The sequence below is a fragment of the Homalodisca vitripennis genome, chromosome 2, assembly GCF_021130785.1.
Source record: "Homalodisca vitripennis isolate AUS2020 chromosome 2, UT_GWSS_2.1, whole genome shotgun sequence".
Taxonomy (NCBI): Eukaryota; Metazoa; Arthropoda; class Insecta; order Hemiptera; family Cicadellidae; genus Homalodisca; species Homalodisca vitripennis.
The window spans coordinates 98544958-98833315 of NC_060208.1; the positions used below are offsets into that span (position 1 = coordinate 98544958).

At 33.5% G+C, this 288358-nt stretch overlaps 7 protein-coding genes and 1 long non-coding RNA gene across 11 annotated transcripts; 5 read left to right on the forward strand and 3 right to left on the reverse strand.

Annotated features, from left to right (window-relative positions):
• Positions 1–9381: 9381 nt before the first annotated feature.
• On the reverse strand, positions 9382–10416 carry LOC124355742 (basic proline-rich protein-like). The gene has a single exon (XM_046806900.1). The coding sequence runs from the start codon at positions 10414–10416 to the stop codon at positions 9382–9384; it is 1035 nt and encodes a 344-aa protein (XP_046662856.1).
• An 11201-nt stretch (positions 10417–21617) lies between these two features.
• On the forward strand, positions 21618–24370 carry LOC124356309 (chromosome alignment-maintaining phosphoprotein 1-like). The gene is made up of 2 exons (XM_046807497.1): positions 21618–21745; positions 23523–24370. The coding sequence occupies exon 2, from the start codon at positions 23533–23535 to the stop codon at positions 24238–24240; it is 708 nt and encodes a 235-aa protein (XP_046663453.1). The 5' UTR covers positions 21618–21745; positions 23523–23532; the 3' UTR covers positions 24241–24370.
• An 11394-nt stretch (positions 24371–35764) lies between these two features.
• Positions 35765–37609, reverse strand: LOC124356310. Its single transcript, XR_006921845.1, has 2 exons — positions 37535–37609; positions 35765–35994 (listed from the first exon to the last, which is right to left on the reverse strand). It is a non-coding gene; the product is annotated as an uncharacterized LOC124356310 (long non-coding RNA).
• Positions 37610–38769: 1160 nt separating this feature from the next.
• Positions 38770–52384, forward strand: LOC124354409 (farnesol dehydrogenase-like). Its single transcript, XM_046804839.1, has 6 exons — positions 38770–38931; positions 46323–46497; positions 46610–46739; positions 48517–48643; positions 50477–50617; positions 52199–52384. The coding sequence occupies exons 1-6, from the start codon at positions 38800–38802 to the stop codon at positions 52247–52249; spliced, it is 756 nt and encodes a 251-aa protein (XP_046660795.1). The 5' UTR covers positions 38770–38799; the 3' UTR covers positions 52250–52384.
• Positions 52385–69304: 16920 nt separating this feature from the next.
• Positions 69305–73840, forward strand: LOC124356311. The gene is made up of 3 exons (XM_046807498.1): positions 69305–69436; positions 71503–71691; positions 73132–73840. Exons 1-3 carry the CDS (start codon positions 69364–69366, stop codon positions 73719–73721), a joined length of 852 nt encoding a protein of 283 aa, XP_046663454.1. The 5' UTR covers positions 69305–69363; the 3' UTR covers positions 73722–73840.
• Positions 73841–79397: 5557 nt separating this feature from the next.
• Positions 79398–84984, forward strand: LOC124355743 (glutamate receptor ionotropic, kainate 1). The gene is made up of 4 exons (XM_046806901.1): positions 79398–79622; positions 81568–81739; positions 82828–83111; positions 84021–84984. The coding sequence occupies exons 1-4, from the start codon at positions 79398–79400 to the stop codon at positions 84498–84500; spliced, it is 1161 nt and encodes a 386-aa protein (XP_046662857.1). The 3' UTR covers positions 84501–84984.
• Positions 84985–93183: 8199 nt separating this feature from the next.
• Positions 93184–184346, reverse strand: LOC124354410 (testis-expressed protein 2). Of its 4 annotated transcripts, none has more exons than XM_046804843.1 (20): positions 184181–184346; positions 177854–177937; positions 142191–142245; positions 135636–135743; positions 132325–132514; positions 130283–130475; positions 129400–129567; positions 120238–120432; positions 119923–120105; positions 118761–118999; positions 117822–117970; positions 114219–114283; positions 111345–111523; positions 107117–107267; positions 105103–105267; positions 104594–104856; positions 101554–101725; positions 99587–99711; positions 97062–97176; positions 93184–94016 (listed from the first exon to the last, which is right to left on the reverse strand). In XM_046804843.1, exons 4-20 carry the CDS (start codon positions 135733–135735, stop codon positions 93948–93950), a joined length of 2721 nt encoding a protein of 906 aa, XP_046660799.1. In that variant the 5' UTR covers positions 135736–135743; positions 142191–142245; positions 177854–177937; positions 184181–184346; the 3' UTR covers positions 93184–93947. The 4 variants fall into 4 exon arrangements, with proteins under 4 accessions (XP_046660799.1, XP_046660797.1, XP_046660798.1 ...); XM_046804841.1 differs by lacking the exon at positions 142191–142245 and adding an exon at positions 149804–149879; XM_046804842.1 differs by lacking the exon at positions 142191–142245.
• Positions 184347–189163: 4817 nt separating this feature from the next.
• LOC124354411 (chromobox protein homolog 1-like) lies at positions 189164–223987 on the forward strand. Its single transcript, XM_046804844.1, has 6 exons — positions 189164–189311; positions 194876–194910; positions 200180–200303; positions 213601–213802; positions 214807–214904; positions 223591–223987. Exons 2-6 carry the CDS (start codon positions 194901–194903, stop codon positions 223715–223717), a joined length of 561 nt encoding a protein of 186 aa, XP_046660800.1. The 5' UTR covers positions 189164–189311; positions 194876–194900; the 3' UTR covers positions 223718–223987.
• The last annotated feature ends 64371 nt before the right edge of the window (positions 223988–288358 follow it).

Below are 288358 nucleotides of genomic sequence, written 5' to 3' on the forward strand. Positions count from 1 at the left end.
CAGACTCTTTCCCCATTTTTAAGCAATGGCTCTCTCTATATTTGTTGTAGAGGATGAGAGGTTTTCCACTATTGGACTGTTCGACCTACAGGACCATTTTTATAATTAAATAATAAAATTAAAATATTGTCTTTGATTAAAATCCACAAGTGGGTAGAAAAAAAAAAAATAGTTAAAATGGATAATAAATAGTAAATAAGTTAAAAATATAATAGAATAGTTTAAAATTACATAAAATAGTTTAAAACAATTAAATTAATGATTTCTACACAACAAAAATATAGCGCTTTGAGCGGGTATCGATCTACTGCCCTAAGTGACATCAGTCCGCACCACTGTCACTGAGCTACAGCTGATAAGGGCAGGTACTGCTGGTACATGGCTCGCTCGAGATTATTGCTGAGCCGGCGGGGCTCAGTTTGGACAATTTATATTTGTCTATTATTTTTCCCCACCTCGGCCACTCTCTGTCAGTCTCGGCGGTGGGGGGTCACTCAGTCAGAGGTATTGATTTTCTGCCTGGTTGGGGCGAAGAATTACTGCTTTGGTTGCAGAGTGTTCAGCTGGTTGTACCTTGACTAGATCTTACCGACCAGAGCTGTTCACCGGCACCGGCACCGGCTACTGTTCGGAGCGGTCAGACACGTTCGGAGAAGACTACTGCGCATTGCTCCTGTCTGTTCACTGCTCGCTCCCGTTCACTATGGCTGGCTAATTCTACTACTTTCGGGCAGGGTCCCGTGAGTGCCGTCACGGAATGGTGCAGGAAGGAGTCTGCCCAATGGTAACAATACTGAAACCAAAATGGAATGCCCGCGCCTGCAAGCGGTACTGTACCGGCATCCAACCGGAGATGGCCTGTATTCATCTTTTGAACAGGTTGGATCATAAATGTTTTTTTTTTCTTCTTCTTATACCCACTTGAGAGGATTGGCTTGTATGGAGCTCGCTGCTGCCAGATGTTAGATCTGGTAGGAGGGCTAGTATATTAGCCAGTGTTATTTAGTTTAGTTTACATGAACTGATGGGGAGGTAGGATTTCATCATTAATTCGGATTCGTGGAGGCAACTAAGCCCCCCCCGCCTCCTTCGAAAATTGCTTTAAATATTTTTTTTTTAATTTTCGGCTATACAAAACTTGAAACTCAAATTACTTTTTAAAAATTAGGGGGCCTTTTAGAAATTGTACAAACCTTTTCCCTGCCCCTCCAGTTCATAAAAAATTTACATGTTAAAAAATTTTTTATACTACTACCGCCGTACCTGAATTATTGTTAACTTTATATTTATATCAAATTCTATAGTATATTATAATATTATTTATTTGTATTATGTTTTTATTTCTATTTATTTTGTTATTGTCTATATTGGAATTTTATCTTTTGTTATTTAGTTTTTAAGTTACGTGTAGCACTCACGCTTGGTGCTGCACGAGTAAGATGCCGCAGTCTGGCAGAATGCTGCAGTAATTGTATTTTGCATGAAAATGTTGCCCACCTCATTATCTATTTATATTTATTTTTACTCGAATTTCTTGTCTTCTTCTTTGTCTCTCTTCCCACTAGTGGCATCATGTGATTGTTTTTTTTTATGGATTTGCTCCGAGTTTGGAGGGGCGCGCTTCCGGGGGCACTCATGTCTTTTTCGCACTTGCTCGGAACAAATTGGTGGAGACAGAGCGTGGTTACGTGTTTTTGTTTTTACCCTCTGCGGGGCCCGGAGGGGTTTTGTTTGCCACTGGTGTGGTGAGGAGGGATGAGTTTGATTTGTTGACGGTTTGTGGACTTCCTGCGCCATGTGCCGTCTCTCGCTGTGCTATTTTTTCGCCGATCGACAGGGAACCTCGGTGAACGAGTGTTGTGAATTGTTTATTTATTTTCTGATTATTGTTACTGTGTGTTTTTGTTATACAATGTCATCGTTGTTTTTTTTCTGGTTTTGTTCTGGTACGTGCGTAGTGTTTTGTTGCGGTATTTTGGTTTCGCTGCCGTACGTTTGTTTCGTGGAGGCAGGATTCCTGGGGGACCCTGCTCGAGAGTGTTGTTTCACTGCGTTATTTACTTGTCTCGTTGTCTCTCTTCCCACTAAGTGGCATGTGATTGTTTTTTTATGATTTGCTCCGAGTTTGGGAGGGGCGCGCTTCCGAGACCTCCTGTCTTTTATTCGCACTGCTCGGAAACAAAATGGTAGCAGAGCGTGGTTACGATTCCACGGACCTCTGGGTTATGGGCCCAGCACGCTTTTCCATTTTGTTCCGAGCAGGACAAATCTGTTCCATTTTGTTTTTGTTAGACTCAGTGCCTCTCCCCGATCTCCATTCTGCTTTTTGACTTTGGTTCGGTATAAGGCCAAATTTTTTCATATATATTTGATTTGAACCAAGCATATCATCAGATTCCGTTGAAGAAGGAATCACGTCTCTCTCACGGCCTTCTGCGTTCGTGGAATTTGTATCAGTACACGATCTGTGCCTATGGGGCTCTAGCTGTGGGGGCCACAAACGTTAACTAGGTTTGCTTGACTCCATCTCTTCCATAAAAACGATATTGTTGAAGTTCAGATATGAATTATGTCTTTAATTATCTTGATTGACCTTTTGGTTCTACAGGTGAGAGTCTTTCACGGAACAACGTTTATTAAACATCTTGAGGTATAGGAGGTCTGGTTTTAGGTTAGGTTGGGTAAGGGCTGGCCTTTACAGTCAATCCGGAGAAGAAAGGTCTGTCTTACGGCCCTGTCTGAAAATATCGTTTCTCGGTCACCTCGTGTCGTCCTAGGGGTCGTATTCTATAGACCCTGCCTGAGGACCCATAGGCATTTCGGGATTTCCCTTCCTCCGAAGCGATTGAAGGATTGCCATGGGTGTTGCCAGATTCATCGGCATGAACGGTGTTAGGGGTTTGATGGTTTAATTGCTACCGTTTTTGATAGGTGTTTTTTAATTCCTGACTTGCCCGAGGTGAGTAGGTGGACCGCCCCTCTCCCTCGAGGTGGTTTCCGCCCCTCTGAACCCCCCTTAAGAAGAAAGACGCAAATTCCCTCTCGTTTGGGTTGCCTGATCAAGTACGTGAAACGCTTTTCAAAACCTGCTTAGGAAAAAAGTACCAAGTGCCAGTTTTATCCCTGGATAAAAAAAGACCTCCTGTGCAATGCGATACCCGGAATGTTAGTAGGTTCTCTCGTTCATTTGGGCAGACTGACTCCTCATCCTGTGTTAGGATGAAAATGCACTTTGCTCAAAAGAATCGTGGCGCGCGGCAACCTATAGCTTTGCAATCTAGGACTTGAAAGGACCATCATTGGAAAAGTGAAGAAGTTCGAATTGTTATTTATGAAGCTTTGAAGTGGTGAAGGGAACGTTCGCTTTTCGGCAACTAGGCGATGGATAAGTTCTGCGGACGGTTCCTAGGAGCCATTTTATTCCATCTCCTGCTTCTGCTGCGAAAAACCGGACAATTTTGTAGGCTCCCTTTTCAATCTTGCCAGACTGACTCCAACTCGGGAAGATCCTGTGCTGGGTTGTCAAATTGCTGTGCTTTTCAAAGATTCGCCGCGGCGCCGGCGCCGCCGCTCGGGTCGCCTCGGCACATTCGCGGATGGCGGTACCAATCAACTAGTCGCGATGCTCTTTTGCATCTAGGAAATTCATCTTTGACCCCCCTTCAGCGAAATGAACTCTTCTATTTATGAGTGGAGTTGTCTGGCTGGTCCGGTCGTTTTCCGGACTGATGGATAAGTTTTCGGATGGTTCCTGCTGAGCATTCCGAATTTCTGCTGGTGAGAAACGGACCAGATCAGGCTCTTTCCTGGCTATTGGCCAGCCATCTTCGACAAACCTCGTGGAGGGGGGAAGCTTGGTCAAACATCATTGCGGTTGTCCAGGAGGGAGAATTGCCACAGCCTCTTACTTCTTTGCCTTCCAAGGGTGGTCCTCTGCTGTCGTGCCCAGCACGCGGACGGTGGCAGCAAGTTGTTACTGCGCGTGTGCCCACTAAACCTGGTCGCGCCGTTTCGCCGATGCTCTTTCTAGAATGTATCATCTACCCGTGGGCGATCCTGTATTTGGGATTCTCAAGACCACGTTAAAATCAGTGTGGGATGTGAATGTTGGATCTGCTGTTCCATCCACATGCTTGCGTCCTTGTACGAGAGCTAGGCATTGACTGTTGGTAGGTTCGAGCTGGTGGTCAATCTTTGCAAGGTGCCTATCACCAACTTCAAACCAGCACAAAATATCCAAATTAGCGGGACTTCTTTCTCTGAACCCGAGGGTGGGGAGCGGCCTCTTGTTTCAAATCATTGGTGTTCATTGAGGTCCAGGAGGGACCCTTACCCAGTTGCAAGGTCAGAAGGAAGCCCCCTCTCCCTTACTTGTCGCTGTGGATGCTTTCCAAGGGTTTTGCTGGTTGTCCTCTGCTGTTCGGAGTGCCCGACGCGGAGGTCAAGGTCAGTCCCAAGACGCGTTTACCAGATTTGGTTCTGCCGGCAACGTGTTCGTTCTCAGACAACGGCACCCAATTCGTGTCAGATGGTCTTTTCCTTATTTTTCATGTTCTTCCCGTGCATGGGGCGGTCAAATTTTACGGACCATTCACTACCCCCAGGACCATCGCTACTACCCGCAATCAGAGCCAGCCCTCATAAGTTTATCACGCCTGGAAAGGGAAAAGAGTATGGACAGATGAAACCATTGAGCTGGTCAGTTAGCCATTACGAAAGCTTGTCATCTTTGCACGAAGTCATGATTAAACCTTTCGCACCAAACAAAATTACCAAATTTCAGGTCATGTTTAGTTTCTGTTCCTCTGATCCCTTGGTCTAATCTCTGGAGTCTGGATAGTACTTCTACCAGGAGCGGGCCTCTTTGAGCGGCGCCCCACCCTCCCGGGGGCCCCTCTCCCTTTGAAAAGCGGCCCCCCCCTTCTTGCTTGAATAAGCGGCCTCTTGAAAATAGGTGAAACATTGACTATGTGGGACACCCTTTCCCGTAGCAAGTCAGGGAAAGGGTGAAGGAACAAAATTCAATAGCTTGTCGCTGGTGGATGCAACCCCTTTCTCTAAGTTTGCTGCTGGTGGATTACTGTCTTTTAGGAGTGCCACGGGCCGGTTTCCAGCTCTCGTGGATCAACGGGCACTCATAAGTCCCGCCTTTCTACAGGGTTTTGGACAGGTGCCCGCCACCGGATTTTCGTCTCAGGACAACGGCACACAATTCGTGTCTGAGTTGGTAGTGGGAGTTTCATCCGCTTCTGGGTTGGGCATATGGAATCAGGACATGTTTATACGACACATCTCATTACTGACCCAGCCTTTCTCCATGGTGCTGACACCTCTGGTTTCAACCGCAAATCTCAGAGCGGCCTGCCCTCATCGCTTATCACGTGAGGACTGATGATCACAAACTTACCTGGGATGAAAACCTTCTGAGCCTGGTGTGTTACTCTCGTTTGCCTGTTCAATTCTGCTCTTCACGAGAGGCGCGACTACTCATGATTTCCAGGAGGACTTTTCAGGGTCATGTTCTGCCTCCTCCTTCTGATCCCTTCGTCTAATCTCTGGAGAAGTACTGGATAGGTCTTCTACCAGTACTGGTTACTGCCAAGTATTACTGTGACACTTGGGGAAGCAGTCAGGGTTAATGCTGTTCCTAGAGTCTTTTTAGGGAAAGGGGTGAGGGAAAATTCAATAAGGGGGACGTATTGCTAAACCCCTTTTTCCAGGTGGGGGATCTTGTCATTTTGCAAGGCCCATCAGGTCAGTTTGGGAGCAATTAATAAATAATTTTGTGGATATATATTTTCCCACCTCGGCAGCCAAACTTTGCTATCGGTGGGGGACAGGTCCCCCCATCACCGGAATTCTTAGTTTTCTCTACCCTGTTTTTACTGCTGCTGTTGGTTGATTCCGTATCGGGCTAGGTTGTCTATGGCTGGTTGAACTTGACCCCAGTTTACGACAGTAAGGCTCGTTATGTCACCGGCATTCCGTGGTGGACACCGGCTACTGGTCATGGCTCGATGGAGATTACTGGATGAAGCGGCCCTGCGTTTGGGGGTGTTCAGCGGGGAATGACTCGTCACCAGTTCCCCTGGGTTTTACTACTTGTCGGTAGGGTCTGTTTTACTCTCTTTCTGTTTTCTTCTTTCTCAAGGAATGGTGTGCGAGGCGAGTCTGCCAATGGCACCATACCGAAATTCTAAAATGGAGGACCGTGTTTTGTCTGCGCTCCTGCTCAGCGGGACTTCGTTTTCCTGTTCCAACCGGGTTTCTCGACTTTCCCGTATACTGTGAACAGAGGCTTGTCAAAAAATGGTTCTTTTTCAGTGGGGGGGAGAGGTGGGGAGAAGGGGAGGAGGTTTTGTTTGGGGTTGCACCACTTTTTAGTGGGGAGGTTTGAGCGTGGGGCTACTGTTTTTTGGAGCGCATATTTATTTTTGTCATATTAGTTTTCCCACCTCGGTGGCACACTACTTCGTGTGGGGTTCTAGTCCGGTGGGGATGTCACTCCAGTCAAGAGTATTGATTTTTTCTGCAATCTGGTTGGACATGAACTGAATTTTGGTTGAGGTCCAGCTGGTTTGTCCACCTTGACTAAGTTTAGGATTCGTGGAGGCATGTTCACCGGCACCGCGGCCACTTCGAAAAATTTGCTAATATTTTATTTTTTTATAATTTTCGGAGCGGTCAGTCAACGTTCGGGAGAAGCTACTGTCAGTTGCTTGTCTGTTCACCTGCTCGGTCCCGTTGACAACTTTTCCATCATGGCCCTGGCTAATTCTAATAAAAAATTTCGGCAGGGTCCCCGTGAGTGCCACAATCTTTAACGGAATTGGGGCGGCCCATAGACTGCCAATGGCAACATAACCAGAAATTTCCAATTATATTGGAATGCCCGCGCCCTTGCCAGACTGGTATTGTAACCGGCATCATAACGGAGCGCCTGAGCGCCTGTATTCATCTTGAACAATGTTTGGATCTAAAATGTTTGTTTTTTTTCTTCTTCTTATTACACACTTGAGAGGATTGGATCTTGTATGGACGCGCTGCCCAGATGTTAGATCTGGCAGGAGGGCTAGTGCTGAGTATATTAGCTGTGTTTTTTTTGTTTAGTTACATGAACTGAAAGGGTAAGGATTTTCGATTTCTTTTAATTCGGATTCGTGGTGAGCAACTAAGCCTCCGCCTCCTTCGACATATTTTGCTTTAAATATTTTTTTTTTTTAATTTTTCGGCTACAAAACTTGAAACCCAATTACTTTTTAAAATTTAGTGGGCCTAGAAATTGTACAATCACTTTTCACCTCCCCTCAGTTCATAAAAAATTTACACTGTTTAAAAAAATTTTATATTTACTAACCGCAATACCTGAAATTTGTTATTTCTTATCAAATTTCTATATTATATTTATATTATTTTATCTAATTATGTTATTATTTTTATTTATTATGTTATTGTCTATATTGGAATTTTATCTTTTGGTGATTTAGTTTGTAAGTTACGCGGTCTGCACACGTGGTTGCACTGCTAGTAATTGTATTTTTGCATGAAAATGTTTGCACCTCATTTAATTATATCATTCTACTCGAATTCTTTTGTCTCTCTTTTGTCTCTTCTTCCACTAGTGGCATGTGATTGGGTTTTTGTTTTTTTGCTTTGATTTGCTCCGAGTTTGGGAGGGGCGCGCTTCGGGGCCTCCTGTCTTTTTCGCCTGCTCGGAACAGGGCGATGAAAAGGCACATGTGACTAACTCCGGATTATGCTCGTTGGTTAGTCAGAGTGAGATTATAATGTAGTTTATGTGCCTTACTCACTTGTCCAATGCCGTAAAATTGAATTTCTTATAGCATCCCTTATTGTAAGTAATATATGAAGAGGCGATACACCCCCACTGTTAAGCACGGCGCCCACTGCGACCAGGTGGGCGGAGGTAGGCCGGAGTGAGCCGGGCCGGGTCGCAGTGGGCGCCGTGCTTTATACATTGGCGCATCTTATTGCTCATCCCACTTATTACTGTATTTTGACAGAATAGCGGATAATTAATTACATTTAGAAATTTTATTTATTATTTTCATGCAGATAGCGTTGTAAAAGATACGAAAATAAAAAAAAATTGTACTCATATGATTGAACTGCGATTAGTTAGGTTTTAATACTTAATATCGATGAAATGAAACTTTTACTGCAAATGACAAAGATAGCAACAATATAATAATTCATAAATGTAATATATAAGTTTTATTAAAGGTATGGGAAGCCTACAGAAGTACCTATACAATGTTCTTCACAGTTGGAGTTAATTTCTTATAAATGACTTCAAACATCAGTCAGGAATGCAAAGAATCTTAGAAGCTTTAGCTTTAATTACTATAATTGTAAGTTTTAACTTATTATTGCTAATCTCTTCAAGAATTTGGAAGATTCCATACGTGAGATCTTTGTACACGTCGGAAGACTTATCAAAGTAGGTACTTCTAAAAAGATGGAAACTTGTAGGGACAGGAAGCTCTTATAGATCGAAAGCGAAACTTGGAGCTGGCAGAGGACAGGAACTCTTTTGGGGAGGTTCCACATGTCTGTATCATCTGAATTGGAACCTCGTACAGTCTGGGAGCTCTGAGAGGCTACCGGTAACCTCTCAAAGACAAAATCTTCAATATGCCGCAAGCTGTCAAATATCGGAAGCTCCCAAAGACAAGAAACTAATATACTGGAAACTTCTACAAAATAAAGTGTCCAGAGTCTAAAATTTACTAAACTGTGGAAAATCTCTGGAGTCGAAACATTTTCTAACATAAAACATCAAGGGATATGAGTGTTCATAGGCTAGAAACTGTAATAGACCGACAGCTTTCAAGAATAAAAGAATTTGAAATCGAAAATGTTTCAAGACATGAATGCTCCCAGTGCTACTTATAGATCTTTTCTGAAAACATTCAGAGACCAGAAACTTTCAGAGGTTTAAAGCTCCAGTGACTGATAACTTCTGAATGTAAAGAACATTTACAAGATAAAAAACGAAAATTTGGGTGCTGACATTAATAAATAGGATTAAAATATTTCTGAGTACTTGGATAATATTTTTACACTTTCTAAAACCAGCACGTGGCCTGGTAGATCTCGAGTGAAAGTAATAATAGTAAATTTTCTAATAGTAAATATTAGTTTATATATATATATATAGAAGAGCAAAATATTTACTTAAAAAAGGATGAATGTGAATATTTGTAATACGGTATTTTCTAACCTATGTTAAGTGATAATAAGCGTAACAAATGGCAGTAAAATGAGTGATATAAAATGACAGAACAATTATCATTCTCAGTCAACTGTAACAATCACAGATAACGTAATTTAATACTGCAATACATTATGTTAGCGTATTCAGTTGCATCTGTTATGTTGTACTGAGAACTCGTATCGTGACAAGATGTGGTGTTTTCCATTTCTCTTCGCTGAATCACCGCCACCATGGATACGCAGATCTACAGCAAGACTTATACGATACGGATCAAGTCCTGGAGGGACTTTTGGATTTCGGTCTCCTGGAGAACCAAGCCTTGGAGGGACCAGTGGCATTTGGCGTCCTGTACTACCAACCCCTGTAGGAACCGGTGAACTTGGGTGTCCTATAGAACAAAATCCTGGAAGCACCGGTGGCATTTGGCGTCCTATATATCCAAGCCCTGGAGGGACCGGTGGATTTTGGTCTCCTGTAGAACCAAATCCAGGAGGCACCGGAGCCATTTGGCGTCCTGTACATCCAAGCCCTGGAGGGACCGGCGGATTTTGGTCCCCCGTAGAACCAAATCCCGGAGGCATGGGAGACATTTGGCGTCCTGTACATCCAGGCCCTGGAGGGACCGGCGGATTTTGGTCTCCCGTAGAACCAAATCTCGGAGGCATCGGAGACATTTGGCGTCCTGTACATCCAGGCCCTGGAGGGACCGGCGGATTTTGGTCCCCCGTAGAACCAAATCCCGGAGGCATCGGAGACATTTGGCGACCTGTACATCCAGGCCCTGGAGGGACCGGCGGATTTTGGTCTCCCGTAGAACCAAATCCCGGAGGCATCGGAGACATTTGGCGTCCTGTACATCCAGGCCCTGGAGGGACCGGCGGATTTTGGTCCCCCGTAGAACCAAATCCCGGAGGCATCGGAGACATTTGGCGTCCTGTACATCCAGGCCCTGGAGGGACCGGCGGATTTTGGTCTCCCGTAGAACCAAATCCCGGAGGCATCGGAGACATTTGGCGTCCTGTACATCCAGGCCCTGGAGGGACCGGCGGATTTTGGTCCCCCGTAGAACCAAATCCCGGAGGCATCGGAGACATTTGGCGTCCTGTACATCCAAGCCCTGGAGGGACCGGCGTATTTTGGTCTCCCGTAGAACCAAATCCCGGAGGCATCGGAGACATTTGGCGTCCTGTACAACCAAGTTCTGGATGGCCCGATAGTATTTGGCGTCCTGTGCAAGCTGAATTTGGGAAGTCCGGTTAAATCTGGCCTCCTACTAATCTCTTGTGTGATGTGGATCTTAAGGCGTGTGCACTGTTTTCCTGTAGAGACACCTGGGTAAAAATGTTATATTTTTATTAAGTTCTACTAAGTTTAGTAAAAATAAATTTTTTGTTCAAAAAGGTTTTTGATCTCATTATTACAAATGGAAGCCGTAAAACCTTAAAAAATAAACATTTTTGTAGTAGGTTACGGAACAGGGTTCTTTTGACATTTTCCAAAGTTACGTGTAACAAAAAAATAGCAACATAGAGAATCTACTCCTACTCAGGTACAACACTAACCGAACATACAGACTCAAAATTCAATTTAAGTGGCCATTGTAAAGAGAGAAAGAGATTTCTAAATAGGCTAAGTTAAATATTTTTTATCTCGCCAAACTTATCTACTATATAAAAATTAGTCGCTAAATTTGTTGCTAATATCAGGAACGGCTCGCCAATTCGGCTGAATCTGTTTTTAATATTCGAAGAAGTCCGAGGAAGAAAAGCTTTCCAGAATATTTAATAGATCAGGAAAATAATTCAAGTCCAAAGTGAACTGACACCTAACAGCTGTTGATACTTTCAGTTAAATTTCATTAGAGGCATGAAACATTCGTTTACATTATTTTAAATTCTAGAAAATATTAGAAACACAGTGCTTTTTAATGAGTAGTGTAATGCACATTGCTAAGACGGAGTTACAATTAAAGTTTTACCTTAAATTGCATCAGTGACGAATGATTGCACCAGTAATAATACATTGGAAGTAACTATTATACTCTGTTATAAAACCCACCTTAATGATCGAAGTTACTAGAAACTGGTTGGCTCCCTTATTATTTTGTATGGCATTTTTACTGTAGCTAAGGAGTATCAAAAGGATGGAATACCCTTCCCCGGAAAGAGAACACAATGATGATTTTTGAATAAAATAGTCTTTATTCTAAGTTATTTATATCTAAAATGTGTATTTATTTTCTTGGTCAGTGCAATAACATAAACTCAACGTGGATCCATAAGTATATCAAAACCGAGAGTGAATTTAAACGGCCGGAACTTATACATTTGACCGCAGTAACTTTTTAGTCGTACGATATTTATCATTAGGACAAACAGCCAAACTCTAAGTAGGCCAACTGAAAGCATCAATGCTTTGACAAAGAAGGCATTGTTATAGCCCTTCGATTTTGAGAATTGTGAATTTGAGAAAACTGGAACATTTTCTTCGAGTTCCAAAACTTTAGAATTTGGAAAAATAATTATAATATTTAAATTTCATAATACAATAATTTTCACTTACATTTTTCAACTGTTGACACTTTTAACCTTATTTGATGTTTCAGCTGACGAAGTTTATAAAAAAAGTTTGAAACATATGTTAACGTTTCAATATTGTAAAATATTAAGTACAGTAACATCAGTAGTGGAATGCAAATAACAGAGACAAAGTTATTCTAGATTGCGCTAATGAAGAATCAAAAACATGTAATACATTAGAAATACCTTGTTAAAACTTTTTTTATATTATTAAAACAATGTTATAAAACTCATCTTAAATTCATCTTAATGAACAAAGCTATGAATCTTTGCACATAGGGTAATCAAAACTGGTTAGCTTCCTTCACATTGTGATATGGTATTTTAAAGTGGCTTAAACACTAACACTAACATATATATATATATATATATATATATATATATATATATATATATATATATACTAATATATATATAATATATATATTTATATATATTTATTTATTTATTTTGCATAGACTTCGTGAGGATTACCAGCTAATATCGGGAGTAGATTTTTGACTATAGGCTTCTCGTTCATAAGAGTATATATGTATATTTGATTCATCAGAACAATAACGCAACTACACTATGGCACTGTAAATACCTAGGACCGAAAGAAGATTACAAGAGTCGGAAGCAGACCATTTGGAAGTAGGTTTCTGAAACCTACATCCTAACTAATTTTATAAATGCCCCTGGTGAGTGTTATAAATCCAGAGTGAGTTTTTTGTTATTCTTTAAAGCGTAAACTATTCACCCGATTGTACTGAAATTTTAAATGGACATTCTTAAGCTCCATGTAACCATGAACGTATAGGTCTGTTCTCATTTCAAAAACTCCTCCGGGCCACACAACTTAGTATCTAAAGTTGCATTACACCAAACAAATATTATTAAATGAATGAGCTTGTTAAATGTAATGAACTGTTCTTTGTAAATACAGTTTTATAACAGTAACACCATATGTTTTAACATTTGCCGCATTATTTTAAATTTTTTTACATTTATAGTCGTTAAAAGTACTTATAATATCAACCTTTTCTATAATCGCTGTTTGGCATATAGTAAGCAAATATCCAGAAAAGAAAATTAAAAGTTTTAATAAAATATACTTTTAACTCTACGTTTTGGCAAATGTTACGTATGTAGTGTTTGGTCAGTACTGTAATTTAGATGTAAAAGACAAAGATCTAACGTTTATTATTAACTTAAAGTCTGTTACTAAACCCAAGTCAGTTGTCTTTTGACAGAAGTAGGCTTTTACTACGTTTAGTTGATTTGAATACTGAAACCGTGATGCAACGGTTACAGGCGGGTACCAATGTTATTGCCTGGAGGAAGGGCTACGCCGAGGACTGTACTGGGCGAAAACATATTGTCAAAGTAGTGGCGTGGTGAAATTATATTAAATGTTTTAAATTAATTTCTAATTTTTTACATACGTTCAGCGTTAAGAGATTAAAAAAAACACTAAATAGTTTTAATGAGTCGGCGATGAATTATGGATAGAAAAGATGTAATAACCCTATGTAGTCTTCAAACTACCAAATATGGAATTGTGCTTAGATAGATTATCCAAGGGACCACGGTAAGTATCATAAGTTTGATTAAAGCTGTGAACCATATCTTCCTTCAGAATTAACGTCACAACATGGAGCATCATATCGCGATTATTCAGTATTTGTATTATAATATCTTAAATTAAATTTATAATATCCACTTTAGACCGATCTCTTTCTTTGCACAGTCTACTTGCAGTATATCGCAGTAGACATGAAGCAAAAATAAAACAATCTACTATGATTTGGTAAGAGTAGTGACGCAACTTATTGGTGCAGTGATTGCAACTTTTTGAGCGGATATAATAGTTTTGCAGTCATTATATCTGTATTTCGACTACTTAGATCGTTGTCTCAACGGCCTGTAGAATAAACTACCCACTGTCTTCTTCGATGCCAATGCTGAGATTATGAAAAAGATCGTATGTGACAAAAGTGTAATACACAAATTTAAATGAAAGTAAATATTTCCGTCTTCTTAGTACTCTTTTATCACTGCCAGTAGAACACAGTGTATTTATTATTAAAAAAAACTTTACACCACAAGCTAAGAAGACAATATTTTGAAGGTTTTGTACAAGCCGCGTTTACACCGGAGTTTAAAACACGAGTTGCAAACTGAAATTGCAAACATCTCTAAAAACGCGCATTTTTAGACGAAACATTTCGCTGTTGCAAACAGTTTGTCATTGTTTGCAACAGAAATATTTGTTTCCACCTGAAGTCGGTAAAGATCAAAAGGAGTTGCAAACTTTAGTTTCGGTCACTATGTGCCGTTGAAAAATGAAACAGAAACATTTCCCCGCCATCCCCTACGCTACCACCTCCACTCTCATTCACGTGATCACTCGCACCACCCTGTCTCGACTCAAGTGCCATTTTCTGTCTGGACTGCTACTAGTTACCTCGTGCTTGTTGTGAGTTCTCTCGTGCTTGTTGTGAGTTATCTCGTGCGTGTTGTGAGTGATCAGTGGTGAGTGACAATGGAAAATTTACTGAGTGAGATGGAGTGGGGATAAGACAACATTTTAAAATTAATTAGCTTGTACAGAGAACAGCAAGTCCTGTGGAACCAAACTATTCCCGAATACAAAAATAAAAACATGAAAATATACGCATGGAATGGCATTTCACGTGAAATGAATTTAAGCAAGGCAGAGGTACAAAATAAAATGAGGAACCTCATTATTCAATTCAATAGAGAAGCCAAAAAGGGGAATAAGTATGGATCGGGGGCCGACGATGGGAAAACCAAGTGGAAGTTTTTTCAATCAATGATGTTCCTGAAGGACAAAACGATCCCCTGGCAAGCTCGAGAGACAGCGGGGGAGCATGAAGCAGTTGGCCCACGGGTAAGCTTTTTTAATAATTATGTATATTTTTACTGAAAAATTTTACAATAAACATTTTACAATTAAAACAACACTAAATGTAAGCTTGTGCTTATGTTAACGTTATCAGGATTACACTACGATTTCACATTGCCTTAACTTATCTTGCTAGGAGACTGATCCTTGAGGACTCTTAAAATTTTCTGCAAACTCTTGTCGGATCTCCTTTGCTAGCTCCGAGAGGTCAGTCTACACAATCCTATCACGACGATAAGACGTACTGCGCACCGAGATCTTAACCTCACTCCTGCCGACTTGTTCGTGAGATACGGACGTATCGATTACTTCTTGCTATTGGTAATATATTACTTCAATTACTATACTTATCTTAATTAACCTTTCATTAATATTCTGTATCGTTTTTTATATGTTGTGCCACACGAAATTTATTTATAAAGTATTATTCTTGGTATTATTTTCCTTTACTTATTATTTATCTTACTTAATCTATGTTCGTGCAATACGGACCTAACCTTTAAATTGGTTATTGGTATTATTGGCTCTTTACTTTACTTACTATCTTACTTAATCTATGTTCGTGCGATACGGACTTAACCTTTAAATTTAGGATTAGTGGTTCTTTACTTTACTTACTATCTTACTTAATCTATGTTCGTGCAATACGGACCTAACCTTTAAATTGGTTATTGGTATTATTGGCTCTTTACTTTACTTACTATCTTACTTAATCTATGTTCGTGCGATACGGACCTAACCTTTAAATTTAGGATTAGTGGTTCTTTACTTTACTTACTATCTTACTTAATCTATGTTCGTGCAATACGGACCTAACCGTTAAATTGGTTATTGGTATTATTGGCTCTTTACTTACTATCTTACTTAATCTATGTTCGTGCGATACGGACCTAACCTTTAAATTTAGGATTAGTGGTTCTTTACTTTACTTACTATCTTACTTAATCTATGTTCGTGCAATACGGACCTAACAAATAGATTATTGCTCTGGGTCTATTATTATTTCTCTTACACTTTTCTTACTTAATATTTGTAAATACGATACTGACTAAACATTATATATTGTTCTTAGTGTTGATATTACTTTTGCTCATACTATTTTACATAGCATACAGTGTGTTGCGATTTGAGGTAGCTTTGATTTAGATAGAGATCTAGGTAGTTACACTTTTGTGTTTTCTTTAATTGATGATAGTAAATATCTTATTTATCGACATCATTTTATTTCAAATTCTTAATTTTTTCAAGGCCAGTTGGGTAATGATGATTTACTAAATGCTTCAACGTTACCACCACCTTAGGTGATAGCAATATATCTGAACCCAACTGCCATACATAATCCAAAAGAATAAAATTTAGACCCCTGGATCGAATCCCCGCTTGATTGGGCTCATCTAGGGTATGCGATACGTGTCATTCTTAACAGTAAATGGTTGTGTTGAGAAAAGACACGTCACATGTTTGCAGAGGGAATGCATCGTCTGCAAGCAGGACGTAAGGTACTGGATAGGTCCTCCCTGGCAACATTTTGGGGTTTGGAAGGTTCAAATCAGATTCATCCCAAAGTTTCTTGATTTTGCTGTGAGCAAATACACCACCATCAGAAAAGCGTCCTTGGCATCCAACCGAAACATAAGTGAAACAATAGTTTGCATCTACAACTCCAGGCAAGACAATGCTAAAGAATCCTTTATAATTGAAGTAATCACTGCCAGTGTTGATTGGTGCTTGTAGCATTACATGTTTCCCATCCATGCTGCCAATACAGTGAGGGAAGTTCCATTGTCGGTTATACTCTTCAGCGTGATGTAGCCACTCATCTTTTGTAGAGGGAAGCTGCAATCAGTTGGAAGAAATTAATTATCTAGCACAGCCAGAATAGTATAGCCTTAATAGTATAGTTTTAATGCATGTGTTTGTCCTATTTGGACATTACGCAATAATTTGTAATGCATATACAAATAAATTAATTATCATATTATTAAGATACCCTCTTTTTTCCAGGATGGAACAGAAGTACACGAACCAGCTCCTTTTGAAACCAGTGATATTCCCCAAACAAGTGGTGGAAATATTTCCTCGTGTGAGAAAATTTCGTGTGAAATCAGCCCCTCCACTTTTGCATAAGCTAACATACTGCAAACGTAAAAGTAACCCTGAGGCCCACGAAGCATATTAAATTATGAAACAACTTCAATCACAGATGAAACAAAAAGATGACTGCGATGTATTCGCTGAAAATGTTGCTTGTCAGCTGCGTCAAATCACCGATATTCGATCCCAAATGTTAGCAAAACATAGAATAAATCAAGTTTTATTCGAAATTGGAATGTCTCAATTTGACATTTATTCTAACCCGCCATCAAATGGATCTTCTAGGCCTTCAAGCGCTGGTCTGGACCATCAGTTTACACCAATAGCCGACGCGCTTGCAGTCGTCAACAATCTGGACAATGGTGATGACTCCGTAAAAAAAACCTATACAGCATTACAGTAATTTTGTTTGTTGCTTTTGGCCCTTTTTCAGTTTTTGTTTATTGACCTATGTTATACTTTTTTATTTAACCTTTAAGTGTAGCCAAGTAGGCCTACATTCATTTCTAAATGTTTGATAGACCCTAATATTTGACTTGTGATTATGTAACCTGTAATGTATTGAGTAAATGTTTACGATAATAAAGATATTTTCAGTGATTAGTTCTTAAGATATGAATTTATTATTTGAAAACTAAATATCCCTAATTACCTTTACGTTGTCTCCCAACAAAGCTATCAGAGCAGCACACACTTTTGGTACAAATAAAGAAATACCAGTAGTAGATTGTATTGCTTAAAATTATGAAAATATATTTGCCATAAAATACCCAAGGACCTTTTAGGGGTGTGAGTGGGGGATTCTTAAACAGGTTCTGAGTGTTAACAACAATATTTTATATTACTGTATATTATTTAAAAATGGCTGTAAAAATAACAAATATAGGCTATGTGTAGTCTACTTATAACGTCATACCTTTTTGTTATCCTTCAGAAGTTCTATCAAAGCCTCGCACACCTCAGGTACAAACAAAGATATGGTTGATTTTGATATCTTGAACAGGTAACTCAAGCTTGTGTATGAATCTCCGGTAGCTAAAAAGCGCAAGGTTACGGCTAGTTTTTCCGTTACAGAAATAGCCTTTCGGTAATTCATATCCATTTTCGAAATTTTGTGACCAATCATTAAAGTTACATATTCAAAATCCTCACTGGTAATTCTTACAAAGTTTTTAAAACTTCCGTCCGTTCTCAGTTCACTTCTAGGGTCAACATCATCTCTATTTAAATCGTCCAACAGGTCGTTTCCACTGTACGTAGCTCTGGAATGTAAGCTGTATGTACCCAGTTTGTGAGGCTACGTTGTCTCGTGTTTGTGAGCTAAGTGTCTCGGCCTACGTTGCTTTGACAACACGACACACGCCGCCACGGCTAAAATGACATCCTCGACACTTGACATCCTGGGAAGGACTGATCCCAGGAACCAGAACATAGGCGAGTCATAATCAAGGTTGAAAGTGTTTCAAACATTTTCATGAAACATAGAAATGAAACCATAAAATAAAAATTGCAAACTTTTATTTGAGACTAATGTTTGCAACTGTTGTTTGCAATAAAAGTTTGAAACTTTTTGTTTGAAACTTCGGTGTAAACGCGGCTATATAGTTCCAAAATTCTCATTAGTAAAGCCTTCCAAAGAGTACATACAAATCTTACTGAGCATTACAGATTTATGCTAAAAACCGTTTGTCCAATTTGAGGTGGACCCTTCAGAAAGCCGCCATGAACAAAACTACTTTTAATTCAATATGATATCAGGGTTTGGGTTTGTGGACACGAATCCGTCGTATAATATTTATAAAGAAGCTAGAGATCGAATTCTCGATTTTTCAGAAAATACTATTGACTTTTTAGTTACGTCAAGTTTAGAAATATGGACAAAACCTTCAAAGAATTGTTCAATAAATGTTATTAAAAGGTTTCTCACACTTTTTATGACTCATTTATTGACTCTATTTAAGTTTATATTCGAAAAATCGTAACTGAAAAGTATACGTTTATGTTCATGAAGTTTAAAAACAGATAATTAACAACTGTACAAAATTGGAAACGGTTTTACATGACAGTTGTTGCCTAATCCGTATTTAGTATTATTCGATAATATTACCTCAAACTTGACAATATGTCATAACATTATTACTGAAGATAATAATTAATTAATTTTGAAATAAATACTTATATTTTATATTATCTAAGGTCTTTTAATATTAAATCACGATGGCCACTTGTTGTTTTCCTTGTAAAAACTTCGTTTGTTATTTTTTTTAATACTACTTTACATTCAGAAATAAGCCACCAACAAGACGATGAGACATTTTAGGTAGAACAGACATTGAGAAAAAAACGAGTACTGACTTCACTGTTTATTTACCCACTGCATTGCACCTCTGTTGTCTACATTTTGTTATCGCACACCTTAACCTACTAACTTATTTTATATTCCTTTAATGTTTTAGTATACAAAACTTTGTTTTCTTTAAATAAAACATAAATGAGGTAAACATTGTAATGTAAAACATATAAATTCATTACGTTAATATCATAGAACTTATCATGTTGAAATTTCTCCAACTACTTTCACAGTCAAACACAGGCAAAGACATTGCATTAACATTGCAGAACCTTACGAACAATGGTAAGTTTCTGCTTCACTATTGTTTTATACATTTAAACCTATCTATTAAGAAGCCAAATTGTGCGTTATTTGAGTGGAACACAGACGTATCCTCAACAGTTTGTATGACGTAGGTATAATGTATGAGGCAGATGGAGATTCCAGAACTTTAAATTACAAGAGTTCCACAGAGATCGGGAAAGAGATTTTTCAGAAGAATTCAACAGGAACCCAAGTAATTTACAAACTAAAAGGAGACTCGGTCACTTCAATAACCGAGGTGTCAGATGAAGAGGTTCAGCAGGGGCAGTGGAGAGAAAGAAGCGGTGGAGGGGTGGTCTTTCTCAATCAAGGAGGAATCTGACTCTCAGCTGGACCAAATAATCTGGAAGAGTAAAAATCACCTTTTACTATTTATAATAAATCAAAGTTATATGCTAAAGACCAATATTAAATTTAGGACAGTCACATCCCACGGACGTTAGTTAATTGGGTCAAAGAGTTGACACAATACCAAAGATTATACGTTGACTTTGGAAAGGAATATATCTCATATCCGTATGAGCATTGAGTAACAAAAATATTTTATCACTGACTGTTTTGAGATTGTTGTTGCTTTAAAATCATTAAGTGATTTATTTTAAATTTTGTATTATTAATTATTAATAATCATTATCGTCAGTCTTTACTCTGTACAATATGTTAAACTATATATAGAGTATATTTAACTGCAGTGTTTGGGTAGTGCGTATGTAGTATTATATGAGTACAACGACTATTTGTGCCATATTAGGACAATCGGAACGTTTCGAATTCCGAACTAATGAAAGGTACAATTATTTAGGTTATATTCCATATTATCCTAAATGAAATATTTGGTCATAGAATATTCCTTAAACAAAGATGCATTAAAGTGGTGCCAACTTTCGTTATCTTTCAGCAACAAGTACGTACCGGGACAATATTTGATAGGCTAGGAGGCGAGAGCCAATTTGTATCGTATAAGTGCACGAACATGGGTTTACTTGATATCGATAGAGGAAATTCTCATACGTCAGCAGCGCTTGTTTTGGTAGAGATCGAGAAATGAGGGTATCGGAAAGAGTTAAAAATATCAAACACTCACACACGCCCTACACACTTCAAATAAACCAGCATACATACTTAAAATACACTTAAATAGTAGTTATTTCGCCGTCAAACGACTACATTAAGAGAAATGAACATGACGGGAGCTGAAGGAGCCATATAATATTAAAACTAAAGCCTAGGCCAGGAACTTCCAGAAAAAGGGAGCTATTAAGGACGAGGGATTTCCAATACTCGGATATTCCCAAAAACCGAACACTATGGAAAGATGGGAAGCAACTAAAGAAAGGAAGATCGAGGGATCAGGAAATCCGTTGGTTAGATACTGGAATCTTTCAGATTGTTGTTGCTTAGATAGAGACCGTAGTTGCCATACATCGGAAGCGTTATGGAAAGACTTCAATCTGACTAACGACATTCCCCCAGAATTAAGACTTATCTGTAACTCTTATTGAGCGAATAAATCCACAAGAAGGCTAGATCCTAGAAGTTGGAGGCTTTTTAGAAGCTAATAGGTAGAGTACTTCCCTCTAGGCTTCTATAGGTCATGTGGTCCTAGTGATCGTGTACTGTATACTCAACGTCTAGATGGGTTAAGAGGTTATGATGGGTATTTGTGTTATGAAATGTAAATAGTTGGGTATTTGGTATAAAAGAACAAAAATCTACGTTGCGAACTGCTTGTAGATGAACACGCCCTTAATTTTTGGTTGAATGTAATGAATAAACATATAGACAATATTTATAGTTTTTATTTCAAAATGTGTATTTTTTAATATTTAAACTTTTACCTACAAGCTTATGAAGTACATAAGAGACATTTGTTTCTGAATAACCAATAAATATACACAAACAGCCCTGAAAAGCGTTTGCATGGGCGTTAATAATATATTACAAGGTAGAGGGCCAGAAACGTGCATATCAGGATATATCTTTAGAAATATATTCTCAAGAGAAAGTTCCCTTAAAATAAAAATCTATGGTTGAATTAATTTTGATTGTGTTCTTATCTTCTAGTAGTCGTTACTTCAGTATAATGAATAATTATATCAGACAGTAATATGGCATTGTTCATTTTCAGAGCGTTACAAATCTTATACGATAATCAATTGAACGCCTGTGCTAGTGATAATGAGCAGAACGAATGGCAATAAAATGTGATATATAAAAAGATCGAAGTAAAATTTGCATTCGCAGTTTACTTCAGGGAGACAACTTTACAGGTAAGACGCCGTACTATGATAATAGATTAGTTCAATATTAATTATATATAATTGAAATTGTTATGATTTTCGCTTTCAGTTTGCTTAGTGAGTAAAACATATTTAAACATCATACCCATAGTTGACATTTTCCTGATTCTTTTCGAAGTTTAACTATCAATTGCTGTGTAAATGTGGGATGAAATAACGTTACTATTAAGTATGTATATCATAATAACATATTAGTTCTCTGCCGATATTCGATTATTAGTTTCGTCTTTTGAATATACACATTATGTCTCGTAATTTTTTAAAGTTGTTATATGTGGCATTTACGCATATAAGTAGATCTACTGTTTGATAAGTTACAACAAGATTTAACTTCTAAAGTTCTTACAAATATAAACAGTGGCTACAACAAATTTTATATAAATAACTATTTTGAGTAGACATACATTGATTGCTTCAAATACTCTAGAAAAAGAGAGCTTATTTGAGTTGTATAAAGCATAAATGTCTAATTTTTAAACATTTTAAGCGTCATTAAATTTATCGTAAAGATAAAAAAGTTGCCATTTCGGCCATAAATGTGGGGGTTCAATTATTACGTGACGCAGACTTCAATTTTATTTATGTGTGACAAAATAATACTTTTTATTACTAGTCTCGAAAGTTGCCTATTTTTCGGAGCGAGTTTGTATTTACGCGTAAGCCAAACTCGAAAGTGGAAAATGTTATCTAACCCCGTAATAGAACTTTCGGCTCGAGAAAACCAGCTAACAGCTACCAGGAAAACTGTGACATTTGCAGACCTCAGCTGTGTTAGAAAGTAGCCAATTTTACGTATACCACACAAAGTGGCGACAACAAATTATACGAACTTTGATATGTTTAACCCTCTTTATGTCATACCATTTCGGCCCTTAAAATAGCGTGTCTGACGATTTTTCTTTCCTCTACAAATTTCAAGTAGAACCAGATTCTGTTCTTATTGGCTTGCGGCACCAATGGAATATTCAAAAGGTTAAATGTTACCCTGGTGCACACTAAAAGTGTAAGAATAAATTGTTTCAAAATATGTGTACTAACTATACATGTTTTATATGTCAACGGAAAAAGAAATAAAGTATAACAATGTGACTTTATCGTGAATTCCTGCTTACTTGATGCTACTTATTACGAATTCAAATAATCACTGTCAGAGTCTAATCATAAAATAAAATAAAATAATCTTTTAAAACGGCTGGCAACTGGATTTTGATGCAAAATTTTATAAAATCGACTTTTATACAAACACTGCACATCACCGCAGCAGAGTGAATGTGGTTTTTATCATGAATTTAATTCTCTGATAGATAAATAAAATTAACAAATGTTTCGGACAGTTTTTATTAGTTTATTATAATTAATTACAATGGCGTCGGTGTAGAAAGAAGTCATCCTACAAAACAAAACGTAAAACAAAAAACACCTAGAATAAAGCCCAACAAATAGGCCTGTTTTACATTGATGTTTTATTAGATTAAAAATAACTGAGTGGATACGATTTATATTTTTGTGTTTTTTCTGATACATAGATCTTAACTCTATATTGAGATTGTTTGTGTCTAAGGCTTTGCTCAGAAATTACCGATTATTTCCTATCCAAGCTGTGTGTGATGGTCACGTATTCTAAGTTGATACAAGTGGTAATGTTACAATGAGTAACAAACACTAGCCCAAAAACAGAATATACAGACAGATTAGCAATTCATTGTATTAAGAGTGATACTAATGCAACATTATATCTTTGATTTAGGATTGAAATAATGTGGAACTGGCTCTTCCTCACGCTGTGCTTCACTGCGACATTCATGTCGGAGGCTGATTCACAGTTTGAGCAGCCCTGGAGTCATCGTCTACCAATACCTGGAGGGCCCGGAAGGATGCATCCTCCTGCATATCTAAGACCTGGGATTTGGCCTTATGAACGACTCCCAAAACCAGAAACACCTGGGTGTGGCTGTCCTCCTATAAATCCAAAACCACGAAATCCTGGTTGGGGCTATCCTACTTTAAATCCAAGACCAGGAAACCCTGGTTGGGACTATCCTTCTTTAAATCCAAGACCAGAAAACCCTGGTTGGGGCTATCCTTCTTTAAATCCAAGACCAGGAAACCCTGGTTGGAGCTATCCTTCTTTAAATCCAAGACCAGGAAAACCCTGGTTTGGACTATCCTTCTTTAAATCCAAGACCAGGAAACCCTGGTTGGGGCTATCCTTCTTTAAATCCAAGACCAGGAAACCCTGGTTGGAGCTATCCTTCTTTAAATCCAAGACCAGAAAACCCTGGTTGGAGCTATCCTACTTTAAATCCAAGACCAGGAAACCTGGTTGGGGCTATCCTCCTTTAAATCCAAGACCGCAACGACCCCGAGGAATTTGGCAACCGTATGCAGCTGGAAGAACAAATAGATTTTTGACTTCTGAATATCCTGCAGCTGTATCCGATATGGCTTGGGGTAATTTCTTGTAACATTTTTATGAGGGGTAAATACGTCTAAACGGCTTTCCTCTAGAGATGGATCAGTGTAGATTTTACATTTTGATGGGTTTACCGTTGTATGTAGTTTAATAGAATACATTTATGTTCCACAAAATGCTAATGGTCTTTTTCTTACACTTTGATGCCTCTAATTTTAAACGAACTAGAGACACATTGTTTATAAGAGGGATGGATCAGTTTGGATTGCATCCATAACCCCAAAACGTTTGTAACAGGTTTGGTTCTATCCTACTTTCAGTTCTATAGTCAAAGACAGCCAGAGAGAAATAGGCCTACTTCCAGGTAATTTTAGTAGGAAAGGGAAAAGGAGTTTTGTTCACTGAAATAATTATTTTTGTTAACTACTGATTATGTTTAGTTTTCATAATCATAATTTCACAAGAATATTTCACTGTAAGTAAACGGTATAGCCGTTTTTACAACATAAATTTAAGATTTGATTATTACAACAAAAATTGTTAACCCCATTTGAATATGACTGTCACATTTTGGGATAAATGTAACAAAATTTAATCTAGTCAAAACTATATTTATTTCTACAAAGCATTATTTGCAATAAAAAATAAATACTTTATAGTGATATAAATTATAAGAATGAATTAGCTGCAAAAACTTTATGTCTCAAAACATATTTATTAGGTGTCTGGTTCCCATCAGTATATTTACACCAAGCATCAAGATTAAACATGACAGAAATTTTGTATGTAAGTGGGAAATAACACTTTTAAAAACATATTTATTGCAACTTTGATTGATATACAAATTTTTTTATCTATTAATTTTTTTATCAGATTTATAACAGATTAAATACTGTACCAACGTAGTGGATAAGTACTTCTAAAAGCTGTTTGCGAAATTCGTACTAAGACCTACCTGATACTGCTATATACTATATAGGCCTAATTGATAATAATGATACAAGTCTTTGTTAAGATGACACAATACTTTGAAATTTTGAGATTAGCTCCATTTCATCCTTTTCTTAGTGCAACGCCTGAAATTTGGCACTGTCATATACTTGGCTCCTGGAATCTGGAGCCCACGACTGTTTGAAGAGATAAAATATCGGTGACAAAAAGTGCTAATTCACTTCGGTATTGAGGCACATAGACTACACAATCAAGTGCAATCCAGATGAAGAGGTGTTCTTACTTTTACATCAGGACCACAATTGAACCAGAAATACGAGAAATGTCAATTCTTTATTCATTATAATTACTACACTAATCATAGTGATACTTTCTATTGTTATAATTATTATTAAAATATATTGACAGTAAATAAGCTTATTGGTTTATAAGCTTCCGAATAGTAAAGAACTCTCATACCGGAATATGATGCCAGTAATTTAATTCCAAAATAGCTTTAAACCTACCCAGGGTAGGATAGAGTAAGACCATTGTTAATAATGGACTCCAAGGAATAAAGGACACTTAGTTCAAAATGTGTTGAAATGTTATAAAAGTTCAAAATTATGCCTTATTTGCACCATCTAGGCGGTGTCGTTTTTTTAAACGAATTACTGACAGCTTGTGTTGCTCAGGATTGACAGTGGGGGCATAATAGTGTAGCGTTTTTAAATCTACATTGGTTTATATTTGTTATTAAAACTTAAATTAAATTAAATGAAGATTTTGGGAACGAAATATTGGGATTTAATTTTAAATTAGATTGTGAAAAGTCAGGGTAAAAACGAACATGTACTCCTTTGGCAAGTTAGTATTGGTAGTTTTAAATTGTTAGGAAGGCGGTTGACTGCCTTGAATTGATTAGAACTTGTCTTGTCACGGCTATTGTTCACCTTGTTTGATACAGCTGGACCAATGAGAGAACACCGCGGATGTCCAGCAGAGTTGATTAGAGGGGGGGGGAGTATATAAGCGCCAACTCATACTTTTCGCCCTTCTTTTGGTTATTTTCGTGTATTAAGTTGATTAAAATGCGCCATGTTTCTTAATTTTTTTTCCGTGAGGGATTTTGAGGTAAGCACCAAATTTATTGTACGTTTTATTGAAATAGTCTTCCAGATCTGATATTAAATTAATTTTGTTGTTGTCTTTTATAGGAAAAAATTAAATTCATAGAAACTACACAGCAATCTGAATAACTGATTCTCGATGAACAATAGAGCACAATAGAATCATACAAGTTGCATTTGGTTCATACTTGCAAGAAAAGTGAATTAAAATTGAACTTTGTCAATAACTTCAATTGAAATTTGTAAATTTAGTAATTTATTATTATTTGACTGGAACTCTTTTATTGTTACCAATTATTAATTGGTAATTAATTGAACTTTAATAATTGTTTGAGAAAGTTGTAATCTGAATTGCAAATACTTGAGTTATTTCCACAAGTGTTATTTGATTTTTATTTTAAAACTTTATTATTTTATTTTAGAAGAGAGTTCTGATTTTATTTTTATATATTTGATTAAAAATTTTATTTCTTGCCAAAGGAACTTTTAAATTTACTAACAGTTTGTTAATTCTTTGTGGTAAATAGAGTGATGAAAATATTCTGAAACGTTGAACTTATTAATTTGCTAGTTTAAAATAAATCCATTGTTTTATTTAGAACTGTGATTTTTATTTTAGACAAACCAGATAATATTTAATAGTTAACAATTTAGTAATAAATTGTACTGAATATTCTCTCGGAGCTTACTAATCAACAAATATTTTATATCGTCTTGGATGTCTCATTGGTAATTAAGGGGAGCAGGTCGATGAAAATTAAAAAAAATTAGAAAAAATTTTTATTGCATTTTTAATAGTTTAAAGTGTGTATTTTTAAAAATATGTAAGTAATAATGCTCAAATAAATTTATAAATTACCAAAAAAAATTCACAAACAAAAGATGTTCACTAGTTTTTTGCAGCAGTTCGTAAGATGTTGGCTGACACAATCATATATATCATGTGTGTTAGTTATAAGTATGTTATGGCTTTGCTCTGTTGGTTCAACCTGGTACTGACAACTGGGAATACAGATGACAGAAAGAATATTGTTTATTTGTTTTGATATGCTTAGGAGGTTATGTTATATGTGTTTGTGTCGGATAATTGTGTTTTACTAAAAGTGTTGCACTTTATTCATAGTTAGTGGTAGATTAGGAGTGTGTATTGTTTCTTGAAGTGTTTTACAACTTCTTATAACCATGCCAAGAGCAAAGGTTAGTTACAAAACTAAATCTAAACGTGAGTTTAGAGGAAACAAGTACTGTAAGTTGGACTCTAAATCTAGGCCTACCCAAACAGATTCTGCTAGCCCTAGCCCTAGGCCTACTACTAATGCAAACATTGGCTCTGCTTCTAAAAAAAACTGTCCTTTTGATAAATATGACAATTATGAAGGAACTGGAATGGGTAGTGTTATTTTGGATCTTAGTTTATTTAGTGAGCAATTAAAAAAATTTGTAAAATGTAAATTCTGCGATAGCGAAGACTGCATAGAACTTTGTACTACGGATAAGAAAAAGATTTGGATTGGCTGTGAATATTGAACTGAAATGTTGTGTTTGTTTGGAATCAACTAATTTTTACAACTCTAAAAAAAATGGAAAATATGAGGTAAACTTGAAATTTATTTACGGCATGAGAACGATCGGAAAAGGTATCAGTGCAGGTAACATTCTGTGTTCATTATTAGACTTGCCTTTACCACCTCAAAAAATAATAGGACCTTGTAGTAACATAATATATCAGGCTGTTGAAAATTGTGCTAGTGAAAGTATATGAAGCAGGCAATTGAGGAAGCTGTGTCTGTAAATGAGTGTGAAGAAACGTCAAAAAGAGATTTGACGGTTTTGTTTAGATGGGTCTTGGCAAAGGAGGGGACACAAGTCACTGAATGGGGTTGTCAGCGTAACATCATTTAGATACTGGCAAGGTGTTGGATGTTTCCATAATGTCCAAATACTGTCAAATCTGCACTGTACATGGAAAATAAAAAAAAAAATAGTACCTGATCATATATGTTCCAAAAACTACGAAGGGTCAAGTGGCGGCATGGAAGTTGCGGGTGCCCTAGATGTTTTCCGAAAGTCCAGAGATCGAAATGTACGGTATGTACGATACTTAGGAGATGGTGACAGCAATGGTTTTAAAAAGGTGGTTGACGGATAAGCCATATGGAGATGAAGTAGAAGTAAGAAAACTGGAATGCGTCAATCATGTCAAGAAGAGAATGGGAGCAGACTAAGGGAATTGAAGAAACGGTTGGGAAAAACAAAACTAAAAGATAATAGAGCAATAGGGGGCAAGAATAGGCTAACAAATAATGACATAGACAAGCTGCAAGAATATTATGGCCTAGCTATAAAAGAGGTGGATCAGATCTTCAACCAATGGTTTAAAAATGTTGTGGGCAACTTATTTCCACAAAATATCGAATGATGACACTCCGCAACATGGCCTATTGTCCAAAGGGGCCGGAGTCGTGGTGCGGTTATAATAAAGCCGAAGCCCTACATCAGACTTTCAGCCATAAGTCACACAATTTGCCATATGAAGTGATGGTACAGATCAAACAAATTTATAGAGATTTAGCCAATCCGGATCTTCTAAAAAAATGCCTTGACCAAAAGACTCAAAAACCAGAACGAAAGTTTCAACAATGCCGTCTGGTCTAAGGTTCCTAAAAAATTGTTTTTGTAAGGCTAAACACTCTAAAACTTGGCATATATGATGCAGTTTTAACTTTTAATAATGGATTCACCAGCAAATTGGATGTGTATAACAAGCTAGGAATCAAACTGAGCGAGAAGTCTGTTGCCGCATTGCGAAATTTTGATACAATACGATTGAAAAAGGCAGAAAAATCTGCTTTAGACATGACCAAGGAGGCTAGAGTTGCTAGGAGGAAAAGAAAACTTGCATTAGAAGAGGAAAATGAAGGACCCAGATGACCTGAGTACGGAGCTGGGATGTTTTAGCAGCAAAAGGTTAGTTTAGCAGTCATTTTTGCCTTTACCAGACATTTCCCGGAAACTTGGTTTTTTTCATATAAAGGTACATGTATCTCAAAAACTATAAATGCTAGAGAATTGAAATATGGTATGCATATAGAACAGTGCAATTCCAAATGGTGTTGCATCTTTTATCATTCTATCTAAAAAAAACAAATGAAAAAAAAAATTTTTGGTATAAAAAAATAATTTTTTTTACACACAATATTTAAAAATTCCTAAAAAAATTTTTTTTTAAAGATTTTTTTACTAAAGTTTGCAAGAGATGTTTATAAAGGAGTACTCTTTGCCTACAAAAAATTTGAAGGTTGTAACTTACTTAGTTTTGACAATACATGTACCTAAAGTTTGTAAATTTAACATGTGCGGGATAGGAACGACCCGCTCCCCTTAAAATATTAATATTCTGGAATATTATTATCTACAATCAAATTCGTTATAAATATATTACGTCCTTGCTAATTAAATAACTAAAAAACCCTCCTAGATTAAAAAAACCTTGCCACAAATACCAAACGTTCGAGGCTATTTTTTTATGATGACTAGTTCGATTCAGGTTTACGGCACAATAACTAACTGACTGCAACCCTACGCGCCACAAACTACACTATGGCCAAAAAATACACCTCTGAATTGAAAAAATATGGTAATTCTCTTATTATTTTTAACAGGCAAATATTTTAATTATTGATTAGCCTTTATCAGCCTAGGTAATGAAGTGAGAGCTTCACTAACGCGAGAGAAGTACTTGTCCACGTGACACCTCTGTTATGGGGTAAGACGCATAATCATTTAATTCGATTGTTCGAAAACGTTCAATAGTATTCATGTCAGGAGTATAAGAACTCATTACGTAGAATAACTTGAATGATGTGTGTAACCCTGTAGGTTACTTGGACGAATTGTGAGGATTTATTTAACGATAATAGGATTCACAATAGTTTATATAGCGTATACCACGTGGAAACCCTAGTGTAATATTGAGAGGTTAATGTACCCGAAGGTTTAAGATTCATTTTAAGCACAATTATCTTGACCTTTATCCCGCATGACTTGTTTCCAACCTCAAATACTGCTTCGTACATATTTTTTGTAGCACACTTATGGTTGGTGTCAAACACAACCAAACGCCTTTTTTGTTTTTCTTGTAGAGTGTATATTTTTTGTTTAAAGTAAAAGAATGTTTACAAATATTTAATAAAATCGGGATACATTTTGAGTATATCTAAAATTAAAGTTCTACCAAACTTTTTTCCGACCTGTAAAAAGCGTTAGTGTTTAGGTTTAGCATTGCTCTTATAGGGATATAATCTGGTAGCTTTTAATATTGTGGCTTATGACGAAACTTCTGTTAGTCATAAGCAGTTTCCCGTCTATCTTTATATTTCCAAACATTAAGTCCAGTTTTGAATGTTTTAGTAATATTATGAAACACTTTCTGTTCGTGTCCTAGGCGATTCCTCTATTTTAATGATTAGAGCGGATTCTTCTCCCTCTCCTGAGGTTTTTAAGGAAAATTTCAAGGAGTTTTTTATTCTCACAAGAAGTGAGGGGGCCCAGTCACTTATCTCTGTTGACTACAGTCGGACATAGACTATCTGACAAGTGACTGACGGAATTGTCCCCTCTCCTCTCCTCTCCTCTCCTCTCCTCTCCTCTCCAAATAAAAAATAGAGAAATCCGTTTACATAAGTAATTATCCTATTTATATTAACTTTTGTTCACTCAATATTTGTATTTGTTTTTGTCTACTTTCTCTATAATATTGCTAATTATCAGAATTCCTAAATAATATCCATAAGTTATTCTGTATAAAATTAATCTACACACTGATCAAGATAAAATTATAATCCTATCTCGATTCTACGAACAGGCCATTAAGGACCATGTAGGCTCTTTTCCCGTATTTTAAATTATTCAGAAATTATGTAGCAAATTAAATGCTGTTTTCACTGGGTATATGTGTATATATGTGTGTGTGAGTGTGAGTGTGTGTGTGTGTGTGTGTGTGTGTGTGTGTGTGTGTGTGTGTGTGTGTGTGTGTGTGTGTGTGTGTGTGTGTGTGTGTGTGTGTGTGTGTGTGTGTGTGTGTGTGTGTGTGTGTGTTCTAATTAATCTCTTTATTTCATTACATAGATTTATTTATTGTGATATAAGACTTTTTAATATTATTTTAGCGTTAATTATTTAGTGTTACTTATTTTGAAGTATATTACTAGAATACTTGTGTCTTTTATAATGATTAGATACCCAAATGCTAAATTTGTTATACCTTTTCAATACAAAGATTTACTTGTCTTTCATTTTTGTGTGGAAATAAACGAGATTTGATTTGATTTGGATAGCCTGAATAGATTATACAGATGGTTTTATAGATTATACAGAAAATTCATAAAAGATATTTTATTGAGTGAAAAAGTCAATGATGTTTTTACACAGATTGACCATTTGATCAACGACTAGTGCAGGTCGTCCCATCGTTCTGAGACTTGGCGCAGAAGAAGCAGGAGGAACATCTCCATTCTCGAGAGGTTGACCCTTTTCGTGAGGTTCTAGGAGATACTCTGGCTTAAGCTACGATGTGTCGAAACTAAAAAGGTTCTCCTGCTGGCGAACGAAAAAGTGATGTATCTTCCCAGAAACTTCTTTCTTCTTTTCGTCAGGCACTTGACAATGTGTTTTTAACCCTTTCCGGGCCAGGCGGCAATATATTGCCGCCATAGATCGTGTCTGAAAAGTGCCAGGCGGCAATATATTGCTGTCGGTGACATACGAGAAAAGCGCCAGGCGGCAATATATTGCCACCTTGATATTCGTCGTTTTCTTAAATATATATGACGTCAAATGATTAAAGTTTTATGTTTTTTTTATTCCCTGGTATATTTGTAGATAATTAATATGAATATCATTTTTATTTTTGAGGTCTATGCATTTTTATTTCGTAATTGTCACGTGACATTATCAGCTGACTCGATCTATTATTGTTAATTCTTTAAAGTGTAATCGTACTTTTGTATGCTGGATTCTTCTCCATTATTTTATTTTGTGGTTGTAAATATTAGTAGTGTTAGTAGTTACCTGCTTAGCTATTGTGTGTAGTAGTTACAGTGACTGACAATTTGCGATCTCACGGGAGTGAAATTGTAAGTAGCATATTTGTAAATAGAAAAAGTGTAAATAAATTTCAAATAAAATTGTGTAAATATTTCTTGGTAAATAGTGTTTTAACTGTATTGAAACTGTTTATGGATCCTACAATCATCTGTTTACCGGTACATCCATAATGTGAATATTTATATTAAGTCTCTTGCAGTGTAAGAGTCAGTTGCTTTATCATTTATAAAATGTTGCGAAGTACAATTATGTGTATTTATATAAAATGTGTCATAAAAAATTTATTTATGAGAGAAATAACAAAAAATTTTGTATGATTGTTCCTTTCTAAATTTACAATATAATAAGATAGCTTCCTACACTAAAATTATTTTTCCTTTTTTAGTTATTTACAAAAAAAAATAAAAAAAATTTATGTAATTCATTAAAACATTATTTTTTTTTTTATTTAAAATTACTTAAAACTACATCTATATATTTTTTTTGATAGTATATATCTATACGAGTAATTTGGTTCAACTTTTAGGTCATTCTCTAATTTGTATGAAAAGTTATAAATTTTAATCTAAGAGACTGCAAAATCGCCAATTTTAGCCTGGCACTTTTGACTAGTCACAAGGGGATATGATATGTGAAAAAATTTTGCAACATCTCATATTTGGTCCTGGCCCTGAAAGGGTTAAATCCTTTGGTGTCTTCTAGTTAAATCAAAGGCACTTACTTTCAAAAGTAGTTTTTTGTGTTTGTAAATTCTCCTAAATTTAATATCTTCGCAGAAAATCGACTGACTCGCGCCAAAGTACAACTAAAAGACAATCGTATCCTTGGAAATAAATTAAAAGACAACAAATATTTTATAATTAATCTTCATTAGTTTCCATGGATTTTGCTGATTGTAGAGTGAACACACAAAATTTGGGGTCCACAAGATGAAAGACCTAATAATGTCATAATGCTATTGTAATTTTTAAGACCACTGCTTGAATAATTCACATATTAAGAGGGTTCTGAACACTGAGAAAAAATACCAGTGGAGTGTTAAACTTGCATTTCTTTGTTTTTGTTATAAACGAGGATGGATACAATGTTTTGCCTGGTTGTGTTATGTACTAACATTTAGTTTTTAAGCAGAAATTAATAAAATTTCAGAAAGAATTTGACCAAAAGCCATTAAATATCAATCCTTGAAAGAACCTATTTCGGCGCCCTCTCACCGAAACCACTATTTTGCTCCGACTATTCTTTATTTATGATCCCTCCATCATGTTAACCTTTTGTACGATATAAGTTTTATTTTTGTAATTGTATCCGCTCCATTACGATCACACCAAGCTGTCTAATAGATAATTTAGTTTCAGCATAAGTACGATTACACCCTCCACTTGATATGTATGGAAAGTTGAGAGGAAGTTGAAGTAAAAACCGAGAAAACTGGCTTTCAAATTAAATGAAAACCTATCATATTCACCGGAAAGTGTTCAATGGTCGACACATTTAAGTGTTTTCCGCATGTTTTTGTTAATGTAAATATGGTTCAATCGTTTAACTGAGGAATAGAGTAGCTTCTTGAAATGTGTCTAGTTATATACCGAAATATATCAAACCACGCCTTTTGACATTATTTGTTAGCAAAATTTGCATTTACTCATCACATTAAAAAAGTAGAAGTGGAATTGAAGGTAATCTATATAGCAGTAGAAAGTTTTACATAAACTTGAAAATGTTCTCACATAGGCAAACTTTTCTGTGCGAGAGAACGAGTCAATTGTTTTTATAAGCTGTTAAACATGTTCGGCAAGCAGTGGCTGACCTTTGAAGTAACAGTTCTTTTATCTTTATATACCTGTATATATATATATATATATATATATATATATATATATATATATATATATAATAATATATATATATAATATATATATATATAATAATATATATATTATATATATATACAAAAAAATATATATATATATATATTTCTTGTGTTCGTGTGTATGTGACAGAACTCCTTCCAAAACGACTGGACCGATTTTGATGAAATTTTGTGTGTTTTCAATGGAATTCGAGAATGGTTTAGATTCACAATTTGGTCCACTGGAAAATGTTTTTTTAATTAATTTTTCACTTGTAAGTAGTTGTTGATTTTGGAGTGTTTTAAATTATACTATGACACGTAATACAAGGTGAACTGATACTTACCAGCAGCTGTTAATACTCTCAGCTGAAGTTCATCAAAGAATCAAAAACATTTGTTTACATTTAAAATTTAGAAAATTATTATTGTAAGAGTGCTTGATCAGTAGTGTAATGCAGATTACATAGAAGAAGTTATCGTTGTACACCTCATTGTACAAAACTGTGAATGTTTTTGCACATAACGTAATCGAATTTGGTTAGATAGAAGGTAAATGAAAACAGCCGAAAGGAGACGCTTTATGAAATTGGTTTTTGTTGATACATTTTCTTGATCTGAGCACAAGGCAAACTCCACAATAATACTGGAAATATTTTTCGAATACACATAACGAAACGAATTACAAATATTCACCCATCAACTTTAAAAGAAATTTAAAATTAAATGTTAAAATTTAAATTTCTTTTATTGCACCAGACAATTTGTATACAGTAATTACACTGAATGTGTTAGTCATATAATTTATAATACAATAACGTATACTTCTGTTAGAAATAAATCATTGGCTCTAGTTACGTTAATTTCGTTACTCTTTATACTTTTACTTAGACAAAATTAAATTCAACAACAAAGATTATTGATCCTATCTAAATAGATGGGATCAATAATCTTTGTTGTCATGACAAATGTCATGAACACATTAACGGAATAACACGCATACGAAACTATAATATCCATTAAACGTTAATTTCTTTGTTGCCAATTCTTTGATAAACTCTGGAAGTCTTCATCACTCTAACACCAACAAATATTTGACTATTTCAAAGATGGAAGTTGTGTTAATGAGCCATCCGTTCTGTGAGCCTGAATTTTTAAGTCGTCACGTAATATATTCATGGAGGTCACTGACCTAAGTGAACTCACATTTGTATAGGCAATAAAGGGCCACCTCCTAAAGAGGCGAGGCAAAGTCAGTAATCCCCAAATCCTGAAGGCTCTCTACATGACTCTAAATTTTAAATTTTCAATTATTCTGACAAATAATGAATGCGCTCTAAAGAGTGTTGAAGTGATTATTTGTTGAAGTGATTATATTGCTACAACAAATAATGTGTGGCAATTTATTTAGTTGTTTGTATTCTGTGGCTGAACTAACATTGGTTTTCAGGTTCACAATACTTACACACAAACGCACACACACATACACACACCACTCTTTATATAATTTTAAAAGTATGGTTGTGAGGTATAAACTAAAGGTGGAACGAGACTACAAATTTCAATTTCACTCATTAATATTATAATTTCAGTTACTAGGAACATCACACTCTGTAGTCATATGCTTCGTTGTCTTACTCGAGCGCATAACCAGGAAACCAGGGTGGAGTGTAATATGGAGGAATGTCTTTTCCATGAGCTGCGCTGGCTATGAATGCGATCAAGAAAACCATCAGTAGAGACCAATTCCACATTCTAGCTGTTTGGCTGATGGTATTTCTGAAACTGACTAATTAAACAAGGTAAGTAAGTTAGGCAAGTAAGCGCAATTTTCAAACATATGGTTCCATTTGTTCCTTCCAACTTTTGGTACGTTCTCGTGGTCTGGTTCCAGATGTTATATTTCTATTGGTGTTAGGCCTATCATTTGTATATAAATTAAACATTTTGGAAATAAAAACTCTTTAAAACAGAGGCAGAATAATCTAGAGGAGCATAAAAAAGAGGAGTCTTCTTCTCGAATCATAATGAGCAATGGGAATACGAAAATCCATATTTTACATCCATATTTACATCCTTTCAGCATCGAATGGTATTGAAACAATACAACTTTAAAAAGTATATTTAATTATCTCAGTATGCAACTTTAGATTTTTAAAAGTCAAAATAATGATCCAACATTAAAACATACTTCTACCATTTACTGTACCCTCCCACAGTAGCATTTAACTTAAACCTAGTGAGATTTTAGAAAACGTCATCTCCAATAGCAACTAATACATCCTGTTACGAGCTAACAGTAACGAGTTAGTTTCTATTGACGTCATGGTCCTAATTCATCAGCTTTCAGTTGAATTATGTGGATTTAGAGGTAGTTCTGAAGAGTACTAAAGTCGTATTCCTACGACAAAAACGTGACTTTTTCCTAGTAGTATGGTAAGAAAAAGTATTAGGGTTGATTTGGTAGAGATTAATTAATTATTTAATTTATAATAAAAATATAACTGTATAATTATATAATTATATTATAATATAACTATATAATTAATATAAATATAACTGTACTATATATATATATATATATATATATGTACAAATATTGTGTACATATATATATATATATATATGTGTGTGTGTGTGTGTACATATATTGTGTAAGTATATATACGTCAATAGTGTATATATATATATATATATATATATATATATATATATATATATATATATATATATACAGACACGGCTTTTATAAAGTTACTGTTTCGTTAAAATGTATAGTTTTAGCAATAAGTAAAAACAGAAGTAACAACACCATCAATGTAAAACAGTAAAGGAAAAAGTAAACATGTACCAAAAGTTTATGGTTTTATTACCTTAGATGCAGGATGTGGGAATCGTGGAGGCCGAAAACTCTACCTCTGTATCTCTTTTTCTAACCCTTACAGTATATACACGAACTACAACAGCCACACGAACTTTTACAAGGTTCCAGGCACAGATTGATTGGACTGTATGTATTTTCGGAGTCATTACCAAATACTAATTACGCTTTTGTTACGCTAAGTGTAAAAAACTCGGCTTGACAGATTGTAGTATTATAGTAATATTTTTCTATCCAACGTTATTGAGGCATAGCGTCTAGCATTTTGAGCCTCAAATATACAGAAAATGTAATTTAATTTAAAATTTTACATTTCAGGTTTGTTTTAAAGACCTGAAAAAACACAACTTTAAGAGTGATGTTAAAATAAATATTAATACAGTTTAAAAAACTACAACTAAATTATAAATTTAGAATTATTCAACCATAATATATGTTACTAACTTACTCTTCAAGAAAGTCTTTCAGTGGTCGAGTAGCAGAGGTAGCTTTTATATCACTCTCAAGCTCTATAGAGTTCGTTTAATTAACGGTTAACTGCATTGATAACAGAGCTTAATTTACGACCCATTCTTTTGGAATGTTCCAATTTGTAACGCCAGTGACTTGGCTGTATACAACTAGTAATTTGGTGAACTAGGTAACTGTTTAGGAAAATCACAAGCAAGTTATTTGCCAAAGTTGGGAGTTTTCATTTACATGAAAAATCTGAATAAGAAAAGAGGGTTTATTTATAAATAATTTACAAAAGCCCTTCCCACTCAGTTGGAGTAATTAGATAGACTTTGTGACTACTGAAATATTATTTAATACCTCGAAAACCGTTTAAGTTACAAAATAATTTGTTTAAATAAAACTTTGGGAAAAGTTAATTGGTCAACTCCATAAGGAAACTGAACACTTTCAGCTCTCATGTGTCCGTTATTGAGGGAAATATAAACAAGTTCCAAGAATAATTGTTTACTGTGTGTTTTGCCAAAGTTCAGTACGTCTGGGGATATACAAATTTAAAAAACTAAACAACTGAATTTAATTAGTTGGTTAATAATTGTATAAGTTATTAAACCTAAAACACATGCAGGCAGATAGAAGGTAAAGTAAACATTTCTGACCCATGATTATATTACACTTTTGTTTATCTTGATCTGGAATAAATAAAAAAAAATATTACCAGAGAATTTGGAAACATCTTTTATTTAGCGTAGCCGTTCCTGTTTACTTGGCTTAAGAAAAGTTGTGAAGAAGCGAAGAAAATCGAAATGAAGTAAACATGGGAGCTTCATTCCTTCAGTGTAATAGACAACTGGGGTTTGTCAGTTGAATTCATTTAATATAATACAATTTTGGAAGTAGATTATGTTTTTTAGGATAAAGCTTATTGTGACACTTTCGTGAAATCAGAATAGTGTTTTGTTATACAGTATTACAACAAAATTACTGATGTACATAACTATAAATTATTTGAATTACATTTCAAAAATCTTTTATTGTTTCACAACAGACTTCGGAAATATTTTATCTTGTTGGCCTTTATGTTTTAAAACTCAATCCAATCACTGCAGCGCTTTTAAGCAGCGAAGCAAATAATGTTTTAAATTGTATTTACAAAAAGGTTAAACGAGATTATGTTTCGGCTTTCTTCGCCAACCTTCGTTAATACGAGCGGCTGTTATCAATTGGACTCTCGCGAAGTGCTGACTCCTAGTAGTCGACATGGACAAGTGGAGAGGCAAGGTCGCGCTAGTGACAGGGGCTAGCAGCGGTATTGGTGCCGCGGTAGCCAGGGCCCTCGTCCACCACGGGATGGTAGTGGTAGGGCTGGCCAGGCGGTTGGAGCGAGTACAGGTGAGTTGAACTTGAATATTATAACTTAAAAAGTGTTTAATTACTTAATATATTTTAAGTACTGTTCCATGTGAGGTGATCTTTCACATGTAAATGAATTTTTAATACCGCAATAAAACAAATAATATATGTGTTGATGTGCGGTATGTCGTGCGTGTCAGGAGAGTATGGGTTGATGTGCGGTATGACCATGCGTGTCAGGAGATTCTGGGTTGATATGCGGTATGCAATGCGTGTCAGGGGAGTCTGGGTTGATATGCGGTATGCAATGCGTGTCAGGGGAGTCTGGGTTGATATGCGGTATACCATGCGTGTCAGGAGATTCTGGGTTGATATGCGGTATGCAATGCGAGTCAGGAGATTCTGGGTTGATATGCGGTATGCTATGCGTGTCAGGAGATTCTGGGTTGATATGCGGTATGCAATGCGTGTTAGGGGAGTCTGAGTTGATATGCGGTATGCAATGCGTGTCAGGGGAGTCTGGGTTGATATGCGGTATACCATGCTCGTCTGGTGAGTCTGGGTTGATATGCGGTATGACATGCGTACCAGGAAAATCTGGGTTGGTATGCTCACTTGATGGCTTGAGTGTGAAAAAATATAAGATTGGAGATGTTTAAAGTTATACTAGAATTTCTGTGTTACCTGACGTCTGCACTATTGCATTAGCTAATATATAACCGGTAACTATGTCTAGGTGGATTGCTCAGTATTAGAAACTAGATTTCAGAAAGCTGCCAAAATATCTTACCGGAATATTCATTAATATATGTACGTAATCACGATAAACTGTACAAACCCTTTGTTTAACATATATTTTATTAAATTAAAGCGTATAATAAATTCTGCTGATACATTGTTCGTTCACTAACTTATCAAATATGACGAATTCTTAAGGTTATCACTGAAGTGTCTGATGAACATGCAAGTTTAGTGCAAATACTATTATAATAAGTTATCTATACTGATAACGCTGATTAACAGCTTAATTTTACATTTTTTTAGTTTACCTTCAAAAGATTTCAGAACAGTGGCTTTTATATTTATGAGGAAATCTTTGGCATATGCTTTAAAGTAAACATTCATTTTAAAAACTAATCGTATTAATTGTTTTGTACATCATCTCTTATATTATATACAAGACCGTGACCAAGTCTAATGAAATGGTCACCGCTTTAATCAGAGTCGCCCAATTATGTGTATGAATGTGAATTTAATAATTCATGTGTTAGTGTTTAAATTAACTCAGGTAGAAATACGTACTGTTAAATATACGTTAATTGTGTTTTGTGTAGGTTGGAAAACTTTACTTCTCTCCTTAACTTTAAAGAATTTAAATAATGCTGTTTAGTATTTTATCCTATAGTTAAAATTATATGTATTTTAAAACTATTTATGTTTACTGTAATGTTACACAGGCCATTATTTTAGACGTTAAATCAACGTACAACGATCTCGAGTTCTTATAATTAATTATCAATCTTTTATCAAGACTTCTCTTATTGGTAAGGTCATTGCAGTATAATTACATAGACACGAATCATTTGATCCCTATATATATATATATATATATATATATATATATATATATATATATATATATATATATATATTTAGGAACAAATATTAAAATAGAGCCATTACTTTTAACGATTAAATTATTTTGTATTTTCTTTGTGGTGTTGTAGTATGCTCGCCCAGCAAGTGAGAGATTCTGGTTGGAGCGTATACTTTTTGTAATTCAATCTTTATTGAAATTAAATTAGCCCAATACTGTTTATACAAATTTAATGAATGTTAAAAGACGTTTGACAGGTATACAGTCTTCCGAACACATGTTAGTTTGGTTAATTAAACACATATGTAAGAAACGGTCAACTCCTAACGTAGTCTTTTTAATTCCTTCAGTCTCCAACAGACTTAAAATACTTTGTAGACTTGATTGTGTTTTAGAAGCAAGGCGTATTTTAATTCAAAAGAATGAAACAAAGGACTGTAATCATTTGTAACAAACATTATTTACCATTTTGTAATCACGTAGATAAATTAAGTATACCAACATTCTGCTGGCTATATATAAATAATTGTGCGAGGGCAGTAAGATACAGATAGTAAATTCTTTTAGAATGACCTCATATCGGTTCGTCCGTAATCATTTCAAATAGCCATACTGATGAAATTTCTGTAATTGTTAGTACGATTTCCTACATCATTACATAAATATTTGATTGCTCCATTATTTCTCATAGATGTTATTTTAACTAATGTATCGTGTCTTATGTTATAAAGTGGTATGACTGCGTGTGAAAAAAATTTAAACCGTTTACACTTTTATTTCTCATCTGCATTATAATCTAGCTTCATATTCGGTAATAAAAGTAAATAATAAGGTGGTAAATTAATGACCTGTTCTAATAATAAACATCGTTTTAAAGTACAAGTCTCTTAAGTTTAGAAATGGAATAAATAATATACAATTTAACTTTACCATCGTATTTTGCTAAAATCCTCATGTCTACATAAATAAATTTGAGTTCGATTATGTAGCATAACCTTCCTTGAAATATGGATTAAAGTTAGCAAAGCTTATCATTCTAGGGAATACCTCGTAAACATTTAAGCTTTATATCATTATTGAGCTTCCACGCTATCTTTAAATTTTGCATAAACCTCCATTTCACCGCAAAATCAAGCTCAGCATATCAATCTATAGAACCACGGGATATCCTGAACTCTTATAAGTAAAGAGTAACTTTGGGTATATTTGTTAATGCAGCTTGTATTAAATTAACTATATTCCACCAGTATGCCCTCAAATGCCTATTTGATCTCCAATCAGCAACAGTCCCTATATTATAAATAAACAGTAACTTTGGGTATACTTATAATTGGAGATTGTATTATTGTAATTAACTATATTCTACCAGTATGCACTCAAGTACACCTATTTGATCTCCACTCAGCAACAGTCCCTATATTATAAGTAAAGAGTAACTTTGGGTATATTTATTAATGCAGATTGTATTATTGTAATTAACTATATTCCACCAGTATGCCCTCAAGTATACCTATTTGATCTCCACTCAGCAACAGTCCCTATATTATAAGTAAAGAGTAACTTTGGGTATATTTACTAATGCAGATTGTATTATTGTAATTAACTATATTCCACCAGTATGCCCTCAAGTATACCTATTTGATCTCCAATCAACAACAGTCCCTATATTATAAGTAAAGAGTAACTTTGGGTATATTTATTAATGCAGATTGTATTATTGTAATTAACTATATTCCACCAGTATGCCCTCAAGTATACCTATTTGATCTCCAATCAACAACAGTCCCTATATTATAAGTAAAGAGTAACTTTGGGTATATTTATTAATGCAGATTGTATTATTGTAATTAACTATATTCCACCAGTATGCCCTCAAGTACACCTATTTGATCTCCACTCAGCAACAGTCCCTATATTATAAGTAAAGAGTAACTTTGGGTATATTTATTAATGCAGATTGTATTATTGTAATTAACTATATTCCACCAGTATGCACTCAAGTACACCTATTTGATCTCCACTCAGCAACAGTCCCTATATTATAAGTAAAGAGTAACTTTGGGTATATTTATTAATGCAGATTGTATTATTGTAATTAACTATATTCCACCAGTATGCCCTCAAGTATACCTATTTGATCTCCACTCAGCAACAGTCCCTATATTATAAGTAAAGAGTAACTTTGGGTATATTTATTAATGCAGATTGTATTATTGTAATTAACTATATTCCACCAGTATGCCCTCAAGTATACCTATTTGATCTCCAATCAGCAACAGTCCCTATATTATAAGTAAAGAGTAACTTTGGGTATATTTATTAATGCAGATTGTATTATTGTAATTAACTATATTCCACCAGTATACCCTCAAGTATACCTATTTGATCTCCAATCAACAACAGTCCCTATATTATAAGTAAAGAGTAACTTTGGGTATATTTATTAATGCAGATTGTATTATTGTAATTAACTATATTCCACCAGTATGCCCTCAAGTATACCTATTTGATCTCCAATCAACAACAGTCCCTATATTATAAGTAAAGAGTAACTTTGGGTATATTTATTAATGCAGATTGTATTATTGTAATTAACTATATTCCACCAGTATGCCCTCAAGTATACCTATTTGATCTCCAATCAACAACAGTCCCTATATTATAAGTAAAGAGTAACTTTGGGTATATTTATTAATGCAGATTGTATTATTGTAATTAACTATATTCCACCAGTATGCCCTCAAGTATACCTATTTGATCTCCAATCAACAACAGTCCCTATATTATAAGTAAAGAGTAACTTTGGGTATATTTTACTAATGCAGATTGTATTATTGTAATTAACTATATTCCACCAGTATACCCTCAAGTATACCTATTTGATCTCCAATCAACAACAGTCCCTATATTATAAGTAAAGAGTAACTTTGGGTATATTTACTAATGCAGATTGTATTATTGTAATTAACTATATTCCACCAGTATACCCTCAAGTATACCTATTTGATCTCCAATCAACAACAGTCCCTATATTATAAGTAAAGAGTAACTTTGGGTATATTTACTAATGCAGATTGTATTATTGTAATTAACTATATTCCTCCAGTATACCCTCAAGTATACCTATTTGATCTCCAATCAACAACAGTCCCTATATTATAAGTAAAGAGTAACTTTGGGTATATTTATTAATGCAGATTGTATTATTGTAATTAACTATATTCCACCAGTATGCCCTCAAGTATACCTATTTGATCTCCACTCAGCAACAGTCCCTATATTATAAGTAAAGAGTAACTTTGGGTATATTTATTAATGCAGATTGTATTATTGTAATTAACTATATTCCACCAGTATGCCCTCAAGTATACCTATTTGATCTCCAATCAGCAACAGTCCCTATATTATAAGTAAAGAGTAACTTTGGGTATATTTATTAATGCAGATTGTATTATTGTAATTAACTATATTCCACCAGTATGCCCTCAAGTATACCTATTTGATCTCCACTCAGCAACAGTCCCTATATTATAAGTAAAGAGTAACTTTGGGTATATTTATTAATGCAGATTGTATTATTGTAATTAACTATATTCCACCAGTATGCCCTCAAGTATACCTATTTGATCTCCACTCAGCAACAGTCCCTATATTATAAGTAAAGAGTAACTTTGGGTATATTTATTAATGCAGATTGTATTATTGTAATTAACTATATTCCACCAGTATGCCCTCAAGTATACCTATTTGATCTCCAATCAGCAACAGTCCCTATATTATAAGTAAAGAGTAACTTTGGGTATATTTATTAATGCAGATTGTATTATTGTAATTAACTATATTCCACCAGTATGCCCTCAAGTACACCTATTTGATCTCCACTCAGCAACAGTCCCTATATTATAAGTAAAGAGTAACTTTGGGTATATTTATTAATGCAGATTGTATTATTGTAATTAACTATATTCCACCAGTATGCCCTCAAGTATACCTATTTGATCTCCACTCAGCAACAGTCCCTATATTATAAGTAAAGAGTAACTTTGGGTATATTTATTAATGCAGATTGTATTATTGTAATTAACTATATTCCACCAGTATGCCCTCAAGTATACCTATTTGATCTCCAATCAGCAACAGTCCCTATATTATAAGTAAAGAGTAACTTTGGGTATATTTATTAATGCAGATTGTATTATTGTAATTAACTATATTCCACCAGTATGCCCTCAAGTACACCTATTTGATCTCCACTCAGCAACAGTCCCTATATTATAAGTAAAGAGTAACTTTGGGTATATTTATTAATGCAGATTGTATTATTGTAATTAACTATATTCCACCAGTATGCCCTCAAGTACACCTATTTGATCTCCACTCAGCAACAGTCCCTATATTATAAGTAAAGAGTAACTTTGGGTATATTTATTAATGCAGATTGTATTATTGTAATTAACTATATTCCACCAGTATGCCCTCAAGTATACCTATTTGATCTCCACTCAGCAACAGTCCCTATATTATAAGTAAACAGTAACTTTGGGTATATTTATTAATGCAGATTGTATTATTGTAATTAACTATATTCCACCAGTATGCCCTCAAGTATACCTATTTGATCTCCACTCAGCAACAGTCCCTATATTATAAGTAAAGAGTAACTTTGGGTATATTTATTAATGCAGATTGTATTATTGTAATTAACTATATTCCACCAGTATGCCCTCAAGTATACCTATTTGATCTCCAATCAGCAACAGTCCCTATATTATAAATAAACAGTAACTTTGGGTATACTTATTAATGCAGATTGTATTATTGTAATTAACTATATTCCACCAGTATGCCCTCAAGTATACCTATTTGATCTCCAATCAACAACAGTCCCTATATTATAAATAAACAGTAACTTTGGGTATATTTATTAATGCAGATTGTATTATTGTAATTAACTATATTCCACCAGTATGCCCTCAAGTATACCTATTTGATCTCCAATCAACAACAGTCCCTATATTATAAGTAAACAGTAACTTTGGGTATACTTATTAATGCAGATTGTATTATTGTAATTAACTATATTCCACCAGTATACCCTCAAGTATACCTATTTGATCTCCAATCAACAACAGTCCCTATATTATAAGTAAAGGGTAACTTTGGGTATATTTATTAATGCAGATTGTATTATTGTAATTAACTATATCCTACCAGTATACCCTCAAGTATACCTATGTGATCCCCAAACAGCAACGATCCCCATGGCATCGGTGCAAGTTAACTGTAGTATTTTTGTTAAGGCAGCTTTGTATGGGATGAAATATATTCCACCAGTATACCCTCAGTATACCTATGTGATCCCCAAACAGCAACGATCCCCATGGCATCGGTGCAAGTTAACTGTAGTATTTTTGTTAAGGCAGCTTGTATGGGATGAAATATATTCCACCAGTATACCCTCAAGTATACCTACGTGATCCCCAAACAGCAACGATCCCCATGGTATCGGTGCAAGGTAACTTTGAGTATTTTTTTTAAGGCAGCTTGTATGGGATGAATCAAGAAATGAAGCTTGTATCGTTACAGAATGCTATCGATATAACGTTCATGCCCCTGAACGTAGCGGAGTACGTTACGCTATACTGTTCTGGCGTACTTCCTGCCTGTTCAGTAAATAAATAAATATAAGAGTTGTACAAATAACATCTATACATTTTTACGTATGGTGTCAACTACCTGTGCAATGAGTTGCATTTTATTATTAAGGGATATAAATTAGTTAATTGATTATTGTACTCTACTATTACATTGTACATCTGTTCGTATTCCCTAGGATATTGCAAAAGACATAGTCGAGGCCAAGGAACCAGGAAAGCTCATAGCTATTAAAGCCGATATGCGGAAGGAAGAAGACATATTGAAAGCTTTCTCGTGGGCGGAAGACCAACTGGGTGGAGTAGACGTCTTGGTGAACAATGCTGGAGTCTTCCACACTAGTTACTTGTCAGGTAACTATGTCACCATCTCGGTTAGATAATTTTATTAATTTTGATTTCAAAACTCATTTTCCGTTTTAGCCAAATCCTAACCTGAACTAACCTAACATAACCAATGTTACAGAGGGCAAGACGGAGGATTGGCGTGACATGTTGGAGGTTAACGTGTTGGCTGTCTGTATATGCACGCGGGAGTACCTCAAATCTATGGAGAGAAGAAACAATCAGCAAGGCCATATTGTCATTATAAGCAGGTAAACTGTTAACTATTTAAACCTGTATTGCCTACACAGGACTAATCGTACTTTGAAACTCTCCCTCCAGACTTCCAGAATGTAATACGAATTGAGAGAAAAAGCTATACGTACACATACATATTGTACTAAAATACATCGTTCTAGTAAATTTTACATTGGTCTATATTAAACGGATTTTCTAAGAACTCAGGCTAATAATAACTCCGAATATCTAACATTTCGCTCATGACAAGACACTGGCATTGCAAACATTTTGTAGAATTCGCATTAATCCAAATCAACTTTGGTAAGTTTAAAGGAGGGTGAATAAAACCTGTAAGTTATGATTATGTGAGCTTACTTTCGGCTTGTAATTATTAATAACTAACAGTTAACCCGCGCCTTGCTCGGAATGTACTGCCGAACAACTAAGACGTCACAGGAATACTCTGTTTAATGACATGTCAAAAACACGGTCTCTGAAAAATATCCTAATCTCCTAATCTACTTTCGAATAATTAAAAATTAAAGACGTTGAGGCCGTACAATTTTTTATAAATACCATTTATTTAAATAAATACAATTTTTAAGCAATATTCTATAATATTTGATAGGATGGTTCCATTGATTTCAGTAATACTTAAAGTATTTTACACCGATATTCTGGAATAATAAAGTCCATATTCTGCTTTAATGAAAGCATTTATAATGTTTTATGATGGAGCCCTATGATGATTTTAAAACAAAGTATGCACGCATCAAGTAAATATTACTCTGTTGTTTTACGTTATATCAGAGATTAAACAACATTGTGACTGGCTCTTATTGTTCAGGTTTTAAGGGTTTTAATTACACATATGGTTCAAAGGAATTATATTTTCGTCTCTAAAGTTGAATTTTCTTCTTTCCTCGATCAGGAAAATATTTCAGAAGACTGCTTCAATAACAAAAGGTCTACTTCTATCACTTGTAACCTACTTCAGTTTAAGGGATAGGGTGACAAACATAACTTTACATGTGCTTTACTCTTTAATTGAACAACATTGTTTCCGCTATGTATCAAACTTTTCTCAAAATAATGGCAGACATGCTTTTTCCAATCATCCCGATGTACTAATAATATTTAGGAATATTTTAGTTTCCTAAGATTAAATGCATGCCTATTCTGCGGACCATCTAGCTCGCTGCCTTTGCTTGTCTGCCCTCGGTATTAGTCCCCATAAGGTATGTAAAACTATGTATGTAAACCTGACACAGCCCTTGCTTTTTAATTTGTGTTTGCTACATCATCCTATATTCTTAGTTTAGTCAAGGAATTATAAACATTTCTATACTCTTAATCAGTATCATATGTATCACCAGTGCAAAACACTGCCCCCTCACTGGCTTTCATTTTTCATTGGCAGCAAATTAATTCCGATCGGTTTATTCGTAGTAAAATGTTACATATCTGATGACCCTGTAAGAGTTTTATTGGTTTTAACTTGTTTCAATGTAACAATTATTTATAAAACCACCATTCTGGACAAAAGTAAAAAGGTACATTAAAATTCACAATGGTTAAAAAAACTAATTTGTTAAGTTTGTTGCTCATTGGCGTATAAAATAAAATATATTGAATAGAAAGTTATAAAATGGTGGCTAATAGCTCGGGAACATGAAAAATGGCGTTTCTATAAAAAGTAGGCGAATAATCACAAGTTATGAATCACAACGCCCTCTATCATTTCCCTCTTTGTTACGCTGCTGACAAGAAAATACTAGAGGAAACTGTACCCTGTGTGTTACGTTACAGTATAGCAGCGCATATAGCAGAGTACCCTAAGATAAACATGTACTGCAGCACCAAGCACGCGGTCCATGCCATCGGTTCTTGCCTCAGAAGAGAACTGGCTGAAAAGAAAAGCAACATTAAAGTCACGGTAAGTTTCTCATTTCTTTGCTGCACGGATTACTAGTTTCACTAAGTTAAGATTATACTTAATACGCATGTGTCGATGGTAATTATTTATCCCCCCAAAATTAATTGTATGCCCCTCTTATTTGATCTCCTCTTGAGTCTGTTGATTAATGCACTACAACAGTCAGGGTGATTAATATCTTTTAAATAACTATTTATAATGGTGTCAGCTTAAGATAATTAGTATGTTTAATATTTATTTTGTAGTATCTAAACAGTTGTGATTATTGCTGTCGGTGTTTTTTATATTACCAAAATTCTGTGTGAGGAAAAAGTGGCCTATCTCATTCTAAAAAAATTTAATTCTTTTGTTAACAATAAAATATATACTTTTGCTATGCAATTCTTTATGCACTTTTTAATGCCCTACAATTGGTTGGAAGCAATATATTTGATTATAGCAATATGTTAGATTACAGCAATATGTTTGATTGTGGCAATATTGTTTGGTTATAGCAATGTTTTTATTTTAGCAATATGTTTGATTATCTCGTTTGAATTACTTCAGAACTTGCAAAAATCCTCGTTTACTTAGTACAAATTAAGTGCGTGTTTTTATCTTGTTTCAATACTTCAACCTTCCTGAATTTTTAACCATTGATAAAACTCGGAAATAAGCTTCAAGACATATCGATGTTATTATATGCATATTATATTGTAGTAAATACCAATGGGTTAATTTGGTGCGTCAGCACTCTGCGGTCGTGGATGGGATGGTCAGAGTTGAGCCAACCATTACGGTTACACAGATTATACAGTTTACAAGTTATACAGTAAAGATCGCGATTGAATGAGCACACTTCCCTAGTTGCTGTGTACTATCTAAACTACTGAAAAGATGTTTGGTTTAACCAACTGAAACAATTTATTAGATATATTTTCAAACCCAACATAACAATTAATAGTTTTATGTTAATAAATAGTATACTTGTTTAATATACGCTAGCTTGTAGCAGTGCAATGTTATTTTATTTATTAACGCAAATTGCAATATTTCATCAATATGTCTTCAAATAAAATTATACTAAACGTGTGAAAACAAAAATAATAATATCATTCTAGTCAACAATCCTGTAAATTATATTATTAAACTAGTTTTGTTAAGTACGAGTTAATCAGGATATACTAATTCCGTAGCTAAGTAAAAAAAACTTAGTTAAGTAATGTGACTTTTTGAAATATTTTAAAAAACTATTTTAATCAATTTATGAGGGATTTGCATACGTTAAAATGTAATAGATTTGAAGGCTTACACTTTTTTAAATGAAAAAATCAGCTTCTAAATTGTTTTGTATTACAATATAAGTTCCTATGAATTTTGCAATGGTCTAATGTAAAATGCCTTCGTAAGTTCTGAAGAGTTTCGCCGTTTATAAAATATTTCAACAGAAACCATCTGCGATTAAATTGAATTAGACAATGCTAACATTATTGCCACTCTCCTGAACTTACTTTTGTCGCAGCGACTCTTCAAAAATACCATTTAAGTAAAAATGTCATATTTTAAAACTTTAATGCTACTTCTGAATGGCATGGAGGTATCAACAATGTCATGATATCATAAAAAATTTCCAGCCAAATAACTAGCAATTTTAGTCCGCACAATCTGTCAAACTGATTTTAAATTTGTGTTCTAATAAAATACTATTCAAAATAGTTTCAAATAAATCCGTTGATATAAATTCTAAAACATTTCTTTTTTTAAGAATATACGAACTTTTTTGTTTTCTATAGCAATAAATTAATTAATAATAGTCACATAGTATACGGTTAAAACATCAAAGATTGTTTTCAGGAAATCAGTCCAGGCCCAGTTGCCACCGAGATATTTGAAGGCACGGACTTCTTGGAAGCTTCAAAGTCACTCCCAATACTGGAAAGTGAAGATGTCGCTGCATCTGTGGTCCACGCTCTGTCTGCACCGCCAGTTGCTCAGGTGGGCAAGTGCAAATACTTGTATACATACAGCTATCATTTCAACAATATTTTACATTTAAATATGCCAATGCCAATCGTTGATTCATTAGTTCATGATTTGTTTAAATTTATTATTTTATGTAGAAGGTTTAATTATTGAATAATTTACAGTCTAGTGTATTTAATCGTTTTAAAATTGGACCATTTCGATTGTTTGGCAGAGTTAAGTTACCGCAACATGATATTTTGGAAATTGAAGGCAATCTTCTTAACCACCAAGGGTTGGAAAGGAGAGATATTCTGTCTGTTTCATTTAGACCCTGATCTGCCTCAACGAACAACGAACCATACGTCACATCGCGTCAGTCATTCCTGATTGGACCATTAGAATTGCAATTACATTGTTGAACAAATCAGCTTCGTTGGTACAATGAATTCCATAGAGAAGACGTTTCATTGTTCAATAGCCTCGACTAAACTGTATTACTCGTCGTATACTTGTGTAGTATATGCCAGTTTGTACGCGATCAAAGATTACCTGTTAAAACAACACTTTGTATCCGACATATATAACTTACTGCAGACAAAGTGCTTTATGTTACTTTCCTGTATCTGGAGTACAGGATAGTAAAAAAAAATTCTTTTTATATGATTTTAGAATTACGTTTTCGTTTCATTCTAAAAGTATTTCTTTGGAACACGTTTTGGGTAGTTTCGAACTGCATACGTAGAAATTTTTCATTACATTTTTGGAAATATTTACACATATAAAATATTTTTTGTCGCAATGTTTATTTATTGAAACCCTTTTATTCTTTATTAAAAGTTAATTTAGAATAACTGCAAAAAATTTGTGTTTTATTATATTATTATTATACTATACACTTTAAGCATGTTTTGTGACGCTTAAAGTGTGCCAATCAGTATCTTATTAGTCAATGTTAAATACCTGTGGGATAACCTTGTATGAGGATTGAACAGCTGATTTATTTACATCTCCAGTCAACGGATGTTACACTGAAACTGCCAATAAAACATACCTGCTTATGCGGGTTAGCTGCAAGGATTGAAGCTGTAACGTCATTGGCTGTAGCTTAGCCAATCAAACGTCAATATGACAAAAACTTATAACTATATAACTTTCAGTATTTTTTGTCTCTAGAGCGAAGCTCAAATATTTCAATATTTCAATAATTTAATTACGTTTACAAAGTTCCGACGTTGAGTGAATCGTTCTTGGATCATAGTTATTAAATTTTACGGCACTAATTATGCATTTAGTATTAAATATTATCACTTTGTATTACTATTAATGATTGGATGACTTTTTCATATATAGAAATTGTCATTTGTTATTTCCCGAGGCATATTCTCGTATTTTATAATTCCAAGTTTGCACTTGGATTTATAAAAGGATTATTATTATTTATTTCCGAAAGTATTTGGATCCTTTCGGAAATTTTCTACAACTACAACACACATTACTTCTAGAAAAAAAACTTAGAGGATTTCGGTTACTTACATCCGTTCATGAATGAACACGTTCAAAGAAAGTGAAGGACGCCCATTTTAATGATTTATAATTCTTTTTTTGTTTCAGATCTGCGACATCGTTTTGAACAACGTTCCAACTCTTTTTGCATTTTATTAATTTTTGAACTACATAAATTCTTAATTTTTGTTTGCACTCTATATTGCTGAAGTTTTATATCACAAACTTGGAACTTCATTGTCATGTAAATGTATTATTGTATGATCAATAATAATAAAATAAATACCAAATGAATTAATGCAGTATTACTCTTTGGTTTATTTATACAAAGAATGTCTCAAAATCGAACGTAAAAGATTGGCTAACTTACGATAAACCAGATCTTTTCAATATTATGTTCTAATGTATTAACGGTATATAGTTTACCCAATTACATTAGTGAATACATTGTGTTTAGCTATTAAAAAAATACCAGTGAACCGCAGTTCTGCATTTAGTCGTCATTTGAGATGTCATTTTTTAAATTTTGTGTTTTTACATAAAATCCAAGTTATATTAATTTTTTAATGTTATGGTAACTTTATGGATACAGTTCATAGCCTTTAAATAAACGTAAAAATTAAATACCAATTTATAAAACTGATTTATATTATTTAGTTTCTCTACACAAAAACCTGTGTTTAATAGAAAATCATGATTTGTTTTGTAAAACTAACCAACTTTAGTTCTTCAACAACGTGTTCTCAGATGTTATTATAAATGATATCTAGAAAATTGCGTATATGTATATGGGAGACATTAACAATAGTATAAAAACGCTTTTTGTTGTATTTAAATTTTTAATACTTTCAATGTTCAGAGTAAGTTATATTTTAAGAATGAAAAAAGTGGCTACACTTTACAAGATACAAATATTTAAAATTAAATAATGAAATGTTTTACTTATTGCATTAAATTTTGATCAGGGTAATAATAAGATTAAATTCCTTGAATGTTTGAATTGTGATTCTACCCCTACTTGTATGTATGTATCGCGACCTGAGTCAATAAAAAACACATACATATATTTTGTCGTAAGAAAGTTTTGGTCGTTGTAGAACCTGGTTTGAATTGTATTTTTTAAATAAACGTTTTGAACATGAAACATGTATATATTGTTTAGACTCAATATTTCTTTATGCGGGAGTGATTAAAAGAATTCCTTCTGGTCTTTAGCCCTCCAATAGACTGCGGTGCAAATTCGTTGGGGTCAGTTTGTCAATCACACATCCAAACTTCCAGGACTGGATGTCTCCAGTGAATGTGCTAACAAAATGCGTCGCTAGACTACTTCCCTGAGTATCAGTTTGTTCTAATTTCGTACAAGTAGACATAGTTGTGAGACGAAACTCTACACCATCTGTAAGGGTGATTGTTGTAGCAGATAACTTAATGATTCCAAGGTTGTTTTCGCATTATATCAGATGCAGTCTTGAACTGGAAGTACTGCCTTTATTTCTGTTGTATAAAAATACAAAGCAACAAACAGAGATGAGAAACAGCATTCATTGTATAAATAAGCATATAAAGCCCTCGTATTCTGCAAATGTTTTGGTCTAAGAAGAAACAAAATTATTTATTGAACAAAACTTGAGAAAATACAATAACTATGTAATCGCACAGTTTTCTACATGTACTATAACAAATGTGCGTTTCATGATTATTTGATTGCAGAAAAGTTTAGATTTTTGCACAATTTTGTGCCTTTTTTTATTAGTGAAAAAATATTTAACAATGTGTATGTTTGGTGCTGATTTATTCATAAACTTGAAACGTAAATGCATTTTGAAAGTCAGTGTATCAATTATAATATTTTATTCACACAAAAAATACACTTATAGCGTGTTCCGCAATAATAAAACTCCGTGCCTCAGATCAATACTGTATTATTTTATAGATACTATAAATAACAATATATAAGTATGTTCAGCACAAACTAAGTAAGTGATACCTTAAATTGATTACCTATAAAGTGATTACCTATAAATGATAAAAAACAAAAATTTGGCTTAAATATTTTATACGAACATTATAACAATTTTTAAATAAAAAGACTAAAAAACTAGTGAATATGTTAGTGTAAAACATGAAACTAAACCCACAATTTATGTTACATACACACTGTTCACTTATTACAGACTTTAAAATGAACCGAACACATTATTCATTATACTGCATAGCATCATAACACATAACAGCGATAGTCGAATTACGATAATTAATTCATATAATACTTATATAGTATTGTAATATATATATAATACAATATATATGCAATATATATAATATTTATCTATATAAATATATAGACATTCTCTATAGAATGTCTCAAAATCGAACCTAAAAGATTGGCTAACTTACGATAATAAACCAGATCTTTTCAATATGTTCTAATGTATAATGGTATATAGTTTACATTAGTGAATAAATTGTGTTTAGCTATTAAAATTACCAGTGAACTGCAGATCTGCACTTGGACGTCATTTTAGATGCCATTGTTTCAATTACATGCTTTACATAAAATCCCAGTCATATTCATTTGTTAATGTTTTGGTAACTTTATGGATACAGTTCATAGCCTTTAAATAAACGCAAAAATTAAATACCAATTTATATAATTTAGTTTCTCTACACAAAAGCCTGTGTTTAATTGAACACCATTTAGCTACAAAGAATATTACAGTATTAACCACTAAGCCGTGAATATTCTTATACGAGTTTTGTATTTACGTTAGAGCTTATACATTATGTGAAACTGTAAATTATAAACACTGTCATCTGACTTGGTAAGAAAGTGATTCAATGGAAATGTTTAATTTATAATCTAAATAAATTAAGGTGTATAGAGAATAGCCCCTCACTTAGTTTTTCCAGTATGTTATTAATAGATACGTTATTTTGTCGGAGAACGTGTCGATTTTCTTGATGTATTTATTCCATCAAAGCATCAAGCCAATCATCCATGACCCATTCCGTATGAAAGTCAACGTTATGTTAAAGAGACTCTTTATTGTACGTGTCATCTAAACTCCTGAAATAAAGAGAAACCTTCCCCATAACATGCCTGAGGATCGCCAAGATAATTATAGAGAATTTACATTGTCTGCATTCCGCTTCTCTATTATTTATTCCACATTTACTCCCACCGGACTTCCACCCACAAAAAAAAACAAGGTAAGTAAATTTCCCCTAACATTACTAAGTTAGTGGTACGCAATAGAAGAACTCTTGGCATACTGATTTGTCTGGGTTGTTCAAAACTCATTATATGGGCCTTCCCAAAAGATGTATCTGGATCAGTGGGATGATAAATGAAACATCTAATAGTCATTTGCTTTTATGCATCTTATCAAGGCAATTTATCCTGTCTCGCTGATCCAGGAGGAATTCTAAATAGCCTCAGTGATACCACTTCTTACTTAAGTCGGTCAAAAATATGTTTTAATTTTTTCAAGCTACCAAGTAAAATAAATGTTTACAAAACGTTTATGTCAATAATTTGCAATATTTACTATATTTGCAACAATTTGAAATTACTTTATATGAAGTTACGAGTTGTAGTTGTAGTCTCAATTCTTAGAACTCCAAAGAGCCCTTTTACTCAATCGGAAAATTAGAGTGTATCTACTGGACACATAATCATATGTTGTGTATCATTTTGAAGCGGTTAGTTAGTACTAAAAGGCTGGAGACCGTTAGAAGTGGGGACAACCCGGAGCAAATTTAGTATTTTTAGAGGAAACAGTTTTTGCTCAAGGTTATAGTGCAAACCGTCTGTTATTCTTTGTTCGAAGTTTGGTATTTACGATGGAATGTTTGAAATGGTAATATGATTTCGGACATTTGCCATCGTTATATTACAAAATGTACAACACTACCTTTCGAGGATTGAAATCTACACCCTTTGTCAGGTGTGAAGACAATTAATGCATAAAACTTCGATGATAAATGTGTGGTGTGTTATGCACAACTAAGATACAGTCAGTCAGCCTACAAGATAAGTTATATTCTTTTCTAAACGGTGACCTAAAGTTATCATTAGTGCGTATTTTAATACATAATTATGCTGATACTATAACTGCAGTTTGATGATATGATGTAAATGACAAATTCTTTCCTAAAGGCGACGAAAAATAACAATTAAATCGATTACTGTTTTCACTTCGCAGATGTAGTTTCATCAGCGTGCAAAGACTGAAGAACCAAGAAGTAAGAGCCGAGCAGCTTCACAAACTGAAACCATCAATATGTATTAAATTCGTGTATTTAATTTTTGTCCCTAATAGTAAAATAAAAACATTATACACGCTTATAGATAATACAAAAGGTATATAATGGAATTGAACAATAAACGGGTTAACATTTGTACAGTTCCTTTTTAACATTTAAAAAAAGAAAAGATTTGGTTGTAAATGGGACTCCACAATGAGGCCTAAATGCCAAGAATTTAACCGAATAAGCAATGTTTCCACTCGGTGTGTACTGGAAAAGTCTGATAATAGGTTGTGACATGGCCACGTAAGCCTAGTGACTAACAAAGTTGCAACATATTTTAATTCAAACACTAATAAATTGTATGTGTATAAGTTACCTAAAACATGTATTAAACTGCCAACGTTCAAAACTAAAATATAATACATTTAAAAGAAAATCCTTTGAAATTGTGGAAAATCTATGTTTTTAAGACTACTTTAACAGAATAATAAAAGTAAAATTTATTTTACATATAACGAAGTTGAAGCTCCTTTTTCAAACCAATCCTAAATAAATAGAAAATGTACAATACATAACAATCTAAATTAGTACTTTAAATTCATGTGATTTTCGTGTGTTAACTCAAGCGAACCTTACAGAAGCATATATCATTCTTACTTATTTAAAAAAACATATAAAACATATCTGAAGATGACTTGTCTGAAGATACACTCACTTCAACAAATGTACCGAGACCCATTTGGTACATCTTCCAGCCGCTGAGACGAGTAAAGTGTCTGGATTGTCTGATCATCATGTGCACGGCAGTCTGGAAGGTTCTGGAGGCCGTCAACCACGGAGTGTCGTAGGCTGCCTCGGCCACACTCAGTTGCTGCCAATCAAGATACCAGTAATCATTAATGTGAAATTATAGAATCGACATCATTTCAAGATCACGTATTACTTAACCTTACCAATGGTCATTCTGGCACAATAAATGCTGTACAACTCACCCACGCTCAAATCATAAAATTAAAGAGTATGAACCAAAAACGTTTTTTCGTAATTTTTTCTAAGCTAGTGGTTACTGTTTTAGTAACCACATGGAACAATAGCATAAGAAAATTGTAAGGAAATGAAAATGTACGATTGTACTACTAGTTCTATGAAAACGTAAGAATTTAGGGATACACAGTTAAAACATGAATATGTAGAGTTGTTTTTAGAGGTTTGGAATTTTCTTTCAAATTGCTTTTCGGAATGTTTTTTGCTTGTACATGCAATCAATGCTATTAATTAATACTTCAGAATATCAGAAATTTTAAAACCAATGAATATGTCGCATAAAACTGAAACATAATAAATACTGTAATTAGCGTGTTTGTTTGACTTAAAGATCCATAAATTATAAATAGTCAAAATAGAATATAGTCATTTCATAAAAACTTGAATAAAATGACAAACCCTACAAAATGTTTTTTTTTTTTTTTTGCTTTTGCAATCTAACGCAGTGTTTCTTCATAAAAGTTAGGAACGGTAGGCATAATTATATTGTATGTTATCGTGAAATGTTCCCTGAATATAATTCTCAACTTACTCAAATATTGGTCTTACTTTTAATACTAAAACATTATAAATATAAAGATATATTTATAAATGATTTATTTTAAATTCTCAATAACCCTTCGTAGTGTAGAAGATAATCTGGCCAGCAAACAGGGATATACAAACATATTGATTTGTGTATAATTCTACATTAAATTATATCACACATTATCAGTAAACGTTTTTAATTCCCATATTATTCATTCTCCTGACACCAATTGTATTTGTATTTTTACGTGTACAGTAAAGTTTAATTCATTTGTCAAATTGGATAAATTGGTTTTCAGACCCGGGGATTTTGTTAAAATGTTGTTTTTCACAAAGCTGAATTTGGTTATAGTACTAAAAGCAATTTTGTATAAAAACCCTTATTCAGAACAAAAAAATCCGTTCATACGAGAAAACGATTTCAAGTGAGTGGTTAAAATATTAATTAAAACAATATGTTTATTTAGATCCAATATAGATAAAAAAATTGTCAAAGATATAAATATTTTCAGAAAACTGGTATCAGTTATAACTATTGAGATACCGTTTAAAGTTTTAAGATGTTAAAATATAGAGACGAAGATGTTACCATGTTATTATGATACGCTAAGGGTCCACATAAAAATCATATTGTACAACTTAACCTTCGAAACTTTTACTGCATATAGGATGATAACCACAATAAAATATTCTCTTTTTTTGTACCGGAAGAAATATTATAATCCAAAATTGATTTGGACCTGAAAACGTAAATCAAGCCCAAAAATCTTTGTGGCAAACGCCAAATACATGTGTTGTGCAGCTTATCATTTTACCATTCTGGATCGCTGAGTTCAATCTGTTGACATAAATTAGACAATGACTTTAGGATTTCATTACACAAAATAATGTTTTATTGGAAGGAAGTGTTTTAAACAATTTACCTGTTGAATGAGTAGTTCACAGAAGAGGTTGTTGAGGAACTGGTGCAGTGTGGACACCGATATAAACAAAATCATCTGGAACCACTCGTACATACTGTTAGACGTCTGAAAGATAAAAATATAAATTAAAAATGTGACTTTTTACCTGTCACTGTTTTGTTATCGTCTTATGTATTAAGACGATAATCCATAGTTAGTGGTCTAATGTTGTTAACTAAAGCAACAAAGCCAAATATCCACCCGCTTTTCGTCGTTAACCTACGCTGTAGTTACATTGATATCAGAGTGTCGTTGTTATCTGTCTGTTCGTCAGTGCGATAACTCTCCATGGAAAGGAGAGACACGAAACTAGGCATATAGGTTCCTTTTGATCCAAAGAAGAACTGTGTTGAGTTGTGGTGGCTTAAGAGATCATAGGGTTATGCGCCTAGCTGTTATGCAAATATACGAGTATGCAGTGTAGCGGAATGGTGGTGTTGCGGGCACTGAATAAAAGGCGCTCGCCACAGCTCCCCCAAGTCCCGTCAAGACCTGCGATACTCTGTTCGTATTTTTACGCTAAAGGTTTTTGAAACACTTAATGTAATACACCATGTATAAAGTGATACACATAATGGCGTGGTCGGTGTTATTAAGGCTATTTATTGAAACGTGATATTGTGATTGCATTATCTCCTTCCCTGTGTATAGAGCTAAAGAGATAATTGCGTTTTTCCTTGTTGGAACTAAATAGGTACCTCTTTGTTATTAAATTATAATCAATTATAAAGAGAAAATCAAATTATACGAAAATAAGTTATTTGATATTAAAATAGATAATATAATTGACTGTTTAGTGTTGACCGAGATCCCATGTCCAATAAAGCGTTTGAATAGTGCACGAAGGTGTTCTTCATGCTCAGCATCGTCCTTAGAAAAACGATGATGTCGTCGACACACGGAAAACAGAAACCAATTTCGTGTGTCACTACGTCGATGAAACGTTTCGCATGCATAGAAATTCCGGCCAAATTCAGATTGGCCGAAAGGAGTGATTACTGTTTTTGGGACGTTTTCATAATTTACTGGTATATGAGTTCATGTTTTTAGGAGGTCAAAGACGGAGAATATGGTGCAGCCACGAAGTCGGTGAGAAAAGTCATGTATGTGGGGATTGGGTATTTGCCAGGAATCGTCCGAGCGTTTAAGGCACGGTAATCACCACATCGTTTCCAACCAACAGGTGTCTTTGGAACTATGTGCAATGGAGATGATCATAGGCTGTTTGAGTGGCGTGTTACTTCTTTTAGCATAGTGTCAAATTTCTTCTTGGTAACCTGAAGACCTAAGCGGTGAGAGCGAAAAGTAATTCGAGTTTAGGTGTTGTCTCTATCAACTGAAGTGTCGAATCACGAATTTGACAAGGAGCTTCTGCAGGACGAGTCAGATATGGAAATTCAGGGAGTATGTGGAATCAAACACCTGTTCGATATGAGACTAGTTCAAGCACAGGCTGGACATGAAGCAGAAAGGCATGCTTTGTTGTCAATGAATTTCTGATTGTGACAGTCAGAAAGGAGACTGAAGGATGCTAGGAAATCAGAGCCAATTATAGGCAGACTTACGTCTGCTCCAACAAAATTCCAGGTGAGTCTCGGTGCAAGCCTTAGATGGAGAGAGAGTTTGAGTTGGCCGTAAATATGAATATGATAGCCGTCTGCAGCTATATTCAATGGAAGTTTGAGGATTTTTAGTTTTGAGTGGATTTTCAGAAAAGCAACAGATATCAGAACCTCTATCTACGAGAATTACTGAATTTCTTCTTTGCTGATGTGTGATGAGGGGGCGTCATCTACTTTTGAGAGCAGCCAGTTGACGCCGAACCGTCTGGTGGGGAAGTATTTTGAGGAATAAGAGCAGAGGAAAGTAAATTTGTGGGCTTTTTCAACGTACCGTTGACGGTACCAGCACATGGAAGGGTCAGATGATAAGCGCGATGGGTTAGTATTTTTAGATTTTACAGACTGTGAGCGTTCATGGCAACGTGATCTGTTCTTTAGATGAGAGTTTTGAATGTTTGCCTTTAAACCAGACATTTTTTGATTACAGAAGTGAACGTATCGAGTAAAAAAGGGGTCGACATTGCATTGACAATAGGGAGTGAAGCTGGAAGAACTTCTAAATACTCTGTCTGCAATATTTGTTAAAATTTCTAGGGTATAGATCTGAAAGATCAGAACAGTATCAGATTGAGTTTGAAAATAGCTTCTCGGTAGGCGTTGACACCAAATGGCTCGTAAAAGATCGTTCTTTACAGGACCATTACCAAGCTGTAGATCATGACACAAAAACTGCGACGTCTTACGTTCACCTAGTTCTTCTTTCATCAATATTATTTGACGCGCTGTTCCTGTTTAACAGTTTTAATAGGGTTAGTTCAGTTTAACAGGTGGGAAATATTAGTTCTAGGTCTGGCCGTCAGATCGCACTGTGAAGATTGCGTGTTCCAGTGAAACTTATGTATACTTTATTTTCTGTGTTTGCGGCATTTTCACACGCTAATAAATTAATAATCATTGGTGCCTATCCTGGAACAAGATTAGAGGGATTAAGTAGAGTGTTATTAAATCGTCCATAAAAACTGATTTCTTAACTGCTATTTATGATCTACTTTGAAACATTTTATTATAGTCACCATTCTGACAAAAATTAGTTAATTAGCTCGAATATGCAAATTCACCACTCTCTATGAAAAGACTTTATACATTTATATATATATTTTATTTATAGTTACAAAACTAGTTTTGGTATTGGAAAATGTTATTGTACTTACTATTGTTTGCAGCATGGCAAAACTAAGAGAAATAACGGCATGTAGGAAATCAACTACAATCATAGAGCGAAGGAGCAAGTCTAGATTGTGAATAACCCTGCAAAAATAAAATTCAACACTAGAGTTCAAATAAATTGTTTTAAAATAAAAAGTTAACTTTACACTTTATAGAGCAAACTTTACAGAGATATTGTATTTAGTGATATCGTATTATGAAAGAGGTATAAAAATCTAGTTTCAAACATAAAACATTGCGTTTATATAGTTATATAGTTTCAATAAAAAATGTGTATTAATCAAAATTAAATTTCGTTCAAAAAAAGATGATAGCTTGAAAGCACTCAAGAAAGGTTCATAAACTTTATTTACGGGCTGAACTCAAAATTTAAAATTAGAGGAAGGAATATCCTAAAATATGGTAATAAAAACAATTAAATTTAAACCTTTTTTTAAACGTGATTTAATTTTGACTGACGTTGCCGCTGAGGTTGCTCTATTCGATACGATAGAAAAATTCATAAATTATTTATTCAGAATAGCAATTTTTCTTGTAATCATAATAGAAACCATATTTGAATGTTTTTGTAAATCCTATAATAATATCCCACAAGCATACAAATAAATTTATATATCATTCAGTTCTATCAAAAAAACCAAAAGATATATGACCTTCTTTGTTAATAACTTATTATAATGAATGTTAATCTTTTGTAATTTAATTAAATTAAAAGACTTAGGAGGAATAACAATAATAGTACCTGCTTGTCATTATTATTTCTAACAGCAAACAATAATAATTAATATTCGTTAGCGTGAAACAATTACAATATTGCATGGCATGCTTCATCTTAACTATATGAAGTACATCAGATAAATTATGTCATGAAGGTTAATACATCAAATGCTGTGCAATTCTTGTATGTATCAGAACCGGGGTTTCGTGATTGTTGTTAATTTTAAAAGTTTCCATCCTAGCGGCCCATCATGAAGTCATTAGTCGAGTAAAATGCCTTTGACATAAAACAAGTTTGGGGTTTAATTTTGAAAGAATTCTTACGGCTTTCTTTTGAGATCTGAAAACTCTTTCAAATCTGTATGGCCTCCCCACAATCTCAAGCGATATGTCAAATGTGGATGTGTCAGACCGAAATAGGCCATTTTTAATATATATACCGAACAAAATTGTGCAAGATTGCGCAGGAAATACATTCCCGAAGCAACCTTAGAGCAATCGTTTTCAATGTGATCGTCCCATGTCAGCCCCCGATCTAGGTACATTCCAAGGAACTTAATGGAGTCTGCTACTCCTAGAAGGAAATCGTCCACCATCACCGGGGGCGAAGTTCTTGGTCTTGTTGTTGCCGAAGGCAAAAAATTATGATGTTTGATTTTGAACTGTTTGTTTTCAAATTGATTCTGGAGAAATATTCGATGCATGAATTCAATTCAATGAATGATTCCACTTCAAGTCAGTTTTTTTTTATTTTGACCTGGTGGAGAGAGTCGTATCATCAGCATATTGCATCATTTTACCATTCTGGATCGCTGAGTTCAATCTGTTGACATAAATTTAAAAAGAACTAGCCCCAATATTAATCCCTGTGGGACAACGTAGGGCATTTTGACTTCGCTTGGCAAGACATTCGCAATCTGCACGCACTGCTCTCTATCTTTCAAATAAGACGAGATCCAATCGTGCGGCAGTCCCCGAATATCACTTGACCACAACTGGTGCAATAGTGTCACACGATGCAAATAATCAACAGCTTTAGAGAGGTCGAGGGATAATAGCACCTACTCTCGCCTATCTAGGCCCTCGACAACATTGTAAAGAGATTCGTTCGGCATCGATTGTCAACTTGTTTTTCCTGAACCCAAATTGTTTGGGAATTCGGAATCTGGTGACGATCAAGAAATTGTTCAAATTGTTTGATCAAAGCTTTTTCGAAAATTTTGCTGAAAACTGGGAGGATAGAAAACCAATTATTCGTACAATATTTCGTAATGTTAACAATTGTGTATACAGTAACAAATTGAACACTGTCTAAAAAAACTAACAAAAGAACAAACACCAGATAACATAACATATAAAAGGTAAAAATATAGTGCAAGGATCGTCCTTTTTGAAAATTGGAATGACTTTGGCAATATTCAATGCGGACGGGAATACGCCTTGAGCAAATGAGAGATTTGAAGCACCCCTTGAACAACCACACAAGCATGCCATTGGTGTCACTAGATTTTTCCGGCCTCAGATCCCGCACGATACGGGCCACCTCCATAACACTCACAGGAAAAAGAACCATAGACGAAACCGGTCAATGAATCATCGTGAGGGCTGTCTAAAAAAGATCTGAACAGAACAAAAATGTTTATTTTCTTATTGTAAAACCTTGTATATATGCTCAAATATATCAATTAATATTTCTAATTTTATATTTTCAAAGGTAGTGTTGGATACTCACCAAAGAATATCATTATGAAAATCTATGCATTTTATTATAGCTTCGTCCAATTGTCTTTGAATTTCTTTCTCCTTGGAACAAACATTCCGTAATATATTGGCATGTTTTTCTGTAAAAAATAGGTTTGCAATACATGTGGCCGAAAAATTCCTTCTTTATGAAAAAGAATATTCTAAAAATTAAAAAATTATATACTTCTGTTATAGCCTGGGTTGATTTTGCAAAATATTACACATTTGGAAAGATTTGACCATATTAACTTTCACGCAGATTTTGATATAAATTGAAAGTACTTTACAATAATTATATATAAAGAAGTGCGTCTGCTTCGCTTATCTTTATTACATATATGTTGTTTGGAACAGAATACTGTTAATATTGAACTCCCAAATTCAAGTCAGATTTCATAGTTCAAGTTCATAGTTCTTTAAATGCCAAATTTTTGCTGAAGCCTTATCTTAAACAATACTACAGTAAATTACATACAACAGTTTTCCTTACTAGTATTATGTAGAAAATATTAGAACAATTACCAAAACTTCAAAAAACAATAGAAATATTTTCAAGTAAGAATAAGATGAAAATAAGTTATACTATTTCCATATATCAAATCGTTTTTCTGTCTAAAATAGTTGTATTCCATCTAAGGTGTTCTATAAAGTTTTATATATATATATATATAAAACTTCAATAAACATAAAATGATAAAAAGTACTTGCTCCGCCGAGACTCGAATCCGGATCTCTCAGTTGCCGGGTGAACGTGGTATTATTACACCACTGAGCCCTTACTTTTTACGATTCGATTATTTTGTATTTGGCCGTATCTGTCACATATGCGTTTAAATAACCAAACAAACATATGATTAGAAGACCAAATACCTGTCAAACGATTTTTATTTATATAAATTAATAAATGGCAATAGCCGAATTAATTTAAATAAACATTGCATCACACACACACACACACACACACACACACACACATGTATGTATATATATATATATATATTAGTTTAAAGAAAACTGCAATTATTCGTACAATAATTCGCTATGTTAACATTTTGTTGTGTATACAGTAACAAATTGAACACTGTCTAAAAAAACTTACAAAAGATCAAACGCCTGATAACATAACTTATAAAAGGTAAATACAAGTTTTGACATTTTAACAAATGTTAGTTAATTATTTGTTTCCAAATAAAAAAATTTTGTACAATTTTATATTTTGCTACATTTCCTAGGTAAAGATTTAAGAATTCAAGCGAAAAACAATAATTTAGCGAACATTAAGTCCCTATGCTTGTTCAGAGTTTGTATCTATTTATATATTGATACTTACGGTCCGGTTGGTTCATATTGGTTAAACTTCGAGCTTCTTTACGTGCCGTCAAACTTGTTTGCTTGTCGTGCAGGCCCCTGAGAGAGGCTTTCAAGATCTCCAGCTGTCCGCATACAAGATAAATAACCATAAAGAAAAATGCATCACTCACAATGTAGATGTAGCCACAACCAAACACCGGAACCAGTTCTATCAAATAAATAATCTCGTACATGGGTGACCAAGTCAAATCATAGGGAAACCAACAGTTGAATGGAAATTTTCGAGATTTTAGTGGTTTTGAACTAATGAGTTTTTCCTCAAAATCTTGGTTCACAATTCCGATGAGAGTCATGTTAGAGGATAGCTCACGGGGAGAATAACGAGGTGGTAGTAAGGTTGTATTAAAGCCTTTATTCTCCAACACCCCCGGTTGCATACCTTTTATTATGAGGAAGTTATCCAAGAAGGAATAATTTGACGAAAGATAAGGCGTGAATCCAACAGGCATGAGGGCTACCATAGCCATCGCCACGTAGACATTGATGATGATTTTGTAATTCTTCAACCAATCAGACATCCGGACAGTATCCGCAGGAGAGTCGCTTTCCACGAAACTGGAGTCTATCTTATCGACCAGTTTCTGGAAGTCTGCCCTGTACCAGATCATGTACACCATCTTGAAGAGAGCAGATCCAGTCAGTGTTGCCAAGTCTACCACTGATGCCATGGAGGAAATGTTGGGCGAGATAAAGATCTCTATGGTTTGTCCGATGGATACCAGAGCATGAGAGACTATTATGAACGCGGTGTAGATGGTGTTCAAGTAAAGAACTTTGGCTGATTTCGTTTCTAAAGGCCACAAACAAATAGTCCTCATCAATTTCAGATTGTAAAGGAGGAAACCACGATCCTGTCTCTCGGCCATGACTGGGCGAGGTACTACTGGGTATCATTTATGTATAAAGTGAAACCTCAGTATTGTGTCGCTATCAATAACTTAACATACCATTACGGTGAAGTTCGTGAAAAATGTGCAAATCACTTTTAAATTGCACTTTGCATGAATTTAGGAACGCTATTACTATTTATTCCTTAATTGCCACCCCACATAGCACGAGTATCCATTTTATATATAATGTATATTCACAATAATCATTACATACACATATATTCCTTGTATACACTGTACATAGCTGATTTCCTCTAATAGACTAATGTATTTATTCAATTAAAATAAAACGGATATCAGCCATGACATGTGGAAATAAACAATGTACAACCACTTGATGTCTATCCGTTATTGGATGATCTCTAATGATAACATCACGGTAAACATTCTTAACATTAAGGATACGTTTTATCCATACTTTATTGTTCAAAATTGTTTAAAGTATGAAATAAGCAACTCCGATTTATCAAAATGTTTTCATGTTTTCAACTCGTAATCACAAATAAGTTTGAATATTGTGCGCCATGTGTTAGTAAATATTACTATGTTCTCTTTGATGTGACCTAATAGTGGAAAATCGTGGCTGTTTACCAAGAGACCAGATTTTTATGTCTTGGTAGTACATTTATGTTTAATTACCAAATTAATGTTATTGGCCTATTTTACTTAAATGTATACAAGTTTGCATTAAGATATAATCATGATAGATGTGCATAATAATATTTACTTGAAGAATCATTGTCATATATAATTTTAAACAACGATAGTCAAAACTACATAATCTAATAGATAGTCCTAACTATTCTAAATATAAAGGTGTTGAATTAGCATCAACTAATCACATATTCTATCAATGTATCGGTACATTAAGGAGGAATATGTTTACAAAATTGAAGAAACCTCTTTGTAAATTCTATCCAATTTACCACAATCCTTGTTAAACAGATCACTATGTCTCGGAACATATTTTCTTGAAATTTATTATAGACACAAAATAGGAATTATAAAATATAAACGCAGCAAATGCCAATTTTATCAAATTTTAATTACTTTAAAACAAGGTTTTTACTGTAATAATCTATATAAGAAACATGAACTGGTGGATGTTTGGTGGCTAAACGCTAAACTCGAGTATTTGCTCTAAATTCTATATATTGATATTCGTTGAAGTCCGAGAAAGAAGGAAAATCAGAAAAGTTTCCTAAGTATTTTTGAATTTGAAATTGTTGAAACATAAACCACAATAACTGACACTATTGTCACTTTCAGCTGAACTTCACTAAAGAGGCAAAACATGTGTTTGTATTGAAATTTCAGAAAATATTAAGTATAGTGTTTGATTAGTAGTGTAATGAATATTCAAAAGATAAAGAGTTACTATCTAATTTTTTCTTCATATTGCACAGTGACGAGTTTAAACCATATAATCCATTACTTACATAACTCACATATGATGACCGGGGCCAAGATTCATACATTTTCTTCGGTAAAGGGCGCTGAAAAGAAGGACTATAATAATCTATATAATAAACATGAACTGGTATCTATAGATGTATTGGAATCTAATCTATCAAGTCATTGTACTTCATTTCTGACTGACAGAGTTTATATTGCAGTATTAATATTAAAATAACAACTGTCGAAATAAATGTATGTGGTTATTCATTATTTGTATTCTTGCCCGTTCTTGTTGTTAAGTTACTACAACGTTCCGTTAGCATGATTTATCTACAATGTCTTATTTATTAATATTAAATGTAATTTATTGAAAATGTTTTATTACATTCACAGACTAAGTTTTCTTAGTTATATCCGAAAGAATTTAGTATGATCTATACAATTAGCTCGGGTTAGTACTACAACTCAAGAGTAAATCAAATCTTTGCAACGACTTTCCATTCTATTAATTTTTTCTCCCTTTTTTTCTTTGTAGGAAATACAATTTAAACGCTGTTACGTTAAACATCTTTATAAAAAAACCGCCAATTTTTACACATAAGGTACTCAAAACTGCCTTGATATTGCGATATGACATTTTTACAGAGACTTGAGAAAAACAAAGGAATTGTCAATTGACATTGACATTGACAATTATTGACATTGCTCAACGAGCCATTATTTTCCAGATTATAGTCTCGAAAACAACAAGATTTTTCATAGAAATCATATTATAAATGATTAATTTGAAATGTTGCATAAACTTAGCAAGTAGCTCTAAACTCTTCTCCTATAAACCGAAAGTATAATACAGGCTATTACAAGGAAGTAAACGCTTTTTCATCAAAGCGTTCTTCTTAAACCAACGTATGAGTATATTTTCTTGATTGAGACAAAACAGCAAAGTAAATAACAGGACCAAAAATATCTTAGACCATAAGTATATTACAAGAGTTCGAAGCAGACACTTTTTGATCGAAGTTGGTTTACGAGATCTACACATTATAATATGAATTTTCAATTTGGGAAAACAAGCCAAACTCAACTTTCTCGTCGCAAATATAATTCATTAGAACCAGAAACACCTCTACACGTGCAAAACCTAATACAAAAGCCAGTTGAAATTTACGTAGCCTCTGGTCTACTTAACTATGACTACTGAAATACGATATAAACTGTTAAGTATCTAATTCCGTTTGAAAAATACCATAAGGTTATATGATAATGCAATATGAGTGCTTTCACTACGGACTTAAATTTTGAAACCACGTGCAATATCGTAGGTTACGGAACACAAATTACATTATGAAAATGTATCTACTTTATACAAGGACAAATTGTCCTTGTATAAAATGTCCTTGTATAAAATAAAACAGCATCGAGTAAATTAATCGATGAAGTATTTTAAATTAGACGACAAAACACGTGTGGCTTCGTCGTATAAATATTAACTTCTAAACTATTGAAACTGCTGTTTTACAGATGTGAGTCTGAGAAGTTGAACCACGTTGGTAATAAGATAGTGTTTATTTGATAAAATGAAATCAAATAATTCAGACAAATCAACCAGTAACGTTTGTAAGGAAGATGTTTTGATGTGTATTTTTAAAGGTAACACGGTTGTATTTCGTAATATGTTACAGTTTCAGACAATTCAATTAAAACGTACCACTTAACCTATAAATTTACTCGTTGTTTGTTGAATATAAAATGTTATTATAGTTAGGATTTATGTTTAACTGTTTTAAAATAAAACCGTGTCATCAAAGAACAGAAAATCATATGACATTAATTAAAACAATTCCAGGTACTTTGGGATTATACCGACCACACCAGTATGAAGAACACAAAAATATAAATTTATAGAAACAAACATGAAACAACGAAAAAACAACTCTTTACTTACAAAATTACAACGGTTATCAATGGGGTCAGATTCCGTTATATGCCCCCAACGCTTAAACCATTTTCAATGAACTTAGAACGTTATAAAACGATGTAGTTGAGTAACAGAACTAACATTCCATCAATCAACAAGCATTTCCAGGTATTGTGATCGGTATTGTTGTTGCTGTTATCTTATCTTTCTCGAGAATCCCGATTACGGCAGGCCGCGCGGCATCACATGATTATTTAAGTTTTTTGCACGGTACATAATTGCCTTTCCATTACAATTCAATTTATATTTCTGATCAGCCCCTCTAGAATTTGATATTTTACTGATAGGTACTATCTCGAGGGATGTTTTTCTTTCGTTGACATCAGAGCGGGCTTCGGCAGCACCGAGAGGCCGGAGGCATTCGCATTTTGGGTGGCGGAGTGTGATCAAGAATAAAAACAAGTTTTGTGTGCTTTTTCAATAAAGAGTTTAGTTTTTGTTTGGTAATGTTTGTTTTTGTTAAATTTTTGTGTTTGGAGAAATGTAGGGGTAAAACACGGAAGTACAACAAAACGACGCACAAGCTGAATGGGCGGCGAGACTCTGCAATCACGTTATCTACTAGACCGCTCGACTTTGACCTCTGTCTGAGGATGGGGAGGGGTTTGCGATAAGACAATTCCTGTTTTATATTGACGAAATATTGTTCTACGCTAATCTAGTAATCAGTAGAAGCAAAATGTCAAATAACGATTCATTTCTGGGTGTGGTCGGTATAATCCCAAAGTACCCAATTCCACATAAATCCTACATTCTCCCTATCAGGATATGTTTATCAAATGTATGGTAAACTAACTTTAGGTAAATGATCATTAGGAATTACAAACAAAAGATTATCCTTAACTGTGGTCGTCAGGAACCACCACCCTCCAGAATTACACCCTCTCTTGCTCTAAACTGATCGCTGTGCTTTCCCTGTACTGTTTCGCCAACCAACGCTATTTATGCATGTTCACCGGTTTTTCGCATACTATTCCTGGTTTCCATCCTTTCTCTATCTCACTTCTTACCCATACTTCTTCTCCCGGAAGTCACTGTGTTTTGATTTTCCATCATGATACATGATCTGACGCCACCCTTTATTTTCCATTCTTCCCTAACACCAGGGCGTAACTTATCAAGTGTAGTGAGAATTTCTCTTCCTAATAATAATACAGGTGGCAGATTTCCCGTTGTTTTATGCAGATTATTCCTATAGCTAACACTACTTGCTTCAAACCTAGAGCGGAGCAAACACCTTCCGGTGTTCAAGCGATGGATCTGTTCTTAAATATGCAAACACGTCGTTCTAGGAGTCCATTTGTTTCTGAGTGGTATGGGACATTCACCTTATAATAACCGTCACAATACAAATACACCCACAAGTCTATTCAAGTCCACACGAAGCTGCGACAAATTCCGTCCTGTTCATTTCCTAAACGGAGGGCTACAGGACCGCTATGTAAGCTATACCTGGACTTACTGGTAATAGGATTGTCACAACAACCCAATGCGGTACGGAGCCTGTACAAGTTATAACCATTGGAACATTGGTGAGCCAAGAGCTCAAGGACCTGAAAATGATATTATTCAGGAACGATCTTTCAATTCCTTGTTCAAGAACGTTGGTATTTTTTATAAATATAATACGTGTAGTGGAGCCACATATCCTATAACATTATTACCTACAGCATCATATCCATCCACAACAAGTCTTCGACGGATAAACGCTGTTAATGACGGTAAATGTGTTTTGCAGAAGTGCCTGACTTTGTAACAGACGAAGGAGAGGACGGTGGAACCGAAGGATGGGTCGGAGGAAGTCACCAGGAGGTTTTAGTGGGGAGAATGAAACATTCCACCGATGTCGGAACTTCTAGCAGCACTCGTTCTAAGGAAAACGATTCGACAGATCGAGTATCGCGAAAGACGAGGAAGGTAGCTGAGAGTAAGGGTATACTATACTATTCTATAGGCGAAACTTGTAATCTCATGTAATTAAAATTAGTACTATTTAATTTGAATATTTGAACTAAATTTTCGGGTTTAACAAAAAATATATAACTTTAAATGTAAAGAGAACAAACATTACAACTGAACCAACTTAAAATGAAATGTTATTCAGTTTAGAAAAGTTATTCTATTTTCTCAGATACGGACTTTTCAAATGGGCAGAGCCTTTTCGCTTCAAAATTCTTGTGTAGATATTAGTGATTCAATAAGTATATTAGTAAGTGAATTTGTTGAGTTATTAACTATTAACTCATTAACTATTAACTCATATTAACTATTAACTATTTTTATAAAGTAGAAAAAAAAGTATCTAAGAAATGAACAGACTAACCTTACTTATGTAATACTGGTGTCCTATGTCTGATCTCGTTTTTAAATAACAAAAGTATACATGTACATCGGAAAAGAATTAAGCATAGAAAGGCATTATAAAACATTATTATAAATAACAAATGCATCAACAATTTTGATCACCATCCTTGTTATAATCGAAAATCCTAACAGTGTACTTGTGTGAAACTTATAATTGTTCAAATTATCCACAGAGGTCTCGTTCTTTGATAAAACATATACAGGGTGATTCAAAACTAAACGGCAATCTCTCGGGAGCTTATTCTATAGCTAAAAACAAGTAAAAAAAGTTCATATAACCATACGCCCGGAAACGCTTCGTTAGCGAGTTACGCCTAGCGAAAGATTTCGCCCGGATTTCAGAACCCTTGGTGAAGTCAGGCCGTATAAAAATGTGTTATTTCTTTGCACCAATTCTTGTGTTTTACGTAAGATATTTCTGAAAGTATTGCATTTACAGCTCTGGGACGAATTTTAATAAATTTGTCAGATATAAAAACATAAAAAACAATCGTATTTGTATCTTTGTAACTACCTTTACCTTTTTTATACGGCCTGACTTCACCAAGGGTTCTGAAATCCGGGCGAAATCTTTCGCTAGGCGTAACTCGCTAACGAAGCGTTTCTGGGCATATGGTTATATGAACTTTTTTACTTGCTTTTAGCTATAGAATAAGCTCCCGAGAGATTGCCGTTTAGTTTTGAATCACCCTGTATAATTATGTTCAAATATCAGTACTACCTTCGCTGATGTTTACAATAAGACACAATCTCATTGAATATGTTATTAGCATGATACAGCAATGGCATGAGCACACCTCAGAGATCATATTTTAAGCTTTTCAAAATTTTTTTGCTAAAAAAACACAACAATAAGAGTGACAGTAAACTAAGCAAGATAGGACAATGGTGTTTGATAGAGTACTTTTTGGACACCCTGTAGATTAATAACAAAAGGTTTGTAACATAATCTATCATAAGTTAAAAAAATAAAATAAATTCAAAACTTTAAAATTATTTTCAGTCAGTCATTCGTCAGAGGAGTTGCTGCTGTGGTCATCTATATATCCAAGCCAAGAAGCCCTTATAGGATCTGCTAAAAAGTCACAAAAATCCCACAAAAAGGCCGTTTTACATGAGGATTGCCGAAAAGTCGTAAACGCCATCCTTTCTTCAGACTCTGTAAAGTCCATGGAGGAGAAAGAAGGTGTCTATGATGGCAATAATTTAGAAGGCTCGGGGCAGATTGACGGGTCTACAGAGACTATGAGATCTGAAGATGAAGAAGGTTTTGCGAGGAATTCTTCACTAAGTACAACTACGGATTTGGTTAGTGCCGAGGAGTCTCGAGAGCTTGTTATTAACAAAAGCCAAGTCATGAAGTTGCTCAACGAGGCCCACACCAGCATTCTCGAAAGCAGCATACTTCTGACGACTCAAAAACTACATAAGAAGGTAAATAAGACCAAAGAGGACAATCTTGAGAAGGATACGCCTTCAGACAGTGACGTTCTGTTCGACCAGATCAAGGCAGAAGAAGGAACAACAAAGGGAACCTCCAAACTTTGTCTTGTGTTGGGAAAACTGGTTACTAAATACTTAAAAGTAAAGTAGAATAGTACATTTTTACTTTAAAGAGGGAGAATATTGAAATATAAGATTAAATTTCCTGTTGTTCTTTTATAACTGTTAAGATAAATAATTAAATTGATGAAGTAAAATTTTGAAACTGATTTTATTGTTACTACAGATTTTATACCGTTAAAGTGTTTGTATGAGCACTATATAATCATTCACTATAAAATAATAAATATAAATAAATTAGAGATATATATATATATATATATATATATATATATATATATATTATGGGACATTTAAATATCAGTGAGATTGGGCTCTATATGAATAAAATTCTAAATTAAAATAAGACCTACATGTTATTACAGTGTTTAAACTAACTTCACACAAAACTTCAATTCAACTGGTTCTATAGATTTTTGGTGGTGACAGCATCATATATCTAAACTTTAATGTTTTACATATATGTCTTGATCTTAAATAGTGCATAATCTGACAAATTTCTGGTTTGCCCTCTGACTCAAAACATTCAATAAAGAAAACGAAATAATTACGAGTATAATTTCCTATTATGTAAAGAATCGTAAAATTGATTCCCAATTACTTAATGTAACTTACTAAATCAACTCTGAGATTACTCATCGTGAATGATATCATAATAATTGACTGGGATAAAAAGAAGACCCACCAACAGTAATAAACCAATAACATTAAAGTTAAACAAGAGAGCATATGTTTACAACATTTTGATCCTTGATAGATAGAGCGTTGGCACGACCAGTAATTGAATAAATAATAATGGCTGGTAATGTACGTAAGTGTGACAATCCATGTCACGTGCCACGTCAGCTGATTGCTACCTTGATCATGTTCTAAAACATTACAGTTCAGCTATTACTACGTCCAGTGCACTTACAATACTCGTCCTGATCTGTTGATCTGTTACAAACATATGTGTGACGTGCGAGAGTTATGCGGTCCTCCCGATAATTTTAACTTTACTTTTTGAAATTGTGCAGCTAATATTAGCTTAAACTAATGACGTCCTTCCCTATTACAATTATTATTCTCGTAGTTATATTTCCCAAGGAATTCCTATTTAAAAACTTAAATGCGTTCATGAGCAGCGACATTGATGCACGGTTCCTAGAAGATACATTGTTCCCTTTACTAGAACCTTCTCATTCTGCAATTATCTCGACTACCATCAACTCCCACGAGTTATTAGACGTGATATTAGAACAGTGCAGGGATGAAAACAAGGCCGTGTCCATTCACACCAGTCCAGCATCCTTTCCGAATCAAGTTAACTGTTTTGTGGCTTTAGACGTGAATGAAATCGACGTTTGTGAAATCTTTTTCAAATTAAACATCGAGTTTTCAAAACAATATTTAACCTTAATTGTGGTGAATTCAAAGTTAAAACCAGATGTCGCTTTAGTGGAGAGTTGTTTTGCTACCCTACATCACGTACAAGTTCTGTATATTTCTTTGAAAAGTGAAGAAGTATTATTCAAATCGCCACATTTCAATGCGCCTTTTTCTTGTGGCCCACGAGAGCATTCATGTCAAACAAATAATAAACTGCTAAATATTCCAGATAAATTGATAAATGTTGCAACATTTAATTATCCACCGTTTTCCATAATAAAGGAAACAAACCATTCTGGTAAGTTTCAGTTACATTAAAAATTACAATTATTTAAATATCCGTAGTTAATATTATATTTATTAATACAATATATTAAAAATAGTGCGCATGATATTATCCTTAATAATAAATAACTAATTACAAAACTAATTTAATATATTAATATTATCCTTAGTTAATAGTAGTATAAATTAAGTTTAAATTTATGAAATGTTTAGTAAGTGTTAAATCAAATACTTATAATAAAACGAAATTCGTCAATTTAGTCCTTTAAGGTGAGTGGAAAGAGTCAAAAATAATTTTTTGGTGATTGTCTGTTTTTAATTTAGTTGTATAGAATGAAACTTCCTATGACGACTCTAAACATACGTTTTAAATATAACAACAGAATGTCTGAAATTTTTGCTTTATGATAGTGCCACAGTAAGCCTTATTTTGTATTGTAACACAAAACTGTTGGTGTATATCCATCCTTTTATGTTGGTAGAAACACCCAGTACTGTCTACTGCTGACATCTAAGGTTGTTTTCTGATTTGTTTGTTTTCTTTTACTCAATATAAAACAAAATTAGTATTTCTGAATTTATTTATAATTAGTGTTGTGAGTTCTATTCGTAAGATTGGAGGTAAAAATAGGCTCACTAAACTAGATATTGACAAGTTACAGACCTATTATGGATTAGTCATAAGAAGTTCTGTGCCAGGTGCCACTGGAGTCCAAGTCATGAGAAAGAATATATGGGCCGTTTATTTCCATAAGCTTTCAATCGACGAAATCTTCCAGCATGACCTATGCCCAAAAGAGCTGATTCTCGATTTGTTTATAATAAATCAAAAGAACTGAAGCATTCTTACAGCCATAAATAAAGCCTTCCTGAAGCTATAATACATGAAAAATATATTTACTCATTTTAACTTTAATAAATGTGCCTTCGTGGCCAAACACATAACCGAAATAAAAGTTTCAATAACATAGTTTCGTCAAAAGATAAAAAAAAACGCATTTGTTACGTTGGATACCTTGAACCTTGGTGTCAATGATGCAGTTCTAATCTTTAATGATTGTTATTCCAGTAAGTTGACGGTGTTTGATCAATTAGGACTACATATTTCTAAAAAGTCGGTCGGCGCGCTTCGTACCATGGTCAAAATACAGAAAATACAGAAGAAAGCAGAAAATGCAACAGACGAAACGTTGAAATCAGATAGACAAACCAAGAGAGGAAGCTACAAGAAAACAAGGAAATGGATGCTGATGATCCAGATTATGGTGCAGGACTTTTTAAAGTAGAGTAATTTTCTTTGTCGCTCGTTTACCGATAACTTTTTTTACAAAGGTGCACTTTTCTCAGGAACTATAAAAGATACAGAAATGAAATTTTTATGCATGTACACCTCCATAATACCAAGCAACAGTACTAGAATTATTGTATTTAAATGTGTTGTTGCAGAGAAAAAAATTTATGTAACAATTGTAAAAAATAACAGATTTGAAAAGATTTTCAGCATTAAAAAAGAAACAGAATAGTTCTAGTACTGTAATTTTAAATTACGTAGGAGTGTACAGATATAAAAGTTCAACTCCATATCTCGTATATTTCCTGAAAAAACGTGTACCTAAATATAAAAAATTTAACATGGCGAGGGTTTAACATTGGTGGGGGATTTAACATCCCATTCAACTTAAGTATAAATAAAGAATTTTACTTGGGAGTAATAAAGGTAATTGTAAGATATATTTAAATTAAATAGATTTAGGTTTACAAAATACTACTTCCAAAGAACCTTTTTGCCAACAAACGCCATGTTTTATAAAATTAGAGTAGGCTATTTTTTTATAAAATTTGTTTTTAAAATAGGTATATACCCTATGAAACAACTTATATTTTATAGTATAAAGAGATAATTTTCTCTTATACCGTTTTGAAATAATAGTGAATACGTTTTAACAGTAATTTGACACTAAATAATTTTTTTCTCTTAATATTTCTCCATTTTCTTTTATAGTTCCAAAAATAATAAATTAAACCTAGTTTTATAGTTTATTGTATTCGATATATTGTTTTGTATATAAACAATGACTGCTAGCTCAAATGTTAATAATAATTATTGTAAAAATGTCAGGAAACTTTTTCAAATACATATATAGTTGAGATGTAAACTAAAAAATGTACTAACTTGAGGCAGCCCTGCCAAGATTATACTCAATTCTACATGCACCGTACAGTACGCAGCTCTGTAAGCCATTTGTAATCCTATCGGCAGTTTCAGCGATAAAAGCAGTCTTAAAAAATACCTCCCGACCAAGCTTCTGTACCAACTGAATTAAATATTTTAAACAATTAACTATAGTATAGTAATAATAATTTAAATAATAAATGTAAATAAACTTCACTCATATTAAAGTAATAAAATTTGTAATAATAATAGATAATGTATTATTGTATGTAGTAAAAATAAAGTATGTAATCATGTACTAGAAAAAGATTATTATTTAAAAAGTAAAAATTCGTGTTCTTTTTAATAAAGTTATAAAAATCCTACTTATTTTCTTTTCGCAATGTTATTCTCAGTGAATAAGTCTCACGTTTTTACCACGTAATCCTGGCGAATGTATTAATTATATTATTCTAATGTGTCAGTATTTTAACTTTCAATTCATTTACACATTGCATCCTATTACATAAGTTTTTGTCGTGGTTTATGTATTTCCTTTCCGTTTACACTGTTGAAAAAAACTTAATTTGTATTACCTTTTAGTCATGATCAAAAATAAACATATGAACATGCTTATTGGTACAAGAAATAGTAACGTAAGCGCCTCAAGTAGAACGCGAGATAGTTGACGCAACATGATGTTCACAGTAAAGGTTTAATTATTAATTAATTAGCATGACTATGTCCCATTAGACTTGTACTGCAAGATATACATAGAATTACATTTCAGAGAGGGAACTGGGATTACTGACTGGTGGTGTAGTAGGAATATTTTTATTATTTTTAAAGAAATCTGCTCACAGCCCTGAAATATACCGTTTCTGAGCACAAGAGAAATAGGACAATTATATAATTATATGAATAGGACAGCAGTGTTACGCATAATTATAGAAGACTTAATAATCAGAGTTCAAGAAACTATCAAGAATAGCGATGGGTGGTAGTCATCTTCAGGAAGCAGGGGATTAAGGTCTTGGCAAACCGTGACTTCTTGGATTAAGGAGAATATCAGATCTTGTGGTACTCTTTATAATATTAATACTATTAATTTGAGTCAGAATGAACATGTTAGCAATACTGTGTAAAATCAGGGAATTTATCTTAAAGGAGTACGAATTTTAAAATAAACATATATTTTTCCAACCATAAACTGATAGCACCTTAAGGCCCAGCTATGTGAAATTACCTATTGGGGTATACACTTTAACACTTTTAACTTATAAACGCTAGAGCAAAACAGGTGATATTCTATATAATTAATTAAAATATCGAAAAGGTTAAAAAGCTTTTGGATACATATTAAATAATTAAAGATCTATTGAGAAATAACGGTCTTTAATGAGATAATTTACACAATTTTTTAAGATGAAAAATAAGGGCGTAAAGGTGTTTGAAATTGTTCTTACAGTGCTAAAATAAAGATGGCAGCCAGTAGCCTATCTCCCTGCCTCTATCACCTTGAAATGGCTCTGTAAAACGAGTAATCTGGGACAGTGACAAAGGATGTAGTTAGAGTGTACAAAGGAGCGAAGGGTAGCGTAGCGTGGGGTGGCGAACATTGCGTACAATCTCGTGTTAGATCATCTATTCTCTGCGTTTCAGGATTTTTTAGTTTGATTTTTTTGCGTCCTTTTTGGCCGCGCATCCCGGTGTGACAACCACATTTACTCCATCTTAGTATAACTGTTACGCTATTATGTAATAAGTTTCACAAGGTTTCCTACTAATTTAAACAGCATGTCCAGTTCCTTTAATTTATTCATAAGTACTGAGTGTACTTTATGCAATGTTTTATCTACATGTATCTCGTTTAGTCTGGTTTTTCAGTTGAATACGATGGGATGGAAATGAATCTCTTCAGAGAGGTGTCAAATTATTTGAATTTAACATGGAAATTGGTAGACCTGCCCAATCCAGGGGGGTGGGGCAAGAGGTTGAGCAACGGAACAATGGTGGGAGGCATCTTCCAACCGTTGCAGGAAGGTGATGCTGACGTAGCGTTCTGCAACATCTGGCAGCGAGACACAACCTTTGACATTATTGACTTCGGCCCGCCATTGAATAAGGCAAGTCCTAAAGTTTGTGTGCTGATTGTCGCAAAGGAGTGCATGTGGAGTGTTTGGGCGTACAAAAGTTACCATTATAATAAGCTTAGCAATGACCAAACAGAGGCGTCTACTTAAGTACAAACTTATAAGGCTGTAAGAATAATAGTGAGGAGTGAGTGCGGGGTGCAGTGGTATTATTGTAAACCTGGGCGAACTACTACTCTCGACCACCGAATTGTTTAGGGAAAATTTATACTTTAATAGACTATAATCAAAATTATGCATACTTATTTGTTCCCTCGTATGCATGTACATGTTCCTACTCACGTTTCCATAAAAACATCCATTTGTACTTGTAATCTAATAAACTTTTATTTCGTATTTATAATATAATATTACTAATTTCTTTCAAATATAAAGTAAATGATTTCTTTAAACATAAATGACTATGAAATTGAATGGTAATATTAGATTAGCATGTACAACACGATATAGTTGATTCAAAGATACAAATTATATACGGTTCAGCACTTTTAATATATTGAGATCGTTATAATAATAAACACAGGATACTGCACAACTAGGCCTAATGGAAAAAAAATATATGTGTTGAGGTTATCTATTGGTGTGACCAATGAATGCATGACTGCCGAATCACGAGTCCCCAGCAATAAAAGGTATACAACGTTACTATGTTACTGATTTCTTTAATATATCGTATCTATATCATATTATTTTCGAGCCATCATACATTTATCGTTCATACTAAATTACAAAGCACTTGTGTCAAAAAGAGTAAAACAAACAAAGCTATGACACCGGCTAAACATACCGGACGAGAACGCAAGGAGCAATCGTTGAGAATGCGTCCTGTGTTTGAGAACCTGCTCCACATTCACATGACGGACTGAGAGTCATTCCCCATCTGGATTTCCACGCTTTGCATCCCTCCACTCCAGATCGATATTGGTTTAAAACGACCCAATCCTTCCAAGGACGATCCGTACCGCCTAATTCAGTCTTTGGGTCGGAAATCACAAACTTGTTCCGTCCTTCGGACAATTCCGAGAAGGGAGCCCTTTTAGCATTTGCTGAAAATGAGAAGCTACCCTGATCTTCGAAAACCTCTTGGAACGCAGGACTTTGTACCAGATAAAACGAGGCTCGTCAACCAAACGTAATTTCCCATTTTTGGAGAATTGAACCAAGGACTGGTCTCAAGTTTGCTTCATAAAGATCCCCATTCAGTTTTAGTGAAGTTCCATCTTGGTCTAGTTAAAGATCTTACCAAAAGGATTCGTAACCCAGCTAATATAAGAACAGTCCTGAGTTGAGAATGGGGAAAAGTGCCGAGAACTTTCGTACTAAGTTTTATAGGCTTAAAATATCGGTCACAAGAACAAACGTGAAGGTCGGGGGATTAATAGCGTTGTCACTGGGCTGAGTGAAGTAATTGACATTTGTAGCGTCATACACTAGGAAGAAGGTATTATTTTCAGCACAGGTAATCAAGCCTCTGCCGTTCTCATCATATGTTTGATTTCCACATTAGTTGTGGTGGCTTTGAAATCACTAACGTAACGGACAGGGTGGTTTACGTTAGGCAAAGCTATGTCTGACGATTGGATATTACTTAGTTTATAAACATCCACCATGGTTGTTTCACTATTAATACATCCCATTTAACATAATAACCTTTGGCCGACCATTTCTACAAGTTTGTATCCTGGGATACTGCCTCTTGTACTGTCTTTTGTGTGATTTTCAATGTGTATTTCTTGAAGTGCAAGGATATCAACATTATTTTTAAGATTATACTAATACACCCACTTTTGGCATTTACTTAGGCCTCTGCGTTAGTGTAGAATGTTAAAAACTTATATCTAAAAAATTAGTTTAGAATTTAATAAATCAAGAATAGTCAATAAGTAATTGAATTCTAGATACAAATTGGTAATTGCAGATTTATGTAACGTTCATTGTCAGGCGCCCCTACCAGCTGAGTGAACGATGGCAAAGTCTGATTGGAATCTTCGAAAACGATGTTTGGCTGTTCACCTGCATCACTTTTGTCATAGCCAGTTTAGTATTTTGGACAGGACATAGCCTTGCGTCCTACACTGAGATCAGACCGAGTGAGTTTCCTAATTTCATAAATAACTAGTTGTAACTACACATTAAGAGGGAAGGGTGATTATATGTGAGTGTTGAGTTGAACTCTTGTTCACCCTCCTCTTAGTGCAGCGTTTGGAACCTGACGCTGTCACAGACTTGACTTCTGGAATTTGGAGTCCACGTCTGTCTGAAGGGATAAGAAAAGTCGGCAACGAAAACTTTAATTGAACTCTGCATCATTTCGTCATCAGACCTACACCTGTGGTTTGACTTACCAGACTGTTTCCTACATGATCACAATGTAATGACAATTGTACAGAGCTGTAAGAATGAAAGTGTAAACCAAACCTCACGTTTACTCATTTTTGTTATATAACTAAATTGGAAATTCCTCAGTTTTGTAAGCAATGTTTGCTTCCGGATATAAAAAGTTCTCAAATATTGCACAAAATAAAATGTCTTCATATAATATTGTTTAGCATACTAATTTGATATTTTTTGTTAGGTGTAATTTATGTTATCTTTGGCTATGAGCTCCGTAAAGGATTAATGAGATGAAATGCTTTATTATGTGTTTTGTTGAACATGTATAATTATGTACATCTTAGTAAATATTTATATACTGATATGTGCTAACTATTTTCTTAGGCTGAAAGTCAGAAAATAGGTGATTATAAATTTATTTACCAACATTATTTTACAAACTGACACAGTCACATAATTTCATAGATTAATAGCCATAACGAGACTATTGGAGTAGATTAAAATGTATGTAGAAAATATAAAAGTCTCACTGGAACTTTTGCTCTTTTGTGGTGTAGTTAGAGCCATCCATCTGACAGCCAGGTTTAGTACTAGGTTTAGATCACGGTACCTAGCACAATAGTGAACTCCATTGATAAATGCTAGTTACTATCCTGAGTGAGACATCTAGGTTTGGATTTTCTATGGCACTAATGTTAGAAACAAATTAATACTATAGTTGAACAAGTATTTATCACCAGTCAAAGTATTCAGACAGCTAGAGACGTGACATGTTCGATATAAATCACAATTAACCAAGTATTTCAAAGATATCATCTTGAAAAAATATTTTCTTTCTGACCAGGTCTGATAGAGAGTGCCCTCATAATGTTCGGAATGCTGATGATGTCTACATCGTATCAGCATGCTTCCACGTTCCACCTGAGGCTGGTAGTTACCTGCTGGTTGGTGTTCACGCTGCTGTTCACGACAGCCCTGACTAGTTCTATCGTGACTCGACTGACAGTGCCCCTCTACTCCCCTAGGGTGGACTCTGTACAGCAGCTGGTAGAGAGAGATTACTACTGGACCCAACCTGTGTACCTCCACTGTCGAGCAACCTTGTCTCAGTTCTACTTCAACTTGGATGTAAGCTCTCTCACTTCAATCGCATTGGATCGCAGTCGCAATTCAAACATCAATTTCGTACAGTTGGTTTTTTTTGTACAAACTAAATTTCTTGCAGTATTTTCATGAATGTTCACCGAGATTATATTCTTTAGGCTATTAATTGTTTAATTATTGTGTGCTGTATACAGGTTTTAGACCCACATAAATATTAAAGAGGCTGAGAAAATACATTTTTATAGATAGGCTCTTACAGCTTTTCACGAGTTTCATTTTCAGTGCTAAGTAATGACATTATTCACATAGGAAATGTTTTTTAAATTGTAAAACAAATGATGATCTCTACAAGATATTTAAATACTAAAATCCAGTTTGGAATTGAATAAAAATGAAGCAATAGCATAAGAGTTGTAATCATTTTGTACCTAAATTAGGAATCTGTTTTAAGGTTAAAAGTGTGTCTAGGTCAGTTGTATGATATACTGGTTATCAATCAGAAAAAACAAAGATCTAGTGTGTTTTATTTTTAAGAAATGGAATGTATTTTCTTCCCACATTAGAAAAGTGGTATCATGGTTCTCCACAGGCGCATGGTTCATTGAGATATTCCAGATAACCAACCATACAGTGCATTTATTTAATATATTTATTTGTAAACGTCTGCAAGGAAATGAGCGAGTTTCATATTTTATAAGTATCTTCTAAAGTTGACCATACTGCAGTTATTTTTTTAATTATCGTATAATCTCCAAACTCATTGATGTTATATAATGCAATATACTTTCTTTAAGAAGCAATTGGGATTTACAGATGACCAGCAATCTTGGATCATAGATTTTCTAACAGATTTTTCAACAATGTAAATATTTTCTTTAACAGTACAAAACTTGTAAATTTTAGATGTAAAAAATTGTGTTGAACATTTTTCAGAACACTTGGCACCATCAACTTGAAAGTAGATACAAACACATAAAGCTGGAAGACATTGACGAATACCTCAACAGTGATGAAAGCATAGCAATTGTAGCCCAGCGATGGGGAGACTGGGTCATGTTTGAAATGGAAGGGTTTGATGAAACAAGAGATCTGGCGGAGTTCAGACTGATGCGTGGATCAATAAGAGAGGCGTATACATCGTTCGCTTTCAGGAAGCACTTCTCCTTCAACCAGCTGTTTACGAGAACCATACAACTGTTTATTGACCATGGCTTGTGGGCTTATTGGGTCCGTAAGCTGACTCAGGAGGACTTCAACAGGAAACAACTCCTCATAGAAAAGGATGTCACAGAGTTCAATCAACCAGAGCAGCTGACTTTGATGAAATTACGCCCTGTGTTTTATTTACTTGTGATTGGCTTGTCACTGTCCTTTATCGTATTTTCAATTGAGCTCTGTTATCGTTATTCTTAGTTTTTCAACAGTTCATTGTGAAGAGTTTGAAATTAAATATATTTTACCCTTACGAAGAAAGGTAATTTTGCCACACCCATAAATACAGTAGTCATTTACAGATATACAGGTATCCTATAATTAATAAACTTTGAAAAAATAAACAAAGCAACTAAAAATTACTTTTGTTGTTCTTAAACTCAAATGTTATCTGTTCTATTATGTTATTTAATTCCCATAATTAAAATTCTAAAGCATTTTCCTCTAGTTTTTATCTTATTAAAAGCGTCAGTACAATACCTCATATGCCCAAATATTATTTAAGAATATTATGTTGGTAACTTTGTGCTTGAATTAATACAATGCAAATAAACAAAAGAACTTGAGTTGACAAGACATAGCTAATTTACAAGACTTTTTTACTCATTTTTTTTTAAGTAACATCATCTTTGATCTTGTACTGTACACTGTTGACTACAATTTAATTAAATAAAGTGGTGATGTATTTTTTTTTAGTTTTAATATGCAACCTTTTGCCTTCATGATATTTCTTCCATAAATCTTCTAAGGAAGTGCTGATGCTCATTTTATCCTTGTTCTCTCACTTTCCATATTGTATGCAAAATTTATTGCAGTGTTACTGTGCAAATGGTATTGTTTGTGTTCATTCTCACCAGTATGGACTTACTTATATGTTTGATATTTTGACTTACAGCTTCTATTAAACTCTGGCAAGTTCATCACCTCACTTTCATTGGTTTTTAATTTTGTGTGTATGATGTCTTAATACTGTTTACTTCTGGAGAAGAGGATAGATTCCAATCCTCTACACTCAGTGTTCTGTATAATCAAATATAATGATGGAAAATGCCCAAAATACTGTTATTCAAAAAAGTATATAAATCCACCAATTGTACCCTACTTTACTTTTAGATGAAAGATTTAATTAAAGGCCAATTGTACCCTGTACCTCCTTCACTTGTATTGTAGTTGGCTGAAGAACTCACTTCGATTCCGCAAACAAGAAGATGACCAGAAAAAAAATGATGATGAATCTTCTCTCTTAACAATAACTGTGTCTAAGCAAGAGGAAATTACATCTGACCTGCTTACGCCTAGGAGAGTATGCCTTCTATTCTCAGATCAAAAAGTATAAATACCCGAGTTTGAAAGTTAATCACAAACTAACTAGTAGAGTAACAATAACAGGATTTACATTAAAATTTATCTTTTTTATTTCTTTGTTAAGACATATGAAACAAATCATTCAAAACGTTACTTTTCAGCTTTTAAGTTGATAACAGCAAAAAAAGGGTACCTACCAGTTTTGATACTTTTCAAAAAAACTGCAACCTCGAACATTTTTAACTCAGAAACTTGTGGTCCGATTGAGACTAACATTTTATACAAGATGGATTTATTTGTATTGGATTTTTAGTATTTAATTTTATAATTATTTGAAAAAGTTTTTAAATTAGGCCTACTACTTTGACTTTTCTTGACTAAAAAAATAATCAAAAATTTTGGCATTGGACATATTATGGAGCTTTTATGTCATTATATTGGCCGTGTATTTTGTAAACCACTATTTAAAACATTTAATTTTTAACAAAGATTTAATTGAGCTGGTTAATTTAATGGTCACTGTCTGCTTGTTTGAACGTGGAAACTGCCAGACTGCCTAGGACAACTGTTGTATAGCTACTTAAATATCATCATATGTTGCTAAGTAAGATTTTCAAATTTAGACATTAAATATTTTTTAAAGGCATTAAACAATTACGAAACCCACGTTGTGTGGTATTCCAATTTTTTATTTTTAAAAACCTACAGATTTATTTTAAAGTACAATTTTCAGACTTTTATAACATGTAACAAAATATAAATAAGTAGAACGTACGTATACAGACTTGATTCCGCATAACCGTATTCTGCTGCTTTAAAAGCCAAAATACACTAAAACTGTGTGAAATTTAGAAATGGACTATGTCAATTTTAAGAACCAGACTCAGATTAATGAAACGGATCATTTGCATCCAAAAGTAAATAACAAATCGTGAAAATAGGCATACAAAAAAAGTATGGCCATTTTCCAAATGTCTCTCGACATCATTTTCTTAAACTACATCTTAGTGCAAATACATTGGTTTATACGTTTTCACTAACCCTCTACTCTGAAGGAAAGGAAGTAACCTAAAGCCTATAATTACTTATAGACTCTTAATTAAACAAAAACTGTTAAAGTGTTTGATATGTCTTCAAGACTAACCATACGTAAAAATGCTGAAAACTGGGTACAGCAAATGTTTCATCGTTTCGGCCTGTAGCTTGAATGATATGTCTATTATACTCACATCGTACATATGTGATACTTAACGCAATACTAGACCTTTTGTAAAGAGTTACTGAGCTTGTAACTTGCACTAAAAAGTAAAAAGTTAAATATGACCATTGGTTTTACATTTTCTTTAGCTTCACACAACACTTTTATTTAACTATACAGTGTGAAAATAAAATCTTTTCTTCCCCTCTTAACTTTTGAACAGCTGACTATTTCAAAATGCTCATTGGAAGATTGCAATAACAAACTGTAGTTGTTTCTGCATATTTTAAAATTATATACTGATGAGTGGTCAACATCCTGATGCAAAATTGTCAAATTTATAGTTGTTTGATATTCTGTGGTTGATCTAAAACATAGTCTTCTGATTAAAAACTCTTGCATCAGGGCAAATGAGGAATGAAGTGTCAATTTAATCAAAACAGCTTATTTGTTTAATGAATTTTCAGAATCCCCTGATGATGGACACTGGCAGTTGTATCTCAAATTTGTCCATTTTAGTTGCCTAAACATTTGTCCATTTATATTTGAGGATGATGAAAATCGATATACAATTTTAAAAACTGATTATGTTTCTTCAGAACTGTCCTGAGAGTCTTTTGGTACCCTCTGGAGGTTGGCAAAATGTTTGGCACCTTGTTAATAGGTCATTTACCTGTAAAGACCTGGATGATTTTATCCCTTCCCACCTTCATATATTTATCAGAGTTAGTGTAGTTAATCTGTTATCCTCAGATGTGCTCTCTACAAGCTTATCTGTAGGGTTTAGTTTTCCCTTATGGCAACTGTCCAGTTAGTCACAAATTTAATATTTCATGTTTTATAAAACTGTTTGAAAAGCTTAATATAATTGTTCCTCAAAACACTATTTTTATTTGTTTAACATTTTTTTTTTAAATAATGTATTGGACACAATATTAAAACCATATTATACTAAACACATTGTTCAAAGTAATCAAAGGGTTTGGGTAGGCTAACATTGTTGGTAGAAATGAAATGAAACCAGTCATAAAATACATAAATATTTTATTCAATATACCCAAGTAACAAAATAGGTAATATGAGATATCACAAGAAAGTCAAATGTGTCAACACCAACAATGATAGAAGTAATGTGTTAACTTTAACATGGTTCGGAAAGTGTTGAGAGATATACAACGTCTTGTCCCCAACATTGACAAGTACAACATATTATTTATTTTATTTTATTACTCTTGTTATTACTTACTTTCATTTATCAATTCAACGTAATTTACTGTCAATGAAAATGCAATGTTTTAACAACAATCATTAAACACTACACAAGTTAATAATTTACTTTTTAGTTTTGTACTTTCAAAGAATTGAGTCTCTTTTTTGTACAACCATATATGAAAAGCAATTAACTTTATCTTAGTTTTTTTATGACATTACCATCAATTTTGTTTACTTTTTAGTTTATTGAACACTTATTTGGAAAATTTTGTATGACAACTTTAGTTCTATTAAAATCTTAATCAAGGATGGTATTTTTCACAAGTACACAAAGTTTGCAGCAATATTCCCTTATAATCTTGTTCTTTATTTATATGACATCATTTATGTATAGAAATAGTAAAAACAAAATAAAATATCTGAATCAATATAAAAAAGTGATTGATTGATATAAAATAAAAATTGATATTTTAATTTGTGGAACTCTTCACCTTATGTTTAGATATTTTTATCCACATTACATTTATAATATGATTTGATATTAAAACGCTTCTGTTGGATAAATTCTGTATTTATTTTATTCCATACTTATTTAGATTGAGTTACAAGACATTATACTATTCAGTTTTATGAAGTTTGTTGTATTTAATTTTAATTATGAGATTAATAAATTACAAATGACATAACTGAATGTAAATGACATAATGCTTTAAAGTTTATTATTTACGATGGATGATTTGAAAGAATAGCAGAATTATGAAGATTTTCCATCATAATGTGTTAGCAGACAACATGTAAATCAAACAAACAGTAGTGAACATAGGAGGAACAGCTGGTGGTCAGGAATGATGGCAATACCGATTCAAATGTCATTAAACTACTTTGATGTTGATTAATCTAGATTCCTTGTGGAATGTCTAAGGGCAATTCTTCTCCAAGTATACAGAGACCATTTCCTAATACCAACATCCAAAGCAAAATTTTCAAAATAATTATTTTCCATTACACATTGGAAGTTTATGAAATTCCAGTGAGTTTAAATTGACATTAAAATACCTTACAGATCATACAAGTATGTTAATTATTTTTCTACACATTTAAATCATTAATTCAACATTATTTAGTAAATATATTTTTCTGATTTTTACACAATTTTGGGGACAAGACGACTCAATGTTAACATCACTAACTCTAAGTACACATATATTTAAATTAAACCAAGACTGATTTCATTAACATTGTTTCAGTATACATGCTTAAACAACTCTGGCAGTAATTGTAAAAAATCAAAACAATTTTTTATTGTTAGTTATCTCTAAAATCACACCTGAAATCATAGAAATGTTTTTACAACATTGACTTGTTCAGAAGGAAATTCTGGAATTTTAATAGTTTTTTAATTTAAAAGATATAAAAAAAAAATGTTTCCACTACAGCTACAGCTGCTGATTAATTTGTATTTCTAATGTTGTATGTGTGTTGTAGTGTATTGTTTTAACAAGAATATGTACAAACAAGGCTCTAAAGACCACCAACATAAAGCTTGCACATCATATATTTGTTATGACGCACCATCCTTACAGATTTGAATAGGATTTGGCAGTCAAAACCAACTTATAAAGGAACAAAATATACCTCAAAAAAAGAAGAGAAAAGAAATAGATTATAATTAAAAAGCAAAGCTTTGCTGATCCATAGTTCTTAGACATAACAATCAACATTAAAAACATTTTAAAACTAAATAAGCCATTTAGACATATCAGGAAAACGACACATATTTTGTAAAGTTATCTTAAAATTGTCAGAGAGATATCATTTAATATTTGTGTACTTTATAGAACAATTTAACAAGTTTGAATATATTAATATTTTTATGGATGTTCAGAACTCTTGTCAGATATATTAAGAGATTGTTTCTTAACCCTTTACACTTTGCAGTTTAACAAGTCCTCTGAAATCATATTGCAACTGTGAGTAGCCATGGCCATTTCTATGACAGCTTGTAATTATTTTTGTGGTTAATGTCCTCTCAGTTTTTACAGCCATTGTGAAAGGCCAGTGTCAAATACGGCGAACACTCGCATGGTCGTTTTGTCAGTGGCTATTTCTAATAGTCTGTGTAAATTAACTTTACTATTCATTATTTCCTCTGTAATGTGCTGCAGTCTGTTGAGAAGCTATTGAACTAAGTCTTTATCAATTTTGATTGTTTTAACTCAGTTGCTTTATTCCTCAGTTCAAATTTAACCGTTTCAGTGCAGTGTCATTACATGGACAGTCCTCATAGTAGCAGTTGTATATTTTATTTAATAGTTTTATAATAGTGTTGTACTAAACTAGTTTTTAGTGAATAGTAATGTATGAAGAAGAAGAGTAGTTAGATTCAGATGCAGCTATAGACAACATTGACTCAGAACATGCCAGTGATGTGCAACATGAAATGAAACAAAACAATTCCGAGCTAGTGAGACCTGGCAGACGCAATGGTCACCCAGTATCGGCAAATGGCGGCACGGCACCCAATCTGAGAGGACAATGCCAAAGGCAACTGGCACATATAGTCTAGAAGTGGGAACTGGCCACTAATAGTGGCCTTTAAAATGCAAAGGGTTGTCCTTTTATATTTGTATCACTATCAATATGTCTAAAAATGTTTAGTTTGTCTGTATATGCATGTACATGTTTTTGTGTGTGTTTTTTAAGTAATGATTCACCAATCTCAAAAAGGCAACAATTCAAAACCTTTTTGTCAAATTTTACAAACAGAAGTATTATATTAGAAGGAATGACACATAAAACAATCTGAAATCATGTTTGCTATCTTCTTTGATATGGTTGGATTACTTGAAAAATGCAAATTGACGTTCTTTTGCAACAATACTGTTTCCTGACTGTAACATTATTCTTCGTACAAAAAGTTAAAAATTAAATTCCAAAAGGATTATTGCTTATCCAAAAAATAAAAATTATCAGTTTTTATCTGATTTTGATATTAAACTATTATTTTTTACTCCTTTTATGACTTAACTATGTTTTGCTGTTCTACCAATTCATGTGAAATGCAATCATACAAATTCAAAACAACCAGCACCTTATTGAAACATATTTTGTCTGAAATATATTTTAATCAAATGACAAGTGATAACAATATCAACGACATATCTCTGTTTGAGTTTTAAGGGATGAATCCTTGAAATATCCAATACGAGTTCCAAAACACCCGGTACATGCTAAGGCTAAAGTACAGAAAATTTATTAAGACTTCATGACAATTAAATTTGTCAAAATATTTTAAAATTTTAACAATTTTCTTATTGACTATACAATGCTATATTATAATACATATATATTTTTTTTTTTTTATTTAGCTCAGTGTAAACTAACAATACTAAATAAAAATTGGTACTTAAAAACATTGCAAACTGATTTTGTATTGAATATTCTGAAATTATAATAATTAATTACATTCAAATCTAGTTTATACAATTTTTATTCAATCCAGAGCAAAATAATAAAATACAACCGATAAAGAAGGACAGAAATAAGTCTTAAAGAAGGACAGAAATAAGTCTTACTTCATTCGTAGGATTAATTAAACCTTTCTTGAGCTTCTACAGCCAATTAGACAGCCTATTATAGGTAAAAAGGCATGAAAATTATGACAAAATATAAGTGTACAGAAAATGCTTAAGAACCAGTTGTAACCAATTTAATTGTTTTCATTTGTTTTGGCTCTCAATCTGACTGTTTATAATTTTTCCAAAACATACAGTACATTTTAATGGCGTTTTATGGTAATTGTCTGAAATTTAATTGCCATAAAAATAATTTTTTAAGTCAATACAAAATCCTTGTATTGTACTTTCACACTCACAATATTTCAACCATGACCATGAGTTTTAGCTCATAGGAACAATGTTAACCTTAAACCACGTTTATATTTGTCCATAAAGTGATGTAAGTATAATCAATATGCAAATTCTTTTTACTTCTTTTTTGAAAGTTTTATACTTTTTTATAATACTTAAATGAGGTATTAAGTATACTTTTGAGATTTATTTCTGTATAATCAATAAAAATATTTTAAAATTCAAAAAGATTTAAATGTGTATTAATTACATCTCTAAAATGAGACATCTATGACCAAAAATAAAGACGTAAAATTGTTTGAAAGTTAACATTTTTCTTATGGGTCTAAAATCTAAATGACAGTTAGCACAGCCGGTTCTTAAAGAAACATTAAATGAAAACATTATAAAAACACATTCTTCAATAAAAACAAAACGTACAAAAGTAAGAGACGTATTTTTTAGGTAAGTACCGTTTTGAAATTCCGCTCCTGCAATACTACAGTTGGGGTCCTGAATTGCACACTGTCTACCTTCATCTATTAGCAAGCCATAGGCGCAATTGCGGCAAAAATCAATCGTCTTTACATCTGTTAATCCCTATTACAAATCCTGCCAACTGTGATGTTCTGTTATTTGTTTTCTAGGTGCTAAAGGCATTGAAATTCACCAACATCATGATGAAGTGTACAGACAAACATTAAGACTGATGGAATGGCATTTGAATAGGTAAGAACTTCAAAAGATAACCAAAAAAGTTCATGATGAGAAATGCAGCTGACAACCCACAATGATCACCCACATATTGATGCAGAAGGTTAATGATAAAGTAAAAATTAACAGACATTTCAAAATGTCTTTTTTATGAGAAGAATTTTCAAGTTTCAAAAAGTTTTCCCTAGGACATTTTTATCGAGAAACACGGTTATCTGTATAATTGTCTATCCATATACAACAAAACAAACTTGAGATCTCATCATAGCTTTTCTTTTTCATCACAAGAAGTATTTTGAAGTTCAGCACTGTACTAACAGCATTAATATCACAATGATCACGTTCAGTAGTGATTAAATCAGGTGCAATCTTCTATGAAGACAGTATACAAAAGGTTGTTTTTAGATATGATAAGTGCCTTATTAATGGTGGCAATTATGTAGAAAATAGATTAAGCGTGGGCTTTAGATATCAGAATAAAACTGTTACAAAAAGCTCACTTGATTTTTTTGTACATTAAAACGGTACTTACTTAAAAAACATGCCCAATATTGATAGCATCTAAAACATACACAAAGATAATTTTTTTAAATAAAGAAAAAGCATAATTATTATAGTCTTCTATATTTTTTAATAATTTTTGTCATAAACTTAAACTAACATAAAACAACAGAAAGATATTTGGAAAACAAAAAGGCAAAAATAAAAAAAAAGTTTGCATCAATATTTCTCTCATACTATTTTACAAGCAAAAAAGTAACAATTAATACACAAATAAAATCTAAATTAACAAAGTAATACAAAAATTAACAAATCAAAATTGACATAAGCGCAACATTTACAGTTTCTCCAGTAGGAGTAAATTACAGCAATACAAATTCACTCAATCATTCAACAATATAAATGCAAAGCATAAATTATTAACTAAAACAAAAAGGAATAATCTAAAATTATAATTATTTCTACGGAATCAAATTTTATCATCACAGTCTAATTTGGTATAGAACCTTTAAGTCTGAGATATTTTATACCATACAGTACTAAATAAGAAATACAGTGATCAATAAGTGTTGTATTAATATAAGAACTTCTTAAACAGCAATTTAAGTACTAAAATACTCAATATCCATGAAGCGGAGTATTTTTCCAATATTAATACACAAAAATTGTCTTCGCTTAAAATTGCATGAAAAAACAAACATTCCCATTTATAAAGTGAAAAATCTTCACCAAGACATAAGAAACAACTAAATCAAGAAGGCTGTTGCTTCAAGGCGACATAACTTTGCAGTTCTACAAACTAGGGGCTAAGACTAAACACTTTTTGGTTTGGTACGTCTAGGTAACATGGGAAGGAGGAGGAGAAGGAGATCAGCTCGGTACTCTATGGTCCATCAGCGGTATGAGAAGATCATCCATGTTGGGCAGCACGAGTAGCCTCTATAGACATGAAGTACAAAATCAGTGACTTGGAACTCAGACATATTAAAGTGTACATAAAAGTAAAGTTACAAAGGAGTGCCTTTGGAGCCAATATTAAGCCCAGTATTTTTCTTCCTGTACATAAATAACATTCCATAAAAGCTTAAATTACTTTTTTGTTACTATAGAATAAGTACAATCCCACTACATATTTTTAAGAATTAGACAGTTTGCGACAAAACCTTTGAACTACGCAAAATAATTACTCTTGGAAAATCTTTCAGAATAAAATAAATATGAACGTCAGATTATTTTATCTACCCTGCAAGAAGTTTAAAGAAAGCATTGTTAATGGTTGAGGAAAAGTTTTACAAGCATTTTTAAATTATAGTGCAGGACTAACTGACTGTATGAAATGCTATCTAGGAGGTAATCACTTCTTTAATCTAGTGCACATTCAAATGCATTCATTCATAAACATTTTATTATAAAAAAGCAGGATATGTATTTGTTTTCATTTAACAACTCTAGTCTGAATATATTGCACCACAGTAAAGATCCAATATCTCAAAACAGCATTGTTAGCAATGTTTTTGGCACAGTAAGAATTATAGGACTTACAAGAAAATTTATTTATTTTTTGTTCTCTTAGGACAAGAAGCTTATAAATTGCACTTAGTCCTGTAAGAACCTTTGTGCTGCTTCCGGAGTGACAGGATATTTAGGATGGGTAAGGCCGCCTCTGATCGAGATCCATGAGGAAGAATTAGGGCACTACATCTCAAAGTTATGTCTCCCCAGAAGAAGGCCAGCTCTGAACCAGCCTCTCCAGTCAAAGTAGGCAGGGGGTGGCATACCTTTGTTGAGGCTAGCAAGAATATCTGAGGTTAGGGAACAAACCCCACCAACTCCAACAGTCATCTCCCACAGCAGAATAGACCTATCGAATTGCCCATGAATCCCAGAATCTCAAAATTGGTGGTTAGTGATGTGGCGCTCCTGGACAACCATAAGGTTGCCCAGATTTAAATGACAACAGTTTTTGCTGTGCCCAGTGGTGGATTCAACTGGAAGGTATAGTTTTCTGCTTTGTATTCTTAGTGGAAGTGATAGGCCTAAACCAGCCGGAAGTGATCCCTGCTGGGTAAAGAAAATATTTAGTACTATTAATAGTTTGTTTCATTATTACAATATTTTTTTAATTTCATCAAATTAATTATCTATCTTAACAGATCAATAAATTTAATATTGTTAGATGTCATTGAATTGAGTAAAGATTTATTCCAGATCTGTGCATGAAAGAAGAAATTGGATACTTGGCAGCACTCGCCTACATGCCTGAAATCCAGCAACGCTCACTCGCTGTTGCGACAGACTCCCAATAACCAGCTGCTTGACATTGTGTTCCAGTTACTATTTAGCATAATTGCAGAGAACCAATTTGGATAATTCTTTTTCTAAAATATTCCTTGTACTCCGAAGTAGATGTGGATTGTAGCAACTGGAACTACCATGTTACGGCACTCTGTTACTGAAACAGTGGTATAGGTTCCAAATGGAACTGGAAATAAATTTCCGAGATCTACATAATGTATACATTTTGTTAATCAGGGCAACAAGGCAAACCTAACTATGATTTTTAACTGTGAAATGTAATGCATCTGAAACCGAACTGCCCCTACACATATGCAAAACCTGTTATTAGTGACAGTCACAATTTTCACTTTACCTCTTATCTTCATAACCATGAACACTGAAATAATATGATACATGCCAATTTCTGTTTCAAAAATATCATTAAGCTCTAACATACTGTTACCTAAATGCCTTCATTAAAAAGGCTACAGAGTTTGATTTTGAAGGTCCTGATAACTTTTAATTTAAAAAAAATGAACAAAAATCATAAAACAGCAAATTGGTCAAAATGAAGGGTTTTTCATGCTTCAGTAAAAATACTGTATTGCATTAGGCTCAAAATTATGTTATTAAAAAAAAATTATAAAGGTAATGTACGAGGGGGTACCCAAAAAAAACTGGAATTGTATTACTGGCAGCCGGCAGCGTGTAGTACACATTCCTGCCGCTAGGCATGTGTCGCGCAACCCATTGCGAGCTCAGTGACCCCAGTTCCGTTGTCCTAGTGCATTCTGTTCGTTCGTAGTGACTGTTTTCGCTAACCCTGTTTTGTTCTTGTTTCGTTTTTTGTCATGGCAAGTTTAAGTGAACAACGTGCAGCTGTGAAATTTTGTTTTTTACTTGGTAAAAATGCTGCAGAAACTATTTTAATGTTGAATACAGCTTACAAAGATGATGCTATGGGGAAAACTCAGGTCTACGAGTGGTTCGCTCGATTTAAAAATGGTGACATGTCGATTGAAGACAAACCTCGTTCAGGACGTCCATCAACCTCTCGAACGGACGAAAATGTTGAGAAAATTCGTGAACTTGTGCTCACCGACCGTCGACAGACAATTGAGGAACTATCAGAGAGTAGTGGGTTAACTTGGAGCTCGGTTCAGCGAAAAGTTCGTCAGAAAAAACCCGATTTGTGGCAGACTGGAGACTGGTTCTTCCACCACGACAACGCACCGGCACACACAGCCATCTCAGTTAGGCAGTTTTTAGCCAAAAACGGCATGGTTCCGCTGCCCCACGCACCTTACTCGCCTGACCTCGCTCCATGCGACTTGTTTTTATTTCCACACATGAAAAGAGGCTTGAAAGGTCAACGATTTGACAGCTTTGAAGAGGTTAAGAAAAAAACGAAGCTCGAGCTTGCAGCCATTTCTAAAGATGACTACAAAAAATGTTTTGATCAATGGAAATACTGTTGGGACAAGTGTATTAGTTGTAATGGAGATTATTTTGAAGGAGATAAGGTCGTATTGTAAAAAATTTGATAATATATAATTTTTATAAAATAATTCCGGTTTTTTTTGGGTACCCCCTCGTATTAATGAGTAAGTAAAAATATTCATTGTATTTTAAAAGAAATAATTTTTTAACATAAACTCTATTTCATACATCGAAAATTTCTATGTATCGAAAGTTAAGTAAAAATACCTGAAACTCGAGGCTAAGTTTTTTCTCAATGATACGCGAAATGACGTGAACTTGCCGCTGTCCTACCTTTGGCTGTGCAGAAAGCCAGAGCTTGGGGTTTGTGCGAAACCCATACCTGAAACATATTTTTTATTACTTTGTGTACAATCAGACTGGTCTGGTAAGAGAATCGTTATAACTCAGGGTCTGATATGCAAATTTCAACTTATGCTACACATAACGTAACTTTGGTGGGAAGAGTTTAACTCAATGCAAATTTTGGTTGAGTTCAGCTCCACTTCACCTTGCACTCAGTGCGCTGTCTGAAATTTAATACTGTCACAGACTTGACAGCTGAAATCTGTAGAAAACTCGGTTGCTCCAGCGAGATTTGGGATCGTCTCTAAAACATCATAGTGCACTCAATTGTGCACCTGATGAGACAATGAGAATACCTCTTTGTCTAAAGTACACTTGTTTTAATAGTCTAGATGTCTCTGATATCACAGCGATGCTGAGTTCAATTTTGAGCTTCCGCATTGTCGACTTTTTTTAATCCCTTCAAACGGACGTTGACTCCAGATTTCAAGAGTCAAGTCTGTGACATCATCAGATTACAAACGCTGCACTAAGCAGAAGGTGAAGTGGAACCGAACTCAAACGATGCTAATTATAAAATTATTAGACATCTTTTTTGCTTACTCGTTGCAATTACAAAAACATAATTTGTCTTATTCTGCATGAACAAATAATTGCATAATGCAACCTGATTGAGAAATGGAGATAACATGTTGTTTTCAGTCATTTTTCAGTATGATTTCTGGATATAATTTCATAGTAAAAGTCTCCAATATGGTAAAACTGTAAAATGCAAGCCAACTGCTTTCTTTAGATATGTTGGAAAATCTTAGCCAATAATATGTCCTAATAAAATTCACTAACAACTGTTTATTGAAATTACAGTAGTGAAGGTAAATGGATTCTCTTTTATCAAAGCTACACAACTTTTGCCCAGTTTTACGATTTGTATTTGCTGTATGTTTGTTTTGAATAAGTTTGCTGTAAATTTGTTACTTTGAAATACAGTGTATTTATTCTGAAAATTTGTTTTTTACGGTATTAAAATATAGTAATTTCTGCAATGCACAGGACAAACGTTTTTACAAGTTTTGAAATAAAGAAGATGTTACATTTTAATTCTTTGTTTAAAGTTTATTTTTGACAATGGAGGGATTGTGAAGGAAACAGGATTTTTCCGGAAATTTGCCATTGTTTAGTGAAACGAAAAATCACTAACGCTATGTTTCAAGATCTGCATATAATATCTTCTTCAGGTAAATAAGTAACATAAAACATAACTACAAACTGGGTTAAAATAAACAAATCATACCAGAGCATTGTGACATGCCTAAGTCAGGGATCACAACAACCATGTTGTGTGTCAAGTTAACTAACTCTAAACATGCACTTAATTGAAAACTAAACACAACGCTAATTATTAAAACTGAACTAATGATTTGTTTATTTTAACCTAGTTTGTAATTATGTGTTAGGTTAGGGATTTACCTGAAGAAGAGATCAAATTGCAGATCTTGAAACGTAGTGGTACTGATTTTAATTCTAATAACAAAAGAGTTCCTTTTTTATTAGTAATTATGTTTTTTTACATATATTTGTATAATATTTTATTTCCAACTTCATGAAGTTACCACATTTATATTAGAAGAAGTAATGTGCAATTTTCTAACTTTTTTGTTCAATTTACTGCGAAAATGGCAAATGTATAGTAATAAATATAGTATAGAAATATTTTTGTAATACTTACATCACAAGATTATTTTGCAAAAAATTTGATACAATGTTTTATTATAAGTATTATGAAAATATAAAATTTGAGGAGCAGATTAGATTATTTGATTCTGTGCATATTTACAGCTTATTTTAATCTCTGCAAAATAATATACATCCAAACTAAAATGAGATAAGAATTATAACTTTCAAGATGGTTCTAAGTAAAGCTTACCAAACAGCAAAACTTGGGCAAGTGGTTTAAAATTTACTGATTAGCAAATCTAATGTTATTCTAGTGTTAAAAGATTCTATTTTGATTTAAGTATAAATAAAAATTGAAATCATAAGGATACAAATGCATTAATCCAGACATTCCAGAACTCCTTAGTTCACACCACAAACAGTAACTTTTATAAGTGATTAGCTGCAGTTTGTGTCATATTTTGGTAATTTTTATAAAGTGATTATCAAGAGTCTGTGTTATATTTTGGTACTTTTTTCAAGTGATTAGCCAATGTTAAATGACAACTGTCTGGAAAATTTCACCTTAAAACAGAAATTTAAAAAAAACTGTAATGCATCCTAATCGTACAGGATGGTTTGATAAATGTTAGGTTTTCTTTATTTTGAGCCAGATTGAAATGAAAATTGTATGCTCCCATTTTGTATGATTGTTATTCTCTTGAGGAAAATAATTGGCATTACATGAACTTTTCACACAATTTAAACCAATTTGGGTATTGCCAACCACTTACCACAGTCTGTCACTGGGTGGGGGCGGAATATTCAGCACCAGAGTACCCAGAAGTCCTTTGACCTCGACAATCAGCTGGAGGTTATTTTCGTTAACAAACTTCTTGATGAACTTGTAGTCTATCACCTGCCAATATCACAAGGTTAGTCAGCTTATATTAGTCAGACTAAACAAAACCAATACCTTATGTTGAGACCTGATTTTATCAATACTCAATAATAAGAAATTGAAAATATAATAAGTGCTAAAAAATCACAACTGAAAACTATTACTAAAATACGTTTTTGGAGCATATGGTTGCAATATATCAGATGTTTGTAGTGAATACATGAACCTTTAATAAATTGGAAGTTACCAAACAGATGATTTATATTTGTTCTATTTTTTCCCATGAAATATTGTAGATAGACAATAATAGACAATAGACAATATTCTTTATTCATAAACGTTGAGTTTAGAATTTTTGTCAATACAATAAAGGACATACAGAACATAAAATTTAAAATATCAGTTCATGGTGCAATTGATTTCCAGTTTATGAACTCTTGAATAGTGTAGAAGGGTTGCTGGAGAAACCAACTTTTGAGTGAGTTCTTCAGGTGTTTGACTGGTGTTTTCTTCAGTGAGTCTGGTAGAATGTTGAAATAGATTGCTCCTTTGTATGATGGTTTCCTCTCATATAAACTTAGGTGGTGTGTTTCAAGAGCAAAGTGATGTCTATTTCTTGTGTTGTAGCAGTGATGGTCTCCAGTTCTAGTCTGTCCAGTTGTTACAGAGTGCAAAATAGTATCAATTATATAAAGAGCTACTACTGTTAAAATCCTCAGTTCTCTGAAGGCTTCCATGCAACTGTTAGTGGTCTCAGTCCAGTAAGAACTCTGATGGTTCTCTTTTGTATTACTAATACTCTTTGTAAATTTGTTGCTGTTGTACTTCCCCATACAATTAATCCATATCTCAGATGGGACTCAAAGAGAGAATGGTAGGCTGATTTACCCATATCTAGATAGAAAGACACAGTAAAGAAATACTGACTTGAAGTTTATATATTATATGTCTATGCTCATGCATCCCAGCATGTGTGTTATTTCTCTGAATAGGTAATATAATAACAGAAGAATTGGCAATAAAGATTTTAAATTTTCTTAATAATATTAATTATAGTCATTTACAATAATGATTGTCCTTGCATGAATGTTAATATATCTTATGTTTTCAGATAGTTATCTTATAGTGTTTTGAGTAACATACACATTGTGAAAATAATGGTGAACACTATAATTGCCACAATTTCTTTACTATTAAAAACTAAACTAGGGAAAAATAATTATACATTGCTTGATAAGTTTGTTAGGTAGTATCAAAAAACAAAAGGTTTCTAGATGGCTGTCAAAAAAATTTGGATTTGTACAATTTTTTTTTTGTTAGGTATTTCAATACATAATTAAAATTTACACTTTTAATAAAATTGTCAAGCAATTATTAAAAGCAACATCTATTCTTACAAATTTTTTTATAACTCTTACGGCCGTTCAAAAGTCTTACAAATACACTATTGAATTGAAGTAAGTAAATACATTTACAAACGATTTCGTATTGATTGTAATTAAATCAAGTCCATGTTTGCCTGTAAGCTTTCTGGATGATAGAGTTAAATATATTAAAGTTATACAAGTATGAGCATGCCAACCTTGAGAGTGTAATTTCCATAATGTCAGCTGCATCCCATCAGTGTTGTGAAAATTAAACATCTTAACTAATAATGTGATATTTATTTAATTTGATATTTTGAGACAACAGCCACACATGAAATATAGCTTTCTTTCAATTAAGCCAAAATAGAAGTGTGATTTTTTTTTTCATTCTGCCAAATAAATTTATTTACAAACAAGTACCTATTCCAATTTGTAAAAAAATATTTTGTTACAATTACATTGGAACAAATGACACAAGAGGACACGTACTAACCTGTTGAAAGTACTTGCTCTGTGCAACCTTGCCGAGTATCCGCAGGTACTTGTGCTGTTTGACAGGTCCCGCACTGGGGTCCTGCAGCCGTGTAGACTCCAACTCCTCACTTGATGTTTCTGCACTGTCCTCCACCGAGCTATCATAGACAGCCCGCTTGCTCTGTGACTCGCTAAAACACTCCAATGTTAAACATGTGTCGAAAAAGATATTTTCTCAGATGAAACCAACTGAAGAGGTGGTCACTTGGCACATTACCTCCCTCGAATATGATCCCTTGATACACACAATCAACAACAATGATGTAGCTTGTTGCAGGCTACACCAATTTTACAACATTTCACTTATGGAATGCAACTGTACATTAAAAATCATAAAAATAGCCTATTATTATTATTTACATTTAAAGATTAACCACATTAATTTTTAATAAAATAATCTCATGATGAAGCTACTATGCTTCAGCAATTTATGACTACAAAGCTCAAATACATACACTATTTGAAACTTGTTATAAGCATGGCACATAAAGTTATTCAAATGTATACGCATTTAGTACTTTTATAAATAGTGGTGGGTGGGAAGAGTGAGTTTTCACAACCTCCCACATGTACTGAGTTAGTATGTTAGAAGCACACATCTAATAGCTACCTATTTTTCTTTACAAGAGCTCCATATGAAAATTATCTACTGCATTGACCCTTCTTGTCACAACCTTTCCAATCAAGAACTCTAGGGTTATCTATCACCCCAGCAACTCTTCCTATTCTTTTCTCATCTTTATTTTCCCTGTTAATCTTTCCAAGCCCAGGAGGAAGGACATATTATGTCATATTATGTGTGTGTGTGTGTGTGTGTGTGTGGCTGCACGGTCAAGAAAATATTCAAACTCTGGATACCAGGTGACTTCAAATTTAATTGAATTTTTTCTAGAAGTGGGACACTGCTTATCCACCTCCAGATTTCTGCTACACGTCGAAACAAAAATACAGAAATCAAAGATGTACACACTAAAACCAGACCAGAGGACTCTACTAGGCCTTAAAATGTAGATAATCACAAAATTTAGTGAAGTCATTAAAGAGTGAACCCGGTCCTAGCCGAGTCTAAAGATTTGTGTCTAAAGGGGATTCAGAGGCTCCCTAACGGGAATTGTATTCTGCCTGACTTATCTCCAATTGACACTTCAGATAAGACCATTATTTTGGAGAAAGATCAACAAAATGATCTTAAAGGCTTAGTCTGACAATCTTAAATTCAATGGGAAAACAAGAAAGAGATTTAAGTGATTGTTGAAGCAAGGGTTTTCTTCAAAAGAGAACAAATAACTAGTCTTAAAACCTATCCCAGGAAACCTAACAAACAAAATCTCTAAAGATAGAATCCCAGCAGAATAGAGATTGAAGAGGCCTTTATCTGATAGATCAATTCCAAAGGGATATTTGAATGTGTAAAACAGCCGTAAAAAGAGAAAAAGGAGCTAAATATGTACATCATCAAAGGATCACCTTTAAAAGAGTTATTGAAGAGATAACATTTGAGATGCTGGACAACAACTACTCAGATACCCACCCCCCTACCTACATACAACAGAACAGCATTGTTCATTACTTCATTCTTCTCAGGACGTTCATAATTTGATGTGATTGTAACGGAACAAGAGTATTTCCGGTAAAAAAATATAACAATCTATATTATTTCATAAATTTTTATTCTATATCTGGAAGTTATAGATTAGCATTAACAACAAACCTCCAGTCAACACTAGGACATTCCATAGTACTATGGTAACTTACTAAACACAAACTCGTTATTTATATTCAGTGCAATATAGATTGTCCTTCATTAATTTGACTCATTTATTCACAATGTGAGCTGATGATACGTTTTATGGTAATAGAAAAGGAGTCTGACAATTTAGACTGTTGGTCCTTCATTGCTCTAAATGTAAACAATATTGTCATGATAATAATTTGGCATTAAATAAAGGCATAAAAAAAACAAGTTTTGTTTGTTAGAGCAAAAATAGGAATTATTAGGCACTAAAACACCATTAAATATTAGCATGCATGGGTCAAATACATTCCTAAATGTGAGAGCTATCACTGATCTAATAATGCCTAATTTTCTTCCCCATAAAACTCTTATCATAATATTTCAGCCTCATATAAGATACGAACTGGTAGTAAATTTAAACAAGGTTGCGATTCTTCAGACAAAATCTGTAACAGAACTGCCAATCCTGGGACCCAAATACTTATGTGAAAACGTATTTAAAGAGATCAATATTTTAATTGAGGCTGCTTTGCTCACATATCAATCATTCACACTATTACAAGAAGTTATTAAAAGGCTAAACTGGGCGATTTATACAGGGTGGATTTAATAATTTGGCACTCCTAGGCCTACCAGAATATAGTGCCAAGTCCCTTTTTCAATCAAACGTTGAATGATGAGACACTATAAATCACTGATCTGTTCTATGGCAAAAATATATCTAGTTTTATCTACCTATATCATATATTAAATGATATAAAAGGAAATTCCGCCTGGATATAATGTAGTGTCTTTTCACCATTCCATTTTTAAATACTACTATGCAAAAGTTACTAAATCTGACTAGAATTCATGAGTGTTAGGATTGGACACAAGGAAGGTTAAAAATATAAGTATAAATGAAAAATGTATAATATATTTATGAGTTTATTTTTTTACTTCAAATTTTATTAATATATTTTAAGCTAAGATCCTGATATCTTTTAGACACACACAGTTTTTTTCAACATTTAAAACTTGTTTAGATCATATGGTATATTGTAGCATATTACTAAGTAATTTTATACAGTGTTCAGAAGAGGGCGTCACAAATTTCTATGGGTCATTGCTGTTGATTACTAATCAATTGTAATCAATTGCTGTTCTTACAAACAGCCCTATCTTCTCTACCCAAATCCAATCTCAGCAGAAAGATCTCCTACATTTCTATAGCAACAATATGGAAACAAAGTTATATAAACTATAAGGCAAAAAAGTTACCAACCTCTGCTGTGTTAGTGAAACATTCTTAGCTGGAGATCCACTTTTAGGGCTCTCACTGTTGGGAGACTCTGGTTGCATCTGCCGCAGTCGATTGAGATTCACTTTAGTGTCCACAATCATCTTGAAACCGCCTTCGTACACGATGTCTAGATCAACCCAGATACCCTGGGCGTTGAGTGTGGGTCGCATTGCACGTTGGACTATTGGTACTGTCTGACCCAATTCAAGGTGTGACACTTCCAATTTCTCCAGGAATAGTGGCAACTGAAGAGGAACAAACAAAGAATATGCACAATCAAACAAAAACAATTGGTTCAAGTTTAGTCTTTTCTTAGTGAAATTGGCTTTCTTGAATCACATTCTAATTAACAGAATGTGGTATAATCTGCCACAACAAAACACAGATAAACAGTATTGTTTCTGACAGCTGCAGTAGACACAACCACAGTTATATCACTAACAAGTATACAAAGTGCATCCAAAATATATTGTTCCCTTTCTGAACAATACCTTGATGGCTGACAGCTTTTTCTGTATTTTCTCCTGGATCTTGACCAGTTTTTCTGGATCCTGGAAGACATCGTAGAGAAGCCGCCCAAGGAAAGCATTGAGCCACATCATGTCCATAGAGATACTCAGATCTGTCTGGGCAGTGGAGTTGTTCTTGGAAGTTTGCTGCAAAGGGAACAAAATCAATTTTTAGTGAAATTTATAAATGGTAAATCAGTGTTAGCTAGCCACCAATATCCTTCTTAGAAATAATTCCTGTATCGGTTTCCAGAATGTGCTTATACATTGTAAATTGAATCTTGGCTCCTGGACTATAAGGACAGGCATACTGCTTAGGAAATCAGCAACATCAACAATTGGGGTGAGTGCCTCTTGGATTCTATAGCAGAATCTAACTTAGTTATAATGAATCAAGGCCGTAAACCAACTTTTGTACAAAGAAGAGGTCTTAAACATAACTTTGGCTAGCAAATATAGTGCAACTAAAGCTTTAAACTGGAGTGTGCTAGATGAAGCATCTGCTTCAGATCATAGCTATATCTCCTTTAAAATTAGGTCAAACAATATAAATGAGACCTACAGAAATCCAAAGAAAACAGCATGGGTAGCTTTTAATGCACAGCTAAGAAGTAATCTAGGGAAAATGGGTATCAAGGGCAAGGGGTCGAGGATATGGCCAACTCAATGCAAAACGCCATAAAAGAATCGTACCATGAAGCCTGCCCCAAAACAGAAAAGAACTCAAGGAAAAAAGCATGTTGGTGAAACCAGGTGCTGGAATCCTCGAGAAAAAACCTTTGTAGAGCATATAATACATATAAACATGCAGGGAACTGGGATAAGTACTCTGTTGCCCTAACAGAGTATAATAAAGAGGTGAGAAAAGCTAAGAGAAACTCATGGAGAGAATTCTGTCAGAGTATTGATAAGCATTTTTCCTGCTCTTCTACAGGAAAGTGCGGACTTAGTATTATTTCTGCTCCTAGGACTGTTTAGAACGAGCCTAGCGATAGGAGTCATACCCTAAATCTTGGAGGACCTCTAAGGTCATTTTGATTCTGAAGCCAGGTAAACCCTCCTGTGAGGTTGCAAAGGCTTACAGACCAATAAGCCTATCACCCTTCTTCCTCAAGACCATGAAGAAGGTTCTGGATAGGCATTAAAGGGACACTGTTCTCATCAGTTGTCCCTTACATTCAAATGAACATGCTTATCAGAAGGTAAATCTTGTGAAACAGCCCTACATTGTTTGGTTGGCAAGATTGAGCAAGCTATTGCACAAAAAGAAATAGCTTAGCAGTATTCCTGGATATAGAAGGAGCTTTTGATAACACAAGTACTTACTCTATAGTGTCTAAGCTCACATGCAGGGGTACTGAGAAAACTGTTGTTAGATGGATAAAGAATATGCTTAGTAGCAGAAGAGCACATGCATCTCTGTGTGAAGTCACAAGAGAGTTCAAAACACAGTGAAGATGTCCACTAGGTGGTGTACTGTCACCAAGCCTGTGAATATAGTTTTGGATGACACTCCGGACTCTGAATGAACAGGGCATGTATGTTCAAGGCTATGCAGATAATGTTGTCATACTCATTATGGGCAAGCATATTGTCACATGCTTGGAAGTGATGCAGAGAGCACTGTCCATTGTGGAGCAATAGTGTGACGAAGGACTAGTAGTGAATCCTTCGAAGACCGTCATGATACTATTTACAAGTAGGAGAAAGCTGGAAATTAGTTGTAAAACAAAAAACTAATCACAGACCACACTTCATAACTGGTAGGATTTTATATTGCAGCACACATTTCAAATTTGTATATAAAAAACGGGCATCACGGAGATGTTTCCGCTGTCAGCTGGACACTAACTGAAGTACAGAGCAAAAGCACACCAATATAAACGCGCTAGTACTAAAAGGAAAGTACCGAATTGGACATTTTTATTAAAAAGTTAAGTTTGATTTGTTTGGATCATCTCTCCGTGGACACATGCCACTTGCTGCAGAGCCTTACCTCTTTGCTGGGAGGTAACTGGGCTACTGTGCGCTGAGACAATGTCAACATGAAGGATAAATAGTCGAGTTCAGGTGCCTTCTCAGTGGGAGAACTCTTGGAGTTCTCTGAACTATCATTGCTTCTGGCTGCAGCTGTGAGTCTTCGGTACCTGGACAGTAACGTGTACCACCCTCATCTTTAATGTTAACATGTTATTACAACCCAGACACAACTTGTATTTGGAAATACACTGATCTCTTATGAGAAAATATATATGAATTTTACGAGAAGTAAAAATATTAATTATGGGAGTGAAAACTAAGAAAGAAATTTTTCTGTGCACATCACCCTCAAATTAGTGTTTACTGCTTAAGGATTGCTTTTAAACAGTGGCTTTGGTAGGACAAAGCTCTAACTAAATCTATATACGAGGGTCGTCCAGAAAGTAAAGAACGTTTTGTTATAAGTCAATAAAAACAAAAGATAAGAGCATGAAAATTTATTTATAAATACTTATAAACTTACTCTATTTTTCTACAAAATCGCCGGAACTGTCAAGGCACTTGTTGTAGCGTGGCACCAGTTTTTCTATACCGACGTTATACTGTTCTGCCGCCAAGGAATGAAGCCACGTTTTTACTCCTTCTTTGAGGTCTTCGTCACCCAAAAAGTTTTTTCCGCCTAAAACACTTTCAACTTTGGAAACAAGTGATAGTCACTCGGAGCCAGATCTGGACTATACGGAGGGTGTCCGAAGATTTGCCATTTGAAAGAATTGAGTTCTGCTTTGGTTCGTGCACTGCAATGAGGCCGAGCATTGTCGTGGATCAGCACCACTTTCGACGACAGCATTCCGCGTCGTTTGTTCTGAATAGCGCGGCGAAGCCGATGCAAGGTCTCAATGTAGGCCTCTGAGTTGATTGTTTCGCCTCTCGGCATGAACTCCACATGGATTAGGCCTTTTCGGTCCCAAAAAACTGTTGCCATCAATTTCCTGGTGTTCAAATTTGGTTTTTCTTTCCTGTTTTTTGTTGGTGAATTCGAGTGATGCCATTCCATTGACTGGAGCTTTGTTTCCGGGGTTCGATAGGAAACCCAAGTTTCGTCACCCGTTACGATGCGGTCAAGAAACGCATCACCTTCTTCGTCATACTGAGTCAAAAACTCAAGAGCTGCTCCCATCCATTTAGTCTTGTGGACATCAGTAAGAATCTTAGGCACCCAACGAGCACACATTTTCTGATAACCAAGACGTTCAGTCACTATTTCGTGCAAAAGCGACCTTGAAATTTGTGGAAAAAATTCCACTAGACCACTCAAAGTGAAACGACGGTTTTGTTGAATTTTTCCATCAACTTTCGCTGCCAACTCGTCAGTAACGAGTGACGGCCTTCCACTTTGTTCCTCGTCGTGCACATTAGTTCGACCTTCCTTAAATTGAATGCACCATTTTCTCACTGATGACTCGTTCATCGCATTGTCACCGTAAACTGCCTTAATTTGCCTATAAATTTCAATAGATCGAACATTCTGTGCATTCAGAAACCGTATCACACTACGCAGTTCACACTTGGCGGGATTTTCAATTAACGCCGCCATTTTAAACTTTCACAGGAGACGCAAACGTGACCTCACGGTACCGCTACTCAGCTCACACTGAGGCAGAAGGTGTGGCTAACGAACAAGCTATCTACCGCGGTGGTGGGGGAACTGCGCCGCCCGTGATGCGCAATCGTTCTTTACTTTCTGGACGACCCTCGTACCATAACTCCTTTCTTAGACAGTCACAAATCATTGCCTGGGTGATGTATTTGCTATGTTATTATATAAACAGCTATGACTTTATAAACTACAAGGTATTTATTCAATATTATAGAAGGGGGTTGTAACTTCGGTGGTGTTCGAGTTAATGTACTCCTTTATACCGATGATATTGTAATTCTGTCTCCCACGGCTGCAGGTTTGCAACATATGACTAAGAGACTTGAAACCTATTGTGACACCTGGAATCTTCAAGTAAATTTAAATAAATAAAAAATTATGATTTTCAGAAAAGGTGGCAAACCCAGAGTGCAAGATAAATGGTGGTTTAAAGGTGCCAAGATTGAGGTGGTCAATGAGTACAAATATTTGGGTATGGTATTGACTAGCACACTGTCCTGGAATTCCCATTTAACTCAGAAAGCTAAGGTGGCGAAAACTGCTGTAAATTTAGTTTGGAACCACATAATAACCAATAAATGGGTGCCACTAAGTTTTAACTCAGTGGTACGATCTATTTTGTGTTATGGAGCACAGTTGTGGGGATACCTCGAAAGTGAAGTGGTAGAATCTGTATTGAGGTTTTTATTAAGAAAATCTTATGTCTCCCACATAATACGCTGCATTACGTGGTCCACCTGGAAACAAAATTAGATAGGTTGGTCTGTTATACCATGAAATTGAATCTAAATTATATTTGTAAAGTTCTGCAGATGAATGAAAACAGATTACCACATATTTTAGCAAAGAAAATAATTGATGAAAAATTATCTTGGTATAAAGAATGGAAAGGCCTATGGCAGAAATTGTGACGTCGATGTAGATTTTTCTAATATTAAATTAAAATCACAGCTGATAAGCGTGGCAGAGGGAGTGAGAAGCAGGTGGTGGGTAGATTGTGCTGGAAGAGCGATAACATCGCCTTATCATCAGCAATATTTAGTTCTTGACCTTGACCTCAGTGACGGGAGTTTCTTTCATGACGGGTATGATATCGCTACCATATCATGGGCAATTAAAGTTAGAGGTGAATTAGTCAACTTGAATTTTAAACCTTTTAAAACAAGGAAACTTTGATTGTTCTCTTTGTAACCTTTAGGAAAATTAAACAGTCTTTCATTTTGTGTGTAAGTGTCCAATTTTGGCCGAAGTTAGAACGTTTTGGTTTGGTTCTAGGTTCTGGAATTGGGATGACTATATTAGCATGATAAACAGGGGGAATTGGCGGGTCTTGTCGGGGTTTATGAAAGAGGCTTGGAAAAGAAGATGGGATTTGGTACAGGAATTTAATTTTTAATTAACGTTTATTTAATTTAAAATTTTAATGTATTGCAACTGAAAACCACCTCACTACTCTTTAGCACATTTATCACGCCACACATTACTTTGTTATTATTATTTGAACATGCAACGTGTAAAACTTTTAAGTTTCTTATGTTTTTAATTATATTTTTGAGTGCAAGTTATAGGTTGTAGTTACAATAGTTTTGTCCAAGGCAGTAATAATATTGCAACTTCGTGTATTTTTATTATTATTATTATTAATATTTTGTAAAGTACTTTCTACATTAGTATTTTATTAATTTACATTTAGTCTTAAATTTCATGCAAATGAATATTTTAATTTATCATTTTATACTTTTCTGCATTTGGAAGATGATGTTTTGTTATTGTTGAAATTGTTAGTAATATAATCTTTATTAATTAATGAACAATACTGGAACTTTTCACGTTGTAATAGCCAACCCAGCAGACAGCCCCTAGGCCATTGCTGTAGTTTGTTTGTTTATACTTGGTTCCATGCTTGGCACCTGATTATTCGATTGTTTTGTTTTAAATAAAACACTTTTTCTTCTTCTTCTTCTAGACAGTCACAAATCATTGCCTGGGTGATGTATTTGCTATGTTATTATATAAACAGATATGACTTTATAAACTACAAGGTATCTATTCCAATGAGTTTATTGTTCCCCTTATCTATCTCCTTACAACAGAGAGATAACAAGATGTGTACACAAGAAAAACAGTCCACATTTCTCAAAATTCAAATTTTTGAAAAAAAAATCTAATAAACACTACAATAGAAATTTTATTTTTAATACTGGGTAGTTATTATTTATTTATGCATGGTATGCATTAATGGCATCACAAAATCAAGAATGTAACCAATGTTACAAGTCTTAAATTAACTTAAATAATAAGAGTTAACTGATCTCTAATTAATTATACTAAAATAAATCCAGTCAATTTGTTTTTGGTACGTACACTAAAAGTATACACTCTGTAGAACATTTTTAATCTCACTCACTTTTTAATAAATAGTTTCAAGAAATTAAAATGTGGAAAAATATTCGCGTTTTTATTTGAAAACTAAAGACTAAAGGATAATTTCCACTCAATCTCATCCTAACTTTTAAAATTCTCTGATATTTATGAAAATGGTTATATTGTTTCCAAATTTGATGTTTCTATATTACACACTCACCAAATTTCCTTCTCCCTATCTGTCCGAGCAAACAGGTAGAGTTGACTGTCCTGTCTGACCTCCGTCACGCACACAAAATCTTCCTCTTCTTCCTTATCCTTGTCATCCAATGTGAGATCTGTTGAAAGCTCAGAGTTCACTGACACTGTCTCCTCAACACTGAGCTTTGTGGAGGAAAACTGCAAATCAAACCAGGTTTAGTTCTTTTTATTGGCAAAGACTTAAGGTATGTGATATGACATCACTATAACAGGTGTCCCAAAATATTCACCCCTTTCCATTAACTTTTGAACAGAAATACATCAAGTAATATCTACTAGGGGATCAATATAAGCATGGTTTTGGAATATATGAGGAATGGGTTCCTGAACAGTGGTTGGGGGGGGGGCAGTTCAAATTTTTAAATATCAACCCAAACACACATCAAGCAACATTTCATTTGAACCACCCAACGGTTTTCTTTAGTACCTTAAACAATGTTGTTTTACTGAACTTTGTTTGCTGTTTTTTACAGACAGGTTTGTATAGTTTAGATATATACATTACAAAAAAGGATAATTTTTAGTCTTTTTTTAATTTTTGTTATTTTTTATATATTGTCACTAATTTCCACAAGTAACTTTCACAATCCATGCTCGTGTCATAATCATGTAAACAAAGCCAATCATCTATTTGTGCATTGTATACTTCAATGGTACAGTAAACACTAGACATTAAACACTCCAGGTGGGGTGACATGCATCAACAACACGCTATAGCAGTCTGCACTGTGTGACTACAGTGAACTCATCAAGGTGCAAACACTCAAAACAGAGGACTAAAGAAGTGCCGACATCTAGTAAAAAATACCAGAACTACTCATAGAAATTCTTCTTGCCCAATATTACAGCAGACATAGAATAAAACAGGAACAATATAACAATGCGTAGTATTACATCAGTAGCACACTTTTACGCAATCGCTATGAACGTAATACTACATCAAACATCGTGAAGGAGTTAAAGGTCCTTGTAAAATAAGAACTATACCACAAACCACAGGTCTCTATCTCAATCCAATACAAAATTACAGCTTATAAAAATATTAATTAAAAAAATATAAAATACACTAGTAATATTAATACATTTGTTAACAACTGTGAGGTTATTATTTAGTAATTAATTGTTATATGTCAAATAATGTTAAATAAACTAACTCGATAAAATTCAAATCTTACTTATATTTGATTAAAACTCTAAGTAAATGCTCAAAATGACCCTATTTACTTCTTGACAAAAATTAAACCTGCACTCAAAGGTATACCTTGCATTTCCCAACATTTCTGGCATGATTAATTGACAAGCGATTTGAATCTGTATTCTGAAGACATCAATGTTTTGTTATTTTATTTGGTACACTTTGTTTTTCAAAAACTCCTAAAATATAAAATATAAGGGAGTAAGATTTGGTAAGTGAGCTGGGCACTCCATAGCACAATGTCATCCGATATCATTTTTTACACAAAGTCTGCTATAAGAATTATCTAATCTTTATGTTTTGTTGCAGTGGAGCACATCCTTTTTGGACGCAAAAATTTTAAGTTATTTCTTGTATTGCAGATAAAAAGCTACAGTATTGTCACTAAATAGAGGTTTACATTTTAAATTAACCCCCCAATTCCCCATTTAGGGTTGGGGCCCTGCACATGATCTCTGATCAGATGCCTTAAAGGTTACCTTTTGATGAATCCTTCAGTATTGTGGTCTTCTAGGGAAGCTTGGTCTGAGGGAAGGAAACTCCTTCCACATAAGGAGGCTCAAAATAGAAAGTGGCATACGTGCCGGAATTGTGAGACAATGCACGAGCTGGAGGTCCCCATAGGTCCTTATCAATGAATTTTTCCGGCAAAAGTCACAACCATTATGGAGTGTGCTCATATGAGAATCTGTGTCTGCAGATTACCAGCATTTTCACTGGTAGCCAGGAAGTATTGATGTGTTAACTCCAAACTTGTCTAGGATTGTTATAAGGTCGTTTCTTCCCCTTGGTCATGAGGGAAGTCTTTGGAACAAAAAGCTGCCTTGGCCAATCTGGGCTCGGTGTCCAACACAACAGCTTCAACCAGTCTTTGAAATTCTTAAGTGTGAATCCTTCAAGGGTGTCTCGAAGAGTATTCACACTGAACATGTGAACACAACATTGTACACATACATCGGGCCTAAGGATGAGTAGACTGGTTCTGCAGTCATCTTTCCTAAGGAGTAGTATATTTTCTCCTTAAATAGATCGTCTTCTCAGGTTGTGAGTCTGATTACGGAACGCGGGCACCTGTGGAAGCATCTGCATAGAGTCATTATTTTTTAGGAAGATCCGTTCTATGGATTATATAATGAGCAAGAGGAAACTTCTAGAACACCTCTTCTTTGTCTGCTCTGCAATAGCAAGAAAGGACCATGCCATCTTTGGTAGTCTGGACATTGTGAATTACCCCAGGAGGACCTGATCAGTTGTTTTCTGTAATTTGTAGAACTGCTGAAATTGTAAACTTATAGACCTCACAGTACACTTCCGGAGTACGCAAAAGGCCCTCAAGTCTTCAGTGCATGGCATTAGGCCACCCCTTAGAAGAATAAGAAGGGTTAAGGGTTGAAATTTTAAAAAACCATGATTTTTAGAACCATTACTATTTTCCCATAGATATTGGTTGATATATTTCTGTTTAAACATTAATAAAGGGGGTGAGCTTTGGGACACCTGGTATAGATAAAATACCATTCTTTAATTAGAATCTAGTACCTATTGAACAATAGCTGGCATTCAAAGTAATTCCAAGAATGTTTCAAGAAAAGAAATTCTGTCATTGAGACATGTTTTTTAGAAACATTGCAAACTTACAATATCACTATTGTTGCTGTTCTCTTCTACTTTCACAGAAGGCACTGTCCTATCGTCATCTGAATCTGAAAATAAAATTATATTTTCATAAACATGACTTGAAGTCATAAACAAAATGTGAATAACACTTGTAATGGATCAGTTTATTAAAAATTATGTCTAGAAAAATAATATTGGATTATGACAAGATGATTAAATTAAATGGAATTGTGTTACAACAAGAACTGTTCTTAGGTTTTATACTTTTTTCTAGTTGGTTTAATACACACGAACAATAGGAAAAAAAAACTTTTCTTATTAGTTTGAATTAATAGGGCTGAAAGTCAGGGATTGTTACTAGTTGATAGGAAAATCAGTAGATTTAGCTTGAAAACTATTTTCTAGGGTCCACTGATTGAATGAATTTTCTATTGCAGTGCAATCGGAATTTTCTAATTATGTGAAAAATATGTGTACCTTTATTTGTTCTTTCAATCAGTGGACCCTAGAAGATAGTTTTCAAGGTAATTCTGCTGATTATTTTTCTTATTGGTGACACAACACCTTGTTTAGAATATAACCAAGTCTCTTTATTAATTATATTGAACAACAATAATTATTAGACAGCTTGTATTACAATTAATTTATAATCTAAAAATAAAAACATTTCAAGATCATTTTGCAATTTTATTTTATTTTAAATACAAGAATAATTCATTATTTCCTTTTTTTAAACCAAAGCAGTGAACGTTTTCAACACATTATGGTAATAAAACATTTCAAAATGCATGGTTACAATCCAAAACAGAACTAAAATGTTAAATTTTGTATACTAAATATAACATAACATTAGTTTTTCTTTTAATTATCATAAATATATTCACAATTCTTTTATTAATTTTCAAAGTTTATAGTCTAGTACACTAGTATAGCCAAGGTTGGTGGGACAAAGCATATTTTGGATGATTGAAATTTCAGATAGGGCCCACCACCATTAAGAACTTGTTTTAAGTTGGTATTGATACCTAAAACAACTAATTATACCTACAACAAGTGGGTTACAAAACAAATTTGAATTCTTATAATGTACTTCGGATATCCCCATTCCGGATAATCATGTCCCTTGTGTATATTCACTGCAAATGTATAAGGTATGTGTGATTGTTAGAAATAGTATATACCACTATGCATGTACTATGAAAAGAGTATAACTTTTTTTCATTCAGTGTTGTGAACTATGAGTCTCATCACAGAACAAAACAGTGGCTGACTTTTGCATAGTTAAAAAACACAGTAGTGAGTATTTACAGTTGTTTTTGCTCCGAGTTACTATACTATTTTTAAACCTATATTTAATTATTTTTCAGTGTAAAAAAACAACAATACACTGTTTTATATATATATACAATGTTCTAAAATAACATTTTGTTAATTTAAATGTTATATAACGATATTGCAGAACATTTATTTTAAACAATGTGCCACATTACATTACTCTACCATAAACCAAAAAAAGTTATTACAGTATAAACCAACTCTCACATTTTCATCAAAATTAATTGCTAACATGAGGCCTGCAGAGACTAAAAGATAACGACGAGTACTAGCTCATTGTGTTAACAAATCTTTCAATTATGTTTTTATGCAATAGTATTCAAATAAAATAATCTAAATTCTTCTTCAAAATATTAGTTACTTACAGTTACTTGTAGTTAGTTGATATAAATAATTGAAGCTATCTGCTATATCTTTTGGTTCTCCATTCACTTGAAGTATCATTTCATTTTGGTTTACATTTGTTTCCTTCCTTTCTTAATATATATTTTTAGCCTGATTAATAAATCATAATAGCATTTTGGTCTTTAGAAAGATTTTTGACGTGACAACGTCTTAAATTAGGTTGCGGCTCGGAGTCACTCATGAAAAAGTGTAACGCCCGGTAACGTTACGATGCCCGTCCAGTGGGTCTGCCGCACGGGATCCGCACGGGATAAAGCAGATAACTGTGGGTCCGCCGCACGGGATAAAGCAGATAACTATGTTTATTCGTGAAAATGTGGAGTGCTTAGATTCGTCATTTACAACAACTACAACAATAAAGGTAAATAATTGTACACTGATATTTCATTATCGTAAACTATGATTGATTGATTAATTGTTAGATTGACACAAAAGTTGAGAAACTGAGTTTATAGGTTATGTCATACTATTGACAAATGTTGATAGTGTTAAGTAAATCATTAGTTTAAATCACTCTGCAATCAATCGTAATTCAGTCGATTGAGAAGAAACAGCGCGTATTGCTAGTCAAACATTTAAAATAACAAATTATAACCTCTAACCTGTCATAACAGTGCGACCAAACAAACGAACTAAACCGACCAATCACCACGCGCGGAGTTAGAATTTAACTGTGTTTAGCAAGAATTTCAAATTCCAATTTTAGTAAATGTTTTATTCAACTTTACCATTTACAATAACAAATTTTAATTAATTTCAAATTATGTACAATGTTTTAGTAAACAAAATATATTTCTATAGTTAAAATTTGTGCAATTCTTATTTTCATTCAATTCCTTGTTCCTATTGTGCAATTTAATAATATTCATATCAATAAATATTCTACCGAGAAAAAGACGTTGTCACGTAAAATCTTCGCCCGTAAAACCGACTTTACAGGCAACCATAATTTTTTTTTTTTTTTTGTTTTAGGTCATAATCCTTTTTCCTTTTTCCTATTTGCTGCTTCTGCTTTGTCTTCTTTCAACCCTGTGCTCAGATAGCTTTCATTAGCTTATATGAATGTTTTCCTTAGTAGCTCACTTTCCTCTTCCCAAAAGTACTTGCACAGTGGTTTACATTTTAGTTTGAAGTGGCGTTAAAAGTATTTAAAAATACTGTAGTGTATTATATGTTTAGTCAACATCTTAAATTGTCTGAATTTCTACCATTCTTCATTCTAAAAAGATGTTTAAGTTACTATATTGAGTGCTCACTAACTTTTATTTCTTAGGGTTTTAAATTGGGGATGTTATGGTACTTATGGTTCTTGTATTTGTGATCTCTACCAAGCATCAAATTCTTACCTTCAAGAATCAAAGTCTTCCTGTCAAACATCCAAAAAATTTTAAACATAAAAGTTATCCTATCATGTATCAAAGTCCTCCTGCCAAACATCAATTTCAATTTCTTACCTTTAAGAATCAAAGTCTTCCTGTCAAACATCCAAAAAATTTTAAACATAAAAGTTATCCTATCATGTATCAAAGTCCTTCTGCCAAGCATCAATTTCTTCCTGCCACAGACTAGCGTGTAAGATACCGTAAATCTAAACCAAAAGGATCAACATAATGAAAAATTTGCAAATTCCCAAATAACCGAGAGCAACCTTCTATGTTCCTACAGGCTTTAATGCGAAATAGTGGCGTTTTCAAGCCTATTGGCTAGATAATAGTTTTTTGAATTTTTTTTCACAAAAAAATAATACAATTGTTTTAAAAGTGAAATGTTTTGGAAGTGGAGGCTCAAATCAAGAACCAAACACCTCTGCCTCCCCTCAAACCCTATTCTGGTATTAATACTGCTCAACTAGTTTCTTTTCTAATTTTTATATTTGAAACTCACCCTCACTGATGGTATCAAAGTTGTACTTCTCCTCCTCTATCCAGGGTGTGTCTTTGTCCACAGTCTCCTGGTTTTTTTCCCGGTGTCTGGCACCCAGCTTTGATGCCGGTGTCAAAGTAATACAAATTGGATATTTCTTACTCCAGATCCTGTGAAAAAGAAACCACTTTTACTCAGCAAATAATCTGCAATAATTCATTTAAACTACTTAAAATTACTCAATTTTTATGAGAAAATCTTCATATCTTCATTTAATGTGGGTTTAACAATGTCTATCTAGGGCATAATCTTTAATGGTAAAAGGTCTTCACACTCCAGAAGGGTACTTCAGGCTAGTTTATGACTGTGCCAGCTATCCCTCCTCATAGTAGCTGTAACATGGAATCTTAGTAGAAGACGGTTTCAGTCCCTACCCCAACCTAATCCTTCCTGAATGTGCTGTTACTTTAGACACAGCTTAATGGTCTTTTTTGAGTATAAGTGCAATGAGACATTAGCTTCTTTGGTAAAAAAAGGTCCACCAATAAAGACAAAAAATGGTTCAGACTGAAAATCAGACTATCAACATTTTTACGTATTTTTTATTTTTTAATGCGACTTATTAAACCTTGCAGTTCTCATCTGAAGATTTAGTTAACATTTAGGTAAAGGACATTAACAGAGTACCTTTACATGGTTGAAGATTTTTAAAGCCTCTAAAAAGAATTATTTAAAGCAGCTTCGTATTTTAACCCTAGAACAATGCTACAAGAACTTTAAGGAATGTGGCAACTAGGAACCGATTGTTTCCTGCAGGGAATCATTTTGTGAAACCATCTTCCGCTTCTACTATAAATCCTGCTATCAACCAATTAAAAACATACCTGATTTTCCAATTCCTTTACAGTATTCTATTGTTCCTCAACCTTATACTCACTTCACTATTGATATTGAACATACCTTCTGTGTATAAGATTGTCAGGTTTGATCTCAACACGACAGTTGGTGATGTCATAGAGCCTCTCTCGATTGAACAGTAGCTTATAGCGAGGCTCATTCCACAAAGATCGCTTGGGCACCTTGCACCGTGGCGAGCTCAACTTGAGCTTGGTGCCGTCCAGCGTCACATAGACTGTCTCTGTCAGACTAACATGGTAGGTCTCTGGTCTGTATTCCTTCCCGTATTCATTCATCCAGCCCTGTATGGCAAATCATACTAGGTAAACTATAGACAATTCCTACTATGTTCCAACAGTAGTAGCTCTTGCTATCCTTGTACTTCCTCACTAAATGTGAACACAGTTATACTTATGTATATAGTATTAAAAAATCATAAAACCTAAACAAGTATAGTGAGATAATATTATTTAAGACACAATGCAAACCATTCAAAGGGTGGCTCGAAGATTCTCAAATTTAGCAGGTGTTTCAAAATACAGAAATTTATCCCTATAAACCCTTTCCCATCCAATTATCCTAACATATACTCTCTATTGGACTCAGCTAAAACAATGCAACAATTAAAATTAAGCCTATAACTTTCCAAACAACCAGGTCTGTAAATGAGGTAAGAACAAAATGAGGTTTGAACTAAATTAATTTGAGACATTTCCTTGTGCGTACTTAAAAAGCTATATAATCAGCATATAAAATAGAAAAACATGATATACTGTATTTCAGTTAAATTGTTTACATGAACTGAGAAAGAATACTAATCCTAAGAGTGATCCGTTGATTGCTTAATTCCTAAATGGTTCCTAAAATTAGAATTGTTATAAACTCTTTGTAATCTATACTTCAGATATGGTAAAGAATCAATAAGTTTTAATTGATTTCTTCTAAAACTGTAATTCTAATTCTTAAAAGCAATTTCAGGTACTATGTGGTTACTACAAAAACATTTTGACAAATCTACTTCAACTATTTTTGTGAACAACTATTATGACTGTTCTTGATTTGTCTATCTCTTGTAGCTTCCAAAACTCGAATTAATTCACTCTGTCTATAGAATGTTGATCATGAATAAATACGTTAACACACTATACTGAAGTGTCCTGTGTATGAACTAGTAGGATAGTGTGGGTTAAGGTCACAATACAGAAATGACAAATTGTCTACCGACCTCTAAAACAGTGTCTGCGATATCACTCTCGTAGACACTTCGCCGAAAGATGGGCACCTCGTGGAGGGGTAGCATGGACCTGAAGTGTTCTATGGGGGATGTAGTATAGCCCCACACCATCCTGATCAATCCTACCAACTTCTGCAACATCAGCAGCCCCAGGGCTCCCACCAACACACCTGCCTGTAAAGTTAATACTTAATACCAACAAATTTTAGGCTGTGACATTTTTTATCAGCGATAAGCAGGGTATTTAAAACGATTAGCATGTACACAATATATTGCCCGCTGGTCAATTAGATCTACAACACTTACTATGTACTGAGGAAGAGGGGTGAGCCAACTGATTAAGGATGCGATTAGAGGTAGCACCACGATATGCCAGTCATAGACAAAGCTCTCCACTCGTCTGAACAGTGTTGGGTTGGCTAGCCTGTCTAGTTCCTTGGCCAGTTCAGTCTCCGAGCCTTCAAAAGGCAACTCTCTAACTTCCTGTGCGACTTCCACAACCTGGAAACCAATCACTTGGTTGTTAACAACTTAAGGTTTATCACTTCTACTACACGCACAGCTCACATTTACTGTCTTGTAACTATTAACTAGTGTATAGTGAGTGAACATACACTCAAACTTGCAGTTAATATCAATTTTCAAAATCCATAGCTCACAATTGGTAGTGTATTTAGATTTTAAATCTTTATCATTTAGTGACCAGATAAAAAGACCGTGGTTGTTGAGGCATTTTACATAGTTTTACTAATATGATTGTGACTCTGCAATGTTTGTACAAAAAATAATAATTTTGTTGATGATTTATTCCTCTTTTACTTCATATAAGTACAAAATATTTATAAATTGTACAAATAAAATTTAAATAAAAAATATTTCATTCACTAACATGAAAAAAATGTTTATTTATAGTTAATTCTATCAGTGACTTTCTTATATGTTCCAATACTATTTGGCTATATTGTTCCAAAATATCAGCCCAATATAATTCCAGTCCAACATGCACACAGCATTAAATAATTTTTTGAATAATGTATCTACACAGTAAAAGTACAATTTTTGCAAACTGTAAAAAACTACTCATCTCACCAACATCAATATGTTTTCTTTATTTTTGATTGCTATACTAAAAAATTGTTACTCCCACACCAAAAAATATCATTTGTTTTCAAATGGTATTATTAAATTCACTACATCAATATTCTCTGATACAAAATGGAAAAATATTTGAAAAGTTATTAAATTTTAAGTCTCTCACTGTAGTTTTCTGAACAATAGTTGAAAACTACATTTGGATAATTGAAAAGGAACAAAAATAAAAATATGAACAAAATCAACCTTTAGAATACATTTTTTATTTTGAAGTCTACCTATTTAAAAACAAAGATTTTTGAGAAAAATATGATTTAATTTAATGTTTAAACTGACAGTTCACTAGTGTGAATTTGGCCAGCAAAAATGGCACATACCTTAGTCACAAAAGTTTCGAGTCATATTAAAACAGGTTAATATTCTCAACTAATGTTAAATCTCAGTAAAAAAACCTAAATTAATGTAAACTAAAGATTTTTATGAATTCTGAGACGGTTCACAAGTGTGAATTTGGCTTGCAAAAATACCGTCACACAAAAGTTTTGAGTCATATTAAAATGGCTTGATATTCTCAACGAATGTTAAATCTCAGTAAATAAACCTAAAATAACGGAAACTAAAGATGTTTATGAATTCTGAGACGGTTCACTATTGTGAAGTTGGCCTGCAAAAATGGCGTCATACAAAAGTATCGAGTGTTTCAAATGTCAATTAAAATTTTGGGCGAAAAATATCTTGTGGATGTTTGATAACATTTTTAAGCCATTGTGGCTTTAGTTGAAGATTTTACACAACAATTTGTAATCACATCGTTTTGGTCTGAGGATTCAGATTCAGGAATTCTTTATTCATAAAACAAATGCACAGAATGTACAATGAATCACATCAAGAAAAGTATAGTTAATAAAAAATTATCTAACATCAACTTATAAAATATTAACTAACATAAGCATTAGTACTAGGATTACTATTATAATTTTTAAGTGTATTTTATGTACAGTTGCTGGAATAAACATTTATTCATTATAAGTTATGGTAATAAATAGTTATCTTATACATATAAACAGATACATACATACATAAATAAATACATATACACAGACACATACATACGTAAATACATATAGACATGTTGAGCTAAACCAGTCAATTAGCCCTTTCAAAAAATTCTTGGAATGAATATATAGGTTTATTTAGTAGATATTCTTTAAGTTTAGTTTTGAAATTATTAGTGTTGTAGTTAGTTTTCAACTCAATCGGTAAATGATTTAGAAACTTTTTCCCCATGTATAAGGTTTTCTTTTTATAAAATTCCAAGTGATGAGAATCATTAGATATATTGAACCTTGTATTATATTGATGTTTTCTTTCTGTTAAGGCAAGATTGCAGAAATGTACAACGTAATTTATAGTTTCAAATATGTATAGATTGTAGACAGTAAATATTTGGAGTTCCCAAAAAATATGCTTAACTGAATCTCTTCTCTTTAATCTCTTTATAATTCTAATAGCGTGCTTTTGTTTAACTAGAATTTTGTATAAATTATGTGATGTGGTAGCTCCATAAATAGCTATACCGTAAGCAATGTGGGAATTTATGAGAGCATAATAAACTGATTTTAGAGATTCTACACTGCAAATCTTAGCCAATCGTCTCAGTGCATATAGACCACTGGAAAGTTTTATTTAAAACACAGTCCACATGTTCATTCCAACTTAAGTTTTTATCTATAATCAATCCTAAAAATTTTGTGCTGTAAGCATTTAGCAATTGTTCTTCCTCAATGAAAATGTTGGGTTGAACCCTGTTTAGAGCTTGCTTTGTGGAAAAAGAGATAAAATTTGATTTGTTTGAATTTAATAAAAGGGTTTTACTTATCAAGAAGTCTTTTATCATTGAGAGACCTATAAAAGCGGACATCTCAACACTTTCAACACTTTTTCCTGAGATAACCACAATTGTGTCATCAGCATATAAACAGACTGCAGAGCTTTCTCCAACCAATAAAGGCAACTGATTTATATAACAAAGAAAAAGAAGTGGACCTAATGTTGATCCTTGTGGGACTCCATGCTTTGCTGTTCTTAGTTTTGAATTGAATTTGTTTTTAAAACAATACTGAGTACTGTTTGAAACATGCTCTATTTCAACATATTGCATCCTATTTTGAAGGTAAGAACTAAACCACGCAAGTTACTTTCCCATAACACCCAACATTTTAAGAGTACTTATTAATTTACAATGTGCCACACTGTCAAATGCTCTGGTCAAGTCCAGAAATACTCCGATCACGTGTTCTCCCTTATCCACTGAATTGATTATTGAATCAATAAACTCGATACCTGCGGTAACTGTAGATCGTCCAGATCGAAAACCGTGCTGTTGACTGTTTAAGAAATTGTTAGATTACAGATCATTTAAAAATTGGTTATAAACAACTTTTTCATATATTTTTGATAAAACTGGGAGGAGAGACACTGACCTATAACAGGCAGGATCATTTGGATCTCCCTTTTTAAAAATAGGGATTATTTAAGCTATTTTGAGCTTATCTGGAAAAATTCCTGATATCAAAGAAGAATTAACTAAATGCATTAAGGGTTTTAATATTAGTGGACAAGACTGCTTTAGAACAATAATTGAAATTTCATGAAATCCTGACGAATATTTGTTTTCAAATGATGAAATTATGCTTTTTATGTCAACTTCATTTACTGGTTTAAATTTAAAAGTAGTTGAAATTTGGTTTGAGTGCTGAAATTCAATATTGCTTTCATGGTTAGTGGAGGAAATGATCACAAGTATTAAGCTATCAACTGCTTCAACAACAAAATTATTAAAAATATTAGCAACCAAGGTTGAGTCTGTCAATATTTTACCATCCACTGCAAGTGATATGTTTGATATTGAAAGCTTCTGTTTACCGACTTCATGATTAATTAAATTCCAAGTAGTTCTAACTTTATTAGATGCTTTAGAAATTTTACTATTACAATAACTCTTCTTTTGCAAGGCAATAGACTGGTTCAACTCTTTTTTCGTATCTTTAATGGTTGATTTAATATTATTATTTTTAGTAATTCTAAATTCATGCTCTACTTTAACTATTTATTTTCTCCTACATTTCAGCTCTTCAGATGCCCATTTATTACTTTCCATTAATTGCTTATAGGTAAATACTTTAGGAAAGTTTAAATCAAAGTAGTAACAAAACAAATTGCTAAAAACATCATATTTATGAATTACAGATGCCTGGAAAACTTCACACCAGTTTAACTGAGACAATTGTCTTAAAAACACATTATAATTATTAGCTGTGAATTTTCTAGTTAATTTTCTTAAAACGAGATTCTTTTGATTTGTTATTCCAAAAATTTCCAGCAACTGTGCATCATGATCAGACAATTGAGTTATAATTCCATATGTATTTAAATACTCTTTTTTATATTAGTTATGAAGTTATCTATTGCTGTTTGTGACTTATTTGAAGTTCTTGTTGGAAAATCTACAGTGTAAATCATATTATAAACCCTAAGAATATTAACAAACTGTTTATATATGGAACTATCCACATTTAGAACATTTATAGTTAGATCACTAGTTATAATTACATTTTCATACTTGTTATTTAATATCTCCAATAATAACTCAAACTTAGCCAAAAAGGAGTCCTCATAACAATGTTTAGGGTTCCTGTAAACACAAGCAAGTGTGAATGAATAATTATCTATTCTAATCTCCGAAACACAACATTCAAATTCCTTTTCAATTAATAATAACTGGATTGCCGGTAAAGTGACACTTTTTGAAGTCAAATTTCTGTGTACCAGAATGACAACACCACCTCCAGTGCTTAAACATCTTGCAAAATGAGAGGATTTAAAGTAGTTTGGTATATTTAAAAGAATTAATTCAGCATCTGACATATTATGTTCCGTAAGTGCTATGATATCAGGTTTAATTTCATCTAAATTGCACTGAAGTATATCTAGACGTGATGGAAGGTGCTGAATGTTCTGATGCAATATTGTTAGTTTAGAATTTTGTAATCGAAACTCATTGTTACTGTTTTTTTTTATTACAAGACTCTTTGGTAACCAGGTTAATATTTCTATTTGATTTAATTGATAATGATCTCTTATAATTGTTGAATGCAATCATCTTTGAAGATTTGCCTGTATTTCTTTCATTAAAAAAGATTTATCTAAAGCTATTTCTGGTGAACCCCATCCCAAAAAAGGACTACTTAAAGGTGACTCATTTTTGGCAGGATATTCCAAGGTTTGTAATCCTACGTAACATAACAAGTAGTGCACTTTAGTTATAAATGCAATGGAAAAGATGTTGAACTGTAGTATACTGTGCTAAAAATTACTCACACACAACAACAACACTATGACTTATTGTAAGACAAACAACTTCTAGAATAGCGCACTGTCAAACAGAACAAAACTGGACGTAAACACTAAACATATTAGTGTGTCTGTAGAGTTATGATACATTTTTAGAACTCAATAAATCAGAAACATATAGTTAGAGGTTTATGGGACATCACTTTATTAAGTGTGGGTTGGTGTCATGATGTTGTAACTGTGTAGGTTTGGGTGTTGATAGAGTGTCTTTTGATGGTGGTAAATGTAGGGACAGGAAGGGGGAGATAAAAGTAAAGGGGAGCAGGGGAGGATAGAGAGGGGGGGAGGGAGGGGGGGAGAGAGAGAGAGAGAGAGAGAGAGAGAGAGAGAGAGAGATTATGATGGTTATGTGTGGCGTGAGTGTATAAGTGTGTGAGAGGTTCCAAGCCTCCTAATTAACCGATATCTCGTATTTTGGATAAATTCAGTTTATATTCTTGTTATCATTTATTAATCATCCATTATCACATTATCATTTCTGCGGTTGTAATCTTATTGTCAAACACTTGCTTTGTTGTAGCTATGAAGTATTTGTTTTTTCTTATATTACGAGCATACAAAAGTTGCATTTCATGTTGTCATTACGTTGTTTTTCCATACGAAGATTTACATTACTTTTTATGTTGATGAGTACATATTCATGCTGCTGATCGCGTCTCGATCTCCGCACACAGGCTATGCCCATGTGGAGATCATTTCCTGTTTTTGCATGTATGTTGAGATCTTTGTAACTATGAGAGAGGAAATAAATAAATATTCATTCATTCATTCAAAAATAGCTAATCATTAACTTTTATTCTCACTCTCTGGGTTTATTAACCCTTTGAACCCCAGGCGGCAGGATACTGCCGCCTGTGTTACTTGTGAAAAAGACCGGGCGGCAGTTTACTGCCGCTTTGTATTTTGCGTATTTAAAAATTACTAGACAACGTATGACAAATGTCGTCATGTATTTCATGTAGTACATAAGCTTAGGAATAGAACGAAATACATTTTTCGTAATTTAAACGTCTTTGGAATTGAAATAGACGCTGCTAAATATGACTCATTTATAGTCTTTGTTTACGTTCCACAGTACCGTCGGCTGTTGTTATTGTGTTTGTTTATGTATTATATCATTGTTTTCACAAATTTTTAGTAGTTATTAGTGTTAAATTTAATTTGTTGAGTGGAAATATAAACAATGGATCGTCATGACGATATTAGAACGAGTGAAATAGATAGAATTATGGACGAGAATCTTGACTCGGATTCTAGCGTTAGTGATTTGTTTGCTGACGATAGCGATGCTGATCTGAGCTATTTACCTGATCAACCATCTACTTCAAATGGTAAGAGAGCTAGATTAATTCCAGATGAACATTTGGGTACATCTAGGACTCATTTAGAAACCGATGACAGTGATAGTGATGACCCAGAAATTGATCAACGTAGGCCTACTCATACGCCTAGGCCTAGGATCCCCAACCAATGTAGACAAGTCTTGAGTGATAATTCGGATATAGATGATAGTGATGAGGACTCTAATGATGAAGGTCCCATATGGGAAAAAGTGACAGCTCAAGATAATGTTCATTTGAACCATAACTTTTCCTTTATGGCAATTCCTGGACCTAAACACTGCCCACCAGTAAATGGAAGCCCTGTACAATTCTTCAATTTATTCTTTACAACAACCCTTTTGAATTTGATGGTTTTAGAAACCAATAGATATGCTAAACAAACTGTAAACTCAAGAGGAGATACAGCTTCTCACCTTAGAGTTGCTTTAGACAGTGGATTCCAACAACATTAGTGGAAATCAAAGCCTTCATTGTTGTTGTTCTAAATGTGGGCCTTGTCAGGAAGCCGACTATAAAGGCATACTGGTCTACTACATCATCGCAAATTACACCTTGGTTCAGCAAAATGTTCACCCGTTTACGGTTCGAATCACTTCTATGTTTTTTTCATCTCGTCGATAATACAGCTTTACCAAAAGTAAATGAACCCGGCTATGATCCTACACAGAAGTTCACACCCTTAGTCGATCACTGTAACAGAATGTTCAAATACCACTACATAGCCCACGAACAATTATCTGTGGATGAGAGCTTGATTGGGACGAAGAAATCAGACCACATTGATGCAGTATATGCCCAATAAACACCACCACCGCTGGGGCATCAAATTGTGGGTGTTATGCGACTCAGTGTCTAAATATTGTATGAGTTTCTTTTGCTATAAAGGAGCAAAATCAAATGAAGACAGGAATGAAATTAAGCAGTATGGATTGGGCTATTCAGTAGTTATCAAATTATTAACTATGTGTAATTATTTTGAAAAAGGATACCATGTTTTTGTAGACAATTTCTTTTCAAGTATAGCTCTCATGAAAATGCTGTACAGTCGGAAAACCTTTTTCACAGGAACAACTAGGCGAAATCGAAAAGGATTGCCACAAGAATTGAAAAATAAAATAGGTGTAGGAAACAGTATATTACAAAAATGAGAACAACATTGCAATGGCCTACCGTCAAAAAAAGACCCAAAAGTTTCCCGTTATATTATTATCATCTAAAGGTGACGTAGGAAATGTGGATGTAACAAACAGAAGGCGTGGTAGACAAACTATTAAAACAAAACCTAAGATCATTGCAAACTACAACACCTACATGGGGGGAATAGACCACTTTGATATGATGCTGTATACTTACTTGGACGAAAGGCGCACAGTGAAATATTGGAAGAAGGTGGTTTTCAATATTTTCTGTAGAATGGTACTAAATAGTTATGTTATGTATAAAGAGAACTGTATAAATAATAATTTGAAACCTGCTTCTAGATATAAGTTTATTGTCAGCATCATTGAAAACATAGCTCAGGAATGGTTCATTCATAAAAATGCTGACAATTTGCCAGGCGGTGGTGGTCATAATGCTGGGCCCAAAAGCCTTGAAAAAATACCAGGAACATCGATGAAAACTTGCTGGGTATGCACAGAAAAAGGACAGACAAACAAAACCTCAAGGAAAAGGTCAAGACTCTGCTGCAGCAAGTGCAATGAAGGATGCCATGGCCCCTTCTTCGATAAACATGTTTGTAAATAAAATAATATAAGAAGAAAAACTTTGTAAATAGTGTATATACTGATGATATGTGTAATAAAATTGACAAGAAGGACTATTTAGAATGAATGGTAAGTGTATATACAGATATTTTTCTAATTATATATGTGTTTGTTACTAAGGCTTATTTCTATCTAACTTGTAGTTTTTATTATAAATGGCTATATTTTATTTATTTATCACACAATCATCATAAAAATGTATAATTCTATAGAGAATTTGGGGGGTCAAAGTTGAGTTTTTGGATTTCTTTTATTTTTTAATTTTTTTATAGATTTTTTTTACAAATCACATTTTTTACTTCAATGAAAATTAAATCCAATTTCATTCTGAACACATCAGTACCAAAATCTCATTTATACGTGCAAATGAGCCCAGTTTATGATTTTTTTTGTAAACCCTTACAAATGTACATGTTTTAGAGTGTGCGGTTTTTGAGGCCACCTACCAAAATGGGGTAGTAAGTTTTTGGGAGACAGCAATTTTTGGGGAGTTAAACAACATACCTGGGTGCTTGTAAAGTTTTTTTTTTAAGTCAGCATTATTAGAGAGGAAAGATCATAGAAGTGCATCAATAGTTAGACTTGAAAGATTTTAAAAAGCTGGCAAAATCTGATATTATGTTTCTGTATCTCTAGCATACCTGGGCCCCTCACTTGCATACACGATTTCACTTATACGGGAATTCACAGGAGGAAGACAGAGTACTACCATAAGCCAAAAGAGTTTGAGACCAATACGCCAGTATCGTCACATACAATTGAATAAACCAAAACTTGATTAAATACTTGTACAAATAGATTATTTATTATCTTACTCCAAGGATATGATACAAAATAAGAATAGCCTGTCTCACCTCTGAGTCACTATCCTTATCACACAATGATGAGAATGATATTGTCGATTTATCCAAATTGACATCTTTTCCGTCTTTTTCAATTTTCGTCTTCCCCTTTTTCCTCTTCAGCACTGCCCGAATTCCCTTCCCCTTGTATCCAGCACTATCTGTATCCTCGTCCACCACCTAGGAATCAGAAAAAGAGATTTAGCAATTCAAGATGTAACAGAAATGACATTCTTAGGTTTAATCATTGTGATTTAAATTTGGGCCCCTAAAGAATTCATCCCACATTTAGACGCCCACCGTAATCACATTTAAGCTTCCAAAGTAATTACTGCACATTTGGTTGCCACAATCACACCACATATGGATGTTCACAGTAATCATATCATATTTGATTGTCACAGTAATTCCCCATGTGTGATTAAAAATTATAAGTCCACATTTAAACTCCCATAACAATTACTCCCAAAATTATAAAAAGATATCAATAATCGGGATAAAACACTTACAATGCTTTACTTTCCTTACTCCAAAATATAGTACATATGTTCCATATTTTGTTTTAACTTATTTTTAACAAAATTGATAAGTTAATGCAGATGTAATGTGTGCACTGTAACTTCTGATAATTTTTTTTATAATTTGCAGTAAGGAACACGAGAAATTAATTTAAATTAAAACTTCATAAATATTAATAAAAAAAAGAATCATGAAACTTTTTTGGAGATCTTACAAATTTCTCGCCCATTTAGAAGGCGAAGCATAAAAGCTGATGACAATAGACTGGATGATAAATTGGGTTCTTATTGGTAAGCTTTTAGTACAAATAAGTCAAAACTCACATCTGAATGTTATGCAAAATTAGTAAAATGTTTGCAATTGAATAAAGTTCAACCTCTTCTGGTGATGGTGATGGCACAGGTGTCGTGGATCGCTCGGGTGTTGAGCAACTCGCGTCAGACTCTGCCTGCTCCTCTGTAAGCGGCTCGGCTGTACTGCGTGTTGACTTGTCCGATGCTGGTTGTGAACTCTCAGACTGTTCCTCAGAATCACTGACACTCGACTGCTCCATCATACCCAACACTGGCCTATAAGTAAAGATAATACCAGCTAGTATCAGATTTAGCAGGTATTCTTACGGTGTTTCATCACAAACTGAAATAGACATACATATGAATATAACACCAACTGCACAGTGTTAGCAATTAGGGCCAGGCAGTTGTCTCTCACGCACACACTCACAAGCGCAGAGGGTTGGAGCCAGATCAGCATCTACCATTTTCCTTCCCGGATTATTCAGTGACATCTTAGACTCAACAAAGACTAAGATTCTCTGTAACAATTTCAGAATATTATACGTTATTTGGTACAATCTATATCTACTAATCACTTTAGGATAAAATTACAAATAACAAAAATCTGGGTTTGATTGGAGAGGTTCACTAAGTAACTAACAGAGCAGAAATGAGGTTGGTCCTAGTCCCCTGCATTTGTGTGCGTGGGGTCTGAGTAAGTATTGGTCTAAAACCACCTGAGCTCCACCCACAGTCACTATTTGCTAACACTATATATACTAACAGTAAAACTCAAATGACCACACTGTTCACATATTCATTAGTCATGAGTCAAGAATTAAGAAAATCAGTTTGCTATTAAATAAGCAATTGTATCATAATCAATAATAACACATTATATTAATTTAAAATATATAATTAATATTAGATATTATCACAAACCAGATATTCGTTGATAGTAAAAAAAGCCTGCTGCTTAAACCTTTACAAACCAGTTACAGTTAAACCAGTTACATATAAGCCTGCTTATATGTAACTGCAATAAATTTCTTAAATTCTAACTGTTTGAGATATTTTAGTAACAACAGATGTTGTTGTAACATATGACTTTTAGTATATATAACTAATTTAGCTGTGCTATTGCAATGTTTAGTTTGATTCCGCTTTTGTGTTGTATCATAGTTGTGTACTGAGCACTGATCATAAATTTAAAACTATCCATGTTATTCTTTAGATGAAGGAATCCTACAATACATCCGATTATATTACACATCCATTATATTAAACTGTTTAGAACAGTTCCTTATGTCAATGGATTTTAAGAGAGAATTTGCAGTAAATCATATTTTCAGTTGTATTATCGTTCAAAACTAATTTATTTGCTCTTAAGAGATATTAAGTTTGGCCTTAACATAAAATAAATCTACATCTGGAAGACTAAAGTAGTGTCATCTGTGCACGCGCGCACACACACAGATGCACAGATGTTGTGCATTAAAACATTATAAACATTAATGTCACCCACTGCAGTGGAAGAGATGTTCTGAAATCCAGATAGGTAAAAGAATAGTACAGACTTATAACAATTAAAAAAGAGATATAAACATTTCCCAAAATACTGAGCTAGAGACCGAGTGTGAAAAATACAGGGTTACAGGAATTACTATAAAATTCAGACTTTAATGTTCACATCAATACAAATAGGAGCTTCTTAAACTATTAAATAATTAATTGTTGTGTCTTGATAACAAAAATCTTCAGCACTGTTTCGAAGGTTCAATTAACCTTTACAATTGAACTACACAGAGCATGTATGCTTAAATGACACATCATTTATGCTATCCAAAGTAAAGTTTGCACCATTTCTTTTGAAAAAAATACCACCAGCAGAAAACATTTTAAAAAGAATTATCTTTTACTGATAACATAACAGCAAGTAATATTTGCTGATTTGAAACAAGTTGCTTAAAATATTGTTATGACCTATACATAGAAACCATTAGAGGATTCAATATACAAATGTCCCTAACTACAGTCACATCTAAGTTGAATTTATTACTTTCTCAGCCATAATCTTGAAAGCTCTAAATGAACATTTTATCTTCTAGAAGAATTGATGATCTCTCAATAGTTAGACCTTTACCTTCGCTGTTTGTTCTGACTCTTCAGTCGGTCAGTCTTCTTGATCTCCTCTATCTTTTCCTCCACGCTCTTTGTTATTCTCCCCTTCACTTCTCTAAAGAGTTTCCACTTGTCCGTTTCTTCCCGAATACCTAGACGGCCCAGGACTCTGCTTGGAGTATCAGTGACACTGCTATCCTCACTAGTTCCCTCTGCAACCAACGACAATGTAACACGTCTTTTATATGTTAAATAAATGTCATTAATTTTTTTCTGTTTTGATTATAAACTAGTGTAAGATGTAAAACTAAAGTGTAGACTTCTTGGCCTCACTTAGTTGCTTTATTGGGAAATCTTTCCACGAGAGATTCGCACAACTAAGACCTACTCTCGCTATTTTATGTTAGAACTAACTCAAAATGTCAGCAACTTGCACAGAGAGCTTTAATAAAACATATCAAAAAGGAGAGATATAATCAAATTTCTGAGTTGAAAACAAAGCTTTTGCAAGTGTTGGTTGAGTTTAACCTCAAGAGGTAAATGCACAGTATAACCCAGACAGACTAACAACTAGGTGAGCTGAATATTCTGTAACATGACATAACTGTACTATTATGTTACAAAACATTACAATATAATATTTTACAAATGTTATGTTGTTAAATTTTTTTGTTCAGAAGACCAAATTACTTTCCACTTCATCCACTGATAATTGCAGGAATAACCCAAGAACGATTTTGCCAAGACTTTTTTTGAGCCTTAGGAATTGATTGGTGTGATCTTTTATACCAGGAAAACTCTATTTTATAATAATAAAACTGTACATTTTTTAAAGAATTTTTATATTTACATTGGTCTTGTGAGATGTTGACAACATGAGAAATGCTGCATACCCAAATTAACCAGATTGATGAGTAATCATAATGTTGTTCATATTTTTTTCAGTAGATTACAGATATGTGTGATGAAGTTAATTAAAGATGGGATTAGTTAGTTTTAAAATAAGCAAAAACCTCCATGTACCTTGAGAAAAAATTGTGAGATCTAGCACATGCATACACTGTGAACCAATAGAAAAAGTAAGGTATCTATATTTTGATATTTTGTTTATATTTTTTATTTATAAACACTTGAATTTTAATGTTGGTCTCATGATTGACATCTCATGAAAAAAGTGTACAAAATAGCCTAATCTAATATTCTGCTACAGCTAAATCTAAAGAATAAAATTCAAAGTCCAGCAGACACATTCTGCCCATTATTTCTTTATGCTTAAGGGATCTCTGAGCTTACAGGGTTTCAATCTAAAATCAAAAGGTTGTTGTTCAGTGTGAGTTATTAAACTCTATTTCTAAATTGATAAACTATAGATTTTGGCTGCCTAAACATACACTGCAAACCTGTATGTATCAAAGCAAATAACAAGTGTGTTTTGTTTGTTATTAAGTGGGCAAGGTATGCACTTCCTCATAACAGAAGGAAAGAACACATAACAGAAGGAAATAGAATCTTCATTTTAATAAATCTTACTTTAAAATATTTCCATTCTCAGTTTATTACCACCACTTCATAATGAATTTAAATAATTCTCCTTACTATATGTAAGAACTATTTACAAAGATAATTTATTCCAAAATCCCATCGATTGTCACAAAAAACATTTTATAAACCTCACATTACTTTTAACAACATATGTTACATAAATCATTAGTAGAATATATATTTTATAACTTATTTTTATTACAAATTTTTTATATAACACGTAAATCTTACAAAATAATTTAACCTTTCATTCTAAAATGTACATCTTTTAAATTTAATTATACTTCATAAAAACTCACCACTTACATTAATAAGTTGGTATAGAACATTTATGCCTGACGCATAAGGGTTTTGAACATTTGTGCGCAAATGAGTTACCATTGTAATATTATAGTTCACACTTAGATACAAGTTAAATGTAGTTAACCTCTTTGATTGTGTGGATTTATCATATTTAAATTGAATTCCAAGTATTATACTAATTAAAAGATAAAACTTTAATATTATAACAATTACACAGAAAACTGATGACTAGTGTTAGATAAATTAGTAGCTTGAAACAATTTAGAAGCATTCGTTATTTTTTCAATGTTGAGATAATTAATTTAATAATATTTAGTAAATTTGGCTGATGTTTCCATAATGACTGAGTTATTTTTTGAGAGAAGCTTTTCACTGAGAACCTGGAAAATTTCATTTTTGTCAGCCTGTTCACATGATATATGGAGAACGAATTGACTTATAGACTTGAAATTTTGCATAACGCTTCATTTCTATATGTACCAACATGAAGTGCATCTCACTCACATCACAAGATTTGACTAAATGTTAGTGAATATCTTCATGAGTATATATTGCCATGAGTTACCATGATGGTGACGAGAAAATCGTAGAATAAAACAATTTGTTAACAAACTGAGTAGTCATTTGACATTTTAACCCCTTACACAGTAACACATGTAATAAGGTTACTTTGTTGGATTAGTCAGTGAGACTTCTGCTATGTTCTGTCAGATTCTTCAATACTCCGTATTAGTTTATTAGCATACAGACATGATGAGTTTGGCTAAACATTAGGAAAGCCTATAATCAATGTTATCTTGAGAATGAATGAGCTATAAACTTGAAATGTTGTATATATTACCTAGCTATTACTAAGGGCTCTGACAGAATTCCTCTTTTGTTTGTCTATCTGTCTGTCTGTGTTTGTTTTCCACAAAATATCTCAAGAATAAACTGAGTTACAGCCTTGAAATTTTGATGATTTTTTTTATTTTTTTTTTTTTTGTTTTTTTATGATGGGCATGCCCCTCTATGAGATTTGGCTGAACGTTTGTGTTCCCTGACTATTCACAAGACATCTCAAGAAAGGTTTTATCTTTAGATTTTAAATTTTGCATAAAATTTAATTTCTACAAAGACAAGAATGAGTAAGTTCTTCATGGTGCATTTCCATCCATAGGTACTGGCTGGACATCATTGAGGCCTATCACTCAATATCAGCAAATAGTGAAATTTTCACTTTAAAATGTAACAAACACATTTAATTTGCGCATTTTATTACATTTAATTTGTAAATTTATTGTATACAAATCTAACTATTTCAGTATATAGCTATAGAATGCATAAAAATGTTTATTAAAACTTTAAAAGTTGATTTTGAATATCGGAAAGTTAAAATATGTATAATTTAAAACCTACTTGATTTTTATTTCATTTTAATTACTAAACAATTTATTTACAGATCCAAATGGTGCTAAAACACCACCTTGATTGAGTGCCAATACTTACCAGACTTGACGATGATACTGCTTGACGTGTCATAGATATCTTCCAATTCCTCATCTTCTGGGTGATATCGAAACGAAATGTTAGAGACTGAACTAGACATTGCCAGGCCTGTAACATATTTGACACTTTAGTTATGTGTATTGTTTTAAATTGTCAAACAAGGGGTAGTTCTTGATTTTGGGGTTGTGATTGGTAACAATAATAAAACTTTTTTGGAAATTTCATTAGGAGGGTAATTGAATTAAGTAGATTTATGTGAAACTCAAGAATCATTCCAAAACATCAAATATGTTTGCAACCTCACCTGCTGTTGGAGTTACTAATGTTTTAGTAGGACTACATGAGCAAATGTACAAAATGTGTACAGACTTCTCTATAAAAATGTAATCTTCACTTCAAACCAAGGACCTATCCCACAAGGTCTAGGAAAGTACATATGAAAATATTTTTATTGCTACTTCAATAATTACGAGGGAATCTGGAACTTCAATAAAGTTTAGATTACTATTTCTAAATCGCCTCTATTTTGTAATTAATTTTCAAATTAGTTACAACTTTATTAATACTAAACAAAAATACAAAAATTAAAAAATGTTGTGAATTACAGTTTATCTTGAAAAAATTGTATTACTAGTAGAATAATATGTAGTAGAGCTTTACATGAGCCGAATGGGAAAAGATATTTGTAGTGCCAGTATCAACATAGCTGACAAATAAACAGCAGTTAAGTCACAACCATTATCAAACAAACCTAGACCAAACATTGATAATTTTTACAAAGTATGCATCAATGAAATATAATTCAAAATAATTTAAAACAACTTGGTGGATAATTAAATCTAATATGTATTTGTTAATTCTTTTTATTTATTTGACTGTCTACTGTTTGGTGAGCTAATAATAAAGCAATATAATCACTTGGCTGTCTAATGTCTAGAATTAATTCCTAACTATTTTATCTTTATTTAGAAAAACAAAACTGATTTTAATTTTTCAAAAGATGGGTTGCTTTTTTGTTTACTTATAACAAATTTACTTATGTGGCTGTATTGGTATCACATTAATTAAGTATGATTGATGGGTTTAAATTTGATGTATCAGTACTTTTCACAAAAAGCCACCACAAGGTTTTCTTATAGTTAGTAAATTAACAAAAACTTCCAAAGGTGGCATGGTTGATATCGAGAGTATCTTAGTAATCTACTATTCAGGAAACCTTTGGAAATTCATTCTAATCCTCACCCTACGCAACCAGAATGTCCCCAAGTTATGAAATGATCTTGTGGGTTGAAGTGCAATGAAGCTTGGTTTCTTGCTCTATGAAGCAATTGAGAGCAGTTTTGATATCATCTGCACATACATATTGCACAACTTTACGTAACAGAAACAATTCAATATGCTATTTTCATAGTGTACTGATATACATCACTAGATTTGAGGCAATTCCAAGAAATTGTTGATCTACTCAATAACAAATCTGTAGGTACCGGTAACTGTAATAATCGACACACCTATACCTACTCCTATCTTGACAATTAATGTCATAAAAAAGGAGAAAGTGATAAGGAGTACCACACCTAAACAAGCAAACGCCCATTTTTCGTACAAAATATCTTGCCAGTCATTTAATGAGAAAATAGACAAACTTACTAACTCTATAAGTTATCACAATTTTTACAATTTCATCCGTAACTTTTTATGTAGGACAGTGGTGAAGGGATTCTGATAATTTTCAAACTTCTTTATTTTTAGATAGACAGAACTATAAAGTCTTTTTGAGTTTTTGTGCATTACAAAGTAAAATAATAATCAATAAAAAATAATAATATAAGATAAATAATTTAATTATTGAACACGATTGTAATAGATTGACAATATATGCAATATCACACTCACAGTCAAACAGACAATCATAACTCAGACATGCCAAAGATTGAAGAGTCAAGTTATCTGCTAATCAATTGTTGGTTTATGAATTTGAAATTTTTAAATATTTATAAAAGCTTGTTTACAGTGAACTACTCTTTTTGAGGGTGAATTAATTCAAGTGTCCTTCCACATGAGATATTGGGTTGATTAAGTCGCTTATTGATCTATAGTAGTCATTTTATGGGGTATGCTTGTACAATTTGTAAGCTATTTGCAAATGTTGATGCTTTGTTCAATGACTTTTGTAGATGTTTGCAAGCAGCACAGATACTAATCTTAGAACTTGTATAGCAGCCTACTCTAGTTGTGACAGGTTAGTGTTAAAAAAACACATTGAAACATTTAATTATTTGTATTTAATATGTTTTTGAATATTGTTGTTACCATAAAATATTAAACAGATAATATTAAAATAAGCTAGCAGCATGTGTTAAGACAAAGTAAATAGAAACAATGAGATTGTATTATACTGTAATACAATTTGTAAAATATTAATATATATTCGTATATTATTGAACAATATCAATAACTACATAACTCAAAATTATTTGTACAGAACTAATAAATAATAAGGTAATAAAGGTAAATGGTTTTTACAAAGTTAGCATATTGTCATAGTGCATGTTCTAATGTTACAAAAGCTCAAAAGTTGTAGAAAATTGTATCTTTTTATATAAAACACGTACAAAACAACAATACTCCTATAGTAAAATTTAAAAAATTATGCTCACAATATAATATACTGTACATTGTTACTTCATCTCATCGATAACACTAACAATATTCACATCAAACAATTTTAATAATCTTATTTTGTATGAGACACGAAATCCTAGAACAAACACACTAAATTCACACAGCTTAGCAATGAAAATTGGAAACCGAACACAATACAGGGGGACAATCAGGTTAACCAACAGAGTGTGTGATGTCAAGGCACCCACAGGACAAACAGAAATGTTATCAGGCACCATTATGCAGCTTATCAACACTAGACAAGGCTTGTTAAGTCTGACCCAAGAAGTAAACACAATACAGGGGGACAATCAGGTTAACCAACAGAGTGTGTGATGTCAAGGCACCCACAGGACAAACAGAAATGTTATCAGGCACCATTATGCAGCTTATCAACACTAGACAAGGCTTGTTTAGTCTGACCCAAGAAGTAAACACAATACAGGGGGACAATCAGGTTAACCAACAGAGTGTGTGATGTCAAGGCACCCACAGGACAAACAGAAATGTTATCAGGCACCATTATGCAGCTTATCAACACTAGACAAGGCTTGTTTAGTCTGACCCAAGAAGTAAACACAATACAGGGGGACAATCAGGTTAACCAACAGAGTGTGTGATGTCAAGGCACCCACAGGACAAACAGAAATGTTATCAGGCACCATTATGCAGCTTATCAACACTAGACAAGGCTTGTTAAGTCTGACCCAAGAAGTAAACAGATCTGGGTTTTCTAGTGTTCATGCAAGGAAACTTTTACTAAACCAAAATATGTTTAAGATTTTCTACAAATTTCAAACAATATTTTGACACAACCAATAATCCACTTGTATTAGTAACTTTAAAGAGGAAAACTATCCAAAAATAAAATTGTTGTGTTTGTATGTACATATGAATGTAAAAATGTTAGTATGTATTTAAATATTTGTACATTTATTTATTTACAATGATGTGTTTTATTGAAGAGAATTACTGATCTATTATACCTGCATAACACAGCTGTACTATCCTGTAGTAGGCTCATCACTTAATGTTTAGATTAGTAATTTTTTAAATGGTTGATGCCTGATTAAAGTGTTCAAATAATATTGTTGCATTATAAATAAATAAAACAGAGCTATTCCGTGGTGTATTTACCCAATAGACCTACTAATGATATTCTCATTGTTTGGCAATGTACTAAAATTACGTATTTTCTTTTAAAGTAGATACAATTCAATAAAATTGTGTTTCATAAGATTATTTATGTCATCTTTTGGTGTAAGTTTCACAAAACTCACAAACAAGTTTTATTGTGCCACAAAATTCTTTAGACCTAGGGCTCAATAATGAATTAATGAAATTCACCACTGAAGCTATTCTTTACAAATGTAAACCTTTCCATGTTTATACCAGGTTCTTCACAGTCTAGGTTTTAATTTGTTGGAGGTTGTCCAAATCAGAATTCCAAGATATCAACAACGAAATACATGATGCAAATGGAATTTTTCTTTCAGATGTGAGCATTGTTTTCCTTAGTTCACAGCATAAAATACTTAAATAAAAAATAGTAGTATACAAAATCAAAATAGTTGTGAGAAAAAATAGAATAAACAACTACATAAAAACTAATCTGTTAGCTATTCACTATATACTATAAATGTTTCAAAACAACGAAAGTAATTAATATAAATTCTTAGAGTCTAGATGTAAATGAATGTGAATACAAAACTATTTTAGGAAAGCATAATTATTTACAGCACTTAATATATGTGGCCTTCAACTGTATAAGAACCTAGCCAAAAGACCTCCCCATATCAAGGAATGAATGTACAAAAACATAAGCAAATATAAAAAATTGTTGTATTATTAAATAACAAATAGCATGCTATTTAACTTAATAAAAAAGAACAAAAAAATACTTTTCAAATTTACATATTCCAAACTACATCTGGTAAAGGACAGCCACCAATACTAAGACACAAGTTTGCATAGTCTTTCGTGTCATTTCTGAAGGATGGTGGTCAGGAAACAAAGTTTTTATAAATTACTACCATTTCTACAGAAATGACATGACAACATCCAAGAAAGGCTTTGTCAGTGGTAAATTGACAGCATTCATTTACCAGACTTAGTTTTTAAAAGTAACTGTAAATTTAAAAAGCAAAACTTAACTTTTTAACAAACTACTATGCTATATAAATTGCTTTTTATCTATGTTCTTTCTGTACTTTAGTTTCATAATACAGAAGATCTTATTGTCAAACCTTGTACCAAAAAATGTGGTAACCCACATTTAAAAAACAAAAAAGTTCCTTCAACTCAGGTTTACCTCAATTTTTTAATGTTTGTCAGCATATTTTATTAAAAAATTAATAAAAACTATAAATCATTTTAATTTTATGTTTTACTAAAAAGTAACTAAGGGCAAGAAGTAAACACTATACTTATAATACTTTTGAAATGACAGCCATATAACGTATCTATACAAAATTTCACAAACTGTCATGAACACAAAAATGTTACCACAAAAAATCCAAATTTTTGATACTTTATCCATTATGACTGGATTTAAAATAATTGAAAACATATATATATATATATATATATATATATATATATATATATATATATATATTGTTTAGTGTTTGAATATAGAAGCTAGATGTTTAGAATGCTAGATAATAATAACTTGAAATTCGGTGACAAAATAACAGTAAAACTTTAATTTTCCCAATAGTTACAATAAACTATCTCTTTGCAGAAATTGTTTATGTTTCTTCAACTTCATTTTGTTAATAATAACTTTTAATGTAATTTTTGGTATCAAATATTTAAAACTGTTGTTATTTGAAACAATTTAAAATTATATTTTCCCCTTTATTTTCATCTTAATAGGGGGACAGACAACCATGCAAACCACAATTCTTTTAACTTTACCACTCATGATTAACCCATTTTAATGAAAATTAAAAACCTACATGCTAAACAAAATGAGATACTACTTGTGTATAGAGGAACGTTTTTGTCTGATTTTGATGTAAAGAAAATGCTTACAAAATATGATGGTATAATTCAAGTACATCCTACATGTGTATATACATTTTAATAAATATGTACATAATTTAACCCTCTGGAGACCACCCAATAAACCAAAGGAATTCAAAGACACTGGATATTTTGAAGCGATTCCCAGGGACTCAACCTGTTATTTTTGTTTATTAATTATGGTGGGCTTCCAGAAGGTATGGATTTAACTTTAAAAATACAGGTACATATCTATAGATGTGTATTAAAAAATTAGAATTAAAAAATTGTATATGTTAAGCACAACCTGTATGTGCGTTTACAGAGAATATATTTATGCACTACTAAAAGTATCATTCTCAAGAAAATTTACATTGGCTGTTAGTTTACTACCAAGCAGTCATGTTAATATAGAGGAACCAAATACACAGAGATGCACAATCATAAATATAATATATGAGGTTCAAACCATGTATTATTTATGAAACCACACGGATTGCATTACTTATTTATGGTGTTTCACAAATATTTCATTCATTTTCGTTATGGGATTTATGTTAACTATTTATTTAGTAACTTCCAACATATTGGAAGGTTGTCAAATTCACTAAAACCACAAACTTCAGATAAGTTGGAACATGGTCTCCAAAGAGTTAAAACAAAGAGATACATTATTATTGGTACTAATAAATGGCTAAAAATCAATAGTTAAGTCTTTAAGTACACAAAAATAAACAAAGAAAACGTTATCTATACAAAAATTAGTAACCTGTCTATTAGGTGTTTTCTCCCAGCATCTCTTTGAAACAGATAACACAAATTGAAATCAAAAACCAAGCAAGCAATATTAATATTTTGTTGAAAGAGTCGACTATTTAACCTTACCATGGCTTCTATCATGTAACCAAGGAATAATAGGAGAGAGGAAGGAAAAAAGAATCTGAAAAGGAAAATGACAAAAGTTTAGTGGCAATTTTGAAAATTGCAGCAACATTGTATAAACTACCAACCATTTTAAAACTACACAAATCCCTTAGAAACAATTATTTGAATATGTTAATTCAGAGCAAGTCTTTTTGGTAAAGTTGATCTCTAAGATACTATTTTATTAAATATACAACCTTAATATTTTGTTAGATATTTTAATAAGAAAATGTTATATGAAATTAGACCATGCATATTATAACATCTGCTTGTAATTTTTCTAATTATACTACAATAAAGAATTATTTTAATATTAATATTTGAATACTAATAATTTATAGATATCCTCAACATGTGATACATATACCATTTTACAACATATCGTTATATAACTTTCCAAGTTTAAATACCAAATCCAACGATAAACCTAGTTTGATAAATTAAGAAGTATTTAAATTATTTGAACTGATTTTCTAACACAACATAGTAAAAAAAAGAATGAATTAAGTCTCCAAAAACTTGGCACAGCTACTTTGGAGTTACTGAGATAGCAGAGACTGATTGTTCTATTCTGTGGCTGGACCCTTTTCCAGAAGATTTCTATTAACCCTACAAACAAATCTTATTTAAGTGCTGGAGTGAATATTGACTGTTCCTGTTTATCAACCTCAGTGAAACTTCTGGGGTCCGACTGGCTTTGAAATGAAGCATCCATTTTCTTTCCTTTTCTTTAAATAAATAAACATGAAGTGCCTCTAAGTTCCATCATTGATCCCTGAGTTTTTCTACTTGATTTTGAATACTTGAATATTAAAAGCCAAGGAGAATTTTTTACTTTAGTATATTGACAATCCACAATCTTTAAATGTAGGAGTGTATGATAATGCTTGGAGCTGAGGGGTTATGAACAGTGGGCGAGCTTTGAAACAAGCAATCACTAAGAGTTAGTGCAATGAGTAGAACAAGTTAACACGTTGTCAGTAGCAGACGCCTTAACTTGCAGAATATTAGGGAGAGTAGTCAGTGTCACTCAGTATAGAGTGGCAGTAAAGGATGTTAAGAGAGACGACTTTAATGACCCTTGGAAACTGGGCTGTCAAGTTGCAATGTACAGACTACGTCCTCTCTTATGGACAACATAATGGATGCCCTGTTTCCGACCCATGCAATCAGGGAATACAAGGACATTCCAGTCAACCCTAGGAGGATTCCCTTCTTCGCTGAGGCAGAATTGTACAGGGCTGTCAGGCAGACATGGTGCCAAAAGGCGCTCGGCTCTAGTGGTGTTGAGCGTGGGAACCACAGTATGTGCCGATTGGTCTTGTGGAGCACACTGGACATGCAGAACGCTCTTAACTTAGCAATACTTGGACTGATATGCTGACCACACTGCAGGGAGACATTAACGTTCTTACTAGCCTACCTCATGAGGATTCTTAACAGCTTTCTCAAGGATAGAAGGTTGAACTACACAACTGTTGCAACTGGAGAACAGGATAGGAACTGTGCAGGGCTCGTTCCTGAAACTGGACCTATGGATAATTTTATAGAAAGTTGAGAATGTAACAAAACGAAAGAAGGGGCTCAAGAGTACTATACGTCGATTCTCACCATACAATCTTGTTCAGAAACTGGTCTCTGACAGACAGGCTTGGAATAGTTTTTTGCATTTGTAAAGCTAAATCAAGAAATTCTAGGAAAACTAATACAGCCTCAGTGATGGCCAATTGACGGATTCATACTGTGGGAGCCCTCTGTCAGCTTCAGTAGGCACCCTATTGAAGTAATGGAGAAAGCAGACCCATGAGTGGTGCCTTGGCCTGATTGGGGTTTATAGTGAGTGAGTCCCCACTCATCAGTGAAATACACTGACCGTGCATTAGCATTTGTCCAGCATCACAAAATCACTACCATGTGCGTGTGCCTGTGCTTACATTAACTATCCTCATGCTGAACGATGCTTGTGGCAGTGGCTTAATCTAATGTTTAGTGGACTGAAATTTCTTAAGTGAGACTCAAGAGCAGCTGTTCAGCAGATGAGGGAAACTGTAAACCTGATTTTCATCAAAAAAGGCATAACATCTGAAAGGTGTCCTTTTAGACTCTGATTTAGGTATTGATTTTGTGTTGCTGGACAAATGCTAATGCACGTACTAGATTAGTAGTAGTAGTAATAGTATGGTATTACTTGTAGTAAGTCTTACAAGTAATATGTAATAATTTGTACCTTTGGAGACTATGAGGTCCTTAGCTGGTCTAGAGATAGAATATTCTCTCAAGAGCAAATTGTATTTCACAGATTGTAGATTATCAATAACATCAATAAATCAATAACATTACTTTGCAAAAGTCATAAATATTGCAAAAGATTTGCTGTTAAAACACTTATGTTATTTAAGGGCAGCCTAGCTTTTGCTACCTAAGCAAAAAGCTATATTATATTATTTTAATTTATCAATTTGCAGATTTGAAGTACTCAACCCTCAACTGGATTCTGTTTGGAGTTCTTAGCAGAGATTTATCTTATATTTTATCTTTATGGAGATTGCATTGCTTAAATTATTTTTAATAATAGTTAGCTTTATAGATTGTTTAAAGCACTTAAAATACTTTATTTTCCAAACAATTCTAATATGATTCATTTTTAATGTAGAATATGTATAAAAATAAAACACATTGATTTATGACAAAATTTGTATATTTTTTTACAATTATGTTTTGTTAAGGAGGCAAGGCAGGTTACCATTTTACAATTTTTAAGTAAGGGCTATTATTTCAAAAACGTCCAAATGTAGGATTAGTCGACCTTGAAGTATCCACATTTAATTTTTATTCCTGCCACTGTTCAAAACTTACTACAGTGACAGTTTTGCTATCACCCAGTATAACTTTATAGCCAACATTTCATCTTAAACATATAGTGGCAGGAAGTAGAAAATATTCCTTTGATGAGTTAGACTTTCCTATCATAACTAACTGGATAGAACAAAAAATGTTGTGTGTTAAATATGTTACTAAGAGTCTACTTAGACTTTTTACACAATGCTTCTGACATGCTATATAACAGAATATGACTCACTTTTCAGGCTCCACCAAATGAGTTCATTTCCTTAAGTGAGATAGCAAGTGTTGGCTAATAATTTACACTAGGGATGAGCAGTGATTTGTCAATAGTTCTGACTCTATGCTGTTCAAGTTTGGTTGAAAATTTAAAAAAAAAACTAAATGGCAACCTTGTCCACTCGATACAGAATATACAGTTCTCTGTGGGGCTATTACTGGTACAAGGCCTAAAAAACCAAGAATTACTGTTTAGCTGCCATTAAGAAATACTTACTAAAGTTCCAAGACGTCATTCTTTTTAAATAAGTTTTTTATTTGATGTTCCCTATCTTGTGCTATAATGATCACATACTTTAAATCAGTTTTGCTCCATATTAAAAAAAACCTCACAAATACATATATAATATGTATATAAAAAACAATAGAAATGCACTAAATTAGGCTGTTAGGTAAAGATAACTAAGCAGGATTTAGACATTTAAATTGTCGATTTAGTTTCTTTAATAACTCACTAACTTCGATTAGTATGAAAACCAATTGATTTGTTGTAATTTAATGAAAACACTGACATAGACAATGCACAATACATATAATTTTTGTGTAATTAAATACAAATTAATTAATATTTTTTCATTACAGATAACTATTGATATGTTGCAGTTTTAGCATTAGATGTTAAAATTAACCATGTGATGTTTATATAAACTAAAAGACTTAATTTTGCTTAAAATTTAACAAAATGGCTTTCATCTATACCATTATATAAAAATCTTCTGGTGTCTTGTCTGTGTGTTTATATGTATGTGTACTCAATCACGTAAGTATTAACTGGACCTAATGCATTGAAATTTTACATGGACATTCTTAAGGTCCCTAGTTAACATACAGCTCTATTCTTATTTCAAAATATTTTTTACATTTCATTTTGATTATATAGTTTTACAAGATATCTTCATTTTAAAGGTACATTTCCAACAGATCACAATACCTATATGGTATTTTGTAAAGTTTCTGCATTTTATCACAGCTAAATATGTTAATTTTATAAATTTTTATTTTGATTTAAATGATTAGAAATAATATATATTTTTGAAAAACTAAAAAGTATTATTTAGATCTTTAAAATCTCACAATATTTATATTATTTGACTATTTTTGTTTGCTTTAAATTATTGTCAGACAAGAAAGAAACATTGTTCATCCAGCAATTGATTTTCTGTCCTGAGGTCATTTTTACAACTGATCGCAGTTTTGAAATAACATAAAACAATCTCAAAATTTTTCCAAAGAACAATAAATTCCATTAATGTAAAATCTCTATTGCACAAAACATTTGAACAACAACACACTAATATTCAACAGGCAAACAGGTGCACTGTCAGTTGCGAAAAAGTAAGAAATAGAATACAAAATTAAATATGCTAGAATCAGAATCAGAAATTGCTTTATTCATAAGTTTGTACAGCATACAATGAATAGTGTCATGAATACAAATACTATAACTATATTATACAACTAAGATTAAAACAATGTTACACACACACACACACACACACACACACACACACACACACACACACACACACACACACACACACACACACATAACGCACACATGCATGCACACGCACACACAGCCTAAAATAAAATAACAAGAATAAAATAATACAATAAATAACCATACAAACACTTACTCATAACTATTGCTCACATATATTACCTAGCAGACATCTACCTTCGATTCACATTCTGTTACTGATTAAGGTGCTATATTAATCAATAAACTGTATAAATAACTTTTGAATTTTTTATTTGACTCTATAGATTTTAATAATATTGCATTAGCAATTCTATACAACATCAGAATGTAAGTTGTGATGCCCAGTTTGTACTTCTTTTCAACCTCTTGTATTTATAACAATGTCCTTTATTTTCCACTGAGATAACAGACTAGTGTTCTTTAATACAAATTATCATTTGAAATATATAAAGGCCATATACTGTCATAATCTTGAGATCTTTAAATTTATTCTTTACAGAATCCTTATAACCTAAGCTAAGAATTATTCTAATTTTTTTTTTAAGTAATAAAATTTTATTTAATTTCAAATTAGATGTAGCTCCATGTAAGGAGATACCAAATAATATATTTCAATGTTACAAGTGCAAAAGTAAATTTATTTCATTGTGATTTCATCACACAAGTAAGCCATTCTTTTTATTAGAGCATATAGACCTAAATTTAATTTTAATGATAATTTATCAATATGAGAGTTTTAACTACTAAAAATTTTGTCTATTGTTAGTCCTTAAAATGTTGTTTCACTTACTTCCTCAAGCAATTCAATGTCGATAAAATACATTAGAGTGTACTGCGTTCATGATTGCCTTAAGCGTGTGTTCATAAGTTTTGTTTTTCGAGCATTTAATTTCAGGTTATTAGAATTTAAAAACTGTTTAATGTTGGATAATTCAATCATTGCTAATAATTCAATGTCTTCCTGGGAATTGCCTGATATTTTATATTTGCATCATCTGCATACAAACATAGGTTATTTTTGAGAAATGGCAGACAAACAGTTTGGGACTCCTTCAATGTAACACAGGTAAAGAAGAGGGCCAAGTATTGGTCCTTGTAAAAGAGGTCCACTATCCATGTAAAATATATATTCCGGCTTATTCAGAAGAAAGGTAGGTTTTCTAATATGACTGTCATCTTGAAATCTCAAACTGATGATGTATTATTAGTTTAAATATTTAACTTGCTAAACTCTGATGGTAAGATGACTCTCAAGGTTAGCATGTGTTTATTATGCCATTAAAAAAGACTATGCCCATGACGTACCTCTTATTCAATAAGAAATCACTTGCAAAGCAGTGAATAACTAACTGCTAGTAATCATTACTTCCAACACTACACAAAGAGTAATTAATTATCAAGATCTATAGAACTATTCAGTGATATAGAGTGGTTAAAACTACTCATTCACAGATTAAATTAATACAGTTATTACTGTAACATATAATGTTTATAAAAATGTCCAAAAACCTTTAATATATATATCAGAGTTGCAACCAAAGGATTTAAAAAGAGAAGTTCTTCATAAAAACCTTTAATTATCTTATTTGGTGTTTATATTACACAACAATTATTTCTACTGGTTAAGGAGACTAGTCTAAATATACATATTCCCCAAAGATGCAATAATGTTGTCTTTTTATAAAAAGTATCATAGTTTTCAAAATAATCTAGTTAAGAAACATTATAAGTATAATGTTACATTCTTATCAAAGAACAATGAAAGTTAAACTGAGCTTGAAGCAGAAATTATGGTGTCTTCTAGATGAAGCTGATAACACTATGAAGTGTTGTTATTAATCAACAATATGCATTCATGCATTCACTTAATAGAATATTAGCAAATTAATGTGATTGTAATACTAATTAAAATTGTGTTTGTTTTGTAATATTATTAACTCAACAAAATATTATTACAGATTTTTTTAATTTTGTGAATATGGAAGTGCATAATTACACTAGAAATCTTATTGAACTTTTGTCTCAGAAGGTTAACGGTTTTGAATATATTACTTTGGTGAATTTGTACGGTTGAAGTTCAAGAAGTCATGTCTTTGCCAACATTTTTCAAGACAGCAGGATAAGGAAAACTGTTCTGTTGTAACATGTTTTCTAATATTACTAAATATATTATTGATTATACAACTTTAGAGATTATATTTCAGTTATGAATTTTTTTACACATTTTTTATTTTAAATACACAAACATGCCATCTTAACAGCCTTATTATAAGGTCATTTCAATCAATAAGAACTTAAGTACAGTATCTTATCCATAAAAACTCAAAAATTGAACTTATTTACTATTTTATTACTTACTATTCAGATTGCAACAAAATAAGCTATCTATTTTTTTATTTTTAGGTGAAGAATGAAAGTAACTTGTACTAAGAAATACTTCTAGTAACTATTTTATTGTCTCTCCAACTCTGGGTACATAACCACAGACAAAATAATATACTCCTTGCCGACACAAGTGCAATAATACCAGTGCCTTTGGTTAGTTAATGGAAATGCAAGCAATTGAAAGAAAATATATACTTTAATGGAAACAAGTTTGGAATTGATTATCACACTGCTATAACAATGTGTTATATAACGTTTCATAAATATATTTCAGTTCACTGACTCAAACTGAAATACGTTCTAGCCGAACATAAACTAAAAGTAAACTGATTAAATATTGGATCACTTTAACGACCAAACACAATAGAAATCATAAATGATCAATATAATATTGTATCTTAAAACTAAGTTTATGGTGTTGGGGGACAAAGCTCAGTTTCATGAAACATTTTTTCTAATTACCGGTTTAGAGTATATTTTCTTAAGATTAATTACACTGTTATTTCATAGTGCAAACTAAAAATAATTGTGAAAAAGCGGCTTTAAACTTTCAAATGCAAACTGACATCAACAAGCACAGGATTACCTTTCTGTCGGCTTGGGCTACTGATCACGCCTGCGCTCGGGCTGCGCTTACGCACGTTCATTCTGTTGTGCGCTCGCTACAAAACCAGAACATACGCTTAAAGTCTTGCATGTACAATGTAAAAAACAATGGCTGACAGATACTGAACAATGGCTTACACCACCACAGCCACTGTGTTTACTTACTACATGTGTTCATCCTCTTACCGTCTCATTTTATCCAACTTCCTGTATTGATTTAACTAATTAATTTTTCCCCACTGCATAGGTTTATATGCCAACAGTTCTATTCCATTTTAGAACATATGCTTTAAGGTAATACAGTTTAAACCTTTGATACAATAAAATTTTCAATATTAACTTAGCTATTGTTTCTACAATAACATTCAAAGCTTGTTTTATAAGTTTATTAGTACTTTTTGTCGTTATAAACCCTTACCACCAGATGTTTGATTAAAAATCAATAGATTTTAATTTACATTTCAAACAAAATTCAAACCACTAAATTAATTTATTAGGTGTTGTTTTATTTAAAATCCTGTGGTTGATAAACAACTTTAGATATCCTATTTGCAGATAATTATGAAACCATTTCTATTCTATATTGGTTAAAAAGAAGTTAGTCAACATTAATTGAACATTTTTTTAAGTAAATTTATGATTTGTAGCTCTATACAGTGAATACAATGCTCAATACAACATGACGTGTATGGAAAATATTTGTTTCAATTGAACTAAACAACAATATCCAGTCACAAATTTATAAAATGCCTCAACATGTATAGCTTCAAATTTTGGGGGCTAAATCTACAGGAGGGGGAGGAATGGTAGGGAGACATAATCACTGAAATACCACTAATCAACGGAGCCTACAGTCCAGGTAGCCTATATTGAAAGAGTGTTAAATGAACGTTTCGGTGTCTAATGTATTAAAACTGTCATTGAACTTGCGTGTCAATATTAAAATGTTATATTGACAAGCATTAAATGACATTTTTGGACATAATATCTCATAATAGGGCAGTCACGTAGGGGTATGGAAAGGGTGAAGAGGTAGTCTACCTATATTTGTCTAAAATAAAAGCCCTAAAAAATCTATTAAAGTAGGAAACTTAAAACAATCATATTTTTAACATCAACTTGTTGCCAATTAAGTTAATTTTGTTATAAATATGTAATGTAGAAATTAAATTTCAGATTTCTCTTTACCCTGATTTAGTTCGGTCAATCCTGTCACTTCAGCCTTGGTGGTACCATAAGTTTTCTTATCCTTGACAGCCTATATTTATTATAAGTGAAAATAAACAAAAGTTGTACATAGACAAAGCCATATGGTAATAATAAGAAACTAAGTGTAAAGGGAGTATGATTTTAGCTTAAGACAATTCAAAATACTCAAAACTGCCAACGATCTAAGGATGACCACTTAAATATCAGGCCCAGCACTGGAACTGTTAATCAATGACAAGTCACAAATGTTTACTATAATAGGTTTTAACTACCACATTGTTTAGCATTAATGTGAAAACATTTCAAAAATATTACCAAATTTAAAAATAATCTTTAAAAATACTTATAGACTAAACCTTTAAATTCAATTGGTGAATTTTTCCACCAAGACTTTACTTAAAACAGTAAAAATTTTTAATGATAATTCTAATTTTACCATAAGGATTACATTCTTGTGATAAAATAGTTGCTATGGAAAAAGATTATTTTCATATCATTTATCTGTAAAGTAGACAATTATTTAATGATGAAGACTAAGAGCACAGAACAAAATAATACATTAATTAAAAGACTAAAAATTTATACCATCAGAAAATTATATTATACATTGTCAGAGTTGACAATGATGTGACATGTCAGAATTATTGGTCTCCCCAAATCAACCATATCAAAGCAGAAACTCAAATCAAATCAAATTCCTTCCTTCATTTAGTATTACTACATCATAATGAATACAATAAAAAGAACAAGAAAAGATATCTAAAATGAGACAGGAAAAAGTAACACCGTAATATTCAATACGAATTAACATTGAATAAAACTTGACAAAACATATATTATAAGGAATGACTACATGGACAGCATAGTCTCTGTGTAAGCATGAGTTGTTTAAGATTTTCTCAAAAAAAGTAACCAAAATAGAAAAGTAAAATTAATTATGTATGAAAGAGTATTTTTTTTATATGAATGAGTTATGAGCCAAAATGATTAATGCATGGATATGATTAACACGTTAGCTGCCAAAGGTATTTTTGAAACTTCTCTCAAATGCCATGTAGGTCAGATCTGGCCGGCACCGTATATAATGGTAAGACTTTCTGTCGGCCATATCTGACCGGCAACATCAAAAAGCAGGGTTATGTTAGGTTATGTTTTTTTACTATGTGCTGCGGTCTACAGTCAATTTGTTGAACTTCTAGCGATCTTGAATATCGCTATTTACCTACAAAACGACTCCCGTTGTTGTCTACTTACTTTAGCGCGGGAAATTAATACTCAAATATTGACTTGTTGTCATGGTATTGTGTCGGCCAGAAATGGCCGGCAGTATTTATTACGTAATATCGATCATTTTGATACTTACAAAATGAATTAAATTCTTGTTAGAAACACATTTTACGTGATGGAGTGATTGTTCAAGGATTGAATAAAGGTACAGCCAATGATTTACAAATGTTTGGTTTAATTTTTACATAAATCAGACATATTAAACCTAACTATCATTTTTTTCAATAAAGTACATTTCCTTGTAAAATATTTAGTTGTGAAATAAAATAAAATTGTAAAAATTTGCAATATTGATAATAATTACATGACACTTTGTTATAAAACATGTTATTTGTGAACTTCACGAAAACAGTCTTTACATAAGTATGGCTTCTCAGGACACTGCTCACAAAATGTGTTCACTTTGCCCAGTTTCTTGGCCACATCACGTCCACTTGTACAGCTTTTTTGTAACACATTTTGCAGTACCTTCTGACCCTGTGTCTACCCTTTCCCTCTCCAGTAAAGTTTTGAGATATAGTCAGATAATGGTGCCCTGTACCTTTTACAGGAGTAATAGTGTTATTATCTAGACCCATAAGTGAAACAGCCAGATTTTCTTTAAAAGTTGTAATTGACATGCAGTGCTTTTTCTGATGTCCGCCTGCTGTAGGTCTTGCTTTCACAGCATTAGTGTAGGCCAGCCAAGAGTTTACAACAGCGGTTCCAAGAACTATTTCTTCTGCTGCTTTATGGTACCATCTTCTTGACTTTCGAACACCAGTGCTATAAGATGAGAGTTGGTCAGACACATCGATGCCCATCTTTCCCTTGTTGTACTCAACTATCACTAATGGCTTAAAAATGTCATTGCCTTTTTTGTCTATTTTTCCTGTGAGAACGTACTCTACTTCATGTTTGGTGGACAACATTCGCACTTCTCTCTTGTCCTTCCATTTGGTAACTACAATACCATCTTCATTTTCAAGGGCTTTCATTTCTCCTTTTTTTATTTGTGCCTTCATAACATCGGCAGGGAGACCTTTCCTGTTTGCTCTCACAGTACCAACAAGGTGGGTTCTTCTAGCTAAAAGATTTTTGGCAAGTTGCACTGATGTGTAGTAATTATCTACATATAAGATGTGTCCCTTATCCAAGTTATGTTCCATGAGTTCCATGACCACTGAGGTTGAAACTAATTCATTATTTTCATTCTGGATGGTCCCTTTACCCATGTAAACTTTTATACAATAGGTATACCCTTGCTGGTCACAAAGTTTGAAAATCTTTAGGCCATATTTGTGGGCCTTGTTGGGTATGTACTGTCGAAATGACAGTCTGCCCCTAAAGGGAATCATGCTCTCGTCTATTACAAGATCTTGGCCAGCAGATTTCTTGTTCAAAAAAATGTCGTTCATCTTAGAAATTAGGGGCAAAATCTTTGCGATACGCCCATCACGTTCCTCAGCAGCATGATCGTTAAAATGCCAAAAGCGTAGCATTAGCTGGAAACGGTTTCGGCTCATAACTTGAGAAGCAACAGTATTCTTATACAAAATGTTGCCAGACCAGTAGTCTGTTATGCGGGGATGATTAGACAAGCCCATCCATATGAGGATACCAATAAACTTCCACATTTCTACATCATCTGTGGGAGCCCATTTATTAAGTCTACTACTTCGGTTCAACCTCGTTTCTCGCAATACTTTACTGGCATTTCTATTAGTCTCTACGACCATCATTTGTATAATGTCGTCAGTAATGAAAGCTAAGTAATAGTCTACAGGTTTAGCATCATTGGCCATATTTAAATGGTACTCAGAAGTAGAAGTGAAAAGAAATTCTTGTTGCCTACCTTTAAATTCAGTCCATTCATCCATCATCACTTCTCCGTCATTTTCACCAGAATCGCCACCGTTCATATCATTTGTCTCTATTTCCATTGTAGCCTCGCCTTCATCATCACTACTGTCATGATCCGATTCACTTGGCAAAAAGTCCGGATCTTCATCCGTGTCGTCAACACTTGAACCTATGTTTTCCTCAATTTCATGTTGAGGGTCTGGTTCACTGGACATTGGACAGTCCAAAAGTCTTTGAATTTGTTCTTCATTTACGTCTCTACTACTCATAATGAAATCGTTTACACAAGTTTAGTTTCGTTCAAACTAGGTTAAAAGAAAAGATTACGCACGCACAATAGGTTATTAGAAGATACAATACACTATGGCGGGAACGCAGTGGAATGCACGGACGAGCAATGGTTACTGCGCAGGACAGTGGCTGACAGCGCTGACAGTGGCAGACGGCAGCCCTAACTGATACCAACATCGGCGCACAAAATAGTCGCAACAGTGAGCAATATAGTGCCGGCCAGATCTGGGCGGCAGTGTTATTTTTAATGAAAAATCACAACGAAAAATGTTGTGCCGGCCAGATATGGCCGACGCTCAAATTGCATTATATTCAAGAGATTTCAATGCAGTTTTGACAGAAAATGAATTTTAACTAACAAAACAATTCGAGTTAATGAATAAAATAATTTTAGAAACTTGGCAATTTCGGGGTTGGGCAGTAATATGAGCGTGGCATTTAGGGCTAGTTTACTGCCGGTCAGATCTGACCTCCATGGCAGCTAACGTGTTAACTCAACAGTAAGGACAGCAAATAGATGACAACAGAATAATATACTCCAAAACCAACACTGACAGGTGGTGGCAGGAGGGGGGGGGGAGTGTTGTCAGGTCAGTCTCTGGCCAGGCAAGATCAAACCAAGGCAATCAACTACTAAGGCAATAGAACCTATGACTTTTACACCAAATAAGTGTTCATTTATCATTAAAAAAATTTTATCTTCTTGCTTAGTGATTTTTTTATTTTACAGTTGATTTAACGGCTTTTAAAAGTTGATGTGCTTTTAAATTGTTGCACATTTAAAACTTGTTTATGTTTAAAACTTTTGCTTCCTGAAGGTGTGGGTATACACTTCCACAAAATATAAAAGTTTTATATGCTACTTTTTAATTTGTTTGTATTATATAAAAGTAGAAAAATAAATATTGACAATCCTCAGTGTACAATATTATTGTATATTATAATAAAAAAATAAGCATGTCTAATGCTTTAAACATAATTTTAAAATGTTTAAGTCATATCATAATAAAATTAGATGAAAAACTAGAAACATTATTATTAAATTTAATATTCTACTACTACTGTTTACTTCTAATTAAAATTTTGGTAATATACAACAATATTATACAACACTTGTTATGATTAAACTTACTAAAACATAGAAAATATTTTATACTATCATAATAGGGCAGGGGTCACCAATTACTTATACTCTGAATACTCTGTATAAGGACCTGTAAACAGTGGTACCATGGTAGTTGCGTTAACATAACTGATAAAAGTCTGAAAAAAACTGACCAAGGATGAAATAAATGCCTGGACATGTAACATTTGTAATGACTCAGCACCCTGCAATATTGCTCATGGCAGCCTCCTGCCAGAGACAAGTTTTGTGACCTTAGGGTAAGCAAAATAACCCTCCTTGAAAACACAGAGCCTAACAAAACACCAAAATAAAGGCAAGGAAAACAGCACTGCAGCTATCTGGAGTTACAAGGCTAAGTAATAGAACATATCAAGAGGTAACGGATCCTGAGACTTCCCTAACATCGACAGCTGAGGCATGTCACCTTCTCCTAGCAGAAAACTGTAAACTGGAAAAAAAGGTTGATGAGTTAAACATCCGTAACTCAGCCCTAGAAGCTAAACTTGCCGAAATGGAAGCCAAGAATTGAAGATCAAACAGAGGTGGAAGATAAGTATGTGCACAAAATTGAAGCCTTACAAGAAAAATTGCAAGAAACTTTAGATCAGGTAGAAAAGGAAAAAGAACATGTACAAGAAATAAAAAATCTTTACGGAGAAATAAAATATGTGTACAAAGACACATTAGACAGTCCCTCCTATTCGAAGAACAAGTAAAGAAAATCTCAGAATCAGAAAATATAATCCTTAATCACTACAAAACAAAATCAAATTTTTCAGAAACTAACGATCAAATTCTAAAATGTCACAAAAACTTGATATGCATCCACAGTTTTTACTACCAACAACATCATATAGCTCCTCACTAAAGTAAAAATAGATCATTCTATTAGAAAAGAGACTGGACAGTATGAAACACACAGTCATGCTACTTAAAGGCCAATTGGGAGAAAAAAGTCCCAAGATGGCTCTCTTAGTCCAGTCTATAGACTTATAAACCCAAAGCTTACCACATCTGAAAGTGGGAAAAGAAATAGTTTTGTAAAAAATCAAGTTGCTGAATCCAGGCAAGCTCCCACAACTGCTAAAGAACTATGCTCACAAGCCAAAGTAAATACATGAAACCAACAACACTTTGAAACAAAATAGACGCATCCTGTAACTTCCAACCACAAACATCAAATTCCAGGTCCATCAACCCAACACTTATTCTCCACAAAAACTGTGTAATAAACCACCTTCATTTGACCAAAAAAAAAACAGAATGGGGTCAATAAAGCCACCAGTCACAGCAGTGGAGCTTGAAGATGGAAGAAACATATGAAAAATTCTTTGAGAGGGACATAGGAACAATTGAAAATTATTTAGAAAACTCTGACAAGACATCTATGAGTATTAATAAAAAATCAGCCAAATTTCATTCAACAATCCAATTACCACAGAGTTTTTTAGATCAGTCAACCGGAAAGTCAAGCAAAAACCATTACAAAACAAAGGTCTTCAAAAATTCCTTAAAAACTACAGACAGCTTAAAATCCCGCACCAAAACATAAACCACCTCCAAAGGAAGACTAATAGACTTAAAAGATTTACTGGAAACATCAAACCCAGCTTAGTTTTATTGACAGAACACGGTCTTCGAAGTAAAGAGCTGACTAGTACCAGAATCAACAACTACACTCTTACAGGAGGTTTCTCAAGAGAAGTTAACAAAAAAAGGCGGTGTGGTCATTTGCGTGAATGACAGCTTTGAAAATAAAATTGAAAATGTACAACTTATAGATAACACAATCAAAAAAGTCTGTGAACTCTCCATGACCCACATTAACATTGGTAAAACTCAAACCTACCTTTTAGGAGTGTACAGATCCCCAAAAAATAGTCTAAACATAGACCTTGACGCCCTATCCAAGACACTGGACATGATACCAACATGGAAATGTCATACTGTTGTGATGGTGGACATAAATGTAGATGATTTAACCGATAATATGGGTAATAAGGAATTAATAAACATGCTGCCTAGCCATAACATCCAAAGGCTATGTCTTCCACCAACCAGTCACACACAGCACTTCAACTTCTATTGACTTTATATGCACTAACATTCACAATGACGACATCAAGACAGAAATCTTGATTGGTCTATCTGATCACACTGCCCAGATCTGCCATTTAAACTTGCAAACTCAAAATAAAGTACTCCCAATCTCAACAAGAAAACGTTCTATAACAGTTTGCATGTTGACGAATCATATGACAACTTTAATCACATACTTTACTGGGCCCTGAATTCTACCTGCCCTGATAAAATCTAAACTAAAAAGAGGAATTAGTTTCAAAAATACAATTGATCAAGAAGCATGCAGACTTAAAAATATTTACCTTTAGGCATTGGAAAATAAGGTCCAAAGTGGGGAGCTGGCTGACAAGGTGAAATGCAAGAAACTTTAGCTCAAGCAAAGAAAGACTATAACCTTAGATTAAAGCATTTAAAGAAAGAAACCACATCAAACTATATTTAAAATTCAAAGAACAAACATTAAGCTGCCTGGAATGTAATTAACCATGAGAGATGCAGAAACAAAGGATATTCAACCCCCATAGAGTTGGTAATAGATAAGAAGTTGATTAAAGCTCCTCTTCTGGTAGAACAGCATCTAAATAACCAAAATTAGTACAGCTGCAAATAACACCCCAAGTCACTATAATACAGTACCTAATTTAGAAACAAAACCATTTGAACTGCAAAATCTGCTCGAACTCATAATAAACCCAACCACAAGATCTGAAATATCAAAAATTATCTCTGGCTTAAAATCAAAACCATCTTCAGGTTTGGACGAGATATCCTCAAAATTACTTAAAAACATTGCAGAGAGGAGATTACACCCTCGTTAACACATCATCATCCTACCCTTTAACAAAGTTATTTTCCCAAAAGTCCTGAAATCATCCAAAATTTAAAAAAGGACTCAACCTCAATAGTATATTACAGACCCATATCCCTCTTATCTACAATATCATAAGTAATTGAAAAAGCAATGCTTGACCGATTACTTTAGGCATCAAAATCAATTTAGGTAAGACAAAACCTTCAACAAGCATCTCATGGAGGGATTGCTGGAGCACACCTTCTACACCTTGGAAGAATTTGTCATATGGAGAAACAACCTAACTAACCTTACTTGGTTTTAACCTTATATACATTTTAATCAAGACAAATTATATTCGAACTATATTTTAACCATTTATGTAAAACTGTTGACGCAATTATGTTCTCAAAGAATATGTAAATAAAGAAGTTTGTCTATTGTATATTGTTTACTTTCATTAGAGGGTCCTTTTTTTAAAATAACATAACCGTCATGCGGTCTGAAAGGAGAGTACCCCCTTAACAATTGAAATAATACACTATACTATTTAAAAATGTGTTAGATACAATATCAATGAATAAATAAAACAAATGGGTTCCAGAACATTATTTATTAAATAAAAACAAACATTACAAACAAAATTAAGTATCATGGGTTTTTTAAATATTAATGAGAAAAATGAAATTTTTTGCCTTGAGTTATCCATCCGAAGTTTGGACTAAAGTTTGTGCTGGCTATTGTCATTAAATCTTGGAGATGTTCATCTATTTCGGTATTTATTTTTTAATGAAGTTCATCTTAGAAACTTCTGCTTCACAACATATGTTCACCCAAACAAAGTGAAAAGTTTCAAGGCAATTTTTTTATATTCTGGATATTTATTAGTACAAACAAATTTTATCAAAAACTCTTAACAACAAACTTCCTTTTTTTGAGTTTAAAAGTGTATTTCTTGGAGATCGATCATTTTCATCTGGAGATTAGCTTTATTACTCCCAAAAATATTTGCAGCAGGATCCAGAGAGTAAACTTTACTGAAAATGTCGACGACATTATCAATTTTCTTTCAATCTGTGAATCTGTTTTCAGATTCCGAGCTAAGATCCTTAATGAACATGTTGAATTGGCAAACGTCAAACTCGTTGTCACTCCTAATTTTTTTTTAATTAGGGAAGTGCAGGTGTTCATATTCAAGATCGATGTTTAAAAGATCTAGCTTGCTCAAAAAGCTTTTTACTTCTGTCAGGAGTTCCGATACAAGTTTAATTTGCCTTGAAGTTTAATGTTCAGATCAGTGATGTGTTTAAAAATATCTGATAAGAAAGCAATATAATTTACACTTTTTTATCGCTAATACAACTTAAGCATGTATTGGTTGATATCTGATCAATGTTCAAAAGAAATGTATTCAAGTCTTCTAAAATGGTGAAGAATTGTTGTAAAACACAGCCTTTGCTTAGCCATCTCACATTATTATCCAAAAACAGATTGTCATATTGAACGTCCACTCCCTCAAGATATATTATATTTTCAATTCACAATGTTTCAGTGATGATTTTCCATGAAGAAAGTTTATTTTCACCATTTTTTGCATTGTTCTCTTAAGATTAGGATTGAGTTTGCAGCAGAGCACAGTTTGATGAATGTGATACAATGGTAGGAAATCATATTTCCATTACATTTTGCATTGGTTCTAAATATGTGAACTTATCCTTTTTTGGACTCAACCATTGTTGGTGCACAGCAGATAGTTACTGATAAACACTTTTTTTAATCAACTCATATTTAACAAAATAATCCATCACCTCTTTGATCATGTCTTCTCCCTGGGTTCTTCCTATCAATAGCAAAATAACCAATTGCTCCTCAACAAAATTTTCTCTCATTTTATCCAATAAACATACAAATATATCTTTATCAGTTATGTCACATGATACATCCATAGCCAAGGCATAATAGTTGAAATTATTTAACTGCCTTTCATTATGGGAGCTTTATTTATGAGGTGAACAAAAATGTTACAATAGGTTCAAAACGGATGTGCACAGTTTAATTTTAAAATATTAAAACTTAAATAGCGTTATTAGGTTGTTTCACTACTTTTCAACATATGTGTTTTTGCAGGAACATATCCAAATGAATGTTCATTTTGTTAAGAAATATCTCTAGTAAATATATTCATAACTTGCAGTCTATTTTTTAATCTGCCTGCCTGATAGCAAGATAATGCCCATAATCTATGTTCCATGATGACAGCCAAATATGTAGACTAAATGGAATAATTCTGACATGAATGTTCATTTTAAACACACCAAACAATGTATTTGTGTATAGACAAAGTATAAGGCTGTGTGTCTGTCTGTCTGACACCAACTAGTGGGGTTTGCTTTTCTGAGACCAACTTGTTGACTAATGAAAACAGGTTCTGAAGCTGTCTGAGTGTTTTAATAAAGTGAGGTTTTTTATGCTATATGGTCAATGCGACTCGAACAGCATGAATAATGCTCTCTACTGATTGCTATGCTGATTGAAGTAATGAATTATAAATTTACTAATAATATATATTTACTTGTATACTTTCACAACTAGATAATTAATTGCATTTTATTATGGTCATGCACAATAGTTTTTATATCACTTAGAAGGTTAAACCGATTATGTAAGTAAAATCATTTTTCCTTTTCCTCATCCAAATAGCCCAACTCCTATTGTTGAGTTAACTTGCTGAAATAACAGAACTTAACTAAAACTACTATTACTGATTTTACTTATTCATTGAAATGCTTCTAGATTTGATTTATTTGAAATAAGTCCCAGAACATATGACAATGACGCAGTGTAGAGTGTACATCGGTTAGTGCAAGATAACCCAGATCAAGCAACGTCCAGCGTGGCTGCTGCTTGGATGGGTGACCGCTAAGCGATCCCATCCTTGCAAGCAGCTCGCCTGCCTGACCATTGATGGTGGTTTTGGAAGTCACCTTTAGGCCGTTTTTATATTCATGTACAGTACAAACATTTTATTCAGAAATATTTACCAATCAAAACGATGTTTATAAAAAATTTGGGTTTTTATGGATTACAGTAGACGAAAAACATTGTAGGTCAGTCCAAAACATAACGATTTATACAAGTTAAACGCACATCAGGCTTCACATTTGCCCTTTAACAGACAACAATCTGACATGAAGAATGACTTCCAATGGACCAATATTTATCATTTTCAATTTTGATACAGGTATAGGTAGTAGAGGTGAAATTTTTTTAACAATTTCCACCCTCTAAGTTATCTCGTTCAAAAGTTATTATGTATAAAGACATTCACACACACACAAAGATGGAAATCTCATTTCATCAACTGATAGGAGAGACTCCTCTAAACGTTCAGCTAATTAAACTTCATAGTGACTCATTTCAAATATATGAATACATAGTACAATTTCCTTGTACATCTTCTGTACACAAGCAGACACAAACCAAGTTCATTTGCATTTTAAAAACCATAGAAATTAATTTTAAATGTGAAAAAACCTTCATTGAGTGAAGATAAGTAGTCTAATAAGACAATAAGCACACTATTGTGTATGTCACAATCTTCAGCTAAAAAGTTCAAGCTTCGTATGAAACCAACAAACCCAACAAACTTCATTACATTTGATGGTGAGTTACTAAAAAAATGTCATATGACCAACCTTTACAGTATACACTGTTTGTTTACTAATTTTATTTATTCTTAGCTTTCTTATTGCCAACATGATTAACCATAACACAAAAATCGCCAAGGCCACTTACTTGACAGAAAGAAATCAGGCCTTATAATGGACCACTGATAAGCATTTTCAATACTGATGTAAAGAAAGTTTTAAAACCCTCTAGGTCAACTCATTAGACCATTATCATACATCCTGACTGACAGAAATCAGATTTCATCTTTAGCAACAGGAGTCATAACGATATACTTTACAGTGTATTACCTCACCTGATGTATTAAAATACTAATTACTGAATAATTTAATGTATACAATAAGCATGTTTATTTTAAACAGATATGTTTCTTAACACTGTAAATGTTTTATTATGTAAATGAAACTTTAAAAGATAACATAATATCTATATAAACAGAGATTTGGACCGATATCTGTAATGGGAGAGCAGAAAACAAAATAGTTACTTGCAGTCTGGATGTTCTGTATCTATTGGGTTAAGTTTGGCTAAGTAATAAACAAACTGTATAATTTCCAAACTTTTTCAGTAATCCCAATTAATAATGCTTGCATATTTTCATTGAAATTACCATGTTGAAATAAGGGCTGTTAAATAATTTTTCTAATTATTGCAGTATATAGGACACAAACAAACCATGTAAAAGTAATAGTGTTTACAAAACAAACTTTAATATTTGATTGCATCAAAATTAATTTATTAAAGAGAGTAATTTTTTGTTCAAACACAGTTTATCGTCTTTACTTTCCACAAAGAAATTTTAGATATTTTAACTAATATTTTGGAAAAATTACTTTCTGAAGATGCACATTGCACATGCAGATACCACAAAAAAATGTAATCCAAAATTAAAATATAATAAATATTTTTATAACTAAATTCCTCACCTGAAAAGTTAGCAAAATGTCATCATACATTTCAGTTAACATTTCGATAGCCCAAGAACTATGTTTGATAACAAAACAACGGGTTTGCCTTGTTATCACAAATACCACATATTATCTGCCAACTGTCAGGTACAAACTATTTCTGTCTGATGTCACTAACGATGCTCAAATATTGTCAAACACTCAAAAGGTGAAAAGTTAACAGAGAAGTCATTGCCAGTTCTTAAAACACTGAACCTGTTCAGGAGAACATTGAGACATTGTTGAGTGTAAATGACGTGTGAACTGCGTCAAACCACAGGCTATACAAACACAATTTGACGTGCAAGTTTTACGGCTGCAGTAAAGATCTTGCGATCTTGGTGTTCATTATACAACGGCCACTGATAGTAATTTTTCCACATTGAAGCAATGCCTTTTGATAAAAAAGAATTATAAAAATTCAACGTTTGTAAAAAAAGTCCTCAATAAAATAATAACCTAAGCGTTGCCTCAATCAAATGTTGTGTCCAGATAAAGTTATAACTTCATTTTTGTTGAAATAGAACATAGTTTTGATTGAGTGGTGAGAAATTGGTTTTATTGGTACCTTGGTTATGGCTTGTCAATATCTTCGAATTATCATCAATTGTTTTCAAATACCACTCAATGGGTAACCCCATTCAAAATGCCTGACTTGCCCTTACTTTATCTACTAAACTATATTTCGACAATTAAATTTAAAATCCATCAAAAAGAAGCCTGAAATTGATGCTATTACATATTTTTAAACGAGATTTGAAAATTCTTAACCTTTGAAAATAATAAGAGTGGTGGGAAGTCTAGGAGACCCAGTGAATATGTGTATACTTAGTTTTTGAAGGCCACTCAAACATTGGAATTTCACTTTCTCAGATGTAGATGTTAAAAACAGCCATAATAGCCCATTCCCATTATGGACATTCACTAGGTCATAATTATTTCATTTCATTTCATCACACAGATTGTTTAACTACATTTCTTTTAGAACAACAAGTTCAAAATAAAATCCATGTACAGTATAATTTTTTAATGTTAGTATTATGTAAAACATTTTTTTCATGAAGAAACATTGAAATAAGTAATGTTATTTCTTTAAAGTTAAGTAGAACAATGAACAAAATTGTTAATATAAATGAGCTCTTTGTTATACAAAATGTAGTATTTAAAATGAGAAATACCAAACTAAGTAAATACGAATCAAACTGACATGAATATTATAGAACAAATATTTAATTTTATTTAAATGCATTATTGTTATTAAATGTTCTATGATAAATTCCAGAAAACAATACCATAATTAACATTGAACAAACATAAGTGTATATTGTTATAAATTTAGTGCATTCTTATATTTGACCATCATTAATTTTTTTATACAATCAACAAAATACTAAATAATTTGAATAATTAAATTAATATCCTAATGATATTATATATATATATATCATTTTATACAGAGTGAGTTTTATGTCCCGGCACACCTGGATATAATTTAAACGGCCCGAGATATCTATGTGAAACCTTGACCCTACCTATTATACCATATTTTTTTAATTTTTCAAGTTGTTGAAAATTTCCCCCCCTTTTCTAAAGGGGGGTAAAGGGGGGCAACTAAAAATTTTCAAATACAAACCCCTATCATGTGACCCCTCATTTTAAAGGGAATAAAAAAATAAATTAAATAATCCAAACTAGAGGTCTCTACGTTTATTTTAACTGATTTTATGACAAATTTACAATAATAAAATCAGTAACTGTCTCGTCCTGTTTATCGTAACATGAGTCAACACTAACGCAAATTCTAAAAACAGTTACCAGTTTTAATGTAACAGGTGTTCAAACTGTTCACCTTCGGCTGTTTGACAGTGTGCTAGACGTGTGTAAAAACTTCAGACATGATAGAGGTTTGTATTTGAAAATTTTTAGTTGCCCCCCTTTACTCAATTGTAAATTTATCATAGCATCTGTTAAAATAAACGTAGAGACCCCTAGTTTGCATTATTGTATTTCTTTTTTTATTCCCTTTAAAATGAGGGGTCACATGATAGGGGTTTGTATTTGAAAATGTTTAGTTGCCCCCCTTTACCCCCCTTAAGGAAAGGGGGGGAACGTTTTCTACAACTTGAAAAATTAAAAAAATATGTTATAATAGGTAGGGTCAAGGTTTCACATAGATATCTCGGGCCGTTTAAATTATATCCAGGTGTGCCGGGACATAAAACTTACTCTGTATATATATACTAGCAGTTGCCCACGGCTTGCGTATGCAATTTCCCGTTTAAAAACTGTACACTATATTCACGTATTCTTTTTCTATCACATTCTAAACATTGCTGAGATAATTGATAGTCGTTCCTTCGTGAGCCTCTTGGGCACATTATGAAGGTATGTACCATATTTCCTGCCTCTATCTTTCATGGTTTTTGCTAGGTCTTGATAAGTTATTCAGAACAATTAATTTATATGGATGAATCTCTGTAAACTAATTAGGTTATAAAGAATCAAATTCGGTCTGTTAAAATTAATTATCTGTCTAAGATATTTCCAGTATTATTGAGGAGTGTGCCTTCAAGAAAATGTATCAACGAAAACCAATTTCGATCATAAAGCGTCTTCTTTAGGTTCTTTTCATTTACCTTCAATCTAATCAAATTCAATTACCTTATGTGCAAACATACATGGCTTTGTACCATTAGGTGGTTTTTATGACAGCGTTTAATAGTATTTTCATGCATTATATAGTTTATTGATCATTAGTGCAATCTAAATTTAAAGTTAGCCAATGACTTCGTGTATGCAATCTGCATTGCACTACTTATCAAGCACTTTACAATAATAATTTTCTAAATTTTAAATGTAAACAAATGTTTCTGCCTTTTTGATGAACTTCAGCTGAAAGTGTTAACAGCTGTTAAACATCAGTTCTTTTTGTATTACGTGTTTACACATAATGTGTCGTAGTGCAGTCTGCCAGATCCAATGTAAAACACTCCAAAATCAACAACTACTTACAAATGAAAAATTAATTAAAAAAACATTTTTTAGTGGACCAAATTGTGAATCTAAACCATTCTCGAATTCCATTGAAAACACACACAAAATTTCATCAAAATCGGTCCAGTCGTTAAGGAGGAGTTCAGTCACATACACATGAACACAAGTAAATATATATAAAGATATATATACGAGGTCTAATCAAAAAGTATCCGACCTCGTCGTGTATCGCGGCTTCTGCTGCCAATAATGAGATAAGATTTGTTGCGACAATAGTTCCTACTATGATAAGGAAAGGTACAAAGTCTTATCTTGATCCCCCGACTGGTTCGCCGGAGACGGGTCAGTATGTACCCGTGATAAGTCAAGTGCGCGTATCGGTTTTCTCTAACTGTGAAGATGACGGAAAAAGTGGAACAACGTTATTGCATTAAATTTTGCGTGAAACTCGGAGAAAAACAAAGTGAGACCATTCGGAAAATTCAGCTAGCATTCGAAAATGAGGCAATGAGTGTTACGCAGATTAAAGAGTGGTATAAACCGTTTCAAAAGTGGTCGAACCTCGGCAGAAAGTGACGCGCGTTCGGGCCGACCAAAAACAAGTCGAACTCCGGAAATCATCGAGAAAGCAAAAGTTTTGATCTGTGAAAATCGTCGAATGACTGTGGAGGAAGTAAGTACTGAGTTAGATGTCAGTTTCGGATCAGCTGAAGCAATTTTAACGGATGACTTGGGATTGCGCCGGGTAGCCGCAAAATTTGTGCCAAAATTGCTGACAGACGAGCAGAAGCTACGGCGATTGGATGTTGCCGAGGACATGCTGCAATGTTGTGAGGATGATGCGGACTTTTTGACATCGATAATAACTGGAGACGAAAGTTGGGTCTATGGATATGACCCTGAGACCAAATTTCAGTCATCACAATGGCAGTCTCCCCAGGATCCTCGGCCAAAAAAAGCAAGGCAAGTTCGAAGCAATGTCAAAGTGATGCTTACTGTTTTTTTCGACCACCGTGGAGTTGTGCACCATGAATATGCCTCTGAGGGTCAAACTGTGAATGCACAGTACTATTTAAGTGTCCAACGTCGTCTCCGAGATGCGATTCGCCGCAAAAGACCTGACTTGTGGGCGTCTCAAAATTGGCGGCTACACCACGACAATGCGCCAGCTCATTCTTCCCAGCTCATTCAAACTTTTTTGGCGAAACACGGCACTCCGTAAGTTCCTCAGCCTCCGTACTCTCCAGATATGGCTCCATGCGATTTTTGGCTCTTCCCCCATCTCAAAAAACCATTGAAAGGCACCAGATTTGAAAGTCGAGAAGCAATTATGAAAAAAACGACGGCTGATCTCATGGCGATGCCGAAAAGTGATTTTCAAGACTGCTTCCAGAAGTGGAAACGTCGCTGGAATCGTTGTGTTGCTTCTCAGGGTGCTTATTTTGAAGAAAATTAACACCAGCTTTTTTCAGGTAACTTCAGTTTTACGTTGCACCAAAAGGTAGGATACTTTTTGATTGGACCTCGTATATGTTAACTTAGGTTGTATAAATGCAAAAATGCTCAATTACAAACATTAATAAGACTTCTCGTTACAAATGTCCTTTAATATTTCGGCATCTGCCGTTCTCAAAAAGGATTAACAAAAAAAATAATAAAATAGTACATAAAACAAACAAAACTAACACAAATAAATACAAATTTACATAAATAAATAAACTTTTTAAAACATGTGATTAACAGCTAAGAGAAATATCATGAACAGAGAAAGATAAACAGAATTTAGAAAAAATTAATACATAATGAATACAATTTACTGAATCATCTTTTATTCAGACCAAAGGGTACTTTAGATTTTAATATTAACTGATGTGCCTGTTCTAAATTGAAATTGAATTGATGCAAATGATGTGTTTGCATCTTCAGGTACTTTGCAAATACCTTTCAGTGAATAACATTGTTCAAAATTTTATATATATATATATATATATAATATATATATATATAATTAAGGTATATAATTAATTATAAATCAATAAGGATATACCTAACAAGAGTTATGTAAAACATTGTCTAAACTAATAATAATATAATCGTAAGTCTTAATTTATGATTTTAAATTAAAAAGAGAAAACCAGTAAAAATTTTAAGCATGAAAGATATAAAGTACAATTTTTTTATCAGAACTGAAACACGTGTAGATTGTCTAGACTATAACTAATTGAAGCAGCCCACAGTGAGTGGATGAATGAGGTGTGACATCAAGGTAAGGGCCAAGGTCCTGCCTGGATCATTTTTGTGGTTAGGATGGCCTTGATCCCAGTGTGGGAATCCCAGTCAAGACTTGGCAGACCTGTATTACAATGCTCTAGTCTAGAATGTAATCTGCTCACCTACTGCTCTCAATTGCGTGATTTGGCATGACATCACTTTTTTTGTTTTTGAGGGAAAACATTCCTTATCTCTTTTTCAATGAGATTGTACAAGTCTGTCTGTCTTTCACTGTATTCCTCTACACTAACTCAAAATATCAAGTTTAAATACAAGAAAGAAACAATACCAATGAACCTTTAATTCTAAACATATCATCAACTAAGATTAAAACTTAGAACAAAATGTATTTATTTTTACTCAAAGTTATTTTTGTATGTGCTTTATTTTTTTATTTGTATATGAAGCTTTTTTCAACATTATTATTAGTTTCAACAACTTTGAGGACATCTATTTTATACTTAAAACATTGAATTGCAAATTATAAAATTGTTTTTGTGAATACTGTATAGCCTATACACAAAAACTATATTTTAAACATAATACCTACTATGTTTTTATTTAATAGACAGTTGTCAATCCAGAAGACATATTTATATTTTATATAATTGGATAATTGTTGGGACAAAAATAATCAATGAGAAATGTAATATATTCTTTACATATATGTATTATATTCTTTACATAATACTAAATGTAAAGAATATAATACTTTTTCAATTTATTTATTTTTCACCCGAAGCCTTTCGAAACCAAAGGTTTCATCGTCAGGCAACTCCACAAATAAATATTTACATTATTTTTTACATTTCTTTACATTTAGTAGTATTTATAAGTTTTTTCCAATTGCTCCAAGAGTCTTCAATCAATGAGAAGGTAAATAATTCATATTGCTGTTTTTAAATTACTATAATAATCAAAATCAAAAATTGTAAACAATGGAAAATTAATGAATAATGAATGAACAATGGATTAACACTGATTAAGGCAAGAATGGATTACTGTTGATGATACAGAGTCTTTGAATTCCTACTGGATTTAAGTAAGCAAGGCATTTAGTTGACTGAGCCCAACATAGTATATTATTGTGAAAACTAGAGATGTATGGGGTTTATAGCAAAGTCCTCTATTTTTGGCATTCATAATGACAGACCCTGTGCTTTTCCTGCCATTAATGATATCAGTTTGCTATGTTACATCCTCAACTTTGCATATGATACTCTGAGAAAACCCAGAGCAAATTTTATTTGATTTAACGCTACAAGCAGTACAATATCCAAGAAATGTATGTGCAAATCAAACCATCGTCAAGTGACAATACCACATATGTGGTGTATTTACATACTGACATTTTACATAACTCTTGAATAAATATTCTACAGGGTGTACATAAAGTCCTGCACAGGTATAATATTTTCTGAACGATAACAGATAAATCAACAAGATTTGGTACATCAACACTACACCTAAAAATCTACTTTTTGAAGGAACTATCAGTTTTGTGTAATATCATGGGGATGTCCCGCAAGGACGTCAGAAGGAAATCTTAAATAGGAGCATAGGTCAATATGCACATCATTTTAAAGGGCTTATCTAGCAAAGTTTAATGCCGCAAACCGCACTCAAAAAAAAAAAGATTGATGCAGTACAAAATAACGGCTGTTCAAAGGTTTTATTTAAAAATGATGTTTACTTACCAAATGTTTTCAGAGTAAATGTTCGAATTGTTCACCTCTGGTTATTTGACAGTTGGAAAGACGCAAATAAAAACTATTAAGAGAATTTTGCAGGGCAACTTGAGGAATCGTCTGACATTCTTGAAGTATTCTTTGTCTCAGTTCATTTAAATTATGAGGCTTTATTTTGTAGACGTTGTCCTTAAGGTAACCCCTAACAAAATAGTCTAATGGAGACATGCTTAAATTTAGACCCTTTCAGAATTTTTTTAACTGACGTAACAGAGATGTCATGAGTTTGTGCTGCTGAGCGTAGGGACTCTTGCGGGTTCTCAATAAATTACTGCAATACATCTAAAGAGTTGCCTTCGGTTGTCGCAGTAGCCTTCCTGACCTATGACGATCGGAAACACTTCCTATTTCCATAAAGCGTTGAACAGTTCTCCCTATAGTTGTTCTAGAAATTGGCTGCCTCTCGTGAAAGTAGTAATTAAATAAATGGCGTGCTTCCTCATGTGATCGTCTGTTGTTTCCCCAACCAACCATCATAAGAAGTGTTATATGTTCACGTTCGTCAAGCGACATAGTGTAGTTGAAGAACTACATGCAATACGACAAACAATTTTGTACTAAAGCACACTAAAAGAAAGGTTGGACAGCACTACTAAAACAAGAAAACTAGAATAGCCTACTATGAATAGACTGGCTGATAGGAAAGTCCAAACTGAGACCCAAAGATAAGAGCTTTCTAATTGTTACTGTTATCAGGTTTTCCCCGTTTTCAATATATTAGGACCAGATTTGTAACCCTTGAGGATAACTAACGTCATAATTAACTTCTGTACAGCTGACAAGCATAATGTAGTATTTCGCTGCAGTATTCGTTTGGTTGCAGTTTTGCTTTACTGGGGTTATGGCTACTAATAAAATATAACCAAGTAAAACCTTTGAACAGTCGCCATTTTGTACGGGATCAATCTTTTTGAGTGCGGTTTGCGGCATTAAACTTTGCTAGATAAGCCCTTTAAAATGATGTGCATATTGACCTATGCTCCTATTTAAGAATTCCTTCTGACTCCTTGCGGGACGTCCCCATGATATTACATAAAACTGATAGTTCCTTCAAAAAGTAGATTTTTAGGTGTAGTGTTGATGTACCAAATCTTGTTGATTTATCTGTTATCGTTCAGAAAATATTATACCCGTGCAGGACTTTATGTACACCCTGTATAACTAAAATACAATATCCATGATTAAATAGAAGAAGAATCAAACTTCTAATTGTGAATGGATTTCAAAATTGATAAAGTACACACAAAAGGTTTATTTCAAAAACTGACTCAATTATCAAGCTATTCTGGCAAAAAGATCAACACTACCAAACAAATGAATTAGTATTTGTATTAATAGTAGTAGTATTAGTATGTGTATTTGTGGGTAATTTATTAATAAGTCTTTACTCCTTTATGATGCAGGACATAAGTCTTGAGTGAATATGAAAATTATGTATAGAACAAGTAAGGACACCTTGTATAGTCTTATTGAGAACTTAATATTTAGAAAGTGTTATTAACTAATAAGACATTAACAAGAGAAATAAGGAATCTATAGGTTTTAATGTAAATTTTGAATATCTGTCCAATAGAATTGATACATTTCACAGAATTAATTGATCACTCTTGATTATATTAAAATTAACAACAACCAAATTACCAACTATCAAAATGCAACTAACATCCATTACTCAATCTGGACATATTTCCGACTGAGATAAAAACATCTGAATCAAAGACAATCCAAAGCATGACGTCTCAAGATGTTATTAACAAGAACCAGTCAATAGAATTCGCTAGTGTTGAGCTAAATCCTGTAAATGGTAGTTTCTAGGTCTAGCCATAGAATCACACTGTAAACTGTGTTCCAGTGAGACTTCTGTGTTTTATGCTCTGGATGGTACCACATCTATCCATTAATGTTGTATTAAAAATCACTATTTAATAGTAACATTTGTGAGTACTGTAAACTGGATCCACGTTAATTCTAAAGAGAAACATATAAATAGCTTACAAAAACCTGGTTGGCTACAATATAAATCTCAAAACAAAAACCAATTGTAGATAAATAAATCTGTAGTCTAAAAAAGAAAATTGTTTAGGAATTCACAGAAATTGTAAATGTTAACAATAATCCTTGTGAAGTTCTTGGACGATTATTGTACATTTCTATCACTTATTTGAGCCAGCACCAAGTCTGACTAATCCAACAGCCTTGTTCACATACCACGACAAATCTCTCCATGGCTGCCAACACAAATACAAATTTTCTTTCCTGTATTTCTTCCGGAAGACTCAGACATGAAACTAATCAGAATACCTTCTTTTTCAACATTTTTTTTCTTCTTTGACTTCTGACAACCAAAACCAGTTAATGAACTTCAAACTATAATTTAACCCAATAAGACTGTTCTAATTTTAAATTATCACTCTTGTTTTGTTTCTTATTACAATAAGTTTCCTCAGTAAGGCTGATTATGTATAAAGCACTAATTTTATTAATTCACCAGTAAGCTATCGATCTAAGGTGAATAAAAAGTCAATATTGTTTATAAGTGCACTCTTAACTATTTTGGCTGACTCGACGATTTTGGAGGCTAGTGACTGTTTAATCAACAAACAGTATGTAAACACCCAAAATATCGAAGTAGAATGTAGTCTTACTTTTATCCACTTCACTCATTATCTTTATTATAGTGCCTGACTTCTTAATTGTACCATTAAATCCATGCCCATTAATTTGTTTGTTTCTTTTACTTTTTCATAAATTTCTTTTAGTTTATCAATACATTTACAGTGAAACAAACCACTGTAAAAAAATTTTACTTAAAATGGTTTAATTGTTCTCAGTAATATTTTTTAACATTTGCCACAAGAATGTTAGGGCCCTTTTTTCGTCATTGCCATTAAGTAATGTACTGTATTATCTGTATACAAATTAAGTCCTGCTGTATATAAAAATATTTTTAAAATATTAAATTTAAAAATTTTTAGGAAGAAGCAAGAAGCAGATGAAAAACTATTGTTACTACAAGTTTGGAAGCAGTCTAGGAATCTACCACAACCATTTAATGTATGTGTGTGTGGTTTGCAACCAGAGATAAGAAAGCATGAAACAGCAATATTAAGAGGAATCTTTTTAGTTCAAGATTTTTTTTCTGATATAGCAATGATAATAGCAGTGTTTGTATTAATTGGAGGTAATGTCATAATATCATAACATGAACATAAACGTTAAGTAGTATAAGTCTGGCAAAGCAAAAATTACACAGTTATCCAAGAAAAGTAGCAAAGATTTTATTATTCTGTCACTTACATATCCTCCAAAGAAAAATATACCACACACTAATAGACTTAGACATTGGAAAGTCAAACAAAACTAATAATAAAATTCACTGATAATAAACTACACAAGTACTCACTTTATCCAGAAGCTAACAATATCCTATCCATATAGGTTCTATTACATCATATCACATCTAAAATTAATATTTAATCTTTCATAAATTTAACTTAAATTTTGAAAAGTTCACTTCTGCTATGTTTTTAAATCCCTATATCTATGAAAATTATATCAATATTATGAAACATTTCTACAGTGGTTTTTGTTAATAGCATTTTTGAATGTATATGAATGTAATGAATTTTTAGGTAGCTATACTATCTACATTCAAATGTTTTTCAATTAGTCCATTTATTTCATAAAGGATGAAACTTTTATTCACATTTACATGTACAGACAGATATTTTCCAAACCCCACATTTTTACTTGGGAGATGCTGAAACAAATATATCAACTGAAATGAATTTGTTTTTATGATCACTTTATTATTCTTAAATACTGCATAATGGAAAAATGTTTAAAAAATCTAAGGATTAGGTTAAAAGGACTTCATTCTGGAAAATAACAACTTTAAGGTGATTCCCTATGAAGAAACGAAAACCCTGACTTTAAATTTTCAAATGGCAACCCTCTTTATGGCATACTAAAAGGAGAAAAAAACCAATAATTTTGGCTGAAAATACTGAAAATTACAGTACAAATTTCAATTCAATACACTACAAATATTTGTAAGTAATATTCAATGTGATAAAAAAAGGTGAACTAACCGTGATCAAATAATTACAATAACAATGACAGGAAGTTTAACATTGATATACATCTGAAAGTACCTAATCCTGGACAGTAAATAATAAATAAGCAGTTTTTCTCAGGTTGAACACAGCATTCTTAAAAAAACTCTTATTTCTAACGTTAAAAAAAGGTATACAAAAGTAGACCTAAAAAAACACAACATTAAATTAATTATTGTACATTGTAATTAGTTGAAAAACAACTAAGAGAATTTAATTTTTAATGACCACGCAAAACCAAATCAATTTTCTTTGTTCTGAGTAATACTTCTTCATATAACTGAAAAAGAAGCAAATTCAAGCTAGACAACTTGTTCCAATCGTTACATACAAATTGCTAGGCATAGACTACGCATCTGTTACTGCTGTAGTTATCATATAAACTGTCGTTAGTTCTGTGATGATGAATCATAATTAAGCTTTCATTAGTTGAGCTTATGACCTTGTGACCTACTTCCTACACTCACTGTGCACTTTGCTAGCGAGCTTCTTTAACTACTTGTACAAGATTCACTATTATACAAATCATTAGTGCAATTAACACACAAAATGAGAGTATGGATAATTTGTAACTGTTTTAAATAATAAATAAATTACTTTTAACTTAACTCTTCAAGAAGTTTAACCACTCCATACAATCATCAACTACTTCGTTTACCCCAACTAGTGATGTATAAATAATGATAACTAATCTATATTACCACTAACAACCATAAATTTCTTGAAATTAGAAAAATAAGTTAACTGATCACAGGAATCATTTCATAAAAAGTTAAAACGACACGAGCTTGGTCTCATACAAGTAATGTTCTTTGATTGACTGTGATTTGAAGGGGTAACAGGATTAGAGATATTTGGATTGTTAAATGTTTCAATAAAAATAATGTAGTCATCAAAACATCATGTTATTTTTACTGTAACATTAAAAAAAATGTAATGTCTATAATCTCCTTATCGCAGCAAATAATTTGATGTGTACTTTCGCTAAGGATTCTCACCAGGTATTCAATACAAATCTCATTACAGGATTCAAAATATGTTTCCAGTCTAATGTACTTATGTGAGAACTTTTAGAACTTGTTTTTAAATTAACAACAGTTGGAGTGGGTGATAGTTAATAAATTGGGTGTATCTAAAATACAAATTTTATATTTTAAGAAAATGTTGCATACAAAATCAGCAGTGGTAGCAATTTACCAAAACCCTCTCATTCCAAAGTTAAAATACATATATGTTAGATATAATGCGGCTTGTGGAAGCAATAAATGTCTCCAAAAAAAGCCCAAAAATCTTGAAATTTGGTACAAAACTAAATACATTGGCCAGCTTTATATATTTTGTTTCAATATACCAGCCTTTCAAACTTTAAACAAATACACAACTCCTTTATTTATGAACTTTGAAAAAAGTGTTATGATATGCTTATACTATTTTCTATATCTTTTATAGTAAGCAGTTTTGTTGTATCTGTAACGATTTTCGAGATATTGATTATAAATAAATTCAATAAGAATTGCTCCATAACCAAGAATGTGAAAGGAATGCTAAATTTTTCATAACCAACAACTGGTGAAAGGAATGCTGAAACAAGTTTGGACTTAGTACAAAAATTAATTTGTATAAATATTTCAAAGTTAGTTGGCCAGTTTTGTTTGAATGTTGAGTTTAACTCTAGTTTACCTTTCTCTTAATGCAGCGTGTGGAATCTGGAGCTAAACTCAACAATCAATAAATCAACCCTTTTTCCGTGGTTACGTTGCCTGCAGCTCGGTATGTCATTTTGTTTCATTGTAGTAGCCATTAAATTTTTTTTTATTCCCAACAATTTATGGACCTAGACAAAATAAAATAGGTATTTTATGTTTAGGTGCATATAGCATTTCCTAAAAATTTTGTCACAAACGTTTTTATCACAAATGGTTTTTGTTATAGTGAGTAGGCTGCAGCTAAATTCAATAAGAAATAAATTATTGATATTTCAGTTTTCAAAGAATCTACCTACTTCTTATGACTCAGTCGAAGGATTATCAATAAGTGCCTACAATTTTTTATGCTCAATTTGTAGCTTTCACTTCTTGATGGGCATTACTACTGTATTTATAACACAATTTGCAAACATATTTTATTGTAATTATAAACAAATGAAGATCACACATTAGGATTAACTTTCAATGGAATTATTGCTCCAAGAACACAAATGGATTATAACAAAAGTACAAATATACCTAAATAACATTACCCATTAAAATGTATGTGGAGATCTGGCAACAAGTCTCCATAACAATGATGGAGTAAAATATCTTACACATAATAGCCTAACAAAGCTCCCTGTCAATGATATGATCTCAAAATCTAATGAAACAGAAGGCTTAAACAAGCCATTCTGATTTGCTGAAGGTTTTTTCATTACAGATTTGTTTATGAAACCCAGTTAAAAATATTATACTTGTAATAAATCAGATGGCTTAAACAGGCCACACAGGATTTTATAAAAAAATGTAATTACTAACTTGTTGATCAAACCAGGTTATAAAAAATAGATTATTTCTAATAAAACAGAAGACTTGCAGCTTGGTCATGCATAAATTTCTGCTGATAGGCTTCTTAAATCAAACCCATTTAGAAATATTTTACTTCTATTGTATTGATATCTTCACAAAGCCCTTAGAGGCTAGTTGCAGAATTTTCATAATAGGCCTGTTGAAGACTCTTTACAATGAGCTAGTTGCAGGTTTTTATCTGACAAGCTTGCTAAAAAACCCCGTCAGAAATATTTTACTTTTTTATGTGTGTATGGAAATATGAACAAAAACTGTACAGTAATAGGATGCCACAATGGTTAGAATCAACACAGAGACTTCCAGTTTCAACATTCTTCTTCTGATATAAACATTGTCAAAATTAGATACAACCAAGCGTAAACTTTTATTTAATATGTCGAGTTGTAACAAACATGTTATAACAAACTCAGGATTTCATTGCAACATTTGGCTAGGAACAATTTCATAACCACCCTTACAGCCCCAATGTAGCACCCAGTAACTAACATGTGTTTTGCAACCGAAGAAGCATCTTAAGGATCACCACCATGATAGCTAAAACATAAATGATTATGTTACAGTTGCTTTTAAATCAGGCAGTTAACTTCTATGACAATGGTACAGAATACAAAAGGTTGTTTCTCAATAAGACAAATGTCTTAGTATTGATATTGATTATGTAGAATAGTAGATAAAAGCACAAAAATGAAATTCTTCATACAAAAATGAAATTGTTTCTAAAAATGTTCATTTTTTAATATTTTAAAACAGTACTAACTTTGAAAAATAGGCCTCGGTTATACTTGTGTATGTGTGTGTGTGTGTGTGTGTGTGTGTGTGTGTGTGTGTGTGTGTGTGTGTGTGTGTGTGTGTGTATGTGCGCGCCCCCGTGCGCATGTACGTGTGATATAAAATATATTTTATTTTATTGGTAATAAACCAAGATCTAAAATAAAAGGTAAAAAACAATGTTATCCCATTGCTTATAACAAAGGTTATTTACTACAGTAATGATTTATATTGCTCGAACAGGTCTACTATATAGCCTCCCTTGGAATACCTCCTTTAGGTATCCCCCAATACAAAATAATGAAATGTTACCTTATATTTTTCCTGTTTTCAAATGCTGATCAAAGTGTGTCACATTATTCCAAAACCAAACAGAATCTTGAAAGCTAGATTAACCTGGAACATAATACAAAAATGTTGAAAATCCATTAACCTGGTGAACCAGAAGTCTGAGAATACAAAGACAGGAGATTTAGATTTTAATTACATGTTACCAAAGTGTAACATTAATTTACATAATAATTTATTAGTTCTACATTTTATATAACTGAATAACTTATGTGAATAGTTTATATACAAGTATTAATGCTACTAATAAAACTAGGTTTGAAATTTTTTAGAAAACATAACTCATAACTAATTGTTTTGAAAATACTTTTGTACTAAATTTTAATATAAATATTTTGATAACATTGAAATCTTTTACCAACGCATTCATTGTGACAAAATGGGCTAATGATGTACCTGATATGTAATAAAATTCAACTTAAAATTTTATTTAATTATTAAATAATCTTTTTATTTAGCAGTTTGTTTGAAGCAAGTACAGTGAACCAGAAAAAATAAAACTAATAATTTTTTGTATGAAAAGTCTTGAAAAACATCACAAAATGAAAAGTGGAATAAAGTATTCAATGATAAGAGTTGTTAAAAGGCAAATCATTACTTTTTCATAGCCAAAGTTGTTCAATCAAAAAGTTTAAAATTAACAGACAACAACTTCAAGATGCTTATATTTTACATATCAATGGCCCACCAGAATTGATAGTTATTATAAATTAAAGAAGTTCGAACATATTGCTAGATTAAAATTTGATCATGCCAGGGGCTTTATCGTTGCTGTTGGCAATCCTGAAATTGATTTAAACAAAACATGTTCTAGAGTGTGTAAAATAAAACATTAAACAATTTCGAACTTCAATTCAGGTAATATTTAAATGACAACAATATTTCTTTACTTTGATTGTGGACTTACAGGTTTTTTAAACATTTGGGTAAACTATGTTATAAAACAAGTTAAATGGGTTATTCCACGACCTCAGATATATCAGAAGTTCACCACCAAACAGTTGAAAGTTCATTATTTTATTTTTAAATGTAGGACAACTATTGAACATGTTTAGATAAGCATCTAATTTTGTATATGTTTTATACAATTTTGGTTGAAACATACCTGAGAAGTTTAACAGTAACAGGGAGGAAAATTTAATCACTTTTAAGAATTATAATATTTCTAAATGGTAAAATCAGCAATCTAAAGGTTTTGTCTTTTATCTTATTTTTGATAGTACTACTAATATTGGTATTTATTAATAAAACAAGTCACTAATAGAAGATTAGCGCAAACAACGAAAGCGATGAGAACTACTACTAAAACTATTACAAATTAGCCATTTAAAGAGATGGCCAGTAGGCATTCATGGTCACTTCTCACTGTCTCTTTTGCCAGAAGCGTGGGAAGTGAGGTCTATATTATATTTATCAACCCCCACGGGTGGCAAATGGACTCATTCCGAAAAATTACGAAGCATGAGTCTTGTGTTCTACTATATGTCAGCTATTACAGTTAAAATATCAAAACAAAATTTAACTATGATTTACTGTTCAACTATGAGGATACTTTCATTTAACACAACTTAAAATATACCTTAAATATTTGTATCAATGGGGGGGGGGGTTTAAATGTACTCCACGTATAATACACCATTTTACTGTTCCAACCATGCTCTTGGTTCTGTAGTTGGAGGATTAACAGGATTCTACTGTATAAATAAATTTAAAAATTAATTTATTCAACATTCAGAGTGTTTCACTTGCAGTGCCACATTAGCTAAAACTGATTTGTAAAAAATGTCAATTTATCAAGGCTTAGGCTGCCTATATTAACACCTTCACTCCTGGTGTAAACACTGAATGTTTACTACTCTAAACACTGAATGGCTACTCTTAATCAGGTTCTGTACCATAAGGCGTCTAATAGGGTTACCCTAAATTTGTTCATAGTTTTCTGACTTTTTGCTTCAACTTTCATTAAGTTCAAAACTTTAAAACCTGTAGCGCATTAGTCAATTGGAAATAGAACTAAAGTATTCAATTGAATAATCTATCGATTACAAATATCTACACTACTAAATATCAAAACATTTGGCCAATAGATATTCATAATTAATGCTGCTTAATTGACCAGCATTTTTTTTTTTTTTTTTTTTTTTTTTTTTTTTTTTTTTTTTTTTTACAGAACAACAATATTGTTTAGTAAATGTAATTTGCTTTTATATTATTGTTCCATCTTAATTCTAGGTTAAATCATGTGTATGGTGTTTGATTAATGGCTAGTTGCAGGGACAATGGGTATGTACATGTGTTATTTGTATCACAAGGGGAAAGATATGGTATTTCCTACAAAATAATAATAAGTAATTAAATTTTACATTTTATAAAATAATATACAATAGCTTAGATTGTTTTTTATTCATCATTAAATTATTAATTTGAAAGATATAAAAACAGACGAACTATAACGAAATTTAATTTCAGTAAGTTATTTAAATTGAGGATTCGTTACTCACGAATATTGATGATTAAATAATAAAGAATATCGAAGATTTGATAATCATGAATATCGATGATTTGATAGTCTTGGTGGCTGCTTATTATACTGCAGCTTTTTAAGAATTAGCATTTGAGATAAGCATTCGACAATATTATAGGGTAGAAGGTATTAGATGGAGGTCACTATTTTTGTAAGTTTTTCTGGTACTTTCTGATTAAATGGAGGCGAACTGTTTAAAGATTAAAAAAGTAGGTATAAACTATGATAACACAAAAACTATACCTTTATTAAGTATTTTAAAAAAGGCGAAAGACATATTAGTTCTGAAGGAAAAACCAGTCTGGGAATGCAAGAATGCTCTGGCAGAGCTATCTACAGAGCAACACTTGGTTGGGTGCCGAGCCATGAGGGTATTCATGGAAATGAAAAAGGAGATATCCTCGCCAAAAAGGGAGCAGAGTCCATTATGGGATTAAGAAAATCTAAAATGTTTATCTCTCCTTATGCTAAAGGGTGGGCATCTCTCCTAGATCAGAGTAAGGAGGATATAAGAATGATATTAGGGATGTTGATAGGACATGGCCTCCTAAGGAAACATCTTATGAAGGTGGGGCCTCAGCCAGACTGACGAATGCAGACTCTGTGGAGAAGAGGAGGAATCAGCGAAACATATTTGGCTAAATTGTTCTGCCATATCAAAAATTAGGAAAAGATTCCTGGGAGCATATTTCCTCAACCCCAAGGACATCAGAGAACAGGAGCCCTCAAATCTGATCGGCTTCTGTAAAAGTCTCAGATTCTGAGGACAAAAATATAAGTAAGGGAGGCGCAAATGTCCTTTTTAGGACTAAGCGCGGAGACAATCCGTCTTTTTCCCTCAGGATAAAAAGTATTTTACAAAATTGTAAACACACATTTATATTTGAGTATTCCAAAACTCAACAAGGTCGGTTATAGTAAGTGTGATGAAAGGGTTGTTGCCAACCGCCAAGCGCCACATGCATTCAGCATGATAGAAATCTAAATAATGGCAAGCAGCGCCCCAATGTTGTTTATTTTGCCAAGAATCAAGAATCAAGGGATCAATGCCACTTTGCTGATCCCCACATCCTCTCTACATGTTATGTGTGTACACCTGTATCTAGGTCCACAAAATTGTACTTATGGTTAACTTTTAAATGTTCATAGCCTGTGTTTTCTACAACCTCTTTGTTATAACCTTTCCAACAATCGGATATAATTATTAGCCCGGCTCGATGTGTAGTTGTATCTGCTCAAACAATGCCCTCAGCATTTCGATGAGGACTGTAACCAAAAAGACATTCTCAGGTTTCCCGGAATAAACCACCAAAAACCCATTGTTGGGATAGAACCCAGACAGTATTGTTTTTAAACAAACTTTCATCTACAAATAATTTCATCATCCTCACTCATTGCACTATCTACAAATCACTAGAACAAGTGTACAGTATGAATACAAACATAACAATGAGCTACAGAGTTAGGTTATGTATGATAAACCGAGACACGAATCAAGTACAATCTGATAAGAGCACTGCAGTTACGCCAGTTAATGACCTTTGACTTCACATACTTTTACTGATTTGACTGTCCGAGCAGATAAAAATTCCTATAACGTGATAATTGTGTACAGATGATAAACAAATATATTCCACAATATTTATTGTGTAACTGCCCACCCAAAGTTGCTAAATACTGTTTATTATTGGTGGCCTCCGTTTAATGAGAAAGTACCGTTTTTCTTATTTGAGTCTAAAAACCTCCATTAGAATGAACAGAGTTTACTTAACCACCTTAAATGTCATGAGTATAATATAAGTAGATAAAAAAAAAAAGGTACTTTGGGATTATACCGACCACACCAGTATGAAGAACACAAAAATAGAAATTTATAGAAACAAACATGATAGAACGAAAAAAACAACTCTTCAATTACAAAATTACAAACTTACAAGCATTTCCAGGTATTGTGATCGGTATTGTTGTCGCTGTTATCTTATCTTTCTCGAGAATCCTGATTACGGCAGGGCCGCGCGGCATCACGTGATTTGCACGGTACATCATTGCCTTTCCATTACAATTCAATTTATATTTCTGATTAGCCCCTCTAGAATTTGATATTTTACTGATAGGTACTATCTCGAGGGATGTTTTTCTTTCGTCGACATCAGCGCGGGGCAGCACCGAAGGTGCTGCCGAAGCCCGCGCTGATGGCCGGAGGCACTCGCATTTTGGGTGGCGGAATGTGATCAAGAATAAAAACAAGTTTTGAGTGTTTTTTTAATAAAAAGTTTAGTTTGGTAAATGTTTGTTTTTGTTGAATTTTTTGTGTTTGGAGAAATGTAGAGGTAAAACACGGAAGTACAACAAAGCGATGCACCAGCTGAACGGGCGGCGAGACTCTGCAATCACGTTATCTACTAGACGCTCGACTTTGACCTCTGTCTGAGGATGGGGAGGTGTTTGCGATAAGACAATTCCTGTTTTATATTGACGAAATATTGTTCTACGCTAATCTAGTAATCAGTAGAAACGAAATGTGAAATAACGATTCATGTCTGGGTGTGGTCGGTATAATCCCAAAGTACCAAAAAAAAAATATATATATATATATATATATGTGTGTGTGTATGTGTGTGCGCACATGCATGTGTTACACTACATGTGGCACTTGTAAAGCACCACCAAGAGAAAAGGAGGTTATACTGTTCACTAATAAAGTTTCAGACTTAGATTTGTTAGGTTATGCTTGATGAAAGAATATGTAGAGTAGAAGAAGTCAAGGTTAGACGGTATGATGTTCCCACGATGTTGAATCCTCAGTAAGATGGAGTTGACAATGTAGGAGGTAGAGGCTGTAGGTTTGGCAAACAGGGTGACAGATCTCGTACGTTTGCAAAGATGGTGACCCATCCGATGACGTCATCACGAGGTTAAATCATGGTCACAAAAGGTCACATGACGCTCGACGTCGATGTACAACATGGAAATATTACTCCTCACGTGAACAGTTATTCCATTTTTTATGTTCTAGAACTTCGTTATTTCTCATTTCCACCCCATCAAACCTTATATTTTTTTGTTCTATAGGACGATTCCAATAATTTAATGACGCAAAACTCGGATTTTGCCGCTCCGGCCGTTTATATGATAATTACCAGTTTATCTAATATGTTTTAACTTAAGTAAATTTTGTTATGTTATTGTTAAATTTATTTTATTAAAAGTCGTATTACTCTTGTTGTTAATGAATAATATAAAAACAATCAAATGATGCGTGAAGGCCGCTTATTAAAGTCTAACCAGAACCATTTTAACAAATTTTGAAAGCAGCTATGCACTGCACTTGGTATGTTAGTGAAAGAGCTAAAAGGATGTGTCATTTGTATAAAGGCAGATTTATGTGTATCTTGGGTAATCAGCTAGTCTGGTTACATTTAATACACACATAATATATTACATTGTTATTTTCACAACCTGTAATCAAGTATTGGATTAAAAAAATAACTTCACTGTGGTGACAACTGCATAATTTATGGAAATGTGGTAATACTGATTTGAACAACTAGACTGAAATAATAATGTTAGATTTAAAGACTTAAATATTCATATATAAATTAATAAGAGACATTTTAATTTCCGGCTGTCTTAATTAGCACTGGTTACAAAGAAAGTTAGAAATGAAAAGAATACATAATGCAATAAAAGCACACATTGAATTAAATAGATCACCTTTTCAGGATCTTCAATAATAAAGTATTGTAATGTATAAAAAAGAAACTTACATTACAAATGTTATCAGCAATTTACAACTTATTGTAAATCAAACTAGAAAACTGTTTTAATAAACAAATACACACATCTTACACAAAGTACAAAACAATCACTAATATTACTGATCAACGAAACGTCTATCGAATCGGTCTGTAAAAACTAAACAGATGTCTTTGTTATTGAGTCAAACAGCTGATCTAATTGTCAAATGTCAAACATTCAATTTTATTGAAGTCGCATAACCAACACATTGATCACTGAAAACTAAATTTATGCTATTCTGTTATATTTAATGTTATAATTTATACGTGATTTGTTATAAATCGTAAACACAATTATGTTTTGGACACAGAATGCATTTATAAGCATAAACTGCTTAAAACCTTCATCATAGTCTAAGTTTTATTTTTTATTATTTCCAAAAATAATATAAACATTGCAGAATTTCTAGAGAGGTCATGATACTTAGCAAATACATGTATATTTTTCCTGTTTTTAATTTAAACTCAATTAAAATGCACTTGGTGTTAAAAGAAAAAGAACATTTGAATAAAAGAAGTGTCATCATTTATAAAAATGGTCATTTTTTAATCATTGAGCTCTATTGAAGGACGGTCTGTACAACCAGCTCAGTGGAAATCTTGATGAATGGACCCTGAATGAAATCTTGGTGGACCCTTACCTCTAAAGCAAACTTTTTTATCACTGCCTGGTTTTAACAAGGGAAACATGACATGACTATTCAATATCCTGGATAATTCTGCACCTTCCGATTTTCCAAATACTGTTATGCATTCTTTATTTGAAGTGTATTTTTGACGATGGAAAAATTGTGAAGGAAACAGGATTTTCCGAACATTTGCCATCGTTCACTGTTATGTAGTTTTAAAATTATCCTTTTACTTTTCTAGGGCAATTGCTTAATAATACCATCTGTGTCTTGTAATATGTCCTTGTTCTATTACTTGCAAGAACGATGTCCCGTTATGTCACGTTCCCTCATGCTAAAAGGTTTACTTATTTTTTCAGTTTCATTGATTGAGTTAGCAACGATTGGAACTCATATTTAGTTACATTCTGGACCCGGGCTGAACAATGTTATCATGAATGTTATGAAGCCTCCGCCTGTTTTATTATATTGAATACGAATACGGGTTTTGCACATAGTACCTAATTTTCCTCTGAAAACTTATAATAATTATCCAGGCATTAAATTAATTTTGATTGTGTAAATTAGAACACAAAGCTTTCCATGATAATATATTTGCTTCTTTAATAACTTCTTTTGACTTGGAAGCATACAAAATACAACTATTGTAGTTTCCAAGCTTCACTTTTACCTTATTTTTTAAAGTGGGTCTTCTCAGTGTCACTGATTTTTCTCATTCGTTCGACCACCATGATTTGGGCTTAAACACCTAATTAAGTTTATTTGTTTACTAGAAGGAATGGCTTTATTTATAGCAGTTTCGAATATACTCTGAAATCGTTCTTAAAGAAACCAAGTATCATCTAGACTAAAACCAGAATCATGTGGTATTATACCACTTTTATAAACTGATATTTACATTAGTCCACCCATTTCGTATTTCTTCTCGTTCGTATATGATCGTTTCCATGGCTGTAGCATGGAACTTCACTTTCCAAGATGATATAGCATTGGCGTTGCAGAAGCTAGATCAAATACATTTGAATTTCATAAAGTTGTAGGTAATGTAGTATGTACCTTGATTTATTTAAATAAATCCATTGTTGCTTATGATGCTAGAAACCTCTTTTTCGAGAACAAGATGTCACAAACCCCAGGTAATATTATGAGCATTGAAATCATCTCAAATCAGTTCAAGTTATTATCACCTTTACTTGCAAATATCTTCACCCAAACTTGCGGGTTCACATTGCTAACTTCACAATAGTAAATGCAAATCGGTATATTTTGGTTACATTCTTTAAAACTAATTTTTATTGCTAGGCCCTGAATTGGAGGACTGTTATGAGGTGCCATAACATGTTCCCAGTCAAATGACTCATGTATAAAGAATGCTAAACCACCATATCTATAATCCCTGTCTTGTCTTCGGATATTATAATTATTTAATTTGCATCTTGTGTTTTTAAACCTCGTTTCTGTGAATAACTGCAATATGAATTTCATTCTTATTTATGTCATCTTCAAACCCATCCCACTTAGCAGCCAGAGATTGTGCATTCCAACGGATTATTCTTAATACTTTCTCCACCTTTGCCATAACTATCCATTAAATTACTTAAGTCTTTTAAAGCTTCAGTAAACATGTATACATCCTTAGTTTGATCCCTCTTGTTGTCCTTTTCACCATTTACTAAGTAGTGTATGACTGTTTGCACCCTCTAATTATACTTGATGTTGATCACTTAATTGATCATGAAATATTTATGTGCTCTTATGTTTCTTTTGTTCAGCATCACTTTTATGGGTTGTAGTAAGGATATCTAACAAGGGCAATAAAATATAGTCACCTGTTATCAGTGATTATTATTTTGTCATCGTTAGTCATTGTCTTGATGTGACCAATGATTTCTGTTTCGATGATTTATTGTGTTTTAGTGTTCTTAAAAAATTGCATGTAACCATTGCAATACTTAGTATGTTGTACTTCATGGTCAATAACATTCAAAGTATTAAATATTCTTTCTGGATACAATTTTCTGGTTATTAGGTTTTGATATAATTACAGTAGTAATATTTCTTCTTCTGAGCATAGCTTGTGCATACGATTTGGGGTTTCTTCTTAGAGTAATACTTGTGTATAATTTGGGTTAGTAACTACTTTCTCGCAGTTATGTAGCTTTCATTCATATCTGAAATTCTTTCCTTAATATTCTTCTGTCTCAGGAAAAATATATAAATCTTAAGTCTTAATGTATAAATATTAAAGACTATATAAATCTATCATAAGACTCACGTTTTCCATCTCAATTTAAGCAGCTAGGCTCTTCTTCACACTGAATCTTGTGATATGTTTTGGTCTCACAAAGTCTGGGTTTGGAGCGCCTCACTTCTATGGGACCATACTTTAAGGAACGGAAATAGATTAAAACACGATATATTTTTTACTGGTAAAACTACATAGTTTAATTTTATTTATTTCGGTAATAAATTGTCTTGAAATTTAATTTTAACCCAACGTGTATTTTTTTATGTCATCAGATATATATTTTTGGTAAGTCTAAAAACAAAGACTTTCTGCATTCTGTAAAATTTCGTTAAAGTCAACATGGACTTCAATATATATTACCTTTATCATCTCTTCCCTTTCTTGCAAATAAAGTCGATGTTTTTAGCTAGATATGGGGAGTCCAGAAGAGAATTATTTGCTGCCGTGCCACTTTTTCACTCAGCTATCAGCTTGTTTCAAGCTTTAGTAATGGAATTAATTTTGTCATGATAAGTCCTTATATTTTTATCAATCTTTATAGGATGAATCCTACGTTTTTACTTACCAGCTATGATGGCTTGGTAGGTCCATAATTATTCGCATCATACAATTTTTGCAAATCTTTTCTTTCTTACCATCTTTATTTTGCACGACAACGTCAATGTCATTGTTTAAGTGGTTACGCTTACCTTAACTAACTTTACTACTAGAATAGAATAGAATAGAATAGAATAGAATATATTTATTTCCTCAAAATAAAATAAACATTTACAAGTTATTCATTTTTACATAGAAAAATTCAAAACTAAAACTAAAACTCAAATGTCTTGTTGCCAGGTTTTTTAGGCTACATAAGTCCTACTTAAAAATAAACTTAAAATTCAATTAAACTTGTTTTCTGAATTTGTGATAAAACGTTTATAAATTGAATAGACGTTTGTCGTAGAACAGGAGAATTAGTGACATATTTAGTTTCATCAATCGCTGTCTTAAACACTATATAACATCCATTTGGCCTTGTTATGTCTATATTACACAGCTATAAGTGTGGTGTCTATTAGGAAATAAATTCTCATCCAAATCCTTACAATCCATCATTCTTAAATACCGTAGGTCTGAGACCTGAATTCTTTTGAGGAATATACGAAGTTAAGATTGATATATAGAAATATTATTTAAAATAAAAAGCAGCTAAAAAAACAATGCACTCAGTGTTAAAAAAGACGCAAAATTAACACATTACCTTTCTTTACGAAATTAGATTTGTGAATCATGTGTTAATATGTCGAACGTTAAATTTCATATGATTGTACTAATTTTTTGCACATTTATTTATTGTTCTATTTTCACGTTGCCATTATGATTAACCATAAAACCAATGTAAAAATATTCGCTAACGCTCAGCCAAATCCACGGAGTGACATGTTCCATTATTGAAATTACAGTGTTGCCTATTTAGAAATGAAGCTTTGTGCAAAATATCAAGACCATAATTCAGTTTGTTTTGTTTGAGATGTGCTTACAGACAGACAAACAGTTAGAAATTACATTTTTACAGCGCCTCGAATGAGCATTTTTACTAGGCTACGCCAATGCTCATCGATTCATGACACCCAGCCATGTAAGACTAGACACTCATACTATATCAAATAATTGTTAATAAAGCATTGATCTGCTTTATGTAATTTATTGTTTCTTTCTTCTTTTAATAACATTTAAAAAATTGTCCTTAATTTCTCTGTGAAACTATATAACTATATTCCAGGATTCTTTTGGTTTATTGATGTATTTTACTAATTATAGGTCCTTTTATTTCCTTGACTACCGTAATTCCTTGTTGTTTTAAAATATATGTACATAATCATAATTTTACTAATTTATCAATATGAATAAAATAGAACAAACTAAAATAATTTTAGTTGATTTCATGTTTAATGTTTAATTGGGGTTCTTCATAGAAAGCGAAAACGAATATTTCTATCTGATGAGCGGGAAAGGAGGAGAGTCTTTGTTTTATGTAGCGGGTTTTTAACTCCATAGTCCATACTAATTAGTGACAATGCTTCACTGTCTACTCCTACCTACTGAGTACTGCCTGCTATTCGCCATAACAAAATAGCAACATCAGCAAAAACACACAGTATCACGTCCATGATATATACTGAATCTGAGTTGTCTATTGTTTTGGCTTGGCGAACAACGTTGAAATCAAATCAAAACATTTGTAAGTATAATAGTTTTGTAAATTATTTACTAGTACAATTATTTTAAATTGACAAAATTAAGGGTATAGCTATAGGCTAATGGAAATGAGGATATTTCTTTTCTGTGAAAGAATATGTTTTTAGTAAAGTTGTAGTTTTCTCTTCATACATGAGTATGGAGCTATCTTTTGCAGATTACTATAGTAAAATAAAGTACGATGGAGTAGTCAGGTAGGGATATTACACATAGCCTATATGCAAATGTTTTGGAAACTATAACATGTGGTCACCTCCACAATCCAATCAGGGTACCAAATTATCAATTAGGGCTGCAGTATTATAAGCGGCCATCATGGCAACTGAATTGACTATCAGTTATAACTATCTAAACTGCGGAATATATAAAAACATTCTAGTAATTATATACTTTAGCCACTGCATTTTAACTTTAAATAAGAAAATAAATATGTCGGATCAGTGTGGGCCGTACCGTAGCCCACTTTTGGGCTATGGCACCGTAGTGGTGCCATCACACACTGATGGCAAAAATGAAGGTAATTACCATATTAACGGCCGGAACGGAAAAATACGGGTTTTGCGATATTAACTTATTGGAATCGTCCTATAGGCTAGAACAAAAAAAGTATAAGGTTTGATGCGGTGGAAATGAGAAATAACGAAGTTCTAGAACATAAAAAATTAAACAACTATTCACGCGCGGAGTAATATTTCCATGTTCTACATCCACATCGAGCGTCACATGACCTTTTGTGACCAATGATTCAACCTCGTGATGCCGTCATCGGATGCGCCGCCATCTTTGCAAACGTAAATGAAAAATAATACTGAAATGAGCAGTATTTTGATCCAAATGAACAATGTTTTTCTTAATTTCGAGCTACAAATTAATTATTTGTTATCGAAATGAGACGAGTGCCTCCGGCCATCAGCGCGGGCTTCTTCAGCCATTTGGTGCTGCCCCGCGCTGATGTCAATGAAAGAAAAACATCCCTCAAGATAGTATCTATCAGTAAAATATCAAATTCTAGAGGGGCTGATCAGAAATATAAATTGAAATGTAATGCAAAGGCAATTATGTAAAGTGAAAAAAACTTAATAAATCATGAAAAACTAGCATAAATATATAGATGGATATTAACAGCTTAGAACACTTACCATTAGTGTGTTGGCAGATATAGCTGAGCAGCAGCAACAAAAAAGTGGATTTTTAAAAATTGCAACATTTCAAACTTTTTTTACTAACATACTTTTTCTAATTTTCCTGTCGCAACGAAACAACAAAGTCTCCCGGTTTAAAAACAACACGCAACCGCACGACGAACAAATACACTCATTATTAAAAATTCCATGTTCAATTAAAAAGGAAATAATTTCGTTTCAGTTAAAACGTAAACTCTTTACGTGCCCTAAGTTACTAAACACTCCGACACACACAATTCACTAGGGTTGGTCGAACTAGTGGATGGTTGATTCATAATTGTAAACGCACTCACTCAATCCAACCTACTGAACACGATATCTTGTGAAGCACTGACTCATGCCCCGGAGAACTCAGATAACAGATACGTTATCAGGCTGCTATCAGTCCCAGCCGCAGGTAATATTCAAGTAAACAGATTATCCAGACACAACACACAAACTGAACATTAAAACATTAGAAACTTAACTACTTATGAATATACCCCCTAAAATCATGTTATTAATTTGTCATTTGCACCCCCTAAAACTATGTATATTTTTTGTTCAGGAGGGTGAGCAGAATACGTTGATAACATCAAATTCGTGATTTGCCACCTTGGCCTTTAATCTTATAGCTACCAAAATGAAAAACATCCTCACCTAAATTCGGGCTCAGATCATGTGAGTGCCCTTTTTCGTCCTACCCAAAATTCCTTAATCATAATCTGACATTAGAAAAGTGGCCTACTTGGAGGCCACACCACAATTAAAGTAATTTGTAAAAATAGTTTTGAATGTTGTAATTTTTTTAAATCGGCCTGGGGAGGTTCCTTTTTTTGGGTAATTCTGAGCAATTACTTGGTCAATCCCAAACTTTTTCATATTTTACTACGGTCATAAGGATGTTCTCTGAAAGCAAGAAACATATAATTCAAGCCCCGCAAGGCCGTCCTACAGGTTGCCGAGCGATAAGAATGTTCAAAGTCCACGCGATAACAGTGGCTTGCGGGAGACGTGCGGAAGGCCAGTTGTGACAGTATCGTTATCGTTATGGTTCCTCCGATAATCCTTTTTTATGTGACGGGTGTGAGAACACGTTACTTAGTTTCACGGTTTCAAGTGAAGATCAGGAAAAGTTAATATGTTTTTTGTACGAACACGGCGTTTTGCAACGCACCAAAGTTTGGCCTCTAGAATTTGATATTTTACTGACAGGTACTATCTCGAGGGATGTTTTTTTTTCGTTGACATCAGCTTGGACACTCGTCTCAACTCGATAACAACTAATTAATTTGTAGCTTGAAATTTAAGAAAAACATTGTTCATTTGGATCAAAATTCTGCTCATTTTAGTATTATTTTTCATTTACGTTAACTTTCTGGGGTTTAAATTATGTTTTTTTTAATTTCATATACAGCCCATCTCTAGATTATCGTAGTAAAATATGAAAAAGTTTGTGGTTGACCAAGTAATTGCTCAGAATTACCCTTTTTGAAAGAACACGCTTAGACATAGAGACATATTTTGGTTTGGTGACCACGTTGTTGCATTTGAAGCCAGCGAGACAACGCTATATTTCATTGGAGTTTGGCGTTCTGCACATTCTGTGGAACACACTAATTGTAAGTGTTCTCTATTAATGTCCATTTATATATTTAAATTAGGGGTTTTTGATTTATTAAGTTTTTTGCACTGTACATAATTGCCTTTGCATTACAATTCTATTTATATTTCTGACCAGCCCCTCTAGAATTTGATATTTTACTGATAGGTACTATCTCGAGGGATGTTTTTCTTTCGGTGACATCAGCGGGGGTAGCACTGGCTGCCGCAGTCCGCGCTGATGGCCGGAGGCACTCGTCTCAATCCGATAACAACTATTGAATTTGTAGCTTGAAATAAAGAAAAATGTTCATTTGGGTCAAAATTCTGCTCATTTCAGTATTATTTTTCATTTATGTTTGCAAAGATGGTGCCGCATCTGATGATGGTAACACGAGGTTGAATCACGGTCACAGAAGGTCACGTGACGCACGACGAGGCTGTATAACATGGAAATATTGCTCCACGGGTGAACAGTTGTTCCATTTTTTTATGTTTTACAACTTTGTTATTTCTCACTTGCACCCCATCAAACCGCTATTGTTTTGTTCTGTAGGACGATTCCAATAATGTAATAACACAAAACTCGTATTTTGCCGCTCCGGCCGTTGTTTTAACGATTACCAAATAGATTAATAAAGAAATACTAATATTAGAAACTAATATTTAATGAAGAGGAGAATTCAACTGCTCTGGGAAACTTATGTGTAACAAATCAATGCAAAAACAGTGTATCCTCAGCTTGAGGACAATGGACGCCACTATCAGATAAAGAAAGAAAACCAGTTCAAAACTCCCATGTCGCACTATAATTTCCGAATTCTTTATTGCAGTTCTGACAAACAACTTAAGAGAACCCCCCATCACTGTTTATTATTATCAAGGTAACTCCATTGTTGCATATTCTGTCCCTTCCCACGTAAAAAACGTTGGTAACTCATCTTTCAATTTATAAAATCTGTTCAGAACTCATCCTCGATACAGCCATCTTATCTCTGTGTGAAGAAGAAGCTTCATGTGTTCAGAATCCATAGCGGTACACATATTTTTGAACACCCTGCACTTGGGTGTTTTGCTTTTAACTTAATTTACCATTTTTACTACTTGGTTAAATACTACTTTTATTCCAGGAGCCAAAGATTTTGCAACCAGAGCTTTTCTATGTAGGAAACAATGTGTAAAAATTATTCTGGGTTTTTCTGTTTTGCTTACGCTAGAAAGCCTGTCAAGTGACCACTCTTGGTTGGACACCCATCAATGCAGACACTTAAACGGGACTGAGGACTGCCATGGTATTTTGGAGTTTTCAAAATACTTATCAACTAAATTTAAAATGTCTTGTCCTTTTGTTGTCTCAGGGAGATCTTTACCAAACAAGAATTGTTAAATTATAGATTTTTTTATCAGTAAACCGTACAAGAGTCACCACTTGTGGTTTTCTGGATATATCAGTTGACTCGTCCAACTATAATGCAAACCATCAACTAATTTAAGTTTATCAACAACTTGGACTTCCGCATCTTCACTCTTTTCTTTCATTCTTCAAGAAATGGTGTTATTAGACATGGGTATTTTCTTAACTTGTGTCTCAAACTCGTCGCCTAAGAAACTTTGAAAATTTCACAACAAGCTGGCATAACCAACGTCTCTGCAGAAGTATGAGATTTCATTTTTTGACCTGTCAGCCCCAAATAGAATATAGAATAGAATATATTTTATTCCAGAAAATATAATTAACAAAAATTTACATCAGTACTGGTAGGAATTACTAGCCACAGTATCCAGTAAGCGTGGCTAGCTCAACTGAAAGTTGTACTTAATTGTATAATGCCAGTCGAATCTTACAAGTACATCATGCGGTTAATCTGCAGTGTGCACACCCCACAGTTAACATTTATTTTAAACATAACATTTTTTAGTTATAAATTTACAAATTAAAATCTGTTAATATAAAACTGTACATATTCCTGTAAAAATTTGAAAAAAGTTATGAATATTAATAAAATTTAAAAGCCAACTTTTCAATTTATTCTCAAATTTGTTTCTATTTTTACAATTTTTTTATTTGAAAAGGCAAAAGATTAAAAAATGTTGAACCCAAAAAAGAAAAACTTTTTTTTGAAAATTGACTTATTTACCTTCTCATGAACAGCCCCAGTATGTCACCTCTTGTTCTTTGGTAAACTCTGACGTTCCTGTTTCCACTTTTCTCATAGAAAATTTGTAATACTTTGAATAAAAATAAATATTTTAGTGGTAATATTCTTAGATATCTATAAATAGGTAATGCAGATTCATATCTTTTCCTTTTTGCAATTATTCTTACGAAGTGGTTTTGTGTTACATTCAACGGTTGTATGGTTATATTATCAGCAGCTCCCCAATTTTCTATACCATAATTCAAGCAGAAAATATATGATCTTAGTATCATTGAAAAACAATACTTGTATTGCTGTAAACTGATTTTACAAATTCAATTCATACTTTTTGTGGTTAGTTGTTCTTTCTCACTTTCGTCACAATTTTGCAATAGCTTTTCTCAACAGCATCGCGTTTTCTCAGCTCGTTTCGCAAAGTACAACAAATGCAACCGCATCATAAACTTACTGAGTCATAAACTTAACAGGTCATAACTTCTGTTCTGGTTAATGTTATAAGCAATAGGTAACGGAATAAAGAAACAAGTAAATCAAACTTAGTTAGGGTATACATGTTTATAAAATTATATTATTTAATATTGTTAGGCGAAGTTTAATTTTTAATAAATGTTAATTTGTTATAGGTTTGTGAATAAAAAAAAGGAGAAAATGTCAAAAGGTAAGTGTGCTACTGTGAACATTCTAAAAATAAACTGTTAGCTAGTCATTAATCTTTCAAGCAGAGATTTCTTACAATATTTTAAAATAATTTATGAAATGCCTAAATAGATAGAATAAGTAATAATGTAATTTTGTTGCTATTGCAAATGGAAAAAATTGTTCATTGTAGTTTGAGGAGTCTAGGAATAGTATTGCATAAAACTACAATGTTTTTTGTCACACTAGTATATCAGAAACCACTCAACCAATTTTTATTTTTGAAATGTCTGTCCAGCTATGGATTTAAATGGTCGATTGCTTGATCAGTTGGAGGACAGTAATTGGGTGCTTGTAAAAAAATACTGACAATAGGTATGATAACCCACATACTGTATCATATTATTTTAAGGGTTTTGAGTACACCTCTGCTAGAGGCCACAGACTTCTGGATTTGGTACTGACTTTACTTATTAGTCAGTCTTTTATCATCTTTGGCCTCCATACCAATCTATAAGTCTTTCATTATTCATGGTAACAGTAGTACATACTCCTATTTACAAAGTGAATAACCTTTTTACCCCCGATATTTTAGAATAAGCTATTTCATAGTAAAGATAATTTGAGTCTAGCTATTTTGAATAAAATCACATTATACAAAACAAACTATTTCTGTTTTTTCTTTCTTTTTTTTTATAAAATTGAATGAACATTTAAGCTGGAATTCCCATATAGGACTCTTAGAAAAAAGTCAGTTCTGCTCGCTATGTATTAGTGTTTTTACAAAATATTGTGAGTTAAAAAAAAATATAGGGGTTTAAAAAATTATATATTACAGAAAATTGCCACTCCATAATGAAGTATGGTTTTAAACTATGGGGATATTCATCTAAATTGTAGTGTATATTCAAATTATAAAACAATGCTGTTTGCATATTAACCAAACATGTAAACATTTTTTGAAAGGCTACATATATTTACTGTCACTTTTTGAGGTTTCATTATATATAATGATGATAAAATTCCCTTAGTTATAATACAAGATATAGAGATCTGCTTCCATTCCCAATTCATAAGACAAAATTATTCGAGCAAACACGATTTTAGTAGGAGTTAAACTACAATGTTTAAAAAACTTATATAAAGAATTTTCCAACAAAATAAAAACCTTCTCTAAGGCTTATCACACGGTAAATGAATATTTTTTTTATATTCAGCTAATTTTCAAAACTTAAATATTTTAAATTGTTTGTTGTTATTTTAATCGTATGTTTTATTAATAATTTTAAATTATTTTATTTAGGAGTTAATATTACATAATATTTATGTTTATATTATGACGAGGCACCTGTTTTTTATTACAATTTCTATTAGTGTAAAATGTTATGCTAGTAAATTACTTATAAGATTAATTTTTGTATCAAGTTTAATCTTTTTGGGCTCTTTATAGGACAGTTATCGTTTCCACAAGTCATGTTATAGGTATAATTTTTTAGAATTGGGTGTGGTTTTGGGCTCTGGAGGTCTTACAGTGAAGTTGTGTACATATTTTCAGTAAGTGCCACAATGGGGACAATTTCATAATAGGTTAATTGTGTATTGTACAAAGTCTATCCATAAAATTACAGAATAATATACAGTTCTAGGTGTTAATATAATTAATTGTCTACGTGTTAACATTTAAAATCTCCCTGTAAGTTCAGTACAAAAATGAAATTTTTCCACCTAACATTGCAATTAAAGATTACCAAAAATATGCTATAAATGTTGTAAAAAATACAATATTTATATTAGAATATTTCAGATCCTTTACTAGAAAAATCTTTCATACAAACATGAGTTTACAAAAGCTTCACTTTTTATATTCTTTTTCTTCTTTTTTTTCCCAAGATTCAAGATCTTTATTGGCCATTAAATAAACGTTTTCAGTTACAATAGGCTTTGTCATGAAAAAACATTTCACATAAAAACTAATTTACTTACTACTAATTTAGTTACATTAACCAGATTTATTTTGTAACAGATCAAACATGTTGCACTTCATGTATTCGTCAACAGAATAAAAAGCTTTTGTCTTAAGCCAAGTTGAAATCCTTAATTTAAACTTATTAATCGGTAGTTCTCTTATAGCTAGTGGTAGTTTATTGAATAATCTAGTTTGTTGGGAATTTTAACTATTATAAGTCCGAGTTAGTCTTACTTGAGGAACTACAAAATTATATCGAAACCTAGTGTTGTAATCATGTACTAACTCATGAGAGACAAAGGTGTTGATATTTTCTCTAACAAACACTAAATTCTTATATATATAAATACAAGCAAGAGTCATTATTTTAAAATTACAAAAAGACTGTCTGCAGGACGCTTGATTAAAAAGATCCGCCATTAACCTGATTGCCTTTTTTTTTGCCACAAGAAAACTTTTTTGGAGGCACCAGAGTTGCCCCATAGACGGGTACCATAACAAAGGGGTATATGACATAGTCCAAAATAGGTCATTAACAATGCTTCAAAATTAACACAGTACTAGTAGTTTACGTAGGAGAAAGATTACTCTAGAAAGATTTTTTACAGATACCTTCCACATGTGGCCTCTAGCTAAGTTTACTGTCAAGTACAATCCCCAAGAGCTTAACAGGTTTAATGTAGTTATCGTCTAAATTTAAATTATTATTATATGTAAAAATTATGTTTTGATCTTATTTTCATTTATAATAAGGTTGTTGGCTGAATACCAGTCTTTAGCTTGTTGAAGAGCATTAATTAATTGTACATTAAGTTGCCACACATCCACATTAGAACAAAGAAGAGTTGTATCGTCTGCATAAAGTACAGACATGGATGAAACATTAACATGAAAATCATTTATAAAGACTAAAAACAAAAAAGGACCAAGTACAGAGCCTTGGGGAGCACCTGCTACTATCTTCTGATACTGTGATGAAACATTGTTAACAGTTACCATTTGCATTCTATTTGTTAGGTAACTTTGAATCAACTTTAATTCTTTGTTTCTTACACCATAGAAATTAAGTTTTTCAAAGAGAATAGAGTGAGTAACAACATCAAAAGCCTTTGTTAGGTCTATAAGGCCTAACAAACAATTACCTGTTTGTTTTCTAGACCAGTAAGAATTGAATTTACTAGACATTCTATAGCCTTAGCAGTACAGTAATTTGGCCTAAATCCAAATTGGTTTTTGTACAGTAGATTGTTTTCCATAAAATACTTAAATATAATTGTTTAAACATACAGGTTTCTATTATTTTCCTAAGGGTTAGTACAATAGTAATAGGTCTATAGTTCTCGGGCATTTCTTTTCGTCCTTTTTTAAAAATAGGTGTAACTTTACAGTATTTTAGACAGTCTGGGAATTCACGTACAATTAAGATTTGGTTTATAAGGCAGGTTAGGGGTGATAAGATTTCATCAACTATATTCTTAAAGACAAAATTGGAAAGGCCATAAATATCTTCACTCTTTGATACACTTAAGTCAATTACTGCTGCTCTTACTTCACTAGTGTTAAAAGCTTCCCAACTAAAGTTACTTGTAAAACCGTTTTGATGGTGAGAAAAGTTATGCAACAAATTATGGTAAGACAGAGTATTGGTATCAAAGTTCAAGCCAAGATTAACAGGAAATTTACAAAATGATTGTTTAAAACATCAGGAGTCACTGGTATCATACTGTCTTTACTTTTGGAAATAAAATCCCCTGCTTCCTTTCTGATTATCTGCCATGCCATTTTATATTTATTTTAGGAGTTCATGATGAGTGAATCATTTGCAGATTTTTTACTTTAGTGATTGCCCTTTTGTACAGCTTCTTAAAATTCTTAAACCTAATCTTATCATTTACATTTAAGCTACTTTTCCATATATCATAGAGAATTAACATATAAGACCTCATACGTTCAATTTCAGGAGTGTACCATGATAATTTCGGTATTTTGTTAGCTTTACTTTTAACATTAACAAGTGGACAATATATATTAAAATATGATGTTAAAATATTTAAGAACATTAAACAGTTTGCATTTACATCTAAACTGTTATCGTTTAAAAAATCCCAATCTTCACAATAACTGAGAGCTTCCTTAAGATTACTTATTCTAACAGGTGAAATGAGATGCCTCATTTTAATCTTAGAACTATCCATATTCCTGGATTTTTTAAAACCCAATTTAATATCTACAAAGATGCCAGCATGATCGGAAAATATATCTTGCTTCAGTAAGGTAGAACTGCAAAGCTTTTTATCAATATTTGTGTACATGTTGTCTAGACAGGCCTTGTTTCTAGTTGGTAAACTATTTATGGAATATAAATCCATTGATCTAAGCGTATTTACAAAAAACTGAACGTCATCATCACTCTCCAACTTTAAAATATCCACATTCAGATCTCCAGTTAAAATAAAATATTTAAATTTTCTAATCATTAAAAAAGACAATAACTTATCCAGATAATCAATAAAAGTGTTAAAATCAGATTTAGGGGTTCTATAAACATTTAAGATAATAAGATTAAAATCAAGCAGCTTAATTGCAGAGGCTTCACAAAAGTCAGAGAATTAATACAAAAGTCAGAAATATCAAAACTCTGATATCTAGAACTTAAGTCTAGGCTTATAAAAATTGATGAGCCACCACACTTAAGGGGAGGTTTCCTACAGTAATATGACGCTAGTACAAATCCATTAGGAACAAATATTGACATTTCATCCTCATGTAGCCAATGTTCACTCAGACAAACCACATTAGTTTCAGTTTCTTCTAATGTTATGTCTAGCTTATTAAGTTTACTTCTTAGAGACTGAATATTTAAGATTAGTAATCTAAGACTAGACCCCAGAGTATGTTTGTTTACCAAATTACACTTAGCTCTAGAGATAGGGTTATAATTATCATCATTGTTGTGGGTTAAGTAACTGGGTGCTGGACCTTCAGTGGAGAGTTTCCCGACCAGGATTTAGTAGATGGAGACGCTTGTAGAAAACCTGGTATAATCTTGTAATAAATAAGCTTATGAACTTTGCCTATAACTTTTTCAATTTCCTTTTTTAAAACTTTAAAGATTTCTTGCTCTATGAGGTACAAAAAAAAACATCTCAAACCAAACATGTCTGTGTGGTAATATGCAGACATTGTTCATTGTAACAATAAGAACTATGTTACTAGTAGATTCGCAACTACTAGAATGTAGAGTTTTGTCACAATGTATTTAAAACGTAATGTTAATCCATTAGTTATTGTTATAACTCTGTTTCCCAAAATGTTGTTTCCTCAGGTGATCAACACAAGAATGAGGGGGAAGAAGAGGGAGAAGAAGAGTTTTCCGTCGAGAAGGTGCTGGATTGTAGGATTAAAAATGGAAAGACGGAGTATCTTTTGAAGTGGAAAGGTTATTCAGAGTAAGTTTTGATTCTGCTTAATATTTTGAGTAATTGAAACTGTGGCTGCCAAACAAAAGTAAACAATACAGTCTGGTTCTAGCACCAGTGCTTATGACTTGTTTACTGCTATAATACTTACAAAAGATATTTTGTAGTAGTAGTTGAATAGTATGATTCTCATCTTCTACTAATGTATAAAACAATTCATGAAGTATTTTAGTCGTATAGTAAATACTCGCCTTCGGCTCGCTGGGAGCTACGCCCCCAGGCCCCCAAAGTAAGTGCCTTAAATTCGGGGATATAATTGATTTGGTGATAGGTAAAATTCGGACATGATGTCATGCCAGGAAATTCCCAGGGAGGGGGTTAACGTTACCTGGGGATAAGACGTCAGGGGGTTTATCTGGTCATACCAGTAACTTCCCAGGGGGGGGGGGGGGGTTAAGAGATTTGGTGATTGGTAAAATTCGGACATGAGGTCATGCCAGGAAATTCCCTGGGGGGGGGGGTTTTAATGCTACCGGAGGTTAATACATCAGGGGGTTTTAATTTACTCAGTTGGTTATTTGTTCATAACAGGAAAATTGCGCGGGGGGGGTTAATGTTACCGGGGGTTAACGACACACCCCAGGCTCCCTTTCGGGTGTTGGCCAAATTTCGGGGATAAGCGGAATTCGGAATTATTTTGGACCTATGTTATTTAATTTTTCAGTTTTAATCAACGTTTTGACTTTAATGGCATTTTACGAGAAAAAGTAACTGGACCTTTCCTGTCGGAAATTTAATTTTATCTTTCCGATTGTGCCCTCAGATTTGATCTACGACCTACCGTTCAACCACTATCAGGCAGAATGTTAAAGGGGGTTAAGACATCAGGGGGGTTTAATTTAGTCAGGATATTACTGGTCATATGAACAAATTCCCGGGGGGGTTTAATGTTACAAGGGGTTAATGACACACGTGGGGCCTATTTTAGAGGGTGTTGTGTCTGTGAACGTAATAAAAAACTCTGTCCCTATCTACTTTTGAAGCTTCACTAACGCTCAGCAACTCCGATGTGGAGGGGGGTTTTAGTCACTCGTTAACGTATTAATACAAGGTCAATCTGGAAACCAGCATGAATCGCACTAAATTATAGTTGCAAGATTTAAAAACCCCTAAAATTGACGACAAAGAATTTGCCTTTTAGAGCATTTACCAGGCTTACGGAAAGATAAACGATATAAAGCTGCTGAACCTTATTTGTAGATCCTATCAATAGCTAGTTACAAAAAATTTTACATTTAAGCTAGGGCCAACGGTTCGGCCATAATCTAGCCCGGAAGGTAAGTATTTTAAGTGAAATTTTCAACATAATCATGTTTTACGGCCTAAACCATGGAAGATAGGGTAACAGACCACTGGACCTTTTTTGTAGATCGTATTATTTTGTATTAAAATAAAATTTTTAATTTGCCCTAAACCTAAGGTTTTGTCTGCAACGGAGCCCAGAAAACAATATCTCACGTAAAACTTGTAAAATCGATACTTAAAAAACGCGTAATGCGGCCAAAACCATTGGGGATAGGGCAAAATGTCACAAAACATTTATTGTTGATCGCGCTGTATTCTAAATTCCCTTGAAAAATTGGTTTGACCTACGACCAGCCGTTTAGCCGCTATCAAGCCCCGGAATGTAAATTTGTAGGTGAAAAATTTCAAAATATTTTAATGTAATCGTGTTTTGCGGTCAAAACTAATGGAGATATAGTAAAAAGTCACTTGACCTTTATTGTAGATAATATTATTTCCTAAATCCAACCTTTGTTTTATTTTGACCTCCGACCAATTTTTTTCACCGCTATCGACTCCAAAAACAAAGTTTTCACGTGAAAATTACAAAAAAATTGAACTTAATCACGTTTTTTCGGCCCAAACCAATGCAGATAGGGCAAAAAAGTCACTAGACCTTTTCTGTAGATCACGTAATTTGCTAATTTGATGGGTCAATCAGATTTGGACCCCACGGTCTACCGTTCGGCCGCTATCGGGCTCGAAACATTACTTTAAGCGAAAAAAATCTCTGGAATGTCAAATGTTCGAGTGTTTTATCGCTTAACCATGGAAGATACAGCAAAAAAGTCACTGGACCTTTTTTGTAGTTCACTTCATTCCTGACTATGAATTTTTCGTCAGATCCGAGCTAGCTAGAACGGTTCGCCCGCTATCGCGCTTACAAAAAAGGCCTGCAGGGGTGAAAAATTCGCGAATTTTCTCGAATTTTTTTGAGGGGGTTTAAAAGTAAAAAAATCCCGGGTTTTCCAGACTTTTCCTTCGGGTCTTTTATATTGTGAAAGGTACCTGCGTGCCAAATTTCAAGTTTCCCAGCACTTCTAGAACTATGTTAGAATTTGTATCTATATATCAGTGAGTCAGTCAGTCAGTTTCACATGCGGCTGTATAGTATATTAGATAAAATAGATTTATGACAAATAACAACTAAATAAATTGCAAATAAAATTTAATTGTTTGAATACACTTCATATAACAGCTTCAAAGTAATTGTGTCCCAATATTTGTTCCTTCTAATTTAAATATTTTAAGTAAACATATTTTTCTTTTTTTAAGAATTTTTATTCTTGGGTTTGGTTACTCCCATTTTGTACAAAAAAAAAACTTGGAACTCTTGGTTTAGAATGGGATAAAAATCTAATGTAATAATTTAGTTCCGAACTTTTTTCTAATAACTTTCTTAACTTAAAAATCCTATCTATTTCCAGATTACTTTTGTGCAAAATGAGTATTCAACTTAATGGATTTCCAGCAGGCCAGCAGCTGAATACACTGCCAACGTGTTGCAATTATCTTTTGATCTATCTCAGGTTTAAGTTTCAAACTCTTTAATTCTATATACTGCCCATGTCTTTTGACGATGGTTACATTTAATGTGGTTACTTAAAGGAGTGCTTAATAGTCAATCACAAGTTTTTGTTGACATTTAGTGTTTGTTCCATTTAGAAATTGAAATTTTGATAACTTCAATTTTATCAAAATGTCAGCCTTGGATCAGAATGTAATAAATGTTTCTTGCTCAAATTGTTAGTTTTTTGGTATTAGAGTTTACATGCATTTGGGAAAAATATGAAATTTGAGAATAAATTTAAATTTATTTCACATGAGTGAATTTTTTAATGTCACAAGTCAATTCACATATAAATTTTAAATGTGAATTCAGACATTTTTTAACCATTAATTTTTTAACGGGTTTGTTTATCAGGAGAATTAACATTTGAAATCCAACATTGATAACTCAGTTTATTATATATTTTCCAAAATAAATCAAGAAACTTCTGAAATTAATTTGGGGAAAAGATCTAATTGTTTTTAATGTTTGATATTTTAATTGACAAATATGACAATGCACACTTAAATATAAAATTCTCTTTCAATTATCACTAGTAAGACAACTTATTTTTTATTTTACTGTTTAAAAAGATTCACCATGTATTGTGCAATTTCAATTAACATCATATGTACATTCCACAGCAGAGCTGTTCCTTCCCTCATTCTCCTCTTCCTTACTCTTGACTAATAAGATCAAAATTACCTTATATAGGTTTGTTTTTCACTCTAGAGATGATGTCTAACCTTATAGTGCCATATATCCTAAATAATGTGATGCGTAATATTTTTATTTTGCCCCAAAATTAATTATTGTGATTTTATTACATTGTGAATTGCTACAGTGTATGCCTAGTCCGTTTCTGAGATTGTAAACATGTTTGCTGAATTTAGTGATGGCGAAATATAAATTTGTTTCATTACTCTTTCAGCTCTAAATCTATAATTATGTTGAACATAATTTCCAGCAAGACTAATCAATTTTTCCAAAAAACTTTATGGAAAATAAAACATAGAGAGATCTCAACTTTTTTTTGTTAGGCTAACTCACAAGTAGGCCAGTTCAGTTCAAATTTAACTCATATACAGTATAACCCTGATAAGTCGGCCCCCGTTAACCCGGAAGTCCGGCTAACCCGGACCGAATTTCAATAATAAAAACGTAATATTTTTGAGTGGTATAGTATCCGTGAATCGATGTTGCATCAGTATTTGATGGGACTGTATGACAGTGAGTGTGTGACTAATGGCACACGGCGGTCATTGTCCCGGATTCTCGGAAACAATAACAGACGCGTATTTCCCTAAATCCTCTCCCACGCTACCGCCACGCCAGGCCCCTCAGTACCGTTCCTACCTCGCTCCGCTCGCTTGTGCCCATGTTGTGTGTGTAGTGTACTGTATTGTTTGCTTCTGTTCTGCAATCATGCTTCAGATAGTGTGCTTCATTTGTGTTGTGCGTTTGTTTTTATCTTCCCGATGACAACAAAACGTAAAAATGTTGTAGTGACAATGGAAAAGAGATTAGAGGCATTAGGTAGGATTGATAAAGGCGAATCTTTAAAAACAATTGCAACATCTTATGGTGTCGGTACATTTACAGTATCGGATTGGAAAATAAATAGGTCAAAAATCGAGAATTTTGTTTCAAGATGATAACAAAAGACAGATTTTACCTAATTCTCCGTTAACCCGGATTAGCTGCGGTCCCAATTAATCCGACTTATCGAGGTTCCACTGTAAATTGAAAATATATGTTACAACAGAGAAGTGGATATTCAAAAATTAAGACATCCTGGTGTCACCTTTCTCACAAAACTCCCTTTACTCATTGTCGACAAACAAACTTTGACCAGCCTGTATTCATGTCAGTGGTAAAAGTAAAAAATTTAGCATGTCAAAATCAATTACCATTGAGTATACATTTATTAGAAGTATTTGTAAAGATTGTTTGAAATATACACTTAAAATACAAAACTTTAAAAAAATTAATACCAATTGAAATTCTTTTTTTTAACCCTTCAACACACTATTTAATTTGAACTGAACACCCCCTAAGTGGCCCACTTAATTTCTTGTTTTTCACAGTTTTGTGACAACATTACCTATACATGCATTAAATGATTTTCTGTTAAGCCTATGCTTGTAAAAGTGATTGTATTGCTAAAACATAAGTATACCCATACAAACATGTACAAAATACCATTACAAAATTTTTTTTAAGACATGTTTAATGGAAGTTATTTGCTGTAATTACATTAGAAATTTGCAACTGTGTGATATGTCTTGAAGCAGGCCTCTAGGCATAGGCCAGCCTCACATTGGGGACATTTGTGTCCCTTCTTCTGCTATGTTTGTAGCAAACCACACATCTCCTTTGAGGCTTTGCTTTTTTTTCCAGTTGGTGGAATCTTTTCAATAAAATGTTTTTCAGTTAGGCGCATTGGTGGAGGCTCAGTGGATGGTCTGCCCTGAACTGTTCTTGGTACCTCTTGTTGAAATCTTTCCAAAATTTCTTTTACTAGGCCTAATCTAAATGTTAAGTGATTAATACTGTTGTGTTTTGACTTCCAAACGATATATGAGTTCAGAATTGTAATGTTTAGCATACGCTTGAAGACTTTCATGTACCATTTAGTACCTCTTTTCCTTTTCAGTAGATAGTTCTCTAGCATTTGATCTCTAAGGTCCACACCCCCCATATTCTTATTATATTCTACTACAATACCAAAAAAATAAACAGCTAAACACAAACAATAACATCGTCATGCCAGCAGACAAAGTCGTTTCACAGTCAATTGCGTAGTTAGAAACAGCTGACAGCAAGCGCCACCTTGATCGATGTTTTTCGTCTACTATAAACTACATGTTGAACGGCTATCAATACTAAATTAAATTCAGTATTAAAACATAATTGGTATACTAATGATCTAGCTGACATAAAAAAAAGATTATTATTTTTGAATGGTATAGTAAAAAATTCTAAATCGGCCTCAGAACCTGAAATAAAAGCTTTTTTAGACCTGAAGAAACATTATAAACAATCAGTAAAAAATGCAAAATTAACTCATAATACAAAATTAATAAATAATAGCAGCAACAAATGTAAAACTGCCTGGAAAATAATAAAAGATAATGGAAAAATGAGTTTTGTAAATAATTCTAACATTGGAATTTCACCTGATTCATTCAATAATTCGCACATCAATTCTGTAAATGAAATAAAAAATAAAATGGGCTGCCCTAGATATGGTTCAGAGGAGCTTATTAAAAATTTGCCAGTGAATTCTCAAAATTTTGCATGGCAACCAATTACTCCTAATGAAGTAATTACATTAGCCAGCAGTCTTAAAAACTCAAATAGTTGTGACATTTATCTAATGTCCAATAACCTTTTAAAAAATATAATAAAATCCATTGCAAGTCCTTTGTCTTACTGTTTTAACTTATGTCTTGTGGAGGGAATTTTTCCTGACGAGTTGAAGTTAAGTCGGATATGTCCGGTTTTTAAGAAGGGGCCCAAGGACAAGCCGCAGAGTTATCGCCCATTTTCGATTATTCCCGTTTTATCCAAAATATTTGAAATGTTGGTTTATGACCAGATAAATGCGTATTTTGAAGAAAACAATTTTTTAAGTAATTCTCAATTTGGATTTAGAAAGGGAAAATCTACTATTGACGTTGTAGATATGTTGGTGCAAGATGTGCTATCAGCCTTTGAGAACAAGGCTTTTGCTCAGGCCACCCTTTGTGACCTGAGCAAGGCTTTTGAATGTGTAAATCATTCAGAACTGTTAATGAAATTGAACTACTATGGTGTTTCAGGGTCACAATTAAGTTTTTTTAAATCATACCTTAGCAATCGAAAACAAAAGGTTTGTATAGATGGAGAATGGTCCAAGGAGTTAGTGGTCTCATACGGTGTACCTCAGGGCTCTGTACTGGGGCCGCTCCTTTTTTTAATTAGTAGGCTATTAACGATCTTCCAAATTCGTTTAAAGGTAAAAACTATAAGTATGCTGACGACACTACATTTTTTAATTCTAATAAAAACCTTGAAGAACTTAGATCTCTTTGTCTAAATACTTTAAAAGAGGCTTCTGAATGGTTCATGTCGAATTGATTCCATTTAAACGAAGAAAAAACACAAAAAAAACGCATTTTCTTTGAGAAAATTTAATGAAAACTTTCTAAAAGATAACCCTTTTACTAACGTAAAGTTTCTAGGAATTTTTGTTGACAAGACTCTTACTTGGGGACCACATATTGATTATTTAAATATTAAATTATCTCGAGTAATATTTTTATTAAAGCGGTTAACTTATTGCATTCATCAAAATTACATTAGATCAGCGTACTTTGTGTATTACTCATCTATGAAATAACTAAACAACAGTGACGTCACTGCCAAGTCACAATCTAACAGTGATATTCCACATCATACAGCGTTGGCACACAGCTGCTTGGCCACCTGTAACTAGGACCAGTGACCCAGACACTGTGTCCAGCATTGTCAGCGCTGACCTACAGCAATACAGCCAGCAGCTGTACTCATACTATTGACACGGCACTTGATTGCCATTTAATCAAGAGTTTTTAGGTCTATGTGTTTTTGACAAACTTCTCTCATTATTTATTTCACTATCTGACAAAGCAGTTTGAATAGCACATCTAAATCAAATATAATATGCACATTTTTTATCATTGACAAAGAATTAATTATAAACTTCACCTGTATTTTATTCCACAAACTAGGAAATACCGAAACACTGTTTTGACAGCTTTTTAAAAAATTCATACTGTTCCTGACCATGTCTAGACACCCCTGTGGAATTTGCAAACATTGGAGTAAAATACCAGGCTATATGCTGCACTGGACCCTGCAATATGTGGTATCATTCCAGGTGCTTAACCTGGTCTGACAAAAAATTTAAAAAACTTACCTCGGAAGAAATTTCATCATGGGTATGTGATAAGTGTAAAGAAGGCCTGGAAACCACTAAAACAGATATTGGCAATCTTGAAACCAAAATACAAAACCTCTCACTGTCTGATAGCTTGGACCATGACACATCCCTAATCCTAGCAGCAGAAGTTGGAAATGCACTGCTTAGTGAGAATTTACAACTCAAAGAGAAACTCCACATGGAAAAAGTTAAAAAATCTGAGTACCATCTAGAACTAGAAGACAAAATAGTAGCTAAAGAAGAACTTAATCAAGGTCCTTACAGTTGAAAATAATAAACTTCAAGTTGAACTCAGGCATTTGAAGAATAAATTGGACACCGAACACAAGCTCAAAAATGATTTGATTGAGCAAGCTGAATCTGAAAAATCCCAATTCTCAAAGCAGGTGAATGATCTCTTATCATGCAATTCAACTCTTAGGGAAAAAATTAAACAAATTGAAGGGCAAATAAAATTGAAAACCACAAAAGTTTGACTCTCTAAATAAACAAAATGATATGATGTTAGGTAGCATGAAAACCCTTGAGGAAGAAGTAAAAATAAAAAACGATCTGGTAAACCAAATGACTTCAAATTGTGAAAAACTGTCTGATAAACTGAGTGAGCAAGCAAGAACGGCAAGAGAACACCTTGAGGCTCTCTTTAAAGCCTCTAAGCCAATCCTTAATGCTGTGCGCTCATACAAGGCAGAAAATGGCTTTACAAACAATACCGTTCTGTCAGGACACACTTGACGTTTTGTCTGACCGGGGAGAACCAGCCAAACTCCAACACAAAAACTGAGCCTTGAATCAACTGGGGAGAAACAGCCAAACTCCAACAAAAAAACTGAGTCTTGAATCAACAGGGAGAGCCAGCCAAACTCCAACACAAAAAACTGAGCCTTGAATCAACTGGGAGAATCAGCCAAAACTCCGACAAAAAAACTGAATCATAACCTGACCAACAGTAAATACAGAAAATTTTACAAAAAACTTCTCCTCAAAGAGGAGTGAGAGAACAAATTTTTTCAGTGTATCCCTCCAAGTCTCAAAAAAAGCAGCAAAATCCAATTTGAGAGAACACACTTTGTCTGCCAAATCAGATGTAAACCAGATACTCAAGGGAAAAACTAAAAAAACCACCCATGTATGCAAAAGGAAAAGCCACAAAATCAAAGTGTAGAAGAATTTTTTACTGAAAACATTGAATATTACCTCAAAATTATAAACCAAAAAAACAGGACCATGCAGCTATGCATCAGCCACTATCACCGCGGATCCCATCCCTTTTGAAAACTCCACAGCAAGAGACCCCATGGGCAGGAGATACTTCTGACTCACACCAGACTGTATCCCCACACCTCGTACAAGAATCAGGGAAACAGATCTTAACACAAGCCGACATTCACCACTCTGATTCTTTTTTAGACCCACATAAAACCTGATAAACAGCAAGATAAAAACTCTCTCATAACTCAAGAATGTGCGCTCATTAGGCCCAAAGCGAACATAATTATTGGTCACCAAAATGTTAACTGGCTAACCAACAAACTGGATAGAGTAACACACTATTTAAATGAAGAAAACCCAGACTTATTTATTGTCACACAGAACATGGTCTCAACCAGGAAAACCTGCAAAACACCAGGATAACAAACTACTCCTTAGTTGGCGGTTTCTGTAGACAACTTCATACAAAGGGAGGTGTAGCTGCATTTGCTAAGAGTGGTATTGAAAATCATGTCAGGCTATTAAAAACAAGCAGCCCAGATTCTGAACTCATATGTGAGTCAGCATTATATGAAAATTAGAAGGAAGAAAGGGCCATTTTTAGTATTAGGAGTTTTACCGACCACCTAGTTCAAATCTTGATGCAGCACTGAACCAACTCTCAAGTATGATAAATGATGGCCTAACCTCAGAGAAACCAATAGTGATAGTGGGAGACATAAATGTAGACATCCTGAAAGAAAATAATGATAGTAAAAAGATCACAGAGCTGTTAGCATGCTATAACATTACCAGACATAAACTTCCGGCAACAAGAACAACACCAACCTCATCAAACATCAATTGACTGGGTATGTACTAATCTGCAGCAAAATGAAATTATTACTAAGGTAGTTCAAACAGGCCTCTCAGACCATACCGCTCAAAATAATAACCCTAATTTCCCAAAACATCTCTAAGCCAACACCCAAAGAAAAAAAAAAGAGTTTTTAGTGAACAATCTGTACATCAAACTCAAGTTACTCTTAAGCAATGAAGACTGGACAGAAATTCAAACAATACACAATGTTGACGCAGCCTATGACTCTTTTTGCAATATACTTCAATATTCTCTAGATATTGCCTGTCCACATGTCACTTCAAACAAAAAACGTAAACCAACAAAGTACGTCTGGATGAGGAAAGCAAGCTGTTAAGGAAAATATATATAGAAGCAAATGAACAGTACCTGCGCTCTGGGCTACCAGAAGACAAAGCAGAAGTAGCAAGAAGGAAAAAGGACTATGACCTAAAGCTCAAAAAACTTCGTAAAGACCAAAATGCAGCTTTCATTGACCAAGCGGACAACAAATCAAAAGCATTATGGCAGGTCATAAACCAAGAAAGAAAGGAAAAAAAAATGGAAAACTAACTGAAATGGGTACTACAGGTGAATGGTAGGGATGTGAGAGAACCAAAAGATATTGCAAATAACTTCAATCAGTTTTTTTCAAACACTGCAGAAAGAACATTGAATGAAAATAACCAAAAAAAACAACCCTGCCTCAAATTTCCAAATTTTACAACCAAACATTCCTTGAAACACTCTCATTGTATCCTGCTACTCCTGAAGAAGTCAAGAAAACTATAGATTCCCTCAAACCAAAAACATCAACTGGAAATTGATGAAATTTCAGCCAAAACTGGCCAAGAGCTGTAAAGAAGAGATAGCCATTTCCATTGACAACCATAATAAACAAATCATTTCAACAAGGCATCTTTCCATCAAAACTAAAAATTGCAAAAGTCTACCCGAAATTCAAAAAATGGGCCAACTACAGAGATTAACAGCTACCACCGCCCCATTTCTCTACTACCGACTTTCTCAAAAATTATTGAAAAAATTGCCTTAACCAGATTACTACTACACCTGGAACAAAACAATCTACTAACTAATTACCAACATGGCTATTTGAAAGGCAGATCAACTACTACAGCGCTAATACAGCTGATTGAAAATATAATTGACAAACTGGAAGAGGCTCTAAGGTGACAAGTCTATATTTGGACTTCAGCCAAGGCTTTTGAAACTGCTTAAATCATAACTGCTTACTTGATAAGTTAAATACTCTTGGAGTCCACGGGAACAGCACTAGCCTGGTTTGACAGCTATTTAAGGAGCAGACAACAAATGGTGGAAGTTGAATGCCTCTCTAATAATACTCTGAAGAAAGCTCAATCAACTCTAACTCCAATGCAGAGAGGTGTGCCTCAGGGATCAGTGTTGGGCCCGGTCCTATTCCTGCTACTAACAAATGACCTACCAGACCAACTTAAAGATGCTTGCCAGACTGTTATGTTTGCAGACGACACTGTCATTACAGTAGCAGAAAAATCAAATGAACAACTTGACATCAACGCCTACATAGCCTTTAATATGACAAAACAATATTGCTACTCAAATGACCTTGTGTTGAACGAGAAAAAGACTCTGCAGATGATCTATAAACATTCGGAAAAAGGAAATCGAGGCTGGACTACCTGAACTGAAGAGAGAAGAAAACACAAAGTATCTCGGAATTGTGATAGATGAGAATCTGACCTGGCGAAACTCATATAGACCAACTCTGTAAAAAACTCAGCTCAGGAACATATGTAATCAGACGAACCAAACAAACAAGTGGGATAAAAAACATCAAAAATTGCATATTTTGCACTTTTTTGAATCACATCTAAGGTATGGCCTGGCAATATGGGGTGGAACAACAAGCTCAAATCTGGAAAGAGTGCTTATACAACAGAAACGAGCGATTAGGAGCCTTGCAGGGTTAAACTACCAAGATAGCTGTCGAGAATCTTTCAAAGAAACTTAAAATATTAACTGTAATAGCACTGTACATAAGAGAAAATCATCCTGTATGCAGTAAAAACCAACCAAGACAGACACAGAGACCCTACATCAACATAACACCAGAAACGCAATAGATTTCTCACTCCCAACTCACCACTTGAGTCTTTTATGAAAGAAAGCCAAGCTACAGAGGAGCCTTGTTCTACAACAATATGCCTGGACACCTCAAGAAAGTATCTGGACAACGACTGAGTAGACAACTAACAACGTGGCTGGAAGACAGACCCTTCTACTCAGTGAAAGAATTCCTGGAGAGAGCCCTTGACTAAATGAAGAACCACATAATGAATTTACAAACACTGACTATTACACTCATTTATAACATTAACACTTCTTCTTGACCTTTGTTCTGTTCTCTAAGAATATGTACAATAAAGAAAATGAAAAATGAAAATGAAAAAACTTTGCAAATTTTCAATCGGTATTCAGATACGGAATAATTCTGTTTGGAAACTGCAGTAGGATAGAGGAAATTCTCGTGCTACAGAAAAAAGCTGTCAGAACCATTTCTGATGCAGGGCCCTTAGAACATTGTAAACCCATATTTGTAAGCTTAAATATTCCTACAGTGATCAATGTGTATATCTTTGACTTGATCCTGTATGTTTTTAAAAACTCTGATATGCTTAAACCAAGCAGTCATAAGTATGACACAAGATCTAAAAACCAGTCAAACATTAATTCTTGTAGATTGACTAAAACATTGAATAGCCACATTGTCATCTCACTAAAAATATATAATAAATTACAAAACTTAATCATTAAATATCCTGAGAAAACCTTCTGTAAAAAGTTGTATAAATGGCTGATAAATAATCCCTTTTATTCCATTGACGAATTTTTTAATTTGAATATCATAGACTTTTGACTTAATATTATTCAAGTTTTGAATTGTTATGTATAGTGATAATTTTAATTAGACTTAGTTGTACTTGACATGCTAGTATGTATACATGTGAATTATGACTTTGTCAATGCTTCACTGCTTAACGGCAAATAAATTATTATTATTATTATTAATACATAGGTATCGATACACCAATAGTTCATTTCATCTTCTTTCCAACGATGTATAACTCGAATGTATTACACCGAAAATAACCGAAATGTATTCGTTATAAGATCGGACTGCGCGATGCGTACAACGTACGTCGCGGGCCGAGTTCAGCGGAAAACACTAGACGTACGGCGTACGTCGCGGTCCGTCGAAGGGTTAATAAAAGAAGCCATTTTCTTTATTCAAACAGCTAGTTCTAATATTTTTTGAACATTTTATAAAAAAGTACCATTATATTTCTATAATCACATTTTATGTTAATTAATTGCAATTTCTTTCTTGTTATAAGTTTTTTGTGATTTCTTTTAGTGAAGACAATACCTGGGAACCTGAGGAAAATTTGGATTGCCCTGAGTTAATCCAGGAGTTCAAGGATTCCAGAAAGAAGAGAGATTCTAACAAGAGACAACAAGATTCCAACAAGGAGGAAGGTCCAAAGCAATCCGCTAAGAAGAAAAAAACTGAAAAAGAAGACACTAAAACACAACCAAAAAAGAAAGTGATCATCGAGGTTGGTTTTATATTTAACTTCCAAATTATTATTACTTTTTCTCTTAGATCTAGTAAAATGCTTAACAAGCAAATCTTTTGTATAGTTATGAATAATTTGAACCTAATAAAGTACTAGATTAGATAACAAAGCTTTACATGGTGGAGAATTTGTCTCATTTTTAATTAAGGTTTTTTCTAGATACGTAAGCTTTAAATCTGACAAATACTAAATGATGTAATTATTGAGCAACAAACGATAACAATATATTAGATCAACACAATTTAAGTAAAAGAAATGTTGTTGGCTACAAATGAAAAATTATAGATTTACTGCAGATAAAGAATAGGGAAGGAGCAATCAGGTTTTCTACACATAACGTTAGCTATGGTGGGAAGGGTGGATTAAAGGTGGTTGAAGGGTTGGAATGTTGAGTTTAGTTTCAGTTCAGTCCGCTTAGTGGAGTGTGTAAAATCTGACACTGTCAATCTGGAGTCATGTACGTTTTAAAAGATGCAATAAATGTCGGCGAAGAAGCTCAAAATAAATTAATAACTCTTCCACTAGGATCTCAACTCCAGTTAGAAGATTTAGAAACCCTTTATGTCGCACCCCCACCTGTAGATCATACCTAACAAAACGATGGTCGGACAATTAAGCCTCCTCCGAGACATGCCACCTAACATATGGCCTATGATTAAAGTGATACCCAACACCTCTTGCCTTGAGGGAAAGAGACAAGAGTCTCTGTATGTAGTCCTGAAAGGACCTTTGCGCCTCCCTAACTTGAGGTTTAGGTCCTCAGAATCAGAGGCTTTTACTGAAGCCCATAAGATTGACTGCTCCTGATCTCTTAATGAACTTAGGGCTGAGAAGATATGCCCTCAGGAAGTTTTCTTAATTTTGCATATGGCAGAACAGTTTAGCCATATAAGTTCTACTGATAAGTAAGTACATTGATATGGGAGTTTATAGTACTGCATTTTTTAACTGGACATCTGACCAAAATAGAATTGGTTTTCCAGGAAGACAATCGACCAAGAGGTTTTGAGCGGAACCTGGAGCCTGAGAAAGTCATCGGAGCAACTGATGCAAGTGGGGAGTTAATGTTTCTGATGAAGTGGTGAGTACACATTTTTTTCTGTGGAAGATTAAAACCAGGAAAAGGCAAAAGTGTATTATTTATTTTAAGATCCAACATCGATACTATGTTAATTGATAATTGTGTAAACTCAATTCAATTTAGGGAATTCAGATAGATAATCAGCTTAATTGGAACAACTTATAAGCACCAGACTTTCAAGAGAAATTTATTTTTTGTCACCTTAAATTTAGTGTTCTTGAAAATCGTGTAAAAACTGCATATTTCTCATATTTCCAATAAATTATAAGATATGGTTTGATTTTTTGCAGGAATTGTTCTAGAATTCAGGATATATTAACCCTTTTAACCCCAGCCATTATATCAAGTGATGTGCCAGAAATACGAAGCTATTTGTAGACAAAATGTAAGGGTTTTGTAAAAAAAACTCATAACTCAGCTATTTTTTAAGATATCAATCTATTTCTTTTTTATTTTACTTCTTAATAAATGTAGTTAACAGAAATATACAAATACAAGTAATATATTGAAAATTATATTTTTTAAATACATATACATCAATAAAAAATTTTAAAAAACATTTTAAATTTCAAGTGTGAGGATGGAAATCGTATAGCAAAAGAAATTTGACACAAATACCGTCTTATTTTATGTTAAATTTAATCCTTAAACTAAGGAAACATATATTTTAGGCCTACCTTATTTACAAATGAAATAACATCCATTTTTGTAAAGACGTGGCATTTTGCCTTTTTGCCATTTCTGGCCAAGTCAATGTAATTCAAGCTTTGAAATTCACAGTACTTAAAGTAAATTTACAACAACATGCTAACTGCTAAAGCCAAGCTCGAAAGCTTACAAAGGCTTGGCACAATCTTTGCAACCGGAGCATTTAGGAGCAGTCCCTCAGCGACCCTCGAGGTGGCTTTAGGACTTCTACCTCTTGATGTCCATATAAAAGCTGAAGCGCGTAAGTCAGCCTTATCGGCTGATGGTTGCTGGCTTGTGGAGGAATGGCGCGTCTAACGCGGGCCATGGCACCATCACTGAAGCTGTAAACCCAAGCGCTATTCTCGAAATGGTCTCCGACATAATGAGAACGGAGTTCGTATTCAATAAGCCATTCTCTGTTGACTTCTACTCCAGAGATGAGTGGAAATCGCAAGATAACATCCCAACAATAAGAAAGAGCTTTGTCTAGTACACGGATGGCTCGCTTATTAAGGGCAGAACTGGATATGGAGTGTTTAGTCAATCCCCTAGAACTGCCCTTTGCGGCAGTTTGGGACGGAACTGCTCCATATTTCAAGCCGAAATCTATGGTATCCTGGCCTGTGCCAACCTAGGCCTTACCAGAGGGTACCAAGGAAAGAACATCTGTATAATGTCAGACAGTCAGGCAGCTCTTAAAGCCCTTGACTCCAACAGCATTACATCCAAGCTTGTGTGGGAGTGCTTTAACACTCTCTGCAAACTTGGATCATGCAACTTTGTGCGTCTTGGTTGGGTACTGGGCCACACAGGCATAGGTGGCAAAGAATGCGCCGACAGGCTTGCCAAAAGCGGAGCAAGCATGCCATACACCGGTCCAGAACCGAATTGTGGTATAAGCAAGTCAGCCGCTTACCAAAGTATAAACAAATGGTCCAGGAAGACACACCGCTTGCGGTGGCAGAGTCACCAAGGACAAGCACTCGGCAAAAGACTGCTTGCTGATTCTAGCTCCGGCTTCACCAGATGGCTGATGGGGCTGGGCAGGGATCAGGTTAAGCAAGTTATTGCCTTGATCACTGGACACGGCCACTTCAGGAAACACCTAAACACTCTAGGTTTACGAAATGAGGACTCGGAGTGTAGACTCTGCAATAAGTCTGAAGAGACTGCAAAACACATAATACTGGACTATGAGAGACTGGGAGCAAGGAGAAGGGCTCTTTTCGGTGATAAACAACCAGGCGACGAACCAGATGCTAGTATCGGGGAAAAGCTTCTTAGCCTAATTAAGGGCACAAAGATAGGCTTACCCCTCTAACATCAAAGGGGCACACAATAAGCTCAGGTTGACATGTGAGGATCTGTGAATCCACCCCAATACCCCAACGCTAAAAAAAAAAAACAACATTATTTCTGACAAAAATAATAAAAACTATTCATAGCCTAAATTTTAAAAAGGCTTAAAACAATATTTACATCACTACAAAATGTTTCAGCACTTGTGGTTGCCGAAACAATTGGGGTGAATTCTTTTTTTGGCAATGTAGACGAAAATACCGAGCTTATTTTGTTTTACCGCCACACTGAGTGCTTTCCATTCTTCCTGGTAGGTGTTCTTCCTACGTTACACCTCTTTAAACTGAAACGTGAAGAAAACGGAATATTCACAACCGCGTGAAATACAGCTGTCTGCAACAAGGGGCCGTTCAAGTATTACGTAAGCACTATGGGGGGGGGGCGGGGGGGTCTTTGCCTTGCTTATTTTGGATGACATGGGGGGTAGGGGAGTCTAGATGATGTTTACGTCATCGGTAGTTATTTTCTTTTTTACACGAATGGCAACCCACACATTGTCTTTGCTTGAAAACGAAACGCATTTTCGGGGATTCCCGCAAGTAATACATACGTTTAGTGAACAGTGCGCGGTAATTCCCCTACTCGCGTTAGAACCGAGTAAGGAAATTACCGCGCGCTGTTCACTTGTATAAATTTCCTCTATCAGTGTATTGTTTCGTTTGAATGCTATAGCGAGTAGACATATTGTAAGCATAGTAAAGCAAGTTAACATTTGTGTTACCATTCATTCCATTAGCCAAAGTTTAATGTTTAAATAAGATGTCGTTTCAAATAGACAAATCCAAGTTATACCAAAAATTGTTTGAAAGTTTTAAAAAATCTCATACAAGTACGAAAGTACAAAATGTACAAAAGTTAGTTAACGAAGTGTGGCAAAATTACAAATTACAAGCAAAATCCGACAAGGAACTAGATATTATTGTATCTAAGAGAATCGAAGAAGAATTGCAAGCGGCGACTAAGAATAAATCCAATCTACTACATTTTTTTTCTAAGGTGAGTGACGAAATCATTTTAGGTACCTATGAATACCTACTAGAAATATTAGAAATCGCAAAAAAGTTTCTCTTTGCTAATTAGAAAATATTATAGCCTATCTTAAAGTATAGATGTAATATTCATTATATAGATTTATTTATTATAATTGATTCCGTCAATTGGTCACAAAATACAGGATGTTAGTTTTATACATATATATATATACCTACAGAAAACTATACTCTATTCAAATAGGTATTTAACAGAATGTAAACAATCTTTATATGTCTTTTTATTGAAATATGTGGTTTAAAATTGTAAACTGTGTAAAATCTGTTGTAATTCATTTAAAAACTCAACAAATATTAAAATTGCTTTTCTGTAAGTACATAAAGGTGCGTACAGACATCACGAGGCGTGCGCCACGAATGGTTCGCACGTATACATGTGCCGTAGCATGCCTCAGGTTGATGTATGCGAGACGAAACATTCGCGGCGCAAGCCTCGCGATGTCTGTACGCACCTTTACAAATATCTAATTTTATAATTGCATATTTCAATAAAAAGACATATCAAGATTGTTTACATTCTTTTAAATACCTACTTGAATAGAGTATAACACCCTGTATTTTGTGACCGGAACGAATTGCTCATTTAAAGATATTAGATTTAAAGCCATAGGGTTTTGTATTTACCATATATATTGCCATACGTTGTATTTATGTAGCTTAATAAGAGAATCTTTAGCAGAACCCATAGAAAGTTTTTATTTTTAGGCAACCTGTAAACCTGCAGAAAAAACACAAATTACACAGCCAGCAACAAATATTAAAAAACAGAAAGAAGATAAAATAAAAACCGGTAATGAATCACAACAGCAATGCGAAATTAATAAAAATACAGATAAACAGAGACCAAAACCTTCTCAGGAAGCTATGAAAAATAAGATTGCTCTACTCGAAAAAAATCTGAATGCTTTGTATTCTGCCAGAGATACTATGCCAAGCCGTGCTGAAGTTGATAAACAGATCATTAAGTTGCGCGAGGAAATAAAAACAGCAAAACAGTCTTTAAACAGGAAGGTTCAAAACGCAGTTGCCCAGAAGAAACACAGGGATGGTATGAAAAGAAAGTTAGAAGATATTTGTTATGAAAATCCAGAAATGAAAAAAAGACCATCTCTGAGGGATTCAGTGGGACGTCCTAATCTTGAAAGCAATCAACCTTTACTATTGAAAACAATCGCGGATATAGCTTTATTTGGGAGTGCAGCAGATGATAGAAGACGAACGGAATCAATTCGCAGCGTAAAAACTCTTGATGAACTCACACAAGAATTACGTAAAATGGGATTTGACATTAGTCGCAGTGGGACATATCTTCGTTTGATTCCCAGAAAATCTAATTCTGCAGAGGGACGAAGACATGTCTCGACAGTCCCTGTTAAGCTCATTCGGGCTCAAACTGATCACCACAAGAGCCACTTAGATAGCAAGTTCGCTGAAACATCAATCCATTATTTAGAGAACATGGCATCCATACTAGAACCAGATCAAGTATTTTTCATATCTCAAGATGATAAAGCTCGAGTCCCTATTGGCGTAACTGTGGCAAATAAGCAAGCACCTCTTCTAATGCACATGGAATATAGAATCAAATTGCCTGATCACGATTGGGTAATCGCTGAGCGTAATAAATTAATACCATCTGGTTTATGCTGGTATCAAAATCACTTCCAATATGCTAGGACAACCGCAAGCCGTTGGATATTCTGGACCAACATACATCGCTATTCGAAGTGGAAAGCATAGTTCATCTACTGCTAATACTCATGCTCAGGATTTCGAAACACTTCTCGAACTTGAAGAGTTTCGACCATTAGCTAAAACTGACCATGGACTAGTAAAACCAGTGGTAATCATGACGGTTGATGGAGGGCCAGATGAAAATCCGCGTTATCAAAAAGTCATAGGGTTTGCTATATAACACTTTAAGCGACATGATCTCGATGCATTGTTTTTAGCTACCAATGCTCCCGGAAGAAGTGCGTATAACAGAGTTGAGCGCAGAATGGCTCCTCTTAGTCGGGAACTGGCTGGTTTAATATTGGTTTAATGACCATTTTGGGTCTCATTTGGATGAACGTGGCGTTACAATTGATGAATATTTAGAAAGATCTAATTTCGAATTGCAGGAAATGTATTAGCTGAAGTATGGAGTTCAATGGAAATTGATGGCTATAATGTTAATGCAAAATATGTTGGGGCAGGTGAACAAGATCTTCCTGCTTTTCCAGACATTAAATGGTATTCAGAACATGTGCGTGAAAGCCAATACTTGCTCCAAATTGTAAAATGTAGAAATACAGAATGCTGTCATCCAAGAAGTGGCCTATTTAGATTACTAGACAACAGGTTTCTTCCACCACCTGTAAAAGTAAAACAAACAGTTGATGACTTAGTTTTAGATGAAGGAGGGCAATTTCTTAATCTTCCAGTCAATTTAGCTCTACGCTTAAGTGCTTCACTCAAAGATTTCCTGCAAATGCCATATGATTATTTTTGTCCGACGGTACAATTGAGGCTATCAAGTCGAACATGCAAAACGTGTGGTCTTTATCATGCTTCCGTCAAGTCACTAAATCGTCACATCGAAAAGATCCATAAGAAAGTAAACACGCACACTGATAGGAAAGTTAGACCTGTAAGAGTCGCTGCTCGTCGTGCTAATGAACTGATGTGCATTATTCAAAATTTAGAGCACCATGATGTTGAATGGCTCGATGAGAATGACGTAGACATTCCAAAATCGGATGAAAGCGAGCAGACTCACAACACTGAGCAGCAATCGAAGCAATCCAATGTCATCGAAAACTTAGAATCATGGATTCGGGTTTCATGGACTGAAGACTGTTAATTTGAATTTAATATATGTACCAAAAATTTAAAATAAAGTTTGTTGTGTTAGTAAGATATAATATTTTTGTCCTTTACTCTATTTTGAATACCGTTTCAGTAAAATATAATCTCTATCCTAAATGTATTTTCTTATTTTTCAAATTATAATTATAACGTTATAAAATTAAAAAAACAATACATTACTTGACAAATGTTTACGTAAGCATGGGGGGAGGGGGTAAGAGCTTTGCTTACTTTTGCTGACAAGGGGGATGGGGGGGTAAATAATTGCAATAAATCTGCTTACGTAATAATTGAACGGCCCCCAAGCGTGGGCAGTGAGTCGAGCTGAACTGCAATTGCTTTGTCACATACTGACAAAATACAGTCAAAGCTTTACAAACTAATATATTCTGATGCAATTTATCTTGGTGCACAAGTATGCGGAATTTAAAAGCATTTGGTAAAATAGGTGGCCAGTAAAATAATAAAAAGTGCATATCCGCACTTTACAGATGTCTGGAGTTGACACCATTTTTACGACGTCCGTATAATACAGACATCGGGGTTAAAAGAATTATACTGAAAAAAATTCTCAGAGTAATTACAAATTCAGGTCCGATAGATCTTTACATAACTTTTGTTCACACATTTTAAGATACAGACAATAATCAATATTTATTGATATGACTTAGTTATGAACATTTTCTAAAATGATTATAATTTAATGCATAATTACAATACACGAATTAAAAATAACAAAACAATTGATTTTTATTGCTTAACCAAAACACTCAAAAGTCATATTGTATTGACTTTGAAATTATATAATCATTTAGAACCTTAAATCAGAAAAAGTATCCCCACATTACTTGTAAGAAGAAATTGTTTAATTGGCTAATAAAAAATCCATTCTATAACTCATACGAATTCTTTTGTAAAACCAATATATATTTTTAATTAGTCTTATGAAAACTTCTATCACATTGATCAATTAGTCTTAACATATGTATTAATATTTATTTAAAATGTATTATAATACTTATAATAATGAATATTGTTTTGTTATTAGTATATTTTGTTATTGAATGGTTATTATGCTGAATTTTGACTTTGTTAAAAATTTTAAAATTCACATCACAAAGATTTTATTATTATTATTATCAGATTCCAATATTAGAAGAGGGGAAACAGTACACAGCGTTTGAGACAGCTGACCATTTTTACCAGTTTTGTTGTATACGTTTTGGTGTCTTAAACTGTGTGGCATGTATCAAAAGAGTAATTGACAGTATAATTCAAAAAGAAAAATTTACAGAGACTTATGCTTACTTAGATGATATATCAATCTGTGGAATTAATCAGGTAAAACATAATGAGAATCTTTCAAAATTCTGAAAAATGTACAGTCTTACTATAAACCAAACCATAGTAAATTCTTCCAATAGTCAATATTACAAGAATCGAAAACTTTATTATTCATTAGACGTACTGATGCATTAGACTTTGTCATACCTAAATTACTGTTTAATAGCTATACATAAATGCTTCTAGTTCATTCCTCAATTTAATACTGTGGTTAAGTCATATGTAATAAATAAATTGTCTGCATATATCATAAAATATCATAACCAACTATAATAATTAACAAAATTGATTTAATAGTATATAAATATGTAAGACATAACAATACATCTATGTAATTCGCAAAGTTAAAAACAGCTACATTAAATACTGAATTATAACAGTAATAAATATTATAAACAACAACACACAATAAATAAGTACAAATAACAAAAAGAGTAAAAAAGTCATTCTTGTACTTGTAATTCAATGAACATCTTACTTGAATGACGGATGTTAAACATGAATAAGATAGGGGTCAATCCATATGAAGTGGTCCAATGAGGGATGCTATCATGTTTCTGAAGACAAATCTATAAATTTGAGAGATCATCAAGAGTGAGATATACTCTAAAATATTTGAAAGATTTTGATCTCTTATGGAAAGAAGAATGTGATGGACTGTTCCATTTATGAAAATATTTAGTAATAATAATATACTGGCTGTTTTATTATATGTTATTCTAGCTGAATAAATCCCAAGTGTACAGGTTTCAATCATTAATTTTCTTATAACACTTGCTGTAAAGGGTATGGTTTTGAACTGAATTCCTAATTCAGATTACAGAAAGTCATACTATAACATGTTATGGGAAGTTCAAGGGGCTAGAAAAATTTATATGTTATTAGGAAAGTCATGCTAATGAGGGTCGTGTTTCTAAGGGTCTACTGCATTAGAATACATAAATTATATTTGGCCAGAATGTAGCAAGATAGACAGTGAGGTTACTTGTATTTAATCTAACTAAGATAGGCGGAAAACAAAAAGAAAGGACCTTTGAAACGCCTAAAAGATGAGGGATCTTTGGAGCCCTCCCCTCCTCTTCCACCACCACCAGGAGTGAGTGAGTTTTACTATGTTTTAATCAATATCTCATAATTATTTTTTCCACTTATTGACTTTTCTTCTGGAACCATTTGTTGGCTGAGCTAAATGATGGGAAGGAAAGTTATTTTTGTTTGCTCACTGAGGTGAGTACATTGTATCTGTTATAGGCCAAATCAGGTAGTCTCTAGGTTGAGTTAACATGAGATCCTTGGTGACAAGTGACAACACCAGACTACATGCTTTCAAAGCTTTAGCATTTAGCAGATAGTAGCTCTCGATAGATGTTTAACTACTGTATTTCTGTCTGCAGGAAGGGAACGGATGAGGCTGATTTGGTTCCCGCGAGACAGGCCAACGTAAGGTGCCCACAAGTGGTCATCCAATTTTATGAGGAGCGCCTTACATGGCACACCTCTGCTACTGACGAGTCCGGTTAATTCACCATCTCTGTTACTTCACTATCTACCAATCAAAGCCTTGGCAGAGCAGGCCGTATTATTGTCTTTTGATTTCATGTACAGTTAATTTACTGTAAATCCATTATTTTGTGATAACCATGACTTATACTTTAAAAATCTATTCTTCTTTTGGCATTATAATGAAAAATGGTTTGCTCAACCTGAAATAATTTTTGTAATGGCTTAGTGAAGTTAACTGTAAGTGTATGTATGTAAGTAATGTTAGCACATTAAAAGTTTATATTTTAAGATGTAAATTTATTCCCCTTGTTTTTGTTATTGCAGGAATGTGTCTCATTTTCGGATGTTAAGTTTGAAAATAATTTTTAAGATACCACTATACTGGATGTCCGAATGTGTATTTTAACCCTAGAGCTGGTATGTAACGAATTTTCGTCGCCAAAGGCCCGTCCATTTTTTAGCTTTCTTAGGTTATAGTTTTAGTTGTTCAGTATGGGTGAAAACTTTAGAGACCGATCAAATGATCTTAGAGAGCTCGCAGGGCAGGATCTAGTGACGCTGAGTGAAAAATTGTATATGCCCTGTAACACATATGTTTTGAGGTAAAAGTTACAATAATTATATATTTTTGGAATCAGGACAAAATTTCGAATAAGTTATACATTTACGGTTTTGATGTAAAGCTTATTGCTAAGCAGTTACACAACGGAATATTTACAAAAAAATGTCTAAAAAACATTTTTCTTACATTTTGTAAAAAAAATTAAAATATGTTTCCATAGAAACAATAAGATATTGTTATTATAATGCTCTCCATAACATTGACATATAATAGTTTATATTTGGACTAACAGTTATGAAATGTGATACATTATAAGAAATGTCTGCGAGGCTGTTTAAATATAGCCGCCAGTACAGAGTGACACCATTGCCAGTTCTAGGGTTAAAGACTTACTTATTTCCTACAGTAATAGAATTGGGAGGTTTACAATTTGAATAAATGTTTGTGACAGACCATGTGAATCTAATATACTATACAGCCGCATGTGTAACTGATCACTGACTGATATATAGATACAAATTCTAACATAGTTCTAGAAGTGCTGGAAACTTGAAATTTGGCATGCAGGTACCTTTTGCAATATGACCCGGAGGAAAAGTCTGAAAACCGGACTTTTTTAACCGGACTTTTTTACTTTTAAACCCCTCAAAAAAATTCACGAAAATTCATGCATTTTTGTTTTACCCTTGCAGGACTTTTTTGTAAGCCCGATAGCGGGCGAACCGTTGGAGCTAGCTCGGATCTGACCCACGAAAAATTCATGGTCAGGAATGAAGTGAACTACAAAAAAGTTCCTGTGACTTTTTGCTCTATCTTCCATGGTTTAAGCGACAAAACGCGTCGAACATTTGACATTCCAGAGATTTTTTCGCTTTAAAATAATGTTACGAGCCCGATAGCGGCCGAACGGTAGGTCGTAGCTCAAATCTGATTGACCCATCAAATTAGCAAATTATGTGATCTACAGAAAAGGTTCCAAGTGACTTTTGGTCCTATCTCGATGGTATTGGGCCGCCGAAAAACGTGATTATGTGCAATTTTTTTGTAATATTTACGTGAAAAAGTTTGTTTTTGGTGTCGATAGCGGCAAAAACCATTGGTCGGAAGTCAAAATAAAAAAAAAAGGTTTTATTTAGCAAATGAAGTGATCTACAAAAAAGGTCCAGTGACCTTTTTGACCTATCTACAACGGTTCGACCGCCCAAAACGCGTTTAAGTGCAATTATTTTGTGATTGATACGTGAAAATCTTGTTTCTGGAGTCGATATCAGCCGAAACCGTTGATTGAAGTTTAAATCTTTATCATTCAGTAACTAGAAAAACTATGAGATCTATAAAAAAGGTCCAGTAGCCTTTTGTCTTATATCCTTTAGTAAGCCTGTAAATCGCTTTCAATGGTTAAAATATTTATCGTGTTTTTTTACAAAATGCACATTTTGGTGTTTTAGATTTTTTGCTACAATGATTTGTTCAATTCATTTCTGGTTCCGGATTGAACAATTATTACTACGTTACCGAGGTGATTACAAACCCCCTTGGGAATTGGGCTGAGCGTTAGCGAAACGTCTCAATAGTAGATAGTGACAGAGAGAATTTATTTATTTTAACAAACACAACAAACCACTAAAAGACAACCACGTGTGTGTTAAACACCCAGTAACAATAAACCCCCCCTCTGGAATTTCACAGTATTTACCCAGATAACCTCCTGAGTAAATTAAAACCCACTGATGTCTTAACCCCCGGTAACATTAACCCCCCCTGAATTTTTCTTGCATGACCAGATAACATCCTGAGTAAATTAAACCCCCTGATGTCTTAACCCCCGGTAACATTTTAAAACCCCCTCCATGGAATTTCCTGGCATGACTATATAAACTCCTGAGTAAATAAAAACCCCCTAAACAAATTTAAAAAATGTTGACTTAGGGTAGGTTTTTTACTATATTTCCACTCAAAATTTACAATAGTTGACAGGTGCAGACTTTACTATCACGCTCTGTACCTCCTAAACCAGAGCTCGTAGCTCAAATCTGATGGTATAATCGAAAAACAAAATTAAATTTCCGACAAGAAAGGTCCAGTCAATTTTTGTCGTATCTCATAACGGTTAGGCAGTAAAATGCCATTAAAGTCAAAACTTTTGATTAATAAATAAAATTTCAATAAAGTAGGCCTAATTTAAACTCCCAGACCCTAGTATAATTCTCTGATTGAACCCGTCACTGAATTCCGCTTAATCCCCGAAATTGGCCAACACCCAAATGGGGGCCTGGGGGCGTTAGCCCCCAGCGAGCCGAAGGCGAGTTGGGTAGATATTAATTCCAACATTAGTTTTGTGTTAATCCATCTAGTCAGCCTGAAATATTCCACTTAAATTGAAATTTTACATGGTTATCATTATAAATATTCTACATCTTATACTCTGAAAATCAATCCAAATTATTCCTGTATTCGTAAATAAGAGTACTAATTTTGAATACAGATGCCAATATAAATCACTGACATAGTATCATGCTTTGATTACAAACCAACCTGATTATAACTTTATTGAAATTAAAAACTACTCAACAAATATAAAATAGGGTGTGGCTTAGAACACAAATATTATAGATAGCAGCTTATATAAATGATTCAGTTTGTTGTAATAAAATTGTTATACTCTTGGCACAACATATAACTACCATACTAGTTTTCTCTGAATCAATTACAATTTAGAAAAATAAGTTTATTAACATTCACAAACACAAACAGGGTCAGATAGCTGCCAAGTCAGTCCAATTTGACTAAGACGACAAGATCGGTATACAGGAAGGTCTGTTAGGAAAGGAAAACATTTTAACACGTTCACTGCTAAAAATCCCTATGTATAGTTCCGTATATGCGGACATTTTTTAACTATATTTTTACTTACTTTTGGATGAAATATGATAGAAATATATGAAAATTACTCATTAGTCACAAAAATTATCATTCTACCATTTTGGGAATGCCGTAACAGTGGGTGGTTACCGCTAGCTCCTGAGGACAGTCTTCCTTGCCAGCTGGTACCTCTAGTTACCGCTCGCACTAGGGAACATCTTTTTATGGTAGTGGGAATATTCAAAATGAATATATCGTAGCTAAGTACACTATTTTATTCGTTTTAGACAAACATAAACAATATTTATGCGTAAGTGTGTAAACCAAAATGAATGTAAAAATTTATAAAAATGTGAAAAAGTTTACGTACATCTCCGTTAACTCATTCAAATTCAGTTACTATTTACAAATATGTGGTGAGTAATTCTAATCAAATATATTTAAATTTTTACTTGAAATTATTGTAGTTTACAAAAAATATTGTAGTACGTAATTTTATAAAAATGTAAGAAAAAATAGGAAATAAGTTTACCCAAATCAAATGTTGATACAAATGTGTATATATATATATATACATCTTAACCAACCCAACCAAAAGTCATTTATTATTTACAAATAAGCCTAGAACTTGGTTGTTGTACACCACTTGGTCCCAGGGAAACATCCATTGTGTTGCACAATCACATACTACTATAAAAACTTTAAAAAATCATGAAAAATAATGAAAAAGCCTAATGTGAAAACAAAGTGCATAAAAATGCAGGAAAAGTACCTCCCGAGAAGTGAGAAATACGGCGTTGTGATAGCTCGAGTGCTGGCCACACACTGACCTCATTTCAGAACAAAAGCTCTGTGGTAACCATAGTTACTGCCCGCTCCTAGCGCAGCGTAGCAGTGGTAACCAGAGTTAATACCCACAGCGAACGTGTTAACAGATGATTGTAGACCTAAAAACAAGACAAAAAGTTCATATAAACATGTATATCTGGACATGATTTGTTAGTGAGATAAGAGAGGCAAAAGATTTTGCCCAGATTTCCAATCCAAGGATTAAATGAACCCGGACTGAAACCATTAGAAGGGTAATTAATCAAATACATGATTGTTTTATATGAATTTTGACCTGAAAAACTGAATAAACTAGGTTACAGAACTGTAAGTCACTTACAAACTTCTTCTTCTATGGGGCCGGCCATCTATTGCCATGCACTTAGGACTCAAGGGCCTTTTGCCCATCCCAGAAGCACACCATATGAGTCCTACCAGTCTATGATTTCAGCAGTTCCACAAACCGCCGAAAGCAACCTATCAGATGCTCCAGAGAAATTCACCACCCTTGTCCAAACTACCAAAGATAGAATACCGCATCTTCTTTTTGAGGATGAAACAAGAAATTCCATTTCAGCACATCTGGTGTCAGTCAGGCAACTGCTACACGAAACAGAAAATGACATGATGGTGAGGGTTGGAAGGAAAATGTCTTTGGCCTGATTGTGTTTGTCCACATTTATATTTTCTGTTGTTTTTCTCATTATTATATTCTACTAAACAAAACCTTTAAAATATTGAATATCTTATGTGTCTATGAAATCTGGATCTATGTATTTCTACTAAATAGTTAGTCACCACGGTTTTTATGTAACTATTTACTAAAAATATAAGCAAAATTTTAGTAAATATTAGCAAAAATGTTAGATACCCATTGCTAATCCTTCATTTTAACAGTACATTTTATTCCGTGGTTATTTAAAATGCATAATTTTAATATTTCTATGATATGGAGACCACTGTATGTTTATTTCAATAATAAATAAGTGGTTCAGAAATTGGTGAACAGATTTTCATGCCACAACTAACTAATCTATCTAGAATAAGAATAAGAATAAAGAATTTATTTCTCTTTTACATCACAATATATACAATATACATATAGTTGACAATTTTTTTATATATGTATAGTAGACAGTTTTACGTATTTATGTCTTGCCAGGACTGACTTCAAAACTATAAGTTTATCTACAATATTTTAAATACAAAAACATGTCAAGCACAATGAAAAAGTTTACAAGGTTTTTTAACTTAAGCAAATTTACTCGTAAGAATACATAAAACTAAGTAATCTAAGTACAAGAATGAAACTAAAAAATATACTGAGATAACAAAAATATAAAGATGATTATCAACTACATCTTACTTTTTATATATAGAGAAATATAGGGCCTCCAAGGCTAGCCTGTTCGGAGGTTCCAGCATAAAAACAATAAATAAACAAATAGTTATCAGCGAACAAAAATCACACAAAAAATAAACCAAATTCTCGCTAAGGAAAAGAAATATATATTTACATAAAACTATTCAAAACAAGATATTTAAATCTGTATAACCTGATTTAAATTTGAATTTACATCTACTTAGAACTAATGTGTTTGTCAAAATGATTAAGAGGATAATAATGAAAATTTATATAAAAACCCAAAGTGATAATATTAAAAGCTAAACTTGAATATTTAGAACGATATCTATATTATCTATATCATGGAGCCACTTTTTTAGTTTTTTTTAAATACAATTTTATTTGTTGAGTTTTTAATGTGGCTTGGCAGCCTGTTAAAAAACCAAGGTCCAATAAAAATAAAAGATTTGGTAAAGAATGTATTTTTCGGCTTTGGAACTTCAGCATTATCTGCATTTCTAAGTTTACTTTTGTATTCATTAATTTGATGAACAGAAGTTATCATACTAAAATAACATTTTAAAATCTTAAAAACGAATAAATGTTTCAAAGGAAAAACTTTCAACTGTTTAAATAGTGGACGAGAGGGTTCAGTTATTTTTTTTGAAGTTATTATTCTGACAAAATGTTTTTGCTGTAAGTATATTGAATTCATATTTATGTTATAAGTACCACCCCAAAGAAATAATCCATATTCAATACGACTTTGTACAAGTGCAAAATATAGCATTCTAAGTATGTTTGAGCAACACATATTTTTCAGAAAATAAAAGAGTCTAATTACGTTATTTAACTTTGTTTTAATATTTGTTATATGATTTTTCCAATTAACTTCTTGATCTAAAATAACACCTAGGTATTTTAAATTTTTAGTTTTTTCAACGATTGAACATTTATTTGTTAAACAGATACTTAAGCTTGAATCCATAATACAACCTGCACATTTATAAATTATGGGTGTTTCAAACGATACATCTTTTCTTAAGCTAAAATTAATATACATCGTTTTTTCAGTACTAAGTAACATATGGTTCATTTTGAACCACCACTGTATTGCTGTCAGATCTTTATTCATAGCAATATGAATATCAGCCAAATTATCTTTTACGTAACTGAGCGCAGTGTCGTCCGCAAAAGACGTCACTTTACCTTCAAATTTTGCATTACATAGGTCATTTATATATATTATGAAAAGAATTGGCCCTAAAACGGATCCTTGAGGAACACCGTGAGAAATTGTACCAGGTTCGCTGTATGTGGCACACACTTTGACACATTGACGTCTATTTTTTAAGTAGCTTTCAAACCATTTGTTTGTTACTCCTCTGATTCCAGATTTATGCATTTTATCAAGTAGAATATCATGATCCACAGTATCAAAAGCTTTTTTTATATCTAAAAAAAGGCCACTAGTACATTTATTTAGGTTTAAACCGTCATAAATGTTTGACATGAAATGCATTAGGGCATTTTCAGTGTTCATATTATCTCTAAAACCAAACTGATTTTGACTAAAAAAACGCGTGTTGTTAAGAAATTTTAAAAGCTTCTTTTTCATTATTTTTTCATAAATTTTTGAGAAACAAGAAAGTAATGAGATTGGGCGATAATTGCTACATTGACTGTTTGGTCCTTTCTTATAAATAGGAATTACAACTGCTTGCTTCAATTGGTTTGGGAAAATACCATGTTCAAAACTTGAATTTATCAGATACGCAAGAATTTCAACTATTTCCCGTGCAACTGTTTTGATAAGATTAGAACTTATATTATCTATACCAGGAGAGGTATTATTTTTTAAGGAATTTATAGCAATAGTTACGTCTTCTTTGAAAATAGCTTCTAAAAACATCGATCTGACTTGATACACATCGTCAAAATAGCTTTTAAAACTTAAAGTTGAAAAATTCATAGGCAAATTGCTATCTAAATCTAAGTTATCTATTATGTTCAAAAAATATTCATTAAACTCATTTGCTACAGTCCTTGAGTCGTATTCAAGTTTATCATTTATATACAATCCAACAGATTTTGAATTTACTTTCATTTGATTAGTTATGCCATTTAAAACCTTCCAAGTATTTTTTGTATTACCTTCACATTTTTCAAATTGTACTTTATAGTAATTATTTTTTAGCGCTCTTATTTCATCTTGTAACTTATTTCTAAATATGGTATAATAGTTTTTCAGATTAATATTATTAGGATGATTTTTTACAAGTTTGAATAAGGAGTTTCTCTTTTTAATTTTTCTACAAATAAAATCATTTATCCAAGGTTTTATTTGTTTTATTTTTTTATTAAAAGTTAATATTTCTTCACTTTGTTTTATATATATCTGAAATAAGTCAATGAAAGAGTCAAAAGCAGACGACGGGTCCTGATCGTTGTAAACATCAGACCAGTCGGCTTCACGCAACAGCTGTCTCAGCTTATCATAGTTGACGCGCGTCCTGAGCGGCTGAGAGGTTGGCAAGGGGTCGTCCCCCTCCCCATCCCCACCGGCCAGTGATAAGCGCACACACAACAGTGAGTGGTCAGTGATACCGGCGTGTATTGTTGAGACATCCACTAACATCCTGTATCGGCACGCAATACGGGCGAAAACATGATCAATACTTTTCAATCAATACATGATCAATACAATATCTGGTTCATAACTGTTTTATTTTTTGTCCATGTATTTTGTATTTTATCCATAGAGTTTGTAATGAATAAGTGAATTTGAAGTAGTGTTACAATGCCCAGAGAACTTAAGATATTTCGCTGTATGAAAAATGCTGAGAACCAGTTTTTGGCTGAAGAGGACTGTGAATTTCGAAGACTAATACGTATGGGAAACTTGAATGGTTAGAAATTGATTTAGATCTGAAATTTTGTATGTAAGTAGGTATGTTTTGTGCTTTATAGAGTTTTAGCTATTTTGTGCTTAAAAGCAATCCAAATTTAAAGTTGGATGCCAGTATTCCAAGCTTCTGAGATATTCTCTTGATATGTTATTCTGTCTAATACCGACAGAAACGTTTTCTTTGTTCATTGGTAAGAAATGGCTGTATATATATTTCCAATGATCAGTATAAATACAACTTTAAGTTGTCTTTAGTAAGATTAGGGTTTTGTGGGAGGAATTTTTTTTTAATAAGCGACCAGCCTCGCACTGAAACCAGTCATCCTCCTGTTCTTTTCAGATAACTGATGAAAAATCAATCTGATCCCTGTCACAAAATTCAGAGCTTTCGCTTATTTGTGGTCCACAGAAAAATTTAAACCTTTCAATAAAACAGCACTTCCTCTGGTTCTTAGATTTTCAACATGTTACCCATTTTTGAATATGCATTACTGACAGAATTATTTTAAGTTTAGAATTCTTTTCTCTATTGAAATCTGAAATTTTCATGTTTTTGGTATGCTTTGATAAATATTGTTGAATTTACTGCCAGTAAGATTAGTGAGTTGCTTTAAGAATAAACCTTCAGTCATTACATCGTCATTCGTATTTTTGTAAAAGAAATTAAGTGCTTGGTTACATTTTGTTTTTTAGTTCATAAATATGTACACCAGTGGGAAGCATACATCTTGTGTAATGTTAATATTCTATTCTGCTCTGAGTAAGACATTAGTAAATATCACTGGTGAAATATCCGTGTTTATTGTGGTGTGTAACTTGACTAAACGCTATTTGGGTGAATTTGATTGGTTTTCTTTCGATTGCATGAATATTTTTAATTTAAATCTGTATGTAACGTAATCTTATTTATTTAAGACTTATGTGTCATATTTCATAATAATAAATATACCTTGGTTCAGTTTTGTATAGTTGTTAGAAATTTCTACTGTAAAGTATAACACTAAGAATTTTAATTAAATTAAATTAAAAAACAACACATAGGAGTTAAAGCCAATATGATTGTTCACTCTCAGGTATCAGAGGCAGCTGAAGACATGAGTATGTTTAAACAATAATAAAAGATTTTATGGAGGAGTATCTGAACTTATTTTGTTCATCGTGGCATTTCAGGACGTAACTTTATCAATTAATGTTCACTATAATGCTTTAGTTAATGGAATACAAATTGTAGGCAAAAATTAATTCCATACATACAAAAGCATATTAATAATTTAAAGAAATTTTACTTATTACAAATTTTTTTTAACAGTTGGGAAATGGTATATAATCTACTATTAATACAAGTTCTAGAAAACAGTAAATTAAGCAGTAAATTTCAGTTTGGTTTCAGAAATAAGGTTAATGAACTAAATTAGTTCTAATAACTTCATAGAAACTGTGATTGGAGCTGGTTCTAAGAACAACACCACAAGCTGATTCCTGGATATGAGGAAAAGCTTTTGACTCGGTCCATAAGAGCACTTTGGCTACAAATTGATTAAAGAATATTAGATAATTATATGAAACACTAAATGCAATAATTATAAATTAGGTCAATTGAAATATTAGCAGTAAATAATATTCTGTCATTTTTGTGTGAATAGATCTGAGGTTTCTCAATGAGTTTTTATTTTTTTTAAACTAGCTTCAAGAACATACAATAAATATGATATCTAAATGACTCTATCAAACTTCACGATTTGATTTCAGGTTAAAATAAGTACCTATATTTCAGATCTGTATGTTGTGTAAAGTATAGATCTTGCTTTGTTTGCCGTCTGCATGATGTGCAGTAGGGTGGAACATTGGTGTAGGGCAAAAAATAGTTTTCTGTTTTACACATTCTAATAGTGAAAAAATTTGTCTTTTTATGTGAGAAGTAATTCTGCAGTTTTATTTTTCTAGAAACACATCTTGAGGTGCTGCAAAAGCCTTGAAAATAGTTTTTTGTCTATAAATTTTCTAGAATTTTGTTTATTTTTTTGGGTGGTATTTTATGTTTGTTATTTAAATTTAATTATAACTAAGCCTAAAATCTTGATAAAAAATGTAATTTACTGCTATCATCATGTTATAGGCCCACTTAGTAGGTATTAAAACTTGAAAAAAGAAAGGTTTTTAAGAAAATGTACTTTTTTGGCTTTGTTGTAGTAAGATATTGGTAGATATAGTATTGTGATGATTTGATTTTGCCAAAAATGTATTAAATAATTTATCCTTTTCTTTACATAGTACAGTGATAATATTGAACAAAATGAAAGAGTAGAAAAGGTATTAACCTATGCAATAAAGTCACATTCTATTCATTAAACACATTTATATTCATAAAATACAAATAATAGACAAATGAAACATTGTAACAAACCTAAATCAATATTCAATGTTCTCAATTAATTATACATTTTAGGTAAAGTTTCTCTTTGTTTCAAATTTTGGCATAATCTTGTGTGAAGCAATTCTGGCTTTGATAAATCCATTTCTTTCTTCAAGACCGAAACCACAGAGTGATGATCCTGTTACAAGCTTGATTACTCTTTCCACTGCTTGTGTATGACAGGGAAAACGTGGAAAATCAGTAGAATGCATCAGGCCATCTTCTCTTGATTTACTTATGTACTTGTCTCAGTTCTCATCAGTCATGTGCTTTTTCATTGGTGGTTCTGTGATTTTTACGTCAGCCCAGTTGATAATGTTGATGTAATCTTCAGCTTTGAAGTTTAGTTTAGGTATCACAAACTTCTGTACCTCATTCTTCTGTTCTGACCTTGCCTTCAAAAGTCGTTGGAGGCCTAACTCTAATGTGTTTTCTCTCATCACTTAACATGCAGAGCAACATGTTTTCAGGCTAAGCATAGCAGCCATTTCTTTGAATAACTGGGTCAATTATTTTGAGGTGCTCATCGGAAAAGTAACGTGAAAACGAAATTAGTCTCCATAAGTGTTTGGTTCCATTTAGACAAGAGGGTTTCAGCTTAATGTGACACCAGATGGGAGTAATGTACACATTAACTACATAATCTGTTAAAGTTTTTATGTTTTCCGAAGGGTTCTCTGTTCCAACATACAACCGGAGAATGTGACTATCCAACGTCAGCCATCGTGAATGTGCTAACTTTCCTGGTTTCTTCATAGCTAGATCAGGGAGGTAGATTCCACTCGAGATTGATTTACTCATTTTAAGTAAATACTTTTGATCGGTACTTAGATCTTGTTTCACTTCTAGGTTCGGAAGGTTGTCTTCAATTGGTGAGTACGTAACTACTGGAAGCTCATGAAATGTTTCAAGTAGTTTGCTAATACTCCTCTGAACTCATTAGGTCCTTTTGTTTTACCATCTAATGCACAAAACAGGTGGCGCAATGGCAACGTGTTGCAATAAAGCAAACATATTAGCCACTGCAAAGACTTATGAATGTTCTTTTCTAATAGAGCGATAACACCATTATTAGCTCCAGTGTTTATAGCAGTGCCATCATATCTAATTGCAGTTATTGGTTCAAGTTCAAATCTCAATTACTATTAAAACTCAATAATACTTTTTTTATGCCTTTACCTGTACCAGAGACAGGAGCAACGTGCGCCAGAAATAACGAACCAGGTTTTTTAATTAGCGAAAATTATTCTTCAATGACAGTCTTTCTGTAAAATTTGCTCCCCTTTTTCTCTTTAACAATTGTCTTATCCTTTCTGCCAACATTAAACAACCCTTTGCTCTCTCCAACTTAATTGTTGACACTGGTTGCAACTGCCTTTCTTTGATTACTGGCTCTAGCTCTTCGAATTTTCGTCCTGTCAATGACGTTACTTTTGTTCTCCTCAGAAATCATTCCCGCATCTTCAAGAACCGCACTTGCTATAGCTGGTGCAACCCTGTCTGAAACCCCAGTTCTGTCACAGATATAAGCTACTGTAGGTTGTTGTAGCATATATTTTGTTAGGACCTGAGAAGAGGTGGAGGGCTTTTCATGGTCAATTGATTCTGCTAAAAACTCATCTTCTGTATCATAATCTTGAGGTTGAAGTACATAATTTCCAATCACATTATCTGATTCTACTCCATCTTAGTCACCTATAACTGCCTCTTTTAAGCAGAAATATAAGAATACATCAATATTTTTTACAGATATTGGTTTTGGTTAAAAGTAGTAATGTATCGGAATCGAATTTCGAATCTGCCGAATCTTAAAATAATTGGATTCGATTCTCGATGACGGGGTTCGACAATCAAACCTTAGAATCCCCGCCGCGTGATTAATTTTCGCCAGTACACAAATTAGGCTAAGTTATCGATCGCTCAAACGTGGTTTTTTAGATTTTCCTTAGAAAATCCTTATTTAGATAATGCGATTGAAAAAGTTGTAATTTAGTAAACAATATTTTGCTTGCAAATAAATTTTTCTTTACGTATTTCCGTCCTGCATCATCGCGAGTATGATGCGTCTCATCGCCAAGTCAGTCGGCATTACCCAAATCATCAATCGCGCAAAGGTGATTTTATTGTGCTAGTGTATGAATGTAGTAGCCTAATCAACAAATTATCGTAATTTGGTGTTTAAAATTGTGTATGACAACAGTTTAACTCTCATTATCTTACCAGTACCTTTAGAGGACTCTGATATGACGTATGGTATTAACTGTGTGTAGTCATCATGGTCGCAACACTCTACAGGCAGATGTGAGTTATACATCACGCTGGAGAAATTGACCCTAGTTTTAAACTAGAGTAGTGGTAATCAGTAATCACACATATCTCGGATATTAGAGCTGAAATGTTCGCTATTCATTATGCTTATTTAAAACCCGTAATAATCTGTATTCAAATACAAAGCGACATGTTTCATAAAACCATTTCATTATAATAAAAGAATTAATTGTTAACAGTAAGAAAAAAAATTACGTTGCAAATATGAACAATCTAATTACAAACTACAATCAACATTTTAAGTTATGATGCTAAACTTTTTCTAAAAAACCAATGGAACTGTTTGAAGTATTCAAAATGTTGATAACAAATAATATACGTTGAAACAATAATGACAATTTTATGGATATAATACATACGTATAAACTTAAATACCTTTATTTCGTATAAAGGGAGGAAACATTTGTTACAACCGACGTCTTCAAAGCCGTTTATACTACCTCAAAACTGCTGAAAAACTAATTTCAAGTCTTTATTTGAAGGCGTCGCAACTTAAGCGTTATTTAGATTTCGCTTATTTACAAAGATAAATACAGTGCCCTGCAAAACGCAACGACAAAGTAATCCGTGTTGACGAGGTATCATGTAAACAACCAGCCATGACACCTTCGCCAGTCACTCACAGTATATACATATTTTTTAATTTTCCAAAGTATCGCTGTTCTCCAATGACATAAATGAATAAAAAAGTTATCAGTAATGACATTGACAATTACAGACGGAAGCCGTTGAGTGTAGGAATCGAAGGAACTTTGGACTGAAAATTGGATCCCAGCAATACATCCAGAAATCTCGTGGTTCGGTCTCTACCTGAAACCTCACTCAGAGGCAGCGGATCTCAGCTAACAAGGCTACAGTTCACTCCCCTATTGTACTTTCTACTTCATATTTTGTCCATACCTTCCTTACAAAAATACGTTTGATATTTACATTTGCCTCTGATTTCAAAGTAAGATTATTAACTTTAATATTGATGGTAAAATAAACAATCCAAACAATATTTGAAGTTTTCAAAATGTATTACAGTGAAGCCCGAAAATACATAACACTTTGGGTCTTAGAAGAGGTGACTTCTATATTTTACGTGAAAACAACGTAAGCTCCGAATTTTGTATTTTTAAGAAACAATTATTTGTTTGAAGTTTGTTTTTGACGGTGGGAGGATTGTGATGGAAACAGGATTTTGCTGAAATTTGCCATTATTCACTGATACAAAAAAATCAGTAACACTGCGTTTCGAGATCTGCAATCTGATCTCTTCTTCGGGTAAATAACTAATCTGACACATAATTACAAACTAGGTTAAAATAAACAAATCATACCAAAGCGTTGTGGCACGCCTAACTCAGGAATCACAACCACCATGTCGTGTGTTAACTTCACTAACTGTAAAACATGCACTTAATAAAAAAACTAAACTCAACACTAATTATCAAAACTGAACTACAGAATACAGGTCACAATAGGTCTGCATTCGCTGGCCAACCACCTACGACCGTTAAGACTGTAAAGAAACAAATTTACTAACATTTAGGCCCAAGAGTTCTGCTGGACTAAGCACAAATGTCATTTGCCAATGTGAGTTTATGGATCTTTAGATGATCATTTAAGGAGTGTTTTGGGGCGGTTGCAAGATACCCAGGATTGTGTCGATACTAGTAGAGCAGCTATGTGCATTTTATGTTAAATGATTTAGATCTTACCTAAGGCGTGGTTTCCTTACGTTCGAGTTATTTTTCGTATCATCTTATTTCATAAATAAAATATTCATAATATTTTCATTCTATCGTCATTTTTCAAGTTTCGTGTTTTTGTTCCTCCACCTGTTGGAAACAAAATGAAAGGAAACTATGAATCTACGCACACCTAAGCGATATGGAGAAAAATTAGTATAACAGTTATGAAAAGTACAATTGTTAATCGATAAAATATATTTTGCTTCAGTGTATTTTTAAACAATATGAAATTTTATTTTATTATTAATAATAGTTTATTAATCAAATTTGCGTTTTAATAATAAAAAGCCCCCCTGTACTGGCGACCAACTTGGTGCTAGTCCCATAAGGACAGTAGGCCATTTTAAAACCTTATTTTCAATCGTAGAATTATGGGAGATACCTCATTAAACGTGTAATCAATTCGCATCCAAACATATTTGATTTTTTATATTTGTATAGGTTATTCACAAAAGAAATTTTGAATTTTTGCACTTATACTTTTTGCATCTTTACAAAAGAAAGAAATAAACAGCGTTCGGATGCGTGTGTATTATATATTTTAAATGAGACATCTCCTATATCGTTACCACCAAACACATGGGCGTACAAGTGTACGAGGTTTAACATACGCTAATCTAACGAGGCGCCAAAAATGTTATACTATAGTATGTCGTTTTCTTTCTATACAGTTCGCGTGATAGCGTTACCGACGATACCATGGAGCCCATAAGATAAGCTGGTCTGTAAATCTGTTGTATTTTCGATTCGAAACAGTTCTTGGTGTACATTTGATATATGGCCATGAAACATAAGAGACAAGGAGAATTCTCGGCAGTCAATTTATGTCTAACAAATTAAGGCTAGCGCCGAAAAGGGGATACTCAAACTTGAGTTAGTCGAATGTAGTAAGAATGGCCAAAATTGTATGTATATTCTGTGGCAATACGTTACCGCAGAGTTCAGTGTCTGTCGTGACGCTTGGCTTGGATGGTAACTGTGTACACCGAACACGCCCATGTGGACTAATCCAAGACCAGGACTAAATCTGACTTCTCAAAGGCAACCAATCTTTTGCCAGTTCTCATGACGCTCTAAATTTACATCTCCACACATCTAAGAAGATGAGATATCTGAGAATTTTGAACACCTACGTCCTGCCGACCCTTATTTTCTAAGAAATAATTCCCTTCTATTGTTCTGTTTAAAATCATTAATTTGAAAAAAAAAAAAAACTATATTGTTTCTACAAATCACGTACAACTATTCTCGCCTAAAAGCGAGTAACAAAATTATTGAAATTGACAATTTCGAAAAAATGTGTATTAATAAAATTCACTCTGTTTATATTTATTTTTAGCTTTATCCAAATACAATCTCAGCGTTAAAGCATTCCAGTAAATTTAACTTCTTTGAAGGTTAGATTCTCTTTCTTCTTTGAGTTTCGCTGGTAGCGAGTATCGTCGTGTGTTGAGGTATAACCCACCTTGTATTGACAGATACTGTAGGAAGCACGTAATACAGTTGAGTTAACGTTATATTACAGTTTGGGTTGCTCTGAAGTTATCGTGGAGTGGCCACATTTCGCTAGTAGCGAGTATCGTCGTGTGTTGAGGTATAACCCACCGTGTATTGACAGATACTGTAGGAAGCACGTAATACAGTTGAGTTAACGTTATATTACAGTTTGGGTTGCTCTGAAGTTATCGTGGAGTGGCCACATTTCGCTAGTAGCGAGTATCGTCGTGTGTTGAGGTATAACCCACCGTGTATTGACAGATACTGTAGGAAGCACGTAATACAGTTGAGTTAACGTTATATTACAGTTTGGGTTGCTCTGAAGTTATCGTGGAGTGGCCACATTTCGCTGGTAGCGAGTATCGTCGTGTGTTGAGGTATAACCCACCGTGTATTGACAGATACCGTAGGAAGCACGTAATACAGTTGAGTTAACGTTATATTACAGTTTGGGTTGCTCTGAAGTTATCGTGGAGTGGCCACATTTCGCTAGTAGCGAGTATCGTCGTGTGTTGAGGTATAACCCACCGTGTATTGACAGATACCTGTAGGAAGCACGTTTAATACAGTTGAGTTAACGTTATATTACAGTTTGGGTTGCTCTGAAGTTATCGTGGAGTGGCCACATTTCGCTAGTAGCGAGTATCGTCGTGTGTTGAGGTATAACCCACCGTGTATTGACAGATACTGTAGGAAGCACGTAATACAGTTGAGTTAACGTTATATTACAGTTTGGGTTGCTCTGAAGTTATCGTGGAGTGGCCACATTTCGCTAGTAGCGAGTATCGTCGTGTGTTGAGGTATAACCCACCGTGTATTGACAGATACCGTAGGAAGCACGTAATACAGTTGAGTTAACGTTATATTACAGTTTGGGTTGCTCTGAAGTTATCGTGGAGTGGCCACATTTCGCTAGTAGCGAGTATCGTCGTGTGTTGAGGTATAACCCACCGTGTATTGACAGATACCGTAGGAAGCACGTAATACAGTTGAGTTAACGTTATATTACAGTTTGGGTTGCTCTGAAGTTATCGTGGAGTGGCCACATTTCGCTAGTAGCGAGTATCGTCGTGTGTTGAGGTATAACCCACCGTGTATTGACAGATACCGTAGGAAGCACGTAATACAGTTGAGTTAACGTTATATTACAGTTTGGGTTGCTCTGAAGTTATCGTGGAGTGGCCACATTTCACGACTTAACTTCTCTTAACTGTTCCCAACAAATATCCACCTGAATACGGTTTTATTTCATTCTTGTCTTTATTTTTTTAAATTCTTGTGCAGTATGTAATATTTTTGTAAGGTAACTATAGTTTATAGTTATAAATATTTTTTAATGTTACACCAAAATGCATGGCATAGGGCGAGCGTGTGTTTAAATTGATCTATGTATATAGGTTATTATTAGACAAGAAATACAATTTTCTATTCCAATTTTCCTTAGGTCTATAATGTAATCTGGTTACTCGATATATCCAGGAATAGAAAACGCCATATAACTTAGGGCCTTTTCACAGGATGGACCACTGATCAGGATGGACCTGGTAAATGTGTCGTACTGTTAAAGAAAACCTCGAATTATTCTTAAGTGAAAGAGTATCTAACAAAATAAAATCAGGGTCTTTTATAAAGTTACCTAGTTTGTTTTTACAGGAATTAAATTACTGATAATTAAGGTAACTCAACTTCTCTGGTTCAGTGGTTTATTATACTAGGTACATATATGGAACCTAACCTCTCTAATATTAATGAGTTTTTAAACATTTATCGATCATTTGAATAATGAACCAATAAATGAGTTTGTAGTCTTCAGCACATAACAAAGAACATTTATGTGATCAATTCGCCAAAATTACATTTTTCAAACTCCAGTAAAATCTCTCTTTTAGTGAGCATAACAACAAACAGTGAATATGTTTCACTGGTGTGGGATCAGTTTAATTCTGTCAAAAAGTTAATGTAGACTTGGGAAATGAGGTCGAAGTTTACAAAATACAGGCTTAAATTGAATAAAGTTACAATGGCAAGTGATAATGCAATACTCTACGTTTTTAAACTAGTGTTCTGTCCAGAGTCCTGGCAGTATCTTTCTACCCCGGAATCTGCCGCAGAGCCTTGCTTGCTGTTTCACGATCCTCCCACGGTTTATGTACAAACGATATTTCGGTCAAATGATATGGCGCCCAATAGCGGGGTAAAGGAACTCGGGTTCCGGTATTCCCGTATCAAGGTGTCGACTTCCGGTCATCAGCCTCAGCCTCAGCGGTCGTGGGAACTGCTGAACTGCTGAATGTTGAATGATGTCACATCCTGCACGATGACGTCACTGTCGTGCTGAGCCGTCAGCGTCTCTTGCTCAGGGCGCCGGATTCAATCTACGCCTCCCAAATCACATTTTTACAGTAGGCACGCCCTTACATGCGCTGGTGTATGCACAGTCGGCAACACACCGGGCTCGCTATCTCGTCTGCCTGCCACATGTAGTCCGGTCTGACGTGGTGCCATCCGTCTTGCCATAATATGTCACATGCTAAAATCTCATCATTGTTCTCAATTTTATTTTATTCTGCTATTTAATGTTGCTATTACGGTTACCCATAAGGCCAATATAAAACGCTAGCGCGCAGCTAAATCTTATGGAATGACACACACAGTCATCGAACTTAGTGTTGCCTATATAGAGATTAAGATTTGTATAAAATGTTAAGCCTATAGTCTAGTTCCTTTTCTATACATCGTGCGAACAGAGATACCGAACTGAAATACTTCCATCATCTCGAGTGATACTTCGCTAACGCTCGACCAAAATATACGTCCTCCCATTGCGTTATATATCACACTTTCGTGCTGTATGCTATGTTCATCAATATAATATGTAATCTGTTAAACTTGTTTTGGGAAATGATGATGTATCTTTGCGATTTTACTAGAATGCTAATGTAAAGGGCAATGAAATGAAAACCACGTAGGAGTATCATGTTGCCAAAACTATAGACTGGTAAGAAGACAACCGACCTTAAACCAGAAAGTGGCGCTGAGTAAAGAAAGGAAGAGGGGGATGAGACATTTCTTGCAATTCCATTGTCTCTATCCGACTATTTAGTTTAGAATAAATGTTTTAATGGCGGGTGATGGTACACGGTGGTCAGTGGGTAACAAGAAACTGATGCAATTAGTGTAAATTAATGTCGGACAAATGAACATTCGGAGAGTGTCTCGGGCAACGATATTCCCCACGGGCTCTCAACTAGGCTGTCAGTACAAATACAAATACCGAATTAATATTTAATTTTAAATACGAATATTAAACATAGTTTTATGGTTATGCATACAACAAATATTAAGTACTGTAAATTATGCAATTCAATTTATTGTCTATATATATATATATATATATATATATATATATATATATATATATATATATATATATATACATACACAGGGATGCTGAAAAGTCCCGGGACGGTCTAATAACTTTTGAACTAATTACAATATAAGAACCAAAATTTACATCAAGCTTTTGCTCATATAAAACTATTATTATATCGATTGGGATATTGTCAGCAAACTGAAGGCAAACACTTTGAACATTTGTTATAACTGTTTTGGTAAGTGATTTGAAGTAAAAGAAGTAAAATAAAAGATTAAGTGTCTCAGTTTTCTCTAACAACCAGAATGTTTGCATTTGAAAAATTCTGTATTTTAAAATCTTTGAGTGTCCGCCATTTTGTAATGCGTCAACTGTTTTACGTCAGATTTTCGCCAAAATGTTTCTAATTAAAAGAGCTTTAATTTGATGTACGACTCGACCTATGCTTCTATTTAAGAATTTTCACCAACCCCTAGCGGGACGTCCCCCATAAGCAGGATATCATGGTGAAATACATAAAATAATAGTTTTATATGAGCAAAAGCTTGATGTAAATTTTGGTTCTTATATTGTAATTAGTTCAAAAGTTATTAGACCGTCCCGGGACTTTTAAGCACCCCTGTATATATATATATATATATATATATATATATATATATATATATATATATATATATATATAACTATAAACAACAGATGTCTCCGATGAAATTAAGGGCGGTAAGATCATACAAGTATAGACACAAAATATTTGAATAGGGAGGAATTAAAGTTAAAGTTTATTATCGCCATGTTGAGGTTTAGGCAGGTTTCCGCTGCTAAACTTTCGTAAACCTCATTATGTACTGAAGTAATAAGCACTCCTCACAAGGCGAGCTATGTCATTCTCAAACTCCTGTAAAGACTCGTTAGGCTTCTGTATCCTACTCTTCAGTTGTGAACGATAGAGTTGTTCCATGTGTCTATGGCCGAAACGCTGCTAAACTTTCGTAAACCTCATTATGTACTGAAGTATAAGCACTCCTCACAAGGCGAGCTATGTCATTCTCAAACTCCTGTAAAGACTCGTTAGGCTTCTGTATCCTACTCTTCAGTTGTGAACGATAGAGTTGTTCCATGTGTCTATGACCGAAACGCTGCTAAACTTTCGTAAACCTCATTATGTACTGAAGTATAAGCACTCCTCACAAGGCGAGCTATGTCATTCTCAAACTCCTGTAAAGACTCGTTAGGCTTCTGTATCTTACTCTTCAGTTGTGAACGATAGAGTTGTTCCATGTGTCTATGACCGAAACGCTGCTAAACTTTCGTAAACCTCATTATGTACTGAAGTATAAGCACTCCTCACAAGGCGAGCTATGTCATTCTCAAACTCCTGTAAAGACTCGTTAGGCTTCTGTATCTTACTCTTCAGTTGTGAACGATAGAGTTGTTCCATGTGTCTATGACCGAAACGCTGCTAAACTTTCGTAAACCTCATTATGTACTGAAGTAATAAGCACTCCTCACAAGGCGAGCTATGTCATTCTCAAACTCCTGTAAAGACTCGTTAGGCTTCTGTATCCTACTCTTCAGTTGTGAACGATAGAGTTGTTCCATGTGTCTATGACCGAAACGCTGCTAAACTTTCGTAAACCTCATTATGTACTGAAGTATAAGCACTCCTCACAAGGCGAGCTATGTCATTCTCAAACTCCTGTAAAGACTCGTTAGGCTTCTGTATCCTACTCTTCAGTTGTGAACGATAGAGTTGTTCCATGTGTCTATGACCGAAACGCTGCTAAACTTTCGTAAACCTCATTATGTACTGAAGTATAAGCACTCCTCACAAGGCGAGCTATGTCATTCTCAAACTCCTGTAAAGACTCGTTAGGCTTCTGTATCCTACTCTTCAGTTGTGAACGATAGAGTTGTTCCATGTGTCTATGGCCGAAACGCTGCTAAACTTTCGTAAACCTCATTATGTACTGAAGTATAAGCACTCCTCACAAGGCGAGCTATGTCATTCTCAAACTCCTGTAAAGACTCGTTAGGCTTCTGTATCCTACTCTTCAGTTGTGAACGATAGAGTTGTTCCATGTGTCTATGACCGAAACGCTGCTAAACTTTCGTAAACCTCATTATGTACTGAAGTATAAGCACTCCTCACAAGGCGAGCTATGTCATTCTCAAACTCCTGTAAAGACTCGTTAGGCTTCTGTATCTTACTCTTCAGTTGTGAACGATAGTTGTTCCATGTGTCTATTGCCGAAACGCATTTCTAGGCGCTTAATTATTTCATTTCAATTTTGTCTATTAGCCATAGGCACAGTCTGGTGTACCGCCAACGCGTCGCCTAGAAGTATTAATAGTATAATAAAAGGCACAACATTGCCGCTTTGTCTGAAGGTGTCCAGCCATGGGCTGATGCCGCTATCTATCTCAAACAAAGAGAGAAATTCCTCTCAGGCAATCTTACCGTATAAGATAGGCAATTCGCTGCGTGGTGTGTATAACAAACACCATGGGCCCCGAGGCTGTATCGTCTGTAAGTTCTATTTTGTTGATAAGCCCATCATGTTTCGGTTCTGCTCTGATCTCGGCGCTCTAAGCATTTGAGCCTCTCTTCCAGATTACTGAGGAAGCTTATAATTCGTTCTAGATTAACTTTAGTATCTATATTAACAACAAAACTATCTACTTTATCCTCTAGAGTTTAGTTATTTTCTTCTGATTTGCCTTCTAATTTACTTTATAAAATGTGTCTGCTCTCTTCTAATATACTTCATAACATTGTTTCCCTTCTAATTTATTTTCTATAATTTTCTTATTATCTTCTAATTTACTTTGTAAAATGATTCTGTTTTCTTCTAATTTGCTCATTAGCTTACCAACATTGGAAGACTCAAACAAGAATTCATCTGGAGTAGTGCCATCGGAAACCAACGCCTGCCCTAACCGGTTCTGTAGCACAGACTTCGTTCCTGCCGTTTCAAGATCTCGCTCCTCCAGTGTTAACGTTACAACTCTGTTACCTTTAGGTCCGAAAGTTTCAAACCTATGTCAGCCATTCTTAGTGTGCAAACAAATAATTAAACTTAAAAGTTTACAACAAAAAATTCTAAACTAAACAATAAGCAATATTCGCCGTACGTATTAATAAGCGATCCCACTTCTGACACCAATTGTTATGGGTTTGTTTAAATGATACACGGCGAAGATTGAATCCACAAAATATTTATTAATCTTACAAATCAATCTAAATATAATATCTACTTAAAACTACCCTGTTTACTACTTTTTTACAAAAATCGTTGTCACTAATTTGTTCTGTCACAATCTATTATTAACTAAATTAACTATCTAATTTCTCACAAGTCTACTTAACACTGGCAAAGTCAATAATTATTAACACAAATCCAGTTGGATCAGTCGTAGGTGGTTGGTAGACGAATGCAGATGTATTGTAACCTTTATTCTGTAGTTCAGTTTTCATTATTAGTTTTGTGTATAGTTAGTTATTAAGTGCATGTTTTAGAGTTAGTGAAGTTGACACACAACATGGTGGTTGTGATTCCTGAATTAGGCGTGTCACAACGCTTTGGTATGATTTGTTTATTTTAACCTAGTTTGTAATATTATGTATCAGGTTAGTTATTTACCTGAAGAAGAGATCAGATTGCAGATCTCGAAACGTAGTGTTACTGGATTTTTGTTTCACTGGACGACGGCAAATGTCCGGGAAAATCCTGTTTCCTTTACAATCCTTCCATTGTCAAAAATAAACTTCAAACAAAGGAATCCAGTAATGTAACTAGTAACTTTTGTACACGATGTATACTATTTTCATAACAGTTGTAGAGGTAGAGTTTTACCGTAAATTTCCACCCCCTTTGTCAACTCCTTCGATATTCATTGTGAATAACAAGCATAAATCGAATTTCGTCATCAGCAATTGGTGTAATAGGTTTCACTAAGCGCTTAACTTAAAAAAATAACTTTAACAGGCACGTGTTTATAACATCAGAATCTGTATCCTTCTGAGGCAAAGCTAGGGCTAGAAACCTTCCCTAGGACTGTAGACAACGTTTAAAGGAATATTGTTGTACGTATTATTGTTTAGCAAATTTCATGAACATGGTCTTTTACACTTTAGCTCCCAAGGGGCATAAGGTCCAGTCCAAGCGGTGCAGAATAGTTGAATTGTGTAATATTTTATAGTAAATGTGTTATAGATGGATATTTTATTATATTTTTTATAAATAACAGATATGTGTTAGTGTAAATTTGACAAATAACTTAACTAAGAGGACATTTAGTGCCGAACATTACAGATGCTATACGGGTAAGCATAGCATAGCGTAACAGTAATTCTACTATAGAACTCCGGCCTTGTAGTATCAATAAGGAAATAGAACGCTCAGTCATTTACGGGAAGAATGAACATTTCTCTAGTATTATAGTTATATGAATTTCATTCTAAATTATATTACTATAGCTTGCAATCCTATTTAAGAATTATTGACGTGACAACGTCTTAAATTAGGTTGCGGCTCGGAGTCACTCATGAAAAAGTGTAACGCCCGGTAACGTTACGATGCCCGTCCAGTGGGTCCGCCGCACGGGATCCGCATGGGATAAAGCAGATAACTGTGGGTCCGCCGCACGGGATAAAGCAGATAACTATGTTTATTCGTGAAAATGTGGAGTGCTTAGATTCGTCATTTACAACAACTACAACAATAAAGGTAAATAATTGTACACTGATATTTCATTATCGTAAACTATGATTGATTGATTAATTGTTAGATTGACACAAAAGTTGAGAAACTGAGTTTATAGGTTATGTCATACTATTGACAAATGTTGATAGTGTTAAGTAAATTATTAGTTTAAATCACTCTGCAATCAATCGTAATTCAGTCGATTGAGAAGAAACAGCGCGTATTGCTAGTCAAACATTTAAAATAACAAATTATAACCTCTAACCTGTCATAACAGTGCGACCAAACAAACGAACTAAACCGACCAATCACCACGCGCGGAGTTAGAATTTAACTGTGTTTAGCAAGAATTTCAAATTCCAATTTTAGTAAATGTTTTATTCAACTTTACCATTTACAATAACAAATTTTAATTAATTTCAAATTATGTACAATGTTTTAGTAAACAAAATATATTTCTATAGTTAAAATTTGTGCAATTCTTATTTTCATTCAATTCCTTGTTCCTATTGTGCAATTTAATAATATTCATATCAATAAATATTCTACCGAGAAAAAGACGTTGTCACGTAAAATCTTCGCCCGTAAAACCGACTTTACAGGCAACCATTTTAATTTTTTTTTACGTTAAGAAGATATAAAATTTGCTCGCGAAGTTATTTTTCTTAACAATGTACCTCACAAATTAAAGTTCCACAGTCTTTATCTTTCATTTGAAAACTTTTATACTCATACTGGACAAAAAATAAAGCTATAGTGTGGGTTTTTGCAAAGCGACGATCGTACAATGTATTTTTGCTCCGCATGGCCACTGATTTGAACAGCCTCTAGCGGCATCTGTTGGAACTGTTAGCACAAGCAAGCTATATACAGTATGTCGTAGATCTTTGCTTGCTATTTTATCTTATTTACTTCGAATATTTGAACTCATCTAATTTTATAAATATATGTTGATTATTTTATGGTGTTACGTTTGAAGGACATGTGTAGTTAAATTAATGCAGGTTATATTATATTAAAATGCTAATAGCGCTATTATGGTTAAATGCAATTTTATTTATAGACTACATCTTTTACAAGAAATAAAACATTTTAGTTCATTTATAATTCAATAGTATTTATAAAGATGATAAACTAGTTAAACGCATACTTAAACAATTATACGATATCTATAAAGTTTATTTCATAACATATACAACTAAAAGAAGTAAAAGAGACACTTGTGGTTCCTTAACGCACGTTATATGAGTTATAAGCAGAGACATCATCTATCTTACAGGCATTTAGCTTTATAAATTACTAGCAGTTACCCGTGGTCTTGCACGCAATTTCATTTTAATCAACATGAAGGTATTCTTTTTAAGTACCATACCGAACAGTCCTGAGATAAGTGATAGTAACTGTAATATATTCCATTCTCTTGATCCCTTTTAGATTTCAGTTTAAAGGTAGGGGCCTAAACTGGGAGAGTGAAACGGTTTTAGTTCCTCTAAAATTTATCGAATCTCTCCCCAATTTGTTATGATATTTTATTGAATAGTTCCAACGATTTCAGTAACAATTGAACTATTTTAAGTCAGTGTTGAGAAAGTCTAAAGGGAGACTAGATTCGAAGTTCTTAGCTTTCCATTTAACACATTTACGTTGTAATAAATGATGGCATAAGAACAAACCCAAACAAAAAGAAGCTTCTGCGTGTAACACGACCTTTGTAAAGTGCAACTAACTTTGACAGGTGAATACAAATACATTTTTACTATCTGCTGATAGTGTTAAGCAGAAACCCTAGGATTGTCCATGTATAATCTCAGTACATTCGGTCCAGTAGTTTTTACATGATTACAAACACAGAGACAGATACCGGTTCATTATTAGTATTATTCAATATATAGGATGTCTAAACGTACAATACCCCATATTTTAATAATGAAATACCTATGAACTAAACAATATTAAGTACATTTGGGCTTAACTAACCATTCTTCTAACCATGGTAAATGCTCAGAAACACAATAATTATATGCGGTCTCTGCTTTGGTTAAGTTTACTATACATTAGCTCTTGTGTTCTTTACATAGTAAAATGTGTTTTGCTCTACCATAACTAGACAAATTATTGGTAAACGTGGGTTAATGTTATTAATAGTAATGCTTTTACGCAGAATTTCCAACACACATAGGGAAGAGGTCAGATGGAAACTGTGAGGTATGTAAAAATGAATAAATAAAAAGTTCCAACGGTCCCCGCAGTGGGAGGTTGGTTCTTGGAAAATTAAACCGGACACAAACACACAGGCACATGCGCTCACACACGCGCCTCTAAATTGCCGAACAAGCAAGACGGGTTCTGATGCTGATCACTGTTTCAAAGATGACGCAATTCAACAATTTTATCCTCTCGCCTCGCCGGTTGTGTCAGCAATAACTCCATGTCAATTATATTCAGCTGCAGTTTTTACAACAAATTAAAAGCATGTGTTACCAAAGTGTTACAATCATGTAAATCGAACACGGTGATACAAAAGGAAAGGATCATAGAATTAGTATAGTGTTCGCCGTCATTACTAAAGATGCTAATTACGTTTTTCTATTTTGCTCAATCACAACATTTATTGTAACAATAGTTTCAACGCAAACACCCTTGAAATGTTATAGTTAGTTGCTGAAATGTAAAAACATAAGTGTCCTACCTATTGTAACGTCCAACTTAATGTTGAAATGTGCAAATAGTTTGAAGTTAAATGATTGATAAAAATATGTGCCTTTTTAACTCACGTATTCACGTATTAAAAATGTCTAAAAGATCTTTAAAAAACGCTAATGAACAATGAACATATAAACAAGAAAAAATAACTGTAATTTTTTTTATCTAAATGCCTTACGGCTGACTTAGCATTACACCATGAAGTCAATTTTCACTTAAAAGAATGTTTTGCACTGGTTTCATCTGCGATTGCCTTCGATCACTATTTCACTATTATGCTATATGTTTCTTTTTATGGTTGTCAAAAATCGATTTATTTCCTTATATAATCTTTCATCAAAACTAGATAAAATTGTTTTGAGTTTTTCTGAAGTATCACCATCAGGTATTCTTCTAATTTGTTGGAAACATGAGTTTCTTGCATATTCAAATTGTGGACATTTCATTAGAAGATGATTCGCTGTCTCATTTACTCATTAACTGTAATTGAATAACGAACATTGACGAATACCTTACAGCTGATGTTTCATCAGAAATACCAAAGAGTAAAAACAAAAATGTTTGTATAAAGTAACGAAGGCTCAAACCGAAAGGAAATTTTGATTATCTATCTATTATCTATCTATTTCTCATACTTCGATCCACACATACTGCTAAAGTCAAATGCCTGCAAACCTTGTCTAACATTATAAGAGCAGAAAGGTCTCAAGATTTACAGTAGATGTTTCACAAGAGCGTGCGGCATAACGTGAAGCTACTGACAATGAATATACAAGAATTGCTCTTGCGTTTATATTTTGAAAACACATTTTATCCGAGTTGAGACATGAAACTAGTTTATTATTTTATTTTGTAATATAAAAATAACTAAAATGAACTAACGTTTTCCGTCCCAACTCTGACGTACATTACGATCTTTTCGATACGTCACCGTAATCTCTGCACTCTGCACTGTCCTGCTATTCTTGGACGTAATTTCCACATGAACTTCAACATGAGCGTTAACTTTATATTATACTATCACACACATCCATTATGCCTTTACTTTATACATGTGCTTCCCGTAATCTATACAGTAAACTTATTAGTGGTATATAACGTTCTTATTGTTCATCGTAAGAACTTTTTGAACAATAGGCAGTAAGAGCCGGCTATAGTAAAATTACCTTGAATTTCTCCAATGATAACAACGTTAAACCTCGTGCAGTTTTACGCCCTTATTTTTAATTGTAGCGTTATGGGATTAGCCTCTTTTCAAAAGAAATAATTAATACGCTTACAAATGCTTTTTAGATTGTTTATTTAACTTTAAGCTTGTTTAATACTTAAAGGTGAAGTACAACATAGTTTGATGTATTCTTTTAATAGTCAATAAATATGTCGAAAAACTATAAATGGATAAGTATTAGTTTTTTTTCTATAAACCATATATGTCCCATAGTTCTACGACTAAACATAATTACGTAACACTGCATGAGATGTAAGATTATTAGTTTGAGGAAAAACTTAAGGTTATTTTATCTCAGACAACTCTTAAAGTGTATAAAACTGTTGTATGTCCAAATCGGATGCTGATAATATTCACTTCTGCTCAGAAGCACCTTTTTACGTACTTTTGCCCACAGCCATTTAAGGTTCCTCTTCTGAAGATAAAAAAGGAAAAATTGTGTTTGTCATTCCATTAGGAATGTTAGTTATTTTAAGCAGAATTATTTAGAAACATCTTACACCATCACACACATAACCAAACCAATGTTTTCATGTACAAAGGAGATCGGATGAGACAATGATATGAAGTTTTTATAGTAGGTACATGAAATATGACTGATGCGAATAGCATATTATTAAATTCATTATGTATTTAAAAAAACATATAAAAATGTAATTACCTTAAGTTAAAATATAATTTTTATAAACCATAAAACATTAAATTTGTTGAAGGTAATAGCTTTTATTAACAGTATTATTACCAATAAACCAATTGCAGTACTATAACTTTTTTACTAGTTGCAAGGAACTATTATTTTCTCTAGGAACTATCAAATACAAAAAATGTATTCAGTTTTTTTTTAATGAACTCAATCAAATACCAATTGTATTACAATAAAATATTTTAAATGTGACGGAGTGGTATATAGGAAAATTAGGCTATTTCTTACCAGCAATTTTAATCAGTGCTTCTCAAAACAACACACACGTAGATATTAAATGTATTTATAATGTACATTTTAGGCAAATTTTAATTCAAAGTAAGGAAAAGTAGTTGTTATAGAACTTGGTATGTAAAAACATCGATGACCATAATAGACTAACAAGTAGGAAAGTGGCAGTTGTGATGAAAGAATTATGAGAAGTCTCTGTTCCAGCGAAAAGATGATAGCGTAGAAAACAAACAATCAGATATTGTGATGAAGATAAGAGTTAGCCGGAATCGCGATATGAAATCGCGAGAAAACATGTTGGAAGCATAAACAACTCGGATTATGTTTCAGCGAAATCCTCTGATAACGTTTCAACGAACGTTTTTATCTGCCTCGCTCCCAAATATGGTGAGGAGATGGAACTGGCTGCTTTCCATGAATTGGCGATATACCATCAATGGCCGAACTCATGCGGAACAGTATTTGGCAAGAATTATAAAAACGCCTCTTTTATTTTGTGAACAGTTAATCAGTAATAATTCATTTGCTTGTACTAGGAGCCGGCATCTTGATTGTAACTCCACTATACGACTACGACCTTAATTTTATTAGATAGGCATATGTCGCATTTTAAGGATACTAATACGTATCCAAACGCTTTTCAGTTTTCGATTTTTTGTGGTTATTCACAAAAATCTAAAAAAATGTTAATTTAATCGTATTGATAAGTAAACACTTTACAAAAAAGCTACACTGCGTTTGGATGCGTAATATTTATATCTTTTAACTAAAACATCTCCCATAAGTATATGATCAAGAATCGAAAAGTTGCATGAGATTTAACACTGTTCTTAAGGAGTAAAACTCAAAATCATTATACTATGGCCGGCTTTTAACTGGGCACATAAATATTACAAGTTAAGACTGTTTGAGTACTGTGTATTACTCTCTGTAAGTAAGGAGATTTCCCGAAGGAGTTAATTTTGCAATCTGCCATTCTTACCAAGTTTTAATGTTTATGAATACCTATATACCGACCATATTTCATTTGTATGTTTATAAGATGAATAGCTGATAAGACTGCAAGTTTTCTTTAGCCTATAGCCTCCCCCCCCAGAAGTCAATAAAGTCGGCAACGGGTTTTTTATGTTTGTTGGAATACACAATTAGTAGGATGTTATGTGAAGGAAACAGGATGTTCCGGACACTTGCCATCGTTCATTGAAAAAAAATCAGTAACACTACGTTTCGAGATCTGCAATCTGATCTCTTCTTCAGGTCCTTTACAATGCTTAAAAAATAAACTTCAAACGAAGAATAGATGTTATGCTTTTGTTAATTTTATGTATTTATAACACGTTACGTTTGTTTACAATTATTTAGTATCCAAAAGGCTCAGTGACCACTGGGATCTGATCACGGATGCATCCGGCCACAAATCTACCATAGCTTTCTACAAGTAAAAAATAACTGTTAAACAAATACACCTGTAACTTCAATGATAGTGTTATAAATGAGCAAACCTAATCTAGTCATAACCGACAACTAATTCCTATTTTACATAGCCTACAACAAAGTGGTGGTGGTGTAGTACATATGTATCTAGGGGTTTATAATATTACGCGCTTACTTTATTACTGCTTCGAATCGATATTATGTGTCTAAACATAAACGGGTGTTCGCTCGATTGTGATAACGAAAGGGTGATTTTGTGGACGCGGCATTGATAAGGGTCTTACAGTGGACAAAGCAGTAAAAATCAATATCAACGAAGATCGGAAAAACTCAAACATCAGTCTCAGTCTTAGTGAAATTGAAGCATTCCTAATAAAAGACAACACCGACGAAAATCTTATCGACATCTGAGTAGTACTTAAATTAAGTGTTCATGAATGTTGCGCCCAACACGTTTCACTTCAGACATCAGGAGGTTCTAAAAAAGTTATGTCCACTTACAGACAACTTACGACCACTTGAAATCAACTCGAGAATTTATCTCAAGTGGGTTGACGTCAAAAGAATAAATAGTATCAAAGGTCCGCTACGGTTCCAAGGATTCTTGAAAGCTAATAAAGAAACCTTCGCCCTTCCTCTTAAACAGGCTCAACAGATGTTCAATGAATTGTATGGGATTATATAAAAGACCTTTCTCTAGTATGGACGCTACAAATAGAAACAAAGCACCAGCAAGTTGATGTGTTTAATGAAATTCTCTAGAGGAATTCTGCTTCTATACTTCAAATCAGTCTAGCTTACAAATCAGTTTTCGAAATTAAAATCGGAAGAAATTAAAGCAAGAAACAGAAATATAAATTTGGCCAAAGAGGTGCTGCTGCTATCCATCGGATAAATTTCATAAAATTTTCCTGTATGTTTAGCCAGGTTAATTAAACACCGAAACAAAATTGCAAGAAAATATGACACTTTTACGTAATGTAAAATCATAGCCCTGATTATTTTGGGTAAAGATAGGAAACATCTTTCTTGCGCTGTTTTAGTATGTTTTAAGGACATCCATCTCTCTGAGACTCCCCATACCCAGTACTGTTATCATTGGAACTTTATATAAATTAATAGTAAATTTCTTGGCCGTGATAATTTTGTGTGTGTTTCTAATTGTATTGTTACTTTTTCAAAGATTGACTAACGAATTTTAAACTCATCTGTTTTAAATTCGTCATTGATGATGGATGACTTGAAAAGACAATGTGATTAAGAAAATTTATCATTGTTATGAATTACACAAACTGAAACATGAGGTTCTGCATATCTGTTCTCTGTTTCGTATGCCAAGCCTTATAATATAAGATAAGCATGCAACAAAGTCAACAAATTAATTCAGACCTCTGAGTTCTTTATTACACACACAGTTCTTTATTGACAACTGTAAATAGCGTCAATTGGTTCAGTTTTTTTACTAATAGATATACTACATATTAATAACTATTAATGTTTAAAAATAGACATGTACTAAATGAGAAAAACGGCAGTGAATACGCCAATGTCAGACAAACTTCATACTAAATATAAAGGAGTGAAAAACACAATAGCCACTGCACAATACAGGACACAATGGACGCAACACAATGAGTTAACGAATAATAGAGAGCACTCCAGTTCTCAAAATGCCGTGACTGTTGACTTTGTAGATACATCTCTCAAATTCCACTGCTGTGTTGGTTGTTATTGCTACTTCATCTCTGCTCTCACAGTCTATCTCTAAAGTTCCTTAGTGTATGAATATATTGTATGCACTGTCCATAATCTACAAAGTATAAAGAAACATGTTTTCGTCACATAAAATGCAGGAGAACCCGACGTTTCCTTTCGCTCGTGGAGGGGAAAAGGGTTCTCTACGGATAAACATTCCAGATGGCCAAACCTTTAGATGGATTAATCCCGGGGTGATTTCCAAGAAGGATGTCACTGTCGAGTATTCAATCTTCTCCCGATCCTGTTCTGGGAAGGGCATTAATTGAGTGGACGGGGGCAGATGCCACCGATGTGACTGAGGCCTTTCAACACCGCTACCCAGACTGGGCTTCCTGTAGAGTTCTAGGAAATATGGAGGTGGGGGACATCTTGACAGGCCGTCTGTTACGATAAAGTTCCCAGCAGGTGGGAGAAGGGAGGGAGAGGGTCGAGGGATAATCCCGATCCAAAAGTAGGAACAGGGGTCAACTCCTAACCACCACCTGGCCCAGGCAAAAAGTGGATCTTTACAAAACCATTTTATATTTATTTTTTTTTAAAGCTATAGTCGATTCCGTTGCAGAATGATGTACACATGAATTAACTTAGGATTTCTTTATCATCTGCTTGATATTTTATATCAAGGGCAACGCAATTATTGCCATGGTTATTAAATTGCAGAGAACCTTCATCAACTGATTCATCCATCCATCCGCCCTCATCGTTATTACTACATGTAGATCCTCTAATTAAGATTCGTTGCTCATTAGAAGAGCGTATCAAAAAAGTCCCTTGGAACGGGAAGTTATAAAAGATAGAAATTAATTTTTAACAATATTTTTAAACGATTGACCATAGTCTTTGTATGGTTTAATTATGATAAAATGCAAAATCTAAGTGTATTGGTTAAATAATGACCTACTAGTTTGGAGAAATAGTACAAATACACTATTACCGAGTGTGGCCTTTTCCATTTAAGTTAGATTGATGCTTAAATCCCAATTACACCAAATCCATTCAATTTACAAATTCCACCAAATTAGTTCCAGTTGACCAACTTTTTATCGCTCCGATCGGACTTAAGGACCATCCTGTTCTTCCAAAGAAGACATGGTAGATTTTATTCTATTACTTCAAATTATATCTATAAAGTACTATTAAAATATTCGATATGTTGTAAATTTCATATCTTGTACACAAATGTGTCTATAAATCCAAGCGACCAAAACATAGAAGAAAATTTAGACATTCGTTATTTTTGCAATATCATGTCAAAGTATTATAACAATGAAAAAAAAAACAAATACCTAAACATCTAAAGTTTGGTCCGTTTTCTATCAGTATCTAAAAGTTATCAAATTCGTACAAAAACGAAAATATTCACAATATTAACTTTTTATAAATCTTTAGGATAAAATTAGACTTTAAATAGCAGAAATCATATAAAAGTATGCTGGATATATATATATATAAATGTGGATATATATAAATCCACATGGGTAATGGCGTATTTTGTTTATATTACAGGCATAATTTAAGACTTTTGAGGCAACTCTCAGACAATTGAGCACATTGTAAACGACTGCCCTTTGCGATTGTTTTCTGGTGGTCTGGCTGGTCTGAGTGGTTTAGAGGATGGGTCTCTAAACTGGCTCAGTAATTTGGATTTAGCTTTGTGACGGGAGATTTTAATATTATTTTTAATTTATGACTCAAGAACTTTGTTCTTACGTACTTTTTAATAATTGTAATTTTTAATTTATTTATTTATGGATAGCTGCCTTTGTCCCCCATACGATATATATATATATATATATATATATATATATATATATATATATATATATATATATATACAGGCATAATTAGTTATGTCATATTATTCATAAATTCTTTAATAGCATTCACAAATTAGTTTACAAGATTATGAACTTTTTTAACGTTATTTGGTTCAAAAACAGTGACGTTTCGAGCATTGGTACCTACCCTCGTCTTCAGGTTTTATGTCATAAAATACAAGTTAAAGGCATTGAACACAAAAGCACAAAGTTTCCAAAAGTTATTGTTTCCTGTTCTATCTCAATTTACGTACTTGCTGAGGTGCGCGTTTCGTGGTTGCAGCGATTGGCTAGTATTACGTTGTTAATGTTGAGCTGCTTCTGATTTGGATGCTGAATTTCAGTCATACTTTTGGTTTTAAGGTGAAATATTTTAGTTCTCAACTTTGGTTTTGGATTATTCGCCGTCATGTTTTTCAATGTGTTTGGCTTAATTGCATTTTTAATTGACCTTGCTATATAGGATAATACCTGAAGAAGAGGGTAGATACGATTTATCGAAATGTCTTTAGTGACATATAACAATATCAAATAAATGCTCATAACATTGTTATTATGTTTAATAATCCACCGTTTCGTAAGGAAGAAGTATCATCCACATGAAATAAATTGAGTGATGCAATTCTTTTGAGAAAACAAAACTTTTCCTTTCAGCCCTTTTTAACGATATATACGTTTTACCTATAATTATCTGATGTAAAATTGCGTGACAAAAACTTTAAGATATAACCATTAACCATAATTTAGCAAACGTTTAACAAATTAAAAGTGATACAGACACAATAGTTTTAGTTGTTTTGCGTTGCATTGCTATAGAAATCCAGTGCAATCTAGATAAAGAGGTGTTCGTGTTCTCATTGTCTCACCAGATGCACAATTGATGGACTGCGGTGTTTTAGAAACGATGCAACGCGAAAACAATAATTAATTAAGAACGCATGGTGTTGCCAAGAGTGCGTACTGAATGCTGACATCATGATAAGTATTAAGAAGTGTTGCTAAGATTCTATACTGTTTCGATCCAACAAGATATTACTCCTTTTAGGCGGTCGTGGACTCCAAATTCCAGGAGTCAAGTCTGTGACAGTGTCAGATGTCAGACAAAGGGAAGGTGAATTGAAACTAAATTAAACATTTGCATAAATAGTAATGAATAACTTATTTAAAAAAATGGTATTGATATCAGACGAACAAACTTAAAATTGTATAATTTTTGTCACGAGATTAAATTAGTCATTAGATTAGACAGCGAGAAAGAGAGGAAGCTCTCCTTTTTTTTATCTTATGCAAGAAATATCAGATTTGCACAAACGAAACTCGTATTTCCACAGATAAATTTCTGACAGACGATATTCCCCTCAGTGTTTGAGTTGAGACTCCAAGGTCATGGACAGTGTTCTGAGAATTCCAAGTACCCAGTTCTATTGTCTGGTGCTTCCTCCCTTTGCAATGGCTTTCGGAGAAGCCAGGATGTACGGTTAAATAACAGCAAATTGTATTATAAGTCAGTTGGTGTAGACACTACGCGGATACTTTATAACTTTCACACTGGTAACACTTTTACGTTTATGTTTTACCGTAGACCTATGGTTGTGTACATTTTAAAGATATAATTTATTAATACGTATCAAACGCGTTTTCGGTATTACCTACTGTAGAATATATACGTATCAAACGTATATAAGTGATAAATTACCAGAAACGTTTGAGGTATTTTTGTGAACAAACCAATTAAAATATCGGAAATAATTAGAAAGCACGTGTATACATATACATTAAAACTTATAAACAGATGCCTCCTATAATACAACAACCAAAATTAAGTGTCCACAAGTGTTTCAGGGTTAACATTGTTGTTGAGAGGCTCCAAGTCAAAATGGCTCCTAGTAAATCAGGCTCAAAATTCATTTTCTGTATTATCTTTTATGTTCTTTCTATACAAAAATGATTATCCTTGACATTGAGTTATTTAAAAACATTTAATATAGTGTTGGGGATTCTGCTGTTGTTGTTTCTTTCCTTAGAAAAATAAAACAAGTTCGCAGCTATACTGTTTCTATAATCCAGGAAATCTAAAAAAGTACAAAAAAACAACATACATCATTTCATATAGCACAACTAAACATTAAAATAGTTTATTAAACAACACGATGCAACAATGAATACAATATCAGGTCAAAACTAAGCTCTCTTGTTTTCATCCCCATGCTTAACAATCACCGACAGACAGTTCGAACAGAAAAATAGCTGTTAATTTTATAATATTATTAAATAGAAAAGCGAATATACCTTATTTTTACGATACATTTATATAAAAAAACCCTTAACCCTACGTTTACGTGCTTAATAAAAATGATCACGCTCTGCGGCAGATTCATGTCAGGTCCATACATACTGTTGTGCTGTTTAATACCTAAACGAGTAAAATACGAATTTTTAAAGAGATACAAACTCACATGTGTTAAAACACCCAATGGTCCTTTTGTTCCATTTTTAAAATTACGTCTTGTACTTTTTACGTTTCCAGATACAACCAACCCAGAACTTTAAGAAAGTTATGAAATAGTTTTAAAAAACAGGACTTACACTTTCTACTGTATAATATAGCTTAGTTTGCCAGACATTTACCATCGTTATATGTTAGTAAAACATTCATGTAATGTTTCGACGATTGGCTTCTAACTTCATGTGCTTAAAAACCGTCATATCTAAAACCTATCATCGAATCGTAGAATAGGCCTGATGTTAGCTTCTGAAATCATATAATGGTTAATAAACTTTAAACAAAGAATTGATTTTCAACTTGTGCTTAAAAACCGTCATATCTAAAACCTATCATCGAATCGTAGAATAGGCCTGATGTTAGTTTCTGAAATCATATAATGTGGTTAATAAACTTTAAACAAAGAATTGATTTTCAACTTGTAATTCAATATTAGTAATATTAATGTTTTTCTGGCACAATTTTCTACACGATTGTTTGAGCTGCCAGACTCAGATAGAATAACGAGTTTATAGAATAAACGATAATGAGTAATATATAAAAGGATGGTAAAACAAGTGGTCTATATGCATTTTTATTTTATATATGTATTTAAATTATGATGTAGCTTAGGAATCTGAGAAAGGTGTTTCACAAGAACATGATCGCTAATATTTACAAGTGGAAAACTAATTTTTGATAGATATTGTATAGTTAGAAAAGGAATTTACATAAGTCTGTAGTAATTTGTAATGTAACGCCTGAACCTAGTCAAGTTCAAAGACATGAACTACATCTTTTTTAGGTTATAACGGCAATAATATACGCTGCCAAAGAGAACGGCCAATCAACGGTCAAATCGTTTCTGGCATTACGATTCCCGAGTCCCGAGTAATGATGTTACATCAGGGGATTGTAGTTTCAAGGAGAGACAGGGGTGTTATGACAGTTTGTCCAGTATCGTACAGTTATAAACGTGAAGCACCACACTCTACCTAAACTCAGCATGTGTCTAATCTTGTTTAGACATAGGGCTTGATAACAACAAGAACAGTAAATCACATTGTATGTTTTATCTCGGTTGGTTGGTGTTATCGCCATGTTAACAGCTTATCTCACTTTCCATCCAACATTTCCGAGAATACCTAAACTAATATGTGCAGTCCCTATTGGTCTCTGAAAATAATTAACTTTAGTAAGGTGTTTTTGTGTATCTTTGTTCGTCATCATTTTGTACATCCACCGAAAAGCGCCAAACGTGATGTGATAAGCAAGTCCACGTGTTTGTGGTTGAGACGCCGACAACCACACATACTGCTGGGTCTGCTGTTATAGTAACAGGTAGTAACAGTTACAACTTCCCCAGAAGAGTTCACTTCTGGCTGGCTAATTACCTTCCTGCTCAACCTAAGCTGGGTACAACAAAAACCTATTTGCCGAAGATCTGGGCAATCCAGTGAACATTCGCGGAGTACGTCTGTTGGAGTGGGTGGAGTTGCTCTATTGCTACAGGCTGTTGCTAGCCTAAACATGAGGGAGTACCTTCCCCCTAATCACTTTGACTAAAATAGGGTGGAAAGTAACTAGCCTCCCCTTCTTTCAAAGTAACAGAACTGAGGTATAATTTAGGCTTCAGCCCGCTTATCCACAAGGGATATCGATAGGAGGTGGCTCCTATCACCAACCTTATCGATTATGAAAACCCTGAATTTGTTACTTAGGAAGCAAGCGCAGAGGTCATTTAGGACTAAATCAATGAGCATTACCTCAGCTTCTTGTGGTTAGTGACAAAAAAGAAACGTTACTACTATCAGGGCGTGCGGTTACACTGCTACAACATTTATTTGAAATGGTAGCAAAGCAGTAAACTTCGGGAACGTAACAGAGAATCGTCAATTTATTCTCTTAAGCGTAGAATAAAATTTCACAAATAAAGCCATCTATTCAAGAACTTCCAGGAATATATTAACAGATTTATCTACTATTCACGAGTTATGCTGGGGACAGGTTTAGGCAGAAATAAACCACGTTTTCGAGAACAATCAAATTGTCAAACTTCAAACGGCCCTTGTGGGGAATTGATTTATACTTATAATGGGAGATTATTAACATTTAATGAACACTATTTTCGTTTTAGAGTCGTAAAAGAGGCAATCGAGTATTTTACTGCATTCATTTGATTTATAGACATTAATATTTTATGATATAATAAAACTATAATTTTTAAACTTTTAGACTTTTCTACACAAAACGCACAGATGTATTTGGGGGTTACATCATGGTATTTATTTTACATATCAAATAAGTTCTGTGACTACAAAATGAATAGTTAACTGCCTATTATAGAGAAGACCTTTGAAGGATTTCGAATTTCACCTTCATGCCTTCATGTCTTACATGTCTTCATGTCTTACATGCCTTCACAGTTTACTCCTTCTTTAATTGGGCAATGAAAAATCAGTTACATAATCTCCAAAATGAGATCATAGATCCCCAAAAAATGAATTATCATTCAAAATGCAAGATTAAGAGTTTATTCGAGGATCCATGGAGGAAAAGCCTTTACTATAATAATAAATTTGATTGTAAGACCAATATATATATATATATAGATTTTCAACTTCCGCATGTTCAGTTTTTGACGCCATATTATAACAACCTGGCACTCTAAAATCCAAATGGAAGTACTCAGAGTTCGATTATGATTTGCCTTGCTCAGTCATTATAGCTATTTCATTTCATATGTTTTTTCGAAATACACTGAAAAGTAACATGTTTAATGTTTATTCCAATTTCTTAAACATACATTTTCTAAAATGATCAATGAGTTAGTTAGAAAATTTCAGTCATTATTACAAAAAAAAATCCTATCTCGTCAAAATAGAAAAAAATAACGATTTACGGATTGTAATGTATTTATGGAATCTACTCTCCTCATGTCTAGTTACGTATAATTCTATTTCTGTATGTCAGGATCTGTAGCAATATGATTTATTCCCCATGAATTTCCTACAAAACATCTGAAATGCTTTATCCCCTAAAAAATGTATTAATATAAAATTGAGGGTTTTAAACCTGTCTGGTTAAGACTATGTGCACCTTATATCAGTAACGTTTCAAATTTTAAGTCCTTAACCCATTTTGGATTCACAATTGTTATGTAAGTGTGTGAGTGAATCAATCAGTATTGTGTCCAGACGTATACTAAATCTCCTTAGTATAGAATAGACAGCAAACAAGAATAGACGTTGCGTGCAGCCTTGTAACATCGAGTTGGGAGTAATGTTCGATCAATGCCGATTATAGCGTTCTCGGAATACAGTTCATGTCCAGGAGACGTAAAATAGAAGTTTATGGCCTCTATTCGGTAGAAATTCTTGAAAAGTGGATCGTTTGTAGGTTACACTCCCTTTTAGGAGCTTCCGCGCAGACAATTATAGACATTTACATACAAAGTCGTGCAATTCCCTGTCGAGGAAGATTGCATAGGGAAGTGAAGTTGAGTTTTCACTATGAAGTTAGTGCTTTACAAAGACATATAATATACAGTAAAATTGGTTTAAATAGTGTAACTCTCTCCCAACCTTCTTTAAAGGAAGTACGTATCAAGACGTTTCGTTAGCAAATCATTTTAAAGCGTCCATGAATTTATTAGTGAACACATGATGGTAGACTATATTAAATATTAATAATAATACTTCGTATAACATTATGTACTACATTTATAACGATATGTATTATTCTTTATTTGAATTATAATTATTGTGTTTTTCAAATACTGAATAATTGCTTAAATAATATTTATACCAGACCTTTATTAGAGAATTGTAAATTGGCTAGTAGAAATGCAATAAATTGTTTCTAGCGATAAAAAATTTTCCTCGTTTTGATTTATTGACAATTTTCTAATTACATTGGGTGCAGTTACATTTAGGTAACTATTCTGAGGACGAAGAATTTCTGCAACTGCAGATCATTAAACTCATAAGTAGATTACAAAATTAGTCATTCGCTTGGAATGTAGCGTCACGAATCATTTGATAGACTTACAGCTACGTTTTTAATTTCTCCATTGAACAATGTATACGAAATCAAGGCAGCGGCTTATTCAGAAGGGAGCTAGGCCCGAGTCTCCCAAACCCAAAATCGCTATTGAAACAGAAAAGAACTTAGCTGTTTATAAATATAATTGTAGATTCTGGGAAGTTTAACTTACTTGTGCTAATTGATTGCTCTCAACCATTCGATCTAATGTTGATAGCCGAGCTGAGATATGTTTGTGATAACTGTAAACTGGTTTAATAAACTTATCTGAAGGGTCGAGTGCAGGTATCAAAATCGGGGAGTGAGAAATCAGGTCATTTCAACGACACGGGCCAGTCTTTTGGGGCCTACTATTGTTCAACTTGCACACATCTCTTCTCGGTTCTGTACAATCCTGCACTGTTCATCAGTATACTGATGATTGCACTTGTCATATGAGCCCAGTTTGATGCATGAGGCAATTGATGGAAAACTCCACTTTCTTAAAGTGAGACTGGAAGTCAGAAGAAGTAGCTTCTCAACACGAAGCTCTGCAATGACCTCCCAGAACGTATACTAAAAGTCTAAAGGAGTTTTTTAAAACCTAGTATCTAAAAACCTTTTAACGCACATATTGACGATGGTGGATTGTTAGACAAACAAGTAAATGGCCTGTGAATAGATTTAACTGTTTTTATCCAATTTACTTTAGCACTTTAATTGTATCGTGTTGTGTAGTATTTATTATTGTTATTTAATTTAGTTAGGTATTTGATAATACTGTTAGTGGATTTGAAATACAGTCTGTAACTGAAAATACGCTTTGACAATAAAGGCATTTTTATATATTTGAACATCGGCATTGATCCAAGCGTAAAGAATGGATGGCATCCGACATTATTCAGAACTATTGGTTTAATGAAAGTAATTGTGACGATAGATAGGCATAGAAAAACAAAGATTTCATTCGTGGGATTGGTTTAATGAAAGTAATTGTGACGATAGATAGGCATATAAAAACAAAGGTTTCATTCGTGGGATTGGTTTAATGAAAGTAATTGTGACGATAGAAAGGCATAGAAAAACAAAGGTTTCATTCGTGGGATTGGTTTAATGAAAGTAATTGTGGCTATAGATAGGCATAGAAAAACAAAGGTTTCATTCGTGGGATTGGTTTAATGAAAGTAATTGTGGCGATAGATAGGCATAGAAAAACAAAGGTTTCATTCGTGGGATTGGTTTAATGAAAGTAATTGTGACGATAGATAGGCATAGAAAAACAAAGGTTTCATTCGTGGGATTGGTTTAATGAAAGTAATTGTGGCGATAGATAGGCATAGAAAAACAAAGGTTTCATTCGTGGGATTGGTTTAATGAAAGTAATTGTGACGATAGATAGGCATAGAAAAACAAAGGTTTCATTCGTGGGATTGGTTTAATGAAAGTAATTGTGACGATAGATAGGCATAGAAAAAACAAAGGTTTCATTCGTGGGATTGGTTTAATGAAAGTAATTGTGACGATAGATAGGCATAGAAAAACAAAGGTTTCATTCGTGGGATTGGTTTAATGAAAGTAATTGTGACGATAGATAGGCATAGAAAAACAAAGGTTTCATTCGTGGGATTGGTTTAATGAAAGTAATTGTGACGATAGATAGGCATAGAAAAACAAAGGTTTCATTCGTGGGATTGGTTTAATGAAAGTAATTGTGGCGATAGATAGGCATAGGAAAACAAAGGTTTCATTCGTGGGATTGGTTTAATAACTTTCTCTGTGTTTGATTCGTTGGGGGAATATGTGGAGTGAGTGAATGAGATTCCTGCCTGACCCAGTTCGTAGCAACTCGCGATAGTTAAGTTTAGAGATTCGATCAAGTTCCTGGAATACACATGTCTAGAGATCTGAGGTTGAAATGGCACCGGAGCGAGTAAAGTAGCTACTTTTGTTTGTAATATCCCTTGGCAGGTTTATATTACGAGTATAATAAATAGGAGGGACGGATATACGTTAATTTATGAAACTATTTTGCCAAAGTACAATGTTTAGGGGTTGAAATAGCAAATATATAATTTACCCTACATATGGATACTAATGTTCTTCTGCCGACCCACTATGGATCATCCTCATTTATACTACGCAGCTGAGGAATGGGAAAATGTGAGCTTTGAAGCTGATTTCACATTCAAGTTACGAATAAAACTCTCAGACTGGTTAAGAATCCCTTTAAATCTTCTTTCAGAACTTGAAAACAAGAGAAAGCAAGATTATAATTTATCCCTGTATATATTCCTCCTCAAATCAGTTTTATTCGTCCGCAGAAAATATATTTTTTTTTCAAAGACAGAGAAAAATCCATCCGCGCCAAAAACGACATCGATTCTCTTCCACGATTACAACCTTATTTGATAGTCACTTGTGCTATGTGAAATACGGTTATTTAACTCCACGCAACAACATGTATACCATTCAACACAATACAACCCTCTTATGTTGAATGAGGGGTAACTTTTAAGTTACAGAGGCATAGGGTTGTTTTATTCCCTGCCAAATAATATACAAAACGAAAGCACCTAATTTCAGAGATTTTGTTGCTGCAGATAGATGTATTGTGGAAACATTTTAAATTTACAAAAACATAATTTTTTGGGGGAGGGGCTTAATAGTTGTTTGACTGTTATTTGATTTTATATTTACGAGGCAGTCAAACTATTTTAAAACAGTATATTTTTTCAACGGGTGCCATTCAAACCCAGTAATACTTGTAACGTATTCTTGAAAAGGACCATCCAAAAACAAAAAGCCATGCTTTCCTTATGTTTAAAAACATTAGTTGCGTGAATGAGGTGTTTTGTTCTATATAACCATCACAATGTGTGTTACTAGTATTTACAACAACAACTGTATAAAATACTAACACAGTTATGCAACCTATGTTTAAATAAAGATTTTCTGTTTTCGAAGGTGGGTTGAGGTAGTACATCTACGGACGCAAGTATACAATATTTTATACATTTGAAAAATTAGTAAAAATACAAAATTTAATTTAGATTACGAACAATTCTTATACTTGTCAGTAACAATGTAACAACTTTTTTATTTGGTTATGTGTGTCTGATGATGTGTTTCTTGAGCACGAGAGACGACAGAAATAAAAAGTATATTTTTGGGGTGTTTGTTTTTAAATTTATAAATAATTCCAATAAGAAAATAGCATCTAGAATGTTTACTTGTCTGTGTTTACACTGCTTTACCACCGTAAGCCATTGTTCAAACGACAAGCCATTTCGTAATGCGAGGCAGAATACAAATTCCCTCCCTCCACGAACTCCACGTCATGAAAACATCTGATGTTTTAAAGTAGTTTTTACTGTTTCTTAAAAAATAAAATTAAATAGCCGTCAAACGACTACTAACCCACTCCCCCTCAAAAATATTATTGTCTTAAGAATAATAAAATAAAGTGTTTAGAAAGGGTACGCATATATAGGAGAAATGTTCAAAGTTTTGTAAATGTGCCACTGAAAGTTAATATTTACATTTAAACCCGAAATGCGTAGTAAGATTTAAAGTATTTGTAAAAAGGAAACGCTAAAAACTTATATATTCCAGCAATAATTGTGAACCATGAACTTTGAACCAGGGACATAACGCTACTGAACTGAAATCGTCATTGAGATTTAACTATATAAAAGTAATGCTTAAGGTACGGCTAAAACCCTTTTTGAATTTTTAAAGTAGATTTTGAATATTTAGAGGAGAGCATAAAGAGATTTTACAAATAAACTGCTTAGCAAGAAATCACCAATAGAAAAGAGTAATCGAGGCAGAATAAAATCGCCACACCCTGTTTGAATTCCATGACCCTATGAAAATGAGATAAGTTGGAAGGATGTCTTATAATGTAGCCGACTTAACATGCTTTCCTTTTATTAAATAATACACCATTTTGTAAGGTTCTAGCTTTTTTTTTAAAAGAAACAGGCTTATTAACGTAATAATTTCATGGTAAATATAATTGCGATCTGGTGCTTGGTTCTGTACCACAGTTCCACCGTCCGCCTATTCCACAGTTCCGCAGTTCCGAGAAGCCCGGATATCGGCTCGGCGGCGGTATCGCGGGTCACAGACACACGACCGCAAACGCACATCGATACCAGCGCAATTCGCGGTACTGGGGCTGTAAACAGTGCAAGCGCTTCCTGGAACCCTTTGATAGGGCGCTGTGCTGTCGAAACGCGACTGCAGGAAATTGGACGTGTCAATTAATTACAACTCTAGCAAAAATAATTGGGGTGTTGACAAACAAACTTCAATTCCAGTGGATTTTAATTTACACCATTGATTGGTACAGTGCTGTAGAAGAGCAACAAACTCTGTAGTGCTGTAGAAGAGAAACATTACTTGATTATACAATTTCATATTGAAATCGCCAATAAAAATCTGTAAGATTACAGTACATTCAGAGGCCGAGGTGAAGTATCGCATTTCAGCCGAAAGTAACAAAATAACGGAGTTTCCAAGACTAATGATTTGAATACTGCTGTACCTCAATGTGTTTAGTATTTTATCATAGCATTATGTTTATTCTACCAGGTATAGACCCTCTCTAGTCGCATACAATCCTAATGTCCCCGTTCCGTTATACGAAAGTTCACAAATTGTAAATAAAATGTAAAATGTGCCAAAAAATTCATTTGTTGCGTTCCGAAATGATGAAAATTGTCGTTCTTTTATAGTTGTCAAGTGACCACATCGAACTGTATTAACGATATAGAACGTAGTCAGTTACGTAAAAACTAGTTTTGTTTTATTATTTATGAGAATCAGTTGTAAATGCCGACTTACTAAGTATTGCGTTAATGTACTCGTTTCGTATTTTTATATTAGTATTTACATTTTCTAGCTGTACTGAGTTAACATACATTTTCTGAAAAAATTAACCTGTAAAAATATTATGTATTATTTACTTGTTGTGATAAACTGGTAAAATTTGGCATGGTTTGCCATTTTTAATATTACTTTTATAAACAGTGATCTGATAGGTGCAATTTTTCTGACGTTACTTTTTACGTAATTTAAGGCTATAATAAATAATTTCCACTTGCATCATAATGTACTATATTTCATGGAAATATAGTACGCATAGTGCATACAAATATAGTAATTTATTTGAGGGTCATCGGGTTTAAATAGGAAAAGATCACATTTTTATTTGTGTACGTACTAGGTTTTTTTAAATAGTTGGCAACGATGTTTCTTTTTATGATGTTTAAATGACGTTTAAACGTTATGACGTTTAATTATGATGTATACTTGTATACTTACACCCGGATATATAAATCTCGAGTTATGATGTTCGTTTACGGTACTCTCTGAAACCACTGAACCAATTTTGTAGATATGTATTGTTTGGTCCAGTTTAAATGCACATATTATATGGGATTATGCAATATAACAGTGAGCACGATAACTGATGTAATTTTAAAATATCTAGACTTGGTATAAAAGCAGTACTTCTCCATAGCTTGGATGAGTTCTTTAGTCAGTATGAACCAATTAAAAGTTTCAAGATGGTGTTCATTCATATTCGAGCAAATACTTTAACTCGACCAATATAGACCCAAAAGATAATTTTTTTTACATATTATTACATAATTTTAAACAACTTCAATTATATCACTTTTTCGATATCTCAAGGTTTCAAGATTGTGGCTATTCGACATTTGGATAAGAAATAGTTAATGTCAGTTATTATGCATTATAGCGCAATATATAAAAACATATTTTAGAATTCTCAGGTCCTTTACAATAATGTTAGTTCCAACTGTTTTTTATATCACATATGGTTTCCAGATTACGGTGTAGGCATGCTATCTAGTGTTTCGGGAATAATATTGTGAACACGTGAGATACTGTGTATCTTATTTTAGATTTAGACCAAAATTGGTATATAACAGTATTTATACATAGCGTAGACCAATTTGTTAGTCAGTCAACACATAAAGCGTTTCAAGATGGAGGCCTCTCACATTGGGGCCGAATTTTAACTATCACGAGGATAAGAGAACTTGTGTGATGAATTGAATTCGGAGATGGTGTTTTCCAGAGTTAAAATTTACATTGTAGTGTTTACTCATTCTCTGGATGTAAACAAAGTTTTCACTTGAAGGGCTTTTGTGTCTTAACCGTTTCAAAAGTGACAAAAATTGACTGGACTTTCTTTGTAGTTAATTTAAAACTCTTAATCGATTTGGCCATTGGATTTAAGCTACGACCTCTGATTTGCCCGGTACAGAGCTTGAGAGAAAAGACCGCACCGGTAAGCCATTGTAAACTGTTTAGAGTAATTAAAATGAATGAATTGCTAACGGTTTCCATCTACTAATGCTATTTCGCAAAAAAGAAAATAATTAAGATGAATGCGTTAGCCATTCTTAATCAATCAAACGCTTCAAGACAACAATCATTTGCATTTGGCAAAATGTTTTTTCGAGTATTTCACAAGGTAAAGAAAAATATACACTTTTCGGTACTTTGTGATTATACCGGCCACACCCAGACATGAATCGTTATTTGACATTTTGTTTCTACTGATTATTAGATTAGCGTAGAACAATATTTCGTCAATATAAAACAGGTATTGTCTTATCGCAAACCCCTCCCCATCCTCAGACAGAGGTCAAAGTCGAGCGGTCTAGTAGATAACGTGATTGCAGAGTCTCGCCGCCAGTTCAGCTGGTGCGTCGCTTTGTTGTACTTCCGTGTTTTACCCCTACATTTCTCCAAACACAAAAATTCAACAAAAACAAACATTACCAAACAAAAATTAAACTCTTTATTGAAAAAACTCACAAAACTTGTTTTTATTCTTGATCACACTCCGCCACCCAAAATGCGAGTGCCTCCGGCCGAAGGTGCTGCCGAAGCCCGCGCTGATGTCAACGACAGAAAAACATCCCTCGAGATAGTACCTATCAGTAAAATATCAAATTCTAGAGGGGCTGATCAGAAATATAAATTGAATTGTAATGGAAAGGCAATTATATACCGTGCAAAAATTTAAATAATCATGTGATGCCGCGCGGCCTGCCGTAATCGGGATTCTCGAGAAAGATAAGATAACAGCGACAACAATACCGATCACAATGCCTGGAAATGCATGTTGATTGATGGAATGTTAGTTCTGTTACTCAACTACATAGTTTTATAACGTTGTAAGTTCATTGAAAAAGTTTAAGCGTTGGGGGTATATAACGGAATCTGACCCCATTAACAATTGATAATCGTTGTAAGTCTGTAATTTTGTAATTAATGAGTTGTTTTTTCGTTGTATCATGTTTGTCTCTATAAATTTATATTTTTGTGTTCTTCATACTGGTGTGGTCGGTATAATCCCAAAGTACCCACTTTTCGTAGCGTTGTGAAGTAATTCCAAGCAACATATATTTCTATTTATATTTTTATAACTTTTCAGGCTTCAAGATGATGGAAGTTTCAAATGATTGAAGTATATAATTGAACTACTGAACGGTTATAAGTGAATATTCTTACAAACAAAATTTCGGATTAATTCTACCCAAACCAAGTCCACGTTTTTTACAAAGAAATTTATATGGATGTTAAAGGTTTTGTCTAGGAAGGTTTCAAGATAGTGTTGCAAGTTTTGCATTTATATTAACATGAAAACATTGAGGGTTATTATTCCATCAGTTTTGAGCTAATCAAACATCTAAACTAATAATGCATGTTCAGTTTAACATGTCGAGATGGCAGCCTCATATGCAATCTATCTTTCTTCCCGGCCGGGGGATATTTGAACTTGAAATTCACTACCTATATATTTACTACTGATTTCGTAACCTATGTTTATTTTCACAAGAATTTCCTTTATCTGAAGTTATCGGAACAAGAAAATCCTGACACAGTGATTGATCTGGCGCATTCCTAGGAATTCAAATCGTGTTATCCAGGAACATCGCAGTTAGATAAGATAACACGGCGCCTAAACATAAACTGCTGACAGAGTGTCGCCAAGAGAGCCATGGTGTAGCAGACAGTACTTTAACTGCTATAAACTGCTGACAGAATGTCGCCAAGAGAGCCATGGTGTAGCAGACAGTACTTTAACTGCTATAAACTGCTGACAGAGTGTCGCCAAGAGAGCCATGGTGTAGCAGACAGTACTTTAACTGCTATAAACTGCTGACAGAGTGTCGCCAAGAGAGCCATGGTGTAGCAGACAGTACTTTAACTGGTATAAACTGCTGACAGAGTGTCGCCAAGAGAGCCATGGTGTAGCAGACAGTACTTTAACTGCTATAAAATGCTGACAGAATGTCGCCAAGAGAGCCATGGTGTAGCAGACAGTACTTTAACTGCTATAAACTGCTGACAGAGTGTCGCCAAGAGAGCCATGGTGTAGCAGACAGTACTTTAACTGCTATAAACTGCTGACAGAGTGTCGCCAAGAGAGCCATGGTGTAGCAGACAGTACTTTAACTGCTATAAACTGCTGACAGAGTGTCGCCAAGAGAGCCATGGTGTAGCAGACAGTACTTTAACTGCTATAAACTGCTGACAGAGTGTCGCCAAGAGAGCCATGGTGTAGCAGACAGTACTTTAACTGGTATAAACTGCTGACAGAGTGACGCCAAGAGAGCCATGGTGTAGCAGACAGTACTTTAACTGGTATAAACTGCTGACAGAGTGACGCCAAGAGAGCCATGGTGTAGCAGACAGTACTTTAACTGGTATAAACTGCTGACAGAGTGACGCCAAGAGAGCCATGGTGTAGCAGACAGTACTTTAACTGCTATAAACTGCTGACAGAGTGTCGCCAAGAGAGCCATGGTGTAGGAGACAGTACTTTAACTGGTATAAACTGCTGACAGAGTGTCGCCAAGAGAGCCATGATGTAGCAGACAGTAAATGCTGTAGATGGAGCTTATATTGGTCACTGTTAAATTATATTAAAATACAAAACCAATATTTAATACATATTATTGTGAGGCCTTTCGATATCTGATGAAGGTATCTTGGATATCGAAAGGCCTCACAATAATATGTATTAAATATTGGTTTTGTATTTTAATGTAATTTAGCAGACAGTACTTTAACAAGAGAGCCATGGTGTAGCAGACAGTACTTTAACTGCTATAAACTGGTTTCAATTTACCAGCATGTTTTTGAAACCAATATTTGTACCGACTAAATTTAAAAACTCCGTAATGTTGAGGAGTAGGTACTCAACATACTCGTCGTTTAATTTTTATATACGTACGTGTTCAGAAATTATTCAGCCAAACGTTACCAGTTGAGTTATTGTATGAAAATATGTACGATCTGTGCGCATTCCGATTTGTTTACAAAAAAAAATGATCGTTCTTGTTTAGCTCTTGTAGCTTTCCGCCTGTAAGTATGTTCTTTATTCTTAAAAATACATTACATTACATGGGTGTTATATTATTACAAGTGGCATGACTATTTGTTGTCCTATTACCTAACATAATGCTAACATTAAAATAATGCTTTTAGCAATTTCTAAATGGCAACCGTTTACAACCTTCAATCCACATTTCACGGGAACCGATTTATAAGCAAATTGTCAAAAGAAAAGTAAGTCAACATCAATTTATCTCGTATTAAACGGGTTGTATTTTATTAAATTTTGTAAATTCAGATGATGAATCGAAATGGAATATATTAATACTCTTAGATTAGTAAAATGTGAATAATTTTTCAGACGTATATAAAGCATATTTTAGTTTTTATATTAGTACAAAAGTGAACAAATGTAATGCCTAAGTCATTAGAAGACATGTACTCCTGGTTCCTCCTAAGTCGCAGTTTTATTTATTTTTGTATTTTGAAATTACCCTACTTTAGTGTGTTATCTTTTATTTTGTAATGAATTTATGTTGTTTAGTTACTACAACCAAACGGGTCTAACAATTATGAATAATAATAGATAACTTATGTTGTAGTCATTGTATGAAACATACGCTATGTACGTACAGTACTTTACACATACGCTGCTACAGCAAAGCCAAGTATAGGACCACAGAAAAATAAACCTAGGACCAAAAACAAAGCTTTAGCTTTCAAGCACTTGCATTTTCTGCAGATATTCACTACTTTGATTTACATATGCATATTCAACATTTATGTGTCATAATGGTCTAAAACCAAATAGAACACTTTTAAATAATCATATTTTATGCTTTTCTCAGTTTACCGAAAATTAGGACATTTTTGCTTTGATGCTACACTTATCAATAAAAACAAAGATTTTGCTGGCAAATAATTTTTGCCTTCGTATAGTATAAATTAATTTCTTCATGACATTTTTCTTAAAATTTCAGCCACTACAAAAAGGTTTGAAACATTTTACCGATAAGGTAAAATACATTTTTACAATAAAGATATGGTTCTTTACAAATTAAGAAAATAAATATCGGGAAGGGCACAAGAAATGCGTTTAATGAAATGAACAAAAATAATTGAGTTGTCTCCTGAGAAAACCTGCATATAGTTAACCTGCTATAGTTAATATATGAGTCCTATGAGCGTAACAACACTACTAAAACAATAATATATTGTACAAACAGTTTCATCCTAATAAAATTCGAACTAAACAATCTCTTCACTCTATAATATTTTCTGATTATCAAGTTCAGTCACTATAGGTTCAGTGAGTACATTTCTTTCTAAAAATCTAGCGTTTTAAGAATGACATAAACTATATTCAAACTATTTTTTTTTTCAATATAAAACTGTATTTAGGCTAAAAATTTTAATTGAATTGAGGTCAAAACGCCTTTTAGTCCGAGGATTGTAGAAACAGCGTGACGCGCCTATATAAAATGCACGTGTATCGCATGTGTCCATGTAAAGGCAGAAAGTGAGCGAGATGTGTTGGCATTATTGATATATTTATTTCCATCTGACGCACCTACAGAGGTACGTCACTTTCGGACAAGCGATGTATCAAGAAGAGATTTCGGGAAAGATATAAGTGCCCTGTGTATATTTTAACTCGATCGTGAATCAGAAATACGGAAATAGTTTCAAACGTAGAGGGCCGGCGCGTGCGTCAAAGCGGGCGTAAATAAGTGCCCCTCGTGTGTGCACGTTCTGCGAAGTACAAACGTAGAGGGCCGGCGCGTGCGTCAAAGCGGGCGTAAATAAGTGCCCCTCGTGTGTGCACGTTCTGCGAAGTACAAACGTAGAGGGCCGGCGCGTGCGTCAAAGCGGGCGTAAATAAGTGCCCCTCGTGTGTGCACGTTCTGCGAAGTACAAACGTAGAGGGCCGGCGCGTGCGTCAAAGCGGGCGTAAATAAGTGCCCCTCGTGTGTGCACGTTCTGCGAAGTACAAACGTAGAGGGCCGGCGCGTGCGTCAAAGCGGGCGTAAATAAGTGCCCCTCGTGTGTGCACGTTCTGCGAAGTACAAACGTAGAGGGCCGGCGCGTGCGTCAAAGCGGGCGTAAATAAGTGCCCCTCGTGTGTGCACGTTCTGCGAAGTACAAACGTAGAGGGCCGGCGCGTGCGTCAAAGCGGGCGTAAATAAGTGCCCCTCGTGTGTGCACGTTCTGCGAAGTACAAACGTAGAGGGCCGGCGCGTGCGTCAAAGCGGGCGTAAATAAGTGCCCCTCGTGTGTGCACGTTCTGCGAAGTACAAACGTAGAGTGCGTCAAAGCGGGCGTAAATAAGTGCCCCTCGTGTGTGCACGTTCTGCGAAGTACAAACGTAGAGGGCCGGCGCGTGCGTCAAAGCGGGCGTAAATAAGTGCCCCTCGTGTGTGCACGTTCTGCGAAGTACAAATGTAGGATGGACTGCAATGATAGCGATCTTGGCAGCACATGAATGAATGCGATATAGTAGATCTAACGAGATCTCCGCTGTTCTTTCGCAAAACTCGGGTAAGCTGTATCCAGTAGCGAATCTAGTGGGAATAAACCCCCTCATTCAAATATGTTTATGCCGAAGAAACAATGTATTTCTAATTTACAGCAGTGTAACATGATGTATTGTTTATTTGTGCACGTAAAATAGCGTTTCTAGTATGGTTTGAGACTAGAAACCCATATCCGGTCTCACGCTAATATTTGTTGGATTCGGAGAATTATAATTCTTAGTAAAACGGCCTTTGTACTGGCCTGGCGTCAAAAGGAAGAGGCTTAAAACCTATGGGGGGGGGAAATAAGAGAGCGGTTAAATCCGAGATATTAGTTGAAAAAGAGAACATCACGGCCAGCCTGGGCAGACTACATTTTCGGTCTAGGGATAGAAAGGGTTATGCCCAGAAAATGCCCAGTAAAAGAAGTAATATTTTGCATTTTTAAATCTGAAGTATTACGGTTGGTCTTCATGTGACTTGGTGTGTGTAGGGTTTTGCTTTTACCATCACTATGAATCAAATAATTACAGCTTGTAGGGTGTTAGACTTCATTCAGTAGTTGTTCTATACTGCAGAAAAGTTTATTCAAAACTTACGCATAAAAGTAATAAAATACGCATAAAGTAAGCATTAAAAATAATACGCATTTAAACTGAGCATTCATTATGAGCCGATTCGCGGATCTTTCACTCCTCAGCTCTTATTTCTTATCAATATAAATTAACTACTTGGGAAGCCAGGTTTTTTAATTCTACTACACACCATATAGCCAACTACCTCTCCAAAAATACAGTTTTAAATGTGTCTTTTTTTACTTTATTAAGTACAAAGATTCGATTTGAATACCCTAAAAACAATGTCAGGACGATCTGCTGGAATTCGTTTTCAGGAGAAATTATGCCATTTCTGACTGGATGGTTTAGAGATTATTGTCAAATAAATATTTGGATTTCAAAACCTTTGGACGATTTACATAGCATTTTGATTATTTTTTTAATCATTTTCCGTGGGCTATCTTCAAATGAAGATGCAGCACAACAATTTTTACTTGCTGTGAAACATTACATTGACCTATATTCAACACAAAGTCCTGCAGCCCCTTGTATTGTTTGACACGCAGTTCGTACTGATGTGTCAATTATTATTATTATGTCAACTTGGTTTGTTAAAGTCCCGATGGATTTTTATGTAGGTCAATCGCCTTCAACCTTCAATTTGAATGTACAAGTCCACAATAGACTCGTGGCATAGTTTATTTGAGTTACGAGTATATGGAAAAAAACTTTCCAATCGCTAATCTCTAACTCGCAAACTACAACATTGAAAGCCATTCATTGGCCATTGCGAATTATTTTGGGATTTAAATCCAGGTTTTCCATGAGGAAACAGAAAGGATATACCATTTGGTCGTACTGAGAACTCACTGACGGAAGTAAGGTCAGCCTGACTATGTAACGGTTTTGTAATGACTCTTCCTCAGTAGAATTAAGACTGCAGCGACATTTTATACGTTTATTGAGCCATTTCAGATACATAGAGACATTTTCGATTAAAAGAACGAAATTCTTTGTCATAGTTTTTCTCCTGGTCAGTTACGTCTACAGCTTCTTTAAATTATAGGTAAGTACGTTAACTTGGTCCATTCTGATTTAGCCGTATTTTATTGCAACTGAGGTCTTAATTAAATATAGCTTGCCATACGACAGTAACTCACTGTTTAAAGGTAATAAATCAGATCTATAAGAATTAATTTGTACTGGAACTTTAAAACAATAAAATCCATTTCCTGGAATATCTTTCCGTGTAGCTGAAATTATCACGAAAGCAATTACACTGTTGTATTGGCTTATATCCTTTATTAAATACGACTAATACAAAATTAATTCTTTTAGTTGATCGTTTATTGTGGTTGTGGCAAGTTGATAATTATTCAATTGTGACAACATGGGTCCATTGCTATATATTATGGGTAACTAACAGTAGTAAGTATTTATCGATATATTTTGAATGGCTTACTTTAAATCATATACTTTTTGAAAAAAAAAAACTACAAATCCAGTTGGTACCAATTTTTTAAGGACAAATAATATTTATTCAATAAAAGAAGCCTACTTGTAAAGCTCGAGTGCAAGAAATATTTTTTTAAAGTATGAACCCTTACACATCCCATATTTATATTTTACTATGTTATTTACTACGTTTTCATATACTTTTAAAAGTATGTACTTTTTTAAAATTCAATCCCAATCCTTACATGGGTAAAGATATATATATTATTAATAACACTTAAATAATTTTCCAATGGTCTTCTAAATGCTGGAAATCGTTATGTGTGTCATTGAACATTTTAATTATGGTCTGCATTCCGTTCTTTGAATTGTAAAACTTTGTCTCTCCAGTATTACTGTCCTCCCCAGTCACCAACATTATAAAGTAAAATTGCAAAAAGAGTATTTTGAAATGTATGTTACATTATGATTTAACAATAATTTGTTAAATTTCTCTACAAAAGCTAACATCCAAAATAAACTCCTTTCTTTTATTAGTAAATTACACTACATCGTTCTTTTATGGTCGCACTGACTTCAGATCTAGCGGAAAAAATGTACAGCAATGTATACAATTTTCTGCCGTCGTTTAGTATTTCAACTTTTCTATGTTGAAACAATAATGTGAACGTGTTGTTTCTGAATTAAAAATTATTTAACAACACCTTACCTTCGACGCCTTCCAGCATTTCTGGTAAAAAAGAAAGACATTCATCGAAAAATCACTCCGACCTCGATGGGCATTACATCTGTTTATAAGGTAAGGTTAGTTTACATTTGATCTACCTGTAATACGTGCCTACCTACCTATATCGCAAAGGCGTTTAATGTGAAATACAAATAGTAGGTAGCGACAGAGGTTGCTTTGTTTGTTTCATTCAAGTTTTAAACCCTATTTTCGTCTTTCTGATATATAATCGTCTACTATTAATAATACAAAGTTCAATTAATGTATTTCAGTAATAATAAATCAGGTTTCATTTTACGTTAACCTCTACGACGTAGTTACAATCCCATTACCGTGCGATACATAAATTATCGGAATTTTATAATAATTATCAGTATTGTAACTCAATGTAAACTGTAGAAAGTATAAAACAATATTTTAATTAGTTATTACTAGCCTAAACCCGCGGCTCCGCTCGCGTGGCAGTAGAGAGGGCTACATCAATCAAGCATCGAAAAGAAATACTAATTTTATTATACGTTTTTCCAATTAATTTATTGCTCTACTAATACATCGTAGCATATCATAAAATCTATTATAAAAGTTTTTTGTTTATTTTAATGCGTTTTGGTAAACAACGTTATTAGTTGTATTATTTGGAGCATAAATATAAAGGTTCTTCGGGTTTCCGACTCTTGAGCAAGCGACGTATAATTGACCGTGCGAGAAACATGAGGGTTCCAGATGGATTCCTGCGACGTTAAGTGATTGTCCTTGTGCCTTATTAATCGTCATTGCGAACGCAAGTCGAACGGGGAACTGAAGTCTCTTAAATTCAAATGGCAAGTCGGATGGAATTAAGGGGATGCGAGGGATGAAGTTGTTTACATAGAAACGTCAAAAATATTTATGTTTACTTAGTTACTGTCAAAAATAACAACAATTTTTTGTCGCATTATATATGTTTACAAAGAACAGCTGATTAAAAATTTGAAAAGACTCTTTCACTTAATAACATATGTTTGCTGCAATGCATTTCTTACGGGTATTTCTGTAACCAGTGGGGCGGAATCCTGAATCGGGAAAGGGATAAAAAGTATCCTATAACCTTCTACAGATCAAGACGAACAAATTAAAAAAAAAAAGTTTCAGCCGTTTGTGAGTGATGCTGTTACACACGAACAGTTTCATTTTTATATATATAGATTTATATAAAAAATTATTTTAATTATTGATTTACAAATCACTAATAAAGTGAATTGTAGACTGTAGGAAGTCAGAGTACAATAAAATTAACAAACGTGTTAAAATTTCCTCTGGAAATCAATGAAGTTTGACGACAAACTGTATATTGTATTTTATTGCGGAAAAGTGTCTCCACTCCAGAGTAATTAGCGTTATTCCACCAAGTACTCTTGGAGTTCAACGATTTGTAACTGACTGAGAGAGAGTTCGCATTTCCTGTTCATGAAGACGGAAGTCGCTTGCTAATGAATTATGTCTTCCGTGCAGAACAGTAAGTTAAGCAAATTAATTTACGGAAACATGTAGGGTTTAGGTAAAGACAGCGTGTTCTAAACCACATCACTTTATCTTGTCTGTTAGTAGCACATTCTAGTAGTCTGTGTATAATGTTTCATATTTCCCAAATGCATTTCACTCGTGTTTCAATTAAAATGTTATGTTAACATACGTATTTTAGTGTAGTTAATGATTGGCAGAGTGCAAGGACTAACTTTGAAGTTTTGTTTGTCTCCTTTTTTTATCGATTACTACGAAAACTGTAGATCAGCCATCGCTTTCGGCATTAAATTTCTGTAATGCTAGATAGCTCGTCGCACCTTGTACATATGTAACGGTATTAGATCTTTCTATTTTTTTTGTTTGTCTTTTTGTTAAGTGCTTTTGAATCTTATTATATTTTTACAATTAAAACATTTTTAAGATTGAGTCAAAATCCGAATGTTTAGGGGTGTTTTGATGCCGTAAAAATTAAGTTTGAAATTGTTTGTAACAAATTCTGATAAATCTTTCTGCTAAGTCGGAGAGATAATAGATTCCGAGTACGACTGCTATTTTGAAACGTGTTACATTACAATTCTACACAGATTGATAACTACGAGTGCAATAGTTGTCAGTGTTGAATGAATGTTGCTACTCTTAGTTCGCACTGGACTTTTAGCTAATATGCTTGATTTTTTATGTAAAAGTTTTCTGTTGCCAAATGTGGGTTTTGTAAATTTATTTAGGTAATTATTAATTTGTGCATACTTTTTGGGCGGATCGTCTTAGATTTTGAACTCAAAGAGGACACATTTCAGTCTTCGAAACGTAGCATTACATTCTTATGTACATTATTGTAAATAATTGTAACATCTTACAAGAGTTTAATATCATAACGAAAGTGGGGTTTTCACAAATAATATATTTTCTATATTTTAAACTATGTAAATGTATGTTTTTGGAGAGTAAATAAAACACGTTACGGAAAATTCTTTCTGAATGTAGATTTTTATTTTCAATGAGCAACTTTAACATTTATTATGTTGAAACGTTAATTTTAACATAGGGTAAAATATTATAGGTATGGTACTAAATCTTTATTTCAGTTACAACTCAAGGATGTTAAAATTGTATAACAAAGGGCTGTGGAATTATAAGAAATGATGTTGGTGACCAATACAATAATTCAACAGTTGGTGAGGATACGCGGTATGTTGATTCATTTATCAAGTTTTGATGTAATAAAATCGTTGGTTGGTTGAGAAATGCGTCAAACAGTTTACGCGTATATGAAGCAATTACATATAACGTTTTAAGGGATGTCCAAAATTCTACCTAACGTAATTTTAAGTTTATCCAAGTTTTCTCAGGTACAGAATAATCAAGAGTTTAATTTTGATAGGAACGCTTTTACCTACTATAGAGCACTATTATAGCAATTCATTATTTATATCAGTTTTAAAATTTTTCTTAAGTTAAAATTTATAACATAAAAAAATCCACATGTGAGGTACCAGGCAGAAGAAAACTGCAGGTTGTTTCATTTAGGCCTTATAGTTACCGAGAACATTGGGGTCAAAGTTTTAAAACATAGTTATCGGTAACAATTAATGTAAACTAAACTTTGTCTAACTTGACAATAATAATGTGTTTTAAGTTGTTCCCAACTAGATTGAAGGATTTTGGGCCTTAATTTTCTTCAAAAAGTTTTTCCTTTAATTTTTTTATCCTGCTTAGTCTGATTTTTCCAAGTTCATGCTGTTTTTTAAGATTTTCGAAACCTTACTTTTTGTACACGTCATAACTTGAACCAGATGTTTTCCAGGCTGAAGACTAAGTTCTTCTATTGTATTTACCTTACTCAGAAGAAACCATTGAAGATACAGTCAGGTATAGTTAGGTGTATACCATATTTCTCGGCTACCAGGATAACAAACACTCTTTTAGAAATTGTTGCCGAAACCCCATTGTAGAGACTTTCATTGTGAGTTTTCTTCCTTTCGAGATACTTTTCTAGCAGCCGGTCCCTAAAAATATGTCCAGTAGCGGTCATTACTATTTCATTCAATGAAAATGTTTCATGTGGTTATAGTTACCGACCAATATAAAACTTCTCACCCCAGCTGGTTGAAAGTATTTATGTAAAATGTTCTACCACTAATTTGTGAGTGATAAATATATAAATTATACCAAATTGAAAGGAATTTCTTCAAAAATAAATAACAGTGAATTAAAAATAGAGTATTGTATTTTTTATAATTTTTGAACTTTACGCCCACGTAAATATGATCCAATTTTTATTAGGAATAAAGATATATGTTTGATTTTGGACATCTGTGATCCAATTTTGATTAGAAATACAGATATACGTTTGATTAAAAATTTTAACTCGTCTTTTTATGGTAGATTAACTATAAAAACCCCTGTGGTGTAAACTACCATCTTTCTATTTTACACCTCCCATTCTTCCTTTTTTCATAGGCTACCTTTTTCTACAAATTTTCGAATATTTTATTTTTAAAACTATGGTCATAATTGTTACAGATCATGCAAATTAGTTAAACAAAACCCTACAGGATTATCAGTTAAATTAAATTGATATTTCTGGTTCAATATCATGTTTTTAGTACAGATATTATTTTGTTATTACTAAAGCTAGTAAGGGTCCGACCTTTAACAACTTTATCTTAAACGTTTAGCTTATATATTTCCTTGGAATACTTTCTCATTTCAAAATCAATTCAATAAATGAACGTGTCCTATTAAATATAATTACTAATTTCGATAAATTAATACTCCAGTTTCCCAGCTGATACCTGTTCTAAGAACGAACGGTTGCGACTTAAGTATTTAGTTCTTTAGTTCAGAGGTGAAATTTTTATTTCGGGGATGTAGCAAGTAAATAACGAAACAACGTAGAGGGTTTAATTATAATCCCCCCAGTGTTGCCAACAGCTTACGAACTTGTCGCGAAATATCCCCGACGAAAATAAACCGCCTGGTGTATTATGGCGAAGATTCCACGAAATGTAAATACGTCTTTAAATAAGAATCCGGACGTGTTTAGGCTCCGTTTCTTAGAAGCGAGGATCTTCCAATAACATTACTGCTAGACGGTGACAGTTTCTACAGATGAGCCTTCTTAGATTTGCATTTGCTACAAAAGGCATAATTTACAGGAAATATGGATTCTTGGAAACTCTCTTTGTGATAAATTCAGCAACATTAATTTACTTCTCATGTGCTTACCTTTCCCCTACACACAGTACTTTATGTCTGAAAATCTTCTCTTTTGGTGTGAAAATCAAGGAACAGAAAGGTTTATTGAAAATATGCATCGATGAATAAGTTTCCGGTCTTTCTCGATAGTTGCTACATGCAATATATAATTCAAGTTTGACGCAATTTGACTTCAACTATCTTGTATATATTGTTGCTTTGTTTATATATTCAATATATAAGACTCATCAGTGAAAAGTTTTAAGGCTACACTTGCAGTTGTGGCGTTTCTTATGTTTTTTTTTTTAATAAATACCAATTTATTACAAAATAACTATTTCAAAATAATTATATAAAACTTAATTTACTTTTAACGACGAACCCACTATAATCTCTGATTTATATTTAGCCAGTCAATTTATAACAGTAGTAACGATTTATTGAAATATCTTGAATGGCTTACTTTAAATTATGTACTTTTTAGAAAAAATCCAGTTAATACCACCAGTTTTTAAAGATAAATTTTATGAATTTAATAAAAGAAGACTACTTGTGGAAAACGAGTATCTGAAAAATTGTTTAAAATATGAACACACTCCCATACATATATTTTACTATGTTATTTATTAAGTGTTCATATACTTTTAAACTATGTACTTTTTGAAAAATCCAATCCAAATCTTTTCATGAATTTTGAGCACGAAATTTGAGCTGCAAAATGTCACCTCTCTAGGTTATTTAAGAGAACTCTTAGATCATTTTCAGAAAAAATTCATAGCCTGTCATGTGTTTTTGGTGAATTTTTGGAAACTTTAGATAGTCTCATTTCGGAAAGGTTTGAAATAAAAATTTAAAACTATTTTATATCATGTTTCTTATAGTGTCAGTATGAATAATCCAAATTTAGCAAAATATGGAATGGTCGGATAAAACTTTGATCTATAGTGTTGATTTTAATATTGCTAAATGTGCTCACATTTAAAATGTAATAACTGCTAATTCGCAATGTTGTAATGCCGAAAGAAGGACAAGTGTCAATGACATTTATGTAACAAACGTGTTCTACACTTGTGTCTTGTTTTAACCGGGGGTATATGAAGTATTTTAAGTTTTACACAAGCCACCTCGCTAACTGGTCGAAGATAAATGAAAGTTGCCACTCAAGGACAAGTGAAAACCATTGTAAAACTATATTTGCAATTTTTCTATACTTAAATTAATCTTGCAAACATTAATAACATTTCTACTTTCATGCCCTTAGGTGATATTTCTGGAAATAGATGTATTTCAATGCGTTTAATAATTCAGTAGGGGATTCGCTAGTCGTATTTTGTGTACAAAGATATACAGGCCAGACCTCTCTTGAATAACGAATCTATTCGTAAATTATGCAGCACTTCCATGATCTTACCAAGAGAACTTCCTGGTCTACAACAACGTACTCGATATTGCATTATTGTACCTAGTACCAGGCCTTCTAATACCAATCTTACAGAAGAGGTTGCCATCACAGGAATCTGGAAACGAACACCCACGGAGCGCGTCCTTTTGTTAATTTCTAACTAATGTTTATTAGTCAATTTAATTCCGCATCCGTCGGCATTGCATCAGTTTGGCGTAATGGTTTAGCTATTAATATGGCCAATTGAACATATAAATTAATTTACATTTGAGAATAATTATTTTTAATTTATTGAGTCATAATATTCTGTGTTACGGATATGCTTAAATCAAACTAGGAGATACCCCGGCTTCTTTACTAGAACTGGCAAGTTCTATTACTACTTAAATGCTAATGTACAATTAGACTATTATTATGAGGTGTCACAAACGTGTGTAGATGATTTGAGGATCCAATTCGGAACCGGGTGTCATATTACTCATACTTCAGGTTAGGCTCAGATTCATTAGCGACAAAAATGCCTTACCTATAACGGGATTCGAACCTAGGTCCCTGAAATGACAAGTGGAGACGCCAACCGCTCTGTTACATGGGAACTGGGACGACTTCCATAACATGAGATAATGGAATTAAAGATCGGTATCAAAGCCACATAAATTAAAAGTGACCGGTTAACATAATGTTAAATGAGTTCGACCCTGAATCTTTTTCGTAATTGACGTTTCGGCACATCTTCGTGTTAGACAAATCCATCGGTACGCATCAATGTATGTACCCATAACATTTGACCGTATTGGAACAAACAAGTGTTGGAAAAGTAAGGAATATGGAAATATCTTCCTATGTTCGTTAGACCCAATCAGTGTTTGAAATTTGTAACCAGGAAGTTTTGATTATTTATTACGAGATGTGCTTAGCTCGGATAAAAATAATGGAACAGAACGTATTAGAATTTCTTCAGGTATTCCATAATTTAAAACTGCTACTTTATGAGTAAATAGGCATTTATCAACTTACGTATATAAATGTAGTATTCCTCATTTTATACATTAAAGTTATTTTTTGGCCTTTAAGAATTTTTTAAATTTTAGCCTAATACTCGGTTATGCTGTAACTTTAGGTGTTTTACGTTAACAGCGACAGTTTGCCTACTTCAGTCTAATATTTCAGTTATTTACACATAAAGAAAGTTAACGGATGCTTCCACCTTAATGTTTCTCACAGGCACAATTGTGTTTTTTTCCCAATATTACATGGTTCTATTCTATTTTGTCTAATAAATCTTAAAATAATGTGCTACTCCCGAATTATTAATTAAGAACCCAATTGCATAATCATATTAGAAAATTTCACTAGAAAAAACTACACCTTTAAATCTTGAACTATTTCTGTATTGATTTATTATAAATATACGAACGACATTTAGTTGCAGAATATTTACAATAAATACAAAAGTATGGAACAAAGCTATGCGTTTGTGTCGTGGGTAACAACACTTGTTATGAACATCGGTATAAACAATTCTACAAATTGTGTTTTATATACGAGATGTCTTTGAAATAAAGCGAATAAAACTGCTACAACAAACGATAGCGTGTTCAATGGCTTTTATAACAAACAGAGCTGTAAACAATACTGATGGAAATAATGCCTGAGAGCCAAGAAGACCGTTTCAACATCACTTTCCGAGCATCATGACGTCATCACGCTTCCAGGAATCCTATTGTAACTGTGATACAGTCGACAATACAGGGTTACAGTCTCCCCCTTTCCATCGTGGACAATCCTCTCCAAACCGTGCACGATATTGTGTCAAAAACTTGAAGTGTTCTCAAACAGTTCTGGCACGTTAAATTTCGGTTCTGGCACGGAAAAAGCGAATTTGATTTAGTTAAAACACAGAAGATTCGCCTGAGATAATATGCAATTAGACTGTTTCATTACGATCGTTACAGACTTTTTTATTCCATGCCTTGTTATATAGACTTATATTTGACACAGAATTATTGATAGGTCAGAACTGATGTTAAAGAACCAGTAACATTCGGTTCGATTAAATATGTTGGCCATAAAAATTAATCGTGTTAATTTTGTGATTCTGCTGTCATTTTTAAAATTCTTTCCAACGTTACAGTTGTATTTACAGGGTTTCTATTATCTATATATAATTCCAAAATAATCCATCACCCGGTATTTTACAAGTTTTGAGGAAGTAAACTGTTTAACGGATTGATAGACAATGACTTGCAAAGTGACTACTACCACGAAACTACACGTATGCTTTTGTCTAAGACGGTAATTTCTTGTCCTTAAACTTGTTTATATATTTTTAAGAACGTAGCTGCTATTATCACGGGTGTGGCTAATACCACTGTATAGTGTTTGAAATGGAAATACATATATAGTAAAACTGTGTAATTGTACCGTAAAAATGATTATAGTCAAATTGTTTTAAAACTAAATGTAAAACCCCACGACGAGTACATGGAACAAAATTTGACTCTGATGTTTAAAATATACATTAATAAGACTAAAAAGTAGTTATTCGAAAATTACAAATTGAAAAAACTACAAATTTACAACTACGGAAAGAAACCTGATTTCAGAATTGTGGACTCAATATGACAAAAGCGAGTACGCTAACTCGCTGTTGTTGTATAGTACATTAAAGACATAGCATACTATATTTCGAGGATTTGAATCTACCGCCTTCTTTATGTCGTAAACCAAACAAAAAGTGGCGGTGAGGTCTCCCATGAATGATTAACATAAGAACAGGTTGCATGTCAACAAACTAAAGCGTATATTTTAGGGTCCAAACTGATCAGAGCTAGTACGAGCCAGCGGTGTCACTGCACAACACACCTGCACACATGAGAGACGGTGAGAGACTGATACACAGTGTGCCAGGATGCTTCTCAGTAAAGAGAGTACGAGACAGCAGTGTCACTGCACAACACACCTGCACACATGAGAGACGGTGAGA

Coding starts and splice junctions, on each gene's coding strand:
- LOC124355742 (XM_046806900.1), bottom strand. CDS start 10,416: ATGTCTCCGATGCCTCCGGGATTTGGTTCTACGGGAGACCAAAATACG.
- LOC124356309 (XM_046807497.1), top strand. CDS start 23,533: ATGTGGAACTGGCTCTTCCTCACGCTGTGCTTCACTGCGACATTCATG.
- LOC124354409 (XM_046804839.1), top strand. CDS start 38,800: ATGGACAAGTGGAGAGGCAAGGTCGCGCTAGTGACAGGGGCTAGCAGC. Junction 48,644..50,476: donor AAAGCAACATTAAAGTCACG/GTAAGTTTCTCA, acceptor GATTGTTTTCAG/GAAATCAGTCCAGGCCCAGT. Junction 50,618..52,198: donor CTGCACCGCCAGTTGCTCAG/GTGGGCAAGTGC, acceptor TTTTTGTTTCAG/ATCTGCGACATCGTTTTGAA.
- LOC124356311 (XM_046807498.1), top strand. CDS start 69,364: ATGAAATCAAATAATTCAGACAAATCAACCAGTAACGTTTGTAAGGAA. Junction 69,437..71,502: donor TTTGATGTGTATTTTTAAAG/GTAACACGGTTG, acceptor TGTGTTTTGCAG/AAGTGCCTGACTTTGTAACA. Junction 71,692..73,131: donor GACGAGGAAGGTAGCTGAGA/GTAAGGGTATAC, acceptor AATTATTTTCAG/TCAGTCATTCGTCAGAGGAG.
- LOC124355743 (XM_046806901.1), top strand. CDS start 79,398: ATGGAAATGAATCTCTTCAGAGAGGTGTCAAATTATTTGAATTTAACA. Junction 81,740..82,827: donor CTACACTGAGATCAGACCGA/GTGAGTTTCCTA, acceptor CTTTCTGACCAG/GTCTGATAGAGAGTGCCCTC. Junction 83,112..84,020: donor AGTTCTACTTCAACTTGGAT/GTAAGCTCTCTC, acceptor AACATTTTTCAG/AACACTTGGCACCATCAACT.
- LOC124354410 (XM_046804840.1), bottom strand. CDS start 163,105: ATGTTAACTGAAATGTATGATGACATTTTGCTAACTTTTCAG. Junction 149,880..163,063: donor ACATTTTGCTAACTTTTCAG/GTGAGGAATTTA, acceptor CTGGTTTTGTAG/CGAGCGCACAACAGAATGAA. Junction 129,568..130,282: donor CATCACCATCACCAGAAGAG/GTTGAACTTTAT, acceptor TCTGATTCCTAG/GTGGTGGACGAGGATACAGA.
- LOC124354411 (XM_046804844.1), top strand. Junction 213,803..214,806: donor AAAAGAAAGTGATCATCGAG/GTTGGTTTTATA, acceptor TTGGTTTTCCAG/GAAGACAATCGACCAAGAGG. Junction 214,905..223,590: donor TTAATGTTTCTGATGAAGTG/GTGAGTACACAT, acceptor TTCTGTCTGCAG/GAAGGGAACGGATGAGGCTG.